Raw genomic sequence first — 288,358 nt, forward strand, 5'->3', positions numbered from 1 at the left:
CAAATGGCCTACTCCAACTCCTAATTCTTATGTAAAATGGTTAAAAACAATGCAGCAAAAGTACACCATTTTCCTAGTGCCCTGCTCTTCTTGTACCATGCCTTCCTATGGCATCTAAACACATCTTTCTTTCTGTTATTCTAATACTCCTCCTAACTGAAGCATTGAAAGGCTGTTGGATATTCCTGGGCTGCAAGAGACCCATGGGACTGAGGTGACTCTCCTCTTGTGGCGGCTTTGTCCTGGGTGGGAGCTGGTGCTGGACGGATCTTTTAAGCATTTGGTGGTCTTCCTGTATGCTACTTGCAGGTGGCTCTGAGTGAGAAGGCGAGACAGCTGGCATGTGCTGCTATCTATAGGAACAGCAGCCCCATGCATCCATGTTCCCATTGGCCTAATGGCAGCTATCAAATACTAGAAAACCTGTGAAGTAAATTAGATTGGGATAGCATCGCACAATATCAGCAAGTTTAGGCAACAGCAAGACCTCACTCAGGGATGCAACATTAGCATATAGTGGAATTTCTGTACCATTATGTTTTACACAATGTAATATTATATACAATATATAACATTTATTTCAAAATCTATACATACAGAAAATCAGGTATTATTGAAACAAAATAATCTAGTGCACAATTTACAGTTGCAGCACTTGCTCTATCACCAGAGACAACAGAGACCAATATAGATCACTGCAGCCCTCTACTGGTAGAGGGCATGCACTGCCCTCCTTATTTAAAAGATTTTCATTCTTGAATTGTACACTAATACACATACATTTAACCAGCTTGCTGTGGTTTTCTAGTCAGAGCATGTCATGAAGAGATATTAATGTCTATAATGTTATTGGAAATTATTTTTTAAATGATGTTGTAGCAGGGTCTGTATCTTGTGTTTGACTGTGTGTGTCTTAATTAGATTAAAACCAGCTAGTCTGGGTGCTTTAACATATAGTAGTTTCAGATGTTAATTGGGTAAAGAGTAAAAAGGTTAAAAGGTAAAGTGTACATTTGCATTTGTTGAATAAAGCATTCAATCTTGCACCTAGCCGGGAGATGCCAAGCAATGTGTTTATATTACTAATAAAATTAGTGGGATCAAAATGTTATTGTTAGAAGATGTGAAGTTAAAAGCCTAGTGATACCATGGAAAATTTACATTGAAAGGGAAAGCTAGGTATAAAGAAGGAAAGGAGATTTTGTGTAAGGTAGAGGCATTTAAGATCTAACCAGCCTGTAAGCCTCCAACTGTGTCTGCAAAGGAACCAAATTGCAAGGAACCTCATTTTGAATTCGTACAGTCAAATGTGCTTTGCCTGGTATTTGTTTAGTTTATGAGTTACTGTTGCCTTGGTGGAGATTTACCTGAGAGTAGTTAATTTGGGGATTTGTTTAAAAGTTTTTTTAATAGTAATTTGAAGACATGTGTATGTGTTTAATTTGTTGTAAATCAATAAATGTTTATTTTAGTTTTATATAAAAAGCCTCTTGCGGCTCAGTGAATTCAGAGTTGCATCACAAACATACCAAATGAAAATATAGGCTATGACAGTTATTCAAGTTTCTCTCTGGAATTTAAACAACTCAGCCTTCACCAACTGCTGTATCATACGCATAAAAACCTAGTGCTTCACTAAATCCTTGGCAAGTTAGCAAACTATTCTTTCAATTTCTTTAAGCATCAATGTCACCACAGAGGATGGAGGGAAGAAAAGACTGTGGGCCAGGAGTGGGGCAGACACTGGGGGAAACCATGGATGGATCGAGGGTGGCATGGTTAGTTTTGGTGGGCGCGATGGGAGGGAAATGGTGGAGAGATCTGTATTGGGCTAGCGAGATAGGGAGCCAGAGAGATCACTCAGGAACTGATTGGATCAGGGAGACTAGGGGTGGATAGATTGCGGGGGACTGATTGTGGGTTGTGGTAATCAGATTAGTTTGAGTGGCAGGGAAGAAGCACTCCTGCATCCCCTGACCAACAAGCAGTGCTAGAAAGGCACTTATCTGTTCGATCTGGCCATTCTCACCTCCCTTCAGTTGCCAGGTTTTCCAATCTCTGGGAAACCCAGCCTGCAGGTGTTAAATGTGAGATTAAATTTGAAACATACAGCTTCACTGAAATACTTAAATTTAGGGAATTACCTCCAGAGAGCAGATTAGTTGCTCACACCACCAATCTGCTTCTGTTAGAACTGGAAGTTGGTGCACTGAAAGCATATTAGGGTCAGGTTTCCCATTTTTGAATTTTTAACCACCTCATCCACCCTTGGCGGGGGGAAGGAGGCACGGGAGAGGGTTAAAATATCCCACCCATTTAGGTCTATCTACCTTTCAAGACAGATTTAGTATGCCATACATCATTTTGTTACCCTGAATCTCTTTTACCATCCTTAACATGTCAAAGAAAACATTAAGTGTTCACTGTTTTCACAACAATCTGAATTAATTACAAAGGAAATTAATTTACTATTATTATAGCTCACACACTTAGTTTGAAAGGAATCCCCCAAGGTTTCCTCCGCACCTTTCCCATTTTCTTGCTGCTTTCATTAATCACTGATTTGTGTTACAGTGCATGACTTGGATGTTTTCCTTTAATCATCCAAGTGATCATCCTTGTTTTAAAGAATGAGACCATAAGTATGCACAGACTATCTATCATGGAAGCATCACAACTGAGTTTGAGCCTTTTCTCATCTGACGGTCACAGATTCACTTTCCAGTAGGAGGCACAACACAGGAATCACAAACAATTTACAACACGACAGGAGGCTATTCTGCTCACTCTGTCAATGTGCTGAAAGATCTAACTATTTAGCCTCATTCGCATTCCCTCAAACTATTTAAAAATGATAACTGCATATGCTACTTTCCAAGGAACAAATGTAAATTGATTTTCTCTATTTACCTTATCAAAACTTACATAAATTTTGAATACTCATCAGATTTCTTAATATTCGCTGTCATGTTCTAGTGATAAGAGCTTGAATTCCTCCTCATAACTAAAGCGTGTCTTTCTTGGTACTATCATAGTGAATCTCCTCAGTGTCCTCTCCATGACTTTAGTATCCTTCTTTAAGTACAGCGCACTAAACTGAACACAGTGGTGATAATTTTCACTTTGGGCATGGGCAGAAAGCTGTCAGTTATGGATTGGCCACCGATTATACACTTTTCTCCAATTTCCTTTCCATTAACGGAAAGAAAAATGATCTCCAATGATTTAATTAGAGCCTAAGTAATGAATTGTGTAAGCTTTTACTCTAGTATCCCTATTTATAAAATCTGATTTAACATATGATTTACAGCTTTATCATTTTTTAAAAAATCATGTATGGGGATCCCTGATTCTCTCAACTCAACTCCTATTAAAGATTAATCATTCATTGTGAATTTCTTCTTCTCTATCAAAAATGTATCATTTCACATTAAAGTTCAAATGGCTCCTATGTGCCCAATTTATTAACCTACTGACAGCAACAATCTGCATTTAAATACATCTTTTAACAGAGTGAACATCGTAACAAGGTGCTTCACAGGAGCGATTATCAACCAAAACTTGACACAAGCCACAAAGATATATGACGACAGAGGTATGTTTCTAGGAGAATCATAAAAGAGGAAAGAGAGGCAGAAAATGTTTTGAGTTAAATTTCAGAGCTTAGGGCCCAGGCAGCTAAAGACCCAACCATCAATGGTGGAATGAAGAAAGTTGGGTCTGCACACCAGGCCAGAATTGGAGCAGTATAGAGAGTTCAAACAATTGTAGGGAAGGAGAAGCTTACAGAAGCAACCTCGCTAATCTGTCTTGGGAGGTGGTGGCAGCGGTGGTCAGCACCAATGCCCTTCAAAAGAGGACAGCCATCCACTGCCGCAAGAGGATGAATAATCTCCTCCATTCCACCAGGGTAAGTCACTCTTCTCATCACTCTCAACTCACACACTCACAAAACCGTCGCACATCAACAAGGCCCTCACTCACTGCCTGTTCAAGAGACATCACCATTCACTCTCTTATATACATCTTCATTGTCCTCATCCCGTCCATGTGACCACTCAACACTCATACATGCCAGGCATGCTTATCATCTGGCTTGGCAAGTATCCTGTTTACACTTTCTCCATCTCTATTCATGCAGGACAAGCTGGCACACAACAAGAGAGAGAGGTTTCAGATTGATGGAGGAATGCCTAACATCAAGGTCTTCATGGACTTTGAAAACAGAGTCATCCAGCTGGCTGGCGAGAATCTGGACGATTCCATTGCTGATGGAACTCTACCCAAGAAGATCCAGCAGTGCAACATCCATCAGACAACCATGCTGTGAGTGATGTGTCCTGTTTCACAGGGTACTGCCATGCACTAATTATCTTCCCTTGCTTCCACAGGCACTTCTGGGAAACAGCTGAAGGAGTCCATAACACAGGGCCTTCAATCAAGCCCCGAAGAAACCTCTAAAGAGGAATCTGGAGGCGCCCTCCTTGAAGTCCCACACCCTTCACCATTGCAGAAACACACACCTCGGTGGGACTTAGCTTTAGAATAATTTCAGGATCACAATCTGGTGAGCACATCGCACTGTCTGATCCACAGCAGGTTGCGTTAAGGACTTCCCAGGTGTTCGACACTCAGAGGACTGCTGGAAACCAGAAACTTGCTGAGTCTGAATCAGATAATGAGCTTCTGGAATCTTTCATGTCACTGTTGCTGGAACTGCAAAGGTAAGCTTGGGAACATCAGGAAGAGATGTCCGCTGCACTCTTCAGATTGCAAGGCACGATGGAGGAGTCCGTCCACCCTGAACACTGGTAGGATCGCAGCCGCCATGGAGACCTTGTTTCAGGACTTCGCTCCTGCACTGCTGTGTTGTCTCAACTACATCACTGATGCCATAGTTGGCCTCCAACAATGAGTAGACGAGAGGGGTGTGGGGCAGCTCGATCTTACTCCAGCCACCCCTTCTCCTCAAGGAGTCATCCTGGGGCCTTTGAGCATTCATAGGGAGGAGGACCATACCCCCTGGGGCCAACAATCCAGGTGACTCCGGGAGTGTCCGGCTCATCTGAATCCCTAACTCCTGTGACCTCAGCTGCTCCAGCTCCACAGTCCAAGGCGAGTGCCACAGCCACGCAGCAGGACCCCGAAAGTAGGCCGGGGCCCTCCAGGTCTCGGCCCTCCAGAAGATGCCCACCAAGATCATCACAGACAGGGCGCTGCAGTCAGCAGGCTGCCTCCATCTCCACTGTGGATGGCCAGGGAGCACCAAGATGTAGCGGCAGGTTTAGGAAAATTAAGAAGATGTAATTGCACATCCTGGGCACGGGTGTTAATCACTTATACATACTGTTCAATATTGTCAATAAACTCCCAAGGATGTCTCCCTGCCTATGGCTTCTTGTTCTGATGAGCAATGTTCGTGTCACTCGGATGTGAGACTTTTCTGCACAAGATAAAGGCAGGTGTCTCAGTCTGGGGCCTCTTCCCTGTGCTTTGTGCAGCCTTCAGACCAAAAGTGATGGTCCAGCCTCATACTCACTGGACACATTACTGATGCCTGTACCTCGATCGTGTTTGTCATTGCTGCCAGAATGTCGTGGGCAGGAGTCACAGAGTTCCGTCATTCTCTCTGTGTGCTCTCAGCACCTTTAAGGTGGGGCTGGCTGCCATCTCTTCAACATCTGTGACTAGTGATGCTGTGCTCCTGAAGACCTCAGGTGCTGAAGGCGGACAAAGGATCAGATGCTTTTAAAGTTTCATGGCTGTGTCTCTAAGTTATGATCCTGATCACAGCGCAAGCGAGCTGCCCTTGGCCAGACAAGAATCAGAAATTTTCAGAGGCTATGTAAAGATCTATGGAGTGTCATCACTGCATGTTGTCATCATCCTCCTGCACTCGAGTGACTATTAGAGCCTCCACTGCATCTCTATGACAGGAGCATTCTCACAGAGGGAATGTGTGCCGCCATAAGCCAGACTGGAGTCAAACATTCATAGATGCAATGTGAGGATCCATGGTGTCTCCTTACTGCATGTTGTCATCATCGTCCAGAAATCTAGCAACTATGAGGCCCTCCCAAGTGCACCTGCCTCATCTGGCCAGTGTGAGGGCCTCTTTGCCATCATTGTCACCTTTGAGGACCCCCTCACCCTTATCGCCATCAGCGTCCTCATCGGAGGAGACCTCCAGTTCCTCCATCTCTTCCTCAGCCAGCTCCTTGCCCCATTGGAGCACCAGGTTGTAAAGGGCACAGCAGGCGACGACGATGCGTGACACCCTCTTGAGACTGTATTGCAGGGCTCCACCAGACTGGTCCAGGCACCAGAACCTCATTTCCAGCATCCCGATGATCTGCTCCACCAAGTTGTGAGCTACAGCACAAGTCTCATTATAGTGTTGCTCTGCTGCAGTCTGAGGCCACTGCACGCGGTGTCATCAGCCATGTCCTCTGCGGGTAGCCCTTGTCCCCGAGGAGCCATCCCTGCAGCCTCTGTGGACCCTGGAAGACTTCAGGAATCTATTACCGACTGAGAATGTAGGAGTCATGCACACTCCCTGGAAACCATGTGCAGGCCTGCAGGATGTGGTCGCACACCAGCTGCACATTCAGTGAATGGAATCCCTTGCGGTTGACATAATTGACTGTTTGTTGAGACGGAGACCTGAGCGCCACGTGAATGCAGTCGATGGCACCCTGCACCTGTGGGAAACCCAAGATCTGGGTGAATCGAATCACTCTTGCATCTTGGCTGTCCTGGTCCAGGGCGAAATGCACAAAGCTATGTGCCCTACCGAAGATAGCACCCATGATCTCATGGAAGTATTTGTGGGTGGAGGCTTATGAGATCCTACAGAGGTAACCTGTAGAGCCCTGAAAGGACTGGTGTAGAAATTGTGCACCACGGTCACTTTCACGGCCACTGGCAGTGGATGCCCTCCATGTCCCCGTGGAGACAAATCCTGCCATAGCTGGCAGACGTGACTGACCAGTTCCCTAGACATGCGCAGTCTTCAGCAACACTGGTTCTCAGTCATCTGCAGGAATGAAAGGTGGTGCCTATTGACCCTGTGTCTAGCTAGGCACTGACCAGTGATGGCTTGCTATGGTCTTTGGTGGTGTGCACGGGAGCCCCAGCTGCCCATTTCCTGAGGGTGCTGCTCCTCCCTCTGCACAGCCAGGAGCCTCAGTTGCTCTCTTCTCCATCATCTTCATTCTCTGTTAAGCGATGCGGCATTCAGCCAGGTCACCAGGCTCCTTGATCCTGATGTACTCCTCCTGCAGGATGAAAGAGAGAGACACGTGAGTTATCATGTGTGCTCTAAGAACCTGTCTTGGTTAAGTCTGATGGTCTCTTAATGTATCCTGGAATGTGCTGGCCACCACTTAGATGGTCAGAGAATAGTGCGCTGCATGACTACCCGAAACCCCACCTTCCTCCATCCCACTCCACCCGACTGATTGGTGGCAGCTTTGCCCACTGGACTGCATGCTGTGCTCTCAGCTCAGGTGTAGGCATTCCCCTAACCCACGCTGCAAGGCTGCATTTGTTAGCTTGAACCATGGGGGAGAATGGTCCAAACCAGGATGATAATGTTGCAGGGAACTGTGAGCGCTTCCACCAGTGACTGCCCCATGGTGAGCTTCAGCAAGGAGATTATACAATGTGTGCAGTCGTCCAACTGGTCTGCTATCTAAAATGCTCATTACTTTGCAGCCTGTGCCTACAGGGTGAAAAGCTCTGGAGCACTTGGTAGCACTTTGATGCCTCTGTATTGCTTGACTGGGCAGATAAGCTAGAGGCCCTACTCCAAGCATGTCAATGTGGCTGCACATGAACTGTCTCAGCTGTAGAGGAATGGTCACTTTATAAAAGGTTTCTCTTGCCCACCCACCCCCGACCCCACACGTGCTTGTGCGCTACCATCAAGCGCAGGGCAGCCCTTTCCCCCTGCTCCAAAGTCGCCTCAACCACAGGGCAGCCCTTGCCACCCCCACCCCACCAATGTGCCTCAAACTTGATGTCCAACAGGAGAGCACTCTGCAATGTTACTGTGTACTCATCTCTGAGTTTCCTTCAAAGTGCAGCCCGTCAAATGCACACCTTTTATATATTGTCATGAAACACGTCGGCGTGCAATCACACTGACATGATGCAGCAGGGGAGGACTTATAATGACATGCTGATGTATTGCAATAAGTTTCCCGATGTCCTATGGCGGGAAATGTGGCCTACCATCGGCGGGGGGAGTGGATGATCACAAAATGGTTTCACAATGTTATGGGACCGATTTTTGGCCTTCTCACCATATTGTCTGCTCATGCGGGCACAGAAAATCCCAGCCAATGACTTAAGGTTTTCCAACATTTAATTGGAGGATTTTTTTTTGTTCAACCAGCATTGGATGTTGTACAAGCCGTGTGCAAATAAGAGACCATGGAGGACTCAAGTGATGAGTTGGTGGGGTAGAGCTGGGTGTCAACATACATGTGGAACCTGACATTGTGTATTCGGATGAGGCACCAAGGGGTAGCACTTAGGTTGCTGAGGGAAGGAAGGGCAGCAATTTCAGAAGCTCTGGCCACAATATTTGGAAGTGGTGCCAGAGGACTGCAGGATTGGAAATACTACACCCCTGTTCAAAAGGGGGAAAAAAGATAAACACAGTGACTGCAGTTGTAGTGGAGAAACTTTGAAAAATAATGATTTGGGGAAAAAAAAATAATTGACATTAGGGCAAATGAAGCCAGCACAGATTTGTTAAAGATAAATATCAAAGCAAAATACTGAAAATCTGAAATAAAAACAGGAAATGCTGGAAACACTTAGCAGGGCAGACAGCAGCATGGAGAGAAACAGGGTTAATGGTGAGGATTTTTGCACCCGAGACAGATAGTGTGAGTTGGGAAATCCCCTGACTCACTGCAACCATCTTGGGAGAAACTCCCCCAAATCTTAATTCTGGGAGTGTGGGGAGGTGTTGTGGGGTGGTGGGATGGGGCGCGGGGGCCGTGTGGGTGGGGGGGGGGTGGGGTGCGCATGTGGGAAGGAGCTGGGGCTACAGTACCTGGACACAGATCAGATGCAGCCACAGAGGCTGCCAAGCACCAAGGCAAGCATTTTTAAAGTGCTTTCCCAGTTCTCTGGGACATTTTCCCAGTGATTTTGTTAAATTTTAGACCATCTAGCTCTTACCCGTCACATCTCATCACGCCCCCCCATCCACTCCCCCTGCCTCATCCATGTTCCAGTGCCACTCTAATGCCAACCTATGCCCCTAACATAACGTCAACTCATGCCAACCCATGTCCCCCATGCAGCACTCTTTGCTCTTACACCCTCCTTGCCAACTCATCCAGTATCCACCATGTGCAGACCTCAGGAGCCACTTTGAGGTAAAATAAAATAAAGGTCTAAATATCCATTACAGCCTTTACTGTGTTAAAAACTCACCCCCATTCATTAAAGTCATTCAAAACATTTGAATCCCCTCAAGAACTTAATCTCTTATGAAAACAAACTTGTATTCAAGACAGCTAATCCTTCAATACACTCTTTAAGTTGTAAATCAAACCGTGAACTTAGAATCCTCTTGATGAGATAATTATAGCTTGTGGAAAGCAGCCAAGCGTTCATAATGACAAAATGATAACCCTTGGAAAAATAACAACAAAAACTTTTGCAACTGCTAGAACTGATTTTTTTCAACTCTCACTGACACAGGAAGGCATTTTTTTAATGGGCTCAGGATTTAAATAACTTCATAGTTTACAGCTTTACAAAGATTATCCACCCTTTAAGAGCATTTAAGACTACTGTAAAAAGTTGTAACTCCCAGATTACATGTTAAGGCCTTAGCTACAGCAAAAATGGGGTTTGTTTGAACTCAACAGTGAGTTCAAATGGCCCTGCTGAGTTTAGGTTTCCCTCATGTGTGAGTTATGCCCTGTCCCTTTTCCCTTAATGGCAAAAATGGGATCTGTCAAAAACGGAGGCAGGATTTCTGGATCTGGTTCCTGCCCACTGTTTTGTTGAGTGGGGCAGGAACAGGCTGAAACAGGCTGAAACAATGGGTCTATCAGGCCTTCCTGTTTGTGGGAAGAAGTTAGAAGCATGGCTGTTCGGGGGAGTATAAGGTTGGAGGTTACGGAGGGAAGATCACCAGAGGAGAGGAGATCAGTGACTGTCCTGGATACAATGGGTTGATGTTCAGTAGTGATGTCTTCTCTAGACTGGGGAGACCGAATGCAGACTGAGTGACCACTTTGCAGAACACCACCATTCATCCCGCAAGCCTGACTCCGAGTTTCCTGTCACCTGTCATTTCAATTCTCCACTTTGCTCCCACTATGATCTTTCTGTCCTAGACCTGCTATAGTGCTCCGATGAAGTTCATGGGAAGGCCAGCTGGTTTAAGCGTCAATTAGCTACTTAACTGGGCAGTGGAGGGCCATCCCCAGGATCAAGGACCCTAGGTTGAAATCCCACCCTCAAACAGCTGACAGCCAATCAGAGGCTGGTAACTTGCTTGGCAGTGCCACTGGCGAGGCTATGGCAGCTGCCAATTTCTGCAACTGGAAGGCTCAAAATCATTGAAGAACTCAGGCCACAGATGAGTGATGGTAGGAGAGAGGTCACAGTTGGGGGTTGCTGAGCAAGTGGGAGGGGTTGCCCAACAGGATTTTCTTTCTGGGCTGCCCACATGACTTAAGAGCCTCAATTGGCAATGGGGTGGGAAGGCTGTCCATGAGCCTTTCTGCCCCAGACTTAATCGGGGCAGAGGCAGGAGGGTAGCAGGATCCTCACCTGCCACCACCCACTGCCTGATTAAATGCCCCCAGCCACCAAACTCACCTCAGGGGAGGGCATTAAGTTCTAGCTGTTATCTCTGTTTCCCTCCACAGATGTTGCCTGACCAAATGGTGACTCACCAACACCTTCTCAAGGGTAATTGGGGAAGGGCAATAAATGCTGGCCCAACCAGCAATGCCAATATATTGTGAATGAATAAAAATAAATAAGCAGAGGGAGATGGAGCAACAGAAGTGCTGGGGAGGGAATTTCAGAGCATGTAGCTAGCAATGGTAGTGGGGTGAAGGGAGGGGGAGGCATTAAAAGCCAGATTTAGAGTTTGGAGAGTAGGGTTAATTGAGGTGCTAGAGAGGTTGCTGAGATAGAAGCAAAATCATTGAGTGATTTTAAATACAAGAACGAAAATTTTACATTTGAGGTGCTGTGGAAGCAGAAGTCAATATAGATCAGTAAGAACAAGGGTGATAGGAAGAAGGACCTGGTATGGGACATAATATGGCCAGAAACCAGTCAAAAGAGCATTGGAATAGTCGATTCTGGGGGTGACAAAGGCATGGCTTGAGGCTGAGGTAGAGGTGAAGGCGATGATGCTTTGGAGATAGAGGTAGGTGGCTTTCATGATTTAAAGGAAATAGATTCAGAAGCTCAGGTTGGCAGTGAATAGAACCAGAGACTGCCTCTAATTCAGCCTGAGACAATGACCAGGGAGCGGAATTGATAACAAGGGTACAGAGTTTGTGGCTGGGGCCTAAGTCAGTACCTATAGTTTTCCCAATGTTTACCTGGAGAACTGATGGCTCATTCAGGAACAGATGTTAGACAAGGAGTCTGAAGGACTGGAGGGGTTGAGACAGATGCTAGAGAGATAGTGTTGTGTGTCATCAGCTTTTGTATGGAAACTGAGCTCATGTTTGTGGAAGATATTTTAATGGACGACATGTGGATTTAGAGCAGGAGCAAAGGATGCACCTTTGGCTTTCACAAGAGATAATAGTGTGAGGGTGGGAGCAGAAGCCACTGGTAGAAATGTTCTGGCCATAACGGGGTGTGCGATAGAGGAACCAAGTGAAGGCAGTCCCATCTAATTAGACAAAGTAGAAGAGGCATGGAAGGGTTTTGGTATGGTTGACTATGTGAAAGGCTACAGAAAGGCCAAGTTGGATGAGGAGGGAAAATGTGTAAGTCACAGAGAATGTCGTTTGGGATTTGATTGGGTCATTTAAGTAGGGCCAGAAACCTGATTTGGGTGATTCGTTCAGAGAGTTTCTAAAGATGGGCATGAACCAGGGATGTGACAAAACATTTAAGGACATTGAAAAGGAAAAGGACCATAGAGATGGAGGGCTAAATCTAGCCCTTTTCATGAAACTACCACATTTTTCATAATGTTATTGTGGAGTATTGTAAAGAAGGCTTATGTTTGTGTGTGTGTGGCTGGTTCTGTCTGTTTGGCTGATTTAATTGAATTTGAGTCGGATAGACTGTAAGGTTGAAATTATCAAAAGAATTAGGAATAAAAAAATGTATTTGAAATTCTAATGAGTAAACTAGGGTAAAAGTCAGTAGATAGGGTGCGAATGAAGTTTGCATTTTAAGATAAGTGGGGAGGTGTTTGGTTTTCAAAGAAACATGATAAAGTTTTACAAATGACAGGATAAATTGGGCAAGGTTATTACATTTATTTTTCCCAAAAAGAAAAGGCCATATTGACAACATGAAAGATTTGTATATTATGGGAAAAGTAAGTTCCAAAGGCATATGGAAACAATGGGATTTGCCAATTAAAGAGGAAGGAATATATTTAAAGAAGGGCAGAAGGTTGTATCAGGGTGGCTGTGTAAGATCTAAAAGATACACCATGTGAAACAGACTTGGGAAAACAGCCTCTAGCCACTTTGCAGAAGTCTGCTGTTCCAGTAACCAAGGTTGTGTTATAAAGTCTTTGGAATTCCACTGTTGAGTGGGTGCTGTGGTAACCTTGCTAGATTGCCTCTCTACATTTAAAATCTATTCTGGACTGTTGCCTTAAAGGGGGGTGTATAGTTGAGTGTCAGTTTAATTAGGAATTTTGGGATTTGTTATAATATTAATTCATGGTGTTACTGTACTCTTGAGTATGTGTTTTAATTCTTTTCCTTTGTTAATGAATGATTTAATTTCTTCTGTAAAATCTCTAAAGGTGTTACTGGACTCATTACTTCTGAATTCAGTGCATAAACCTTCTTGTAATAAATACAAATAGCAAAACTGTCGTGATAAGATGGCCAATTTTCCCTTGTAGATTTGGTCAGCCTGGCAAATTCCACCTGCTGAAACATTGCATCCTAGCATTGATGAATCTGCTGACAAGCCCGGAAGAAGTTGGGAATCTAGCGTGAGAAGAATGTGACAGCCTGAACTTGATCATGAGAAGGCAAGCTCATGAATATGGATGAAGTGGGTTTGCTGCCAGATTATGTGGTGAGGCAGCTTTGACATCAGGAAGCCCATTTCTCCTGATCCCCATATAGGAGAAAGTACCATATCTAAAGGGCAGAAAGCCCTGTGTAAAGAGAATATCATTTTTCCTAATAATATGTGTTTGTGTGTGTGTGTGTGACTAATTTAATTAAGACAGTCAGACTGCAAGGTTTAAATCATCAAAGAAGTTAGGTGTAAAAGTAGGCATTTTGAGATGGAAATGGATGAGCTAACATTTGCATTTGTAGATAAGTTGAGAGGTCATTTGAATTTCAAATGGGAATTAGAAGGTAAAAAGCAAAATGTTTGCTTCTTGCAGGAGTTAATAGGTAAACAAGTTGTGGGAATATCATATTTTTATTGACCCAAAAGCAAAGAGAAGAAGGAAACATTAAATATCTTATATTTGGAAGAGTTTGAGTTTCAAAGAAAGTTTATAACAATGGGTTTAGAGATAAAAGAAGAAACACATATTTAAGGAAAGATTGGAAGCTGTATGGTGAGTGGCCATGTGAGATCTTGAAGAGTGTACCTAAAGTATCAGTTTCTAGCCACCCCAGAGAAGCGCTTGCTTGGTTTTGTTTTAGCCTTGGATTTCCATTGCTGAGTGAGAGGGAGAGGGAAGTCCTGTGAAATACCTCCCTTATAGCGACAGTGGTGCCTTGTGATAACATTACTGGATGTTTTATGGATTAAGAATCTATTTCGACTGTTGCCTGAAAAAGGGTATTTATTTGGGAGTCTAGCTAAGTAGCATTTGGGACATGTTATAAGAATAAATTTAACAGTGTAACTGTAATCTTGTGTGCTTACGTTTTTGTTTCTTTTGTTAATAAATGTTTTAATTTAATATTTACAATCTCCAGAAGTGGTAGTGGAATCTTTACTTCTTACTTCAGTGCACATACTTTCTCATAGAAAATAGAAATTGCAAATTGTTGTGATATCTTGGCCAAGTTTCCCCTTGGGATTTGGTCATCCAGCAATTACTTTCTGCCATATTATAACACCTGTGCAACAGATGCAATGTTGCAGGCTTTCTGAGGGAGGATTGCAAGTGAATTTGCCAGCATTGTGAGATATGCATATCTTATCAATCAACATTTGAAGGTCCAGGAAGAAAAAATCTCCATCCACATAAAAGTTCAGTCAGGGGCATCAACAGCTTCAGCTGTGCTTGGAGATGTCACAATCCATCTAACGTATCGCCCCACAGTCCAGTGAGAGCTCACTGTGCAACCTCCTCCAGGCCCTTTAGGAATGCAGAAAGACATCATTTCCAGCTGATAGCCACTAAAGGTCGGTGTGGAGGTGAGAGGCTGTGGGCTTTTTCTGAGGTCCAGTGCTGAAAAAGAATTAATGACCTTGATAGCACTGCAAGGCTGAGTTTGAATGTCAGACTATCAAGATGGGAATGAGAGCTGCGTGGCAAGAGGCACTGACTGGTTAAGGGCTAGGATGGGTGCTGAAATGTAAAGTGTTCCCCATCACCCAGCTTCCATAACTGCATAAGCTTCATGTGGGTGCATCACCAGAACCTACATCTGCCTCATGCCCCTTACCCAGGTTTAGTGAGAGTGTGAGGATTGGAAGGACAGCTGGGCAACCTGACACCTCAAGGGATCAGGGTATATTCAGACAGGAAGAGGGGATCTTCAGAATCACTGGAAACCCCACTTTTTCTTCCCTTATGCTTGGAGAACAAAAGGCCTATAGCACCAGTGGGAGATCCTAGACCAGGGGATGGAGTGCTGATGGTTCATCCACTGTGAGTGGCAGAAATTGGATCCCAGGAGCTGGCAGGGGAGGAGGGCGGTAGGTCCATATTTGATGCAGAGTTTGGATTGGTGGTGTGGAGAGTGCGGATGAATTGCACTTACCCATCATCGCTGGTTACCATGACAGCCTGCTGCACCCATGAATGGCAGTGAACCTTTACATCATTGCTCCACTAGTTGGTTTTCTGCTTCTTTTGCAGGGTTGACTGCCACAGAGAGTTGGGAGCAATCCTCATGTGTTCCACCTGACACCTCCTTGGAGGACGACAGTCTAGATGTCTCTGAGGATGTAGCATCATACCGGGGAGGCAATAGTGCAGTGGTATTGTTGCTGGACTAGTAATACAGAGACCCAGGGTAATGCTCCAAGGGGCCCTGGTTCAAATCCCACTATGACAGATGATGAAATTTGAATCCAATAAAAATCTGGAATTAATGAAATAATTGTTGTAAAAAAGTGTCCTGGCTATGACCCAGACCCAGAGAAATGACTCTTAAATGCCCACATCCCATGAATATTAAAAAAATAACCTATCCACTGGCATAGATACACACACCATAGTGAGAAGAAGTAGACTGTGTGCCAATCCAGGGGCACAAATTGGTAAAAACTGCACACTGATGCAGATGAGGGATGCAATGACTCTTCTCAAAGCCCTCTGAGTATTAAGAGCTCCCCAGCCCCCCTCACCCAGTTACCCAAAACTCCTCTAGCAGCAGTGGTTACAGAGGACTCCTCTGCACAAGTATAGAGAGCCCTATATGCCCAGACTCATCTGGCCCTAGGGCTGTCAGAGAATGCCGGCCACAGGACAGAGATAGCCACAGCCTGCTCCCATCACATCTGAAGAAGTTGAGGATACTGTAACATTTCAGAAAGTTCACTTCTGCACAATAAGGTAGTACTGGTATTTATATAATTGTGTTAAGGAAGGTGTTATTATAACATTAAAATGTGTGTTATTCAGCATGTGCTATTTTACATGAGGGCCCCATGATGTTTCACCTTCAAAAATGTGTGTTGCATATTATCATGTGTTTAATGGATATTGGCAGCTTGCTTGCAGATTGAAATGGAAACCTCTGTGTGATGACAGTGATATGAGTGCCTCATTGCAACATGTACCAGAGGGTAAGGCTTTTGTTTGTATGTCACTTAATGGTGACCAGGCTGTTGGAAGCAGTTTAGTGTGAGATGATCTCTTTATTCCAAGCATCAACTTCCATGGGTTGGACTTTGTCAGCAGGATGCTGCTGTGCACCCCTTCCATTTCACTCTATACGTCTCTGTCCTTCTCATCAGATGAGGCTTCTGCCTCCTCTTCTTCATCTGAGCTGATGTTGTCAACCTCTGCACGGCTGTATAATTACTAACTTTGAGATCTTCACTGGGTCATAATGAAGAGCGCCCCCAGAACGATCAAGATAACAGAAGGGGATCTTCAGAAGAACAATTATTTGCTTTATGATGGCCCATGTTGTGCCATGACTGGCATTGAACCTCTGCTCTGCCTCACTGCGGAGCTGTCATGTCGTGTGCACAGCCCTTATCACCTAGGATCCATCCACTGATCTGTGGCCTTGGCACAAACAAGTGAGGCACCTGTGTTGAAACACATAATCGTTATGGCTGCTGCCAGGATAGTGAGGACACACCTGCGTGATTTGCCTCGTGTTAACAGATTAACTACACATTGAGCGAATAGAATCCCTTTGGTAGGCTGTTCACATGGTGCCTTGATGGCAACATGGGTTTGGACTATTACACTATGCTGCACAGGAACCAGTGCCAGCATTCAGTGATGTGTTATTAAGGCATGAGTGACTCATGTCGGTTTCACTTTATTGGGGAGGCTGCATTCATTTGCGGCGAATTACATTTAAATTGCATGAAAGTGGTTGATTTTTAATAATTATGATGTTTCCACCACTAATGGGCAAGTTTCCCATTTTCTGACCTTCCCACTGCGAACATAATTGAGATCCATTTTACCGCTGCTGGGGTTCTGACATGCAGCCTCTCGCATGATGCTCCAAGCTCGCCCCCTCTTTTTCCATCTCCACAAAATCCAGCCCGGGGCTTTAGCAGTATCAAGGATGCATTTTCTTGAGGAGAGTTAATGTCAGCCAGCATGGAACCAGGAAGAGAAGTTGAGGTGTCAACAGCTAAGTGGAAATGGAGTTGAGGAAGTGGAAAGTAGGTCTCAGGGATGAAATGAACTCCGAAAGTATGGAAGAGAAACTAGAGGGAGATTAGATTTGAGATTGAGGTTTGGGGGCTGGGGTTGTAGGGTGAAGCTTAGTTTGGTGGGTAAGTGGAGGGAGGCTGAATGGATGAATGAAAGGAAATCCATGAGCTCATCAGACTTGTAGTTAGATATGAGGGTAGATAGAACAGAAAGAAAGGTTCAATTAAGTGGTTGGTCATGGTGAAAGGAACTCGAGGTTATGTTTGCTTTCCAAGATTGTTCCACAGTAGCAGGTGATTTTGGTAAAGGAGAGTGAGGCCAGATAGATGAGATTGATGTGGTCCGGCCAGGTCTGGTTAAACCATTTATGCACCAAGTACATTCAAATCTAGATCCCCAGGACTTAAGGGAGCAAACAGAGCAACATTATTTGTTACACATGACAGGTTATTGGTGTCCTATAAACAAAAACCAGGTTTGCAACAAATTGAAAATCGTTAGTTTTCAAAGGAAAATTCATATTAATGTATTTCAAGATACATATGCTCTTGCTTATATATTTCATCAATATCTTGCTGTAAATCACATTGTAAATTGACTCAAATATTAGTAAGCCTTAGTTTTAGTGTTTCTCCTTATTGGCCCAGTTAATTCCATCATACAACGGGACACTCTGGAGAGTTCCTGCCATTTTTCAGAGCCAAGTGACTGTTCCAGAGCATTCTGTGACTTCAGAGTGGAAATGTCCTGATCAAACAATTGTATTTCCGAGTAGATTTGGGAGAGCTCTTTCTCTTTACTCGAAAGCTGTGTTGAAAGAATTGAAATTTGCAGCATGTAAATACCAATTTTCAATATGTTCATTCAATAACATTTCAATTTTGATGAATGCAATTGATCAAGAACACAAATTCCTACACAGAGCTTGACTGAGTTAATTTAAATAAAGAAACTTAAATCAAGTCAATAGTAGTATAATATATTGGACCTGCACTTTGGAGATAATGGGGTAGATTTTCAACTTGCCCTCCAATCTTAATAGTCAAGGGCAGCAAATACGTGGGAATACCACCACCTGGAAATTCCCCTCCAAGCCACTCACCATCTTGACTTGGACATATATCGCCATTCCTTCACTGTCGCTGGGTCAAAATCCTGGAACTCCCTCCTTATCGGCACTGTGAGTGTACCTACTTCATATGGACTGCAGCGGTTCAAGAAGGCAGCTCACCACCACCTTCTCAAGGGCAATTAGGGATGGGCAATAAATGCTGGCCCAGCCAATCACACCCACAACCCATCAATTAATTTTTAAAAACCTTAAATAGTGACATTGCAGATCAAGCTTTCATTATAGAAACCAAGGGCTGGATTTTCAATACTCTGTCCATGTCGGAACAGAGGTGGGTAGGCTTTAAAAATGGTGGGCAGGACCTTATTTCGGGATTCCCACCTCATTATTGTCACCTGCTATTTTTAGCGATACAGGATAAGGGTGTGGATAGCGAGCCTGCACACAGCACTCTCACCCTTACTGGCTGCATTGGGAGTGTGGGCATTTTAGATTACCTGCGATTTTTAAGTAGCCAGGCCTGTTTTGGTAGGCAATGTGGTTCACGACATCTCAGAGGAGTCATGAACCCAGTGGGGAGCCCTAGTCTGAAGTCAAGAACCTTTTGACAAGTAAGCTTAAAGGGTGTTGCCAACTTCACATGTCAGGATGTAATGGTGTATGATAAGTTAAATATATTTTTAATACTGTGATTTTTGATAGGGCATTGTTTAGGAAAGGTAAGGGACCATTAAAATTGACCAGCATTGCAAAAGTGGAAAATTCTTCATATACATTATTCACTGGATAAAGTGCCCTTCCTCATTGAAAAGTTTGGAGATTCAGAGTTTTTGGCATCACTTGCACCCTGAGCTTTGATCTTTTAATTGATTCATAGGTCAGCCATCTTTTCAGCCTTTGAAGTAGTATAACAGATGGCTATCAGCTTCTCAACTTCTTAAGCTTTAATGCATTCAGCTCTGGAGGCTTTGTTAACACAATTGGGCAATGGAATCCTATTATAAATGCTTGGCAGAGCTCCAAACCCCACTAATGGATTCAGCTCAGGAGGAATTGTCAATACAGTTATCAAGGTGACTGAGTTTCATTTTGATTGAGAGTTTTATGATCTCCTAAGAGGATTATGTTTTGAGAAGAGGTTTTTGAATACCTTTTTGTTTTTTTGTCCATTTTATGAGCACTTAATAGTATTAAGATCTTTTTCAAATGAAGTTTGAATACCCATGTGCTTGTTTGACAGTCTTATGAGCTTCAAAGAGGATTAAGACTTCTTTTTAAAAAAAGTGGGGCTTGAATAAGTGTTTGCTTATTTTTACAGTTTCATGAGCATCTCATAGGCTTCCCAATGTTTTTGCAATGCTCATGAGTTCTGTCCACAGTGGAAACTGGGTGAATGGGCATGGTGAGATATGGAAGGGCATGGGAGTTGAGGAATTGAGTGTCTAACACACATGTACAGAACTGGGCCAATGTCCCAGTGAATGGAAGTGGGCCTTCTAAACTGTCCTCCTTGGCATCTGTCCACCTTCATCCCTGCCTCCGCCACCCCACAATAAAAATAGTGCAGCACTGCCAGACAGGAGGCGGGATTGCAATGGCAAGAAATATCCTGACTCGTGATTCTTCCTTGTAGATGGAAATGCGGGCCCAACATTCCACTGAAGTTTCAGACTAGATTATATATTCAAATCCTGCCGTGTAGCTTGAATCCAAGACTTCTGACCCAGAGGCTAGAATGCTACTACCTAGCCAAGCTGGCACACTGGGCATAATGTTCTGATATAATGTAATTGCCATTGGTGATAAATGTTATCAGAACGCTGAGTCTCGATGAAAACAGATTAAACTAAAGGAGGGTGCATGATGCTTCCATATGCAGAGAGGAACATTTAAATACAGCGCAGAAAAAATCAGCAGCGGCAGAACAGCAAAGCATAGTGGGAGAGAGGAGCAGTGGCAAGCGACAGGGATATGTTGTGAAGGGTGCCTCAGGACAAGGAGTCACATGGGGTGAGTACAAGCTTTTAATTCTTTTGTTACAATTTAATTCAGTTAATCAACTACAAGATAAGACTAAATCAATTAATTAGGATAAAACTAAAGCCAAGTTGATAAATTATCATATTAATCACATCTAGGAAAAATTATCAAAAATAGATGGCAACACTACAGGTTTCTGAAAATCTGTAAATTTTGAATTTGTGCCCTGCACACCCAAGTCTATGGGTCCTTAATATAGATAAAAAAAAAAGCGATCCTTACCGACTCCTGGGGAACTCCACTATATACCTTCCTCCAGTCCAAAAAAAACACATTCGCCACAACTGTCTCTGTTTCCTGTCACTTAGCCAACTACGTATCTATGCTGCTATTGTCACTTTTATTCCATAGCCTTCCCTTTGCTCAGAAGTCTGTTAAGTGGCACTTTATCAAACAAAGTCCATGTACAACACATGAACCTCATTACCCCTCTCAGTTATTTCATCAAAAAACCCCAATCAGATTAGTTAAACTATTTGCCCTCGTCTTTTGCACTGGGATTCCCCCATCATTGAGGATGGGGATATTTGTGGAGCCCCTTGCCCAAGTTGTTGTTTAATTGTCCACTTCCATTCGTGGCTCGATATGGAAGGACTGCAGAGCTTTGATGTGATCTGCTGGTTGTGGGATCGCTTTGTTCTTTTTATTGCATGCTGATCTGCTGTTTAACATGCATGTAGTCTTGTGTTGTAGCTTCACCAGGCTGCTACCTGGCAAGAGTCTCATGTAGGCCAGATGGAGTTAGGATGGCAGAATTCCTTCCCTCAAGGACATTAGTGAACCAGATGGATTTTTAAAGACAGTCTGGTAGTTTCATGATCACCATTACTTGCCTTTTATTCCAGATTTATTTAATTAATTGAACTTAAAAAATTGAACACATGGTCTCTGGATCATTAGCCCAGGCCTCTAGATTTATAGTCCAATAACTGACAGCTATGTTACCATTCCAGTTACTTACCAATACTGAATCTACCAATTTTCTAAGCATCCAGCTATTTTTACCTGAATTACAAACTATGAAACAATCACAGTAAACAAGGTGATCCTGAAGATCGACCAAACCATACCAAAATCAATTGCAGCAGTTGCATGGTCAAGCCAACTTCTCATGAGTGTAAGTGCACAAAACTCAAAGTAACATTTGCAACTTTTTTTTTTAGATCCAGAAACATTTTAGCAATTAGCTTTTGGTATTCTGTGGTGTAAAATGTGGGGAAAAAGTTTATTTCTTTTACCATGTCATCTGTTTCCAGGGTGAACACAGATGTTTAAGCACAAAGATTAGAATTGCCATAGACAGTTGGATAAGCACTAGAGGCATTTGAGAGTTGACTGTTATGATTTTTTTTACATGGAAAAATAAACTAAGATGGGCTAAATTTTATTTCCTCGTCCCTATTTACCTAGTGAAAAGGACAGGTGTGTTAAGTTTGAATTGTCATAAGTCCTCTTAGCTTTACTTTCGATCTTCCCTGTGCAGGGACAGAACCTTAGGTGAAACAGTTTCTGTCTGCACTTAGCTGCTGATGCTGTCTCACCACGGTTGAAATCTATCCAGTATCTTTAATGGCCTTCACTTAAATAGCTGTTGGATGTGAGAATGTTTGTTTTTTTCCCCCAGTTTCGATCCACTGCTCAGTAAGTGTTGAAAATGCTTTGTTAACAGTTGCAATGCTGAGTCTGCAGGTATCTGCTATAGTGGTGACATCATTGCTGTATTTAGCACTGACTAATCTGCTCTATTCCATAAGCCAACTTTGGAGTTTTCAAACCACAATAGGCGAAATAATAAAGGCTAGTCTGCTTATGTCTAATGCTGGTTCAATTGACATTGATTGTTCACTTATAAGAGACCTCCTTCATAATTGATGCTAAGTGAACTAAATTGCTTTATCAAGCAAAAAAAAAACTCTTGACCTACCTGTTGCAGCCTGAAGTCTGTTCTTTGAAGTCTATGTTAAAAACTATTGGAATTTTAAATATCAGTCTTGAATACTTTAAACCAAAAAAAATCTTCCAAACCATTTAGAAGTCAGATAGCATAGTTCCAAACTCTGGATTTCCTATGTAATATATAGGTTAATAACACTGAATATTCCCAAAGTGGGAGTTTTTTTGGATGAATTTTATGTTCCCAATCTTTCTATTTCTGTATCCAAATGTCAGCATTAATTACTTCCAAGATTGTATGGAACACAATCAAAAAAGTTACAGAACAGGAGGCCATTCAGCCTATCGCACCTGTGCCAGCTCTCTTCAAGGACAATTTAGCTAGCCCTACTCCCCATCCTTTCCCCAAAGCCTTACAAAACATTTCTCTTCTGACGCTCACCCAATCCCTTTTGAAATTGAATCTGTCTCCAACACCCTATCAGGCAGTGCACTCCAAATCATAATCACTCTCTGCATAACATATTTCTGGATAATTGATCAGAACAAGTAATTGACCTAAAGATGAGAAAGTTTAGGAAATAGTGACCATAAATTAATTAAGCTCTCACTGGAAACAATGGAAAGTGCTAAAAATCCTCGGTCCTTTTTGCCAGTAGAAATGCTGTGGGGTGGGGAGCAGTGACAGACTCAACCTGAGTATCCAGGGTCAAGGCAGGTTCAGTTACTTTGCATTTCTTCAGCAGGGAACATGTGGTTGCATCTTGGGTGCCCATTGGAGGGAGCAGCTAAGAAAAATGGATCCAGCTGTTTGGGGCACTGCTGACAACCTCCTCAGCAAAAATGATGACCTCTCCATCTTCATAAAGAGGCAATTGAAAAAATACTCTACATCCATTTCCAGCATCTCCCAATGCCATGACTCCAGCCTGGAACTCAGGTGAGTGCTGAACCCATTAGCTACCTTGAATACAAGGTTTTCCCAGGGTCAAGATCATTCAGCAGAGGGGAGTTGGGGCAAATGAAATTGCCAAGGTGGAAAATCCATCCCCCCATCTCTTGCCTCTTTGATGTCATAGGCCATAATTGGGGTAGTTCATCCCAAGCCCCAGTGAAAATATTGGACTGGAGCTGCGATCTCGCATATATGAATCCTACACAAATATTCTTGTGCTAAGTTGTACTCTGTTGTATGTCATTTGAGAGCGTACCTCAAGAAATTTTAGTCAAAAGTAACAGTATTGGACTGGAAATTAACCAATTAAGTGAGATGAAAAGGGATTTAGCACAGATTAGTTGGTTGTAAAAAAGGCAAATCAAACTGCAGAATGCATTCACAGATAATTAAATAGAACTCAGAGGTTAAATACATTCTAATTAGACACAAAGTGGGTAGATCAAAGGCCATGCATAAAGAGAGATTAGAGGTTACAAACAAGAGGCACATGATAAATATGGATGAATTTAATATAGAAAGGAAACAAAAAGGGAAATTAGCAATGGTAAGAAGGAGAATGAGACTCAACTGCCAGTCAATAGAAAGAGAACCAGGAAACGCTTTTATTAACGCCATGTAAAAGGATAGTCTGAGAAAGTCAGGGCCACTTAATGATAAAGAGGGACACTAGCAGCAGAGATACTTAGTATATTATCATAATTGTTTCAGAGAAATGTCTAAATGGGGCTCTAGATTTATCTGAGGTGGATGTGGAAAGGTCATTAGTGGTGGTTAATATTCAAAAGGAAAATTGTATTTTAAAAAGTTAATGGGTTTAAAAGTAGAATGATCAGATTTATACTGTATGTATCTGAAAACACTGAATGAGGCTGGGGAAGAGATAGAAAAACAAACCACTATTTTCCAAAGATCTTTTAAAGCACTGCAGGGATTGCACTAAACAAGTAGTGTTAAATGTTACATTCCCCTTCAAGAAAGGGGAAAGAAATGATATGGGAAATTATAGAGCATCTGGTCTTATTTTAGTTGGTGGTAAACATCTAGTAGGTAATTTTTTGATCAAGTAGCAAGGGGAGAACTCATCCACCAGTTTATCTTGGAAATTTGCATTCTAATATATACGGTTGGTGAGTGAGGGTTCCCATCACCAGCAAGTACTTGGAAAATACCACACCCATCCCCACCAGCCAAACCTGAATCCATAATACAAGATGGCTTTAGTGAATGCAGAGGCTTAAACATACCATAGATCAAAAGATTTTGGAATAATTCAATTGATTGTTTTCAGAAATTGGAGACTATTGAGGAAAGGGAATAAATGGCAGTTTGATATATAGATTTTCAGAAATGTTTGAGATACAACATAAACGCTTGTAAATAAAATGAAGGCACATGTTATTAAATGCAATAGAAAGATACAGATGGATGATTGGAGTACAAAAATCAAAAAAGGGATAACAGATTTATTTTTTTGATTGGTATTTGTGTTAGGGCCTCTTGTTTTCTATTTATTTAAATGGTTTAGAAATAGGCACAAGCGGAATGACAATGTTTACTGATGAGAACAACTTAAGGTCAAGAGTGTGGACAAATTGGCTGAGGGAGTAGATTAGTGGCAGATGCAGTTCAATGCAAAGAACTGCAAAATAGTACAATTTTGGAGGAAAGTAAATGGTGCAAGTCAAGCTGTCAATGATTTGTGCCTACATGGTCTAAAATTCCTAACATGGTGTAAGCCATGGCTCAGTTATTAGCACTCTTGGCTCAGAGTCAGAAAGTTATGGGTTCAAGTCCAACTCCAGAGACACCACTCCACCTGCTCGGTCAGGTGGATGTAAAAAATCCCATGGCACTATTTTGAAGAAGAGCAGGGGAGCGCCCCTGGTATCCTGGCCACTATTTATCTCTCAACCAATCAAACTCGCTCTTAAAACAAAAACAGATGTACTGATCACCTCACACTCAGGATGTCTCAAAGTGCTTTACAGCCAATGAAAGTATTTTTGAAGTGTAGCCACTATTAATTATAAGGTAGGAAACCATAGCAGCCAAATTGCACACAGTAAGGTCCCATAAACAGCAAGTAAATAATGATTGCATATCTGATAGTCCAGCAGTTCTGTAGTACTGCACTAATGTGTCAGCCTGGATTATGTGTTTAAGTCCCTGAGTGGGAATAAGGCAAGGTAAATTCTGGATACAATACAAGGGGATAATGAACATGCAAGGAAGGATATTATGCTGAATTTGCACAAGGCACTGTTTAGGTCACACTTGTGAGCAGCTCTGAGCGCTTTGTTATATGCAATACTATACATTGAAGTCATTGATACAGTACAATGATTCATTAGAATGAACCATAAGGGGTTATAGCTATGAAAAACAGTTCATAAATTGAAGCTTACCTCACTGGAAAGGAGAAAGTTAAGGGATGGCTCTAATTGAGGTCTTTAAAATCATGAAAGGCTTTGAGAAATTTGTAGCATGAGGCCAAAGACTAAAGATTAACAATAGTATTACAATAGTTATGACATGACAAATTTTTAGAAAAAAGCTGTTCGGAAGGCCACATTTTTAAAAAATAACCTTGGGCTGAGTTTAAAGACTGTTCTCAAAATGGCTGCAGGCTACCAGACAGAATTGTGGATTTTATACTGGTCTCCTCTTCTGAGAGCACAAAAGACAATACTTAATTTAATTGTGGTTCACTGTGGTCTCATCTAGGAGATAATGAAGTTTTCTTGGCGCCTCATTTTAAGAACGGAAGTTGCGCCTTGGCTAAGAGAAAAGCTAGGAAGCACAGTTGGGAGAGGGGCAGTATGAAGTCTTGATGCCTTATTTGGGAGATGACTTAGTATTTATACAGGTCACGAAAACAGTGGCCATCTTAGCTCCTGCAAAAGACACTGAAAAGGGCAAGGAGCTGAGAGGACAAAAACATTTTCACAGAAGCAGACAACAGCTTCAACACAGGGAGAGAGAGAGAGCAACAAGTACAGCCACAGAAGTGCTGTAATCAACCAGGCTTAAAAAGGACCACACTGCAGTTCCTTGATAGAGAACTAAAGAAACTCCTCTCTTTCCTCCCCGACCTGATTCCATTTACTAAGCTACCTGTGAGTACTAAGTGTGCGACCTCAACAGAGTGTGGGACTTTGGTGAGCTGAGGGAGTTTGGTGAGAAGGGGAGGAACTAACTCTTTCACCCTGTAGGAACTGGTTCTTAGTCTGCTGCAGGGGAAGGAGCTAGCTGTTCGGTGAGTATCTGGTAAGTGGTCAAGGTCCATTCTATTCCTAAAGTTTAAAATAATACAGGAATTTGTGATAAGATTAATACATAATATAAAAGAAAATAAATAATTTAATGAAATAATGAAGTAATTAATTAAAGCACATAAGTATGGCAGGACAGGTGCTATGTTATGGCTGCCGCACGTGGGAGCTCCTGGGTGTCGGTGTTATCCAGGGCAAGCCATTCTGCAGTAAGTGTCTGCAGCTTGAGGAGCTTTGGCTCAGAGTCACTGAGCTGGAGGCTGAGCTGCGGACACTGCAACACATCAAGGGGGGGATAGTTACCTGGATGCTTTGTACCAGGAGGCGGTCACAACAGTTAGGTTAGGATATTCTGACTTGGAAGGTGGTCAGGGACAGGAGGGTGTGACTGTAGCTGAGGCAGGTAAACGGATCCAGAGGGCAAGAGTGTCAGCCTCTACAATTGTCCAATAAATCTGAGGTTCTTTCAGGTTGTTTGGATGAGAGTGAGGGCTGCAAGGTGGATGAGCTGACTGACCATGGCTCTGTGGTACAGGAAGCCATTCAAGTGGGGGTGCAGAAAGGAATTTATGGTAGTAAAGGACAGTATAGTGAGGGGAATGGTATCCAAGATGTCTGCACTCTGTAGCAAGGAGCTAGACAGCTATGTTGTCTGCCTGGTGCCAGGGTTTGGGATATTTGCTCAGGAGTGGAAAGGAACTTGCAGTGGGAGGGGGAGGATCCAGTGGTCATGGTCTTTGTAGGTACCAAGGACACAGGCAGGATGAGGAATGGGCTCTGCAAAGTCATTATGAGGAGCTAGGCACCAAATTAAGAAGCAGAACCTCAAAGGTAATAATTTCTGGATTATTACCTGAGCCATGTGCAAATTGGCAGAGGACAAATGAGATTAGAGAAATGAATGTGTGGTTCAATGACTGGTGTGGGAGAAGTGGGTTCCAGTATGTGGGGCACTAGCACCAGTATTGGGGAATGTGGAGTCTGTACTGTTGGGACGGCCTATGCCTGAACTGTGCTGGGGCTGGTGTCTTTGCAAGCTGCATAACTAGGGAAATAGGGAGGGTTTTAAACTGAATAGTGGGTGCAAGGGATCAAATTTGGGAAAATGTGGTAAACCAAAGAGTAGAAACAAGGCAAGAGAGAAAGGTATTAATATGGGAAATGATAAACAGACTGTGACAGGAAGGGACACAGTACAAATCTAAGAATAAATCAGCAGATAAGGCTAGATGCTACAAAATAATAAAAGGACAAACCTAAAGGCTCTGTATCTAAATGCACATAGCATTCGAAACATAACAGATGAACTGATAGGCATTACAGAGACATGGCTGCAGGAGGACACAGATTGGGACCTGAATATTGAAGGGTATGTAACAATTAAGTAGGACAAAAAGTTAGGTGGAGGGGCGGCTCTGTTAATTAATGAAGGTATTAGCACATTAGAGAAGGATAACCTAAGTTCAGGAAACCAGGATGTAGAAGTGGTTTGGGTTGAGATGAGAAATGATAAAGGCAAGAAGTCACTTGTGGGGGTGGTGTACAGGCCACCTAATTGTAACTACATGTATAAAAGAAGTATAAAGGAGTATAAAAGACGAGACAATGGGAGCTTGTCAGCAAGGTACAGCGATAATCCTGGGGGATTTTAATCTACATATAGACTGGAAAAATCAGATGGACAAAGATAGCGTAGATGAGGAGTTCATTGAATGTTTTTGGGATAGTTTTATAGAATGGTATGTTCTGGAGCCAACCAGAGAGCAGGCTAAACTGGATCTGGTATTGAGCACAAAACAGGATTAATTGATAACCTCATGGTGAAGGTACCCTTAGGTAGCAGCAATCATAATATGATTAAATTTTATATTCATTTTGAGGGAGAAACTAATGTGTCCAAGAATCTTACTTTGAACATAAATAAGGGCAATTATGAGGGCATGAAACCGGAGCTAGTTAAAGTGAACTGGCAAATGAGGTTAAGGGATACATCAATAGAGGTTCAGTGGCAGACATTTAAAGGGATATTTCAGAATGCACAGATCGGATACATTCCAATTAGAAAGAAAAAATCCAAGGGCAGGGCCCAACATCCGCGATTAACTCAAAAAGTTAAAGACAGTATCAAACTTAAAGAAAAAGCATATAATTTCACAAAGATGGGGGGCAGGACAGAAGATTGGAAAGAAGATAAAGAACAGCAAAGAATGACAAAAAGATTAAGGAGAGAAAGACTATGAGAGAAAGCTAGCTAATAATATAAAGACGGATGGTAAGAGTTTCTATAGATATTTAAATAAGAAAAGAATTAACAAGTGAGCATTGGTCCAATAGAAAATGCGTCTGGGGAATTGATAATGGAAAGTAGGGGAACAGCGAATGAATTAAACAGGTATTTTTCTTCGGTCTTCACTATAGAGGACACAAGTAACATCCCAGAAATAGCTGGAAATCAGGAAATGGGAGGGAGGAACTTGGGGAAAATTACAATCACCAAGGAAGTGGTATTGAGCAACTTGTTGGGACTGTGGGCTGACAAATCTTCAGCTCCGGATAGACTTCACCCTAAGGTCATGAAAGAAATGGCTGGTGAGATAGTTGATGCATTGGTTTTGATTTTCCAAAATTCCCTAGATTCAGGGAAGGTTCCATTAGGTTGGAAAATAGCAAATGTTGCTCCCTAATTCAAAAAGGGAGGGAGGCAGGAAGTAGGAAACTACAGACCAGTTAGCCTAACATCTGTCGTAGAGAAAATGTTAGAAGTTATTATTAAAGATGCTGTAGCAGGGCACTTAAAAAAAAATCAAGGCAATCAGGTTGAACCAACATGGTTTTGTGAAAGGAAAATCATGTTTAACTAATTTATTGGAATTCTTTTCAAGGAGTCACATGTGCCGTGGATAAAGGGCAACCGTGGATGTACTGTAGTTGGATTTCCAGAAGGCATTTGATAAAGTGCCACTTCAAAGGTTATTGCGGAAAATAAAAGCTCATGGTATAGGGGATAACATATTGGCATGGATAGAAGATTGGCTAGCTAACATGAAGCAGAGTTGGCATAAATGGGTCTTTTTCTGGTTGGCAGGATGTGACGAGTGGTGTGCCACAGCGATCAGTGCTGGGGCCTCAACTTTTTACTATTTATATAAATGACTTGGACGGAGGGACCGAAGGAATGGTTGCTAAATTTGCTGATAACACAAAGATAGATGGGTAAGTAAATTATGAAGAGGACATAAGGAGGCTACAAAGAGACATAGATAAGTTAAGTAAGTGGGCAAAGATCTAGCAAAGGAGCATGATGTGGGAAAATGCGAATTGTCCATTTTGGCAGGAAGAATAAAAAAGTAAATGGCGAGAGATTTTAGAGCTCTTGAGATTCAGAAGGATCTGGGTGTTCTAATGCATGAATCACAAAAGGCTAGTATGCAGGCACAGCAAGTAATTAGGAAAGCTAATAGAATGTTATCATTTATTGTGAGGGGAATTGTTTACAAAAGCAGGGAGGTTATGCTTCAGTTGTATGGGGCACTGGTAAGACCATATCTGGAGTATTGTGAACAGTGCTGGTCTCCTTATTTAAGGAAAGATGTAAATGCATTAGAAGCAGTTCAGAGAAGGTTTACTAGACTAACCCCAGGAATGGGTGGGTTGTCTAATGAGGAAAGGTTGGACAAATTAGGCTTATATCCACTGGAGTTTAGAAGAGTAAGAGGCAACTTGATTGAAACTTTTAAGATCCTGAGGCATTTTGGCAGGGTGGATGTGGGGAGGATGTTTCCTCTTGCAGGAGAATATAGAACAAGGGGTCACTGTTTAAAAATAAGAGGTTGCTCATTTAAGACAGAGGTGAGGAGAAATTTTTTCTGAGCATTGCAAGTCTTTGGAACTCTCTTCTTCACAAGGCAGTGGAAGCAGGGTCTTTGAATATTTTAAAGGCAGAGCTAGATAGATTCTTGATTAATGAGGGGGTGAAAGGTTATCAGGGGTAGGCAGGAATATGGGGTTGAGGTTACAATCAGATCAGCCATGATCTTATTGAATGGCGGAGCAGGCTTCAGGGGCTGAATGGCCTACTCCTGCCTCTCGTTCATATGTAAGGCTTTAATATATTTTAAGATGGAATTGGATAGGTAGTTAGATAGGAATAATGTCAAAAGATCCAGAGAAAGAGCAGATAAATAGGATCATCTTCAGTTGAAGAACTAGCATTGGCATAAGTGCTATAGCCAAATGGGAATATATAGGCATAAGTGGTATAGCCAAATTATCTCTTGGTGTTCTGTATTTCTCTAGAAGCCAACCCGAGAGTGCAACTGTATATTTCATGGCTACATTTTTAAAATTAATGTTGGTATCATTTCCCAGTTGACAGCAACAAAAGCAGAGAGTGGCTAATTAAATTGTAAAATTATTTTACAACCTGAAGAATGTGATTGGCCTCTTTAATGTAAACCAGGACTGATCAGGTTTTTTATTACTGCAGACAGTGACTAGTTAGATGAAGAATCAGATACCTGAATCTGTAAATCAGTAATAAGGTCAACCAATAGTGCTTTGTCCCTTTGCAGCTGGACGTTCTCTTCTTCACCACTTACAAATCTGTATTCTGTCTCAGCCACACGACTACGCACAGTGGCCTCAATCAGTTCAACGTAGGTCTTCACTTGTTCAAGGAGCAGAATCTCAGGGAAAATGTGGAAAACAGAGTTAGAATTACCTATATAGGTTCTGATTTACTTAACCTATCTTACTGCTAATCAAAAATGCACAACATGACACCATTCATTCAGATACTCATTTTTCAATTTAACTGCAGAATGGTTGAGGATTTCCTCATTAATCACCTCAACTTGGCCTTAAAAAGCAGAAGTTGCTGTTTTCCTCACCTTTGATTATATGCTTCTCAATCCATTTTGGAGTGGAATTAATAATCACAGCAATACTAAACAGATGAATAATCATAATAGCATAATAGCTTTTTCTCAGAAATTGATGTGTACTGGTTTGGTGCATACAAATTACCTGATTGTTAGCATCATTTACATAGTCCTGCCCCCATGCAATCATATGCAATTCACACATTGATGTCAGGTGATGCCCTGCTCTGGTGTAGATTTACTCCCCAACATTTAGGCACAGTATGACCCAAAGTCACCTGCTTCTGGTGTAATTGAGGTTTCTGGAGTTTTATAACTTTTTTTTTTGCAATTAAAAAAGTTTATTAAGACTTATGCTGTTGTCAGTTGTAGTACACTTGAAATTTATTGGATACCCCTGGCTCCCTGCACCCCATGCATTCAGGTTGTTGAAGTCAAAAATATGACAGGATTGAAGACTTGCATTTTTGCTCATCCAAGGAGGTAACTTACCTAATGTTAATGAGGTGAACCATGAAATTCTGAAACAAAAACAGAAAATGCTGGGAAAAACTCAGCATGTCCAACAGCATCTTTGGAGAGAAAAAAGGAGTTAACATTTCGAATCCGTAAGACTCTTCTTCAGAGCTGAGTTTTGCCAGCATTTTCTGTTTTTGTCTCAGATTTCCAGCATCCGCAGTATTTTGCTTTTATCTTAGCATGAAGTTCTAAATGTGGCTTATGTCCAACCAATCTGGCAGGCATAATTCATCTCCTCTGTCACTGTTCCTGGACCTGAAAATCTATACTACCTAGTTACTGATCTCACTATATAAACACGGTGAGATACCATGTGGAGGCTAGGCATCTCATCACAGGGAAGAGAAAAATTGGAGAGACATTGTTGCCTTTGGGGAGCCCAGGTACACCTTCAATTAGACAGTTACACATTGAGATATATCCTCTGCCCTCTGTCAGTTATGGTGCATAAAATGGAGAAATCAAGAAAAAGGAGCCTGAGAATAAAAAAGCATTAAAAAGTGAGGGCACTTTAGCAAATATTAAACAGCAGTATACTGCTTCCAGTAAATTTACTTAAAGAAATGTGACCAGCAGAACAAGTTACTATTTTGCATGTATTTTCCATTTTTTCCCATTAACTCCAACTACCTTTTCCATTAGCTCCTTAAATTTTCTTTTCTCAATTTCCAGGAGCTCCTTATGCCTTTTAACTTCATACCGCAATTGTTCTTCTTTGCTTTTTACAGTGACCAGTTGAACTGCACTGGAAGTACGGGAAAAATCTGTCTCTTCTTTCAGCATCCTCTCCTACAACATATCACCCAGGAATTACATTAACAAGTAGCACCATGAATACCATAAAAAGGAGAATCAGAATTAAGTTATTATTTCTCACCATTTGCAATTGAAATTTGAAACTCCCTCAATGCCTTAGGTGGTAAATGTACAACATGGAGAGGTATCAAGGGGAAAAAAATCAACCCCTTGAGTTAGCTGACCCCAGCTAGAGCAGCCATTTTCTTCCAAGTCATTGGGCTTGAGATCATAAAATCTGCCAGGTTTTCTCATTTTGACAGAAATCGTCACCACAGTACAAAGTGAATTAGTGTTAACCACAGGATAGGATTCGGATTGGCCGTGATGCTTCGTGCTATAAAATGGTGGCATGAAAACATGCTTTATATAAAAAAAATGATTTTTGAATCAACTGGCTGGAAACACCAAATTGATTTTTAAAAAATAACTAAATTTGCATTCAGTGACCTCATCTCTCAGCCAAGATGCCTATACAATTTACATCACTGTACCCTCCATATTACAAGTCTATTGAGATGGAGTCTACCTGTCTGCAAAAAAACACCAAAGACAATGACATCGCAGGAATGTGAATGAACCACATCCCCTACCCCATTAGCATGTCCAGGTACTTGACTGGGTACTCAACTAGGTGTAGACAAACCCATAATCACTTGGACAATGGGACATTGGCTGAGAGAAGATTTCTAGACATGGGCCTGAATTTTACCCTTGACGGGCACGATTGGCGGGCCTGCAACTGGTTGGGAAACGGGCTGCCACCCATGATCGGTCCCCAACTGTGATTTCACACTGGCTGGCCAATTAAGGCTCGCCCAGTGTGAAATGCATCTTCCCAGGGCCAGGCAGGGGTGAGGATCCTGTTGGCTGCTGGGTCCAATGGCGACCCAGCGGGTGGTTTAAAAATGACACAGGCAGCTCCTTGAAGGCTGCAGAGAAGAACATGTTTTCTGCATGTTGAAGACCGAAGCTATGGCCTCAAGTGCGGCTGGAGACGCCAGCTGGGAGGGAAGGTCGGGTGGGCACTCAGCCCCCAGGTTTTTGGGCAAGTGCCTTGCAGTCTTCCTGGAGGAGGTGGCTGCCAGGATGGACACCCTCGTCCCCAGAGATGGAAGGAGGAGAGCACTGCACATGACAAAAAAAGCTTGGGAGGAGGTGGCAGCCCAGGTTAGCAGTACACATGGGTGTAGTGTGTAAAAGGTTTAACGACCTGCTGGCACTCAGCAAGGGTGAATACCGTGTTGGCATGGATCAGTGTGGAGAAATGTTAAGGTCTGGCCATCTCCCTGTGGAGCTCAGGGGTGTTACAGTCTGAGTGCCAACTGTCAATGACGCTGGAGCTGACCAAGGGGGTGAGCCTGGCTGCTTCGACTGAGTGCCTTGCACCTTGAGGGCCACGACTCTGTTGTGCCCTGCAAGGTGTTTCTCAGGTGGGGTTGGCCAGGCTGCACTGGCGCTGGAGGTAGAGAGTGGGCTAATCAATACTCCTCTGTCCTTTCAGGAGGAGATGAGCTATAACAATGTAGAGAGGTTTCAGACAGGCAGAGGCCCCCCAGATCTCCTAATCCTTACAAGATTTGAGCAGGACACCTTGGAGCTGGAGAGGCGCCATGCACCTCAGTCAACTGGCACGAAGAGGCTGGTGTGTCAGATGAAGGTAAGAGTGCAGTGCATAGAGGCTAGAGTTTAGGATGGTGCAAACATTTTTGTCTCTTCTTTGATGGAAGCCACAAAACTGGAGTCCCCATTGATTTATATGAAAGACGATGGCATCATGATGCAGATCTCCATGGTCTCACCAGGGTGCCTGACATGCACAGTGACAGTGTGATGACTTAAACTAATGACATGTCATTGTTCTCCCTTAGATTTGTAAGTATGCACTAATTCTCAGGACCCCAGAGAGCCACCCAGAGGACCATCAGGCTTCAGCTGCACCTGCATCACACCTGATCTCTGAACCAGGCGCTAGCACAGATACCAGAACCTCGATGGGTGTTAGATCTTCAGCTAGAATGTCAGAGCACAGCAGTGAGGGCACTTCACACTTGCTTGAGAAGCAGGCAGAGGCAGAGAGTGCCCAGGGCACTGGCAGTCTGAGGACTGCTGGAGACCAGGACGATGCTGAGCCTCTTGAGTTGTCCATTAGGTGACAGATGTTGGTTGTCCAGCGGGATGTGTGGATGGATCTGGAGGAGATCCATGAGGGTATGCATGCCATGGCCTCTGTTGTGGAGGAGTCCATGTGGAACATAAGCACTACGTTGACCTTCATGGTCGAGGGCACTACCTCCTCCATTGGGAGAGTGGCTCTTGTGGAGAGATAGCTCCAGGAACAGAATCAGGGGCTCCTGGGGTTTCACGCAAACCTGCAAGCCCTCACATAGGCAATGACTTCAGGTGGTCAATTCCAGTGCAGGAGATGGATTAGGCACCCAGTATCCCAGCTAGGTGCCCATCCTTCAATGGCGAGCAGGGAGATCTAGAGCGACCTCATGAAGGAGCGTTGGCTCAAGGTGTCCCTGCATCCCTGAAGGATACAGATGTCTGCCTACACACCCTCAGTGTTCTCCTCACTATGCTCCTCTTCTGACTTGCTACTGGATTCATCCTCTGTGGCCTGTGGAGCTGCTTCAAAATCCTCTTCCTCCTGTGGGTCTCCTCTTGCCAGTGCCAGATTGTGGAGAGTGCAAAATGCAACCACTATCAGTGACATCCACTCTGGGGGGTAGTGCTCCCACTGAATAGTCCAGGCATCGGAAGCGCTTCTTCAGGAGACCTATCACTGCCCTTGTGGAGCCATGACTCTGACTATAACGCTGCTCTGCCTCTGTTCTTGGGTGGCGGAGAGGCGTCATAAGTCACCTTTCCATAGGATAGCCCTTGTCACCCAGCAGCCATTCATCCAGTTTAGCTAGAGCACTGAATAGCCTCAGCACCTGGGAATGTCTCACAATATAAGCGTCATGGGAGTTGCCAGGGTACCGTGCACAGATTTGCAGAATCTGTGTCCTGTGGTCACAAACTATCTGCACGTTCATGGAACACACCCGGCTGACCCGCTGGCGCCTTGATGGCCACATGTGTGCAATCGATGGCACCCTGGATGGGGGGGAACCTAGCAATCGCTGCAAACCCTCTGGCTCACTCAGCCTGGCTGGCCTCGTCCATATGGAAATGAATAAATGTCATTACCACTTGAGCAGAGATTTTGTCACCAGCTTGATGCAACTGTGGACAGCTGATTGGGACACTCCACAAAGATCCCCACTGGCCCCCGGAAAGAGCCAGAGGCATAGAAGTTGAAGACCACTGCGACCTTCAGAGCCACTGGCACGGGGTGTCCACCCACACAGTTGGAGGTGATCTTAGCCCCAGTCATTTGACAAATGGAGGTCACAGTCTCCCTGGAAAGGCAGAGCCTCCTTCAGCATTACACCTCAGACATATTGAGGTAGATGCATCACTGCCTGTAAACCCTGGCAGCAGTATAGTGGCATCTTCCGCGACCCCTTCTGTCTTGGGCTACCTGCTGCCCCTGCGCCTCTTGTGCCTGTGCCTCTCCTCCCACAGGTCCCTCCCCTGGAAGCAGCATTGGGACACCCGGCCTCCTCTCCCTTCTGCCCTTCTCTTCCTCCTCAAAGAGGCTGTTTCCAGCAGAGACCACAATCCCCATTACCCATTGACAGGGTAACAGAAGGCTGCCTGGTACCTGGAAGGGTCCACACAATCAAAATCCTCCGGGGGCCTTGGAGACACCAGTCGGTTCTGAAGTGAAGCCTAGAAATGCTAAGAAGGACGTTCAGAACAGAAATGAAGCTGTCAAGTTCAAATAAGCAACCAGCAGCAATCTTCTGCCTAAAATTCTCGCTACTGACACTGGCAATGCTGTTGATCCTTTGTATCCCACCCTTTGAAGTTTTGAAAAATGTGGGCTGCCCGCCTGCCTGATTTGCCTGTGTGGCAAGCACAAAATGATACTGGCAACATAAATTGGGATCAACTGGTGTTTTTAATGGCTTTAAGTGGCCTTTTAATTGATGCTGGGCACGGCTCTGACACCTATGCGCGCCTGCTGACCTGAAGATTGTGCAGGATAACGTCGGAACATACACCTGATGTCTTCCCGCCCTATTTTATGCCCGATCGGGTCAGACACCTGCCCGCATGTGAGGCATAAAGTTCTGACAATGATCTAATCAAGTTACAATTGGAATACACTGGCCATTACCTTATTTGGATCCCTGGGCAGTTGGAGAGGGAAGGTCACGTGTCAAGCCAACTCTTTGTGGGTTTAAGCATCTGTTTCTTTTGCAGAAGGACAAGCAGCCAAGATGCTGAAAGAACAAGACCCAGCATGGGTTTCTTCCTCCCTCTCTCTCTGCCCAACTTGCAAGCTTTTGATTGTCTGCTGATTACGACTAACCCAAGTGCCGCAGACTGAGCTTTCTTGAAAAGGATGCAACTCAGCTCTAATGTCTCCAGAAGAATAGATAAATCATCCATCTGCATCTTTAAATCACCCCAACACCGGAAGCATCAAGACCACTGAGTGAAAGCAGTAGGATTCGCCCGAAGCCAGCCAAGTCACCACTAATTGTATACCACTTTAATGTTTACTGGATTCTAACTTGTTTAATGAATACTTCCCCACTCTGTATTCTATTTGTGTGTGAGAGAAAGTCGGAGCGTATTTTATCATTTTACTTGGACAGGATTAAGTATAATAAAAGCTACCCTCTTTTCTTTGTTAAAACTCAAGAAAATCTGTCTGACTGTGTCTTTTTAAGGTCATAGTGCTTAAACAGAAAAACACTCGCTGAATTGGCAAGTAATCCGTTCTAACAAAAAACCTGTTGCGGTCAAACGAGGAGCAAGAAAAGAGGGGAGCCATTCGATCCCTCCTCACCTGATTGCAATAATAGCCTCCTGACACAGACTTCTATTTGGGCAAAGTGCTGGGGACTAACAGAATTCATGGAGCCATATTGTAGTATGAATCATTGCCTCCAGAAGAGAAGGCAAAATAATTTAAATAAAAATACATATTTAGAATGGGGGTGGGATGCAGCTAGCAAAGGACCAGACTTTTGAAGCTCAATACGGGGTAGGACTGGCTGCCCAGGAAGTTTTCACTGTTAGCCTGTGTACTGGTTTGTCAGCACCATTGCGCCCCTATTAAGGCCTTTCTACCGCACCAACTGGAATTTTCGCGTCGGCAGAATCGTCCCTAGCGGTGGCCGATGCACAGCCAGTGAGAGGAGGTGGCCTTTGGGTGGCAGACCAGGGGAGCAATGATCCAGTAGGCTTTTTAATTAACCACCCTGGAACTGACATACAATGATTGCCACATCTGTGCCTGCAAACCTCCCCCTGGAAGGGCTTCTCCTCCACAAGGAATACCTGGCGGAGAGTTTTTCCAATGGCGGGCTGGGTGGGAGCGAGTGTGGAGCCGATCGCCGCCCATGATCAGCTGCGTACCGCCATTTTACGCGGGCGGGCCAATTAATGCCAGCCCAGCGTAATGTGCAGCCGATAGTGCTCAGCGCTACCTGTGCGGGTGGGGGGAGGACTCGGGCACGCAGCTGCCTCAGGGAGATTAAGTTGATAAAACTTTTTAATAAATATAGTAAAAAATTATTTAAACATGTCCCCTTATGTGACAGTGTCACATGAGCTGGGACATGTTTGTGCAATTTGTAAAATTTATTTATTTATTTTATAAAACCTTCATGAAACCTCATTGCGCCCGTGGATGAGGTTTCTGAAAAACGTGAAGGCCGCTTGGGCTATTCACATGTCCGCCAACGGTTGGACAGACAGCATTGTCAACAACTTTAATTACTTTTTAAATAGCCTTAATAGGCTGTTGACAGTTCGGTGGGTGCGCAGCTGCCTCTGACACAGCCCGCCGAACAAAATATTGAAATGACGCGCGGTGATGTCAGGACGCACGCCTGATGTCATCACGCGTCATTTTACACGTTGGCATGTCGGCCTGCCCCCGCACGACGATGGCAATATTCCCCTAGTAATTGTGGCCTCTTTCTAATTTTATATTTTAAAAAGTGTTCAGAGGGCACCTCAAGGTGGAAGCTCCCGATCTCTCTCTCTCTTCCACTTACACCAGCAGCTCCCACCTCAGATGATGGGGCTACTGATGTGTCATTGCTGGACCCCTCCATCCCATCCCACCTCCCATCCTTAACTGGATGGTGAGCATACCTTTGGTCCTTAATTGGCCTTCCACTGAGAAATAGCCTCAGGGGTTAGCTTCCTATGCAATGTGCAGTCGGGTCTCGAAGTTCTCCCAATCCTGGGTTCCTGACCCCAAAAGGAAAATTCTGCCTGATGTCTTCATTTGGTGCCTCAAATTCACATTTGGAAGGCATCAACATTTATCATGGTGCAAAGCTGCACTTTACAAAATTTAGTATCATCACAACTTGCCAAAATGCTTATCCCAACTTCTCTAAATGTTTGGCTGGAACTTAACATTGTGAATGCACCTAATGATGCCTTGTTCCTAAGGCATTAAAGGGCACCTCTTTCCTTTGCAGCACTTGTAAGATCATTAATTTCTTCCTACATTGGCGGGAGTACGCTGGAGGTAATGGAGGTGGCATTTACAGCAGTGTTATCTCCTACCACATAGCATAGACAGCTTCATTAATTGGCTTTCCATATTCTACATCAAGGATGACATGCGTCCTTTGCCAACTTGGAGTTAATACCTCCACATCATGCTTTGAGGAAATTTGCCCTTCATTTGGTCCCTTTTGAAGGCGTCATTCTACTGGAATTTGTCCCATTAACTCATGCAATTACTCCATGACTCATCACCAAATTAGTTTTCTGAGTCTCCTTCTCTTGCAGCAAAAATACCTGATTATTGGAGAGGACCCATGTCCATATCCTATCCAGCAGTACCCAAACCATCTGACCCTGGAACCTTCGAACTCACATTATTTGAATATGTTCATCAATTTAACACTTATTTGCTACCATAAAGATAATATTACATACATTATTTTATCATAATTTATAGACATGCTGAATTATAGAAAACATCTATTTCAAAATATTTTGTCACATTTCAGAGTTGAAGTAAGAACCATGATGGATGTGTTCATTTTATAATGTCTTCTATAAATAGCAATGAGAAGGCTATTGGCCTAAACATTATTAAACCAAATTTTCACTTGTTCTATCAACTATGACACCTCAAATTCAATAACTTGGAGCCAACCTCAAATTTAATGCATGGTTAACTTTAATCAAATCCAATTGAGGCTAATGACTCAACTGAGAGTGGGATTTTATCCATGGGTTTTGGGATAGTTGATCAAGTTGGGGTCAGAAGTTTGCAATGTGTGGGAAACAGTCACTGAGCTGTGATTTACCCTGAATTGGCCAACTAATGGCCAGAGGGTGGATCTGCTATTCAATTAAGGAGAGTGGGCAGGATCATGCAGCTGGAGGGCCTCCTATTAGCTCTGAAGATGAAGCAGGCTGCCTTTCCAGGGAAGTGAGAGGGAGGGTGACCCAGGAAGGAGGCACCTTCTCTCCAACATCTTTAGCTTTAAAGTAAAAAATCCCCTCAGCAGCCATATCACCAAGGGTTGGGTGGAAGGACATGCGGCATGTTGCTGCAGTTGAAGCCAGACAGGGAGGTCCTCAAAACCTGACTGGTGTGCAGGCCCCTGATTTCTGGGAGGTCATCACCAGGCAGCTACCCTGCTCCTCGACTCTTTTGGGGAACTTATCGGGGACTAAAAGATCAACCTCTGCTTTTAAACGCTGAATTATTACATAAGGTGAATTTCCACATACCCTTTCTAATTGCTTATTAAGCTCAAGAGCCTGTGAATATAACACAGCATTCTCCTTGGTCATAGCAGCACAGTCATCTGCCATTTTGCTTCTGAGGAAGCAGTCTTGCTCTCTCATCATCTCTTTCTCATGGAGTTTTTGGTGAAGATGACAGATCTCATCTCTGGGGGAGGAAAGAACCTTACAATATCTCATATTACACAAATCATGTGACATGTCATCAAAAATATTCTGACAAGAGTAGTCACTAATATCAAGCTCAGACTGGTGCCGCGGGGTTCCCTAAATGCCTTTGCTTATTTCTATCAGGTCACAATTCTACATTATCATTAAACCATCTTCATCTGGATCATTAAGTGAGAAAGCAGCAACACTCCAATCATCAATAGACCGTGGGTTTTACATATGATGGTTAATGGGTAAAAGTCTGATCAGGCTTTTAATTGAAATGATCGTGGGTTGTCTCACTTAAATTTCCAAATAGCCTATCGTTTAGCAGACATGACAATTTCACCCACGTTCTAGTGATGAAAGAAGTGTTGTTGCTATCTCACTTCAAGATCCAGATGAGGACATAGCACAGGTTTGATTCCCCCTTCTCCTCAGTTCTTTGTCTAAGTAACATTAAACTGAGACAGCTGTCTTTCCTGCCAGAAGGAAAAGAAAACCAAGCAGGGTGCTCCTGTAGTATCTCACACTTCCCTGCAGTCGATAAGTTTCTGCCAGAGGTTTTGAAATGGGCTACTTGCCTGTCATCTCAGCAGAAGAGGCGCAGGTCCAGGTGATTGATAACCTTAAAAAAATGTTTTTCCGACCATACTGTATTTAAGAAAGCTTTTGCATTGTATCCAACAAAGCTCTTGTACCACTTATAATCTGATGAGGTAGATGACATGACCAAACCAGCAACAATTTTAAATAGCTTTGTGTTCCTGTATCTCTCTCCATGCAACATTTTTATTTTACTTCAAACTTGACAGAAAAATGTTGCATAACCAACACACTTTTCTTTCATTTTAAAACAAATTTTTACAATGGTGAAACAAAAACATTCTTTTTACATATCCTAGTGGGCAATTACAGGTCAAAATTTTTTCTCTTTGTAAATTATTTTCATCCAAAGCATACATGATATTTCAAAATCTATGGGATGGTGAAAATGATACCTATACAACATAAAATACTTGATCCAGTGCTGACAAAACAGAAGTAACTTCAACAGTGTTGTGTCTGCTGAGGCCTACCCAAGGTGATGGTCCAGCATTGAGATAATGTTATACTGACTCCACTGTAGCATCCTGTAACACACACTGCATTGCGCTGTTTAATACACGTAGCAATATTTAATAGATGGAGCAAAGGGCTGAATTTTACAGCCCCTGCTGACGTAGTTGAAGGCTGAGGAGGGCTCGTAAAATAAAACGGATAGCCTGCCCGCTGCTTTCCTTCCCACCCCAACCTGTCTCCCATATTATGGGAGGTGGGTAAGGTGCCAGCCCGCCCACCCATGGGCCTATGGAGGCACTTGTGACCAATTAATGGCCACATAAGGGCCTCATTCTGCCTCTGCTGCTATAATGCATGTAGCAGGGGATGGCGGAAGCAAGACAGGCAGCCCAGCAGCTTCCACTGTGCAGCAAGCTGTCGGGCAGGGAGGGGATACCTCCTTTGAGAGTTCCTGTGCCCATTGGAGACATCTCCTACCCCTCCAAAATCATTCCCCCACCTCCACCCGCCCCCCACAACCACCACACCACCTCCCCAAAAGCCTCCTCATGGCCTGTAAAACACGTTCTCCCCTCGGTGGAGTCTGTGAGGCAGGCTCATCCAAAATCCAGAACTTACCTTAAGTCTGGGATCTATATGACACTTCTTCCTGAAGGACTACCATATTCCCAGCAGAGTTGCTGGCCAATTAGATTGCTGGGCAGCTCTCTAGGTGGGACTTCCTCCCAGGTGGGGGCAGAAGTCCCACTCTGACTCAATTACGGCTGCTCCCAATATCGCTGCATAGCAGCCAGTTTTCAGGTGGGTGGGCTGACCATAGACTTTTCATTCGGAGAGTGGGAACTATGGCACCCCGTTAAATCCTCCCCAAAGTCCCTCTCCGTGAGTCTGTAGATGGGTATAAAAGGCTCTCACTTTAGCTTTCTCTTCACTTAGTACATATACAATCATACAGCACAGAAGAGGGCCATTCAGCCTATCATATGTGCCGGCTCTCTAAAAAAGCTATCTGATAAGTCCTACACTCCAGCTCTTTTCCCATAGCCACACATTTCTTTCCCTTTTCAAATCCTTTTTGAAAGTTGCTACTGAATTTGATTCCATGATCCTTTTGGACAGTTAATTCCAGATTATAACAACGTGATGCATTTTTAAAAAAAACTCATTGCCCTTCTGGTTCTTTTGCTAATTATCTTACATCTGTGTCCTCTGGTTACTGACCCTCTGGCCTCTGAGAATAGTTTGCCCTTATTTACTTTATGAAAGCCTTTAGTGAGAAAACTCCTCTTGTCTCTTCACATAACAGAAGTCCTTCATCACTGGTACCAAACTTGTAAATCTCTTGCATCGCCCCCGAGGTTTTGATATCCTTTCTAAAGCGTGTTGTTTAGATTTAGGCACAATTCTCCAGCTAAGGCCTAGCGAGTGATTTTTAAAGGTTTAACATAACTTCCTTACATAGTACACAATACATTATGAGATTGGTATAATTTAACAGGCATCTCACTCATGCTGGTAGGTTAAGCACACCAGAGATAACATAGATGCTTTACCCATCCCGGCAGTGATCTATAGACATTGGCCGGGATTTTCCAGCCCCGTTGTGGGCGGGGCCCGCCACGGGTGAGGCGGCGCCCCAGCCAGAAGTCTCTTGACTTGCGGCGGGACCGGAAGATCCCAGCGGTGGGCAGGTGTGGAAGATATCGCCCAATGAGCGCAACAAGGAAAAATATACTGTGTTACAGAACTGTTATTCTTTGTGAAAACAAACATCCACTCCCTGAAAGATGTTAAATCTTAAAAACATTCATATGCTATTCTCTGTTAGTTAGATTGACTGTAAATAATTCAGCAATGCATTAATGTTCTGGGAAGGTTGATTTATGGATTGTGACAATCCAATTTGCATGTATCAAAGAAATACATGTCCCTACAAGGAATAATACACCATTTAACCCACAGCCACTGTAAATCCATAAACTAAATTTTTGTGTAGTAATAAATTTGAATGTTATTACAATAATATCTCTCATCTGAATGGAACCTAATTACCAACAGGAAAATGTTACACATCAGCCTGTTACAATTTATTAACTTCCTGGCAAGAAGGTTCTGGCACTTAAGTGTCTTTTTCTTGTCATTTACTGGTTAGTATTTCCTACTTGATGACTTAAGAATTTGCTTCTTCAAATAGCAAAAGTTGTAATTTAAGGTTTCAAATTCCTTCAGATCCCAACAACATCATAAATAATTTCCTATTGAAATTGGCATGCCAAATTATGTCACCTGGGCAGATATGAATTAGTGTCTTTCATATGGGGAGTTTTAGGGGAAATGTTTCTTCACTGAATAAGTGTCATTAATATAATTTCCTCCATCCTACCTTCTTGGTTAATTTCACGCAGTTCTGTTTTCTTAAGTTTACTTTAACACCACCAATTTAACTTATTTCACCTATCTTATCAGCCATTTTTCATCTGAATAGAATCTAACTGCCAACAGAAAAATGTTGCACATATAGTCTGGAAGCCTATCACCCATTACCATTACTCACCTACAGTAGCTCTCAGTTAAGCAACAGCACAATTTTAAAATTCTCACACTTGTTTTCAAATCACTCCATGGCCTTGCCCCTCCCTATGTCTGTAATCTGCTCCAGCCCTACACTCTTCTGAGATATCTGCTCTCCACTAATTCTGGCTTCTTGAGCATGCCCAATTTTAATTGCTCCATCATTGGCGCCTGTGCCTTCAGTTACATACTGGCCCTAAGCCTTGAATTTCCTTCCCTAAACCTCTTGCCTCTCTGTCACTTGCTCCTCCTTTAAGAAATTCCTTAAAACTGACCTTTCTGAGTAGGCTTTTAGTCATCTGTCCTAATATCGCCTTATGTAGCTCAAATTTTGTTTGATAACACTCCTGTAAGTGTTGAATAAATCCAAGAGGCCTTATGTCACATTAGGTAGCATCCCTGTCTCTGAGCCAGCAGCTTCATGTTCAAATTCCACTTCGGAACTTGAAGGCCAAAGGAGGTGTGTTCATACTGTGGCCAAACAGGTTGAGTATCAACTTGTAAATCCTTCCAGCATATGGCAGGTGGGAAGAGCAAGAGAGGTTTCTGGTCAACCAAGTGATGGAAAGAAAATTGGAGCCTCTACCATCACTATTACTACTATAGCTCTGGACTACAACATACTTGTAAAAGTGCATGTAGCTACAGCAAAAGTCAGACTCCTTCGGGGGCTGGTTGACTCATTTGGCTGGAAGGTCAGGCAGGATCAGATTTATGCCAACAGCACAGGGCTCGATCCCTGTCCTGGCTGGGGTGGATTCGGGACCTGTCTCCTTGCTCTACCTATGGTGGAGGTCATGTGCTGTGGTTTGGGCCTTCCTTCAGGCAGAGAACTGAAGAAATACAAGCTATTGTATACAAATATTGTATGTCCGACATCTATTTCACCTGCATGACTTCCAGTAAACATTATCCTGAATAAGTTACCTATGCTTAGTTTTCTCCCCCTTAGTTCTTTTCATGGTTCATCTTCCATAATCATCTTCTGTTGTTTAAGAAAATGTCCTAAGTAGTGTAAAATACAACTATCTAGATGTACCTGGGTGCCGAGTGATTTATTCTATCACAGGAGCTCCCCACTTTAGACAACACAGATCACAGCCATTTCTTTGATTTTTAAATTATTTTTCAGATTTTCCTTCTTTTCTTCTGAAGGCTTTGATTCCTGCCAGGTACATTTCCAGGCTCTTTTATCATGATGTTTTCTTTTAAATTTCTTCTAGCTTGCTCTTCAAAACACACCCATTTATTTATTAACATTCAGGTACAACTATTCAGCAGCAGCATGGGAGGGCACTCAATGTATTCTCCTTAATATGGGGAAAGGTTTTCATCTTCACCATCTGGCTAGTACCTGAAATCACGTGTAATTTTATCCTGCATGGTAGCTGTCTTGGAATTGTACTTTTCTTCCACTTCATGGAGAGCTAACTGGACTTTTAAAAGCTCCAGACACTTCTCTCCTAGCTGTATCTCATTCATCTTCTCTTGCTCCGACCTCTGTTCAATCTGGAAACAAAATTTGAACAAATAATGTAAACTCAATTAGCATGGTTTCAATTTCCACACTAAATCAGGTTTTTAGCATCAATTTAATAAAACCCTCTAGTGAAATTTTCATATTGTTGTTTTAATTTATTAATTAATGCCCTATTATGTTGCTTACAGTGAGATGCAACCTTTATATGACCATATACCAAATCGTGCCAGTTAATTTGCAGAGGGACACTGATTTATTAGCTTTGGGAGTGGCCTTAGAATCTGGATGCATGGGGATGCTAGTATTTAAAGAAGTTGCAGGATCAAACACTTCTTGAGGAGATGCAGAGGGTCCAGGAGCACTTTACAGAAGGAATATGAGTGTACAGGAGGTGTTGCTAGAATCTGAGATAACTGGGACCTGGAAACATTGGAGATGGGTATCCTGGGGTTATATAGAATTACATAGAAGCTACAACACTGACATAGGGTGTTGGGCCCAGCTGATCTCTGCTGATGTTTATACCTCACAAGTGCTTCCTCCTACTCAAACTACCTCTTCCTACCCCCAAAGTCTGGCAGCATCAGTACATTGCTGGTAGTATTGGGGCATTGGAGTCTAGCAGCCTTGAGAGTTGGGGGTAGTAGGGGAATGGGACCCAAGCTGTGCTTGGCCCCTTTAGTTTCAGTTTACCTGTGAATCAGCTGCTTGCCCATTCCTTTTTGGGATGTTTTGTAGCTCTATCCAGTTCTCCTGTCATTAAATGGTTACAGTTTTTAATCATTAACTGAACTGTAACTGTCCTAAATTATGATGGTTTATTTTGTATATCTGCCACACCAATGTTGAAAAGTGCAAATCACTTTTGGTTTCAAACCTCAATTAAATGAGTGCTGCAGGTACCAAATGGGCAGGTTGTGAGAGGGTGGGAGAGTGGCTGATTCCCATGAATAGCTGACTGGCAGATCTGCCTGGGCGGAAGGTGGTGGTGGGGGTGGAGCTATTGATCCAGGGGTTCCTTCAAATGATCTGGTCAGGGGTTAGAGTTTTTTTGTGGGCACAGGAAGAGTAGAACTGGCTCCACAAAATTAAAATATTTCCTGGCCCATTTCTGAACAGCCTTTAAGGGCCACTGGTTAAGCTACTCAAAGCCCATGTACACCTCAGAATTGCAATAGGGATCCTACAATTGTCGTAAAAGTCTAGGTTTGCTTATTTAAGCAGTCCCCTGCTAGAAACAGGCAGGCATACTGCTTGTCCATATAGAGGAGCTTTCAGTTGTATTCAAATGCCTCATCATTAATTTGAACTATCAATGACTTAAATTTACTAAACATAGGCATCTGATGGACATGCTGAACTTACCTGTTGCTTCATAATGATAACTTTATGCTCATTGTTCTTTAGATTAGTGACCTGTCGTTCCAGTTCCTGCTTGCTCTGCAGTAATTCCATTTCTTTATGTGAGAGCTCCATGTCTGTGAGCTCCTTCATCTTCTTCAGCTGCACTATCTCTTCCACAAGAGACTGCTTTTCCTTCAAATGAGAATCTGCAGTTTGTAAATAAATTATCTTCTTAAATACCACTGAGGGCACTGATTCGTATGAGAACTTGTTGAAATAAAATTAAAACCAATTTACTACATCTTTGTAAATCATTTGTTAGAAAAGGGCAGGCAGGTTTGTGATGTATCATCAATTGTACCCCAAAGTACTCAGCAATCTGATGAAAATTATTCACTATTTAGCACAACAACGTGCATTTAAATAATGCCTTTAACTTTCCAAGGTGCTTTACCCAGCTCTACAACACCACCAGCTTTCAAGGTGCCTCTACTGACTCTGATTTTTCACAGTTTCTCTGGCATTCAGTGGTGGATAAGCAGAAATTTCCTCCAACTAAATATTGAAAAACCAAAGTCACTGGGCTGAGTTTTAATGTTTGGATGTACTCACACTGGGCGAGGCTAGCAGTAGGTTGGGAACCTGAAAGTTCATGGAGCAGTTTTTTCCATGGTGCTTTAACCGAACCACGGTATTATCATCCCACTCCTGGGCTGCCTGACCAATTGGAGTGGGAGGGCACGATTAAGACCTGCACCTGACGTTGAAGCCTCAGAATTTAAAGGGGCTCTGGTGTAGGGGCAGAATGCGAACATTCTACAATTGCTAACAGAGAAACAGCTGCTTGATTGATGAATCTCAATGAGGGAAGGCATCCCTGCAGCGTCACTGATGCATCCCTGGAGATTATATTGTCAGCTATAAGGAACTATGGGGAACTGTTATTTTCACCAAATGAGAGGAAGAACATTGTCTCTGAAGCCAAGCAGGAGTGGCTAGAAACGGCTGCGGAGTTGTGCATGAGTGTGGTCCCTCACTCATAGATATAAAGAGATTCGATGACCTCATGAAAATGAGTGACATGCCACATTCAAGCACAGGCTACCTCAATCTGATTTCCTCAGCCTACTCCTGCACAGCGCTCCTCAGATGAACACACCTTGCAGGTCCACCCCAATCCTCTCTCTCCAAGCATTTCCTCACACCTCCAGCTGAATGGCCAACACTTACACTCACCCTCACCTTGGGCAGGCGATAGTGTAGTGGTATTGTCACTGGACTAGTAAACTGGGGACCTGGGTTCGAATCCTGCTACGGCATCTGGTGGAATTTGAATTCAGTAAAAATCTGGAATTCAAAGTCTAACGATGACCATGGAACAATTGTCATAAAAACCCATCTGGTTCACTAATGCCCTTTAGGGAAGGAAATTTGCCTGGCCTACATGTGACTGCAGTAATGTGGTTGACTCTTAAATGCCCTTGAAAATGGCTGAGCAAGCCACTCAGTTGTATCAAACTGCTACAAGGCCTCACAAAAAAAGGAATGAAACCGCACAAACCACCCGGCATTGACCAAGGTATTGGAAACAACAACGGCAACCCTGCCAAGACCTCCTCCCTAACATCTTGGGGCTTGTGCCAAAATTTGGAGAGCTGTCTCACAGACTAGTCAAGCAATAGCCTGCCATAGTCACATTCACAGAATCATACCTCCCACACAATGTGGGTATGTCCTGTCCCACCAGCAGAGGTGGCGGCACAGTCGGGAGGGAGTTGCCCTGGAAGTCCTCAACATTGACTCTGGACCTCACGAAGTCTTACGGAATCAGGTCAAACATGGGTAAGGAACCTCCTGCTGATTATAAAGTACCACTCCCCTTCAGCTGATGAATCAGTCCTCCATGATGAACACCACTGGAGGAAGCACTGAGAGTGGCAGTGGTGCAGAATGTACTCTGGGTGAGGGGGCTTCAATTTCCATCACCAAGAGTGGCTCACTAGCACCACAGCTGGCCGAGTCCTAAAGGACGTAGCTGCTAGACTGGGTCTGCGGCGGGTGGTGAGGGAAAAACATGCTTGACCTCATCCTCACCAATCTGCCTGCTGTAGATGCATCTGTCCATGACAGTTTCAGTACAAGTGACCATTGTGCAGTTATTGTGGAGAGGAAGTTCCGCCTTCACATTGAGGATACCCTCCATCATGTTTTGTGGCACTACCAGCATGCTAAATGGGATAGATTTCAAGCAGATCTAGCAACTCAAGATTGGGCATCCATGAGGCGCTGTGGACCATCAACAGCAGCAGAATTGTACTCAAACACAATCTGTAACCTCATGGCCCAGCATATTCCCCACTCTACCATTACCATCAAGCCAGGGGATCAACACTGGTACAATGAAGAGTGCAGGAGGGCATGCCAGGAACAGCACCAGGCTAAAAATGAGGTGTCAACCTGGTGAAGCTACAACACAGGACTACTTGTGTGCCAAACAGCATAAACAACAAGTGATAAACAGAGGTAAGCGATTCCACAACCAACAGATCAGATCTAAGCTCTGCAGTCTTGAATGGTGGTGGACAATTAAACAACTCACTGGAGGAGGAGACTCCACAAATATCCCCAACCTCAATGATGGAGGAGACCAGCACATCAGTGCAAAAGATAAGGCTGAAGCAGTTGCTACAATCTTCAGCCAGAAGTGCTGAGTGGATGATCCATCTCAGCCTCCTCTGGAGGCCCCCAGCATCACAGATGCCAGTCTTCAGCCAAATAGATTCACTCCATGTGATATCAAGAATAGGCTGAAGGCACTGGATACTGCAAAAGCTATAGGCCCTGACAATATTCCGGCAATAGTACTGAAGACTTGTGTTCCAGGAGTTGCCGCATCCCAAGCCAAGCTGTTCCAGTACAGTTACAACACTGGCATCTACCCAGCTATGTAGAAAATTGCCCAGGTATGTCCTGTACACAAAAAGCAGGACAATTCCAACCCAGCCAATTACTGCCCCATCAGTCTACTCTCCATCATTAGTAAAGTAATGGAAGGCACGGAGCTGCCTCAGGGAGATTTATTTCATAAAGTGAATTTTAAATAAAGAAGCTAAAAAATCATTTACACATGTCCCCTCATGTGACAGTGTCACATGACCTGGGGCATGTTTTCGAAATGTTCAAAAAATATTGATTAATGTAATAAACCCTCCATGAAACCTTATCCCACCCATGGATGAGGTTTCATGAAAAATGCAAAGGCCGCTTGGGCTTTTCGCCTGCCCGCCAACCTTAAGGTTGGACAGGAAGCCATGTCAATATCTTTAATTGCTTTATTAATGGCCTTAACAGGCCTTTGACAGCTCAGCTGGCGTGCAGCCATCTCCGGTGTGCACCTGCTGAACTAAAGGTTGGAATGACAAGCAGTGACGCCAGGAGACACGCTCGACGTCACAATGCGTCATTTTATGTGTCAACGTGCAGGGCCCGCCTCCGCATGCTGAACAGAAGATTCTGCCCATAGGTTCCTAATCCTTTTCGCCCATTTCTTGAAAGCCTCTGGCTGCCCTGACACTGGTTTACACTCAAAAAGCTGTTTCCAGTCTACTTTCACTAAATCACAATTCAGCTCAGTAAAATTGACTTTTCCCCAATTTAGAACTTTCACTAAAATAAAAGCAAAATACTGTGGATGCTGGAAATCTGAAATAAAAACAGAAAATGTTGGAAAAATATTCCTAAAGAAGAGTCAAGTTAGACTTGAAAAGTTAACTCTGTTTCTTTCTCCACAGGTGCTGCCAGACTTGCTGAATTTGTCTAGCATTTTCTGTTTTTATTTTAGAACTTTTACTCTTGTCTATGTCCTTTTCTATAATAAGGTTTAAACTAACTGAATCATTATTACTACCACCAAAATGATCTCCCACTGATACCCCTTCCACCCCTTCATTCCCTAAAGTTAGCCCAAATTTCCCTTCTCTTGTTGGGTTTCCTACGTACTGGTTAAAAAGTGTTCTCCTGAATGTATTTTAAGAAATCTGCCTTCTATACCTTTCACACTGATTTTATCCCTGGGCAGAACTTTTCCTGCACCAATTGGGCTCGGCAAGAGGGGGCAGGTTCGGTTAGGACCGCCGTCCGTGATCAGGTCCGCACCGCCATTTTACGCGGGCGGGCCAATTAAGGCCCGCCCAGCGTAATGCGTGACTCTGGCATCAGTGTAAAGGGGTGGACGAGGGCAGGAGCTCAATGTCCGCTGGGTCCAATGGCCACCCGGTGGCCTATTCAAAAATGGCGCAGGCAGCCATGTGAAGGCTGCCATTGACTTGGTGGACCATCGTCATGCAGAACATCAGTGCTGAACACGGCAGGGGGGAGGGCAGTTGGCGGGGCAGTCTGCCCTGTGGTTTTCCGCCGAGTGCCTTGCTGCCCTCCTGGAGAAGGTAGCAGCATGCCAGGATATCCTTGTCCCCAGGGACAGGAGGGGGAGGCCCTCCCTCCATCTCACCAAAAATGGCTGGGAGGAGGTGGCATCCAGGGTGAGCTCCCATGATGTGGTGAGGTGCACATGGGCACAGTGTCACAAGCGCTTCAATGACCTTCTGCGATCAGGAAGGGTGAGTATCGTGTTGGCATGGGCCACTTAGCACAGTATTTAGAAGCGGCCCCCCACCCCCAGACCTCAGAGTTCTTAGAATGTGAGTGGCGAATGTCAATGACGCAACATCTGGGCAAGCAGGTGAGCCCTGGCTGCTTGGAATTAGTGTCTTGCGGCTACAGGGTCACGAATTGGCTGAGCCCTGTGAGGTGTTCCTCAGGTGGGGTTGGCCAGGTTGCAATGGCAATGCAGGTACAGGGTGGACTAATCAATGCTCCTCTCTCCTTTCAGGAGAAAACATCCCACAATAATGCTGAAAGGATGAGGACTGGAGGAGACCGCCCCACCTTCTAATCCTGTCCAGATACGAGCAGGAGGCACTGGGTCTGGAGAGGCTTAACCAGCCGCAGTGAGGTTGGGGTGCCACAGGGAGATGAGAGTGCAGCACACTGAGGTCAGAATGTCTATAAGAGCAACCATTCCACTGTAGTCTCCATATCAATGTGAGCCTCCAACATGGAATCCCTATTGATAATGGCAAGATGAGGACACCCTGATCTAGGTGCCAGGCATGCACAGTGACAGTGTAACTACTTCAACTAATGACATGTCCTTGTTCTTCTTTTCAGGCTCACCAGAGGCCCGTCGGGGTCAGGAGCCTGAAGGCCCGCAACTGACCCCAGAGGACACAGATGACATTAATGCACCAGTGTCACACCCTCTCAGCCAGGCAGGCACCAGTGCAGATACCAGCACCTTGGTGGGCATTAGATGGGTGGATAGTATCTCGGTGCACAACGGTGAGAGCACTTCACACTCACTTGAGGTGCAGGCGGAAGCAAGGACGGCCCAAGGCGCCGGCAGTTGGAGGACTGCTGGGGATCAGGAACATGCTCAGTCGTTGGCTAATGATGGGCCTCTGGAGTTATCCTTGAGGCAGCAGATGCTAGAAGTCCAGCAGGGTGTGCAGGAGGATCTGGCGGAGATGAGGGAATGCGTGCCATGGTCTCTGTTTTGGAGGAGTCCATGCGGAGCTTGAGCAATGCAATGACCCTCATGGCTGAGCGCACAGTCTCCTCCATGGAGAGAGTGGCGACTCTCATGGAGATGCTGCTTCAGAAGAACAATCAGGGCTTCCTGGGGATGCGCTTGGACCTGCAAGCCCTCACAGTGGCATTGACCTCAGGTGGTCAGTGTCAGTGTGGGAGATGGATTGGGCACCCAGTATCCTAGCAAGGTGCACGTTCATCAATGGTGAGCAGGGAGGTCCAAAGCGGCCTAACATTGGTGCATGAGCTGCTTGTTGTCTCTGCAGGATCCTCTCAGGGCACTCTGGATGAGGGCAGCAGCTCCTCTGCCCCTCTGACAGTGACCATGGCATCCGATCAGTCTGTGGTGACTGGGGCGATGCCAGCCCTCCCAGTCGGGGCCAGCACAGGCTCCACGAGCCAAAGGACAACCACCAAGGTCATCAAGGCCAACAGGACAGCAGAGTGAGCAGGCTGCCTCCAATGCCAGTGCCAGCGAGCACCGAGACGTAGCACATATAAATGCAAACGTAAAGCACCTTCGGCAAAACATGGGCTTATCATTGGTGATTTTGTTTGCCCCACTTTTAAGTTGTTTATTAGTAGGTGTGATGGAGAACACCTTTGCATTTAATTTGTTTCATGTATGCCAAGCACCACACCATTAAATGTGCCTTTGTTCAACAAGCCTCTGGGTACTTCTGTAGTTTTGCATGAGAAGGGTAACCCATGATTTTATGAGTGACTTGTTTGTCATTGAGCTTTATTGAAATGGTACATAGTGCATGTTGTTGACCAAGCAAATGTTCCCGTCAGGTATCGAGTATGGAGCCTGCAACCCTGGCATGTGGTGTTGGTTCCTCTTTGGTGGGCTAGCCAAAGGGGCGTTGGATCAAAGCCTCCCGGGTGTCCCTGCCTCCCTACAGACTGCCCAGGTTAGTGTCTATCCCCTCTGCATTCTCTTGAGTGTGCTTGTCCTCGGACTCATGACTGGATTCTCTGTCTGCTGCCAAAGCAGCTGCATCAACACCTTCTTCCTCCACTGCGTCCCCCCTTTCCAGTGCCAGATTGTGGAGAGCGCAGCATGCAACCACTATCAGTGACACATGACCTGGGGGGTATTGCAGTGCGCCCCCTGAATGGTCCAGGCATCGGAAGCGCATCTTGAGAAGACCAATGGTTCTCTCTATCATTGCTCTTGTGGAGGCATGGCTCATATCGTACCGCTACTTGGCCTCTGTTCTTGGATGGTGGAGAAGTGTCATGAGCCACCTTTTGAAGGGATAGGCCTTGTTACCCAGCAGCCATCCATCCAGTAGGGCTGGAGCACTGAAGAGCCTCGGCACCTGGGAATGTCTCAGGAAGTAAGTGACGTGGGAGCTGTCTGGGTACGTTGCACAGACTTGTAGAAACTGCAACCTGTGATCACACACTATCTGCACGTTTGTGGAGTGGAGGCCCTTCCTGTTGACAAAGGCACCGGGCTCACCTGCTGGCGCCTTGATGGCCACATGTGTACAGTCTATTGCACCCTGGACGCGGGGGAAGCCAGCAATCGTGGCAAAGCCTCTGGCTCACTGTGTCTGGCTGGCCTCATCCGTGCGATAGTGAATGAAAGTCAATGCATGCCTGAACAGAGCATCTGTCACCAGCTTGACACAACTGTGGATAGGTGATTGGGAGACTCCACAAAGATCACCCACTGACCCCTGGAAAGAGCCGGAGGCATTGAAGTTGAGGGCCACTGTGACCTGCAGAGCCAATGGGGTGTCCACCCACAAAGTCGGAGCTGATCTCAGGGCTGATCATCTGACAGATGGGGATCACGCTCTCCCTTGAGAGGCGGAGCCTCCTTCAGCAGTGCGCCTCAGATATATTGAGGAAGCTGATTCTCCACCTGCGTACCCTGGCAGCAGGATAGTGGCCTCTTCTGCGGCTTCTTCCACCTTGAACTTCCTGTTGGCCCTGCACCTCTTGTGCCTGCACCTGACCTCCTAAAGGTCGCTCCCTGAATAGGGACACCTGGCTTCCTTCCCCTTCTGACCCTCTCTTCCTCCTCAGAAAAGGTGCCTCCAGTGGAGACCAAAATCCCCATTCCTAGGGTAAGGGAAGGCTGTCTGAGACCTGGAAGGCCCCAAGCAGTATGACCCCTCTGGAGTCCTGAACTGAAGCCCGCTATTTCTGTCAAAGCAGCTCTGAAGTGAAACGAAGTTGTCTTGTTCACACAAGCAAGCAGCAGTAAGTTATAATCTAAAGTACGAACAACTTGCATTAGCGAGCCCACTCACCCCTCTTATCCTGCCCATGGATAAGGGTTGTGAAAATGTGGCCTCCCTGCCTGTCCGTTGCACCTATGCAATGCCCTGAAAATCGCACGGGCTGCGCAAAATCAAATACAGTTGGGGCCTCAAGGGCCTTAACTGGCCCAGTAATTAATGGCAGGCGCACCTCCATCCTCATAGCGTCCGCCTACCAAAATATTGCGACGATGCGCGGTGCCGTTGGGATGCACGCCCGGTGTCAGTGTGTGTCATTTTACGTTCCGGCGTGTTGGGCCCGTCCCTGCACGCCAACTGTAAAATTCTGGCCCTGGTAGTTGAAATCCCCTACCATTATTACAGGTTATTGTTTTTGCACTTCTCAGAATTTGCCTACATATTTGTTTTTCTATCTTCTTCTGAAGATAGTTGGGGGTCTATTGTATTCCATTAGCAGTGTGATCGTTCCTTTCGTGTATCTCATTTCAACCCATATGGCCCATTCGATGAACTTTCTAGCATGTCATCTCTCCTCACAGCTATGAGCCCCTCCAGTCCCACAACCCTTCAAAATATCAGCACTCATCTAATTCTGGAGAATCAAAGCTAACAATAGAAGGCAGAGATTCTGTAGGTGAATATAGAAAATAGAGGAAACTAAGGCTACAAAGGAGGCTGGATTTTACGCTCCCCCCCACCCGGTGAGTTTGAAGGACGGGGGGGGGGGGGGGGGGGGGGGGGGACTTATTTAATGCAGCAGGCAGCCTGACCACCACTTACCCACTAGTCACTGCCCCCACTGCAATTATATATCAGTAGCAGGGGTGACATTGCGCAGTCCACCTGCCAGTGAGCCAATGCCCACTTAAGGGCCTCATCCCACTGCTGCCGGGGTTTAACTGGTAGCAGGAGAGCTCCATGTCAAACGCCCAACTCGGCAGGTTTCCTTGCATGGGCTGGTGATGGGCCGCTCCTTAACAGACACCTTGGGCCCATCAGAGGGCCCTTCCCAAGGTTTTACACCACCCCAGGTTGCCCTCCCTCCACTGGCCTCTAAAATCCCCAAGGCCTCAACCCCCTCACCAGGACCTGCCAACTTGGCACCCGGTGAGACCCCGAAACAGATGATCCAAATCCTAATCCAACACCGCACATCTCTGTCCTGAAGTGTTGGAGAGCTGCCAGATTCCAACAGAATCCTCAATTTTAATTGCTCCACCATTGGTGGCCTTGCCTTCAGCTAGGCCCTCAGTTCTGGAATTCCCTCCCTGAACCTCCCTGCCTCTCTACTTGTCTTTCCTAAGATGGTCCCTAAAATCTACCTCTTTGATCAAGCTTTCGGATATCTGCCCTAATATTGCCTTACCTGTTCCACTGTCAAATTTTACTTTATAATGCTCCTGTAAAGTGCCTTCGGACATTTTAATATATTAACAGTGCTATATTAATACAAGTTGCTGTTGTGACTGTTTCTTCTTTAACCCCCTATCCATTTTTTAGCCCCCTGTCTATCCCATCTCCAAACTCTGTAACCAGGAATGTTGAGCTGCCCTTCCTGACATTCTTTATGCCATGTCTCAGTTACAGGTACGATATCATACTTCCATGTGTCTATTTGTGCCTTCAGCTTCTTATGGGCTGAATTATCTGAGGCTCCAGGTTCCCTGCAAGCCCCCCAGAGGGAATACCGGCTGCCTCAATGCAATTAATGGCCAACTGGCCACTAATAGGCTGGGGGCGAATTTTCCACCTTCTCAGGAACAGGAAGGCTCACCTCAGAGAGATGCCGGCCAGGAGCCGGCAGCTCTCCAACACTTCAGGACAGAGGTGTGCGGTGTTGGATTGGGATTTGGATCACCTGTTTCGGGGTCGTACTGGGTGCCAAGCTGGCAGGTTCTGGTGAGGAGGTTGGGGCCTTGGTGATTTTAGAGGCCAGTGGAGGGAGGGCAACCTGGGGTGGCACAAACCCTTGGGAAGGGCCCTCTGATGGGCCCAAGGGGTCTGTTAAGGAGGGGCCCACCCCATGCCACCACCAGTCCAAGCAGGGAAACCTGCCAAGTTGGGTGTTTGGCATGGAGCTCTCCTGCTGCCAGTTAAATCCCTGGTGACAGTGGGATGAGGCCCTTAAGTGGGCATTGGCTCACTGTCGGATGGACTGCACGATCTCACCCCACCTGGGGCAGTGACGGGTGGGTAAGCGGTGATCAGGCTGCCTGCTACATTTAATAACTCACCAGTGGGGGAGAGTAAAATCCAGCCTCCTTTGTAGCCATGGTTTCCTCTACTTTCCATACTCACCTACAGAATCTTTGCCTTCTATTTTTAGCTTTGATTCTCTCTGTTCTGAATTCACACTCATTCTCAATCCCCTGCCAAATGAGTTTAAATCCTCCCCAATAGCAGTAGCAAACCTTCCTGCAATGATATTTGTCCCAGCTCTGCTTGTATAGGTTCCAGTTGCCACTGAAGTGGTCCCAATGTCCCAGAAATCTAAAGCTCTTCCTCCTGCACCATTTTTCCAATCACACATTCATTTGCACTATTCTTATGTTTCTATACATTCTGGCACGTGGCATCGGGAGTAATCCAGAAATTGCTACATTTGAGTTCCTGCTTTCTATTTTCTTTCCTAGCTCCCTAAAATCTGTAAACAGGATCCCATTCCTCTTTCTACCTCTGTAATTAGCACCAATATTGACCATGACCTCTAGCTGAACATCACAGCCCCTCAAATTTCTCTGTTACCACTCAATGACACCCCTGATCCTGGCACCAGGAGGCAACATACTAATCTGGATTCCGGTCTGTGGCTGTAGAAATACCTGTCTGTTCCTCTTAGTATCGAATCCTCTATCAGAGCCACTTTTCTGTCCTTCTTCCTACCCCACTGTAACAGCTGATCCATTTCTGGTGCTGTGGACTTGTCCCTGGCTGTACTCCCCAGAGGGACTATCACTCTCACCAGTATTCTGAACTGAATACCTGTGAGAGAGCAAGATGCACTCAGGGGATTCTTGCACTACCTGTTTAGTCCTGCTTGTCTGTCTGGTGGTTACACATTCTCTCTCTGTCTGTGCCCTCTTAAACTGTGGGGTAACCACGTCCTGAAAAGTACTATCCATGTAGTTCTCAGCCTTGCAGATGCACCACAGTGATGCCTGCTGCTGCTGAAGCTTTGAAATATGGAGCTCAAGATCCTCCATCTGATGGCACTTCCTGCACAGGTAGTTGTCCATGACATGAGAAGTGTCCTAGAGTTCCCAACTGGAAAACAATGTGCATTCGACAGGTCTGAGATAGCCTGCCATATCCCTAATTATTCAACTATTATCTAAACCTGCAGAAATAAAACTTAAGTCAAAAACTTAATATTTAAACATTAAAACCTCACAGTTTTGAAATCTGGTTTAATTACTTCAGTTCTTTATCTTAGATCCTTATCCCAATACTTAGCCTTGATCATGATTTTCCTTCCCTCAGGTTCTGCCTCTCCTTCCTCTCTGCATTGATTCAAATATCATTTTTCGAATTCGTTCCTGTGTTTGAGTTGGTCTCAGCTCCTGCTCCTCCTGATCTCATGTCTGCACTGCTGCCATGCTTAATATCTCGCTCTATTTTTGCTCAGCAGCTGCTCCTTCTGGTCCTGGGACTTCTCTGCTGCCACGCTTTACATCTCACTCTGCTCTCATTCCTCCTGGTCCTGGGACTCCTCTGTTGGTGCGCTTCAAATTTCACTATGCTATGAATATACGAATTAGGAATATGAGTAGGCCACTTGGCTCCTTGAGCCTGCTCCACAATTCAATAAGATCATGGCTGATCTGATTTTAACCTCACATGCCTGCCTACCCCTGATAACCTTTCACCCCTTTGCTTATCAGGAATCTCTCTACCTCTGCATTAAAGATATTCAAGGACTCTGCCTCAACCACCTTTTGAGGAAGGTTTTGCTCTCATTCCTCTTGGTCCCAGAACTCTTTATAACTTGCTTCATTGATGCTCAACTCCCACTCCTCCTAACGTGGCTCAGAGTTAAATTTTGCTTTACAATAATCCTGTGAACCACCTTGGTATGTTTTATTACATTAAAGGCAAGGCATTGCTTAAATACAAGTTGTTGGTGTTGTGTATGAATCAACTTTCATATTAAGCAAAAATACAAAGCCTCATGTTAATCACAGGTTATACATATATGCTGTGTGTGTATATATTATATATATAAAAAGTAAATTGCAATTTGAGTACTACACGTGCCAACCACAGAACTTGCCATCTGAGAGCTTAATTTGGTTGCCAAGTCTCTCTTTTTCAGTCTGCAACATGATTAAATTGGCATTTTTTCTTTTCAGTTCTATGCGTAGACCATCAACTTGAGAACGCATCTCCTGAATAATGACAAACATATTGATAAAAGCTTTGAGGAAAAGAATGGTGTTGGTCAGTGACACATTTTTGTATTTTTCCCCAATATTTGCATCAACACCCTTTACTAATAAAGAAAGTAATAACAATAATTTAAAAAAGCTCTTTTCATAACCTTAAGGAGGCCTGAAGAATTTCACAGCTCATGAAATATTTTTAAAATATAGGTTCATTACCGATATCAGCGATGCCTCCCCCTCAATGTAAAATGTGCTTGTGCAAGGTATCTTGCATTGCAGGTTCAAGTGATGCTTATTCTTGGCTGTGTAAGATGGAGGCTATGTAGACCTCTGATTTGTCTGTATTCTGGAAAGGTGAAGGTGTGGAGTAGAAGGAAAGATGTAGATGTGCATGGAGAAGGGCAAACTTTCCTTGAACTCCATGCCTTCTGTCATCCATGAGGGTTTTCAGTCTATGAGCTCAGGGACAGAGGTCGTGTGTGCTCCTTCCAGCCTTGTGCGTCGTCAACTCTACAAGTGTACATCTGCTAAGCTGAGCAATAAGTGTGCGTGCATTTCACCTCAATGTGCCGGTTCCCTGTCCCTCTTGGGTACAATTTTTTCCTGGCTCTCAAAGCTACAACTTTAACCATTTAGCAACTTGCAAATGTCTGCATATTGCCCACAAGCCTATTGTCAAAAAGAAGGAATGCAGAACTGGTCCATTCATTCTGCTTAGCCTTCACTCGCCGAGTTCAGTGATGCTCCATGTGTTGCAGTCAATGGAACTGTTGAACACGGTCTCAATGTTCTTATGTTAGTTTGATGGGAAGACAATGCTTAGGGTGGAAATGGGCTAGGAGCTAGGATGTAATGCAGCTGATGTGTGCTCTTTATTATCCACAAAATGAACCTTGAGGGCTCCATATGTGTCTGCATTTTGGGGTTCTCAAGGACCAGGACTAACCGTTATGGGAAACCAATGGTGGCGAAAGGAGGCTTTTTCATGTCTGTCAGGCAAATGTGTGAAGTTGGTCATTGTGAGGTGAGGGTAGGTTAACTGGAGCCCCACATCCCTAACTGAGGCCGGAATTTTCCAGCCCTTTTGGCGTCATGATGGGCGGAGGGGGTATCATGAGGGTATAATAATTTTCATAATATTTTTCTGGTTCATTGTAAAGTGGGGGTAAGCAGTTGGGTCTGTCTGCGTTTGTGATTTAATTACATTTGGGGTCAAGCAGACTGCAAGTTTTGACTCATCAAAAGAAGCTAGGTGCTTGACATTCTAATAAGTATATGGATGTTGGATTAGCATGTAAGGTGTGAAGGGAATTTGCATTTTTAGATAAATGAAGGGGGATTTGGATTTCAAAGGGATCTCAGTCTGTTTACAAATAGCCAGACAAGCAAGCTAAGGAATGTGTTCATTTTTCCTAAGGGTTACTGACAATATATAGTGCCAACATGAAAGTTTTTATGTTATGAAGGAGATATAGTTTCAAAGACTTATGAAACAATATAATTTACATATTAAGAAGGGAAAAACATACACAAAGGAGAATGAGGCTACGTGTTGGGAAAGGCATTGTGAGATCTAACAGAAGTGTGTGAAGTAGCCATAATGACACCTCCGGAATATGTGCATAAGTCTGCTGTCTTTAGAGACTGAAGCTTGAGAAAGCCATTTTGAATTCCATGGTCCAGGGTATCGTGTTAATTTGCTGGATCTGTTTAAAATCTAAAATCTATTTCTGGACTGTTGCCTTAAAGGAGGTGTAACTGGGAGTCAGGTTAATTAGGAATTTTAGGATTCATTATAGTAGTAATTTGTAGTCCTATGTATTTGCTTGAAATATTTTCTTTTATTAATAAATATTTTAATTTAGTTTTTTAAAAAGTGTCTAACAGTCTTGATGGTCTTATTACTTTTGAATTCAGTGCATGCATATCAAAATAAATACAAATGGCAAAACGCAACCAAGTTTCCCTTGTGGATTTGATCCACCTGGCACGCATCATCTGGCATCATAACAGGGGACAATACAACGAGGCCGCCAAAAATCTGTTCCATGCCAGCATCAAAGCACAGCAGGATCATCCAATGGTGTTTGTCATGGCAGAACGCCAAACCCTCTGGAGGCTGGCATGAACCTGCTTTGCATCCCGCTAATGAGACACAAAGTAAGGCCCGACTAGAAATGTCCCTCCATGCAAGATTTACTGCTATGCTGGTGGGAAAACACGCTGGCCCAAAACATGTCTGAGCAGAAGTTGGGACTTACCATTAGGGCCTTGCTCAGATCACAGACATCTGAGCAACAGAAGATGCTGGAGCCCTACAGCTGCTGGATCCTGGTGGATCACGTGCACCACATGCTGGGTGGATTCCCATGTACATGGCTCCATCGCAAAGCAGCTCATGGAACGTGAGATGTCTCCATTATTGTCTTGGGTCTAGTTTGGAACATCATGGTCTTGGCCATGGGCTGCTACGGGTGATCAGTGTTGGGGGCAAGATGAATGTCCAGCTGTGAGTGGGAGAGGAAGCTGTATGGGGGGAGTGGGTAGGAGAGGAATGTCCAAGTTTGACTGGGAGAGGAAGGTGTATTGGGGAGGTGAGATTGGGAGGGTTGGATGAAGGTGTCGGGGGGTGGGGGGTGTTGAAGGTGTCAGTGGGGCAGGTGAGGTTGGGAGGTGGAGTACGAGAGAAAGGTTAATAGGGGAGAATGTGACAAGTGGGAAGGTAGGTGTGATGGGGGATGAAGCTGTATGAGAAGGAACACCTGGAGGGACGTCGAGGTTTCCCGCTTTCCTCTCAGGTTGTCACTGTAGGAACTCAGCCACGGCTACCACAATGGACTACAGGTCTGCACGCACCTCTGCGTTCTTCTGGACCAGGGTCTCCATGGCGTACACCATCCTTCCCATGGAGACCTCCATGCATGCACATGTGGGCACCACTTCATCAGAGAACAGGCGGTCGCACTGTTCCTGTAGGTATGGGAAACATTCCTTTATTTGCTTGGGTGATGAAGGCCATGATTCCAGTTTGGAACCACAGGTGGAGGCACTTTGGTCATTCAGCATCTGGCAAGAAACTCCTTGTGTTGAGAGTTGCTGCCATCGACACTGCCCCCTGCTACACCACTGGCTTCTTAGAGGTGGGATCTGGCATTTTATGGTTTGGAACTGATTTCCAACCTTTCCAGCTCACTTCTACCAGATTTATGGCAGAAGGGCTGCAGATTTCTGGCCCCAATACTTTGAAAAGGAGTGGTTCTTTACTGAGCTAATTATAGCACCCCTATCACATACCCAGCCAACTTAGCACAGACCCTGGATCAGATCTAGCATGTCTTTGCCTGTGTAGCTAAACTTACAGAGCCAATAATGAGACTCATGAGAGTTGGGGTGGGGTGGTCATGGGGTGGGAGGCAGATGGCTGCCCTGCCATATATCTATTGAAGATGAGGTCAGCTTTTTTCCTTTTCTCTCTCTAAATACCCCTCGTAACACCACATTTGAATTTGGGTTAAGCAGCAGCAATTGAAATACTTTGGGGTTTTTTTTGAAAAAAAGCGTTAAATGCTACCTGTAGTTTCTGTAACATTCTCTCTGCTTCCAATTCCACTCTTGGTAGGAGTATGGTGGATTTTTTTGATTGATCACGAGTGTATTTTGGTTAAGAAATTAAGAGCAAAAAACATGCAAATATCTAATAACCTGAGGGCACTATTGTGAGATTGGGTTGCTTTTACTTAAAGTTTGCCTGATATTGTTTCAAATTTCTGATAATAATATCAGGTAAAATATTCCCAGTCACTCATAATTATCAAAGAGAGAGGCAGCAGTCTCAACTTACCAATGAATATGGCCAGACCCTGGCTATGAATTGTGTCAAAGTTATGTGGTATTTTACAATCCTGTGCTTGTCCAGCCCTCCTTACTTCTCTAGCTGAATTTCTTTAGTTTACTCTAAGTGCCAAATGGAAGCCTGATGGTGACCAGGGGTTTGAGAAAATCTCTCTCTAAAAACAGCCAGCTTTACTGATGCATACTGACACTGGCAAAGTCAGGCATGCGTGGATGATTGGAGTGTCCCTCTGGCATCAGAACTGGCCTGGCCTGGCCTGACCAGGCTCCCCTATCATTGCACTAAATTAATTATTCCGCTGCTATGATGAGTTCTATTTCAAACGTGGTCCGAAATTTACGTAATAAAAGCAGTTTGAATGAGAGTCAAATCAGGGACATGAGCTAAAGATACTGAGACACTATCCAATCTTCAAATAAGTAAATGCATGTGCCACAAGATTACTCTTGTATATATGCATAATTACTAAACAATCTTGGTGTAGAAAGGATATAGAAAGTTGGCTTCGAGTTCTAGGTAATAGATCTGTTGCTGGAGATTCTTTATAAACTCTGTTTCAACACTAGCCAAAGGGTTTTCAGCTGAGCTACAGGAGGAAAAGGAAGGAATTTGTGTAACAAGAGAATTATGCCAACATAGCATACAAAGAACATAGAGTATTATTTTCAAAAATACAGAATAACAGTTGGAATACTCAATACCTCCCTTGAAATACAACTTTTACTGCGGCAAGTAAACCAGCCTGTACAGTAAGTCCTTGTTTAATCCTGCCCTGTTTTACATTGATTTGTTTTAATGCTGATATGTCGATAAGGCTTGTAATCTCACTGAGCATCGCGAGATTCATTTTAATATCATTTCCCATGAGACCCTATTGGCGCCATGTTGAAGCAGCCTCTCCCTGCTCCCCGATGGCCTCTCCCCTCCCCAGCCTTCCATTGTGGCCTCCACTCCCTGAGTTCTGGCCTCCTCCCTCTCTCACTTTTGGCCTCTCCCCTCCCCGCTCTCCGAGTTGTGACCTCTGCCCTCCTCAGGTTGTGACCTTTCCTCTTCCCACTCTTGGAGTTGTGGCATCTTCTCCTCCCTGATCTTCGAGTTGTGGCCTCCGCTCTCCAAGTTGTAGCTTCTCCTCTCCCCACTGCCCGCGTTGTGGCCATCCCCCTTCCCACTCCTCCATCTGTGGCCTCTTTTCACCCCACTCCCAGAGTTATGGCCTCCCCCCTCCCTGAGTTGTGGCCTCTCCTTACCCCACTCCCCAAGTTGTGGTCTATCCTCTTCCCACTCCCCGAGTTGTGGCCTCCCTCCTGGAGTTTCAGCCTCCCTGACCAACCCTCAGGCTGAGCATCTCACTTCCTGACTCACCCTCTCACAACTTCCCTCTCCTGGACGTGTGTACCTGTTTAAAGGAGAATTAAAAAAACATGGATTGTAGTAGCCCCAGCTCGGCACTTCTGCACCATCGGGACTCCCATTTCCGCAACATTGGAGCTCTGGCTTTGGATCGGATCTGGATCTTCAAATGGGAATGTAGGTCCAGGAGAGGGAAATGGTGAGAGGGTGAGTCAGTGAGTGGGAAGGTTGGCCAGATGGTGGGTCAGGGAGGAGGAGAGGCTGCAATTCTGAGATTGGGGAGGGGGAAGGATCTGCAGTGACCAGGAGGATCAGGGAGTGGGAGATTTGGGAAGCAGGATCCGCAACGAGCAGGAGGTACTGTAGTAGTAAGTTACATTTTTCTTTTATATTTTTAAACTTATTTTATTTGAAAAATGATTTAATTTACTAATGCAGGAATTCAGCAATGTAAAATATTTCAATTTAGAGGGTATAATGTTTTAATACTTATTTTTCTCTGATAAGGATGGTCCTACAGAACCTAACTAGGGTTTTAATATTGATTCCTATGGGAACCAATGTTTCACTTTAAGACGCTTCATTTAAAGTCGCGATTTTCAGCAATGCAACCACAACTTTATGTGAGTATTTACTGTACCACTTTTGCAACATGGTCCATGATGAGTTATTTAGTCTGTCTCACAATGGGTAATCACTGAGCACTTCCACTATAAGGTTCTGAAAAGTACTTAGCAAAAAACAATTCTTTATTTTCTATAATCTTACTTGAACTCTTTGGGAAAAGTGCTCATGTTGAGTAGCAGGTAGCTTCTTTGCCAGCTGAGCCTAAGAAAGCAGAAGAGCAACAAAAAGAAGGGTTAGAAGTGGGACTGTTTAGCAACAATTCCAGTGTTTAGCTTCATTCACAACTCCTGCAATAAAAATAAATTACTCATGCTTGTCTCTACCAACACTTGGATAATTTTCATCCTTGAACTGACAAATGGCAGGTAAAATTCATGTTACTTAATTGCTGGGCAATAACTATCCTGATGAGGAAGCCCAGCCATCAACCTCTGATTGTGAATAACACCACCATCACCAAGTCACATAACAACATCATCTTGATACCATCAATCAGATGCTGAACTAGCTTTATCAATGCCCTGAAATGTAACTGCATGGATAGAAAGATGGCGAGGGAACAAAAAGCAAAAAAATGCAGGTGCGGGGGGGTGGGAGGGAGGTTGGAGGGAGTCTGTATAATTCCTCAGGTGGCCATCCCATAACCTTCCCGCCCATCCCCAACCTGTCTGTAATTTCATGGGGTGGGGGGACAGGCGAAGCCGAGGGTTGCCCACCCACCTTCGCACTCACCCTCGCACCCCCACCATCACCCACATCCCAATTGAGGCCCTTAAAGGCCGCTTTCTGCCTACTGCAATTTTTCGGCCGGCGAGAGTTCAGGGACAGGAGGAAACCTAGCAAATCACCCACCTTGGGCCTTGGGTGGGAAGACGGGGAGGGGGCACTTCCATCATCGGCCCCCTTTCCTGATTGGGCACCAAATTGGGAGTGGGCAGTCAATACTGAGGAGGACTACAATAAATTATAGGAGCACATTAATAAACTTGCACAATGGGCAAATAATTGACAAATGAAGTTCAATACATATAAATATGAGGTAGTACATTTTTGTAGGGAAAAAAGGTCACATTGCTTGGAAGGTGCATGTTTAGGTGGGGTAGAGACACAAAGGGATCTCGGAGTACAAATACATCAATCACTAAAAGTTGAACCACAGATTAGAAAGGGTATAAAAAAAAGCAAACCAAAGACTAGGCTTTATTTTGAGAGGGGCAGAATTAAAAAGTTATGCTAAACCTGTATTGAATCTTGGTTAGACCACATATCGCATGTGCAGTTGTTTTTTTTATTCATTCACGGGATGTGGGCTTCACTGGCTAGGCCAGCATTTATTGCCCATCCTTAGTTGCCTTTGAGGTGGTGGTGGTGAGCTGCCTTCTTGAACCGCTGCAGTCCATGTGGTGTAGGTACACCCACAGTGCTGTTAGGAAGGAAGTCCAGGATTTTGATCCAGCGACAGTGAAGGAAAGGTAAGTCAAGATGGTGAGACACTTGGAGGGGAACCTCCATGTGGTGGTGTTCCTATCTATCTGCTGCACTTGTACTTCCAGGTGGTAGTGGTTGTGGGTCTGGAAGGTGCTGTCAAAGGAGCCTTGGTGAATTCCTGCAGTGCATCTTATAGATGGTACACACTGCTGCTGCTGTGCATCGGAGGGAGTGAATGTTTGTGCATGGGGTGCCAAACAAGCGGACTGCTTTGTCCTGGACGGTGTCCAATTCCTTCAGTGTTGTGGGAGCTGCACTCAACCAGGTAAGTGAGGAGTATTCCATCACACTCCTGATGGTGCCTTGTAGATAGTGCATAGGCTTTGGGGAGTCAGGAGGTAAGTTACTCATCGCATGATTCTTGGCCTCTGACCTGCTCTTGTAGCCACAGTATTTATATGACTAGTCTAGTTCAGTTTCTGGTCAATGGTAACCTCCAGGATGTTGATAGTGGGGTATTCAGTGGTGGTAATGCCATTGAACATCAAGGGGTGATGGTTGGACTCTCTCTTGTTGGAGATGGTCATTGCCTCACATTTGTGTGGCGTGAATGTTACTTGCCACTTGTCAGCCCAAGCCTGGATATTGTCCAGGTCTTGTTGTATTTGGACATGGACTGCTTCAGTATCTGTGGAGTCGTGAATAGTGCTGAACATTGTGCAATCATCAGCAAACATCCCAACTTCTGACCTTATGATGGAAGATCGATGATGAAGCAGCTGAAGATGGTTGGGCCAAGGACACTACCCTGAGGAACTCCTGCAGTGATGTCTGGAGCTGAGATGACTGACCTCCAACAATCACAATCATCTTCCTTTGTGCTAGGTATGACTCCAGCCAGTGGAAAGTTTTCCCCCTGATTCTCATTGATTCCAATTTTGCTAGGGCTTCTTGATGCCACACTCGGTCAAATGCTGCCTTGATGTCAAAGGCAGTCACTCTTACCTCACCTCCGGAGTTCAACTCTTTTGTGCATGTTTGATCCAAGGCCGTAATAAGGTCAGGAGCTGAGTGGCCCTGGCAGACCCAAACTGGGCAACAGTGAGCAGGTTATTGCTAAGCAAGTGCCAATTAATAGCACTGTTGATGACCCCTTACATTACTTTACTGATGATCGAATGTAGACTGATGGGGTGGTAATTGGCTGGGTTGGATTTGTCCTGTTTTGTGTGTACAGGACATACCTGAACAATTTTCCACATAACTGGGTAGATGCTGGTGTCGTAGTTGTACTGGAACAGCTTGGCTAGGGGTGCGGCACGTCTGGAGCACAAGTCTTTAGTACTATTGCCGGAATCTTGTCAGGGCCCATAGCCTTTGCAGTATCCAGTGTCTTCAGCCATTCTTGATAATACATGGAGTGAATTGAATTGGCTGAAGACTGGCATCTGTGATGCTGGGGACCTCCGGAGGAGGCTGAGATGGATCATCCACTAGGCACTCCTGGCTGAAGATAGTTACAAATACTTTAACTTTATCTTTGTATTGCTGTGCTGGGTTCCTCCATCATTGAGGATGGGGATACTTGTGGAGCCTCCTCTTCCAGTGAGCTGTTTAATTGTCAACCACCATTCATGATTGGATGTGGCAGGATTACAGAGCTTAGATCTGGTAGTTTGGTTGTGGGATCACTCAGCTCTATCACTTGCTGCTTATGCTGTTTGGCATGCAAGTTGTCCTGAGTTATAGCTTCACCAGGTTGACACCTCGTTTTTAGGTCTGCCTGGTGCTGCTCCTGGCATGCCCTCCTGCCATATTATGAAAAGATTTTTTTCTTTCATGGGATGGGGGCATCATTGGCTAGGCCACCATTTGTTGCCCATCCCTAACTGCCCAAGAGAAGTTGGTGGAGAGCCACCTTCTTGAATAGCTGCAGTCCATATGTAGGTGTGGGTACACCTACAGTGCTGTTAGGAAGGGAGTTCCAGGATTTTGACCCAACGACAGTGAAGGAACAACGATATATTTTCAAGTCAGGATGGTGTGTGGCTTGGAGGGAAACTTCCAGGTGACGGTGTTCCCATGAATCTGCTGCCCCTTGTCCTTCTATGTGGCAGAGGTTGCAGTTTTGGGAAGTGCTGTTGAAGGAGACTTGGTGAGTTGCTGCAGTGGAGCATGTAGATGATACAAGATATAGAGGCATGAGGATGAGTACGCAGAGAAGATTTACAAAAATGACACCAGAAATGCATCGGTATACATATCAGGAAAGGATTGTCTCTTTCCTCTTGTAAAAAGGCTGAGGGGTGACCTAATAGAGACCTTTAAAATTATGAAAGTATTTTATAGCGTGGATATAGGAAGAATGTTTCCTCTTAGAGGGAAGAATATAAGAATATATCAAAATAAGATTCACACCAAGAATTCCAACAGGGAATTAAGATCAAACTGCTTTACCCAAAAAGTGGTGAGAATGTGGAAATCGCTACTACAAGGAGCTGTTGAAGCAAATAATATAGATGCATGTAAGGGGAAGCTAGATAAGTATGTGAGGGAGAAGGGAATAGATGGTTAGCTTGATAGATTTAGATGAGGAAAGAGGGAAGAAGGCTCGAGTGGAGCATAAATGCTGGCATGGACTGGCTGAGCCGAATGTCCTGTTTCGGTGCCACATATCCTATGTAATTGTTTGCTGTACCTGTGTGTTAACTTACTGCGATTCATGTATTGGGACACCCAAGTTCCTCTGGATACTATCATTTCTTAGTCTCTCACCATTTAAAAAAATTCTGCTTGCTTCGTTTTCCTACCAAAGTGGATAACTTCACATTTCTCCTCATTATATTCCATCTGACAACTTGGCGTTTCACTTAACCTGTCTACATCCTTTTGCAGACTTTTTGTGTCCTCTTCACAGCTTACTTTCCTTTCTAACTTGGTATCAACAAACTTGGATACATTATATTCGGTTACCTTGCTCTCTGTTTCTTGTCCATCAATCAATTCTCTATCCATGCTAATATATTACCCCACAATTCCATGAGCTTTAATTTTATGGAATATCCTGTTGTGTTGCACCTTACTGAATGCTTTTTCGAAAATTCAAATACACTACATCCACTATTTCTCACTTAACCACCCTGCTAGTTACAACTCAAAAATCTTTTAAAAGATTTGGCAAACCACTTCCCTTTGTTATGATCAGGTGAGGAAGGGTCAAATGGCTCCTTGCTTTTCCCGTTCCTCATTTGACTGCAACAGGGTTTTGTTAAAATGGATATATTTGTCAATTCTGTGAGTGTTTAACTGTTTATGTGCTGTGACCATAAAATGTATGATCAGAGAGGTTTTCTTGAGTTTTTTTTTTAAAATAAAAGAGGATAGTTTTATTGTGCCTAGTTTTATTGTTTATGCAAGATAATAAAAACTCCCGACTTGGAGGCTCGGTCATTGAATTAATTCAAGGCTGAGTTGGATAGATTTTTGATAGACAAGGGAGTGAAGGGTTATGGGGGTAAACAGGAAGTTGGATTTGAGACCACAACCAGATTAGCCATGATCTTATTGAACGGCAGAGCAAGCTCAAAGAGCTGAATGGTCTACTCCTGCTCCTAAGTCTTATGTTCACATACACACACACATACTAAAAGTTCACATATGCACTAATAGATTACAGCATGGGAAGGATAGATGAAGTAATTTAGAGTCCATTGAAATTAAAGTAGTACATGACTCTTGAAGGTTGGTGATTCGGCTGGCTTCAGGTTGAAATCAATGGGCTTGCAGCTCTCGGCGTTGAGGCGGTCTAAAGCTGTGGATGGACAGTTTAGCTGTTCTTCTGGAGGTAACAGCGCTGGGTTGAGTTCTTAAAATCTCTGTCTGTAGCACCAGGATAGTCAAAATCAGCAGACAGTGTTCAACTTGCAAGTTGGATGGAGAAAGAGAGAGAGGGAGAGAGAAGGAAGGAACCCACCTGTTCCTTCAGCATCTCAGTTGCTTGACCTGTTCTGCAGAGAAAGCAGATGCTTAAACAAAGGGTTGGCTTGTCACATAACATTCTCTCTCCAACTGTCCAGTGACCCAAATATGGTTATAGCTAGTGTATTCCAGTTATCTTCATTAGATCATCTCTGGAAATTCCTCTCTCAACCAGGGTCCCATTGTTCAAGCGGTTATATCCAATGGTTTATCTTAACCCACCCGAGTACCCAAGTGATTGTCTGAATGCTTTGTTAATGTGATAAAATAGCCCTCATTCATCCACTTTCGCAGTCATTTTTCCTGTTGTGGCTTTGCAGACAGACTGGCTACAATGGCGGGTTTTCATGCCGTATTGTCCCAAACCTGCCTCATAATTTATGCATTCCCAGGAAACACGCCGTTTCCATGGTGGGTGGGCTCTCATTCACCCTCCCGCCATCAGCCCACTGCTGCATCATGCTGAGCGCCATGTTTAAAAGGCAGCTGCCTGCAGGCTGCTCATCGCTACCAGCTCATGAATGTTTCCTGGGAGGCATGGCCAGCAAAGGAAAAAAGACTGTGGCCCCCCCAGTTTAACGACTGGTCCCTTGAGCGATTGCTGGATGCCGTGGAGGCCTGTTGGAATGTCCTGTAGCCCCGCTCTGGCCACAGGATGGGCAGCAACATGACCAATCTGGCTTGGGAGGTGGTGGCAGCAGTGGTCAGCACCAATGGCTTTCAGAACAAGACAGCCACCCAATGCCGCAAGAGGATGAATGATTACCTCTATTCCACCAGGGTAAGTCACTCTTCTCATTACTCCCAACTCACACACTCACAAACCCATCACACATCCACAGGGCCTTCACTCACTGCCAGTTCAAGGGACATCACCATTCACTCTCTCACACACACCTTCATTGTCCTCAGCCCATCCATGGGACCACTTACCACCCGCACAAGCCAGGCACATCTATCATTTGGCCTGGCAGGCGTTCCGCTTACACTTTCTTCATCTCTATTCATGCAGGACAAGCTGGCACACAAAAGAGCGAGGTTGCAGACCAGTGGTGAAATGCCTGACATCACGGTCCTCACGGACTTTGAAAACAGAGCCATCCAGCTGGCTGGCCATGATCTGGACCGGTCCTGTGCTGACAGTGAGGTCGGTGCTGCTCTCAAGTGAGGATCCAGCAGAGCAACATCCATCAGACAACCGTGCCATGAGTGATGTGTCCTCTTTCACAGGCCATTGCCATGCACTAATTATCTCCCCTTGCTTTTGCAGGCACATTTGTCAAACAACTGACAGAGTCCATGACCCAGGGCCTCTAATCAAGCCCCGAAGAAACCTCTAAAGAGGAATCTGAGGGCACCCTCCTTGAAGTCCCATCACAGCGCTCACCCACACCCTCTACCAGTGCAGAGACACACACCTTAGTGGGACCTAACTTTAGAATAGGCACAAGATCATATACTGGTGAGCACAGTGCACACTCTGATTCACAGCAGGCGGTGGCAGGGTCTTTCCAGGTCCCTGGCGTTCTGAGGGCTGCTGGAGGCCAGGAACCTGTTGAGTCCGAGTCAGATGACGAGCCTCTGGATTCGGTCATGTCAGTTGCTGGAGCTGTAAAGGCAAACTCAGGAACATCAGGAAGGGATGTCCGCTAGACTCCTCAGATTGCAAGGCACGATGGGGGCGTCTGTCCGTCTTCAGGCTGAGGTGATAGCGTTGATATTGCAATGCACTGAGGTCAGCACTGGTAGGATGGCGGCCATCATGGAGACCTTTGTTCAGGATGTTGCTCTTGCACTGCTGCGCGGGCTCAACTCCATCGCTGATGCCATAGTTGGCCTCCAACAGTGTATATGCGAGAGGGGTGCTGGGCAGCTCAATCTGACTCCAGCTACCCCTTCCCCTCATGGAGTTAGCCAGGAGCCCTTGAGCACCCATAGGAAGGAGGATCAGCATATACACACCCTAGGGTCATGTTCCCAGATGACTCCGGGAGTGTCCGGTCCATCCGACTTCCCTCTTCCTGTGGCCTCAGCAGCTCTAGCTTCACAGGCCGAGGAGGGTGCCACTGCCACACAACAGGACCCTGAAAGTCAACCGGGGCCCTTCAAGTCTCGGCCCTCCAGAGGACGCCTGCCAAAGTCATCACAGACAGGGCGTCGCAGTCAGCAGGCTGCCTCCACCTCTGCTGTGGATGTCCGGGGAACATCTAGGCATAGCGGCAGGGTTAGGGCAATTAAGGAAAAATAGTTGCACAGCCTGGGCAAGGGTACTGGTCACTTGTACACACTGTTCACTATTGTCAATAAATTCCTAAGAATGTCTCCTGGCCTATGGCTCCTTGTTCTGGTGAGCAGTGTTCTTGTCACTTGGATGTGAAACCTTTCTGCACAAGATAAAAGGCAGGTGTCTCAGTCCAGGGCCTCTTCCCTGTGCTTTGTGCAGCATTCAGGCCACAGTGATGGTCTGGCCTCACCCTCAGCCAGACCGGAGTCAGACATTCTCAGAGGCTGTGTGAAGATTCATGGAATGTCCTCACTGCATTTTGTCATCATTCTCCTGCGATCGAGTAACTATTAGAGCCTCCACTGCATCTCCATGACAGGAGCATTCTCACAGAGGGTAATGGCGCTGCCATAAGCCAGACAGGAGTCAAACATTCACAACTGCGATGTGAGGATCTACAAGGACACCTTACTGCATGTCGTCATCATCCTCCACAAATCTGGCAGCCGTGAGAGACTCCCGAGTGCGCCTGCCTTGTCTAGCCAGTGTGAGAGCCTCATCCCCATCATTGCCACCACCGAGGACCTCATCCCTCATCCCTGCTGCCATCCTCTCCATTGGAGATGTGCAGCTCCTCCATCTCCTCCTCAGCCAGCTCCTCACCCCGTTGCAGCACCAGGTTGTAAAGGACACAGCAGACGACGATGAGGTGTGACACCCTCTGTGGACTATATTGCATGGCACTGCCAGACTGGTCAAGGCACCGGAGCCGCATCTTCAGCATTCTGATGGTTTGCTCCACCAAGTTTCGAGCTGCAGCATGAGCTTCATTATAGCGTTGCTCTGCTGCAGTCTGAGGCCGCCGCACAGGTCCCTAGACATGTACAGTCATTGGTGACACTGGTTCTTGGTCATTTGCAAGAATGACAGGCAGCATCTATAGACCCTGGGTGTCACTAGGCACCGACCAGCTACAGCTTGCTGTCGCTCCTGGGCTGCGTGTGCAGGAGCCCCAGCAGCCCCTTCTTCCTGAGGCTGCTGTTCCTCCCTTTGAGCGGCCAGGAGACTCAGTCACTCTCTCCTCCATCTTCTTCGCTCTCTGTAGGAATCAGGCATACAGCTAGGTCACCAGGATCCATGATCCTAACCTGGTCCTCCTGCAGCATCAAAGAGAGAGAGAGAGGGGTGTGGTTAGCATGGGTGTACTTAGCATCCTTTCCTGGCCCAGTGTGACCACCCCTTAAAGCTTCCTAGGAAGTGCTCCCAACCCCTCAGACAGCCACAGAGGAGTGCGATGCATGACTGCTCTGTCAACCTGCCACATGGGGGACACTGGTCTCAACTATGGTGCAAGGGGCTATGAGCTTCTCCAGCAGTGACTCCCACATGGTCAGCCTTGACGAGGAGATTGTACAACTTCTGCAGTCCAGTGGTCCAGTAAAGTGGTCGCAGGCACGCAGTTTGTGCCAGGGTGGTGGGGGGTAAGGTCTGGAGGGCTTGGTGGCACATTGGAGCCTCCACATTGCTAGCGTGAGTGGGCAGGCTAGGAGCCCAACCCCAATCATATCACTGTAGCTATGCTTGAACTGTCTCAGTTGTAGAGGGAAAGTCAGTTTATACAGGTGTCCCTACTGTGTGGCCACTTCCCTCAACTACCTTGCCCCCAACCTCGATTGCTGGTGCGCGGGATCCAACGCCAGGGCAGCAGTTGCCCCTGGACACCAACCCACCCCACCCCCTCCCACCCACCCCGAGCACAGTCACCTCCATGGCCAGGCAGCAGTTGCCCCTGGATGCCACCCACCTGAAAACAATCGCCTCTGAGACAGAGCAACACTTCACCCAGGCGCCCTGGCGCTCCTGAAGCCTGCAAGGCAATAGGTGACCCTGACAAGCTGTGGAAAAGATGTTGTTCGCTCACCTCCATTCCCCCAATGTGAAGGTCGCCTAGTGCATGTCACCTGTGTGTCGTTGTGAAATATGATGACGTGCTTTCTCACCAATATGGACAGATGATCCAGCAGGGGTCTACAGCCTGGCAGGATGGCCTTTTAATGAGATGCTGATGTATTACATTGAGCTCCCCGATGACCAATGGCAGGAAACACTGTCCCCCATCGGCAGGCTGAGTGGACCATTGTGACCTACCTTCCTGCCATCATGAACCAGATTGCACCATATTCTCTGTACCTGCTACTTATCATGCCTGCTGCCAGCGAGCATGCAAAATTCCACCCATTGTCTCCATTCCAATAGTTTCAGAATGCAGAAAGTACAATGATGCAAATGTGCAGCAATCTTTGATTGTGATCCCATGTCACTGGAATGTGGCTTTAGTCATTTTTTTAAAAATCAGTTAGGGGTTTCCAGCCAGTAAGTTCAAAAATCATCTTTTGATATCAGGAGTGGCGTCACAACACCTTGCATTAAATCGTCTTAACTTGGTCTAATCACATTGTGATTTTTCTCGTGCCCTGTTACCACGTTCTTAACAATTGATTCCAGCATTTTTTCTACTATTGATGTCTAACTAATGACTAAATGACCTACAGTTAGTTTATTGCTTCCTCTCCTTTTCTTGAATAGTGGGATTACATTTGCTAATTTCCAATTCTCAGGGGCCATTCTAGAATCTAGGAAATTCTGGAAAATCAAAACCAATTTATTTACCATCTTTGTAGTCACTTCTTTTACAACCCTAGGGTGTAGAAAATCAGGTCCAGGGGATTTATCAGCTTTTAGTCCCATTAATTTCTCCAGTGCTCTTCCTTAATTAATATTAGTTCCCCACTGCTTCACAATTTTTTGTGCCTTCTACATTGAAGGCAGATACAAATTACTCATTTGATGTCTCTGCCATTTCTTTATTCCCCATTAGTTTCTCTTGTCTCTGCCTCTTAACTTTCACTTTTTACTTACCTATAGAAGCTTTTACAATTTTTTTTTATGTCTCCAGCTAGTTTACTCTTATATCCTATTTTCCTTTATCAATTTCTTAGTCTTCATTTGCTGAATTTTAAAATCCTCCCAATCTTCAGACTTACTGCTCTTTTCGACACCATTATAAGCCCCTGCCTCTGATCTAATTCTGGCATTGAGTTCCACCTGCACAACCCTCAGGATTCCTTCCAGTGCAGAAAAAAGTTTAACAAGTTCATCAGAGCAGCCAAGACAAATAACCTGCCCTCTAACCCATCCTTCCATTCTCTATATATGTAGCTCTCTTTCAATCATTACCTTTATTGTATTCTAGGAGAGTAATCTGATCCCTTCTCTCATTCTGCTGCACCTGCTGCCTACAATTGCATCGTTTCCCAGTGTGCCATCCATATGTAATTCTTACCAAAAGACCACTCCTGTCCTTTCTTGCCTGCTACAACTGATACAACGTTATGTGTCAAACCATTATAAAAGGATACCAAATCTTCATTATGAGATTAATTCATATCTTTTCATCTAGCTCAAGAAAGAAATTGAGAATTTCAAGCCATGGGTGGCAGCCCACTCGACAACAAACCTCTGACCCCTTGTGAGGAATAAGCGTTGAAGGTCCTGGGGGGACCATATGGCCGGAAGCCTGTTTGAAATGTTAATGGGCAAGTGTCAGCTGTAGGTTTGTCTGGTCATCTGCAGTTTGCCCATACAATTTTTATAAGACAGCAAACATTAAAAAAAAACTTTCTTGAGATACTCCGTTACTGGCAAGGCCAGCATCTAGTGTTCATCCCTATTTGCCATTAAATAGGTGGTGGCGGATCTTTTTCTTGAACCTCTGCAGTCCATGTGGTGAAGATGGCCCCACATTGCTGTTAGATTTGATACAGCACTGAAGAAGTCAAGTCAAGATAGTCTGTGAATTGGAGCTTATGGTATTCTTATGCAACAGCTCCTCGTGTCCGTCTAAGGTCGTGGAGATCCTAGGTTTAGTAGGTGATGCTGAAGAAGCTAGCTTTGGTGAGAGCTTCAGTGCATCATATATATGCACCTTGGCCATAGAATGGTGGAGAGGCTGAATGTTCATGCTGGTGGATGGGGTGGCAATCAAGCAACACTGCAACCACCGAACATATGTTGCAGCTCCCAGCCAGCATGCCAAAGCCACAAAAGATGCTGGACCTCTGATTGGCAGCAGCTCTCTGTGGTGGCACTTCCCACCTCTGGAGTCTTGTTCCTGTGGAAGGCTGGCCTATTAATTGACTGATTGACTTGTAATTTGGTGGGTCTTCCCCGAAGGAGACAATGCGGGTCACTCACCAGCTAGCGGCCGAGACCCCCATCGTCTCCATAAAATTCCTCCCAGTGTTTTGAGGTTAATTTGCAATGGGACACAGGGTTCCTTCTACACCCCTGTACTGAGCCACAAACTCCCAAAATAGGCCTCTTCTTATATATTCTCCAAGGAGCAGCATTGTCTCTCGAGAGTATCTTCCAAAATCTCTTTTGGTGTAACCTTATTCTATGCAACTCTCTCATTTCCTCTCACCCTGCTTCTGTTCTGCTGCCATTAAAAGGAAATATATGGGAATGGCCATTGTGACCCCCACAGCTTTAGAATAGACTGAAAGGCAAAAAATGGCTGCTTTCCATTCAGAAAGGCATACATCCTCCTTTGAAAACATTTCATTTTTTTTATTCGTTCATGGGGTATGGGCATCGCTGGCCATGACAGCATTTATTGCCTATCCCTAATTTCCCTTGGCATTTAAGAGTCAACCACATTGCTGTGGGTCTGAAGTCACATGCAGGCCAGACCAGGTAAGGATGGCAGACTTCTTTCCCTAAAGAGCATTAGTGAACCAGATGGGTTTTTCTGACAATCAGTTTTTAATTCCAGATTTTTACTGAATTCAAACTTCACCATCTGCTGTGGTGGAAGTCAAACCCAGGTCGCCAGGACATTGCCCTGAGTGACAGTATCATTATGTCACCGCCTCTACTTATTCATTGTTTTCCCGTACTATGGAATGTTGCAAATATACTTAGTTGATGCTGCCACAATCCAGTGTTGTCCTGTGATTTCATGGTAACTATTTGTTTTTACATCAGAGGTCCATATTCAGGGCCTATACATAGGATATACAACACTGAAACATGCAATTTGGCCAAATTGGTCCATGATGATGTTTATGCTTCACCTCACACTTTCTATAATGAAATTAATTTCCCAATTATATGCCTATTCTGCATTCTGTCAGTTCTCCTCCGTACTAACTATACCCTCCTCCAATTTAGTGCTGTCCGCAAATTTTGAAATTGTGCAGTTTTCAGTTGTTAGTATTTTTTGAAGTTGTTTGGCAGTTGGCAAGGCAATCTTCACATTAACTTGATCTTCTGAAATATTTAAAGGACAATTAATCTTAAAACTAATTCACAGTGGAACCAAATATGTTTTAGATAATGACAAAAGATAAAGGTTTGTAGTTTTACAACAAAACGATTGAAAGCTGTCATCTGTGAATTGCTACCAAACAGAAAAAAGCGCAAGCGGCGGGACAACTGCCTCCCATTGAACTGCGGTGGTGTCGAGTCCCTTCAGTTATTGCAATGAATCTATCAATCGTTCCTTTGCATTATATCAAAAAATAAAGCGGCAATACATACCTGCAGGTTCTGCGCTGTCACTGGAGCTCCAGTTTTCACAGCGCTCCGTTACCAAGGCGAAACCAAACATCCGCCTGACCCAGGAAACCAATGCTATCGTACCTCACGCAACCTCAGTGCAGCTTCTTATTGAGCAACATGCGAATAGGACGCGATATAACTTGGAGAAATACAGACTCCCAGTCCTGCAGAGCATCTGTTTTTGTAGAACTACTTTCCTGTTTTTATTTAGAATCACCTCATTGGCTCTGGTGTTGCAGGAGCGGCCTCGCAAGCTGCAAAATATTCGACAATATTCGAACTACTGGGGCTCAGATAAAATTCCCACTCTTAAAACTTTTAATTTTGTATGCTTTTCCATATTTGTTAACTGCACCATCATCATCATTTTAAAGAATTTCCCGTCCATTTGTTGAAAACGTCAACCACCCATTTCTGTCCTGTGACCCACGTAGCAGGCAGGCAACCCGCTTCTTGCCCATTCGCAGTATCACCCCTGAGTCGCCACATTCGAAGCTATACACGGTCCTTCCAGCGGATTCCTACATAACAAGGTACTTAGGGATGAGGAAGACCGTTTATTAAAGCCAGTCTTATTCCCCCATCCCGGGAAATCCTAGAATCCCCATTACAGCCTATTGGTCTTAAAAAAATATTTTCGAGTTTTTACCACCACCACTGCCTGGGTCACTCTTCCAACTTGACCCCTCTCCTAGTTCCAGTTTCAGTGTAATTTATAGTATTTTGGCATACCTTTCTCCATAAGTTTGCCATTTTATATACCTCCAATAGATAGAATTGTAAGCAAGTCATTTTCCCCAAGTCGTCACAAATTTTTTTTTTTTTAAAAAGTGGAAGTAACATGCCCTCTTACTTTTTTTGCTATATTTCATGGTACTCTGCAAATCTGATAGCGATTAAAAAGCAAACTAGCCTATTTATAACTTGGAAGTTGCAGAAGCCTTTGTTCCACTTGCTTGCTGAGCAATAATAATCCTAGGCTGTAGTCTATTCCTGTTGCTCGATGAACTTTATTTGCTTTCCGGACACAAATTTTCTGTCATTAGCAACAGGATAGGTGATTCTAAATTTAATAGTATAAACAATACAAGAGTTAGGATCCTGTAGCATACCCCTAAGTTCTTCGCATGATCCGGTTAGGGACCTGTAACTTTTTGTTCAAAGTAGCCAAAGTTTGAGATCAAGACACTTGCTAAGAGAACAAAGCCACAAGATTCCACGGGTTTTGACGAAACAAACATAAACTTTTCTATATGAGGTCAAAAAGCAAGTAATTATCTATCTTATACTTTAACATTCAAGGTTAACTTGAGGTACATGTGAATTAATGGCAAACTGTGGTCGACTACACCACACTGCACAAATCAATGGCAGATGTGACCAAAACAGATTCTAATGATTTCTCAACAACCCATGTCAGTAAACACAGTCAGCCAATCTTCTTGAAACTCTAAGATAAAAGCAAACTATTGCTGATACGCGAAATCTGAAACTAAAACAGAAAATGCTGGAAAAACTTAACAGGTCTAGCAGCATCTGTGGAGAGGGAATCAGAGTTAACTTTTCGAGTCTGTATGACCCTTCTTCATATGACCCTTATCTTGTTGAAACTCTGTATCTCTCACGAGTGATTCCAGTCTTCACCTTCAAAGATCTCACCTTGGAATTCTCTCCAAGAAGTCACTCCAATTCAGATGGCCTCAACGAAGGCCCACTCGCAGGTTTCCATCTGGTCTCAAGGCTCTGTTTGCTTGAATTCTCAAGTCTGTACTCCAGCACCAACTCACAACCATAACATCAGCTCTTCAAACGTACTGAGCAGAATACTACTGTTCCAAAGGGTTAACTTCATCCCAATCGCCTGCAACTTGGAGTCACCAGCTTCCTGCTGCTTCCTCTGATTGCCAGGCCTTCTCCTTAACCCTCTTTGATCACCATGGCTTCCCCGAACCTTCTTCACTCAAGGTCTGCCAGCTACAGTCCTTTTTCTGCTTGGAACCTCTTTCTCGGCTCCTCTTTCTTCTTTACAGGGACCTCTTCTTGCTTCCTGCCTGGGACTCTTCTCGATTATGATTATGGCATTCTGCTCCTGATCACACGATTGAGATTTTCATGTCGTTTCTTTTTCTCTCTTCACGTACGTGCCCTGAGAACTCCAAAACACTGTTGCGCATGCACAGCTGTGGAAATTCCCAAGGCATGCTGGGAGTTGTAGTTCCCAGCCTCCTGGTGACAAAATAAGTCTGGCTCTCATAACTCAGTGAACTTCATTCAGTCATTCATGATAAGAGATTTCAATGACAGCATTACAACGAATATAATAGCTGAAGTCAGGGCTATAAATTCAGAAAAAAGCATTTAAAACATGCAGGCGCATGTAAAAATTGCACTTAGTGAAAAAGAAATGTTAAAACTTACTTTTCAGGATGGCTTTTCAGGTGGTTTTTAAAATGAAATTTGATGTCATTGCAGGGCCATGTTCTCCCTTCCACGTTTTACAGACAGCAGTTCTCTGTGACTGAATTTTCACAACTTTTATAACCAAATGATACGACTTTTCGTGACATGATTGTTGTATAGCCTGAGAGCAATATATATGTTACGTGCAAAGCAATTACCAAAATGATCTCAGCATTCAATGCAGTTAGTACATGTAATACTGTTGAGGTTTTGCTTGTGTGTGCTGATGACCTGCTCCCTTGTACGTTTCTCCTGTCCTCTCCTGTTCAGGCACTCAGCTATGGAAAGCTTGGGTTGGGTGCAGCAATGTAAGGGTCAGGGGCAGCTATGGAAGGGTTGACCATTGAGAGCTTTTGTATTTCGGCTTCAGGGTTCGCATCGTATGTCAGCAGGAACTGGGCTGAATCCCTTTATGTAACTCACGACTTGGAGTTGTGTCCTTCATCTCCAAGTTTTTCCGCTGGTACCAACAAACAGGCCTCTCCACAAATGAGGTCGGTGTGAAAGGAGGGAATGGAGAATTTTGCACTTTGACCATCCCCGATTGGCAAGCTATTTGGCCAATCATTGCTGTGGATCTGCATTCAGTCTCCGAAGCAGCCAATCGGTGGTGGCAAAGGTTGAGATCATGCAAGGGGAGAACAAAACCTGTGCTGGATTACATAGATCATGGTTTGCACTTCAATGCTGATCAACGGCTTTGTGCCAGGATTTAAGAAAAGACATTTTTAAATTGAGAAATGCCACCTAGTCAATTTTGTTCTAGTCACAAGTCATTTTTGTTCAAGTCAAAAAAATATGACTCAAGTCCAAGTCACCAACTCGAGTCAACAACTCTATTAGATCACCTCTTCTTTGCAGGTTGATTAGCTCAAGTCCTTCCAATTTTTCCTCATAATTCAGATCCCTGACACAAACAACCAACCGTGTAGCTCTTCACTGCACTGCCTCCAACTCTTGAATATCTACCTTGTTTCTCTGGAATCAGGGCTGGACAGAATATTCAAGGTGTAGTCTGAACAGAGCACTCTACAGTTCGACTTGTAATCTACTGACATTATGTAATTCAACATTTCATTTGTGTTATTGATTTCACTGCTGCATTACTCAGCTATGCTGAATCTACTATGACTACTTTTTAATTCCATCCTTAATTATTTTAACAGGGCCGATTTTTCCTTCCAATGTGCAACATTTTACCTCTGTACTAAATTTAATCTGTTCTGTCTATTCATTTTTTTTTCTTTATTCATTCTGTAGTTTTTCAGCTGCCTCTCTTGACTTTACTGCACCTATTTTTATGTCATCAGCAAAGCTAACTAATTGTCAACAAGTTTCAAATCCAAGTCATTGATGCAAATTTGGTCTCAACACTGAGCTTTAAACCTTTACATGGACACACATTAAAAGGATTGAGAATCAAAAATTTGCCTTGGGTCATGATACAAAACAGGCGGTATCACATTAGCTGCCCATTATACTGAACCCCAATTGAACAGAATATTCAGGAAGTCAGAGCGATGCCACTCATTTAGTGCTACATCCCAGGTAAATTTTGACCCACATCTTGTCATGAACACACATATTAATTATGCATAAAAATGTAAAATAAGAAATATATTCCCTACTCCCGAGCTGAAATATGAACCATTTTTCTTTCAGATGCTGATGAACATACTTTGAGTTTCTAGAACTTGCTGTTTTCATTTCTGATTTTCACACATTGCCCCTTTTCTTCTCCACTCTAATTATACATAGCATGTTTGGGATTATCAGAATTATTGAATAATTAATCCTTTTTGTTACAGCTTTGTTGATGTAGTTATGCACTGTTATTGGGCAGGTATGGACCAGAACTTCCATGGAGGTGTGGGTAAGCCAGAACTTATGTCCATTTCATTTGCCTTAGATCCTTCACTTCTCTTGCTCGCTCAAAGCTGACCAGAATTTCAAGGCGTACATAAGACTTTTGACAAATGGTTGACATTGGCAATCCATTTCAAAACTGATCACATCCATTAAAATAGTAAAATATTAATGTTTTCAATGTGTGATCAATACAGGTTTGACAAATAAATTTTGTTTAATAATGAAAGCATATAGCTTCAAATATGAATCATGCTTTATTCAATTAAATGATCCTTCAGTCTTAAAAGGAGAAAAGCTATTAGGAGAAAATTGTCAGCATAATCACTGGAAAAATACAGGTAATTGACCTGTAACAATTTCATACATAATGGGTGTGTATATCATTTTTCTTCCATAATGAGATTTATTTGTAAACTCAATGCTTGTATCACTTACTAATCCATTTTGTAATCTATCTTATTTGTCTTTCCAATAAGAAGTTTGAGAACACGCATCCACTGTTAGCAAAGCATGTTCAAGATTATGAAAGAAGATTTGGTGTTCCTGTGTATCACAGGAGTCAGAGATTCTCAGGATTCTGCAACCAAGGAATGCCCTATAGAGAGAGGTAATATATGAAGGGTTAGGCAAAAAAGGAATGGGTTTGCATTTGTAGAAAATATACAAAAGTGGCTACATAATACATCGGCCAGACTTCATCTGGAGTGTCATATGGAATACTGGCCACCTACAAATTTCAAAATTTGCAGATCACACAAAAATTGGAAGTATTGTGAACTGTGAGAAGGATAATGATAGGCTTCAAGGGGATATAGACAGGCTGGTAGAATGGGCACTCAAGTGGCAGATAAAATACAGAGAAATGTAAAGTGATTCATTTTTGAAGCAAGAGTGAGGAGAGGCAACATGAAATAAAAGGTACAATTCTAAAGAGGATGCAGGAGCAGAGGACCCAGGGATATAGGTATGTAAATCGTTGAAGGTGGCAGTTCAGGTTGAGAAAGTGGTTAAAAAGGCATACAAGATTCTGGGCTTTGAAACACAGGCATAGAGTTATGCAAGGAAGTTATGACAATCCTTTGTAAAACACTGACTTGGCCTCAACTGGAATATTGCATCCAATTCTGGGCACTACACTTTGGGAAGAACATGAAGGCGTTCAAGTGGATGCAGAATAGATTAACCGGAATGGCTCCACGAATTGGGGGCTTCAGTTATGTGGATAGATTAGAGAGAACAATATTGGATTCTCTAAAGAGAACGTTGAGAGGTTTGATAGAAGTGTTCGAAATCCTGAGGCATCTAGATAGAGTAGATAGGGAGAAACCATTGGCAGAAGGGTCCAGAACCAGTGGACACAGATATAAGGTGATTAGCAAAAGAAGCAATGGCGATGTGAGGAAAAGATTTTTAAGCAGTGAGTTGTTAGGCTCTGGAATGTATTGCCCGAGAGTGTGGTGCAGACAGGTTTAATTGTGTCTTTCAAATTGAATTGGATGAGCACTTGAAGATAAAAAAATTGTAGGGCTATGGTGAAAGGGTGGGGAAGTGGGACTAGCTGTGTTGCTCTTGCAGACAGCTGACAGACACAACAGGGTGAATGGTCTCTTTCTGTGCCGTAACTATTCTATGATCCTATGGTACCAGCAGAAGTATTTAGATATTCTGCAGTGAACAAAAGTGAGCAACTAATGTAATCTGGGTATTAAGAAAAGTTAGGGAAGTTGGACTTGCTCTTTGGAAACTAAGGAATTAAAAGTTAATTTAATTGAGGTTTACAACATTGTGAAGGGGAATGACAAAGCTGATAGAGGTTCACGATCAAGTTGTTCACGATAGTGAAAGATTTGATTATCAGTGCCACAAATCAAAAATAAAACAGTAAGTTAGAAGTAGGAAGGATTCACCTTTCCAAAACTCTCCTTATCAGTCTCCCAAAATACACCCACCTAAACTCCAATTTATTTTGAATTATGTCACCTGTACCCTGCCCTACTTTGGGATGCACTCAGTTACTGGTTGCCCATTCCCCAGTGCATTGACATCACAAATCCCTCCATGGCCTCACCCATCCAGATCACTGTAGCCTGTTCCAGTCCTATGTCACAATTAACACCCCCTGGAAAAAATGAAAATAAATTGAAATTCTGTAAATTAAGTAAATAAAGCTTTTATTAGAACAGTTAAGAACATTTCTCCCAAATGAATTAAAATAATACATCAGAGTAGAATCATAAAAACATTAGTGAATTTAACTCCAGTGATAGCTCAGCCCAAGTGCCCATTACAGTATGTTCCATTATATCAAGGGTGGGAGTAGGGGATTCTTTCTCATCCTAAATCCGTAGATTGAGTGCAAAAAGACCTCAGCTGGGTTACCAATGAGGCTGCAGGCTTTGTTGCTTTTCCATCTATTTTATTGCCTGTTGCAGCCCTCCCCTCAATGGTGGTTCACCTGTAGGTTCTATCACAGTGTGCTGGGGGATTGCCTGGAGAATATCAGCTGCCACTGTGGATTCAAGTTGAGCAGTTGTTCAAAATGTTCTTTCTAGTGTTGAAAGATAGCATTGTCATCCTTAAGAAGAGAAACACCATCTTGTGAACAAAGGGATCCTGCCCATCCACTTACATTGGCTCTAGTCCCCCAATGGAAACTCCTGAAAGGGACACCATCTATAATGAAAACAAATGTGTTCATCTTTTCATGTTTGGCTGAAAGGTGCTAGAATGTAGAAAATTAACAAACTCAAAAATATCATCCCTTCAAAGAAGTTGAATATTTTGTTGAAAATTCAGAAATTTGTAACTTGCAAAGAGAGAGATTAGCTCTCCCAATTAAAGCTCCAAGAAATCAAAACAAAGGAGAAAATACAAGTATTGACTTAAAATTAAAAACATGACACAATGTAATTCTGTTTTATTTTTCTTTAGAATAGTACATTTGATATATTTAGTCACATTATTTCAGCTATTGTTTTTGCACAAAAAGCAATCAGAAGTAGTAATGGTAGTTGTTTGTGGTCCAGTCACAAGTCACTTGGCTACCCAAGCTGTTATTTCTAGTTTATGAATGCAGATGTGTCATTAATCAGATACATTTACATAGGATGTATTATCTACTGTAATTTTTACTAATCTGATTCATTAAAGTGGTTTTTATGGAATTGGCTGTAACAGTATCACTGGGCTGGATTTTACAGGATATTCCCCCGTCCTCTCGACTAATAAGTCACTTGGGAGTCAACCCACCAAAAGCCGTCTGCCCCACTGTCATTTTACATTGGGAGGGGTGACAATTGGCTAAGGGTAAGACTTCCACCCCGATCTGGGGAGGAAATCTCACTTTAGAGAGCTGCTGGCCAATCTGATTGGCTGCCAGCTCTATAGTCTCACCAGCACCATGTTCAAGTGGTGGCCACTGTTGGGGCTACAGCTAGTGCCTGAACAAGAGGTGGTTATGGAGCCAGACTTCAAGATTAAGTCTAGGGTATCAGCAGGGCCTAGTTAGCAGACCCCAGCGAGGGGTACAAGGAGGCTGGGTTTGAGGCTAGGAGGGGAGGATTAAAGGGATGTATGACTTTGAGGGGGTGCCTCTGATGGGCACAGGAGACCATCAAAAGAGCTTCCTCCCCCCCCACCCCCACCTTTGCCTGACATTAGCCCGTGCAGTAAAAGCTGCCAGGCTACCTACATTTACTCCCGTCGCGGATAAAATAGCGGTGGAGGTGGGATGAGGTACTTGGGGCTCAATAGGTACAAGGGCGGACTGGACATCCGACATCTCCACTGCTCCTTGTCAAATGGGAGATAGGTCAGGATGGGCAGGCCACTCTCTACATTTGACAAGCACCATCCCCCCACCTTCAAACACACTGGTGGAGGGCTGTAAACTCCAGCCGACTGGATTAACAACTGCATCCCTATTTTTAAACTAAACACAAAATTAAAGTTAGAAAGCTTAAATATATCTTCTCAGCGCAATCCACAGTGGAGCTATGTTATAAAAGTAAAACTGTTGAGTTTTCTTCTGATCCTGACCAGCAGGATCCTACAATTGGCAGAAGATCAATCAATAAACGTTTACCACAAGTGCAAAGTACCTCTCAATTCAAGTTTTCCCCTGCTCTTGTCTGCAGGGGAAGGGGAGGGTGGGAATGGGGAAAGAGGAATTTAAATTGGCATTAAAAAATGAACACCTTTATAGATTTGTATTCTGGAACATTGCTGAGTAGCTGTAACCATAACAAGTAATTTTCTTGGTGAAAAGACAAATTTTAACAAGGTCACATCAAATAAAAAGGCACAAGCTTTGGTGATGAATTATCCATTAATGCTTACAAACAGAAATTGTCTTTTTAAGGGCACTATGCATCATTCATTGTACTGCAGCTATTTGAAAACAGAGAAATGTTACCCATATTAAAATGACTTAAGTAATAAAACCAATATGTCTGTCCAGTTACCAAGTTTCCTCAGTCACCATAATAACCATTTTAGAAAAATCAAAATTTTGCTATAAAGACAAAAATGGAGATGGAACAAACAAAAAGTGACCTAAACAGGATGGCACTGATTGAAAAAGGAAGTACTGTGCAAAATGGCATTGTGGGTTGTGGTTTTGCTAAATTAGTTCCTTCATTGATCAAAAAAAGGAACTTGTAATACCAGTGGACTGCTCAAGTTATCAATGTCTTTAAATTTTTACTTAATTTTTTTCTCCACAGTCCAAGATATTATCTTCCAATATGCCACATTTGTGCAGGCTAAGAAAAGTCAGAGTTTGAAGAATTAGGAATAGAAGTAACTGCAATTAAAGAATCTCACTGAGAATTTGCTTGGAAGTTCATGATTGGCTGTATAATTTTGGTGGAAAATCTGTTTGAGTAGGAGTTCTATTAATTACATGCCCAAGTTACAGTGGTCAATCAGGTGAACTCCTGATATTCCCATATTCGTGTCATGGCTGTTATTTCTAAGCAACCATTTTGGCTGCATATGGCCAAACATAGCAAGTTATTCCAAAAGAGGCAGGTGACAACAGCTAAGTAATTTGCAAGTAGGTAAGATCGTTCTCCAATGGAGACTGGGCTCCCATCCCTGTCCAATGTATAACTCATTCTGAATAAAGCATTAATTAGGCTTATCCTGCACAAATTCTTGGTTGATTATATTGGATTCATCAAAGAGACAGAAATTTCCTTAAGATTGCCATAGAAGAGGTTTTAGATTAAGAGGAACAAATCTGAGGAAGGGCAACAGAGAGCAGTAGATCTTGGAAACAGATCAGCAATGAGGAGTTGCTTCAGAAACTGGTCCAGATGAGGTCCTCTCAGATACAAAAGCAAACAAGGACATTATGCTGAGAGGTACAAGAACAAACAAGTGAGGAACAATCTTGAAAACCAATAAGTGAACGAGTGAAGAAAACGGTTTGTCCTATTGTCCAATGTCTTATTTGGGCAAATTTTCATGCTCAGTATATTGGTGGAATTCTGGCAACATGTTTTAGAGCTCACTCAATTTTCATTCCATTGATTGAATTCAGGCAGGTTCTAAAAAAATGGACAGGCATTCAGCTCATCAAATTATCACCTGGGCAGTGAAGATGAAAATTTACCCCATCAAATTTGTGAAAATCATCCTTAAGAGCAGCTGATTGTGAGTAAGTAACCCATTATAAAGGGTAACATGCCTTGACAAAAATCATTTAATACCTGTGATTAAGCAATTGACTTTTCAATTCTGTTTTCATTTTGTGTGTGCAAGGAACAAATAAAATAAAGGAGGACGACAGTGTAGTGTGGTCTATTAATACTAATTTTACTTAACTTCATAGAACAAAATAAATGAAAATATTAAAAGTTTCCTAAAAATCTCAATCAATTAAAAATGTTTAAATTTCTGCTAATACAGGTGCTGGCTTTTTGATTGAGGAAATTAATGTTTGAAATCTAAGGGGGTCAATTCTGATAAAAATACAATGGAATTTAGAAATCATTCATTTCTAAAGCACTTCAGCACATATTTTTGGTGCATTAAAATGAAAAGGAACCCAGAGATTTTAAAATTGGTTTAAAAGAAGAATTACTGCTGATATTTAATGGTTTTGCAATGATGCAACATCAAGACAATGTACTTGCATCTTTTTTTGGATTATCATAAATTATGATCCAATCTGATTTCGACTGTGCTGAGATTAATAAGATACAGAGAATGGTGATTTTAATCCAATATTCAAAAATGGTTGTTATGAAACTAGAAATTAAAGACAATTTAGCCTAATTACATTGGTTGGGAAAGTTTAAAGTATTCTATGGGAGTATTGTCAAGGATAAGTAATAATTAGCATGGATTCAGAAGCACTGGTTTGTTTTTTGAAGGATTAACTAAAATAGTAGAAGAGGACTATATAGATCTTCAAAAAAAATACATTGGTTAAGGTTCTTCTATTGGGACTTTTAAAGAGGTTAAGGTTCACGGTATTACTGGCATATTAGATAGCTGTTTGGAAACTAGTTTGGTAATAGGAAGCAAGTGCTTGTTACATTTTTTTTTTTAAAGTTTTGCTGGCCTCAGATGCAAATGGAACAAGCGATTTGTTTACTTACCCTGTCACTAACATTATGTTAAATACATGATTTGAAGAACAGTGCTTCTTCAATATTGAATTTACTGATGATAAAGTTATATGGTCAATTAAGAAGTATACAGGAGATAAACTGGGATTTTACAAAGGGTTTTGGTCCAGTTAAACAGATTGTTTTACGGAGATTTAAAAAAAAAATGCAGAAAATAAACAAAGGGGCAGGAAAAAGAATATGTTTTCGTGTTGAAGGGGTATTTATTAGTAAAGATATTGTAGGATTATAGATATTCAGTTAAAAAAAATCAGTCAATGTGATGCCTTGCAAATCTTAATTGACACTTTGAGTATAAATGAGTGGGTATGGTCCACAATTAAGGTCAATAATATATGGACTGTGGAAGGAAGTTGGCTCTTGAACCAAATGGCATTTCTCCTGAGTTTTTGCAAATTCTAATGAGCAAGATATGGAAATGCAATTCTTAGGAAAGTAATTCTCTTTAATGTAAGGAGGTACTGAATAATCAATATGTTTCTGTGATATTGTAAAATTACTAGCTATGAAGAAACACTTCTAGCAAAACCACAAAACCATCCCACAACTTCTTTGTAGCTCTCTGCAATATTAGTTCAAAGAAAAACAATTTTAAAATTAACTATGCTTAGACTGTCAAGTGACCCATTTTACACTACAGCAATAGAATTGAGCCATTTCTTATGTATAGCATGGCTATTAGCAGCAGAAAGGCTCTCCTCTCACAAAAAAATTGCTAATAAGGCACTAAAAGTTACTTTAAGATGGTATTATTTAATGTTATTAGGTGGAATTCAAGCAAGTGAATCGTGATTGCCAGGTCTGATTTCGGGATTTCCTTTACTTCCATTACCCTTGCAACTAATCACAATTGGAAATCAACAGTGAAGCTAAGTGGGAACGTTCTTGCTGGTCATTTGAACTTGTACTAATTGAGATGTGAATTAAAAAGATTAGCTTTTGCATGATCCAAGGTGGCCATCCACAGGTCCAGGCAGTGACCAGGGTGTTGCTCGGCCTGACTGTCTGCCTCCCCTCCCAGGTGAAGAGGGAGCACATTGTGTCCACCAGTACACTTGAGACCTCTGTGACTGGTGGGCATTGGAGGGACAGGAGTGAATTATCAGAACCAAAGACCAAATTTTAATTTTCTTTAATTTTTATAAATAAAATTTTCAGTTTACTGTTAGTGCCCCATTAACAGGGGCAAACGTTAACTCAAATTTGATGACATCCATCATCCAAATTTGCAACTGACAAAAAGAGCTCACTTGTGCATGATCTGAATTTGTTAAGCATGTTCACACTTCAGCAACCAATCAGTTTTGACCAGATTCCAAATTTCCCACTATTGAAATAAAGCAAGGACAGACTTTGCTGAGGGCAAAGCCTACTGCATTTGTTATTTTGGCTAAAACTCAGACCCCTGCTATTGGCCATGACTCCAGGATTTTAAAGGTTGGGTCTGCTTACTGTTTGCTAAGTGGCAAAGTCAACTTGAGGAATAGTGTAAAACACCCCAGTCTGAGGTGAATTACAACTGCTACCTCTGCAAATGTTAACTGCTAGAAGAGTTGCAAATAAAATATCCAATTAGATGTAATCTTAATGAAGCGGCATGTATAGCACATTCCTTGAGATGAGAATCTTCATTACGAAGAGAACAGGAATATCACATAGTGCAGAGAAAATATCTCTTCAAAAATTGAGGTTTTAAGACAGTGTTAGGACAATGTAAGAAGTGCAAACATTGCCAGAAGTCCACATCATCCATGATTATAGCTTAGTACTGCTAACATGTGCAAAATGGAAAAACAGCCCTATCTCCAGCACTGTTATCTTTTATCCCAGTTCCGTCCAGATCAGTTTCTTCTTTCTTGAGTTCTACATCACAGTGCTTGAAGCCAGCTCTTTGGAAGTTACTCTGGGAATGGTGTACTACTTAGTAATATGGCCAAGAAATAATTCATGACATCATTCCCAGTTTCACGTTTGTTCAGTATCTGGATGTTAATTGCATGCTATTGCTTCTCACTGCAGAGTTCGATGAGGATCCTGACACATCCATCGTTCCCAATGTAAACAAGGCTCATTTCTTTTTCTTTTATGTAAACATCCCAGTCTGTGACCTTTTCCTCTGCTTCTTACAAATGTAATAGATAGGAAAGATAAACAAGCCTATCAAAAGAAAATAAAAAATACTGCGTTAGAGCAAAGTAAATGTTTATTAACAAAGTTCTGTAATTTATGCTTAAAACTAATGGCTCTGATTGTTAATACAATTCCATGATAAGAAAGTTCTTTAAGTAATGATCTGCAACTATTTAAATTTACACCATTATTATTTAATTAATAACCAGAAAATTAAGGAGAAGCAACAAAACAAAATTCAGCATTAGTTGGAAAAATACACATATGAAAACTAGCATTTTGCATTTGGTAATTATAGTGGATTACAGTATTATTTTTACTAGGTCTTGTGAATGGAATACTCAAAATTTTCTCGTGATTATAGTTATACTTCGAGGGGATGAGGTACATAATTTAACAAAATAGCACAATGTGATTAAATCAACGTAATACAAATATATGAAGTGAATCCTGTTATTGCTCTACTCCATCTAAGAGTATACTTTCCCTGTAAAACTAGCTGCAGTGCAGATCACTGTGTGTTCTACGTTGCCAGTTAATGTATAGAGGCTACCATCTGACAGGACAAAATACAAAGGTGTTTTATAAAACATTTACTTTGGATTTCCTGCATTTATTAGCTTACAATTTGGAGTCTGAAAAAACAAAATAAAATGGTCCTTGCATTCATTCCCTTAAAGTCATCAAATTCAGTATAACCCAGAACAAATTTGCAGGTTGTTTCTTCATAAATTCCAAAAGAAAACTTTGAAATGCATTTCGAGTTTGGTGGGATTAATCACAAGATCATTATGGATGAGCAAGGCTGTTCAGCCCATCTTAATTGTTCCTCTAGTGAAATCCTGTTATAGCAATGCAGCTTCTAATTATCTCAAAAGATTCCAGGGCTTTTGCTTTCATGGTTATTCCACATGTTGATCACTTTGTCATGAACGAGAGTTTCTTGATATCTGTCCAAAAAAAATATCCTCCTTCAGAAGCTGCACCACTTGTTCTGGTCTGGCAGTTGAAAAGAACATTCCTCGTTAACTTTGTCAATACCTGTAATAATCTTACATACCTCTATAAGATCATCTTTTAGTTACCTTCTATCCAGACTTAAAAGTCTAGTTTCTCCAGTCTCTTCTCATATGGGAGAGTTTTACAGTCCCCACTGCCGGTTTGCATGGGTGGCCTCCAGTCACACCCCCCCCACTAAATTGCACCCGTGCAGCGAGTCGAAGATCATTCGGGCCCCTCAAAATTGGCGTCGATTGCCGAGTTAAGGGCCTTAACAAGGCCTTTAATTAATGGCGGGCACGCATCGGGCTTCATCACGTGCCCGCCCAGCTAAATATTGCGATGGCACACGCTGACGTCGGGATGCTCGCCCAATGTCAGCGTGCGACATATTAAGCGCTGACGTGTGGGGCCTGCCACCCGCATGTCATGCATAAAATTCTGCCCTTAGTGTTTTCTCCCCCCCTCAGAGAATTTAAATTTCCAGTATAAAATGGGCCCACACAATCTTCTCATAAGCAGGTGGTGGTCAGGTTAGAGTCAGGTCACGACCCCGCATGCACATCCTCTGACATCAGGGCTGCCCTTGAAAGCCCTAGGGGAAATTTTTTTTCTTGTTCTCCCCCCACCCCCATTATTCTCATCAGATATGGCAGGTTTTGGAAGGCTTCTGAAAACCTATTTGTGAGCTTGGTAACCTTTGGGGAAGTCTGCTGACGAGTTCGGATAAATTGTTATCCCAACAACATCTGTCAGAAAGGTGAGTGTAAAATGTTTTGAGAACTTTGAATGTCATTATTAGATGTTATATTATAAGTTAGACATGTATTTACTGTAGTGATTGATCATAGGGCTCAGGCTTGCAAAGGTAAGTTGACCATTACATTGATCAGCATTGTGTAGTGTTGAGACGTTTCGAGTATATTTTTTCCATTGGGAATGTGTTATATATTCAAAACTGTAGAAAACAGTGCTTGGGAACTTTAGTGTCATCATCTGAAGTGATTTAAATATTTACAGTGCTTTAAATTTGAAAAGGTCTGCAGCTTTCACACAGGAAAAAAAAGCAATCTGCTCCTGGGCTGCTTTGATTGCCAGGATATCTGGTGTAGCTTAGAAAAAAATCTGAGCTATCTGTTTTTCCAGTTGCAATACGTTACATTTCTGGAGCAGCAGCTGAGTCTATTATGAATGTTTGGTTGAGTTTCAAAAGCTTATGAACAATTTATCTCAGCAGGGAGTTGAGTACATAGTTTGATTGACAGTTTTAAGAATTATTAAAGGAGCATCTGTCTTTGATGTGGTTACTGATTAGACATATTTGTTTATTGTTACAACGGAACAACCACTTGAGGGGATTTAAGGTTTTTTTTTAATAGGTCTGGAGCTTTTCTTTCTCATAATGAATGGTTGTCTTTTTAAGTATAGCTCTATTAAATTGTTAGAGGTTTACTTTTTCTCATGCCCATTTCATAGACTTCCCATTACTATTACCTGGCTCCTGAAGATTGTACATGCTGTACACTGGATGTGTGGCTATGGAGAATACATGGGGTCATGGAGGAGCATGGGTGATATGAGGGGCCATGGGTGCATTGGGAATATAAGGGACATGGAGGGAGAATTAGGGGTATGGGGGCGGTGGGGGGTGAGTGAGGATTAGGGAGCAGAAGAACGATGTGGAAAGCTGGGCCAACGTCCAAGCAAGCAGAGGCGGGCCTTCTAACCAGCCTATCTTGGTACCTACACTCCTCCAACAATGCTTCAGCAGTTCGGAAATCCCTATCCGTCTCTCCTCCTGGAGACTAACATATAGCAGGTATAGGCAGATGTGATGGGTTCAGCTTTCTGAAATCAGGAAATGGTCCGACTTACGTTTCCCAAGTCCAACATGAAAATGAAGTCCAAAGCATACAAAGCTTGGTCTGACTAAGGCAATATAAAGTTCAATTATCTTCTCTAACTTATATTCCACTGTTTGGATATTAGCTTAGTAATTACTAGTTTGTATTGTTGTGACATTTTAATGTTGAGCCTGAGAGTCTTTTAACACCATTCATGACCTACACGTGTTGTCCATTTTTTATTCCTATGAATAACACTTTACATTTGTCTGCATTACATTTCATCTGATATTGTCCTGCCTTGTCACCCTCAATAATTTTTTAAAAAATATTTTAGATATAAAAATGTAACATTTAACATGTGGCCAAAGTAAACAGGACACACTAAGCACTTAAGTGGCATTATTTGTAAAATTGGAATGGGTAAATTTTGGGCATTTCTTGAGGTTTCCCACAATTCTTGCACTGCAGAGACAATGGAGAAGTGTTTTGCCCTCCAGTTCCTGTTGCTCCATTAGTTACTACAACAAAATAAAAATCTCTACAATGGTTCAATCGAAACTGGTAAAGTATACTTCTTAAACTTACAGTTTAATGACAACTCTGCTCATGTGTTAGCATACCTACTTCATTGAGACTAGGCACATGTTGCATTATATGGACATTATAATTATTTCCCCCATTTACGTTCTATTGAGAATTTAAATCCCTTCCCACAAGACTTCTAATAAGTAACCATCAACATAAGTCTAATTAGAATAATTTTGAGGGACGTCAGATGAGAATCTTGTGACATAGAAGAGAAAATATTGTTAATCTCAAACACTATAATAATTTACAAGAATATTTGATTTTATATACATTAGGTATATGTATATATGCACACGTTAGCCATCCAAATGTCCTTCATCTCCACTGAATTCTTATTGTGTTGAAATTGCCTCATTTCATCATTTCCAAATTTAACTAAAACTTTGTCATGCACTCAAACTGTGGAAACCCACCTCTTTCAGTTACCTTTCTTCCTAGAATCTATAGGCACTTAAAAGAAATGGTTTTAACCATTCATTATTTCCTGGTTAAAAACAAAAAAACTGCGGATGCTGGAAATCCAAAACAAAAACAAAAACAGAATTACCTGGAAAAACTCAGCAGGTCTGGCAGCATCGGCGGTGAAGAAAAGAGTTGACGTTTCGAGTCCTCATAACCCTTCGACAGAACTTGAGTTCGAGTCCAAGAAAGAGTTGAAATATAAGCTGGTTTAAGGTGTGTGTGTGGGCGGTGGAGAGAGAGAGAAGTGGAGTGGGGGTGTGGTTGTAGGGTCAAACAAGCAGTGATAGAAGCAGATCATCAAAAGATGTCAACAACAATAGTACAAAAGAACACATAGGTGTTAAAGTTAAAGTTGGTGATATTATCTAAACGAATGTGCTAATTAAGAATGGATGGTAGGGCACTCAAGGTATAGCTCTAGTGGGGGTGGGGAGAGCATAAAAGATTTAAAAAATTTTTTTTTTAAAAAAATAATGGAAATAGGTGGGAAAAGGAAAATCTTTATAATTTTATTGGAAAAAAAAAGGAAGGGGGCAACAGAAAGGGGGTGGGGATGGGGGAGGGAGCTCACGACCTAAAGTTGTTGAATTCAATATTCAGTCCGGAAGGCTGTAAAGTGCCTAGTCGGAAGATGAGGTGTTGTTCCTCCAGTTTGCGTTGGGCTTCACTGGAACAATGCAGCAAGCCAAGGACAGACATGTGGGCAAGAGAGCAGGGTGGAGTGTTAAAATGGCAAGCGACAGGGAGGTTTGGGTCATTCTTGCGGACAGACCGCAGGTGTTCTGCAAAGCGGTCGCCCAGTTTACGTTTGGTCTCTCCAATGTAGAGGAGACCGCATTGGGAGCAACGAATGCAGTAGGCTAAGTTGGGGGAAATGCAAGTGAAATGCAGCTTCACTTGAAAGGAGTGTTTGGGTCCTTGGATGGTGAGGAGTGAGGAAGTGAAGGGGCAGGTGTTGCATCTTTTGCGTGGGCATGGGGTGGTGCCATAGGAGGGGGTTGAGGAGTAGGGGGTGATGGAGGAGTGGACCAGGGTGTCCCGGAGGGAGCGATCCCTACGGAATGCCGATAGGGGGGGTGAAGGGAAGATGTGTTTGGTGGTGGCATCATGCTGGAATTGGCGGAGGATGATCCTTTGAATGCGGAGGCTGGTGGGGTGATAAGTGAGGACAAGGGGGACCCTATCATGTTTCTGGGAGGGAGGAGAAGGCGTGAGGGCGGATGCGCGGGAGATGGGCCGGACACGGTTGAGGGCCCTGTCAACGACCGTGGGTGGAAAACCTCGGTTAAGGAAGAAGGAGGACATGTCAGAGGAACTGTTTTTGAAGGTAGCATCATCGGAACAGATGCGACGGAGGCGAAGGAACTGAGAGAATGGGATGGAGTCCTTCCAGGAAGCGGGGTGTGAGGAGCTGTAGTTGAGATAGCTGTGGGAGTCGGTGGGTTTGTAATGGATATTGGTGGACAGTCTATCACTAGAGATTGAGATTTCCTGGTTCAGCCTGATTTCCCTCATATTCTTTTGAAAGTTGGTGTTGCTCTTTACTATTTTATGATTCTTGACCCTTCACTTAAATTTCACAGTAAAAAGCCCATCAATAAGCCTTAGAACCTGCAGACATACAATATTGTTAGTATTCACCACATCCAGTCACCAAGGCTTTGAGGAGCTTACTCACAAAATGGGCTGCATTTTTTGAAGCCCTGGAAGCTCTATATCACCAATCGGTCACCTGCTGTACTTGAGGCTCTGCCAATGGTGTGGGACCTTGGGAAGTTCTGGCCACTATGTAGCATACAAGGGAATCTTGGATGTGATCTGAGAAATAATGGCAAATGTAAAGAATGGACAAAGAACTCTGGGTGCTGGCAGCCAGCTATCGTACTCGCCATTCTGAAAGTATCTTGTGACTATAAGTAATAGACAGCGTCTTGTAACGCAATAAATGAAGGTTTCCAAGCAATGAAGCTGAAAAATAAACCGCCACACCCACCCAGTTATTACCTTTTTACAAGATGCTGGAAAGCTCAAAGGCAAAGGCATTCAGCTCTACATTACTGCACTAAGCTGGTCCTGAATACATTCATACTGCTCCCATAATGTGGATACTTAACGCAGGATAAAGTTCAAATGCAGACCCAAGATGGTAATTTTCTATTTCAGGGCATACAATGCTTAAATAAAGATTGTTTTGTGTCTCAATTTTAACACTTTCTTTCTCATGACTGATGACATATGCTGAAGTACAATTCCATGGGCAATAGCCTATTGGTACGACAAGAGCGTTCATTTTCACATGTAAGCTCAGCCAGAAGAAACTGACGGACTATTCCATTGTTTGGGGTGGGGGGTGCGGAAAAGCCCATTACTATCTGTCCTCACTTCTGCACCTTTCTGCAGGGCACTTATATAATAATCTGGAATGGGAATCTTTGTCCATTCCCAAGCAAAGCCATGCATAATGAATTTAAGTGCACCAACTGGACACCATTTCAATTGAAACTTTTCTTTCTTAAATGACAGATAGGTAACTAATCTGTGCTGAAGGTATTCTGCTGGTCTTGCCTTCTCTTTTGATTACTCAAGGTGAGTTTTCTATTGGCAATATTGTAATGTCTGTGATCATAATTAATATGACGTAAGTTCCCACTGCTAAAATAATGCTGATTGGAAAATCTAGTCTACAGCATTCAGTGTTTCGATCACATTTTGTGAAAAATATTCATTTACTGAAGAATTGTATTAATAAATTTAAGAAACAAATTTTCCCTATTAATTCCTATTTTTTTTAGAAGAAGTTGATTAAAGGAACAAGTTAGATCATCAGTTAGGCTTAGAAAACAAGTTGCATTTTTAGCACAGCCTTGGCTTGTCCTGACCCTGAGAATTTCTGGCTCATCCACTTCTAATGGGCAGTGCAGCCTGCTCACAATTGATTTAGAGGAGATGATCAGAGCTGTATAACATCACTGATTGTTTCAGATAAGATACCTTTTTGCTTTAAATGCACTTTTATACTTGGCATAAGTACCATAAATCTACACCCCCTGGTTGTTGGCCCCTCTACTAATGGAAAAAGTGTCTTCCTATCCACCAATTCTATGCCTCTCAATCTTATACACCTCTATCAAGTACACTCTCAACCTTTGCTGCTCCAAGGAAAACAACTCCAGCCTATCCAATCTTTCCTCATAGCTCAGACCCTCCAGCCCAGGCAGCATCCTGGTAAGTCTCCTCTGCACCCTCTCCAGTGCAATCACATCCTTCCTATAATGTGGGGACCAGGACTGCATGCAGTGCTCCAGTTGTGGCCTAACCAGAGTTTTATACAGTTCCAGCATAACCTCCCTTCTCGTATATTCTGTGCCTCAGCTAATAAAGGCAAGTATCTCATATGCCTTCTTAGCCATTTAATTTACCCACCTTGCTACCCTCAGGGATCTGTGGATATGCACACCAAGGTCCCACTGATCTTCAGTACTTTCCAGGGTCCTACCATTCATAGTGTAATCCCCTGCCTTGTTAGCCCTCTCCAAGTGCTTTACCTCATACTTTTCCAGGTTGAATTCCATTTGCCATTGCTCTGCCCACCTGAACAGTTCATTGATATCCTCCTGCAGTTTACAGCTATCCTCCTCACTATTTACCATCCTACCAATTTAGTTTCCACCAGAGTCACTCAGCTCCAGACCTTGACACAACATTGATTTTGGCATAAACAAAAAAGCTGAATGTTGGGGAGGGGCAAGTAACTGCCCTTGACATCAAGACAAATGTTTCACCAAACAGGACACCAAGGAGTCACCTTGGTGACACCTCATTAAACTAAAATCAATGGTTGATGGGGGGAGGCAGGGGGTGGGGTGGCAGGGGACATTGTGGTCAAAGGAAAAGCCCTACAGGGATGAAGTAATACTGCACAGACAGGAAGATGATCATAATTGTTGGAATTCATCATTGCAGCCCCAGGAGATCCTCTAGAACATCATTTTCAGCTGAACCATCTTCAAACAAACACCAGAACGAGACGTAATAGAAACGTGAAGGAAATGACTGTGAATGTGAGTGGTGCAGTAACTATTTTCAGTAGTTCACTTAGAACGGGAAGCTCACTGAGAATAGAGAGGGAGGTGCTAGATGGTTGGAGGAAGATACATGTGCTGTTATTTACAAAAGGATTAAAATCACAAAACTGGAAACTATAGTCCTGTTGCATTAGGGATGCCATTATTGATCATTCAGAGCCGCTTGGGCTTGATAGGGTAATTGCAACATAGCTTCAGAAAACAGAGGTCATATTTTCAAAACTTTATGCCTTTGTTTTTTGAAGTAGTCACTGAATGCTAAATGGAGGAAATCTGCCTGGATTCCCAAAAATCTTTTGATAAAATGCCACATGGTGCACTTTAAAATCAATTTACAGTTGTCATGGTGGAACGGCGAGATGGCTAGCCAAACGACTAAAAGGACAATAAACAAAGATTGGATTTAAATGAGGTTGGAATCCCGTCACTTAATGGGTTGTCCCAGTGTTTGGTATTATCTGTTATGCTTATTAAGATATGGAGCAAGGCATAGAAAGTGTAGTTATTGAATTTGAAGATGAAACTAAATTGTCTAGAAGAATAAGCACCTTTGAAGAAGGAAACAGCTTACAACTGAATTTGGATAACTTGGTGAAGTGAACCCAAAGATGACAAATTCTAGGTAATGTGCACTTGTGCACGTAGGTGAGTAGGATTTGGATACAGTATGAGCGAGTGCAAGTTAAATGTAGCTGGAAGAGATGGAGACTTGTGACTGATCACTGACTATTGCCTAAAGGTTCAAGGACAGTGTCGGAACTTAACAGAATCCTGGACTGTACAATTCAAATCTGGGGGCTGATTAAGAGGATCATACAAGGCTTTGGCAAGGCCTCATATTGAGTACTATAGACCATTTTGATCTTTGCATCTTCAGAAGGAAGTTGTGGCTTCAGAAAAGGCACAGGAAAGAGTAGAAAGGATGATGCCTGACAACTGTACTGCCATCTGGTTTAATTACTTTCTGTAATTATATCTTCATACATAATTTTTAAAAATTCACTCACAGCATGTGGCTTCCACTGGCTGGGCCAGCATTTATTGCCCATCCCTAGTTGCCCTTGAGAAGGTGGTGGTGAGCTGCCTTCTTGAGCTGCTGCAGTCCACGTGGTGTGGGTACACCCACAGTGCCTTTAGGAAGAGAGTTCCAGGATTTTGACCCAGTGACAGTGAAGGAACAGCGATATATTTCCAAGTCAGGATGGTGAGTGACTTGGAGGGGAATTTCCAGGTGATGGTGTTCCCATCTATTTGCTGCTCTTTTCCTTCTAGATGGTAGTGGTCATGGATTTGCTCAGTGTTAAAAGGATTACTGCCTTTATGGAAGTGCTTGCTGATTTTCTTTTATTTGGAGGGAAAATAGCCAAAACAATTGCACCCCGTTATACCAACAGGAAATATCCATTTCAACACAAACTAAATTTTTATATTGTGCATTTGGATACAAAATTAAAAAGGGGTTTGCTGAACATATGCATGAAGGCAGTACCATTTTAATAACAAATAGAAAATGATCTCCGGAAATGTTGTTTGTATAGTCACCTTTAGAAAATAATATGAAAACAATCAGTACATAATAAGGAAACGAGTTTTCTCACTGATTATACAGTACTGGAGAAACCACAATTTATCACAGTAGGTGGCACAATTGCAAAATTGCTCCATCAGAACAGTAACTGTTGACCAATGCACTCCTGTCACAACCTCAAAACTGCAGAACCCTTTGCCTGTCTCCCTTCCTTGCATAATCTTCAGACTTTTAAACCCATGCTTAATTATTACTTAATGATTTGTCTGGACTTTCCTATCTTGGTGGTGCCCTTTACTATAGAACCTAACCTTTAACTATGGCTTCTCATTAGGGAAAAAAAATCTGTCCATCCTGAATTTGTAATGGCCTTGCTGCCAACCTGAAGATCATATCTTCAGCTCCACTCCTGATACTCAGTACTTAAAACAATATATTTTAGTCATTTTTTTCATGTTTCCTATAAGAGTATTTGTTGAAATATCCCTGTTGAAAGGAACAATATACAAATTAGAGAGACTATCCTGTATCTGGTGCACAATTGGCTCCCTGTCAACATTTTAGAAAAACTAAAGAAAAATATGCATCTTTATAGAGCTTTCCTCTACCTTAGGGCATCCCTAAGGTGCTTTACAGCCTATTAAGTACTTTTGAAATGTTGTCACTTATGTAATGTAGGAAACGATAAAAACACAGCAATTTCCAAACACAATGAAATAAATGATCAAATCATTGTTTTTAGGTGTTGGTTAAGGAATAAATATTGGCTAGGACACTGCAAGAACTCCCCTGTTCTTCTTCAAATACTACCATGGAATCATTTACATATACATGAGAGTGCAAACAAGGTTTCAGTTTAACGCCTTACCCAAAAGGACAGCATCAATACTGCTTTGAAGTGTAAGGCTTAATCGTGTGCTCAAGTCTCTGTATTGGGACTTGAGCCCATGTCCATCTGACTCAACAATTTTTTTATTCATTCATGGGATGTGAGCAGCAATGGCAGAGCCAGCGTTTGTTGCCCATCCATAATTGCCCTCGAGAAGATGGTGGTGGGATAAGAGTTCAGCACTGAGCCAAAATGAGGAAATCTTTTGCAGACCACTTATTTGACTAGGTCTAACAATCTCTACTTAGTCTTACATAACTTACTCTAGCAATAATAAAGATCATTTAAATAACAGATGTACAGAGAATGGTACAGTACTAGAATATTCTTTGGTTGTATTGAGGCAGAACCATATGGACAGATATTAGGAAGGGAAATGGCACAATTGCTGATGTGTATTCTGGGCTACCAAACAGTAAAGATGAAAAAGAAGGGGAAGATCAGCAGACAGTTCAGAGACATGATGAGGGATGGACATCTAAAATGCCATAACTTGTCTTTTCTCTTTACAGGTGTTGACTGACCTAACTTTGTGTTTCCTTGAATTTTCCCTTTTTATTTCAGGAAAATAAGAATTGCTTGATACAGTTCTATCAAATAAAATTTACCATAAAAAACAAACACGAAACTAGAAAAACAATTAGGAAATAATGGCTGCAAATTAGGTTGGCTGTGTAAACAGACAATAACAGTTTTCCTGACCAAGCACGTCCATAAACAGAATACAAGACCAGTATTTCTCATGAGCCTTTTATTATGACATTGGCACAGTATCCTGCCAAGGACTATACACATTCATATTCCAACATATTGCATCGTTAAATAACAATGCCACTATGGGTTGCTGCCAAGCAAGAATGAGTATTTCCTCACAAGAAGAGGAAGAAAAATAAGCTGTAGGGGAAATTTATCAATCCTGTGCTACCAGCTAGGAGCCACGGTTGAAGGGTCAAAGAATAGTTACTGTGTCACCAAATACATCTGCAGATTTTGACACAACTACCAAGCTGGCAGTAACCATGGGGAACTGTATTTATAGGCTTTAAGTTAATATCAAACCAGGTGTAGAGCTATTTCACCAGCTGCTAGGTCAAAGCAGCTGTATCTGCCTCCTTCCAGGCATGGTACAGTGTTGATCCACAGTTACAAAAAGAGTACCTTTTGGCAACACTTTCATTTAGGATCACTTCCATGTCAGGAGCCAACAGCAGACTGAATACCAGGGTTATCAATTATTTGCTTATCAACTCAGTTTCACACTTCTAATTAGACTTCTTTTCATTTTCTTTAAACTTGACTTGAAATAGGTTGAACTGCCTTTTGCCAAGACCAAGAAATATTGGCCTCCTATTCTGGCACTTTTTAAGCATTCATTTTCCTTGAAATTTCACTTGAACTGGAATTTTCCAGACCTGATATTTGATTAGCTCTCTGCATATAACCCCATTCCCAGAGATCTGTGGGTCAATAATCGGTTTGTTCAGTCACAAGAAGAGCTGTGGCAGAATTTTGCGATGCTGAGTAGACATCATCCTTGAGTTGAGGGACAACTGACAATGGCACATACCCAAAAATGTATCTGAAACTATGAACAACTATGATTATGAACTAAACAGGCTGTGCAAACAGGGCACTAAACTTCAGATGAGATTTTCACCTGTTTCTAGCCATTCAGAAATAAACCGAACCTGTACCAGAAAATCTAGTCTGAGAAGTTTTACTCTGCACATTTCTTCCTCAGTAAACTGCAAAAAAAAAAAACCCAAAAAGTCTACTTTGCTCTTGGGGAATATTCAGAGGTGTACAGCCAGATCCTCTCAACGTTCTTCACCCGAAGTCCACACAAAAGCATTTATGGTGATCGGGACTAGAAACTATGTCTGACTTGTCCTCTGCTGCTCTTTGCCAACTGAGATCAGCTGAATAGACCAGTAATGCAACGTTGCAACTTCTGACTCTGTATGACTCAGTACTTCTTGTCTAAACTCATTGAGCCAGTGGATGACACCTTATTGCTCTGCAAATATCAAATCTCATAATGGATTGAAATCAAACAGCCAGAATCTTATTTTTGGACGGTTATTGCAAGTAAACAATCCCATCAGATGAGTACGTTACTCCACCCTGCCTAGAACAATCACAGAGCCATTTTCACCCCTTTCCTATTTTTACTTAGTTCTGTTGAAGGGTCATGAGGACTCGAAACGTCAACTGTGCTCTCCTCTGCTGATGCTGCCAGACCTGCTGAGTTTTTCAAGATATTTCTGTTTCTGTTTTTGTTACAGAGCTAACTTATCTTGATTAAGGCAAGACTCCGTTGTTTGTGCATGTGTTTAAGTCATGGCAACTGCACCCATTCAGGCAAATAGATAATATTCCATTGTAATACTGAGTTGCACCTTGCAAGTGGTGGAGAGGCTTTGGGGAGTCAGGAAGTGAGTCACTCCCCACAAAATATCCAGTCTTTAACCTCCAGTGGCAAAAGCATTTATGTGGCTGATCCGCCTGAGCTTCCAGTCAATGCTGACCCCTGGAATGGGAGACTTTGCCATGGCAATGCCATTTAGTGTTAAGGGGTAGCGGTGAATTCACAGAAACAAGTGCTATTTGACGACCATCTCCACCGAGAGAGTGTTTAACTATCTCCCTTTAATATTCCATTACTATTGTCGAATCCCCCAACATTAACATCCTGGAGGTCACTAGTGACTTGAAAGCTTGACTGGACCAGCCACATAAATACTGTGACTAAAAGAGTAGATACGGAGCTGGATATTATGTATCTAGTAACTCACCTGATGCCTTTCCACGCTCTCTAAAACACAAAACAGGAGGGTGATGGAATACTCGCTACTTGAATGATTGAATGCAGCTCCAACAGCACTCAAGAGCAAAGCAGCTTGCTTGATTGGCACCCAATCCACAACCAGCACACAGTGGCAGTAGTATGTACCATATACAAAATGCACTCCAGCAACTCGTCAAGGCTTCTTTGACAGTTCCTCCAAAATGCACAACCTCCACCACCTAGAAGGGCAAAGGCAGCAGGCGCCTCATCATCTCCATGCCACATATCATCCTGACCTGGAACTATATTGCCATTCCTTCATTATCACTGGGTTAAAACCTGGAACTCTGTCTCGAACAGCATTGTGGGTGTACCTGCACCACATGGACTGCAGTGATTCAAGGTGACTCAATACCACCTTCTCAAGGGCAATTAGCAATGGCAACAAATGCTGGCAAGCGGTGCTCACATCCCGTGAATAGTTCAAAAAAGGCTCTTTCTTGTTCGGGAAGGTCATTGCATAGTACGTGCGAGATACACAAGTTACTTTCCCCTTCTCAGCCCAAGCCCATTGTCCAGGTATTGCTGCATGCAGGCAATCATCAGTGAACAGCACCACCTCTGACTTTATGACAGAGACACATAACATAAATCTAACATCACTACTATCACACTTGCAGCAGTACCATAGAGTAAATTTGGGCAGGCAAATAATGGCACGGCATTCATCTGCATGCCCATGGATGCGATTTTTGGGTGGGCATGGTGGGCAGGCCCAGGAGCGACTGGGGAACTGCCCGCCACCTGTGATTGACCCCCACCTGCGATTTCATGCTGGCTGGCTAATTAACAGCATACTGAGAAGTTCAGTGCTGCCAGGGTGGGGGCAGCAAGAGTGCAAGCTCAAAAGTCTGCGCATGCACGGGGGGGCAGGGGCGCATTGAAAGCTCCTGAAGGCAGGGAGCTGCCTCAGGGAACTGAACAATTTTAAAATCAAAAATAAAGACTTTTAAAACCTGAAAAAAATGTCCCGACATGGGGTTAACTCACAATAACATGAAAAGAATAAAAATTCTGCCCAAATATTTAGTTATTTTTGATTTAATTGTGGAATCCTCATTCCACCCGCAGATGAGGTTTGCTAAAAAAAAAATCAAAAGGCCGCCTGGCCGATTCGGACGATTTATTGGATGTGCAGCAATTAATATATGTTTTAATTAATTAATTAAGGGCCTGAATAGGCCTCTTAATTGTCGGCGGGTGCACTGCTGACTCTCGTGCCCACCCACCGACCGAAATATCACGCGAGTGCACGAAGATGTAAGGATGCTCGCCTGATGTCACCATGCACTGTTTTATGCCAAAACGAGTTGAGCACGTGCCTGCCTATGGGATGTAGTTTAAAGGCTAGTTGTGGAGGGGAATAATCTAAAAGATAGGAGGAAATCAGCACCACTTCCTTTTTGCTTCTTTAATTTCTCTCCAAGCCCACACACTATGCCATAGTTTACTAATTCCTTAGTTCTCTGGTTTCCAGATTTCCATAATTAACTACAAATTGAAAGAACAAGCCAACCTGCACTCAAATAGTGTGTGCCACAAAGTCTATGATTTAGTAAAAAAAAAATTCTCCTTTCAAAACAAGACCAGACTTGAAACTTGCTGTTAACAATAGGAAGTCACTCTTTAAACCTTAGAATTTCCTTTTTTCATTTACTCCAGAACTGGTGTTGATTGTGAAAAGATTTCAAGAAGTCAAGACCACTTCTTCCCATTTTTCTGTCTCTTATGTTTTTTAAAATAATCAAATTTTATTGAAGCCTGGCTATACAAAGGTTCTTGTGTCAAAAAAAGGCTCGGGTCCCAAACTGTGCTCAAATTTAAGAATGGAATCTATTCATATATCTTCTATGCAGCTACCTGTGGTTCACAGTAGAAATATTGTTCAAGCTTTCACAAAATATTTAGAAGAGGTTTAAGGAAAACATTGTAGATCAAGACAGGATAAACCAGTAATTATTCTGAATGACACCACCAACTTCCTCACCGGTATTAACAAAACATAGGCAGTATGTTTTCTAATGATGACTTGGCATTTTATTCAATTGAAATTACACCACTTTCAGAGCAATGTGGTATCCTTTAATTGTCTGGACACAGAGATACAAATCAGTATGCATTCTGGACATTCTCTGGGTGGAACTGGAACAATTTAGAGGTTGGGCTGTTGGCATTGCTGTTAAATTCATGGGAGCCATTTTTTAGGCAACCCAGGTAGCAGCCTGAAACAGACATTAGACCCCTTAAATATATTAATGAAGAGCCTAATTTCTCGTTCAGGGTTCCTCTATAAAATATTCTTACCAATGTGTGGGGTAGGAATCGGGCTTGCTCTTTTGAAGATTCCTTGGTGGCCCCAATTAAATTTTTCAGTGGAGCCAGCAGGATCAAGAGTGACCCCCACCCCCAATTTCATAGTCCTGGTGATTGCCTCGACAGCATACTCTCTCCTGCCCAGCAATTGTCCTATCCAACCACACTGCCCAGAACTAATCTGTCAGCAAAAGTGATTTTACCCATGATGTGGGCTCTCTGTGGAGATACCAGTAGCTCAACCCAAAGATATAGATAAGTCCAAGGCCCAATTTTGGGATGTCAGGTGTGTTTTGACACATGCTGAAAATGGGCCCAGGCAAAATTTCTATCAGAGTTCCATCTGCAGCTTTCAAACTACTGCAATGCTGCTTAATAAGCATTTGCAACAACAATTTCCGTAAATGTCTAAATAACAATAATAATCTTTAATTCAGAAGACATAAAGCTGATATCAAATGAATAAATGGATGAGTGAAACACACTGAACTTGTACAATAATCACTGTTACAAGGGCATTTGTCACAAAATCTCTCATCTGAAGTCAAAGTGTTTCAATTAACTTCCAGAACATTCATTAAAATATTAATTCAAGATTAGCTGCACCAATGAAATCACAAAATAAAGGCTCTGTGCCTTACCTACTACAAATGTTATGGCTCCTAGTACCACCACCAACACCAGCATCAAGGGAACAAGAAGCAACTTTCCAGCTGTAAAACAAGAACTGTTATTAGAAAAATTGTAGTTAAAGCTATATCCTTCCTTCCATAGATCACTCGAGAGATAAGACACAAACCTATTTATAATTGCAAAGGACTTGTACTATCAGAACTTGGGTGCACACACACAAACACACAATGGTCTTGGCATTACATTTCAATTTTCATATCAAAAATAGTGACGGTCAAAATAAGCCTAGCATAATCTCTGCAGTAAAGTTGACATTTTGAATATTAGAAGTGGTAATTGCTTCTTTTTTTCAAAGAAAAGTCAACCTATATTTTGTAAATTGTGGAGAAAGAGGAGAACACAATCTGTGGGACTTGCAAGAATTGATGCAAGCATCTCTTAGTTGTCTACACAAAAATAAGCCAATGCTATTCCTCATTTTACCCTCTTTCTTTCTGTCTCTTTTCTCTCTTACTCTTCTGATTTCACTGTGTATAACTGGTGCCCATTCTTTTCAGATAAGCCTGGGTGGTGAGTGTCTGCAGGCTATTTGGGGGAAAAGAGTGAGAGGATCATGACTGTGCCATTTCAATGCTAATTTATCCACTCCCCAGTAGTGGATCAGCAATTAGGACTAACATACTACCAATATTACTGTGATTAGCTAACTCATTGCCAATCAGGGTTCTATCCAGGGAATTTCCTTCTCTGTGCTAATCAGCTGCTCACTGCTCTAACCAGTTAAACTATGAATAGTTACCTTAGTTACTCTAATCCTGCTGCTGATGCGTACAGGCTCACAGCACAAAACTGCCTAGAACTTGGTACAATCTCACTAGCTGGCAAAGAGATGGACAAATTTACACCAGTGTAGTGATGGATACTTTTAGCTTCTTGGACATACTATTGCTGCAAAAAGGCCTGGCAATTTAAGGCAATTAAAAATTGCAAAGGATTATTAAATACTTGGGAGAGCTGCGCTCATAACTAAACACTTGAGATGCTCATTCATATGGTTTGGAATTTCATTAAATTGTCCAAATAATTAACCACCTGTGCTACAAATCACCTTGCCTACTTTGTGCCAACATTATTGCTTTCTTTCTTTCCAGCGTACATAATTCCGTGTCCTCCTCTTTAGAGGAAAAGGCAGCAAGAACTTGCATTCATACAGTATTTCATCAACTTCTTTGGCCTTCTCAGAATGACTCTCAACCAGGAATTACTTTTAGGAGCATGGAAATTGCTAACGAAAAAGACCAAGGTCTATCTAGTTTGCCTTCTGCCATCCTCAGAGTCACATAATATAATAATAGAGTTGTTGAGTAATCATAGCAATCAATCTTGATCACTTAATCTACAACAGTCCCAGACACCAAGTGAGTAAACTATCCAGTGGTGGCAAGTTTTGGGAACCACTGGCCCATAATTCCCCATCTCCCAAAGCATGCTACATTTACCACATGTCATGACTAATAACTGCATCCCAAAATATATTATATTCTGAAAGAAATTTATCAAATTTGCACTTAAATGAATCAATACTATATTCTTCCATCATTGACCTAGAATGCCTGCTCCATAGACTGACCACTTGCTCACTGAAATATTTTCTCTGCAGAATAGTTTTGAATTTACTCCCCTTCAAGTGCAGGTCATGTTTGCTGGTTCAACATTCTGGATAAAATGAAACCACTTGTCATGGTCTAAATTAACCAGTCCCTTATTACCTCTCAACTCTCTTTTTTCCATTGAGAGCTTATCTAAATTACGTAATTGCTCAGAATAATCCAATTCTTCCATCCCCTCAAACATTCTAGATGTTCTTTTCTATATTCATTCAATAGCTATGATTTCCTTTTTGTACCAAGGTGATCAGAACAGTGTACTGTATTCTAAAGAGTGGCCAGGCCAATTTATTAAGTGGCAGAATTACCTCACTATATTTGGTACAATATTGACTTTTTGATATATCCCAACATCTGATTTGCTTTACTGTCAGCCACTAAACAGTGTTGTGATAGCATCAATTTATTAATTAGAATCCTCAGGTTCCTTTTGTTTTCCAAACAAATTGTTTTCTATTTAAATAATAGTGCCTTCCTAGATTTTTTTGTCCTCGTGTGAAGCATTTTACATTTTATCTGCCACCTGTCTGCCTAATTCCCTAGTATATCCAAATCCTGCTGTCAAGTTCTGTTGAAAAGTCATCAACCTGAAACAGTAACTGTCTTCTCTCTCCAAAGATGCTGCCTGACCTAAGTATTTTCAGCATTTTCTGTTTATATCCCTCCTGCCAACCAATTACTTATTCATTGTAATATTTACTTATTCATTGCAACGTATTTCCACTGTTTCCTGCCTTCCTTATTTTCAGTTCCAGCCTTTCTAGAAGAACTATCTCAACAGCCTACTGAAATCCAAGTACAGTTAGATCCCGAGCTCATGGATTTAAAATCATTGGCAAAGCAGCTAGAGGGAAGTTGAGGAGAATTTTTTTCCAGTTAAAGAGTTGTCAGGGTCTTGAATGCTCTCCCTGAAAAGGTGGTGGCAGATGATTCCATAAATAATTTTCAAAGGGAATTGACGGGTACTTGATGAGGAATTTATGGAGCTATGGACAAAAAGTGGGGCGATGGGATTAAGCACAAGCGCTCTTTCAAAGAGCTTGTACCTCCTTATGTGCTAAAAGTTTCTATAACAAAAAAAAGCACCACATTCACTGGCTTACCTCCAGCAAGCTCTTTTGTCACACCCTCAAAAACCATTACTTTGGCAAGAGATCCATTTCATGAACCTGTATTGGCTATCTTTTGGAAGGGCAGTCATTGTTTTATGGAGGCACAAAAGAAAAGAATGAATTGATTTAATCGGATTTTGGTGGCGCTGGTTGAGGGGAAAGCCTGCCTTTCAAAATATTCACAGAGCTTTAACATCTCTTTGGATACTGCTTCAGATCAAATTCTTGTCCAGGAGATAGCAACTCCAACAATTTCAACGCTAATTCAGTACTGCACTGAATTGGTGAACCTGGACTCAGGCCCATCATCTTCTGACTCAGCTACAACTGTGCTACCAATAGAGTCAGCTGATATTCATTTCTATTTTTGCTGAATTCTGAGTATCTTGCATACTTGTGAAATTTTGCAATCCTTCACCTCATCACCCTTTAAAGCCTAGCCAGGTAAAGTGTGCCTGATCTTTGCTCAGCTCCTTGAATTTGTTGTACAATTTCTGCACTTTCAGGAAGAAATTAACCCAATGTAACCGAAGCCTTGGTTGTGTTTGTCTCTTGCACTTCTTCAGCTGGAAATTGTAACCATCACACAGTGTCAGCTAGCAATACATCATTAGACAAATTTCTCATAACAGCAGAGAAAAACTGGAGAGTAGGAAATTCCTCAGTTATTCGTGTGTACTTTCTGCAAACTTACTCAGTGCAGCGTTACAGCAGGTGTGGAAGCAGAAACCTACGCACCTCCCTCAAACTGCAGATGATGTAAACTGCATGGAAACTGAGCACAAAAGAGTATTGCAGATTCAACATCCCTTGTAAGAAGTAGCACTCACAGTGGGTACTAGTCTGGAAAGCACAAATGTCATTTATATTAATGGACTGAGAAATCGGGGTTTGAAGGTCTGTGATTTCCTCATCAGCTCTTCCCTGCGTATGAGCATGTATGAGTAGGAAAATCAATTATAGTGAAGTTATGATAAACTCAGTGCTATCTCCCAATGCAGGTTTTAAGGGGGCCTTAAGGATAGAAGGTGAGGAAACTTTGAAGAAAAAAATGATTCACAAAGGTGAATCGCTTCAAATTTCCCTTGCGTTTTGTTTGCTCAGTCTTTCCCATATTCCCCATCATCAGGGAAATTTGGTTTTGAAGAATTACTAAGGTGATAAACATGGTCAACTAGCCTAAAATGGGCTTTTTCTTTCTAAGCGGAGTCACAGAAACACAGCACATTTTGTCTCAAATTAAAAAAAGACTTGCAATTATATTGCGCCTTTCACAACATAGGACATGTCAAAGTGCTTAAATTAACTACAGTACTTTTGAATACAACCACTGCTGTAATGTAGGAAAGAAAGCATTATTGGTCTAAATGTAATTAACTTAGGAGACTAAAATGCTGTCCCAACATATTTCTGCCTAGCAAATATGATTCACGGTAGATTCTATTTTGCAATATCTGAGGAGTTTCACGAGAGCAGTAACCCATGGTTATAGCCCATATCACCCAAAGCCAAACTTGCATTCTTGAACATTGAGGGCGATCTTAATTCCCTCAAGTTATGTGCATTGTGAGGATGCCCTAGATACTGAGCATCAACATATATTTTTTTTGGCAGTGGTCACATGCATCTGACTATTGAGGGTGCAGCAATACTTTGTTGATAAAAGGGAGGATACTGACTGCAGTGCACAAATAGTTATGTAAATGCAATCAATGATACCTTATAGTGTTGAGAAAGCCACATGACTGGAAAAAACTGGATCTGCCTCTCCAGCTGCTGTTTCATACCGATGGTGAGTTGAACATATGCAGGTGTGCACTGGATCTATTGGGTCAATGACGCTGCGTGGAAATTGCTCAGTGGAGTGGATGAACCTCCACAGACCCTGGAAGATCAAATCAATGTCTGGGCCATCCAGTGGTGCAAGTACTAAAAAGTAAAGAACACAGACTGGCATTTCTGCGGCCGCAGGTGTGAATCCAGGATGCTATGCTGACTCTCTGGTGCCAGGATCAAGGAGGTCACTGAACAGCTTTCAGAGCACTCTGAGGGGGAAAGGGAGGGTTGGGGGAAAGAGTGAACAGCCAGCAGTCGCGATCCACATGGCAGCAATGCAATGACATAGGTAGAAAAAGGGATGTGGTTCTGCAGTCAGAATTTAGGGAGCTAGGTAGGAAATTAGAAAGCAGGTCCTCAAAAGTAATAATCTCCAGATTACACCCGGTACCATATGCATGTGAGTACAGAAATAGGAGGATGGAGCTGATGAATGTATTTCTGGAACAAAGGTGCATGTGGGACGGCTTTGGATTCTTGGGCCATTAGGATCAGTTTTGGGGGTGATGGGAACTGTACAGGCCAGACAGATTGCACCTAAACAGAGCCGGGATAAAATTCCTTGCTTGTGCGATTGGGGAGGCTTTAAACAATTCCGGCTGAGGTGTGGGAACTAGAAGGTAATACTAGAGAGGGATACCTGGGTGCAAAGTATATTGGGAGAGACAGATAGTACTAGTAGGAAATAGTAAGGTACACTATTAGGTAAGTTCAAGGCAAGAGGGAAGTAATGAAGTCAAAATTAGGGTTGCAATGCATGCATGTGAATGTGTGGATTGTTGCAAAGATGATTGCTGAGTTGCAGACACAGGTAGCCATGTGGAAGTATGATCTGATGGCGATAACATTTAAAAAAGGGTAGGACCGGGTACTAAATATTTTTAGATACACAGGCCTGAATTTTTGCTCTTGAGTTGGGTGCGCAGAGCAGGAAAATTTTCTGACTCCGCAAACCTGGCTTAGGCAAAAGTGCCACTGGATTTTCCTTTGGCCGGTGTGTGGGTGGGGGTTGGGGGGGGGGGGGGGGGGGGGGGGGGGGCGGTGGTGTGTGTGTGTGGGGATGACGGTGGTTGGGGGTGACGGTGGGTGGGTAGCGGTGTGTGGGTGGGTGGGTGCGCGCTAGCTAGAGTTTTTGGGCTCATCTCCCATGGGAACAGTGCGGAGGCAGGCACAACATCAGCCATGCAGGGATGTCCAATGTTTAAAAGTTCATTCCAGTTCTAATAAAAACAGTACAACAAAAATACAGCTTTCTAACCCTCACTCTTCACACACCTTGACCCTACACATGCTCCAGGCCCATTTATCCACCTCCATGGCCTTTCATACCCTCCATACCAATTTATGCCCCTCTACCAACCCTCCATGGCCTCTCATACTCTCCATGCCAACTTATGCCCCACTACCCATTCCCATAGCTCCTCATACCCTTCATGTCAACCTATGACACCCCTACTCATCTCCATGGCCCTTTACAGCCCCTATGCCAACTTCGTGCCATCTCATGCCAAACCCTACACTCTCACCCACTGCCCTTTCTCCTTATACCCTCCTTGTCAACTCACCCAGCATCAACCATGGGGAGACATCAGGTGCCATGGTGAGATGAAGTAAAACAAAATATCTATTATAGACTTCACGACGATAAAATAACTCTCATTGATAAACGCCTATTCAATACCTTTAAATCTCTTCAAGTAGATAATCCCTTATAAAGACAAACATTTATAGTCATAGCCCCACATCCAAACAGCTAATCTCATTACAATCACTGGGAACTGTCAATCAAACTGTGAACTTACAGGCCTCCCACTGTGATAATGTAGGTTGCAGAAGCAGTCAAACACAAATAATACTGTAATGATAGCACTCAGGCTTATGTCAAAAAACATATATTGAAATTGCAAGCATGGATTTTTTTTCAACTACAGGCTGTTTTTTTCCCCAAACTTTAAAAGGCAGGGGATTTAAATAACTTCACAGCTTGACAGTCACACAGACCTTATCCACTTTTTATCCACATTCATGCCTACTCTTAATCTCATGGGGTACCTCACCTCTCCAAATAACTTTGATGGTTTCAGATCTTTCAATCAAACTTGTAAAGCCCACGAGTCATGTTTCAGAAAGCTGGGTGACCAAAATTGCTACTGTGTGAAAGCAGCTGCCCTTTAAATGTGCCATTGCCTGCATAAACTGCAGATGTGTGAAAGATATCCTGCCCTCTTTTACCCATTGGAAAAAATAGTGCCAGATATGAGGGTGGGGCTTTCGGATTCTGGTGCTATTTTGGCTAAGGCTTGGGAAAATTCAGGCCAAGGTGCTCAGGAAAGATAGGAAATGGTAGAAAGGAGGAGGGGTGGCAGTATTGATTAAGGAGAACATTGCAGTTCTGGAAACAGAGGATGTCCCAGATGGGACAAGGACAGAATCTATTTGGCTAGAACTAAGGAATAAAAAAGATGCAATTGCATTGCTCAGTGTAGTCTATAGGTCACCAGCTACAGGGAAAGATGTAAAGGAACAAATTTGCAAGGAAATTATAGAGAAGTGCAAGAATTATAGGGTCATTATTATGGGGGACTTTAATTATCTGAATGTGGACTGGATATTAATAATGTAAAGGGCGGAGAGGGGCAAGTGTTCCTGAAGTGTGTTCAGGAGAATTTTCTACAGCAGCTACATTTCCAATCTAAAGGAGGCACTGCCGTACCTGGTTCTTGGGAATGAGGTGGGCCAAATGGATCAAGAGTCAGTGAGAGAAACATTTGGGGACAGTGATCATTGTATCATAAGGTTTAGGTTGGCTATGGAAAAGGGCAAGGAGTAATCTAGAGTAAGAATAGTTAACTGGAGGAAAGTCAACTTTAATGGGGTAAGAATGGACTTGGCCAAGATAAATTGGAATCAAAGACTAGCAGCAAAATTGTAACTGAACAATGGATTGCCTTTAAAGAAGATATAGTTCAAGTATATTCATGGTATATTCCCACAAAAGGAAAGGGTGGGGCAAAGAAAGAGACAGAGATTATGAGGAAGCAGAAAAAAATTGCTTATGACAAATGTCAGTTGGATAATTCAATCGAGAACCAGACCACATATAGAGGGTTCAGAGTGGAATCGAAGAGCAAATAAGAGATGCAAAGTAAGAGTATAAGAGACTGGCAGCTAATATAAAAGGGAATCCAAAAGTCTTCTATGGGTATATAAATAGTGAAAAGATGGTAAGAGGAGGAGTGGGGCCGATTAAGGACCAAAGAGAAGATTTATGCATGGAGGCAGGAGGCATGGCTGAGGTATTAAATTAATAGTTTGCAGGTCTTTATCAAGAAAGATTATGCTGCACAGGTCTTGGTGAAAGAGGTTAGTTCAGACATTTGAAGGGTTTAAAATTGATAAGGTGGAGTCATTGGATTTGCCGTCTGTACTTAATAACGCACAAGGATTACATGAGATGCAGTTAAGGATGCTGAAGGAAGTGAGAGTAGAGATTCCAGAGGCACTGGCCATAATTTTCCAATCTTCCTTAGACTCAGGGGTCTGCCAAAGGGCTGGAGAACTGCAAATATTGCACCCTTGTTCAAAAAAGGCTACAAAGATAAGCACAGAAACAACAGACCAGTTTAAGTTTAACCTTGATGTTGGGGAAACTTTTAGACAATAATTTGGGACAAAATTAATGGTCACTTGGGCAAGGAAAGCCAGCATGGATTGGTTAAAGGCAAATTATGTTTAACTAATTTGCTCGAGTTTTCTGGTGAGGTAACAGGGAGGGCTAATGAGGGTAGTGCAGTTGATGGATATGGAATTCCAAAGGGCGTTTGATAAGGTGCCACATAACAGGCTTGTGAGCAAAGTTAGAGCTCATGAAATAAGGGACGGTAGCAACATGGCTACAAAATTGGGAGTGTGACAGGAAACAAAGTGAACACTTGTTTTTCCAGCAGGAGGAAGGTTTATTTATTTATTTATTTATTTTCAGCTATTTATTAGGCTTCATTAAGTTTACAGAAACATTTCAAAACAGTGTTTACACCAACTCTCGATAAATAATCTGCTGTTGACAACACTGGGATCACTTTTTCCATCTGTTATCCGTTCTGCCTTTTTATGTTGGGCATTCACGGGGTCTTGTGACAATATTCCACCACAGTGGAGGTGAGGAAGGTTTATAGTGCACTTCCCCAGGGATCGGTTTTAGGACTCCCACTCCTCCTAAAATATATTAATGAACTAGACCTTGTTATGCAAGGCACAATTTCAAAATTTGCAGATAATACAAAATTTTAAATATTGTGACTCATGAGGAGGATTGTGTGGAACTTCAAAAGGGACAAAAATACGTTGGTGGAATGGGCAGACAGTGGCAGATGAAATTTAATGCAGAGAAATGCGAAGTGTTTCATTTTGGCAGGAAGAATGGAGAGACACAATATAAAATAAAGGGTACAATTCTAAAGGCGGTACAGGAGCAGAGCACCTAGATGCATTATTTTAAAATTTATTAAAAATTCATTCATGGAATGTGGGTATTGTTGGCTAGGCCAGCATTTATTGCCTATCCCTAATTGGTCTTGAGGTGGCGGTGTTGAGCTGCCTTCTTGAACCACTGCAGTCCCTGTGGTGTAGGTACACCCACAATGCTTCTACGGAGGAAGTTCCAGGATTTTGACCCAGCGACAGTGAAGGAACGGTGATATATTTCCAAGTCAGGATGGTGAGTGACTTGGAGGGGAACTTACAGGTGGTGGTGTTCCCATGTACCTGCTGCCCTTGTCCTTCTAGATGGTGGCAGTCGTGAGTTTGGGAGGTGCTAAGGAGCCTTGGTGGGTTCCTGTGGTGCATCTTGTAGATGGGACACACTGCTGCTAATGTGCATCGATGGTGGAGGGAGTCAAGGGCAGTCACTCTCACCTCACCTCTGGAGTTCAGCTATTTTGTCCATGTTTGAACCAAGGCTGTAATGAGGTCAGGCGCTGAGTGACCTTGGTGGAACCTAAACTAAGCATCAGTGAGCAGGATATTGCTAAGCAAGTGCTGTTTGAAAGCACTGTTGATGACCCCTTCCATCTCCTTACTAATGATCGAGAGGTTGATGGGGCGGTAATTGGCCTTGTTGGATTGGTCTTGCTTTTCGTAGACAGGAAATACCTGGGCAATTTTCCACGTTTCTGGATAGATGCCAGTGTTGTAGCTGCACTGAAACAGCTTTGTTAGGGACGCGGCAAATTCTGGAGCACAAGTCTTCGTTTCATTGTTGGAATATTGTCAGGGCCCACAGTCTTCGCAGTATCCAGTGTCAACTGTTTCTTAACATTACATGTAGTGAATTGAATTGGCTGAAGACTGGCATTGGAGATTGGGGACCTCTGGAGGAGGCCTAGATGGATCATCCACTCGGCACTTCTGGCTGAAGATTGTTGCAAATGTTTCAGCCTTATCTTCTGCACTGATGTGCTGGGTTCCCACATCATTGAAGATGGGGATATTTGTGGAGCTTCCTCCTCCAGTGAATGTTTTATTGTCCACTAACATACATGATTGGATGTAGCTGGACTGCAGAGCTTAGATCAGATCCGTTGGTTGTGGAATCGCTTATCTCTGTCTATTATTTGCTACTTATGCTATTTGACATGCAAGTAGTCCTGTGTTATAGCTTCACCAGGTTGACAACTCATTTTTAGGTATACCTGGTGCTGGTCCTGGCATGCCCTCCTGCAATCTTCATTGAACCAGGGCCGACCCCCTGGCTTGGTGGTAATGGTAGAGTGGAGAATATGCCAGACCATGAAGTTGAAGATTGTGGTCGAGTACAATTCTGCTGCTGCTGAGGGCCCACAGCGCCTCGTGGAAGCCCAGTCTTAAGTTGCTAGATCTGTTTGAAATCTATCCCAATTAACACGGTGGTAGTGCCACACAATACAATGGAGGGTATCCTCAATGTGAAGATGGGACTTTGCCTCCACAAGGACTGTGCGGTTATCACTCCTACTGATACTGTGATGGTCAGATGCATCTGTGGCAGGAAGGTTGGTGAGGATGAGGTCACGTATGTTTTTCCTTCGTGTTGATTCCCCTCACCACGTGCTGCAGACCCAGTCTAGCAGCTATGTCTTTTGGGACTCAGCCATCTTGGTCTGTAGCAGTGCTACCAAGCCACTCTTGGTAATGGACATTGAAGTCCCCCACCCAGAGTAATTTCTGTGCCCTTGCCACCCTCAGTGCTTCCTCGAAGTGGTGTTCATATGGAGGAGCACTGATTCATCAGCTGAGGGGAAGCAGCACACAGTAAGCAACAGGAGGTTTCAATGCCCATGTCTGACCTGATACTATGAGGCATCATGGGGCTCAGAGTCGATGTTGGGGAATCCCAGGAGCACTCCCTCCCGACTGTATACCACTGTGCTGCCTCCTCTACTGGGTCTGTCCTATTGGTGGGACATGACATACCCAGAGATGGTGATGGCGGTGTCTGGGACATTATCTGTAAGATGTGGTTCCATGAAGATGACTATGTCAGGCTATTGCTTGACTAGTCTGTGAGACAGCTCTCCCAATTTTGGCACAAGCCACCAGGTGTTACTAAGGAGGACTTTGCAGGATCAACTGAGCTGAGTTTTCTGTTGTGCGTAAATCATTGAAGGTGGAAGGACAGGTTGAGAGATCAGTTGATAAAGCATATGGCACTCTCGGCATTATCAATAGGGGCACAGGAAGTTATGTTAAAATTGTATAAAATACTGATACACGTCAACTGGAGAATTGTGTCTTGTTCTGAGAACCACACCACAGGAAGGATGCGTCGGCATTAGAGAGGGTGCAGAAAAAATTCATGAGAATTAAATTCCTTATACCTGGAATCAGTTAAGAGGAAAGATTAGAGAAGTTGTGACTAATCTTCTTGGAGAAGAGAAGGTTGAAAGGACATTTGATGGAGGTATTCAAAATCAGGGTCTAGATAGATTAGTTAGGTAGAAACTGTTACTATTGGTAGAAGAATCAAGAACCAGAGGGGATAGATTTAAGGTAATTGGCAAAAGAAGCAATATCAACACATGGAATAATTTTTCCATGCAGCGAATGGTTAGGATCTGAGATGCACCACCTGGAAGTGTGGTGGAGGAACTGGTCAATTGAGATTTTCAAGAACAAATTGGTTCATTATCTGAAAAGGAAAACATTGTAGGGCTGTGGGGCAAAAGCAGGGGCAATTGGGAGCACTAGGTGAATTGCTCCTTCAGAGGCCCAGCCCAGACACAACTGGCCAGATGGCCTCCTTCTGTGCTGTAACCACTCTATGAAAACTGCACATACAGAGTTCCATTCACTGACAGTGTCATCTGTATGTTGCTTTTTGGATCCAGGTCTGGATCCAAAAGCTGACATTGGCCTAAGACTGCATTGCTGCTGAGCTCTAGCCTCTTCACATATGACTGCTTGCCAAGATCAAGTTAGGCGATATGGCTGATGGGATAAAATGGACTATGAGAGGAATCAAATCTCCAATGCCCTGGTTTCCTAATGGTATGTTCTGCTTTCTCCAAAGTATTTAGCACTGGCTGACTTGTTTATAGTTCCCTTTATTGTGATCAATTTTCAGATGAACAATTTTGGGTACAGAAGTTGGTCATACTGCTGGCATATTAAGGCTTCATTGAAAAGACACTGTGTCATTATATTCAGCACGTGTTTTCTTGGGGAGTTGCTGCTAACAGTACACTTATACCAATTCTTTTATGCATCTGAAATTTCTTTGTAGCAAAGCAAAATCGGTAGCAGAGCTAGTTTATAACAGAAGTATTAATATTGCTTTCACTGACATAATATATGTCCTTATTCTACCAAAATCACACAGCTTTTACTTATAGTACTAACTCATGTATTTACTTAGCTGTACAAATGAATCAAAACTAGCACAAAGGTTACAAATGATCAATATCTATATAAATTAAAATCTAAAGAATTGGCACAAACCTTGTTTCAAGTAACTCAACACTTAACAAGATTAGAATGAAATCCCAGATATTTAATTACAGTCCGCACCTTATGTTTAAAGGCAGTGTAAAATTAATTGTGCTAAGGCACAATCCAATAACTAAATATTAATGGGAATGTTTTGTATTAAATTACTCCAGAAACAAATACTGTACTATTTATTTTCCTTTATCAAGAGTTTAGGCTTGAGAATACTATAGCAGTGAATTCAATTAACAGGCGTCAATAACCAACTGCCTTTTTATAACAACAATGGCAGCTTGGGTTTAACCCAAAACAATCCATGGTGCTTCACAGGAGCATTATGAAACAAAATTTGACACCGAGCTAAATAAGCCGTCCTTAGGGCAGGTGGATAAAAGCTTGATCAAAGAGTTTTAAGGAGACTCTTAAGGAAGGAAGAGTGGTAGGGAGAACTGTGGGCTTACGCGGCTGAAAGCACAGCCATCAATGGTCGAGCAATTAAAATCACGGATGCTCAAGTCAGAATTAGAGAACCACAGATATCTTGGAAGGTTGTGGGCTGGAGGAAATTACTGAGATAGGGAGCGTGAGGGCGCAAAATGATTTGAAAATACAGGTGAGAATTTTTAAATCAATACATTGACTTTGGATCCTGTCAAGCAGAGCTTTGGAGCAATGGGTGAACAGGGCTTGATGCAAAGACAAGGGGAGCTGAGATTTGGATGACCTCGAGTTTACAGAGGGTAGAATTTGGGAGGCCAGCTATGGGTGCATTCGAATAATCAAGCCGAGAAATAATAAAGGCACGGATGAGGGTTTCAGCACCAGGTGAGCTGAGGCAGGGTGGAGTTGGATGATGTTATATAGGTGGGAATAGGCGGTCTTAGTGATGGCATGGATATGTGACTGGAAACTCATCCCAGGGACAAATATGACACCAAGGTTGCAAACTCCTACACATGTTACTTATTACACATTATAACTTATAAACCAGGAAATAAATTTGGAGAAAATAATTGATATAATCAGATTCTGGGACCCAGTCTTATTCCACCATCGCCCCACAACATCAAGGCCTTTGGATGCCAAATGACAGACTTCAGCTGAGAAGGTTCCATTGCCTTCAGTACCTGTCAGAAACACAGTTCCTTAGTTACCGATGCCATCCCTTTCCCTGACAATTGTTCAAGGCTGAACAAGGCTATTCTCTACCTTGGTGTTGCATTTTGGTGTGAGGAAAATCACCCCATTTGAATGTGTTGGTTCATTGTTAAGTATTCACCGATTACGGGTTTCATTGTGTTACACTGGGGCCAGTGGCAGAGTCTTGCTGCCCATTGTCCTTCATGGGATCGGAGGAACTAAATCGAAGTAAGTCATAGTAAATATCAGTATGCCCTTGTATTTCAGTTGTTTAAATACTCAACAATGATTATGCGTAAAGAACAGAAAGATGCACCAGTCAAGACTCCAAAAATATGCAAATCAATAAGATTATTTGCCATGGTAGATTGATTAGAGAATAGCATTGTACAAATGGGTATTATGTAGAATGAGCTGCCATCACAAGGTGCAAGCTAGATCAAAGATCTACTGATTCACTGTGCAATACAGGAAAGGATTCTCTCTGTCTGCCTCATATAACAAAATCTAAATCTATTTATAAAGATTAAGTTTTCAATTTCTTTTTAAATGAAATACACAAAGGAAATTTCCTTCCCTTTCCCCAGAGCCTAAAATAATGAAGATTCTCTGCTTACCGCAGACAGAACCCCGGACTAATCTTCGTAAATGTGGTCTGTCAGGGAGGTAGCGATACTTGCATCCAAAAATACTTAGGTTTGAAGTATGGTCACCAAAGAAGCGAAGCTGCCGATATGTCTCCCCACAGCGGTAGCAAAAGTTAGTGTTGCACTGTGAGCAGTTCATGTGATCGCAGCCTTCTGTCCTCTGGATATGAATCTTTCATTGCAAAAATAGATTTTTTTTGAGAAGGAAAACAAAATTAGCAGCATTAGGACACAATTTTAAACAAAGATCATCATAGAAACCTCTATAAGGAGTTAGGCTATATGTCTACAGCTCTCAATCCGTGTAACATGTCCATTTAGTCATTTTATTAAAGCCATTAGAAGTGGTGAAGCCACTTTTTAATCTCTTCCTGTACCATTGAACTTTTGGATGTTTGCAGCAACATCTCCAAGAGCGACGGCTCTGCTACACAAAGTGTTTCATTCAGCAGCCCTGAGAACAGCTGTTGGTAAGCAAGCTTACTGAGGGAATAAGCTTCAAATAAATTAATAAGGATGCTCTAAATCATTGTTTAGGATCTTAAATGCTCAATGTATTAGGTTTTAAAAACAAAGGGGTGTTTAAACACTTCGGCTGCAATCAAAGATGTGCAAATTGTACCGCTCTGAAAAGTGCTTGTCCCTTTAAGTTTGAAGAGGACACAGAGTCTGAAAAAGCTAATAAACCATTTACATGAGTGGACGAACAGCAAATAGAGTATAAGTGTGGAGAAATTTGATGTTATCCATTTTGGTAGGAAAATAGGAAAGCAGAATCTTTTTTAAATGATGAGAAACTATTAAAAGTTGGTGTTCAGAGAGGCTCTGGGTGTCCTCTTACATGAAACACAGGCTAACAAGCAGTTACAGCAAACAATTAGGAAGGCAATTGGTATGTTACTTTTATTGAAAGGTGATTAGAGAACAGAGTAAGAAAATCTTGCTGCAATTGTACAGTTCTTTGGCGAGGCCACACCTGGAGTACAGTTTCTTTTTAATATATGTTCTTGAATGTTAGCACCACTGGCAAGGCCAGCATTTGTTGCTCATTTCCAATTTCCCACAATTCATGTGGTGTAGGTACATCGACAGTGTTGTCAGGGAGGGAGTTCCAGGATCTTGACACAGAAACAGTGAAGAAACAAAGATACAGTTCCAAGTCAGGATGCTGTGTGACTTGGAGGGGAACTTGCAGGTGGAGGTTTTTCCATGTGCCTGCTGCCCTTGTTCTTCTAGGTGGCAGGGGTGCAGGTTTGGAAGGTGCTGTGAAAGGAGCCTTGGTGAGTGACAGCAATGCATCTTGTAGATGGTGCACACTGCTGCCACTGTGAGTTGGTGGTAGGGGGAGTGGATGTTTAAGGTGGTGTTGATCAAGTGGGCAGTTTGTCCTGGGTGGTGCAGACCTTGAGTGTTGATCTGATCTCCTCACATAAGGAAAGATATACTTCCCTTAGTGTAACAAAGTTCACTAGACTGATTCCTGAGATGTGAGGGCTTTTTATGGGGAGAGACTGAATAGCGTGTACTTACAATCTCTGGAGTTCAGAAGAATGAGAGGTGATCATATTGAAATACAAGATTCTGAGAAGGCTTGATAGGGTATATGCTGAGAAGCTGTTTTATTTGGTTGGAGAGTGGCGAGCTGGTAGTCATAATCTCAAGATAAGGTGTAGACCATGTAGGACTGAGATGAGGAGAAATTTCTTCACTCAGAGGTTGTGAACCTTTGATGCTCTCTACCCCACAGGGCTATGGATGCTCAGTCAATGAGTACATTCAAGGATGAAATCAAAAGATTTTTGGCCTCCAAGGCAATCAAGGGAAATGGGGATCAGATGGGAAAGTGGCGTTAAAAGTCAAATTTCAATCATAATCTTAATGAATGGCGAAGCAGGCTCAAGGGGTCATACGGGATAGAGAATTCCAAAGATTCATAACCCGCTGAGTGAAGAAATTTCTCCTCACTTTAGTTCTAAATGGCCAAACCCTTATCCTGAGACTATGATCTCTAGTTCAAGATTCTCTAGAGACAGGGAACAGCCTCTCAGCGTCTATCCTGAGCCAAGCCCTCAGAATTTTATAACTTTCAATGAGGTCACTTCCCATTCTTCTACACTCCAGAGAACACTCAATCTCTCCTCAAAGGACATCCCTCTCATCTCAGAAACCAATCAAGCTAATTTTAATTGCAAATCCTCTAAGGCAAGCATCTAGTTTCTTAGTTAATGACACCAAAACTATACATAGTAGTCCAAATAAGGACTCAACAAAGCCCTACATAACTGCAGCAAGATTTCCTCACTCTTGTTCTCCAAACCCCTTGTAGCAAAGGCCAGCATACCCAATGCCTTCCTAATTGCTTGCTGTACCTATATGTTAACTTTCTGTGATTCATGTACATGGATCCCTAAATACCTTTGAATAGAACATTATGATATATCAGTCAATTTGTTAGCAAATGTAGAAAAGGTTACATTCAAACATGTTTAAATGTATTCATAACAGTGTCCTTACTTTGAAAAGATTCAGCTTCATTTTTAAGAGTCTTCTAATAGGCCAGCAAATAAGCACAGTTAGTAGAAACCCCCAATGATGATTAAGTTAGTCTGGGGTCATGACCATTTTGTGGTTAACTTTTGTAAACTACTGCAAAGGCTCATGGAAATTTGATTTGCGTTGAATGTGATTTGCACTTAAAATAGGAATCTTTAGGGTCAGTTGCGCTGAAAAAAAGCACAACAGAGCAGAAAATTTAGGCCAGGGTCACGCTCCTTCATTCTACAAAATCATGGGGCACAATTAATGAGCTGTAGACATTTTGGAAAATTACCCAATATTCTGTGCAGAAGTCATACAAAGTGTGGATAATCAGCCTAGTTTTAAACTCACCTTGCACTTTGGGCATTTCTGAGCATTTCTTTGCCCATGCTCAATCTCACTGGCCCAGTGACGTAACAGTTTATCTCCCTTTCTGTATTCCTTACAGTTTAAGCCTTCATGCCAAGGGGCGTGGCACTTAAAACACCAAACAAATTGGCACACTGGACACTGAATCTGCAAGATCAAGACACAAAATATATTAGAACAATCACACTGTAAAGAAAGAAGATGGGAAAACTTTCAAAAAGTTTGCAAAGTATCAGGCCTATAAGCAAGACCTTTAAAATGAACTTTAAATCTGCTCTGCTTACAAGCTCCTAGTGTCTTCTACATCTGGCCTTGACAGTCTGCATGGAGGGACTTTCATTAGCAGAGAGGGGAGTATGCAGTGATAGGGCGGGAGTAGGGGAACAGACCAACTTAGATAATAAAATTAAAAATACCAGGTCTGGGAAAGACATCAGGCAAAACTTTGGTACACAGAGAGTTAAAGGCTGTGAATTACACTACCAGAGTTAGAGATTGAAGTAGAGAACATGCCAACAATTACAATTGTTAGATAGGTGGTTGAAGGAAAGGAAAATAGAAAAGGTATAGGGGAATAGGATAGCAGGTAAACTGAGTGACCCGTTTCCTTGGTTTAATTTCTATACATTTCAGTTGGTTTTTGATAATGATGCCCCCCAAACCTCCAATTGGTCCACTAGGTAGGAAGGAATGGGTTAGAAGGCAAGCTTCTGAAGGAAACTAAAACTGGCTTAATTTCAGAAGATAAAATTGAATGGAGTCATAGTGACGTAGAAACAGGTCACCGGTGAGTTGCTACTCACCAGGACCACTGACATCTCACTTGACGTGCAGTGTACAGAATTACCCTTTCAACCAAAATAGCTCTAGGTTCCAGGACATAGGAATCTGGGAGTATTGCCAAATAGTTCATTGAAACACTGCTTCAAATCGAAAATGCATTAAAGGAATTACAGCAGGACCTCACTAGGCAAACATGAAAGTCACTGTTACGTGGGCACAAATAAAAGCAAAATAAATCTTGGACTACATAGGTAGAAAGATAGAACATGATGTCAGTAAGTGGCCACACCTGGCGTACTGCATACAATTCTGGTTGTCATGCTGCAGTAAAGGTAGTCTGGCCTAGGTGGCAATAAAAAGAGGAACCAAATGGATCTATACTTTATGTCAACTAAGCTATGAAGAGGGGTTGTAGAGGTTGGCATTGTTTATTCTGGAGAAGGGGATATTGTTTCAGTATTAAAGAATCTTGAGAATATGTAAACTAAGCATTAATAATGTATTTTGAGATTCCAAAGGAACAAAGCCAAAAGCTCAGAAGAGATATGGTGCACAGAGAGTAGTAAAAGTAGACAACGCCGAAACTTTTGATGGAAAATTGGATAGATATTTAAAAATGGCGGTGATTAGGAGGCAATAGATTTTGGGACTGGCTGGACACCCTGTACTTTCCAAAGTAATTTCACGCCAGCCATTACACTTAACTTCATTTACCTTAACTCAAAGCTATCCTTAACTAGATATTCCTGTAAGTCAAATCATTTAACTCTTTTTAACATAATGAGCAGCATTATCCTCAACTAATATAGTAAACAGCATTCAGTAACACTGCTGTATTTCAACTTAGTTTTAAAAATTTACAGACTCGGAATTGAATGTAGACTAAAACTGGGCGACCGCTTTGCAGAACACCTGCGGTCTGTCCGCAAGAATGACCCAAACCTCCCTGTCGCTTGCCATTTTAACACTCCACCCTGCTCTCTTGCCCATATGTCTGTCCTTGGCTTGCTGCATTGTTCCAGTGAAGCCCAACGCAAACTGGAGGAACAACACCTCATCTTCCGACTAGGGACTTTACAGCCTTCCGGACTGAATATTGAATTCAACAACTTTAGGTCGTGAGCTCCCTCCCCCATCCCCACCCCCTTTCTGTTTCCCCCTTCCTTTTTTTTTCCAATAAATTATAAAGATTTTCCTTTTCCCACCTATTTCCATTATTAAAAAAAACCCCACTAGAGCTATACCTTGAGTGCCCTACCATCCATTCTTAATTAGCACATTCGTTTAGATAATATCACCAACTTTAACACCTATGTGTTCTATTGTACTATTGTCGTTGACATCTTTTGATCTGCTTCTATCACTGCTTGTTTGTCCCTGCAACCACAACCCCACCCCCCCCCCCCCCCCACCTCTCTGTCTCTCTATCTCTCCGCCCCCCCACACACACACCTTAAACCAGCTTATATTTCAGCTCTTTCCTGGACTCGAACTCAAGTTCTGTCGAAGGGTCATGAGGACTCGAAACGTCAACTCTTTTCTTCTCCGCTGATGCTGCCAGACCTGCTGAGTTTTTCCAGGTAATTCTGTTTTTGTTCTAAAACCTTATGCCTGGAGCACATCTTTTTGGGGATGGACAGGCAAAATTTTATGGAGATGTGCTCTAAAACACAGAAATTTCCAACCTTAGGGTCTTTAGAATTTTGAAAGTAGGCTTCACAGCTTTCGCCAAGGAGACATGCCAAAATTAGAGCAGAATTTAGTAGTGTTGGCTTACAGGTAGCCTTGTACAGGCCTTGGTGCAAAGAAAAATCTCAGGCCCCCCAGCTCTGTCAGGAGAACCAATTCCTTTGAAGTAGCAGTAAAAGGATGAAAAGGATGAAAATTGCAGCCAGTGCACGCAATTGTAGGGTGGGCCCAGGGGAGCAATGTCAAAGGAAATGGTGATGTTTAGTTCCACGGAAAATTGCTGGGGGACTTGTGGGAAACCTAAGCCTGTAAATCAACACTGAAAATTACTAATTCCAAACTTTAAAATGCTTACTTGCCAAATGGGGTTTAATTTCCTCTGGTACTCTACTGATTAATGTATGTGTATAGCATTCCTTTGTGCATTATTTTAGCACAATTAATCTATTTCAATTAAATTGGTGAACAATCACATCTGAATTTTACACAAGCTTGTTAATCAATACAGTACCAGGGGAAATTAAATCCCAAAGTGTTCCACCTATTTGGCTGCTCTACCTTTTTACAGCCTTTAGAATTTTCCTAATAGTTCAGTCAATAAATGCATTGTGCAGTGTGTACTGAGCCCTACAGATGCATGATCTATGCTGAATCAGTTCTTAGAGCAGCAGTAGACTGCTGTGATTATGACCAGTATCTCTAGGCCAGGATGATGGGGTGGGGAAATCAGCTAGAGTTCCTACTTACCGCTAGGAGCATCAGAATGTTTTGCATGCGCGCATATGGATGTGTGTGCGTGCATACCTGCACATTTTTTGACTGGAGGGGGCTGGTGGTGACAAGGGTATCAGGTGCAACCAAGATTGAGTTCAGCACTGATTCACCTTCCAGATTTATGTAGGAAGAATGAACAATACTAATGCAAATTTGTTGATACACATTGCTGAGGGAGCTCCCAAACACACAGCTGCAATCACAGCAAAGTGAGACTCCAAAATCAATGACTCTTACAAGCTTCACAACTTTGTGACATAAGGAGGCTTAACCAAGTAGGTGGAAGCCAACCTGCAACTGGGTTCAGTGCATGACACAAAAAGTTGCAATAAAGATGAACTGTACAAAATCCTACACAGCCAGGTAAACTGATATGTTAGGCACTTACTCATCATTCACTAAGACAAGTGCCTGAGATGCCTCTTTGAAAAGAAGCCTCCTGTCCACATTGCACTGAGCTTGTGGCTCCAGGGATCTTCTGCAACATGGTTCTTCTCATTTCCTCAACTGAAACCAACTGCCATGCTGGCTGTGTTGCTCCATTAATTCTCTTAAAATTAGACATAAACTGTCTGGGCAAGTTCAAAGCTATGCAAATAAATTATGTAGTCCTAAGTAAGTGATATTAATTTGACTTATTTTTTCATAGTACTGCTTCACTTTGTACTGTGTGTAACTTAAACTCCTGATGTAATTTCTTTTCTTTGAGATGAGACGTTACTTCGAGGCCTTCTTGGGTGGATGCAGAAGGTCCAATGGCATTATTTGAAGAGGAGCAGGGGAGCTCTCCCTGGTGTTCTGGCCATTATCCTTCAACCAACATCAGATTAAACCAGATTATCCGGTCATTATCACTGAAATCATTATTGGGGTCCTACTGGGTCTAAATTAGCTGTTGCGTTTTCTGCGTCACAACAGTGACTATACTTCACAAAGAACTGCACGGATTGTCAAGCATATTGGGACATAACCTGAGGTGGTGACAGCAGTTACATAAACGAATGTGCTTCTTTCGTATGGGCAGCAGTAAATGATTTACAGATTATGAGGAAAGACTTGGTAACATATTAGCTGTTCTGTCGTCTTGGTGGCTTTCTTCAGGTTGAACATTTGGATCCAGGTTCTTTGGGTAGTGCAGACAGTATGTCAGTGCAGAGTTTCTTTTTAGTGCTTAAGAGGATGTGCCTGTTTTCTCTTATTACCTGGTGCATGGTTTGGAAGTCTCCATTATTCAGGGAATTTCAGCAGCAAACTCCTCTCACTGGAGCCCTTAAAATTCTCTTCAGCTGTTGACCAAGTGTGAATGCTCCTGTGGGCAGCCCACTGTGTGGTGAGGACTAATATTGAGTAGACAAAAATAGTCAAATCCTACAGTAATGTGTGCAGAGTCCTACAATGCAATGGATATGTAACAGAGAATGTGCCATAATGGTATCAAGGATAAAAGATTTCAGTTAGGTGGAGAGACTGGGGAAGATGGAGTTGTTCTCATTAGAGAAGATTAAGAGGATATTTCATAGAAGTGTTCAAAATCGTGAAGACTGCTGAAAGAATAAATGAGAAACTGTTTCCAGTGGCAGAAGAGTTGACAGAGGGTATAAATTTAAGGTGAGTGGCAAAAGAATGAGGGGTGAAATGTGGAAACATTTTATTTTACTTAGTGAGTTGTTATAATCTAGAACACACTGCCTACAGTGGGGGTTTGATGCAGATTCAATAGTAGATTTGAAAACAAATTGAAGAAATACTTGAAGGGAAACAATTTGGATGACAGTGAGTGAATAGGGCTAGTTGGCTAGCTCTACCAAAGAGTCAACACAGGTATGATGAGCTGAATGGCCTCCTCTTGTGCTGCATTATTCTATGACACTATGATTTATCCATGATTTGCTTGGAAATTGGTTTTTTATGGTTTCCTGAACAAAACAATACCTCTTCCAAACATTTCATGGACATCGCATGAATGAATTAAAAATATGCTGTCTCCTTTCTTTTGATTATCTGCCCATTGTTAGAAAATGGTAGATGGTCTGAGCCTGTGAGATTCAACACCAAAAGAGAAAACTAGCCCTTGAATAGTGACGGGCAGTAATAAAAAGATGAATTTTATAAATATTAAGCCTTCCATGGAAAGTTTAACCATAGCAGTTGCTTTGGTCCTAAAAGTTCAATTAGGAGGAGAAGACATTTCGGCTGAATTTTCCAGATTGGGTGACAATCCCAACAACTGCCCCAATTCAGAGTCAGGAACCCAGAATTGGCTGTGGTGGGAAGTTGGTCGCGATCTTCCCAGAGGTGACCAATGAAGAAGCTGCTTCCAAGGGCTTAGTCCAATTAAGGACAGGGAAATGGGAAGCCCAATAGGAGAGCCAATAGTGCTATCCAGTTGGCAGCCCCATTTGAGAAAGAAGGCTGTGAGGACACCTCAAAATGGATTCGCTCATTGCAGCATTATGAAAAGTTAAAAACCACACAAAGTCACAGTCGTCAGGCCATCAGTGTGGCAGGGGAACGCCTCCATGGGATGACTCAAGGCAAGGGCTGTCGCCGCCATATCCCAACTGACCTGTGCTGGAGTGAATGAGGAGACATCAATGACCCCCCTCTGGCAGGCCACCTACAGTTGAATGTGAAGCTCAAGCCAGCTGGGGGCCCATCTGCCAGCAAGATGATCCCTGAGGGTTTCAGTCACTATACCCCAATTTGGCCCAAAAACGCAAGGTTTTTTGGAAGCCATCAGGTAGCTGACCTGCAAGCTATTTTACAACTTTGCTCCAAGCCCTGCCTCCTAAATTCCATCTGCGGGACCGAGAAAATTCAGCCCTTAGTATTTGCAATATTATCAATATGCACCTTAGAACTGGATTTCATTTATAGTGAATGCTGTAAAATGCAATACCCCATGAACATCCTGTGTCCCCTCCCCATGAGTTACCTTACAAACAAGAATCATACAAGAGAATGAGTCTGAACTTAAGAGGCTAAGGGCCGGATTTTCACCACTGAGGCTTCCTGATTCTGCAGACTCATCTCTCTTATAAAGGGCACCCCGCCTGCCATGTTTTCATTCCAGGAAGGCAGGGGCAGGATGAAGATGAAGATGGAGTCGGGCCCGCCACCTCCGGTGGCAGTTTGGAATCAGCCACAGAGGTAGGCAAGTACCAGATTGAGTAGAAGACCTGTCTTGGTGTTCTGGAACATTGTCCCAGCTGTTTTAAAGGCTGTTAGGCCCTTTAGCCCTCACTCACACCCCCTCACCCACTCCCCCTGCCACCTCCAAGCTCCCCATGCCCCTACATCCTCCATGCCTAGTCATCCAGTATGCACTATGGAACCAATGAGCCATACAACAGTGGCTTTCAAAAAAAAAATCTGACACATTCATAGAGTTGTAAGAACAGCAATCAGACAGAGCTATTATATATTAATAATAGAAACGTCACCTCACTTCACACCTCTTAAGCTTGCCCAGATAAACAGACATTGGAAGAGTTAAAAAAAAGTACTATAACCTCAAATATGTCAACCAAAGAAAACACTTCATTCCCACCTATGAAAACAGAACTCCTGTTGAGTTAATCCATTATCGAGTCTTGGAGCTTAACCAAACATTCATAATGAGGCCTCGGTGAACCACATCAACAGGAACAGATGGCCAGGCATCTATTTTTCTAGATGGCCTTATTATGAATGGTAAGGCCTTTGAACGTACCTTGGAAAGGTCCCCAAGTCCAGAGTAGAGTTCACGAATCCTGAGGTGTCATGAGCCATGTGTCCTTGAGAAGCTGGCTCAACTCCATGGAAACCAAGGTGGTGGTGGGGATGGGGTGTGTGGAAAAGGGGGGTTGTGTATGAAATGTCTGCCCCTGCAATGGACCTGGCCAGGTCTGGAGTGCAGGGTGCAAGTTTGCTGCCCACACCCTTATCTGATGTTGGTGAAAATTTCCGGCACTAGGAATCCTGAAATTTTTGAAGACCTCCAGAGCTTACCCAACTCAAACTCCAGCCCTAAGAGGCATAAGATTGGTCTTTATCTGAAGAGACTCCTGGCTTTTTTGTCAAATGATCTCTACCTGTACCTAAAACCTCTTCCTTTCTGGTTTAACATTGCCAATTTTCTCCTTTTGAAAATCACATTAAATACCTATTTTTAAAAAATACATAATTTTCCTTGTAATAAATACATCTGACCCAAGTCCTTTTTAGCTTATTGAGCTTCTATGCTGTTTGACTTTTATCTTGATTTCTCTAGCTGAAACCGAACCTAAAATTCACCTGAAGAAGAGTCATATGGACTCGAAACGTTAACTCTGTTCTTTTCCTCTCCACAGATGCTGTTAGACCTGCTGAGTTTTTCCAGCATTTTCTGTTTTTGTTACTTAAAATCCACCTTTTGGGATTTTACCTCTTGAGTGAAAACTGTTTTTTTATTCGCAACAGTTTTCGCCACATAAGTGTACAATACAATTCCCTTCAGTCAGGAAAGCAACATGCTCTAGCATGAAGATACATCCATTGAAGGCATCATTGCTCGTTTGACTCAATGAAGAAAATTTCTTGAATGTCGACCAGCTTTTCCACCTATCCTCCAGGTAACTTCCTGGAAACCTTTAAAAATTTCTCAAGCGCCACTATCTTATCAAGAAAACAGCCAAATAAGAATTGGCAGATTCAAACTCAGGTATTACATTTAAGAATTCAGCTCTTTATATTGTAACTACTGGAACCATTCCTCGAACCTAACAAATCAAGCTTCGCCTCTTAGTTGAGCTCTATTCTTAAAACAGTTTAGCCAAAGATTTTAGCTGAACTTACCAACAATCTACAGTAGAACTCTTCTACTTAATCACTAAACTCTTGATTCTAAATCGTATAAAGAGCTAGGACAGAATTTGAGAGAATGCTGCTCACTTTGAACTTGTTCTCTGATTTTGTAGGGGTTGGAAGGTTGCTCTTCCGTCTGAAAGTAGTGAAATGCTTGCACTGAGGGCATGGTTTGGTGCTCGAATCCACCCTGCTGAGCTCCAGGAAGTAGCTGTACTTGACAATATCGTCACGAGGCAGATTGGAGATGACAGTGCTTTCCTCCAGGTATTTGCTGCATTCTGTAATGGGGCATTTTATCTCTGCTCTTCCCAGCTGCACCTGCATGCAGATAAGACAATGGTTTGAAAAGTTATACTTGTAAACATAGGGCTCAGTGTTGTAAGTAAATAAATGGCTGCAAACTATTACACTACACAATTTGTACTGATAGCAAATTATTTTATCCTTGCAGCACCAACTTGCTTATGAAGTGACAAGTCAGTCAACTTGAATAGGACAGGCAAAATTGGGCTTGCTACAGTTTAACTGTAACCAGCACAAAGCTTGCTACAATGGGCTGCCCGCAAACACATGAAGTTAGAGAGCTGACATTTCTGTCAGATCTTGTTGGAATTAAAATACACTTTGATGCAGATGATGAGTTCATCTAAGTGCATACATAAAGGGGCACGTAGAACTGTTTTTTCAGGTTAGCTATGAAAAAATTAGCAACATAAGTTCTGGTCACTGAACAATGGTCTCAAACAGTAGTATGATGATGACCCTACTGAGGAAAGACAACTTTAAATCAACTTTATATTTGATAAAATTTATACATTTAAGTATAATTTCTAAATTTAATTTATAAATATCTTTTCCCAATGCAATTTCTTGGATAATGAAGCAATCCATGCCCATATGCGGCAAGTCCTGGACAGCATTTAGACTTAGGCTGACGGGTGGTAAATCCCATTTGTACTAGGAAGTAATGACCATCTCCAACAAGAGAGAGAGAGAGAGAGAGAAAGAGCCTCATAACCTCCCCTTGATGTTCAACAGCTCTAACATCACTAAAATCCTCGTGGTCACCACTGACCAGAAACTTAAACAGCCTAGCACATAACACTGTGTTTGTAAAACAAGATCAGAGTGTGTGGAAGATGAATCAGCTTCAGCCTCCCAAAGCCTTGTCATCATCTGCCTGGTGGAAATCAGCATATTCCCCACTTGTCTGGATGAGCACAACTCCAACAAAACGCAAAGCTCAACACATCCAGGACAAAGCAATCCACTTGACTGACAACCCAACCACCATCTCTCTCACCTCCAGCGCACCATGGTTGCATTGTGTACCCTCTACAAGATGCACTGCTTCTTTGATGGCACCTCTCAAAACCACAATTTCTAGTGCCTTCAAGGTCGGTGACAGCAAGTGCATGGGAACACAAGTTCTCCTCCAAAATCATACATCATCCTGATTTGTAAACATATAGCTGGGTCAAAATCCACATTATCCACGATCAAAATTAATGTAGATAATGTGGATTTTAACCACAGCACTCTGGGAATACCTTCAACATACAGACTACAGTGGTTATAGAAAACAGCTCATCACTACCTTCTTAAGCGCAATTGTGGATGGGTAAAAGTGATGGTCAGCTATGCCCACACACCATAAATAAATAAAAACAATTGTTTTTCATACAAATCTGCTGGTTAAAACAAAGAGATCAATTTTTTAAAAAAGCAAAGGCTAGAAACCACGAATTACAGCAGAGAACGTTGGAAGTACAGATTAGGTTAGTCAATATTTAAAAGAGAAAGACAAGATGAACATTGAGCCTCCGAACCAATTTCTATTTTAAACTAAATTCAGAGGCACAGGAACCAACAGGGGGAACAATATTCCAAAAACAACACACACCCAATGTGCATCGCTGTGGAAGGCAAATACATCAAAAACACTTCAAATGACCAGTTGGTTCCTGAGCAGTTCCCATCCATTGTAGGAAGCGTTTACAAACACAAAATTCCTGTCCATAGTAACATCAGGCATAAAGAAGCCAATGTAGTCTGTTAAAACCTTTTTTTAAATAACCTGGCTTGATGGGATTCTTTCCCCTGTCTAATTTTACAGCATACTTTAAGAATCTTTCCAGTGCTAGCTTAACTCTCAAACTCCTCAAACACCAACAAAACAAATTCTACTCTGAACAGATTCAATTCACGAAAATGCAACACCGAAATAAAAATCAAAACATTACTAGAATATGTTTATTCGTGTTTTTACTGAAAAGAGATAATTTATGCATGGTTGGAGGGCAAAGTAATGAAAGGGGAAGTTTGTAAAAGTAAAAAAAGATGATGAGTAAAATACCTTAGGTTGATTTCCTGCCTGCTTACATTAAGAAATTTGAAAATATAGCAACAAGAGTCAAAATTCATATTCCAAACATTTAACTTGGTTAATCCCAAATTCAGTATAAATCTGTAGAACAACTGGCACCTAGGTATGCAGTACTTTAATGAATTACTCAAGGAGGATAAGCAACCTTTTATTCATTCATTTCCAAACTAAGTGAAGCTCAGGAAAATGGAAAATGTCCAAACACAGTTATGATCACCATCGTGCTTTAATGATTTGCCACAAGTAACAAACAGCTGCATCACTGTTATATATACTTGCTGGACTTGGGTTTGTTATACTTTACCACCAAAGTCTAAATGTGATGGGGATACAGTGGACAGTGCATGAAACAACATTGCACTTTTTGTTTTATGCAAGCTGCCAGTAGGTAAATTTAGATCAGCAAATAAGTAACAAAATCAAATTGTAAAAGTTTATAACACCACGTTCTTACATTTTACAGTATTTTGTAGTTGAATGCTTAAAGATTTAGCTACAGAATCAAACAAGGGACTGCTGTAACGTTGAAGTCATCTAAGACTCTGCAGCCTGTGCCTTAACTTGCACCAAGTCCCATTCACCCATCACCCCTGTGTTCGCTGACCTATGATGGCTCCAAGTAATGCCTTGATTTTAAAATTTTCATTCTCGTTTTCAAATCCCTCCATGGTCTCACCTTTCCTTGTTGCTGTAATCCCCTTCAGCTCTACAGCTCAGATACATGCGCTCCTCTAATTCTGGTCTCTTAGGAATCCCTGAATTTAATCATTCCTCCATTGGTGGCAGTGCCCTCAGCTGCCAAAGCCCCTAAATGGCCAGAGGAAGCATGTAAAATCTGGCAGATGGCCTTGAATTGCCTATCCATACGCCCCTGAACTGTCTGAAATTTTACGAGGGGCAGGGGAGGTGTCAGGTGGCCTGACCACCCTTTGGCCTATTGAGGTCGATTAATGGCCACTTAAGAGCTTTATCCTGCCACCACTAGTATTTCCCGTGACAGGGGATAGACCATGCCATGTGGGAAACCCGGTAGCTTTAGCTGCTTGGGCTGGTGTTAGGCAAGGCTGAGGAGAACTTACTTTGTGGGCCTTTGGGCCCATCGGAGGCACTCCAGCTCCAACCCTGCCCCTTGCTCTCAACAAGGTCATCCCCTTTAACTCTCCACCGCCATCTTGAACCTGCCTCTCTCAACACTCCCCATGTGGCACCCCTCATCCTTTATTTATCCCCCTCGCCACAACACCTGACGCCAGACTTATCTGTCAGTCCACACACTTAAGCATTGGGGACTGCTTGTAGTCCCAGCAGTGGCTACTGGTGGCACTGCTGGGACCACAGTACTGCCAGCCAACTCAATTGCCAATCCCAAGCCTTTGGCTGAAGAGATGTGGTTTAAAAAGTTTGGAAAGCAGTAAAGAAGTAGAGGGGTTTAGGGAGGAAGTTCCAAAGAGTAGAGCTGAGGTTGATAACTGCACTGGCACTGAAGCTAACAAAATTCGGCAGGGTTTCTGGAGTCAGAAGACATGAGAACATTGAAGGGACATAAAGATAGAAAGGGGCTCATAAGTCAGATGGGATAAAGACATCAAACATGAATCATGGCTATTTAAAAGAACAGATGAAAATTTCTGTCAGTACATGTCCAAGCTTGATATGTGCATTCCTGATGTGCAAGGCTGTTCACCAGCAGTGTGAGTTTGTTAGAGTTAATACAGGAGAAGAGTTTTTGGTATTGACAAGGTAAAAGCAGAAATAAGCAATGGAAGTCAGAGTGGGTTACAGATTTTAAGGCCAGTTTTGGATGGCAAGTCTGGTTCAACCAGAGTGAGCTGCCAGGAAGGAGGAACCTTGCCAAAGGCAAAGATGCAGAGCTTTTGGCCGGGGCAAGAACAGTCTAGAACGTCTCAATGTTGATTTGCAGGAAATACTGGTTCATCTGGAATTTTGCATGACCTCAAGCTTATGGAAGGTGGAATGTGGAAGGCCAGCCAGGAGTGCATTGGAGTAGCCAAGTCTAGAGGTAACAAAATCAGGTTAATATGAGACTGTTTAACATTATAAGTCACTAGATTTTCCCAATTAAAAACTATTGATAAGTGCTTGAAGTAGACAGAAACAGGAAGTTAATATTGTACAGAGCCACTTCAAATACAAGTGATTCTGTTTCTCCTAGCCACGGGATCTGCTCTATTTGCACTTCAGCTTGGGTACCAACCCACCTTGGGCAGCCCACTGCACTTGCAGAGTTCTCAAAACTGCAAATTTGACTTTATGGATGGTGGTTATACTCCTGGAGATCAGCATATGCCAGTGAGCACTCAGAACTTCATCAACTGAAATATGATGGTTGTCAGAGGACCTCACACCGTCAGCAGCAGCCAGTAACACTGCATACCAGGTATGGAGTGTGGAAGAAACATTTTTGAGCAGTCCCAACTCTGGCTGTGTCACCAGAAAAGAAATGCAACACATGAAATCACTGTCATTGAATTTTACGATAGTATTGCCAAGTTCTTTGGTTCAATGAATACCCGATTAAGTGCATATTCTGCTAAGGGACACCACTGACTCAACAAGAAGGGTTCAGGAAGCCTCTTTCCTGGGAACAGTTTATTCTGAAAACTACTGCAGAGTCAGATGGTTGGCTGTGGTGAAGACTGACCTTGTGATGCTTAATATTTTTCTCCAAGTTTTTATTACAACTCACAAAAATATTAGCACCTTGCCTTATTTCAACTCATCCAGTTAAACATTTAGAAGACTGAAACCACCGTCTTTAGCCCTTGCCATAAACAATGCTCACTTCCACCGACTCTGTGCTCCTCTTGGCCACTATCTTAGGTTGAAAGATTATTGCAACCTCAGCATCTTGTTCATTGGAGTTATATCCGGTCCCCATAACTGCTCCACCACAAAGACTGCCTACATTTACCTCCGTAACATTGCCAATGCCTGCCCCTACCTCAACCCACCTGCCACTGAAACCCCAATTTATGTTTTGACACTACCTTCCATGAATACACCAAAGTTCCTCTTAGCTGCCTCCAAACATTCACCCACAAGCAAGTCTAGTTTGCCTGATCCTATCTTGCAGTCTTGCTTGCCTATCACACCCGTCTTCGCTGACCTAGACTGATTCCAGAATCCCCACTATAAGACCATAAGACGTTGGAGCAGAAGTAGGCCATTTGGCCCATCGAGTCTGCTCCACCATTCAGTGAGGTCATGGCTGATCTGATAATCCTCAATTCCACTTTCCTGCCTTTTCCCCATAACCCGCGACTCCCTTACTGATTAAAAATCTGTCTATCTCAGTCTTGAATATACTTAACAACCCAGCCTCTACAGCCCACTGAGGTAAAGAATTCCACAGATTCACTACCCTCAGAAGAAATTCCTCCTCATCTCTGTCTTGAATGGATGACCCTTTACTTTGAGATTCTGCCCTCTGGTCCTGGACTCTCCCAAAAAGGGAAACAATCTCTCAGCATCTACCCTACAAGCACTCTAAGAATCTTATATGTTTCAATAAGGTAACCAATGAGTACGGTCCCAACCTACTCAAACTCTCCTCATAAGAAAATCCCTCCATACAGGGAATCAACCTAGTGAACCTTCTCTGGACCGCATCCAATGCCAGTATATCTTTCTTTAGACAAGGGGACTAAAACTGTTCACAGTATTCTATGTGTGGCACAACTAGTGCCTTGTATATTTTTAGAAAGACTTCCCCATTTTTATATTCCATTCCCTTTGAAATAAAGGCCAGCGCTCCGTTTGCCTTCCCTATAACCTACTGAACTTGTATGCTAGCTTTTTAATGATTCATGCACAAGGACTCCCAAATCCCTGTGTTGCAGCCTTCTGCAGTCTTTCTCCATTTAAATAATATTCAGCTGCTCTATTCTTCCTGCCAAAGCGCACAACCTCACATTTTCCCACATTACATTCTATCTGCCAAGCGTTTGCCCACTCACTTAACCTTTCTATATCCCTCTGTGGACTCTTTGTGTCATCCCTATCACTTGCCTTCCCATTTATTTTTGTGTTATCCGTAAACTTAGCAATAGTACATCCACTTCCCTCATCCAAGTCATTAATATATATTGTTAATAATTGAGGCCCCAGCACTGATCCCTGTGGCACTCCACTAGTTACAGTTTGCCATCCTGAAAGTGCCTCCCTTATCCCTCTATTTTCTATTTGTTAGCCAATCCTCTATCCATGCTAATATACTACCCCCAACGCCATGGGCTCTTATCTTATTAAGTAGCCTTATGTGTGGTGCTTTATCGAACACCTTTTGGAAATCCAAATATATTACATCTACTGGTCCCCCTTTATCTAATCTGCTTGTTACCTCCTGAAAGAATTCTAATAAATTTGTCAAGCATGATTTCCTCTTCATGAGGCCATGCTGACTCTGCTTGATTAGATTATGTATTTTTAAATGCTCTGTTATTACATCCTTTATGATAGACTCCAACATTTACCCAATGATGGATGTTAAGCTAACTGGCCTATAGTTACCTGTTTTTTATCTCCCACTCTTTTTGAATAAGGGTGTTACATTGGCAGTATTCCAACCTTCTGGGACTTTTCCAGAATCTAAGGATTCTTGGCAGATTACTACCAGTGCATCCACTATCTCTATAGCTACTTCTTTTAATTTCCTAGAATGCAACCCATCAGGTCCAGGGGACTTATCATTGGGCCTTTAGACCCATTAGTTTCCCTGGTACTTTTTCCTCTAGAAATAGTGATTGTATTTATTTTCTCCCCTGCCATTTTCTCCTTGATTATTTAGTATATTTGGAATGCTATTAGTGTATTTTATTGTGAAGACTGATGCAAAGTATTTATTCAACTCTTCTGCCATTTCCTGGTTCCCCATTATTATTTCCCTAGCCTCATTTTCTAAGCGACCTGTGTTCACTTTGGCCTCTCTTTTTTATATATTTAAGAAGCTCTTACTATCCATTTTTATGTTACTTGCTAGTTTACCCTCAAAGTTTATTTTCTCCCTCTATTATTTTTTGCTCATCTTTTGTTGGTTTTTAAACCTTTCCCAATCCTCTGGTTTATCACTAATATTTGCCACATAGTATCAAATTGAAAGAAAAAACATACAATCTTTAACTTCTTTAGTTAACCATAGTTGGTTTATCCCCTTCCTAGAATCCTTCTTCTTCACTGGGATATATCTTTGTTGCGAGTCATGAACTATTTTCTTAAATGTCTGCCATTGTTCATCAAATATCTTTTCTGCTAAACTCATTTCCCAGTCCACTCCAGCCAACTCTGCCCTCATTCCTCTGTAATTACCCTTATTTAAGTTTAGCACAGTTGTTTCCGGCCCAAGCTTCTCACTCTCAAACAGAATGTTAAATTTTACCATGTTATGGGCATTGTTTCCTACTATCTCAAAATGTAAAATTCTTGTTCTCGGTTTCAAATCCTCCAGCCCTACACTTCCTCTCAAACTCTCTTCCTCTTGCCTTTTGTGCTTCTCCCCTTTTCTTCACCCCACCATTGACATCTGTTCCTCTAGTTTCACAGGCTCAAATTCTTTGAAATCCGCTTTCTAAACCTGGTCATCTTTCCAGCTGCCTCTCAAGATCTATTTCTTTAACTAAGCTTTTGGTCACACATTCTGAGCTATGGTTCAGTACCCGTTTTCCTCATATCTTTGTGAAACACCTGGGATATTGTTCTATGCTAAAGGTGTTAATTGGGTCCCATTCCAACACAAAGTCTAGTGGAGTTGGTCATCTGCTTCCTATCATCGTCATCCATTTCCTGAGATTGGGGCAATTAGTCTTAAGGGCTAGAACCAGGGACAAAGTAACACCAGAGCAATGAAAAGATCAAGAGAAGGTAAGAATCCAGAGGGAGGGGTCCAGGTGGAGGGAGAATATTGGAGGTGGGTGAAAGGATCCGTTGAACAGGGAGAGGACTCCTGCCCAAAGAAGTGAGCCCGGAGACGAAGACGGCAGAAGAGTTCAGCATTGTGCCGAGCCCAAAATTCATTGAGGTGAGGGTGTAAGGGTATGAAACTAAGTCCTTTGCTGAGCACTAAACATTCAGCATCGGAGAGGGGAAGGTCAGGGGGTATAGTAAATCAGTTCTGTTTAAGGGTCATGAGGACTCGAAGCGTCAACTCTTTTCTTCTCTGCCGATGCTGCCAGACCTGCTGAATTTTTCCAGATAATTCTGTTTTTGTTTTGGATTTCCAGCATTCGCAGTTTTTTGTTTTTAACAAAGTAACACCAAGTGTGCTCACCACAATGAGGCACTGGTTGATGGGAAATTACCATGCCATTTTGCCAGCTTAGTGTAACAAATTTTCCCTCCCTAGTGTAACAAATCCACCCCCCCCCAACAAAGTTATAGCTTTTAAAATTTGCACTTGTCTAATAGATCAAAATACAGATGTCCCTAGGATGCAAATAATAGGAAGTACATAGTATGATGTCATCCCATTATATTGCACCTGCCTATTTTTAGTAGCATTAAATATCCAATAATTACTTCTCTTGGAAAAATTACAGAAATGTTAATGGGGGTTGGGGAGCTACCTTTTTCTTCTCCCAGCCCCATATGCAGATTAGAGGAAAGCGCATATTCTGCTCAATCTTGTAAGATGCTACCTAGATAATACCAGTACTTAAAATAAAAAGCAGATGAAAAACAAAAACATATTGTATTTTAAAAAATTTCCTAGTTAAGGAAATATAATTTCTTTCCCTACATGAGGTATTTAATTTTCAGCCAAATTACTATCTCTATAATATGTTGGAGTGCTGTATTTTTGCAATTTCAATTATCTATTAATCCACAGAAATTTAAAGTATGTCGCTGTCCTTATTTGGAAAATTTTACCACGGGAATTAAAATCTGGCAAGAAATTGGTTAGGAGTATTAAAGTCTGATGAGTAAATCCAATTACACACAACAGAAAAATATCTAAATTGTGTAGGCGAGTCTATCAATTCTATTTTTAAACTTTTGCATATAAGAGCATTGGCAAGATTTTCTGAGCTTGGCTGAACAAATGATACCCCTGGCACTATGCTGGGGAATATTACTGAAGTATTCATAGTCACACTGGCTTTTATCATTAAATCTGAGTCAATGATTAGAAGCATGGAGCATTGCATGGAGCAATTCAACAAAATGTAGGCTTCTGGAAGTAGCCTTTCAGTTACTATGGTAACTGACACTGAAGGGAAAGAATACCTTAGCCTGGCTTGCTTTCATGGAGACAATTTAACTCAAGTGCCTCAGGAGTCACCACAAATATATTGGATGAATGCCAGGTCTGGTACGTTTGAGAATATGGTTTCTCCACATGCATTTATCTCAGTGTGACAAAGCTCCAGAGGGATCTGACAAAGGCCACATGTCCTCAGCCATGTTAAGTACACACTCATCTGAGATTTGTGTCAACTCCACACAATTGAGAGTGGGAGTGGGGGAATAATGTACCCCCCAAATCAAAATGAAATACTTATGATGCTATCGGAATTGGAAATAGAAAATACATATTCCTCTCCATTTCTAGAGACATATTTGGGGAATGGGGGAAACGAGGGGAAAATAGAAACATATAATAGTTTCAATAAATGCATAGGTTTGAAATAATTACATTGAACCATTTGTTCTGTTACTACTCACAGATCAATATAAATTATACTTGTCAATTCAGTTAGAATATAGGTGCATACATTGGGATTACTTGATCAATGGTAATATACGTGGTGCAAAATGATGAATTTTTGAAGGCGGCTTATTTCACAAACAAAAAACAGTAAATGTTGGAAATACTCACGTGTGGAGTGAAAAACTGAGTTAACATTTCAGTCAGACAGCCTTTGTCAGAAGCCAGACCTGAAACGTTGGCCAGAATTTTCCAGTCAGCGATTTGGGGGCGGGGCCTGCTCGCCGACGGGAAAATGACGCAGAATGACGTCGGGAGGAACCCCCGACGTCATCCCAGACCCTTTAAATTTTTAGGAAGGTGGGCGGACAGCGAAATCAGCTGTCTGCCCACTGACCTGTCAATGGCTAATCAAGGCCATTGACAGGCTAATTAAGATCATTAAAGACCTGCCCGTCCAACCTTAAGGCTGGTGGGCAAGCCAGGAGCCCCAGTGGGCTCCTGATAATATATGAAACCTCATCCACTGGCGGGATGAAGTTTCATGTCCGTTTTTAAAAGTTTAATAAAGTTCATGTCGTTTTTATTAACATGTCCCATCTCATGTGACATTGTCATATGAGGAGGACAAGTTAATAATATTTTTATTTTTCTGTTTTTTAACTTTTGTGCATGGTCATTAATCTCCCTGAGACAGCACTTAGTCTCAGGGAGCATTGCGCTCTTTCGCGCACATGCGCGAAAGAGTGCACTTTGACATCTGGGGATTCCCTCCCCCACCCCCCCCGCACAGGAAGCGCATAGCGCTTCCTGTCGGGCAGGCCGCTGGGTGGGCCTTAATTGGCTGTCTGCCCACTGCCGAGCTGGTGGGGCCCGCACGCCCACCAAGGGCAAAATCCTGCCCATTATTTCTGTTTTTCTCCCTCTACTGATGCTGCCGACCTGCTGAGTATTAGAGAGTATGAGACCTGGTGCATACTTTGTTCTTGTATTATTGTTTATTTCACAATATTGACTTAAAAAGATGTAGCTGTTTTAAAGTTTGCGACAAAGATATTCAATGTAATTTCCACACAGTTAATACGCATAAAGCTGTGACTTGGAATTTCCTATTTTCCAAAATAATCACAGCTGTACTGATCCTGAGAACACAGTGTTAGTACAATATCAAATATATTGCATCATACACTTCACACAAAACGTGCAATTGGATAACAACACTGAGAAACTTTTTATTAGAAAGCTGCTTGGATCATAACGATACAAAAAGATGACCAAACAGCGATAGAAAATGCTCCATTCTCTGCATCATTAATTCTTTTGTTGGATGAATTTACCAAACTGATTAAAATATGATGACAGGAGTTATTTCTGCTGGTCCCCTTCCCCCCACAGATTCCAACACAATTTGTGTGAAATTGGCGAAACCAGCACAAAAGATTGTTTTGAAATGAAGGAAAGTTACACCCAAAGCCACTTACGCTCGTGTTTTCTGCGATCCTTTATGCTGGTTCAAGATTTAATTCATCCGAATCAGACCCCAATCCACATAGCTAGCCATGCCACCCAGATCCAAATTGCAAGATTTTGCTGATTGTGCTGGCTTGGGAAGACTCCTCAAATTGTGCTCATTTTTTCCGTGCACAGACTCCATTAGGCACGTTTTAGAAGTTTTTTTGTCATAGAAAGATATAATTTACTAAAGCTCTCACTCGTGTACAGAAACTATGAAATGATTTAGCATATAGTTTTTATACGTCATTTTCTGAGATTTTAAATCTTGTTACCAATGATGGTTTACTGTACACTTGTTAAAAATGCTCATTTTTGGAAACCCAATTTTAGTGTTACTAATAAAACTGCAACATCAAGGAATACCTTTTAATGGAAAAAACAATCATATTCCAGTATGCTGACTGACTGCACTGATTCATGAAGGGATTTAAGTTTATGATCAAGTTTTTGTAAAGGTCAATTGCACAAACTGTAATCTAACCAGTGCAATTTCAATTTCATTTTAGACACAAATTTCTGATTGTGCCCAAAGCTAAACTCTTATATTCATGAACTGAAATGGATACTCGTAACAATATCAAGAAATCCAGGTCAGTATGATGCAACATTAAATGCTTTTCATTTATATTAGTTTTAATTTAATGAAAGTCTTTACTTGGAAGTGCCTTAAATGAGCGACCCCTTATTTTTAAACTGCGACCCCTAGTTCCAGATTCTGCTGCAAGAGGAAACAACCTCTCCACGTCCACTCCGTCAAGAACCCTCAGGATCTTAAAGGTTTTGATCAAGTCGCCTCTCGCCTCTTACTCTCCTAAACTCCAGCGGATACAAGCCCAGCCTATCCAGCCTTTCCTCAGAAGACATCCCGCCCATTCCTGGTATTAGTTTAGTAAACCTTCTCTGAACTGCTTCTAATGCATTTATATCCTTCCTTAAATAAGGAGACCAATACTGTACACAGTACTTCAGATGTGGTCTCACCAGTGCCCAGTACCACTGAAGCATAACCTCCCTACTTTTACATTCAATCCTCCTCATAATAAAACAATAACATTCTATTAGCTTTCCTAATTTCTAGATATTTGAAACTTTAATTCCCAAGTATTCTTTACCTCCTATAATCTGTGAGCTTTTAAAACTCAAGCTTCATGTCCTCTAATCAATGCTCCTTGATTTACCACATCATCGCTAATCCTTTCAAAACAATGAATGGATCTCTGGCGATGTTGCTTAATATACTGGCGAATATACTGCTTTATATAGATAGAAACAATATATCGAATGGAAATTGGGCGGGTAATTAATTAAAATCCATCCATTTCTTCTAAGAAATAGTTATTTTTGGTATTAGACACTCCAAAAAGAACAACTTTTTACAGTTATATAGCTCCTCAATGGATTTTACCCCCAAAATTTCCACTCAACATATTGTTTCTATCTATACAATGAGCAAGAGCAATTTCCCAGGGTGAACATTGTTCAATGATATTTTGTACATTGGTACTCAAATGCTAAAAAGAGCTCTGTTAACTTGGATCATCAGTGTAAATATTTTATTCTAACTGCTGATAGCAACTATGACCTCAGCTAACAAAGAGTCTCAAAATACAGCAACAAATCTTATGGGTCTCTTAATGCACAAAATAGACTCCAGGAACCCTGGACAACCATTTTACCTGAGTAGGTTGATGACTCAGGGCTGTTCCGGAACACATCCCAATAAATAGAAAGGACAATAACTAGCAATTTATAGTGTTCTGAATCTAGAGAATATTTCAAGGCACAGGGCTGATTTTTTCCATGCGCATCAGCAACCTAATGAGGGATCACTTCCAAGTTGTAAACACACAAAAGATAGCTGCATGCCCTTCAGCTGAATTCTTTTTCTAATGGGAGGTAACCAGAGAGAACACTGCTGAGGCCCAAGAAGCAGGGAAACAATGGAAGCATCATCAATAACAGGGGAGCAACTGAGACTTCATTAGGCCCATGATGATTGGAGGCATCAGTCTCCAGGAATTCCACATTAAATAACAAGGATGACAGGGAAAAACAGCAGCCTTGCCATTTCTGCAGGCTACCTTTACAGCTCCTTCAGAAGAAGCACAGTTCTGACCTCCAGCTGGACAGCCGCCTCCTCTCATTAGCTGGAGTGCGGACACAGTGGAGCGCCCTGGCAAAATTACTACGCTGCAACATTAAGTAGCTCCTTAATTAGCTTGATTGCATTCCCACTGCAACACAAAAACAGAATTACCTGGAAAAACTCAGCAGGTCTGGCAGCATCGGCGGAGAAGAAAAGAGTTGACGTTTCGAGTCCTCTGTTGAAGGGTCATGAGGACTCGAAACGTCAACTCTTTTCTTCGCCGCCGATGCTGCCAGACCTGCTGAGTTTTTCCAGGTAATTCTGTTTTTGTTTTGGATTTCCAGCATCTGCAGTTTTTTGTTTTTATCTTTTTTGCATTCCCACTGCTGTTGGATGGGTTGCAGTCATTGCTGCATGCATGCCTCTGGGAATAGTGCGAGGAAGTGGAACAGGTTGGGGAGCCAGTCCAATACTTCTTAGTACAATTTTCCCAGACCTCCATCTCCAAATCCACCTCCCTGGAGCTGTGAAAATACTGCCCACAATGTCCAAAAGCTAAGTAAAAATGAGTGAGTGTTCAGAATGTTTTCAAAAGGAGATGGAAAAGGAACGATTCAGATGTGGTGGTGGGACAACTGAATGGTGAGGAGACTGTAATCTCTGCCACCAAAAATGGGGTGAAGGGACGTGGGAGGGGAGATGCAGAAAATGGCAGGTTCAGTGGGACAAACATTTGTGATAGAGTAATGCTGAAAAAAAAGACATGTCTAAGCTTTTGCTGTCAAGCCAAAAAGACGTTCTGCCTATCACACAAGTGAGTAATGCAGTATATGGATTTCAGTGCCAATGTGATGCTAAGTATGTAGGCCATACGTCCCAAAGACTGGCGGATTGTATCAAGAGGCATGTTCCAGCCGCTGTTTGCAACCAGCCCATGCTTGCAAAACTCAAAACACAGAGTCCAATATTAGATGTAGTTCTGCGATTGAACAACACTTGCTAAATAATCCTCGGTGCGCTAAGAATTACGCTAACAATCAAGTTAAGATTGTCAGTTGGGCTCACAGTGTGGTGTATTTGTGTATACTGGAAGCTACATATATTAATACATAGGGCCCTGTTCTTTGCAGACAGAACGAACATGTACATACATTGCACCTGTTTCAGCTAAACAAAATAAGTGACAGCCATTTGCTGGCTCATTCTTCAAGGCAATGCCTTAACCAATCAGGGTCAAGCTGCCTGGTTTAAATTTCAAACAATGCTTGGCCGTTAAGTATCAGTCACTATCAGTGGTGCGTTCTCCATGGCAACGCCATTTGCCAACCAATCAGCACTCTCTTCACATACAGTATAAATTGTCGTCTTCTCCTTATACTGATATTCTTACAAGTGTCCTGATGAATGCAAGACAAAAACCTTAGATATCTCTTTTTTCAGCAATAATCAAGTTCTGTACTGTCTAATGACTATTTATGATAAAAGGGAAAGGTTAAGAAGAGTAAGGATATGGAATGATTTGAAGATGAAATGATCATTTTAACTTAATGCTTTGGATGAATGGAGACCTGTGTAGATTGGCAAGGATGAAGTGATTGGGGAGCAGGATTGAGTATAGGACAGAATAGAATTAGCTGAATTTTGAATGAATTGGAATTCATGCAAGGTGGAACATGGAAAGCCAATACAGTAAACACTGGGAATAACAAGGCCATAGGTAATAAAAACATGACTAAATTTTCAGTCATAGAAGTACGGAGGCATTTTAGTAACTCCCCATTTATTTAAAAGATGCTGAAATCACTCATGATACTGGAATTTAAATATATAAGTAGCATAAAAAGTTACACAGTCTGTCTTAAGGAAATTGGATGGGCATTTGAGGGAAATAAATTCGTAGGGCTACAAGGATGGAGTGAGGGAATGGGACTGACTGGATTGCTTTACAGAGAACCACCAAGCAGGGCTGTAGTAATGCTGGAGCACCAGTCCGGCACCTCTTATTTAAAGGTTTTGATATTCACCACTATTACAGCCAAGGGGCGAGGCCGCTGATTCTCAACTTCGGAAGCTGCACCTGACCCCCATTCATGTTGTGTCCAAAGTCCTTCCTATGGGTTGCCACCCAATATGCAGACTTTCTCATGGTCTACATTGAGGAAGTCCACCCTTCTGACGGCTGGGTCAGCACCATGATGCCCCCATGATATGCTAAGTCGACGCTCTCTGGAAGGCTGACTGAGAGCAGCTAGTCTGATAAAGAAAGAGAATCCTGGCTGCCTTGTGGTTGCTGACATCATGGACCACACTTCCAAGGCTGCTTATGGTGCTTACTTTGAAAGGCTGTATGTCCTGTGGAATCTAAAAATGGTGTATCAAGGAGGGAGGGGACCAGACCACAAGATCTCAGAACTCAGACTGTAGCTCGAGCAGTATAAAAATCAAATCCACAATTCCAGCACTGTCCTGACTAAAGTATGAATGAACTAAATGCATTGAACATGAAAAAGGTAGATATATTTTGAACATGACTCTTCCTCTATTCTGTTTACCACAATGTTTATTACTGAACGAACTCATGAAAGATGCAGTAACTTTGTAATTTATGTTTAATGTGACCGTATTCTCTTAATTTATACTTGTTAATACACTTTGAAATACTATATATTTTGCGTTTTAAAAATATTTTACCTGGCTTGAAAAGCGAGTTAAAGCAAAGTTGGAATTTGCAGATATTCTTGACACTTCTTTGTGAAAGCTGGTTTTTAAATGGCTTTAGTGTCAGGAAACCACACCTGATGTGACAAGTGTTCGGGACATGGTGAACTTTGTGTGTGAGATCAGCTCTGTAATGAGTGTGATGAAAAGAAATGTTTTGAAATTGCAAACATTGCAGATAGATTGTTTCACCTTAAAAAAAATTCAAACATTTTTCTTATATTTTATAAATATTTTTAAAAATTATGCAATTTGTTTCATTACTCGTGCCAGCTTTAAATACACAATTTAGAGTTGATTATAGTTTTGGGTGTGGACAAGCAAGCGGGGACAAATCCTATGAAGTATAAATCTCAATTTATTTCTTCAGAGTTCATGTTCCTAGAGCAGGGCTTCTGTACTCACTAACCCGCCTCCCTCGCCCCCATGGAAACTTCTATTATCCCTCAATATCTGGAAAGTCACACATAACCAGGCATTAAGAACACACAAAATTGACTGACTGCTCCATCAAGCCTGCCCCACACTTTGCACATTAACTTACTTGTTTCAGAAGTGACACATGCAGGGGGATTTGGATCATTGGTGACAAGGATTGGAATGGAGGGAAATCTTCTCGCAACCATATGGGGCTGCGTGACTTGTGATGCAGAGGCGGCTAGCATGGGGACCTGCTGAGTGAATTTTACCTGCAGTATTGTGTGGGGCACAAGGGCAAGTTTGGCCACAATTCCTGAAGTTTGTGTTCAGGCTGGACAGTAAGAGTTGACTGGAATGTCCAGAGCTCAGCAGCCTGGGCAGGACAAGAGATGGGGAAGAGAAGGCTGGCCCAGGATCCCTAGCCTTTTGCTGCTGCTACTGAATGTCTCTGAATCACTGTGCAGCAACAGCAGTAACCCTTTTGTACAACTCTTAAAAAAAATACAGACCTTACAACTCCCTGCACATAGCTCTCTCTTAAGCAGGGTCTTTGAAGCTCAAGGTTTCTGGGATCTAAAACTGCATCAAAATCCCCAACACCCTGCTGCGTTTGCCTACTGAATTGGCTGCAATGGCCTGAGGATGTGAAACACTATACGGTGTTTGTATTCTCTGCAGGTAGCTTTACATGGAATTTACAGCACAGAAACAGGCCATTTGGCCCATCTCACCAATGTTGCTGGTTATGCTCCACACAAGCTTCCTCCCACCCTTCTTAATCACATTAACAGGGTAACCTTGAGCTTCTTTCTTACTCATGTGTTGATCAAGGTCCTTGAATGTATCTATACTAGAATCATAGAATGGCTATAGCATAGGAGGCCATTCAGCACATTGTCTCTGTGTCAGTTCTCCACAACAGCAACTCAGCTAGTTCCAATCCTCCACCTTTTCCCTGCAGCCCTGTAAAATCTCTTCTTCAGATAATTATCCAGTTCGCTTTTGAAAACCACAGTTACATCTGTCTCCACCACACACTCAGGCAGGGCGTTCCAGATCCAAACCACTTGTTGTATAATGAAGTTTTTCCTCATGTCGCCTCTGGTTCTTTTGTTCATTACCTTGGGGTTCTCAACCTTCTGCCAATGGGAACAGTTTCTCCCCATTTATTCTATCCAGGGCCTTCATGATTTTGAACAATTGTAACAAATCTCTCAACTTTCTCTTCTCCAAGGAAAACAGCCCCAGCTTTGCGAACTTATTCACATAACTGAATTCTCTCATCCCCTGAACCATTCTCATAAATCTTTTCTGCACACTTTTTAAAACCTTCACATCTTTCCCATTGAGGTTGAACCAGTTATGAAAAGGTTCATAACTTACTTGCTTTTACTTTGTGCCCCTATGTATAAAACCCAGGATTGAATACAGTTAGTGGTCAGGAGACAAAACAGTGATCATATTTCTGACATGACTGGATTAATATTTGGTGTGATTCAAGAAACAGATTTTATTGCTGCACAATTTGCAATAACAAAGAAACATAACTTATGAGTTAAACTATAGATAGTCAAGTTCTGAGAGTTTTAAAGCATTGTTGTTACTCATTCTGTTTGTGTGAGGATGTTCAGATGGGAAATCAGGTGTACTGGAGTTCCAGTACAGACTAAAATGAAAGAGTTGGCTAGATCCAGAAGGGTCACTAATTGGATGAACTTGCTCAAAAGAAAACATTTATTTCAAATTTCATTTTGACTTTTTATTTGATCTTATTTCACATAAGGCTTTGATCACAGTTGCCAATACTGCATTGGTGACTAAGCTGGTCTTCTAACAAATTCCTAAATAAAGTGGTTAGCATCAGCACATTGTACCCATGAGAACTAGCTGCAGGAGTGCTTATTTTGATTCACAGATGCCTTCTCTCCCTCTCTAATGACCGCACACTTCAGCACCTTTCTACTAAAGTCATCATAATGGTCTATTCCATTTAATTAAAAGATATATGCATATGCTGTCTGATTGCCTGAATTTTTTAATACACCAGAGCACAGTGTTTTCCCATGAGGGAGAGGCGGTCCAACAACAGATGAGGTCATCTTTCATCATTTTCTTCCATGTCATTCTATCACCTGAAAATATGTCCTAGCTCAGTGCACAATGGCTACTACTTTTAGCATAATTAATAATCCTTCACTGTAACAAAAGTGTTAGTTCAGGTCCTGCCTATTAATAACAAGAAATATTTAAAAAAAGAATACCAGAGCTGTCAGGTGAACAGTCAAAGATAAAATAAAGAAACGTAAACATTTAAATCTTAGAAAGCTTAAAGCACTTTTACTTCACTGGCAGGGCCCTGAATGAGCTGAAATGACCTCAGTTGTCCCACTCTCTCCTTCCATTTAACGTTTCATCCCTTAGCACTATTGAAACAGAGCTCTGATTTTGCACAGGTTCTGCAAGGTGGGAAGGCAAAAGATTGGGGAATATAGAGAGTTGGGAGACAATAAAGTACTGCAAATAGTGGAGACAGTGGAACAAATTAAATTTATTCCTCAATTGTCAGCTGAGGGCAAAAAAAAATGAAGGCTGAGTAATTCTTTTTGAGGTCATTATCAAATAAAGAACAGTCTAAATAAAAATAAAACATCCCCTGAATCACTGACACCATCAAAACTTTTGCTAATGGAGCAGTGACATCATCTCTCCCTTCCCTGTTCTCAAGTTCAGACCACTATCTCTGTTACACTGTGGAATCGATCACAGGGATAGAGACTTTCAATTGAAAGGAACCTCAGGTACATATCATTGACTTTTGGAAAAGATGGATTATGGTTGAATTTCAAGACCACTGTGGAAAAAGTCTGCCTCAACTATGAGTACCAGTGAAGGATTCAAGTAGTGAACCTTTTTATCAGTGAATCTTAATTTGGCCTAAAAGCCAAATACTTGCCAGATAACTTGTAATTTTACATGCTTACGAATGTGTGCATTTTGAAGGTCGGGGCGAGTTTACCTTTTTAAATATTGAGTTTTGCTGAAAAAAAGAGACAAGTTTAAGCTTTTCATTTTGCACTCATCAGGACACTTGCAAGAATACCAATATAAGGGGAAGACAACAAACTATATTGTACATGAAGAGAGTGTTGTTTGTTTGGCAAGCGGTGTTGCCATGGAGAATGCACCACTGATGGTGACTGATACTTAATACCAAGCATTGTTTGAAATTTAAACCAGGCAGCTTGACCCTGATTGATCAAGGCATTGCCCTGTGGAATGAGTCAGCAAATTACTTATTTTGTTTAGCTGAAACAGGCACAGTGTGTGTACACATTCTTTCTGTCTGCAAAGAACAGGGCCCTGTGTATTCATATATTTAGCTTCCAGTACATGCAAATACACCACACAGAGGCCAACTGACAATTTTAAATTGGTTGTCAGCGAAATTTTTAGCATATTGAGGATTATTTAGCAAATGTTGTCCAATCGCAGAATCACATCTAATGTTGGACACTGTTTTGAGTTTTGCAAGCACGGGCTGATTGGATATGGTCTGTACCCTGCCTGTTGCGAACAGTAGCTGGGACATGTTGTTTGATACGATCCGCCAGTCTTTGAGATGTATGGCCTACATACCCAGCATCACACTGATTCTGAAATTCATATACGGCATTACTCATATGTGAGATATGCAGAACATATTTTTGGCTTGTCAGCAGCATCCTGTTAGAGGCAAAAACCACTTGTGTTGGTACTGCATAGTAGCAGCGTGAAACAGCTAGCTTCACCTGTTGCTCAAATTTTTGAGATATCTCGCCTTCCAGGGTAATCTGAGGTAGACTGGACACTTTCCAGGAATGAAAGTAACAGCCTTAGGCCCATTCATGAGCATGACACGTAGTGCAAAATGACCTGATCAGGTTAGCTATTATCCTGCAGGTTGCCTTTGAGGCGCAAGCTTGCAAGTCCTGTATGGCCTCGAGAGTAAGCTAAAAAGAACACGTTGAACTTGTGTAAGAGCAATGAGCTAACGTGTGATATGTATGACAGGGTTCACCCTTACTGTGTGCTGAATCCGCATATGTATGAGCTGCCCAAGACACACAAGTGATGTCTCTCTGCGGCCCATCTTACTTATGACCAGCTCTGCACAACATGAACTGGCCAAATGGTTAGGCGAATTGTTACACCCAGTCTTGACCAAGTTTTCCACATACACGGTAAAGGTCTCCTTCACATTTGCGAAGGCCAGACAGGACTTGCATATTGACAGCAACGTTGTGTCCTTGTGCTCCCTTGGTATTGTTAACCTATTCACCAATGCTCCACTTTAGGAAGCCATAGCCATTTACGCTGAAGCACCATATCATAGTGATCTAGACCCGCCACAATTGTGTGTATCAGTATTCATTGAACTTATGAACACGGAAACTCACTCAGTTGAGTTCAGTTTGAATGATACCATGTATGCCCAAATAGATGGTGTTGCCATGGGGTCCCCTCTAGGCCCAGCTCTCACAAACATTTGTTGGGTTCCATGAGAAACGTGTCTTTGATGGAATGACACCTAACCTCCTGCCCCTTGCATATGGGGCAATATGGGGATGATAGATGCTATATTTAAATCTGCAGCTGCGTGTAATAATTTCCTTACATGTCTTAATGAGCTCTATCCTGCGCTCAAATTCACCTTTTAAATGGAGCAGTCAAATGAACTCTCCTCCCTTGAAGTACCAGTTGAGAAATCTGCTTGGGGATTCTCTACTACAATCTTTTGCAAGCCTGCCTTCACTGGTCAATATACACGTTGGGATTCTTTCAGTTCCACGTGCTATAAGATTGGTCTTATTTACAACCATGTAAGTAGGGTCCAAGCCATTTGCTCACCATACAAACTTGCTGCTGAAATAGGGCACATCAAAGGCATCCAGCAGGATAATGGCTACCCTGATCAGATCATTTTGCACTGCATATCATGTTCATGAACAGGTCTAAGGCTGTCACTTTCAGCCCTGAAAAGTGCCCAGTCTACCTCAGATTATCATGGAAGGGCAAGGTCTCTCAAAAATTTGAGCAACAGGTGAAGTTAGCTGTTTCACGCTTCCACTATGCAGTAGCAACATGAATGGCATTTACCATTATCAACATGCTGCTGTCAAGCTGAAAAGGTGCCCTGCCCTATCACAGAAATGAGCATCGTGGTGTATGAATTTCAGTGCCAGTGTGATGCTAGATATATAATCTTTAGAATGATCGACCTAAATGGAGTTGGTGTATTTGGTGACCGCTTTGATGCCTTCGGAGACGGCGTGTTAGGCCAGTTCCCCTGGCAGCATGAGGCGGACAGTGCTCTGGATCTCCCTGGCTGAGATGGTGTGGTGCTTGTTGTAGTGAATGAGGTGTGAAGCCCCGGAGGCGATGAACTCGAAAATGTTGACAATGAAGGAATTCACAGCACTCATGGCCTTGGGTGAGATCCTGGTGGGAGGGTGGACCTGGGTCAGCACCCTGTACACGTTAGGTGGAATGGTCCTGCTTGCAAGATTTCCTCCGCTTCTTGGGCAGCTTCTTGGTGACTTTAGTCAGTAACTACTACGACGCCTTGCGGGACACATCGCTCTTAGATGCAGCCGCCACCTCAGGTATTCCACTCGACTTGGCCGTATATCTCAAAGACTGGCAGATCCTATCAAACACCATATCCCAGCTGCTGTTTGCAACAGACAGGGTACAAACCGTACCCAACCATCCTGTGCTTGTAAAACTCAAAACAGTATCCCAACGTTAGATGTGATTCTGCGATTGGACATTTGCTAAATAACCCTCAGTGTGCTAAAAATTACGCTGACAACAATTTAAGATCATCAGTCAGGCTTGCAGTGTGGTGTATTTGTGTGTACAGGAAGCTACATATATTAATACACAGGGCTCTGCTCTTTGCAGACATAAAGAACATGTACACACACTGTGCCTGTTTCAGCTAAACAAAATAAGTAATTTGCTGACTCATTCCACAGGGCAATGCCTTGATCGATCAATCAGGGTCAAGCTGCCTGGTTTAAATTTCAAACAATGCTTGGTAGTTAAGTATCAATCACCATCAGTGGTGTATTCTCCATGTCAATGCCAATTGCCAAACAATCAACATTCTCTTCACATAAAGTATAAATGGTTGTTTTCCCCCTTATATTGGTATTCGAGTGTCCTGATGAGGGCAAGATGAAAAGCTTAGACGTGTCTTTTTTTTTTCAGCAATACTCAAGTTCTGTGCTACCAAACAACTATTTTTAAATGTCTTTATATCTTTACCTGGGTGGATTTTTAACACAATTAAAAACTAACCCTTTGTTTAAACTCCAGAAAGCCTGTCAGACTGAGTTCTTTGCAATCTGCACATGAATTATTAACTACAGACTCCAAATTATACTTTCATCCTTATAATTACAAAAAACCCAATTATGATCCATTGAGGATTGGGAAAGAAAGGCCGACCCTGACACGTGTCCTCACTGGTTGTAACAATTTAAATTTCAATTCTAATCAGAAGCTAAAACATTTTAAACTTAAATTTCAGAGATTTATACATTCTTATACTTCTCAATCAAGGCACAAGCTTTTAAATTGGCAAAACCAGGAGTTTATGTTTCTGGATTTGTTGATATACAAGCATGTACAGCAACAAGTATACCATGAATAGAAGGTTTTCCTTTTGGTAGCTGTCACTGCCTTTTGGAAGTTCGAAAGGGGTTCCTGGAACAATACTAAATGTTTTAAAAGCGACTGAGAACATTTCAATGTTTGTGAGAGATCCTTGAGCAAAGACGTTTAACAGCCACTCTATTATAGCTCTCTGCTCATAGAATCTCAATGTTACAGCACAGTGACAGGCTAATTGGCCCTTTAAGTATGTTTTAGTGTTTTCTCCAATTGAACCAATTCGCCTAATTTCACCAAGATGCTTATTCCCCATGCATTTAAATATTCCTTTCCTTCAAGTAACTATCTAATTGCTTTATTAAATGATTTATGTTCTCTCACTCAACAACAGGATGTGGCAGAAAATTGAAAAATCTAACCACCTTCCTGGTGCAGCATCTTTTCCATCTTCCTTTTTTGTGATTATGCATTAATGACTTCAAATTTAAGTATTTCAAAACTTAAAACATTTTAGTGCCTACTGACTATTGCCAATTAGAATTTTATATTTGGTCTTGGTCCTTAGAAGTGACTCCATAATATAAATAGAATTTCATCAACATTAAAAGGACACTGCTGAAAATAAAGCCATTTAAGTGAATCATTGGGCAGTAATCAGATTAACAACAGGACATACTAATACATGAATTATCTTCTATTACAGGCCATCAAAGAGTTTGCACAAACATCAGAACCATGCCACTGAAAGCAAGGCCAGATTTTGCTTACCATAGGTAGAATCAAGACAACTATTAAGTGTTTGCAGGAACAGTATTAGCATAAATTGGGGCTTTACCCAGACAGAGGAATAATCACTATTTTAATGGTCTGCATATCACACCGGAATCAATGCAATCTTTTAAAATAAAACTTCTACCAATATTAGGCACTAATTTATGAACACTTTTCATTTCCTAAAAAAGGGAATACTTTATGTTAATGCTCTTATCTCAGCAAAAGGTCTAATTTAATTATAAAATACATTGTCACATAGTTGGAATGAAATATATCATGACTAGGTGATGTTGAAGCAATATTTAGATAGTCAATTGGTAAAAGTTTGGCTGTCACTGCTAATAGCCTATATATTATTAATTACAGATCTTAACTGACCTGTTGGCAGCCAGGAAGTGCACAGAGTGGAATGAATAGCCATGGAGTCACAGAGTCATTGAGGTCTACAACACAGAAAAAAGCCCTTTGGCCCATTGAATCTGCGGCAGTCAAACAAGTACCTAACTATCCGAATTGCCTTCTCCAGCACTAGGCCCATAGCCTTGTATGCCATGGCATTGCAAATGCACATCCAAATACTTGTTAAACGTTGAGGGGTTCTGCCTCTACTACCCTTTCAGGCAGAGAGTTCCAGATTCCCACCACCCTCTGGGTGAAAATATTCTTCCTCACATCCCCTCTAAACCTCCTGCACCTTACCTTAAATCTATGCCCTCTGGTTATTGATCCCTCCACCAAGGGGAAAAATTCCTTCCTGTCTACCCTATCCATGCCCCTCAATATTACATACCTATTCACTTCCCCCCCCTCAGTCTCATCTGCTCCAAGGAAAATAACCTTAGTCTATCCAATCTCTCCTCATAACTAAAACTCTCCAGCCCAGGCAACATCCTGGTAAATCTCCTCTGCACTCTCTCTAGTGCAATTACATCCTTCCAATAGTGCGGATTCCAGACTGCCCGCAATACTCTAGCTGTGGCCTAACCAGCGTTTTATACAGTTCCAGCATAACCTCCCTGCTCTTATATTCTCTGCCTCACCTAATAAAGGCAAGTATTCCATATGCCTCCTTAACCACCTTATCCACTTGTCCCACTACCTTAAGGGGCTGGTGGACATGTACACCATGGTCCCAATGATCCTCGGTACTTCCCAGGGTCCTAACATTCATCGTGTATTCCCGTGCTTTATTTGTCCTGCCTAAGTGCATCACCTCACACTTATCCAGATTAAATTCCATTTGCCACTGATCAGCCTGTCTATATCCCCCTGTAATCTAAGGCTATCCTCCTCACTATTTACCACCCCATCAATTTTTGTGTCATCCACAAACATACTGATCAACCCTCCTACGTTAAAGTCTAAATCATTTATATAAACCACAAACAGCAAGGGAGCCAACACTGAACCCTGTGGAACCCCACTGGACACAGGCATCCAGTCACAAAAACACCCCTCGACCGTTACCCTCTGCTTCCTGCCAGTCAGCCAATTCTGGATCCAATTTGCCAAATTGCCTTGGATCCCATGGGCTCTTACCTTTGTTATCAATCTCTCATGCGGGACCTTATCAAAAGCCTTGCTGAAGTCCAAGTCGACTATTTCAAATGCATTGCCCTCATTTACACATCTGGTCACCTCTTCAAAAAAATTCAATCAAATTGGTTAGACATGACCCCTTAACAAAACCATGCTGACTATCCTTGATTAATCCCTGCCCCTCCAAGTGTAGATTAATTCTATCCCTCAGAATTGCTTCCAATAGTTTCCCCACTGAGGTTAGACTGACTGGTCTGTAGTTCCCTGGTTTATTCCTTCCTCTCTTCTTGAATAACGATACCATATTGGCTGTCCTCCAGTCCTCTGGCACCTCTCCTGTGGCCAGAGGGGTATTGAAAATTATTGCCAGTGCCACTGCTATCTCCTCCCTTGCCTCACTCAACAGGCCGGGATACATTTCATCCGGGCCTGGAGATTTATATTTACTTTTTAGCCTGCCAGACCACTTAGAGCTTCCTCTCTCTCTATGCTAATTTCTTTAATTAAATCACTGTCCTTCTGCCAGATTTCCATACCCAGGTCATCCCTCTCACTCGTGAACACCAACACAAGGTATTCATTTAGAACCCTACCTATGTCTTCAGCTCCACACACAAATTACCACTATGGTCTTACTCTTTCCCTACTTATCCTCTTACTCTTAATGTACTTGTAAAATAACTTTGGATTTTCTTTATTTTACCTGTCAATGTTTTTTCATGCCCCCTATTTGCTCTCCTAATTTCCTTTTTAAGTTCCCCCCTACACACTCTATATTCCTCTAGGGCTTCCGCTGTTTTGAGCCCTCAGTATCTACCAAAAGCCTCCCTTTTTCTCTTTATCCAATCCTGTATATTCCTCAACATCCAGGGTTCCCCATGTCTTTACTGGAATATGTTGGCCCTGTACTCTCTCTATTTCTTTCTTGAATGAGTCCCACTGCTCAGTGCAGGTTTACCTAAAAGTAGCTGCTCCCAGTCCACTCTGGCCAAATCATATCTGATCTTTTAAAATTGGCCTTCCCCCAATTTAGAACTGATTTCTGGCCCATCCCTGTCCTTTTCCATAACAGCCTTGAATCTAATAGAGTTATGATCACTATCTGCAAAATGCTCCTCCACTGTTCCTCTACCACTTGCCCAGCTTCATTCCTTAAAATTAAGTTCAGGTCTGCCCCCTCTCTTGTAGGACCTTCTACGTACTGGCTTAAAAAGCTCTCCTGGATGCATTTTAAGAATTCCACTCCCTCTAAACCTATCACATTATGACTAACCCAGTTAATATTGGGGAAGTTGAAATCCCCCACTATTACCACCCTATTATTTTTACACTTCCCTGAAATTTGCCTACATATCTGCTCTTCTATTTCTCTCTGACTGTTTGGGGGCCTATAGTACACTCCCAGCAATGTGATTGCTCCTTTTTTGTTTTTAGGTTCTACCCATATGGCTTCATTTGAGAAGCCTTCTAAGATGTCATCCCTCCTTACTGCTGTAATTGATTCCTTGATCAATATTGCGATACCCTGTCCTCTTTTACCTCCTTCCCTGTCTAACCTGCAGACCATATATCCTGGAATACTGAGCTGCCAATCCTGCTCCTCTCTCTACCATGTCTCTGTGACAGCATGAAGAAGATCCATCAGAGGTAGGTGGAATAAGATGCGAAGTCTACCCACACCAATCTCACACAACAGCTAAAAATCAGCTCAACAGTATGCCAGAAGTCTTAAGAACATATCAGTAGCTCAGATTAATTCAAATTGAGGGAGAGAGAGAGAGAAAAAATAAGGTGAGAAATAAGAAAATTGAAATTTTGTTATTTCTATTTTCAAGAACAGTGAGAGATGTAAAATGAAAACTGTTTTTCTTCATGAGGAAATGGAATGCAATAGACAAACATGCAGTACAAACACATTGTTAGGTATTCTATGACATCAGAATATGTCTGCTCATGGTGAGTCAGAGGGCTGGTGCTTTACAACAAGAAGTGTTCATCCCAAGTGGGGAAAAACATTAGGGCGACGGATTTACAGTGAGTGAATATGCCAAATGTCATTTATGAATGTATTCTGAGATTTTATTAGCAATTTGGAGATGGAATTTCCTAACTCCTTATCATATGAAAACCGTAATGAGTAGCCTTTATATTTTATAAACATTCTTTACCAAAACATTTAATGTTTTTATTCCTTACCATTTTAAAACTAAGAATGCACAGTAAGATGGTATGCAAGATACATGAACTGGAAGTAGCTATTGGATATTTACAAGTGCTGGGGAGGGCAGGGAGGAGAGAGCAGGGGTTAGTTGAGATGGAAGGTTGTTGAAGGCATGGTGTGGCATCATTGTGACAGCCTAAGTTGGGGCATGGTAAAACTATGGAAGGTGAACATGAGATCTGACAACTGGAGACTGAAGGTAAAGTTTGGCTTACTGGTAGATTCCATGTCTATGCCAGCAGTGAACAGGGCAGGGCAGCAGGCCAGGCCATGGTCTGATAAAGTTGGTTAGGGAGAAGCAGAATTGTGTGCGCTACGGTAGAGGTGTTGAAAACTACAAAACGATGTGACAAGGTAAATGGAACACATTGCTTCCAGTAATTAAGGAGTTAAGAATAAGTTTCATAGGAAGATTCTATAAGGGATTGAGAATGGTGTGCAGCAGAAACTGCAGCAACATTCAAGCTTAGATTGGGCAATATTTGGAGAAAAACGGTTATAGTGATATAACAGCAGGGTGAGTAAATATGATTAGAACTATTTGCTCACTTGGGAGGTTTGTAAACGCTGGAAAATACTGACTAGACTGAATGGCCCATTTGCCTACTCTAACTTCTATATGTTACTAAATCTAGCAGCGCTAGCATTGTGACTTTCTAAGGAATCAACTGTAAACAGCAAATTTAATATTTCTTAATTGATTCATGGATTTATATTTCTGTGTTTGCCTCGCTTGCTCACACAGTTAACTCAATTTGCTTTATACTAAACAAAGCCCACCAGATTTAATGAGGAAAGACACCCTGCATTGAATGTTGCCGGCTTGCATGGGTTGGTGGGGGGTGGAGGGGAGCCATACCACAATTGCTCCCCAACTACGTCCTACCATTGAAGAATTTTACCAAAAGCAAAATTGGTTTTGGACAGGCTTCCCGTCACAAGGAGGTGGGAAGCAAGCTGAAATATTCAAGTGCCCTATTAAGAGCCATTTTGCCAATGGTATATGAACCCATAGCCACAGGCTGCCGTTGGGGGGCTGGCGGCCTCCCCACCTGGCAGGGAGTTTTTTTCCATTTGTTCATGGGATGCGAGCATCACTGGCTGCGGCAGCATTTATTGCCCATCCCTAATCGCCCCTGAGAAGATGGTGGTGAACTGCCTTCTTGAACTGCTGCAGTCCATGTGGTGTAGGTACACTCACAGTGCTGTTAGGGAGGGAGTTCCAGGATTTTGACCAGGCGACAGTGAAGGAACGGCAATATATTTCCAAGGCAGGATGGTTTGTGGCTTGGAGGGGAACAGGTGGTGGTGTTCTCATGCATCTACTGCTCTTATCATTCTAGGTGGTGGTGGTCGCGTGTTTGGAAAGTGCTATGGAAAGCCTTGGCGAACTGCTGCAGTGCACCTTGTATAGATATCACACACTGCTGCCATTGTGTATTCATGGTGGAGGGATTGAATGCTTATTGTGGTGGATGCAATACCAATCAAGCAGGCTGATTTGTCCTGGAGGGTGTTGAGCTTCTTGAGTGTTGTTGGAGCAGCACTCGTCCAGCCAAGTGCAGAGGATTGACTTGTGCCTTGTAGATGGTGGACAGGCTTTGGAAAGTCAAGAGATGAGTTAGGCTCCACAGAATTGCCAACCTCTGTCCTGCTCTTGTAGCCACAGTATTTATATGGCTAGTCCAGCTAAGGTTCTAGTCAATAGTAACTACCCAGATATTGATAATGGGAGATTCGGCGATGGTGATGCCAAGGGTAGATGGTTAGATTCTCTCTTTTTGGAGATGGACATTGTTTGTGTGACACAAATGATGCTTGCTACTTATCAGCCCAAGCCAGAATGTTGTCTAGTCTTGCTGTATATGAACATGGACTGCTTCAGTAGCTGAGGAGTCACAAATGGTGAATAGGGAATAAAATTATTGAATGATTGCACAAAGGAGGGGCTGGGAACAGGGAAGGCAGGGCCCACAGCCCCAGCGATTTAATCAGAAAGGTTCTGTAAATATTCTGTGGCCTACCTGGTTTAGGCTGAAGGGCCCTTTTTCCCTCAGCAGTGGCCACTGTTCCTGGTGGGGTTGCTGAGCTGCTGGCCCTCTGATTGGGACGTCAGCTCTTGCGGTCGAGCGGCCATCCTGAACAGGACAGCAACTCCGGTGCCAACTAATTGATGAGCTGCTGTCTGTAAAACTGAGGTGAATGTCCTGCCAGCCAGCCGTGCACTTTGCCAATATGCATATCCGGCTGCTGTCAGGACTCTGACCACTCTGAGAAAACTCTGCCCTCTATCTCTGTTTGACCGCTGATAGTACTTAGAACGTTTATATTTTCTGTCAACACAATATTATCAGCTGAAATAATTACTTCAAAATTTCACATTTTTTGAGAAACAGAATGAAGAAAGTGCCTGTCATCAAAAAGATTAATAAAAGCTACAGCAGGTATTTAAAAAGTGGTATTTTACACCTCACGCATAACATATGTAGGCACACACAGTTTTTGCTGTTAAAAAAGTATTTTCGTTTACCTGAATAATAAATTTGGGTGGAATTGTAAGCCAGTGAGATTCTACAGTCCTGCTGAAGTCAACAGAGTTTAGAATGGCTCACCGTATTTTAGGGTCCCAACCCCACTGCAACGTTCCTGTAAAATTCCGGCCTTTGGGTGTACTGAACAAGAGCAGAGTTGTTTTGGGCAGTTGCTGGGATCTGGCAATACTAGAATGATAACACAAAATTAATCTGATTTTCCTTTTTTCAGCTAATAGTGTTTGAGAATGAAATTTTCTCCAAGCTTCCCCTTCCAAGCTTCCTCTTATCCTACCCCTTCTGGGTCTCCCTGTCTGCAAATAAGAGGTTGGGCTGGGGGCATAATCCATATCTCTACCAATATTGTCCTCCAAACATTCACAAAAAGGCTCAACAGTGCCATATACCCACAATCTCTTTCAGTGTCATACAGGAGATGATTTTAGATTTGGTCTCTGTTGCAATTTCTTACATAGAAAATGGGGCTTCTGGAGTAAAAGAGAATGAAGAACAAGTTCTGCATGTGTCAATAAATTGAACCTATCCTACAAGAGCTTTTCACCATGGTCAAAACCAATTTCAGCCATAACTCATCAGAACGTTCTCACTCTCCCCTATCCCATAATGAATTCAATAATTATGTTTTAATGAATTCCTCAATTATCTTCTTAACAGGTGGGACTTTCCTGCATACTAGGATGAAGCGGACAGCAGCACTTAAAGGACTGTTGGCCACCTTTAAACCTGGTGTGCTACTGAGGAGTAGAAATAACCACAGAAAGGGCCTAGAGATAACTTTGGAGGTATCTCTTCAGGAGGTCTCAAAATGAATGATGAGCCTTTTTGAAGCAGAGGACCACCAGCGAAGGTCAGTGCTCATGTGAAGGGGACAAAGGGTCAGTTATATTTCACTAGTGCACAAAACCTAGAGACAGGTAAATAAACAAATTTTCTGGTCTCGGGACCAGCCAGATTTTGCTTTATTTTACAATGTATATAATCAGCAAGGTGATATAAACTTGGTAGAGCATCTTGAAAGAAGGTACATCATTCTGGTAAAACATTCGAGTACTTTTCAAATGCACAGATGTACCCTTGTTTCACCTGACACTTTGCATTGTCATCATGAGGATCTATTTCTCTGTCGCACAATAAATCTGACAGGCAACAAACAACAAGCTTTCAACACCAGATACCTGCTTGGTATTTAAGTGACTCTCCTGAAGGCTAATCTTATGAATGTGCAAAACACTATTAAAATTACAAAAGGTGTTAATTTGTCTTTATTGCTAAAGCTTTACTGACTGCACACCTAGCATAATTGATTTGAGATAATGAGAATTGCAAACTCTACCTGAACTATAAAGCCTAGTGTTTATGACAAAAACAAAAATAACTGGAAAAACTCAGCAGGTCTGACAGCATCTGCGGAGAGGAATACAGTTAATGTTTCGAGTCCGAATGACTCTTTCTGGCGGCATTTCACAGGGATCATTCCCTCCGGGACACCCTGATCCACTTCTCCATCAACAACTCAACCCTCTCCCATGGCACATTCCCATGCAACTGCAGAAGGTGCAACAACTGCCCGTTTACTTCCCCCCTCCTCACCGTCCAAGGGCCCAAACACTACTTTCAAGTGAAGCAGCATTTCACTTGCACCTCCCTCAACTTAGTCTACTGCATTCACTGCTCCCAGTGCGGTGTCCTCTACATCGGAGAGACCAGATGCAGACTGGGTGACCACTTTGCGGAACACCTTCGGTCTGTCCACAAGCATGACCCAGACCTCCCTGTCGCTTGCCATTTCAACACACCACCCTGCTCTCATGCCCACATGTCTGTCCTTGGCCTGCTGCAATGTTCCAGTGAAGCTCAATGCAAACTGGAGGAACAGCACCTCATCTTCCGACTAGTTACTTTACAGCCTTCCGGACTGAATATTGAGTTCAACAACTTTGGTATCTCCTGGTGTTTATGGTTTGGTTGATTCATCATTATGCCTCAAAGGGTGAATATGTCCATCATCTGGGGTGGTTTGGTAGGGTTCTGGTGGGTACTGTTACAGACAGGAGGGCATTTAATTAAAATGGCCCTCATCTCTCCCCTCACCACCCATCCGTAAACAGGATAGTGTCTTTGATTTCCCATTTTATAAGTGGTGGTGAATTTTCCTCAACCCCTCAGTTTTGGAGTAGCCCAATCCATTATTAATAACCCCACAGCAAACTCGAGATTGTGTAAACTAAACTAACCCTCTCATTTTACCCTAACTTAAAATGCAGGGAGGGGATGTTGCTACCTAACCCCAATACATTCATACAATAAGAGAGTGTTAAGGGAAAGAAAGAGGTATAGGGAAAGACCACAGAAAAAAAATGAGAATTATTGTGTTAAAGGAGTCCAGTAAGTCACTATCACAAGAAAGCTCTTTCAGTTGGCTTTGTCTGACATAAGTCCTGGTCTTTTTCCTGGCAGCTTGTTTGAAGGCAAAGTATTCTTGTATTCTAGGAGTTAGTTCAGATTACATGCAAAATGCAGGATTTTTTCTGGAGACCAGGCTTTGAGAGACAGAGGTCAAAGGCAGGTTGCTATAGCCTGGAACCTCTTCTGAGGTTAAACAGTAACTAGAAGCTGTATAATTAAAGCAATTCAAACAGCTCAAGTCTCAGTCATATGACAAGGTGGTTTGAGGTTGAACCATTCAGCTCAATGAAGCCCCTTGTTAAAATCCATTGTATTTTGAGCAGTTAAATCTGAAACCATTAGTACAACGTTGGAGATGAGGAGTCACAAATAGCTTTGCCTGTGTCCAGAGCTGGTTGGAACAGATGTCTTGTCTACTAGTCCTTTGTATTGGCCTGGTTGGAATGTTCATACAATGCAAAGGGGTTTCACCTTTCAGGAGGAAGATGAGTTAGCCTTTATCCATTGGAACTGCTCAAAGTTTTCCAGAACCACTAGCATGTGACCAGCTATGGCCACTTTCAGTCCAGCAATTTGTCCATTTTTTTTATAAGCAGAATTTAAGCAAGAGAATATGGAAGAGAAACAAACTTAACAGTTTTTTTTATGCCTTCTTGGCATGACAGTACACAAGGGACTATTAAGGGGGATCTGCAATATTGTGGTCTAAAAAGTGCAGTTTAATTGAGAATCTACAATTGCTGGGGATTTCACTTTTTGTGGCTCCTTGTGATCAGTAGGGGATTGCTTAGAAAGATCCCTATTTACACAGGGTTGCAGTGAAAAGAAAATTATTTAGTGCAACATCAAATTTAGTGTATAAATGCGCCCTAAAACATTCTCTCTTGTAAGAAAAGATGGTGAAGAGGACTGGTGACTTATAAATCCAAATGAGGTTGCTGCTACTACTTTCCGGACCTACAAGTTCCCTTCCTCGCAATTCAGTAAAATAATCCAAAATGTTATCCTTTATCACTAGACGTTAGCTTTGCACAAATGTTTGGCAATATTGCTATGCTTCGTTCAGAGGAGCCAAACATATACACAGATCCTGCATTTAAAATACTGGGATCCTGTGATCACAGTGAACATTAAGTTTTCATTAAAAGCAAGTTTTAATATTGGCTGACTTACTAGTTATCCACCACTAATATCTTGTCTCTAATTTATATTTGCTCTTTATTGTATCAAAGGAAGAATATTTCATGTTGTAAGGCTCTAAAAGAACGAAATCGATCTAATTGCTTACAATTGCTGCAATAGAAAGCAAATGAAAACACATTTCTATTGCTGCTTTAGTCAAAGACGATGACAACTTTTCAAAAAATGCAATGCCAGAAATACTTGGCCGGTCAGGCAGCATCTATGGAGAGAGAATATGGAGGGAGTTAACGTTTCAGGTCAATGATGAAAGGTCACTGACCTGAAAAATTAACTCTTTTTCTCTCCATAGATGCTGCTTCAGAAGCTGAATGTTTTCTAGCACTTTCTATTTCGATTTTGTATTTCCAGCATCCATTATTTTCAGTCAGCTGAGCAACGAGCCATATTAGATTGTGTGCTCCACCTATAAACATTGCTGATAACCACTTCAGCCCAACTCCCAGAGCTGAACTTACTTTACATTAAAAAAATCAGCAATTTCTGTAGATTTCTGTTTTGCTTCATTTTGCCAGTCATTCAGCAGAAGGCTCAGTGGTCACCTCTCGCAGTGCAGCATGTGTACTCAGTGCTAACCAGGAGATTGATGCATTTACTGATGGTTGTTTAGAATCATAGAATGGTTACAGCACAGGAGACAATATGGCTCTGTTTGTCTGTGCCAGCTCTCTGCAACAGCAACTCAGTTAGTCTTGCTCCTGCACCTTTTGCTCATAGCCCTGCAAATTTTCTCTCTTCAGATAATCATCCAATTTCCTTTCAAGAGCCACAATTGAATCTGCCTTCATTACAATCTCAGACAGTGCATTCCAGATCGAATCCACTCGTTGCATAAAATAAGTTTTTCCTCATGTCACCTTTAGTTCTTTTGCCATTCACCTTAAATTGGTGCCCTCTGGTTCACAACCCTTATGAATATGCAAATTAGGAGGAGTAGGCCACTCAGCCCTTCGAGCCTACTCTGCCATTCAATAAGGTCATGGCTGATCTGATTGCAACTTCAACTCCACATTCCCAACTACCCTTGATAACCTTTCACCCCCTTGCTTATGAAAAATCTATCTACCTCTGCCTTAAAAAATATTCAAAGACTCTGCTTCCACCATCTTGAGTTCCAAAGGCTCACAACCCTCAGAAAAAATCTCTTCATTTCTGTCCTGAATAGGCGACCCCTCATTTTTAAACAATAGCTCCTAGTACTAGATTCTCCCACAACAGGAAACATCATCTTCACATCGACCCTGTCAAGGCTCCTCAGGATCTTAGATGCTTCAATCAAGTTACCTCTTACTCCTCTAAGTTCCAGCGGATACAAACCTACCCTGTCCAGCCTTTCCTCATAAAATCCAGCCTAGGTATTAGTTTAATAAACCTTCTCTGAAATGCTTCTGACGCATTTACATCCTTCCTTAAATAAGGAGATCAACAATGTACACAGTTCTCCAGATGCGGTCTCACCAATACCCTGAACAACTGAAGCATAACTTCCCTACTTTTGTATTCAATTCCCCTCACAATAAATGATAACATTCTATTAGCTTTCCTAATTATTGCTGAACTTGCATACTAGCTTTTTGCGATTAATGCACTAGAACCCCTAGATCCCTCTGCACCTCGGAGCTCTGCAATCTTTGACCATTTAGATAATATGCTTCTTTTTTATTTTGCCTGCCAAAATGGGCAATTTCACACTTTCCCACATTATACACCCATTTGCCAGGTCTTTTCCCACCAACAGAAACAGTTTCTCCTTATTTACTCTGCCTAGATCCCTCACGATTTTGAGCAAATCTATCAAATCTCCCCTCAACCTTCTTTTCTCTAAGGAGACCAGCCTCAGCTTCTCCAATCTATCCTCTAAATCTTCTGTGTTTAGATTGTAGTTTTAAAATAATAAAGCACCTCAAACCAGTGATTAGATGAGCCAAGAGTTTATCTAAGAACATTGCCGTGCTCGTTCTGACACCAGCAATCGGGAAAGTGCACACTGGAATGATATGGAAATGAACTCTCTGTTGATTCCTGCCTCACCGAAACAGCTTTTTAAGTTTCTAGAGGCAATGCTATTTAAATATACAATGTTCCTTTAGCAACAAGTTTCCGTCCAAATTCTTTTCACCTCGAAATATAGGGAAATAATTATAAAAAGGGAAGTAAAAGATGATGGAGTGCTGGGTTGCATTGCAAAAAGTCTGAAGAAGAAATTACTAGGACTGAAAGTCTCATTAAGCTCAGGGCAAGAAAATTGGTCAATGGCTTCTAGAAAATAAGAGAATTGGCCCTGAAATGCTCCCTGGTACAAATACCACCAACAAATCAGATTACGTCAAGATCAGTCATGCCAGTAGTAACACAGAGACAATCAGGAGCCATTCGACAACTGCTTGGTTTTACCTGAACAATGAATAGCAAGGAAAAAAAATGCCCAGTCAGAAAAGCAATAAGAAAATTGGCATCAGTTTTGTTGTTCAAAGGAGTGACTGGTTTCTGTAGTGAAATCAAGACAACATATGTGAAGGCAGATATTCAACATTGTATTTAAAGTAATCACACATATATTTTAGCATACTGACAATACTCAGGAACGTCAGATAGGGGCTCTGCAATATCTCAACAGGATTAACAATGAAGAGCTGAGTCATACAGACCAACATGTTCCTGGTCTATCTAGAATTACTGATTACAACTGGGGCAGCAGTAAGAGCTCTACAGATTGCCTTCGTGTCCATTTTAGGGAGGGAAAAATAAGCCAGGGATCTGTTACAGATTACTGTGCAATGATGCTTCCATAAAATTCACGTGGATGTTGATAGGGGGTAGGAATTGTTTGGTTAGAGCACCAATTTAAAAGACATATGAACATTGATTGCCTACATTAACAAACGACTAATGCCCATTTGAGCAAGACATTGACATCTGTGAAACCAGTCCCAGCACGGAGTCAAATGCAGCCAAGACCACTCAGCTCCTGATCTCATTATAGCCACCTCATTATAGCCTTGGTCCAAACATGGACAAAAGAGCTGAATTCCAGAGGTGAGGTGAGAGTATCAGAGTGTGGCATCAAGGAGCCCTAGCAAAACTGAAGTCAAATAGGAATCAGGGGAAAAACACTCCGCTGGTTGGAGTCATGCCTAGCACAAAGGAAGATGGTTGTGGTTGTTGGAGGTCAATCATCTCAGTCCCAGGACATTACCCTGAGGAACTCCTGCAGTGGTGTCCTGACCCAACCATTTTCAGCTGCTTCTTCAATGCCCTTCCCTCTATCATAAGGATAAAAGTGGGATGTACGCTAATGATTGCACAATGTTCAGCACCATTTGCAGCTCCTCAGATACTGAAGCAGCCCATTCCCATAAGCAGCAAGACCCAGACAACATTCAGGCTTGGGCTGATAAGCGACAAGTAACATTAGCGCCACACAAGTGCCGGGCAATGACCAGCTCCAAGAAGAGAGAATCCAACGATCTCCCCTTGACATTCAATGGCATTACCATTGCTGAATCCCCCACTATCAATAACTTGGGGGTCACCATTGGCCAGAAACTAACTGGACCAGCCATATATCTACCGTGGCTACAAGAGATTAGAGGCTGGGAATTCTGCGGGGAGTAACTTATCTCCTGGCTTTCCAAAGCCTGTCCACCATCTACAAGGCACAAGTCAGGAGTATGTTGGAATACTCTCCACTTGCCTGGATGAGTGCAGCTCCAACAACACTGGAAGCTCGACACCATCCAGGGCAAAGCTGCCCACTTGAATGGCACCCCATCCACCACCTTCAACATCACTCCCTTCACCACTGAAGCACAGTGCAGCGGTGTTTACTATATACAAGATGCACTGTGGCAACTCACCAAGGCTCATTCCAAACCTGCGACCTCTACCAACTAGAACGACAAGGGCAGCAGACACATGAGAAGACCACCAACTGCAAGTTGCCCTCCAAGCCACTCATCTTCCTGACTTGGAACTACATCACCATTGCTTTACCGTTGCTGGGTCAAAATCCTGGAACTCTCTCCCTAACTGCACTGTGGATGTACCTACAGCACGTAGACTGTAGCATTCCATGGCTGCAGCTTCTCGAGGGCAGTTAGGGATGGGCAATAAATGCTGGCCCAGCCAGTGACGCCCACATCCCATGAAAGAATATTTTAAAAATCCTTAAGGAAAGAAAAAAAAAAGAGAACAGACAAGGGGAAGGTAAAAGAGCTACAAAAACAGCTTGTATTTACATAGTTTAATATAATAAAACATTCAAAGGCACTTCATTGGAGTATTATAAAACAAAATATCATACAGAGCTACGTAAGGAGCTATTAGGGAATATGACCAAAAACTGTCAAAGAGAAAGGTTTTAAGGTGCCTTTTAAAGGAAGAAAGCAAGGTAAAAAGACAGAGAGGTGTAGGGATTGTATCCAGTGCTTAGGACGTAGGGACCGGAAGGCACAGCCAGCAATGGTGGAGAGATTAAAACTGAGGTTCTCAAGAGGTCAGAATTGGAGGATATCTCAGAGGGTTGTAGAGCTGGAACAGATTAGAGATAGGGAGAGGCAAAGCCAAGGAGGGATTTGAAAACAAGGGTGGAATATTAAAATTGAGATGTTGCTTAACCAGCAGCCAATATAGATCAGTGAGCACAAGGGTAATGGATGAATGGGACTGCGTGCGAGTTTGGATACAGGCAGTAGAGATTAACTCATGCTTATAGTGGGCAGAACATGGGACACCAGCCAGGGTTGTGTTCCAAGTTTAGAGGTAACAAAGGCATAATGAGGGTTCAACAGCAAATGTGCTGAGGCAGACACAATGCTACACAATATTACAGAGGTGGAAATAGGCAGTGTTTCTGATGGTGCGGATATGTGGTTGGAAGTTCATTGTGGGGTCAAATATGACACCAAGGTTGTGAACAGTCTGAACCAGCCTCAGGCAGTGGCTTTGGTCTTCCCACATGAAGTTGAATTTGAAGGAAATATTCACTCATCCAATATTGGATATTGGCTAAGCAATCTCACAATTCAGAGACAACGGAGGGTTTGAGAGATGATGATGAGGTAGAACTGTGCATCATCAACATACATGTGAAAACTGATATGTTTTCCAATAAGGTCAGTGAGGGACACCATGCAGATGAGAAATTGGATTCGGCCAAGGGTAGATCCTTCAGGGGCACGTGAGGTAAGAGTGTGGGAACAGGAAGTGAAGCCATGGCAGGTGATTCTCTGCTTAAATTTAGAAAGGCAAGAATGGAACTAAGCAACTCCAGTCCCACCCAACTGAACAACAATGGAGAGGCATTGGAAGACGATGATGATATAGTCAACCGTGTTAAAGGTCAAAAGAATGAAAAAATTTACTAATCTCCACAGCCAGTTTATGAACTTAAATTCAGAAGGTGAACAGTTCTACAGCATATTTCTTACTTTTCCCAAGTCACATTTGATTTAAAAATAATTGTAGCAGCCTTGGATAACGGTGGTAACAGATTTCATTTCCATCTTACAGAACCGATTCAGAACTGATCTAGTCTTGTTTGTCTTAATTGTTGGTCCTCGGAAACCTAACTTGGCTGCTGATCCTGCAAAACCTGCCAGTTTACATTTTAGGGCAAGTTCCATGGCATTAATAGCAGCACAAAAGCAATGACGTATACTTAGCTAAACAATTTGTCTGCATAGGACATCTGCACACACCTCTGAAACACTGCAAGTACTTTACAAACAATTGGGCCGATCTTAACAACTCTCTGCCCTTCATGACTCCCAGGCAAGCTACACACCTTGAACCACACAGATACCAATTCTACCTATTAACACCAATTAGCTAACTGTTAATGAGCAAATAGAGCTGTTATGTGAGGAGTAAGTTTTACAAACTAATGCACCCACTGAAATGTGAGTACAAAGCAGGGACTCGGGGGAAAAATATCAGCACAGCCCACAAGACTTTCTGTCCATTAGGCATCTGTGGTGACTTAGTACCCAAAAAAAAAAGTACATACCACCACAGGATCTGGTCCCATCACAAGGGTCAGTGATATATGATATCTACCTTGTAAGCACTGGTTCTAAAGTTCCAATCACCACTTTCATTTTATACAAGAAAAGCTTACGTTTATACTGTACCTTTCATGACCACAAGGCATCTTAAAATGCTTTACAGCCAATGAAGTACTTTTTTAAAAAAAAGTGTAGCCACTGTTGTAATGTAAAAAAAAGTGGGTCAATTTGCACACAGCAAACTCCCACAAATGTGATAGTGACCAGATAATCTGTTATAATTATGTTGATTGAGGGATAAAGATTGGCCACCACACCAGGATAGCTCCTCTGCTCTTCTTCGAATTAGTGGCATGGGATCTTCTACATCCACCTGAGGGGGCAAATGGGACCTTGGTTTAAATGTCCCATCTGAAAGACAACAGGTTTGATAGCACAGCACTCCCTCAGTGTTGCACCAGAGATCTAGATCGTTGTGTTCAAGAGCCTATAGCCTTCTGACACAGAAGAGTGTTCCCAACTGAGCCACAGTTGACACAAGGCTGTAATTTTTGGCTTTTTGGCTGTAAGCTTTCTCTAATATCTACAAAAGGTCAGAAATACGCCAAGTCTCCACTTGCACAAGCAAAAACTAACCACTTCTAAGTCATATCTTGTGCTGTGAGAGGTACTAGTACACCTTATTAATATTACAATGTTGCTGCCAGTAGGTTGAATAAATCAGTTTCTTTAAGACTTGGAAGACATAAAAGGAAGAGCAAGCAAGAAAAAGGAGGAAGAGAGAAAAAGAATGAGAAAAGGACAAAGAAAGATTTGCATTTCTATCACACTTTTTACAATCTCAGGACATCCCAAAGCACCTTACAACCAATGAAGGAGTTCACTTTTGAAGTATAGCCTGTTGTAATGAAATAAATGTGACAGTCAATTTGTGCAAAACAAGCTCCCATAACAAACAATTAAATAAATAACTAGATCATCTGTTTTGGGTATTGGTTGAAGGATAAATGTGACCAGGACATTGAGAGAACTTCCCTTTGGATAGTGCAGCTGGGATGGGTTTAATGTCTCATGCGAAAGCTGGCATATCCAATAGTGCAGCTTTCCCTCAGCACTGCACTGAAGTATTAGCCTAATATCATGCCAGTGCAGGCATGAAGATAGTACAATTTAAAAATAAAACTGTACTCGTTTTAAAATGGATCCTGATGAACTGTAAGATGGCTGCTGAGGAGTCACCTGACTTTTGCAACTTCAACAGCCTAGCAAGTTTTCTGGAAAGTTCCAAATTGAATTACAATGGGCACGGGTCTCCTTTAAATAGACATGCCTAAACAGCACTCTGGAATTTCACACCTGCTATTGTCAAGGCTTACTCCAAAGCATAGGGATAATAAACTCCCATATTCTCTGACTCCGGGTCTGCCATGTAAAAAGGGGAGCTATCGAGGCTGAGTATCCTCAATGAAGTGCTAAAGTCCACTATCTACCTTCTATATTATATCAATGTCTTTTGGCCATGTGACTGAAACTCCTTCACTATGGAAGTCCATCATTTGCCTTCCATTGTGTATCAATGGCCATTCATCATGTGATGATCAAAACTGCCCTCTAATTCTGAGATCCTTTCGTCTATCTGGGCAGTCTGCAGACCAGCAGCAACAAATCACAGCTACAATGAAAGGATGTATCATCTTGCCTTATCGAGACCTGTGAGGCTTAAAGTCTTTTAGAAATCTCCTCCAACCTGTTTCGAACAGTTCTGGGGCCATCTGTAAGATATTGGATCCCCAGTTATAATAGCCATCTGCACAGTCTGCTGAACAGCCTTTACAGAGGCGGTGGCAGCATAGTGATATCGTCACTAGACTAGTATTCCAGAGACCCAGGTTTGAATCCAACCACAGCAGATGGTGAAATTTGAATTCATTATAAGTCTGATGAAACCATTGCTGATTGTCATGAAGACCCATCTGATTCACTCCAGACCCACTGCAATGTGGATGACTCTTAAAATGCCTCTGAACAAGGGCAATTGGGGATGGGCAGGATTGAAGGAACTCCGCAATTAATCGGAGTTTGACTTCAGCCATCAATTCCAGAGTGGGATAATCTCCCTCTTTCACTGGACTATGCAAGACTATTTTGTTTGGTTTTAATGCTTAAAGCACCTCTGCAATTGTAGCTTTCTTGGGTGTTTGCTGTGTGATGAACATAACGTAATTCATGGTGACTTTTAAATTGCCCACACACAATTGAGGTTTGGGAACACACATCAGCCTTATCAAAATTAAACTACACCGATTATGGATAGAAAGGAAAAGATAGATTCTTTATTAACAAGGGAATGGCAGGTTATTGGAGGTAGGCAGGAATGTGGGGTTGAAGTTACATTCAGATCAGCCATGGTCTTATTGACTGGCAGAGCAGGTTCGAGGGGCCGAATGGCCTACTCCTGCTCCTAACTCATATGTTCGTATGAATTGGGGGTTTCAGTCTCTCTCTCTTTCCCCTGTCTGTAACACTATACGGTCACTTAAGCCATGTCTGACTTGGAGGTAAGAATGGTACCACTGAGAGAACACACGGAGTTTACAATATATTAATGTAGTAAATAACACATCTCCAAGTTATCACATTACTTGTTGCTTTTGTGAGACCATTTACAATTAGCTTTCTGTGGGCACACAGCTTTACAATACAGTGACATTGTTTTTGTCGAATCATACCCATACTTGTATAAAACCAACTATATTTGTATACAGGGTCCAGGAGAGGGAGGTGCATAGGCTGTTAAAACACAAGGACCTCGGGTCTAGGGGGGCCTGGACTCAAGTCCTCCTTTTCTACATAAAAACTGACACCATGCATCATCGTTCTAAAGTGAACTCTTATTTCCTGCCACCTCCCACTTATTTGCTCAGTCAGTGACAAGTGGATGAGAGGGTGGAACGCCATGCCGCAAAGGGGGCGGGGAGCTGCGCTTGATTAACATGATGTTTTGGCTTTCCATTGACCCACGGTGCGGTCCACCAAACACACGCACATGACTAGTTGGGCTGGCACATGGACATACGTGTGGCGGGTAGAGGCATTAGAACACTGGATACAAGGCACTGGAAAGGCAAAATGTAGCCACAAGTCTAATAATCCAGTTAGTTGCTTTGGATTTAAATCAGCTGCTTTGTGTATGCCAAGAATTCAAATGTGCAGATTCCGGAATTTAAAACGGGATTCACTATTTTTCTTCTCAAATTCCTCACCTATTTAGGCTTATAAAATGTAACTTGGTGTTACATTTGTACAGCACCCAGCATATCCTAAGTAATTCAAATTACGTATATTTTGAGGTGATGGGAGTTTTTCCATATCAATTGGACAGCACTGTAGAGTGCCTGTTCAGTGATCCTGAACACCCAACTCTTGTAGGTAACCATTAAGTGAGACTGTATGGACTTTAATTCAAAACCTGTAACTTTGAAAGCCCTCACTGGAACAGTTCCCAAAACTAAAGGAAAGCAGCTCATTTTTTTTTTTAAAGGAAGCGAATTGCTATGTTCTTTTATACATGATGATTTGTGCTGTGGGACCATTTTATAGAATCCAAACAGCAGAACACAGGCTATTGTCTAATGAATAAAAGTGCACTACATTCCATTTTGAAGCTGTGTTACAATTAGTCAGAAAATTCATAACATGTATAATTTATCTAATGTAATATCAAATAGGCACTTTGCAATAGAAAGCTCAGCTCAGGGTTGAGTAGGACACCGTGGTTGCAATTTGGTTCAGCTTGGGGCAGTGAACAGGGAGCTGGAATGGTGCACTTTTAACATGCCTAACTGGAGGACATTACAGCTCATTTAGGACTGGATCACCGATGAGGAGGCTGGCAATACAGAGGCAGTAGGGGTGTAGTGAGAGTTGGTAGAGAAGATACAGCTGGGGGAGCTCTATCAACATACATGTGAAAGCTAGCATGTACGGAGATAGAAAGAGAAGCCATTATTGGAGGAACTCGGGCTGCAAATAGGTAAAACTGTGACCAAGTGAGGGAAATCTCACTGAGTTGAATGGCAGCAAAAACAAATTAGAGAAAGGATGTATCGGTGGGACTATGTCAAAAGCTACAGGAAGACCAAGGCCAGATAAAACACCTCGGTCACAGTCACAGTGGGTGTCTTTATGACTTGGCTAGGAACTGTTCCAGTGCTGTGGCAATGGCAGAATCCTGATTGGAGAGTTTCAAAAAAATGGGTTTGCAGGAAGGATGGACACTGGAAGTAACATTCAGAGGAAAGGGACATTGTCCTTGTAAATTCCCACTCTATCTCCAGAGGGATTGAGTGTTGTTTTCTTTAGGGGAGCTGTTTTGAATTTGGAAGGGGCAGTACTCAAGGATGGTGAACTTTTTAAAAACTACTTCAGCTGACTTGGGGACCAGGAAAGGAAGTTGGGTAGTTAGCAGTTTTGTGGGTGTGGGGTGAATAGAGTGCAAAAGTCAGGAAGTTATTCTAAATCTATACAAAACTCAAGTTCACCCCACCTGGAGTCATGTGTTCTCTGAGCAAGGACAATTAGGAATGGGCAATAAATGCTGGCCTAGCAAGCGATGCCCACATCCCCTGAATGAATAAAAAACTCTGAAGGGAAATGGACACAAACAAGATCAGATTCTCGCAAGTAGCTTTTTAATGAATTTAGTGACCCTTTAAGAACAAAAGATCAACAGTTAATCATCTCTGGAAATGGCTTCTTCCTTGATCAGCAGCACCAAATTGCTCTGGAGTTAATAATGGGATAACGTTAAAAATTTTTTTTTTTGAGTATATATTTCAGATGTCAAAAATGTGGAAATTAAAATATATTCCCCTACCCGAATAAACTGCACAGTTTGCTGTTGACATCATTATGTGGCAGTGTCTACTTGCAGGAAGCTTTAAACTATGTTAGGAGATTGGTGACAAAGCAACTGTATGGCTCAGCGTTGCTGCCACTGAAATGAGCTGCGCTTCTTGTTGCTCCTATTAGCATCAGGGTGATCGTTTCTCCACCAAATTGCATTAGCTCTCCGCCAATTCTTTGTTTTAGAAGGTGCTTAATTAACATTGGTCTGGAAGTACTAGTTTGTGGTTATAGGTGTGCTGAAGCCAACTGACAGATAACACCCAGATCCCTCTGGGTCATCTAAGCATTGTTCAAGGCACTTGGACCCTCCACTTCACTGAAACCTTGTTGCTTGAAGAGTTGATTAAGCAGGCATCAAATTATTGCTTCCCTTGTCTGATATCCTTACTGGTATGTTATTTGCTCAGGGCTTTGAAGATGAGTGAACTCCTCAACTAATAACAATGAGAAACCAAGACATTTGGAGTCAAATTTAGAAAACAACAGGGCAAGCAGAAATTGGATATTATCTTGAACATATACTAAAAGGTGATAAAAGAGCATCTGAAGACAGGAAATGTAATAAATAATCATGAATTCCAAATGGCTAAGTCATGCTTAGCTAAGCTGATTCCATTATCTCTTCAAAGAATTGTAAGAGTAAACAAGGTTAATGTAGTAGATGCCATTTACTTGGATTTTCAAAAGGCCTTAGCTAAGGTACCAGATGGTAGACTCATGACAAGGGTTAAGGCATGTGTAATCAGGAGATAATTAGCTGAACGGATAGCAAATTGGCTAAAAAGTAAAATGCAAACAGTAGGGGTAAAAGGTAGTTATTCAGATTGGAGGAAGGTGGAAAGCAGCGTTCCACAAGGCTCAGTGCTGGGTCCACTGTTATTCATAATCTATGTTGATGATTTGGATTTAGGAATAAGTAACTCAACATTAAAATTTACAACTCATACCAAACCGGGCAGCATAGCTAAGACTAAAAGAAGAATGTAGCATAATCCAAAAGACATCAGAAAGCTTGCAAACTGAGCAGTTAAGTTGCAAATGATCTTAACACAAATAAATTGCAAGGGGATACACTTTGGCAGAAAAAACAGAAATATCGCCTGCACCTTAGAAAATAAAGAAACTGAATGGGGTAGAAGACCAAAGGGTTATCGGAGAACAAATTATAAAAAAACAGCATCGCACATTAGCAAAACAATTTAAAAATTCTAACAAAGTACTAGGATTTATTTCTGGGGGTATGGAATTCAAAGACTGAAGTTATGAACTTACTGTTCACAGCTCTGTTCTCCATACCATAAAAGGAAACCACTGGAGAAAGTGCAAAATAGATTTAGAAGGATAACACCAGAAGTGTGAGATTGTTGCAATCAGGAAAGATTTAACAGGTTGGGGCTTTATTCTTCTGAAAAAAAGACAGGACAAGACTTAGAGAAGACCCAATAGAGGTCTTTAAAATTATGAACGGGTTGGATGGGGTAGTTGTGAAGAGATTGGTTCCACCTGTGGGAGAAGCTAAAACTAGGGGCCATAAACACAAGATAGCAACTTACAAACCCAATGGGGAGAAACAAAATTTCTTTTTCAGAGACTGATCAGAAAATGAAACTCACTACTACAGGAAGCAGCTGAGGCAAATAGCTTAGATGTTTTTCAAAAAAACCTCATGGCCTAGCACATCCCCATTCTACCATTACCATCACACCAGGGGATCAACCCTGGTTCAATGAAGGGTGCAGGAGGCATGCCAGGAGCAGCACTAGACATACATTAAAAATGAGGTGTCAGCCTGATGAAGCTACTTACATGCCAAAGAGTGTGAGCAGCAAGCAATAGACACGGCTAAGCGATTCCACAACCAACTGATCAGATCTCAGCTCTGCAGTCATGCCCCATCCAGTCGTGAATGGAGGTGGACAATTAAACAACTCACTGGAGGAGGAGGCTCCACAAATATCCCCATCCTCAATGATGGAGGAGCTCAGCACATCAGTGCAAAAAATAAGTCAGTTGCAACAATCTTCAGGCAGAAATTCTGAGTGGATGGTCCATCTCAGCTTCCTCCTGAGGTCCCCAGCATCACAGGTGCCAGTCTTCAGCCAGTTCGATTCACTCCACGTGATATCAAGAAAAGGCTGAACGCACTGGATGCTACAAAGATCATGGGCCTGGAGAACATTCCAGCAATAGGACTGAAGACTTGCTCTCCAAGACAAGCCGCACCCTCAACCAACTTGTTCCAGTACAGCTATAACACTGGCATCTACCCAGCAATGTGGAAAATTACTCAGGCACGTCCTGTGAATCATCACAGAATCATAGTGCAGAAGATGCCCTTCGGCCCATTGAGTCTGCACCAACATTTGAGAAACACCTGACCTACCTACCTAATCCCATTTACCAGCCCATAGCCTTGAAATGTTATGATATGCCAAGTGCTCATCCAAGTACTTTTTAAAGGATGTGAGGCAACACGCCTCCACCACCCTCCCAGGCAGTGCATTCCAGACCGTCACCACCCTCTGGGTAAAAAAGTTTTTCCTCACATTCCCCATAAACCTCCTGCCCCTCACCTTGAACTTATGTCCCCTCGTGACTGACCCTTCAACTAAGGGGAACAGCCGCTCCCTATCCACCCTGTCCATGCCCCTCAATCTTGTACACCTCGATCAGGTCGCCACTCAGTTTTCTCTGCTCCAACAAAAACAACCCAAGTCTATCCAACCTCTCTTCATAACTTAAATGTTTCATCCTAGGCAATATCCTAGTGAATCTCCTCTGCACACCTTCCAGTGCAGTCACATCCTTCCTATAATGTGGCGACCAGAACTGCACACAGTACTCCAGCTATGGCCTCACCAAGGTTCTATACAACTCCAACATGATCTCCTTACTTTTGTAATCTATGCCTCGATTGATAAAGGCAGGTGTCCCATATGCCCTTTTCACCACACCACTAACATGCCCCTCCGCCTTCAGGGATCTATGGACACACATGTCAAGGTCCCTTTGTTCCTCAGAACTTCCTAGTGTCATGACATTCATTGAATACTTCCTTGTCAAATTACTCCTTCCAAAGTGTATCACCTCACACTTTTCACGGTTAAATTCCATCTGCCACTTATCTGCCCATTTGACCATCCCGTCTATATCTTCCTGTAGCCCAAGACACTCAACCTCACTGTTAACCACCCGGCCAATCTTTGTGTCATCCGCAAACTTACTAATCCTACCCCCCAAATAGTCATCTATGTCGTTTATATAAATGACAAATAATAGGGGACTCAGCACAGATCCCTGTGGTACACCACTGGACACTGGCTTCCAGTCACTAAAGCAGCCTTCTGTCATCACCCTCTGTCTCCTACAACTAAGCCAATTTTGAATCCACCTCATCAAATTACCCTGTATCCCATGTGCATTTGCCTTCTTTATAAGTCTCCCATGTGGGACATTGTCAAAGGCTTTATTAAAATCCATATAAACTACATCAACTACACTACCCTCATCTACACACCTGGTCACCTCCTCAAAAAATTCAATAAATTTGTTAAGCATGACCTCCCTCTGACAAAGCCATGCTGACTATTCCTGATCAAACCTTGCCTCTGCAAGTGGAGATAGATTCTCTCCTTCAGAATTTTCTCCAATAGTTTCCCTACCACTGACGTAAGACTCACTGGTCTGTGGTTCCCTGGCTTAACTCTACAACCCTTCTCAAATAACAGAACCACATTAGCTGTTCTCCAATCCTCTGGCACCTCCCCCATGGCCAGAGAGGAATTAAAAATTTGGGTCAGAGCCCCTGCGATCTCCTCCCTTGCCTCCCTCAGCACATGGGACACAAATCATCCAGACCTGGAGATTTGTCCACTTTTAAGCCTGCAAACACCTCCAATACCTTGTCACTCCCTACATCAATTTGCTCAAGAACCTCGCAGTCTCTCTCCCCGAGTTCGATACCTTCATCCTCAATCGCTTGGGTGAAGATGGATGAGAAATCTTCATTCAAAACTCTACCAATGTCCTCTTGCTCCACCCATAGATTGCCCCCATGGTCCCTACTCTTTCCCTGGTTATCCTCTTCCCATTGATATTCTTATAGAATTTCTTGGGGTTTTTCCTACTTTTACCAGCCAGAGCTTTCTCAAATCCCCTCTTTGTTCTCCTAATTGCTTTCTTAAGCTCCACCCTGCATTTTCTGTACTCTACTAATGCCTCTGCTGATTTGCTCCCCTTGTAACTGCTAAAAACCTCTTTTCCTTCTCATCTTAACCTGAATATCCCTGGTCATCCATGGTTCTCTGGGCTTGTTACTCCTTCCTATCACCCTAGGAGGGAACATGTTGAGCCTGTACCCACCCCATTTCCTTTTTGAATGCCCCACCACCCACTGCTCCTCTGCAGCTTTCCCCACAAGTAGCTGTTCCCAGTCTATCTTGGCCAGATCCTGCCTTATTTTACTAAAATCCGCTCTCCCCCAATCCAAAACATTTTTTTGCAACTTGTCTATTTCTTTGTCCATAACAAGCTTAAATTGTACCATGTTGTGATCGCTATCACTATAATGCTCCCCCACCACCACCTCAGCCACCTGTTCGGCTTCATTCCCCAGAATTAGGTCTAGCACTGCACCATCCCGTGTCGGACCCTCTACATATTGATCTTAAAAGTTCTCTTGTACACATTTCAAGAAATTCACTCCATCCAAGCCCTTAACACTATGTCTATCCCAATTAATGTTGGGAAAGTTGAAATCACCTTATATAATTACCCTGTTGTTATTGTTTTTACATATCTCCGCAAATTATGCACATATTTGCTCCTCAATTTGCCGCTGACTATCTGGGGGATCTATAAAGACACCTAACAATGTGGCTGCCCCTTTTTTATTCCTAAGCTCTAACCACAAAGCTTCATTCGATGCCCCCCTCCAAGATATCATCTCTCCATTAAAAGCCAGAAAGATCCAACCCAGCCAATTACCGCCCCATCAGTCTATTCTTGATCATCAAAGTGATGGAAGGGGTCGTCAACAGTGCTATTAAGTGGCTCTTATTCAGAAACAACCTACTCCCTGACACTCAGTTTGGGTTCCGCCAGGGCCACTCAGCTCCTGACCTCATAACAGCCTTGGTTCACACGTGGGTGAAAGAGCTGAACTCTTGTGTTGAGGTGAGTGTGACTGCCCTTGACATCAAGGCAGCATTTCATCGAGTGTGGCATCAAGGAGCCATGGCAAAACTGGAGTCAAAGGGAATCAGGGGAAAAACTCTCCGCTGGTTGGAGTCATACCTGGCAGAAAGGAAAATGGCTTTGGTTGTTGGAGGTCAATCATCTCAGTTCCAGGTCATCACTGCAGGAGTTCCTCAGGGTAGTGTCCTAGGATAAACCATCTTCATCCGCTTCATCAATTACCTTCCTTCTATCATAAGGTCAGAATGGGGATGTTCCCTGATGATTGCACAATGTTCAGCACGATTTGCAATTCCTCAGATACTGAAACAGTCCATGCCCATGTGCAGCAAGACCTGAACAACATTTAGGCTTAGGGTGATCAGTGGCAAGTAACATTCGCACCACACAAGTCCCAGACAACGACCATAGAAAATACGAGCAGGAGTAGGTCATTCAGCCCTTCGAGCCTGCTCCGCCATTCAATGTGATCACGGCTGATTGTCTATCTCAACACCATACTGCCGCTTTCTCCTCATACCCTTTGATGCCTTAAGAGTCCAGAAAGATATCTATTTCCTTCTTAAATATATTCAGTGACTTGGCCTCCACAGCCTTCCATGGTAGAGAATTCCATAGGTTCGCGGCCCTCTAAGTGAGGGATTTTCTCCTCTTTTCAGTCCTAAATGGTCTACTCCATACCCTAAGACTATGGACCTTTGTTCTAGACACCCCAGCAAGAGGAAACATCATCCCAGCATCCAGTCTGTTCATCCCTGTCAGAATTGTGTTTCAATGAGATCCCCTCTCATTCTTCTAAACTCCAGTGAACACAGGCCTAGTCAACCCAATCTCTCCTCATATGACAATCCTGCCATCCCAGGAATCAGTCTAGTGAACCTTTGCCGCTCTCCCTCTATGGCAAGTATATCCTTTCTTCGGCGAGGAGAACAAAACTGCACATGATACTCCAGGTGTGGTCTCACCAAGGCCCTGTATAGCTGCAGTAAGACATCCTTGCTCCTGTCCTCAAGTCCTCTCACAATGAAGGCCAACATGCCATTTGCCTTCTTAACTGCTTGCTGCACCTGCATGTCTGCTTTCAGTGGCTGGTGCACAAGGATACCCTGGTCCCTTTGTACATCAATATTTTCCAATCTATCACCACTTAAATAATACTCTGCCATTCTGTTTTTCCTATTGAAGTGGATAAACTTCACACTTATCCACATTATTCTGCATCTGCCAAGAATTTGGCAGCTCATTCAACCTGTTTAAATCATCTTGAAATCTCTCAACACCCTCCTCATCGCTCACACTCCCAAGTTTTGTGTCATCAAACTTGGAAATATTACATTTGGTTCCCTCATTCAAATCTTTGATATATATTGTGAATAGCTGGAGTCCAAGCTCTGATCCCTTGGTACTCCACTAGTCCTCACCTGCCACTCTGAAAATAACCCATTTATTCCTATTCGGTTTCCTGTCTGCTAACCAATTCTCAATCCATACCTATATGTTACCTCCAATCCCATGTGCTTTAATTTTGCATACTAACCTCTTATGTGGAACTTAATCAGAAGTTTTCTGAAAATCCAAAATATATCACATCCATTGGTTCTCCCTTATCTATTCTGCTAGTTACATCCTCAAAAAACTCCGGTAGATTTGTCAAACACGATTTCCCTTTCTTAAATCCATGTTGACTTTGTCTAATCCCTTTGATATTTTCTAAGGATCCTGTTATCACATGCTAGCATTTTCCTGCTACTGATGTTAGGCTAAGCGGTCTGTAATTCCCTGTTTTCTCCCTCCCTCCTTTTTTGACTAGTGGGGTTACATTTGCTACCCTCCAATCTGCCAGGATTGTTCCAGAATTTACAGCATTTTGGAAGATGACAACCAACAAATCTACTATTTCCAATGGCCACCTCCTTTAGTACCCTGGATGTAGATTATCAGGCCCTGTGGACTTATCGGCTTTCAGTCTCATCTCCAACAAGAACTAATTCAACCCTCTCCCCTTGACATTCAATATCGCTGAATCCCCCATTATCAACCATTCGCAACCTGTGTATAGCAAGATCTTGATAATGTTCAAGCTTGGGTTGGTAAGTGGCAAATAACATTTGCATACACCAGTACCATGCAATGACCATTTTCAACTGAAGAGAATCTAACTAGCTCCCATTCAATGGCATTACCTTTGTGGAATTCCCCTGCCATCAACATTCTGGAGGTTACCATTGACCAGAAACTGAACTGGTTCAGCCATATAACTACTATGGCTACAAGAGCCAGTCAGAGGCTGGGAATTATGCAGTGAGTAACTCACCTCCTGACAGCCCAAAGCCTATCCACCATCCACAAGGCTCAAGGAGTGTGATGGAATACTCTCCACTTGCGTGGTCGATTGCAGCTCCATCAAAACTCAAGAAGTTCAACAACACCCAGGACAAAGCAGCTCACTGATTGGCACCCATCCACCATTCCAACATCCACTCCCTCCACCACGGACACACAGAGGCGGTAGTGTGTACCATCTACAAAATGCATTGTAGCAACTCACCAAGGCTCGTTCGACAGCACCTTCCAAACCTGCGATCTACCACCTAGAAGAACAAGGGCAGCAAATAGATGGGAACGCCAACACCTGAAAGTTCCCCTCCAAGCCACACACCATCCTGACTTGGAACTATATAGTCATTGCTTCACTGTTGCTAGGTCAAAATCCTGGAACTCCCTCTCTAACAGCACTATGTACCAATACCACATGGACTGACGCTTCTCTGGTCATAATCTTTGGAGGATTCATAGTGTTGTTTCCCTAATGCTTTGAAGAAATCATCATCAAGTCTACTACCTGTTTAATTACATCTGACCACTTCTTAATGGCAATCATCACCTTCTCAATGGCAATTAGGGTTGGGCAACAAAAGTGCTAGCCTAGCCAGCAATGCCCACGTCCTGTGAAAAAATTTAAAAACCAGCTAAGTGTCAGGAGAGAAGAGAATAGAAAGATATGCTGAAAGGCTGAGATGAGGTAGATTAAATGAGAAGGGACCTGTGCGGAGTATAAACATCAACATGGGCTAGTCAGGCCAAATAGCTGGTCCTCTATCTTACCTATATAATTCTATGCACTAGGAAATCATAATAACACTTGGATGGTTATGAAAGATGCTGCAATGTTTCCCACCTAACTCTACTCTATGAGGTACCTTGTTGTCTTCAATAGCAATCATCTAGCTCCTTGGTTCAGTACTTCAACATCATTCAGATGTAATTAAACAAGTAGTAGACTTGACGATGATTTCTCCAAAGCATCAGGGAAACAACACCTATACTATGAATCCAACACCGATACTATGAATCCAACACCTATACTATGAATCCTCCACAAGGTTATGACCAGAGAAGCACCAGAATTTAGTGCCTAGAGTTCCGTGTTTATGCTAGGAACACAAAAGACTGGTAGAATAATAAACATCATTCCAAAATGAGTGTAAGGGATGCCAAATGGAGTTTCACACACTGCTTTCACTTAAGTTCTCTCCCAGACACCTAAACACCAAGTTAACTTCCTCATCCAGGCTTCTTGGGGCATGCAACAGGCTATAAAAAATCTAAGATTTTTATAATTTCTTCAAATCTTTCTAAACCCTAAGGCCAAATTTGTGACACAGGCTCTTGATACAGTGGCCCTCAGCAGTAAGCCTGCAGTTGATCACACAAAAAAAGTTTGTCATGTGTACCATTCAATGGACCAATTTTTAAATTTTTAAAATGCAGCCATATTGGGCTGGCAGTGCGCATAGCAATTATTACTACCCACCTGATACCAGAGCAATGCCCAAACTATTCTCAAAATTGGACTCTGCATTAAGTTGGAGGGAGTGGCAAGTCATCAAAAATATCCTGGCCCCACAAAAATACACAGAAAATATCTGAGTGGCTGTTTTGTGAGAGGCCTCTAAATGTCCCTGTAAGGGCAACTGTTAGGCTATTCAAGGCCAAGTACTGATGGGCAGAGCACCATCCTTTCTGAAGGAACCTTACAAATAGAGTCCTACAATTGCTTAGCATCACAATTTACATAATTATGTATGCTCCAGCCTATTAGCGGAATCGTCTGAAAATCACATTGGGTCAACCTTAGGTTGGCAATTTAAAAATAAAACCACTTACCAACCAGTCTATTTTCTAGTGTAGATGAGGCAGAGGGGCAATTTAAAATGACATATGCCCAGTTTAGAACATAGGCATTCATCTTTTTGAGTAGCTATATGGAAATGTCCAAAACGTATACCAGACATCAACTGTGCTTTTCTTTAAAAAAAAATCTACATTTTTTCTTTATTCTTTCATGGGATTTGGATGTTGCAGGTAAGACCGGCATCTGTTGCCCATCCCTAATTGCCCTTGAACTGAGCAGCTTACTAGACCATTTCACAAGGCAATTAACAGTCAACCACATTACTGTGCATCTGGAGTCACATGTAGGCTGGGCCAAGAAAGAATAGCAAATTTTCTTTTCTAAAGGACATTAGTTTACCAGATGGATGTTTGCAACAATCGGTGCTAATTGTCATGGTCACAATTGCTGAGACTAGCTTTATATCCCAGGTTTATTAATGGAATTTAAATTCCACCAGCTGCCATGGTGGGATTTGAACCCATGTCTCCAGGCATTAGCCTCGGCCTTTGGGTTATTATCCAGTCACATTATTAGCACACCAATGTCTCTCCTGCATACTGAGCCTGAGGATGCAAAAACAAAAGTATTTACAAAGAATTTTATCATGTGCAAAGCGAACATAAGAACTTGAGTCATATACATAGACCTGACCCCTGTGGTTGCATAAGGTTTTAAATGGTACACATAGTGTCAACCAAGTATACGTACATCACCCAAAATAAGCTCCAAGGGTTACTGTTTAGTGTTTCCACACCTACCAGTTTTCAATCTGGTTTTCAAACTTACTGATGGTTTACCAGAGTTGGATTATTGCAATAGGCTTACCTTGGTTGTGATGCTTAAGTATCAGGTCATTCAATACATTTACAAAATCAATGATGAAAGCAACTTTCTGCCCTATGGGATTTCCATTATTTACAAAGAGGAACCCAGCTGCACAACAAATATAAAAATATGGACCTGTCTATTCTCTACTCTACTTCTGGACAGTGTAGCTGAGCAACTCCTTACACTGCATGATTTCCACCTTTGCAGTTTGACCGTAGAAGCTCCACAGTGCTAACTGGTTCAGAAAGAGCTCGAAGTGCATTACTAATCTCCTGTAAGGAGAGTACAGACTGCATATGCACTGCTACCTCAAGGTGAAAGAAAATACAAAATCTAGCCAGGGTAAAATGATTTTAAATGTTAAAATGATGCCGACATTATGATTAGAGCACCACCAGTATTTACCAGTGCAATTTTTTTCTACATGAAACAATCTCAGCAATGAATCTGGCTGAATAATGATGTGCTATTCCTGAAGTGTTAAATCATCTCCACTTAAGTACTAAATTATCTTCATTCAAACCTTCCAAAATTGAGAATTTTCTGCTTTGATTTTCAAAAGGAGCACGTTATTTAATAAAGCCAGACTGTTCAGCGCAAGCTGAGAATTTTCTGCTTTCTGATTCCCAAAAAAAGCACGTTATTCAATAAAGCCAGGCTGCTCAGCACAAGCTCATATTCCAAAGATATAGAAAAAAGAGAATTCATAATTTCAAAATAGATATCCCAGTGAGATGGAAGAATAGCAAGAAAAGTACTTGAGCTACATGAAAAAGCTGCATGTTTATCACTATCCTATAAAAATACTTTATCTTCCTCTTCTACTCAGATGATACAAATCTATTAGCAATATAATGATGACGCTTTGAAATAATTGGTACCACAAATGGAAAAGCTTACCTCAATACAAAAGTGGAAAAATGTATGCATATAGAACAGAAAGAAATGAACCTCAATGGTGTTCAAGACATCCTTTTAAGAATTCACTCACAGAGATAAGGACATCTCAACCTTAAGTGCAACATGGTAATATTCTCATTCTGAAATTATTGACAGTGGATTAAAATCCTAGAAGTCTACAGCACAGGTCATCATTCGGCCATTCATGCATGTGCCAAATCTTTGAAAGAGCTCTCTAAGTTAGTTCTACAGCCCAATGTTTTCCTCAATAAGTCTCCAGATCAGTTTCCTTCAAGTACGTGTCCAATTGCCTTTCAAAAGTTCCGATGGAATCTGATTCCAACACCCTTCAAGCGAGTTGCTAAAATCGGGGATGCAATCTCGGTACGAAGAAGTTTCCTCTCACTTCACCACTGTTCTTTTGCCAATTACAGTATTTTAAGCTTATGACCTGTTTCTCTCTACTTTCTCTGTCAAAAAATCCTCAATTTTGAATACCTCTATAGGTCTCCCTTTACTTTTCTTTGGTCTAACAATCCCAGTTTCGCCAATTTTTCCACATAAATCCCTCTTTGCAGTCCTGATAAACCTTTTCAGTACATTTGCCACAGTCTTGACATTTTTCCTAAAGTGTGTAATGCCCAGAATTGTATACAAAACCCCAGTTGAGGTTGAACTGGTGTCTTGTAAAGGTTTAGCATGACTTCTTTGTTTCTGTATTCAGTGTCCCTATTTACAAAGGCAAGTATCCCTTGTTTCCTGACCACCATATCAACAAGGCTATGTACTCAAATTGGCAAAATCAAAATGTAATGACTAATGCCAACCCCCACCAACACCCCCCCCCCCCCCCCCCCCCCCCCCCCCCCCCCCCCCCCCCCCCCCCCCCGCCCCGCCCCCCCCCCCCGCCCCCCCCCAACTCAGGATCCATACTGGAGCCTCAGCTTTTTACTATATTTATAAATGACCTTAGATGAAGGTAGATAAAGCCATATATTGAAGTTTTCCAATAGAATAGGTGGGAGCAGAAAGATGCAAAGAGATATTAATAGATTCGCAAATGGGAAAAACTGTGGTAGATGAAGTTCACTATGAGCAAGTAAGAGATCGTCATTTTGACCCAAGAAAGATAAATCAGAATTTGTTTTAAAAAACGGTGAGGATCTAGGAACTGTGGAAGAGCAGAGAGATCTAGGGGTCCAAGTTCAGAAATCACAAAGCTACCGGACAGGTACAAAAAAAAATTAAAAGGCAAATGAATGCTATTTTTATTGCACGGGGGCTGGGATACAAAGGGGTCGAAGTTACACTAACAGTTATATATAGCTCTGGTTAGGCGGCAGCTGGAGAACGGCGTGGAGCACTGCACCTCAGGGATGGTGCAGCACAGATTCACAAGGGTGATATCAGGGCTAAAAGGGTTAAATTATGTAGACAGGTTGTATAGACTAGACTTTTTTTCACTTAAATATAGGAGATTAAGTGGTTACCCAATTGAGCAATTTAAGATGGCTAGAGGGGTTGATACGGTAGGTACAGAAAATCTATTTCCTATGGTGGGGAGTCCAGAGCAAGGGGGCATAATCTTAAAATTAGAGTTAGGCTGTCAGGAGTGATGTCAGAAAGCACTTCTTCACACACAGGGCAATAGAAACCTGAAACACCTTCCTCTCAAAAGCTGTTGAAGCTAGGTCAGTTACAAATTTCAAAACTGAGATTGATAAATTTTTGTTAGGCAATGGACTACGGATTATGGAATCAAGTTGGCTAGATGGTGCTAAGATATAGATCAGCCATGATCCAAGTGAAAGGCAATAAAGACTCAAGGCACTGAATGGCCTATCCTGTTCCTATGTTAAACTCTGACTGCATTAACTTTATACCAATAAGGAACTAGTATGGAGGTCATACTTTCTGTTGCTAAGATGGAATGACATATGATTACGAATCCATTATAAAAAGTGGCCACCACTGCTCTATTCAGATATTATTTTTGTGCCAGTGGCTCCATTAAGTTTAAGAAATGATATGCAGAAGTACACTTTTAGAAATCTCAAATCAGACCAAGAAGGATGGTGTTAATGGTGGGGCAGGGGAGGGGGAAATCAACTTATACATATGTCATGAATTAAATTTTTGTCAAGTTTCAAGAGATATAATCTAAGTTCTTCTGGCTTACAATGTCATGAAATATGCCTAGCTGCCAACTTATCTAAATGGAACTGACAAAACTGGTTACAGTTCTGATAGATGATGTAAACTAAGTTAATTTAACAGCATTAACTCAATCATAAGCTGATACAGGAAAAAAATATACTCATATGCTCTCGCTTGCCCTGAACTTTATAGAATATAGAATTGAATTGCACATATATACATCTAAACATGTAAGAAAAGAGGAAAACCTAAAATGATTCTATTTCACCGATACTGCATTACTCATAACAATGAGAATTAAGTCCTATCACTATAGAAGTTACGCATATGATCAAGGCCAGAAGTTGGCAACCTATGGCTCTCTGAAAGCTTCCCCAACCTCAAGGTTAACCTGCCTGGCCTGTAGTTACTGGGTTATCTTCTACCTTTTTTCGAAAAATGGTGTAACAGTTGCAATTCTCCAGGTCTCTGGCACCATCCCAAGCCTAAGAAAGATTAGAAAGTAAAGGCCTGTTCATCCGCAATTTCCACTCTTACTTCCTTCAGTATCCTTGGGTGCCGCTCAACCGTTCCTGGTCCTTTATCAACTTTAAGTACAGAGAGCCTATCCAATACCTCCTCATCAACTCCTCAAATGTTTAAATTACCCCCTCTTTCACCATGACCTGGGCATTGTCACCTTGCTTGGTAAAGGCAGATACAAAGTATTAATTTAATATGGCAGCCATGCCCCCTGCCCCCATGCACAAATCCCCTTTTTGATCCCTTGTTGGCCCCAATCTCTCTCTTAACAGCCTTTTACTATTTATGTGCCTATGGAAAACTTTTGGATTCCCCTTTATGCTAGCTACTGGTCTCTTCTAATGCTCTCTATTTGCTTTTCTTATTTGCTTTTTTAATTCCTCTCTGAACCTTCTATATTCAGCCTGGTTCTCAATTGTGTTATCCATCTGATATCAGTCATAAGCACATTTTTTCGGTTCATCTTAATGACCATCTTTTACGACATCCAGGGAGCTCTGGATTTCTTAGTCCTACCTTCCCCCTTTGTGGGAATATACCTTGGCTGTACTTGAAGTCTCTTCTTTGAAGGGAGTTCATTGTTTAGTTGCAGTTTTGCCTGCTTACCTTTGAATAAATTGGAAATCATTCTTACCTTACTGAAGCTGGCTTTCCACCAGTTAATTATTCTTACTCTGGATTGCTCCTTGCCCTTTTTCATAGCCAATCTCAGCCTTATTGTATCATTGTCCACTACATGCTTCTGCTACATCCACGTGGCCCACCGCATTCCTACAAGGGTGGTCCAGGTATGCTGTCTGTCCTATTGGACAGGTAGCATATTACTGTACCACTACCACTACTACTACCACTACACAAAATAAGTGATAGCCATTCGCTGGTTCATTCCTCAGGGCAATGCCTTTACCAGGGTCAAGCTGCCTGGTTTAAGTTTCAAAAAATGCTTGGCAGTTAACAGTCAGTCAACATCAACCAGTATATTCTCTATGGCAACGCCTCTACCAGAGTCCACTTGCCAACCAATCAGCACTCTTTTCTCATACAATATAAATTGTTGTTCCCTTTACACTTGGTATTCTTGCAAATTGTCCTGATGAATGCAAAAGGAAAAGCTTTACATAAAGGTCTCTTTTTTACAGCACAAGTTCTGTGCTACTAAATGACTATTTATATCCATATAATTAAAGTCCCCATTATAATAACTCTATAATTCTTGCACCTCTCTAATTTCCTTACAAATTTGTTCCTGTACATTTTTCCCCATTAGTTGATGGCCTGTACAGAACACTGAGCAACGTAGTAGCATCTTTTTTGTTTCTTAATTCTAGCCAAATAGATTTTATCCTTGACCCATGTGGTAAATCTTCTCTCTTCAGCAATGCAATGTTCTCCTTAATCAATATCACCACCCCTCCTCCTTTCCTCTCTTTCCTGAACATGTTGTATCCAGGAATATTTAATACCCAGTCCTGTCCTTCTTTGAGCCAGGTATCTGTTTCGATACAACATCATATTTCCACCGGGCAACTCACCAATCTTATTTACCAAATCACGCCAATTCGCACACATGCATTGTAACCCTAATTTAGACTTTATTACTTTCTCTCTTATGCTGAACCCACCTAATACCTAAAACAAAAACAAAAATAGCTGGAAAAACTCAGCAGGTCTGAAGCATCTGTGGAGAGGAAGACAGAGTTAATGTTTCGAGCCCGGTGACTCTTCATCAGAACTAAAGAAAAATAGAAATGACGTGAAATATAAACTGTTAGAGGGGGGGTAGGTCAGGTGGAGCTGGATAGAGGGCCAGTGATAGGTGGAGACAATGGAGAGATTGCCAAAGATGTCATAAACATAAGGTCAAAGGGGTGTTAATGGTGGTGATATTAACTAAAGGATGTGCTAATGGTGACAACACCCATCAACACCCCTTTACTATGCTTTACTTTACAGTTTTAAATTGACAATTTTAATTTTAAAAAAAGCATTGTGCTCCAAATAAACCTTTTTGAATGGTTTAGCTACACCGTGGTTACAAATAAAATCTTTGGTTTGAGGAGCAGGTTCTATGGTTGTGACCAATTAAATATGTTTTTATCTTAATCACTATAATCAAGAACCAAAAAAATCCCTTAACTCTACACAGGTTAAAGATTACTGGCAAAATTATAGGGAAAAAAGTCAAAAAACATGATAATTCAATTAGATCTATTTTTCTATTGATACATAAATAAAATGCATGAATTGTATTTATTATATTTGCAAGTTACGTGTGCTAGAGACACTTGGCAATTTACTAAGTATTTGGTTTAGAAATTTTTGACTTGCCACTTCCAATGGCATTTATTTTAGGTAATTTATTTTTTTTTTAAAAAGCTCTTCGAACAAAAAATGACTGCTGAACCCTGATCTGGGTTCATGTTTCTAAGCAGCATTGTGAAAGTGCTGTGCTGTCTTTTGGATGAGATGTGTCTGCTCAGATGGACATAGAAGATCACCTATTCATGGACAACGCTATCAAAAACCACAATGCCTCTTTCTTGTTTCACTTGCTGTTTGCAAGATCATGCTGTACACAATTGGCTGCCACAATTCCATATCTAACAACAGTGACTGCACTTCAAATGTAATTCATTGCATGTGAAGCATTTTCAATGCCCCAAAGACAAGATGAGCTACAATAATAAAATCGACTTTATTTTCTTGCTATTTTGTATACATACTTAGCAGCATATGTGCAGGCTCCCAGTACTCTTGACATTGGTCAGTCATATTGGGTTGTGTTAACTCTTAGGCTTTCAGGCTCAAAATAATATGCACTAGATACCTACCACTGCATTATCAACCTCTATTTGTTCCTCAGCTTTAATTCACAGGTTGACAGCTTTGTTGTGACCCTGTGGATACAATTTTTGGGGTGGGTAGAAAGAGATTCAAATTGGAACTTTTGTGGGAGTGGGTGCAAGATTATGGCCTTCCACAAAAAGTTAGTACCTCTGTCCTACAGCAACATCAGCACGCAATATAGACAATATTCATACATTGTAAAACCCCAATAAGTAGAACAACTGTAATATTGAGTTTACCATTATTGTGTCAAGACAGGAAAAGATATTGCACTCCATGCAAAAGATTACACCGTTCAAATTAATTGCTTAGAACTAGATTGGCTATGTAAAAAGAATGTTGCAGATAACAATTACAGAAATTGGAGTTCCTTCAGCATCTGAAAAAGGAGAGATATGGTAGGCTAGCTTTCCAGATGTAGACTGAAGAGGTGGTTCCACATAAGATATTATTTGGCTTTTTAAGTTGCTAGCAAATTGCATATTTATAGCATTTCCTTTCTTTATTTCAATTTTGCATTTTTAAAAACATTTTCAAATCTTTGATGTAGTTTATTTATACTTTCAAAAAGCCTTGAACTATCTACCACATGATAGATTCCCAATTAAAGCAAAAATTGCAGAAATCCAGGGAAGAATATGGGACTAGATAACTTATTTACTTATTTAAAAAAAACAAGAAACTGAGAACAACAGAATTAAAATCAAGTAGATTCTACAACTAGAAGCAAGCTGCTCTGTGATATTATTGCCTAGATAGTGATGACGAAAATTTACTAAGCATGATGAATAACGGCAGAAAATCAGGGCAATGCATCAGTGGTTTTCGGATGTGCATACCTGGTAGGCGAGACTATCTGCCAGATGCACAGACTTTGAAAAAAAATTACCTCAGAGGATTTGGCAGACGATTTTCAATTAGTTATGCAATTAAGTAGATACATAGAACTTTAAACACATTATACAAAAGGTCAAAAAAATGCGAAGTATGAAAATGCAATGAATGAAACTGAATTATCACAAGAGTGCTAGAATGGTTCTGGGAATAGTACTTTCAAATGTCCAGACTATATGGCAAGGCAATCAAAGCTAGCAGAGTACATCACAGCACAAGTCTACTAGAGATGGGACTCTGCAAAGCATTTCTGAAAATAGTGACAACACTTCAAAGGTTCACTTCACTTTGTGGGTAACTTCAGGTTGTGAAATGCACTCTATAAATTTAAGTTATTTATTGCTTCTTGCTAATAGTTAGAGCACATCTAGGATGCTGCATTCAGTTATGGCCATCATGCCACAAAAAAAAATTCACTTATATCAGAAAGAGTGCAGGAAAAGAGCAACAAGACTGATCCCAGATATAGAATGGGTAATCTAGGAAGAAAGATCAAAGATGCTGTTCAACTCCCTGCAAATATGTAAAATATGTTAAAGAGAGTAACTTTAAAAAAGTCAATGCAAATGAATTGTAATGCATACATATAGAGCACATGCTCCTGAATTCCCAATTTGCATTCCCAGTGGATGAGACCCTCCAATGGAGTCATGAGTTCATAGAATTACCCTATAATGTAAAACCAGATTTTACTTCAAGAAAGGAAGTGGTTAGCCACAAATGGAAATGAGGGAAAAGTAAAATTAAAAAGGGGCAATAAACATTATGGAATAATCTAACAATGAAAACGCAAACACTGGGGTTTTCATATAGAACTAGATGTCATGACAAAAGTTAATATGTCACAAGAGTGTACTTTGATGGGTGAATTAGTCTTTTCTCATCCTTGACTTATGCTCATATATATCTCCCAGAACAGAAAATGCAGAGAATCATTTGTACTGCAATTGGTATTGCAGAGAAGTTTAAGTAGATAGCAACAATTTGCTTTGCCTGACATCATACTTTTAACAGCTTCAATGGGGCTCTACACTCATGTACTTTAGATATACATGAAGAGCTCTGTTCATCTGCCGTGGACTAATGATGAAATTTCTGTGGTGGTGGTGAGGATATGGGGCAGAAATCAACTTTTAGTTTAAAAAAAGAGAAAGGACTTCAAGTGGCACAACAGATTACTAGGTTTCTTGCAGACTTCAAATTTAAAATTAAAAATACTGAATTTGCACTGGTTAAAATTAAACTACAATGTGAATCTGAAGTTATGTAGTACTATGTGTTTCAAGTGGTATTGTGTCAGAGATAAAATGCCATCTGGCCGTTTTGAACACAATAAAAACACACAACCCTTTTAGTAACAGGTAAAGATTATCAAGCCCAACAATCACTCCTTTTCCATACAGATCAACCTAACCTACTCATCATATTAACATCCTTTTCTCCAGAAATAAATCAAATCTTCTCTTGAGCCTGTTTAAGGGTCTTTCCTGATAACTTATTCCCTAAGCTACTACCCTACAGGTGAACACGTTACCTGACTTCCCTCTATTGTAAACTATTTACATGGATCAGTTTTGGTAATTCCCTTCATAACACTGATGTAATCTAATTAAAATTATAAGAAGTTTTCATTTTTCCAAAGAAAACAAGCTCAACTTCCCAAATCTTTCCTCAGGATTCAAATTCCTGAAATGTGGGATCATCTTTATTTCTCAAGGACAATAACATCCCCTGCAATGCAGAAATCGGTTTGCAGAAACAAGTAGTATTCGATTCAACTGACTTATCAGGCAACTACTATCCTGTACTAATTTCAATGTTGTAGCACATTAAGCATTATTAATTCAGTGTGATATTGATTGCCCAAAAATATTTATGCACATGGTAGGCCAAAGAGATCCAGCCAGTTGCATTAACCAGCTTTCAAGTAGACAATGCCCATCTGACCAGAGTTACAATGAGATCCACCTCAATCCAATCTTGACCTAAGCAAATCTCAGGATTGGTAAATGCTTGAGTTCCAATTTAATCATCCACTTGCATGACATGATGTTGACTTCCCATAGTAATATAATAGGTTTAATAAATAACAATAATATAATAGGGTTCAACTATGTTGAACTGCCGCTATCAATAACGCTAATGTCAAAAAACATATTTCACTCATGTATTAAATGCAATAACAAAGATTTTACAGCACAGCCATTCTGCACAGCTGATCCATGTTGGTGTTTATGCTCTACATGAGCTGCCTCCTTCATCTACTCTCATCAATATAACATTCTATTCCTTACTCCCTCATGCCTCACCACACACATTGCACTGGCAAAGGTGGTTAGATGATCTGTTCATAGACCTTTGGTCATGTTTTGTAAATAGCTTCTTGACAGTGTGTAGTAGAACTCAAGTAACTTTCAATCCACTGGTACAAAGGAGCTAGGCTGTAGCCACATACCAGAAAAATTCAGAAATTCACCACGTGGATACAAGATATACTCTAACGCTTTGATGCACCAATTACTTCTACAGAATATCAAAAAGTAATTTGCAATTAAACCTCTTTGTAAGTCATCTATTTTGTAACCTTTTTATCAAAGCTTTCAGCATCCCAAAATACTTTTTTGTACAAATTGTGCTCGGTGAAGGATCATGTACATTTGAAAATACCAACAATAGTTATGTCTCATTAACAGTTGCTGTGAAATGTTAGCGGATCAAACATTGTTTCCCAGCTGAATTTTAAAGACAAAAGGCCTCAATAGACAAAAAAAAATCAATAGTCCAGAATCTGCTGGAGCAGATCGTCTCAGGGCGTGTGCCAAGGACAGATTATTTTCCCTCACCCTTCAGCTCTAATAATTTTTAAACTACAAATTGCTGGAAGTTCAAATCGATAAGCGTGCGGCAAGGCGAGCTCAACAGAGCCTTTGGTTCCTTAGTGAATAATGAGACCAATGGTCTATCTCCTCAACCAATGAACTTTAAGGATTTGAATAATTAGCAAAGCTCTGAAGTGGCAGCTTGGACATCTGATTATTTAAGCAAAGTTTATTAAAATATTGAATTACATGCAGGAAAATGCTTTTGTGGTCAACTGACAGTGGAGGGAGAAGAAGACAGTGCCACGTGGGACTCATCCTGAATGTCAGTGAGAGAAGGCAGCATGAAAGAATGCAGTCCAGAGCAAATCCATGGCAACATGGGGCAAAGGATCGCATAGCAAAATGTAAAGATGCAGTGATCATTTGGGGATTCAGTAGTCAGTGTGACAGAGTGTTACTTTTGCAACTGCTGACATGAGTCTCAATGATGTGTTGTGTCCCTTGTGCCAGAAATGGATGCAGACTATTCTGCAGGGTCGGGGTGGAATGGGAGGGAAGAGCCATATGTCATGGCCCATGTTGCTATCAAATGATGGAAAAAGGTTGATATCATACAAAGTTTCAGGAGCTAGGGAGCAAGTTAAAAGAGAAAGACAGCAAAAGCAGTAATCTCTGGACTACCCCCAAGCGACACGTGTTATTTTACTGCTCTATATTCACTAAGACATGAAAATACGTGAATAAATGGTGCCAGAAGGAGGCCCCCTGGGGCATTGGAACCAGTTCTGGGGCAGGAGAGATCTTACAGATGGATGAGTTACACCATGCTGGCACTAATGCTCTCCCAGAGAGGTTGTGGTGTAGAGAGGGTTTAAACTAATTTGGCAGCTGGTTGACATCATTCCGAAGCATTAGAGAGGAGAAACAAGGTGAACGGCAGGCAGAGAGATGAACATCAAAATAAAGAGCAGTTCATGAATACAATCAGATTGGGGGTCGGGCGGGGGGGGGGTGCAAATGCAGGGCAGACTATGACAGGTTTGGACTGCATGTGCATAAAAGAACGAAGCGCAGTAAATAAAGTTGGTGAGTTGCAGGCACAAATAACCACATGGGATTACAATTGTGATAATAATTCTCACTTCAAAAAATGCAGGTTAATAAATGACAACCATCAGTGATTTGTTAAAGGTAAATCATGTTTACCTAACTTGATTGTGTTCTTTGATAAAGGAAGAGCAGGGATAAATGGAGTACAATTGATTATACAATTGTTTATATGGACTTTCAAAGACATTTGATAAAATACCACAAAATAGATTTGAAAGCAAAATTGATGTCCATAGGATTAGAGGGGAACTGGTAACGGATATGAACTTGGCTAAGGGACAGAAAGCAAGGTAGTGTTGAATGGTTGTTTCTTGGTCTGGAAGGAATACACAGTGGTGTCCCCTAGGGGCTGGTATATATTAATGATCCTGACTTGGGTTTACAGGGCATAATTTCAAAGTCTGCAGATGACACAAAAGGTGGAAATGTAGTAAACAGTGAGTAAGAAATTAAAAGACTTCAGGAAAACATAAATCAACCGGTGAAGTGAGCAGACACATGGCAGATGCATTTAATGCACAGAATTGTGAAGTAATTCATTTTGGTAGGAAGCACAAGGAGAGGCAATATAATAAACAGTATCATTTTAACGAGGGTGCAAGAAGCGAGAGACACCCGGGAGGTATGTAAAGAAGTCTTTGAAGTTGGTAGGACAAGTTTAGAAGACTGTTTAAAAAAAGAGTCCTTGGCTTTATTAATAGCTTGAGTATAAAAGCAAAGAAGTTATGTTCAACTTCTATGAAACACTGGTGAGGGCCCTATTGGTGTAGGGTGTTCAATTCTGGGCACCACACTTCAGGAAGGATGCTAAGGCTTTACTACACTGGTACCAGGGATGTCGGACTTCAATTCATATAGATGCTGGACAGTCTGGGATCATACTCCTTCAAACAGAGAACATACGAATTAGGACAAGTCGGCCACTTGGCCCTGCGAGCCTGTTCCGCCATTCAATAAGATCTTGGCTGATCTGATTGTAACCTCAACTCCACATTCCCACCCACCCCCGATAACCGTTCACCGTCTTGCTTATTAAGAATCTACCTCTGCCTTAAAAATATTCAAAGACTCTGTTTCCACAGCCTTTTGAGGAAAAGAGTCCAAAGACTTATAACCCTCAAAGAAATTACTCCTCATTTCTGTTTTAAATGGATGACCCCTTACTGTTAAATAGTGACCCCTAGTTCTAGATTCTCCCACAAGAGGAAACATTCTCTCCACATCTACCTTGCCACGACCCCTCAGGATCTTATATGTTTCAATCAAGTTACCTCTTATTCTTCTAAACTCCAACAGATAAAAGCCTCGCCTGTTCAACTTTTCCTCTTAAGACAACCCACCCATTCCTGGTATTAGTCCAGTAAACCTTCTCTGAATTGCTTCCAATGTATTTACATCCTGCCTAAAATAAGGAATCAATACTGTACACAATACTCCAGATGTGATCTCACAAATACCCTGTATAACTGAAGCATAACCGCCCTGCTTTTGTATTCAATTCCCCTCACAATAAACAATAACATTCAATTAGCTTTCCTAATTACTTATTGTACCTACATACTAAACTTTTGTGAATTATGCACAAGGACACCTATATCCCTCTGCATTTCAGAGCTCTGCAATCTGCCAACATTTAGATAATATGCTTCTTTTTTATTTTTTCCTGCCAAAATGGACAACTTCACATTATCACAAAGCTCTAGTAGAAGCATATACGTGCCAGGGGTGGGGCAGGGGGAGGTGGTGGTGGAAAATTCTAAACAATGAGAAGCTGAAAAGGATTTAGCATCAAGTTTATTTCTGAGCAGAATTCACAACAAATCAAATTTAATGATCTTGCTCTGCTGGTCAGAAATATATCATGCTTTATCAGCCAATTACTATCCTACATATTCTTGATCAATACTTGTGTTCAGTACAGCACTTTCCAATGTGTTCTCTTTGTTTCCTTTCAGTTCTATAATTCAGTAATATCTCCTCATTCGTTGTTTTCTCTCTGAAGGATTTACTTTGTTTTATAACTTCCCCAGGTTGTTGTCTCCATTTTTCACCAATTTCTCCTCTCCTGAAGGTGTCCCATCTCCTTGCTGGTCATCCATCAGTAGGTTCACTGACTATTCAGAATGAGTGTCAGCAGGCATAACAACACATTTTTGTTTTCAGAAGGTGTCTAAACACGCACATGATGCTGTTGTTGCATTGCATGGACACAAAATATGGAATGCAACTATTGCTAATCCAGTTTTGATCAATCATTTTTTATTAGGTGTGAAACCACCTGGATCATGCAGTGGCACACCAATTCAGCTTCATACCTGTCACATATAACTGCATCCATTTTTTCAAAAAACACTAAGATTACAGATTATAAAGGTCCAGGTATTCAGCTGGACTGCCTCTACACTTCTCATGTTTAAAAAAAGCTGATGATTCCCTCAATTTTTTTTCTAACATTAGAAATATCACCAGAAATCAAGAGCCAAAATACTATTTCAATATTTCAGTATGTGCAATGTCTGTTTTGTCTAGAATCATAGAATAGTTACAGCACAGAAGAGTACACTTGGCCCATTGTGTTTGTATTAGCCCTTTGTCTTTTCTCCACAGCCCTGCAAATTATTCCTTTTGAGATAATAATCCAATTACCTTGGAAAGCCTCAATTGACCCTGCCTCCACCGCACTCTCAGGCAGTGCATTCCAGGTCCTAACCACTTGCAGCATGAAAAAGTCTTTCTTCATGTCAACATTGCTTCTTTTGCCAATTACCTTAAATCTGTGCCCTCTGGTTTTCAATCCTTCACCAATGGGAACAGTTTCCCCCTATCTACTCTGTCCAAATCCCTCATTGTTTTGAAGATCTCTATCAAATATCCTGTCAACCATATCTTCTCCACAGAAAACAATCCCAACTGAAGTTCCTCAACCCTGGAACCATTCTCATGAAGCTTTTCTTCACCCTCTCTATTGCTTTCCTCAAGTGTGTTGCCCAAAACTGGACACAATACTCCAGCTGAGCCAGAACCAGTGTTCCATACAGATTTAATGTAACTTCCTTGTTTTTGTGCTTAATGCTTCTATTGATAAAGCCAGGATGCTGTATGCTTTATTAACCACTCTTTCAACCTGCCCTACCACCCTCAATGACTTATGCACATATACACCCAGCTCCCTCTTTGCTTCTGAACTGCCTTTACAATTGTACCTTTTATTTTACATTGTCTCTTCCGCGTTTCTCCTACCAAAATGAAACACTTCACATTTTTCTGCATTCAACTTCATCTGCATCTAGTGCCCCATTCTAGCTCCTCACTGTTCACAATAATTTCAAGTTTCAAATCATCCGGAAGCTTTTGAAATTGTGCCCTGTATCCCAAGGTCTAGGTCATATAGCGCAGGGTCGTAACAACGACCCCTGGGGAACTCTACTATTACCTTCCTCCAGTCTGAAAAACCACTACAAATAAAAAAAATGCTGGAAGAACTCAAGTGGGTCTGGCAGCATCTGCGCAGCAAGAAACAGGATAATGTTGAGTCCAATAGGACTTTTCATCAGAACTGGACATTCACCACTACACTGTTTCCTGTCACTCAGCCAAGTTCATATACATGTCGCTACAGTCCCTTTTATTCCACGAGCTCTAACTTTGATCACTAGTCTGTTGAGTAGCACTTTAACAAATGTATTTTGGAAGTCCATTTACATCACATCAAGATCATTAGCCCCATCAACCCTCTCTATTACCTCATTAAAAAACTCAAGCAAATTAATTAAGCACGATTTGCACTTTACAAATACATGCTGGCTTTCCATAATTAATCTGTACTTGTCCCAGTGACTATTAATTTCGTTCCACATTATCATTTCTAAAAGCTTTCCCACCATAGAGGTTAAACTGACTAGTCTGCAATTGCTTGGCTTGTCTTTACACCGTTTTCTGAACTAACTGGAGAACGATATGAATGAGGCAGTACCACCTGGCGCCACCTGATTGCCAATGTAAAAAGAGTACTGATGTCAAGTTAGTAGCTTCTGAGGTTATTTGCTACTGAATTTTAAATTAAATGTCACTGGGCTAAAGGTTAAAAGTTGCACATTCTGGAATTCTGCTATGTCAATGAGGCTGTGTCAAAGCTTCAATCTTGTGAAAAATAAAAAAGCCCTGCTGCAACAGACTTTCTAAATATATAGATAAAAGCAAAAAACTGTGGATGCTGGAAATCCAAAACAAAAAAAGAAACAGTAATACCTGGAAAAACTCAGCAGGTCTGGCAGCATCGGTGGAGAAGAGCACAGTTGACATTTCAAGTCCTCATGACCCTTCAACAGAACTAAGTAAAAATAGGAAAGGGGTGAAATATAAGGTGGTTTAAGGGGTGGGGTGTGGGGGGGGGGGGGGGGGGGGGGGGTGGTGTGTGGTGGTGTTGTTGGGACAAGCAGCCAGTAATAGGTGGAGATAACCAAAAGATGTCACAGACAAAAAGACAAAGAGGTGTTGAAGGTGGTGATATTATCTAAAGGAATGTGCTAATTAAGAGTAGAAAGCAAGACAGACAAGGTACAGATAGCTCTAGTGGGGCTGTGGGAATACTAAAAGGGCTAAAAGGTAGAGATAAACAATGGGTGGAAATACGTTTAAAAATAATGGAAATAGGTGGGAAAAGAAAAATCTATATAAATTATTGGAAAAAACAAAAAGGAGGAAGAAGAAACAGAAAGGGGGTGGGGATGGAGGAGAGAGTTCAAGATCTAAAATTGTTGAATTCAATATTCAGTGCGGAAGGCTGTAAAGTGCCTAATCGGAAGGTGAGGTGCTGTTCCTCCAGTTTGCGTTGGGCTTCACTGGAACAACGCAGCAAGCCAAGGACAGACATGTGGGCATGAGAGCAGGGTGGAGTGTTGAAATGGCAAGAGACAGGGAGGTCTGGATAATGCTTGTGGACATACCGAAGGTGTTCTGCAAAGCGGTCACCCAGTCTACGTTTGGTCTCTCCAATGTAGAGGAAACCGCATTGGGAGCAACGAATGCAGTAGACTAAGTTGAGGGAAGTGCAAGTGAAATGCTGCTTCACTTGAAAGGAGTGTTTGGGCCCTTGGATGGTGAGGAGGAGGAAGTGAAGGGGCAGGTGTTGCATCTTCTGTGGTTGCATGGGAAGGTGCGGTGGAAGGGGTTTGAGGAGTAGGGGGGTGATGGAGGGTGTCACGGAGGGAACAATCCCTACGGAATGCCACCAGGGGGGTGAAGGGAAGATGTGTTTGGTGGTGGCATTATGCTGGGGTTGGCGGAAATGGCGGAGGATGATCCTTTGAATGCGGAGGCTGGTGTGGTGATAAGTGAGGACAAGGGAGACCCTACCATGTTTCTGGGGGGGAGGAGAAGGCGTGAGGGCAGAAGCGCAGGAGATGGGCCGGACATGGTTGAGGACCCTGTCAACCACCATGGGTGGAAAACCTCGGTTACGGAAGGAGGACATGTCAGAGGAACTGTTTTAGAAAGTGGCATCATCAGAACAGATGCAACAGAGATGAAGGAACTGAGAAAATAGGATGGAGTCCTTACAGGAAGCAGGGTGTGAGGAGCTGTAGTCGAGGTAGCTGTGGGAGTCGGTAGGCTTGTAACGGATATTGGTGGACAGTCTATCACCAGAAATTGAGACAGAGAGGTCAAGGAAGGGAAGGGAAGTGTCATAGATGGACCATGTGAAAATGATGGAGGGGTGGAGATTGGAAGCAAAGTTAATAAATTTTTCCAGATCCCGACGAGAGCACGGAGCAGCACCGAAGTAATCGTCGATGTACCGGAGAAAGAGTTGTGGAAAGGGGCCGGAGTAGGACTGGAACAAGGAATGTTCCACATACCGCATAAAGAGACAGGGATAGCTGGGGCCCATGCAGATACCCATAGCCACACCTCCAAGCTCAACGCAAACTGGAGGTTTGTTGAAGGGTCATGAGGACTCGAAACTTCAACTGTGCTCTCCTCCGTCGATGCTGCCAGACCTGCTGAGTTTTTCCAGGTATTTCTGTTTCTGTTTTTGTTTTGCAGACTTTCTAAATGCAGTTGAGAATTTTGGAACAGCACATCAGTTAATATCTTATTCGCCGATGTCCCATTGTGAGATTTTGAGGTCATATACAACTACCAGAGCCGCAAGTCAGTTTTCTGGAAGCTAAATTATATATTCAGCCCCTCCTCGACCCAAAGACAAATCAAATAGAGGCAGAAAAAGTCAGGATTATTATCAGGCAGCTTTCCCCATTTTAAGTTCACAATTTTTTTCCCCCATTTACATTAGGGAAGAGAAAAGAATAACCAATAATTTCTAACTTGGACACTTTAATCATTAACTTCACATAAGTAATAATTCATTCTCATCAAATTCCAGAGTCTTCTTTTAAAGAAGTGTACAGGCAGCTTGAATGTCAGTTTCAGATCATTGACCTGAATCTTGCGCTTGTTAGGCACACGCAGTCGGCAGTCCCAGAAGCAAACATGAAATGTACTTCCGGCCGTGATCAGCCCCCAAACGCAATTTCACAATGGCTGGCCAATTAATGGGCAGCCAGTGTGAAACGCGCACTAAGAGAGGCTCAGTGCTGTCAGAGGGGGCTGGCGCCTTAACAAGTGTGGATGTAGATGGGCGCTTCTAACAAGCTCCCTGAAGGCAGACAGTTGCTATGGAGCTGCCTCAGGGAACTGCAGACCTGTACAAATTAAATGAGAAGTAAAAAAAAATGCAGCAAGCTGTACCTGTGCAACACACTCAAGCATCTTACAGCAGAACTCAAAAAACCTCATCACCAGACATCCTTTTTTAAATTATATTTCACCCGGACATTTCATCCTGCCCTGGATCCACCAGGCCAATTGGCCTATCCGCCAACCGTAAAAGTGGACGGGCCAGGTAAAATCGCTTTTAATTGACTCCTGAATGGGCTTACTTGCCTGCAGGTGCACTTCCGACTGCAGCTTGTGCCGCCAAGCGAAATACCGCGCAAGTGCACGAGGATGTTGGAACACATGCCTGACGTCTTCTCACGTGATTTCATGCTCTGTCGGGTCGGACGTGCACCCACTCAAACGGCGTAAAATTCTGGCCATTGCCTTCAGTGACAAATAAATTGCAGCCTCTTGTTACAAATAAGTTGCCAATTTAGTGGCTTTGGGGAAAAAATTGTATAAAAACAATTATTATTCACTTAGAAGCTGTACAACTATGTTATTTAACTGCATTTTACCACTGATACAATTCTTCTGTGCACTGATTACATAATTTAACAGATTAAAGGTGAATTATGTAGAATTTATAGCACAGAAATAGGCCATGTGGCCTGTGATCTGTGCTTATATTAATTCTCCATAAAAACCTCTTTCTCCTCTATTTCATTCAAATCTATCAGCATATCTTTCTACTGCTTTAGTTGCCCTCCTGTGCTTTTCTAGCTTCCCCTTAAATGTGGCAGTCTTTCATCTCGTGAAATGATGGCGTAAACTATGGTGATCAACTGAGTAAAGCATCACCTGCTGTGGCTTGGGAGCCCCACCATAGCATGGCAGCCTCTGCCGCATTTGCTGCCGAGGAGGAGAGTGGGTTGAGAAGGTGCATGATTTGCCGGCCTCTTTTACTCTGGGCCCTCTTCTTGGCCAGCTGAACTATCTGTTTCTGCTTGCTGTCATATCTTAGGCTGAATGAACAACACTCAAAGTCACAGATTTAACTGCAAGAACAACATAATTTAATTTGATAAGCTGGCCCACTCCCTAACATATGCTATCTGACTTTCAACACCCCCCCCAGGTCAAGTGACCCCACAGAGTGTACCTTACAGTATCTTATCCAAGTACCATATAGGATCTAATACACAAGTCCACACGCATATACACACACAGAAAAATCATCAACATGACACTTGTCTCTTCCAATGCCTTTCCAAACAGTCAGCCTCCAGCAATCATAGCTCTCAGTGACTGTCTCCAAATTGTCAGTGTCCGCTATCTTCATACCTCGGTCGGTGTCCTTGCAATGGAGGAATGGGCACCAGGGGGTCATGACTCAGTGATTAATTTGCCGTACAGAAGATTTTTGGTTATACAGCTGCCATCCATCTGATGGATGTGTTTGAGCCAATGCAGACATCATTGGCTTAGTAATGAGTGTACGTAAGCTGACAGAATTAGCACACTTCTAAGACCTTCGGATTTCTGACTTTGTCCTGCCAAAAGATGCCAAAGATACGTCTGAGACAGCAAGGCTGGAAACTGTTCAGCCTTTTCTTCTGTTGTTCAGATCTACTACTAGAGGTGTGCTCTGAGGACACAGGATTGGTAGATACGCAGTCTGGTGTTCTCGGACAGGTTGCTGTTGTTCCACACTCTCCTTACTCAGCTTTGACTTTAGCAGCTGCAGCTTTTGCGATGCATGTTGATTTCAGAAACAAAATCTATCAAATGTAAATGTATCAATACTACTAGTCTCAACCTCAATGGCAAGCCTAAATAGCCAAGTGGTTATGGTACTGGGCTTGTAACCCCAAGATCAAGAGTTCAAATCTCACAATGGCAAACTATGAAACAATGTAACTTCATCTGAATAGGAACAAATGGAAAACGTGTTTGTACTCGAAAGAGTTACACACCATATTCTTTCCACATTTTGGGTCAAGATGTTTCTCCTGAATTCCTTATTGGAATATAGTCAGAGTTTTACAACCTGGAAAGAGGCCCCTTCGGCCCATCGTGTCTGCGCCGGCCATCAAGCTCCTATCTACTCTAATCTCATTTTCCAGCACCTGGCCCGTAGCCAGGTGCTGGAAAATGCTATGGCATTTCAAGTGTTCATCTAAATACTTCTTAAAGGTTGCGGGTTTCCACCTCTACCACCCTTTCAGGCAGTGAGTTCCAGATATTTCCCCGCCACCACCATCTGGGTGAAAATCTTTTCCCTCAAATCCTCTCTAAACCTCCTGCTTGTTAATTTAAATCTGTCAGGATAAAAGCAAAACACTGCAGATGCTGAAGGTCTGAAAGAAAAATAGAAAATGCTGTAAAAACTCAGCAGGTCTGACAGCATCTGTGGAGAAAGAAACAACACCAATGCCCTGAGTCTGCACGACACCCCCCACCCCACCCCCAATACCCCCACCCCAGCCTTCAGCTCTGAAGGAGGGTCAGGCAGACCCAAAATGTCAACCCTGCTCCTTCCGCCACAGACACCACCAGACCTGCTTAAATCTATGCCCCCGATTATTGACCCCCCCAGCGCCCCCCCCGCCCCACCGCCCCCCCCCACACTACCCCTCCTCCCTCCCCGGCCCCCGCAACTAAGGGGAAAAGTTTCTTCCTAACTACCCTATCAATGCCCCTCATAGTTTTGCATACTTCAATCAGGTCACCCCATAACCTTCTCTGCTCTGAGGAAAACAACCGCAGGCTATCTAGTCTCTTTTCATAGCTGAAATGGTCCAGCCCAGGCAACATCCTGGTTAATCTCCTCTGCACCCTCTCCAATGCAATCACATCCTTCCCACAGTGTGGTGAACAGAACTGCACACAGTACTCCAGATGTGGCCACTTAACACTTTATACAGTTCCATCATAACATCTCGGCTCTTGTATTCTACGCCTCGGCTTAAAGGCAAGTACCCATATGCTTCTTAACCACCTTATCTACCCGTCCTGCTGCCTTCAAGGATCTATGGACATGCACACCAAGGTCCCTCTGATCCTCTGTACTTCCTAGGGTCCTACCATTCATTGTGCACTCCCTTGCCTTGTCAGTCCTCCCAAAATGCATCACCTCACACTTTTCAGGATTAAATTCCAGTGAATGTGAAGTGAGGTGAATAACCCAATGCTCCCTGACATTGAACACCATCTGCCATCTTGTTCTCCATTCACTTAACCTTTCTGTAAAAAGTCTCTGCCCTCCTCACAGCTTACATCTCCACCTAGCTTTGTAACACCAGCAAACTTAAGATACATGACTCTCTGTCTCTTTGTTCGTCATTAATATCGATTGTAAAAAGCTGAGGCCCCAACAATGATACTTGCCTGCACTCTACGAGTCACAACCTGCCAAATTGAAAATGCCCCAGTTATCCCTACTCTTTACTTCCTGTCCCTCTATCCATGCTAATATACTCTTTGCTTTCTGTCCCTCTATCCATGCTAATATACTATCTCCAACTGCATGAGCCCTTGTGTACTAACCTGCTGTGATTGATTGTATCAAAACTTCTTCAAAGCCTTTGGAAATTCAAACATCTACCGAGTATCTATCCAAGTATCTCAAGCATCTCCTTGTTCCCCTTTATCTACCCCATCAATTACATCCTCAAAAAATTTCCCTTTCCTAAATTTTGTGGACTTTGATCATATGATCCTTTTCTAAGTCTGTTGTTAAGGCTTCCTTAATAATAGATTCCAGCACTTTCCTGATGATTGATGTTAAGCTACCAGCCTGTCTTTCCCTGTTTTACCTCTCTCTCCTTTCTTGAACTTCAGTGTTACATTTGCTAACTTCCAAACTGCTAGGACCCCTCCTGAATCTAAGGGATTTGGGAAAATCATAGCTAGCACATCCACTATTTCTACAGCTATCTCTTTTAGAATCCTAGGGTGTAGGCCATCAGGTCCAGGGCATTTGTCAGATTTTAGTCCCTTAAGTTTCTCTAATACTTTATCTCTGCTGCTATTAATTTCTCTAATTTCCTTATTCTTTAGCCCCTAGATTATTGTATATTTCTGGTTTGTAACTTGTGTCTTCTACTGTGAAGGCAGACACAAAATATTTGTTCAATTCCTCCATCATTACCTCATTCCCCATGATAATTTCTCCCGTCTCTGATTCTAACGAACCAAAACTTACTTTAGCTACATCTTCCTTTTTATATACTTGTAAAAACTCTTATGATCTGTTTTTATATTTCTGGGTAGCTTACTCTCATACTCTATTTTTTTCCCTTTTTATCAGCCTTTTCGTGGCCTGCTGCTGGTTTCTAAAATACCCCAATCCTCAGATTTGCTGCTGTTCTTTGCAACATTGTAAACCTCTTCTTTTAATCTCATACTATCCTTAACTTACTCAATAATACACAGATGGATCTTTCTTGCTGATGGAACACATTTTTGTTGAACATTTTGAATTGTTTCTTATTGTTGCACCATTCTTTCCCACCATTTATTTACTGCTAGATCTTTTCATCTATTTACCCATTCGACCACAGCCAGCATTCCCCCTCATACTGACCAGCCACAGCCAGCTCTCCCCCTCATCCTAACCGGCCACAGCCAGCTCTCCCCTTGTACCAATTGAATTGGCCTCAAGTCTCCAGATGAGGGATGTGAGCGCGTGAGGCACAGTCCAAAATCAGCTGACAGTCAGTGTGGTACAATGCTGCCATCGATGGCCTTAACTCCTGTAATCCCTGGAGAATTGTACTTCATCACCAAGGTGCTGGTGGCAGTTTGAAGCGTTCCTGTAATAATTTGTCCAGGGCACCGTCAGACCACTCTCTTGGACCCTACCCTGGTTCCCCCTAATCTGGACCCACCCCCTCTGACCCCACTTCCCCGAAACCCCGGCCCCACCTGAACCCTCCATAATCCTCCCCCATCACCCTGGACCATTCCCTGCATCCTAATGCAGAATCCCCATAACTGGCCCTTCTGGACTCCTCCCTGAATCCACACCACCCCCCCCCCCACCTCCCCTCACATCCCAGAGCCATTCCTTGTACTTCCAGGATCCCTCCCTGGAACACCCCCAAAGCCCCTCCCCCACAGACCTCCTTCCAGGACCCTGTGCCCTCACACCACAACTCCCTTCCAACACGCCTCCTTCCCCACCATCAACTCCCTGCCCTATCCTACCCAACCCTGGCCTCTGTCCACATACCCTTTCCACCCCAAACTAATTCTTCTCAAATGATTCCTGCTCCTTCAACTCTAATTTATTTGTCTTTGACAGGAATGGGGCCCAGAGGCAAACTGAGCCATTAATCGCAAAGAGAAGAGTAGCCGAAGAGCAGAGGAAGTGACTCTCACCAACATCATCCCATCCACTGACACTGTGTCCCACTCTTCTCCAGGGGACAGATAAGGGGTCCTGAATCCAAAACATCCTCCTGACCATTGACAGTGTCCCATCTCTCTTCCCCCACACTGCCCCCCACCCTCCTTGCACTGACCTCCATGGGCCTGGTAAAGCACTATGAGACTGATCCTCAAGGGACAGGTATGGCACTATGAGACTGATCTCCAAGGGACAGCTATGGCACTAAGACTGATCCCCAAGGGACAGGAATGGTGCTATAAGCCCAAACTTGGGGACAGGCAACTGCCAGTTCCAAATGCAATATATGTATAAACCTTCTCTTTGATTCCCTCATGAGTGGAAACATCATCTCTATGTCTACTTTATCAAACCCTTTCATAATTATAAAGAACTCTATTAGGTTACCCCTCAACATTCTCTTTTCCAGAGAATGGAATCCCAGCCTACTCAGTCTTTCCTGATAAGTATAGTGTCCCAGTTTTGGATTAAAAGGACAAAATATGTTACTTCCATTTCTGGCCATTAGTTTCAACACTTTCATTATTCCTTTATCAGTTAATGGCATAGGTGCCAGAATAAAACTCTTACAAAAATGCCTCAACTCCAAACCCAGAAGAATGCCTCCAACTTTTGACTATGATTCCTAGTTTAGGTGCAGTTTTGTGTTGTCAAGTCCATATGTACTAGAAACTGGATTAGGTCTTTTTAAATTCACTTAGACAGGGATTCTTATAGCCAGAAGACAGAGGACACTAACCAATTCCAGAGTACATGGACATGGGCTAACTCAATGCACTATCCGGCCTATCTGATAAATATTTACATTTACTGACTTCTCCAAACAACACTGACTGGACAACAACCAGAATTTTGCATGTTTCATAGCTACACGATCCTCCTCAAAATGTTATTAATTTTAAATCTGTGGGGTAGTTTTAAGGGATGTGAGCATCACTGACAAGGCCAACGTCTGTTACCCATCTCTAACTGCCTTTGAGAAAGGGGTGGTGAGCTAATTTCCTGAACTGCTGCAGTCCATACTTTAAATTAATTCGTTCACAGGAATTATATTTGGTGGGGGGGCTCACAAGCTAGGCCAGCATTTATTGCCCATCCCTAATTGCCCTCGTGAGCCATCTTCTTAAACCATTGCAGTCCATGTGATGTAGGTATACCCATAGTGCTGTTAGGCAGGGAGTTCGAGTATTTTGACCCAGCTACAATGAAGGAACACTGATATAGTTCCAAGTCAGGATGGTGTGTCTCTTGGAGAGGTATTGCAGATTATGATGTTCCCAATCATCTATTGCCCTTGTCATTCTAGGTGAAAGAGGTTGCAAGTTTGGAAAGTGTTGTCAAAGAAGCCTTATCAAGTTGCTGCAGGGTATCTTGCAGGTGGTACACATTGCTGCCACTGTACAATGGTGGTTGAGGTTTAAGGTGGTGATTGGGGTGCTGATCAAGCCAGCTGCTTTATCCTGGAGTCAAGCTTTAGGGGATGTTGTTGGAGCTTCACTCATCCATAAAAATGAAGAGTATTCCATCACACTCCTGACTTATTCATTGTAGATGAGTGAGCAGGCTATGGGAGCTCAGGAGGCGAGTGCAGAATTCCCAGTCGCTGACCTGCTCTTGTAGCCACTTGGGGGTAGTGTATTGAGATGGATAGAAAACTGGTTGGCAGACAGGAAACAAAGAGTAGGAATAAATGAATCTTTTTCCAAACGGCAGGCAGTGACTAGTGGGGTACCGCAGGGATCGGTGCTGGGACCCCAGCTCTTCACAACATATATTAAATGATTAGATGAGGAAACTAAATGTAATATTTCCAAATTTGCAGATGACACAAAGCTGGGTGGGAGGGTGAGCTGTGAGGAGGATGCAGAGATGCTTCAGTGTGATTTGGACAAGCTGAGTGAGTGGGCAAATGCATGGCAGATGCAGTATAATGTGGAGAAATGTGAGGTTATCCACTTTGGTAGCAAAAACAGGAACTCAGATTATTATCTGAATGGCTGTAAATTAAGAGAGGGGAATGTGCAACTAGACCTGGGTGTCCTCATACACCAGTCGCTGAAGATAAGCATGCAGGTGCAGCAGGCGGTAAAGAAGGCAAATGGTTTGTTGGCCTTCATAGCCAGAGGATTTGAGTACAGGAGCAGGGATGTCTTGCTGCAATTGTACAGGGCCTTGGTGAGACCACACCTGGAATATTGTGTGCAGTTTTGGTCTCCTTATCTGAGGAAGGATGTTCTTGCTATAGAGGGAGTGCAGCAAAGGTTTACCAGACTGATTCCTGGGTTGGCAGCACTGACATATGAGGAGAGATTGAGTCGGTTAGGATTGTATTCACTGGAGTTCGGAAGAATGAGGGGGATCTCATAGAAATCTATAAAATTTTAACAGGACTAGACAGGGTAGATGCAGGAAGGATGATCCCGATGGTGGGGGAGTCCAGAACCAGGGGTCACAGTCTAAGGATATGGGGAAGACCATTTAGAACTGAGATGAGGAGAAATTTCTTCACCCAGAGAGTGGTGAGCCTGTGGAATTCGCTACCACAGAAAGTAGTTGAGGCCGAAACATTGTATGTTTTCAAGAAGGAGTCAGATATAGCTCTTGGGGCGAAAGGGGTCAAAGGATATGGGGAGAAAGCGGGAGCAGGCTATTGAGTTGAATGATCAGCCATGATCATAATGAATGGTGGAGCAGGCTCAAAGAGCCAAAAGGCCTAATCCTGCTCCTATTTTCTATGTTTCTATATGGCTGGTCCAGTTCAGTACTGGTCAATGGTAATCTCCAGAATGTTGATGGCAGGGGAGTCAGCAATGGTAATGCCATTCAATGGGAGGTAGTTAGATTCTCTTCAGTTAGAGATGGCCATTGCCTGGCACTGGTATATGCAAATGTTATTTGCCACTTATCAATCCAAGATTAAACATTGTCAAGATCTTGCTCCATACAAGTTACAAATGGTAATGCCATTGATTGTCAAGGGAAGATGGTTAGATTCTCTTTTATTGGAGAGGCTCATGCCTGGCATTTGTGTGGCATGAAGGTCATTTGGCACTTATCAGCCAGAGCCTGAATATTGTTCAGGTCTTACTGAAGCAATCCGTGTCCTTTTGCAAGCATCGGAGGAGTCATGAATGAAAGATGAAGATGTTTGCAAATGCTTCAGCCTCGTCTTTTGCACTGACGTGCTAGGCTCCCCATCATTGAGGATGGTGATAATTGTAGAGTTTCCTCCTCCAGTTTGTTGTTTATTTGTCCACCACCATTGACAACTGAATGTGGCAAGACTACAGAGCTTTGATCTGATCCTTTGGTTATGAGATTGCTTAACCCTATCTGCTGCTTCCACTGTCTAGCATACATGTAGTCTTGTGTTGTATCGTCCTTAGGTTGGAATCTCATTTTTAGGTAAGCCTGGTGCTGTTCTTGGCAAGGTCTTCTACATTCTTCATTGAACCAGGTTTGGTTCCCTTGCTTGATGTTAATAGTAGAGCCTTAATGACCAATTATTTCTTACCCGAATACCACGAGCTATTGAATTAGTTCAGGTTCAGCACATTACACAGTCACAAACAGTGAATGAGACTTATCTGTGTTATCTATCTAACATTTGGTGCTGGATCAATCTCAATTTTACAATTAATAATGCTGAAGGAAAAACAAATTGCAGTATTTGGCATCATATTATTGGCAAAACAATGTAGAACATTATTTGAATAATTAGATTGACAGGATAAAAACAAAGAAAATCATAGGTTCCCCTATCATTTTCAAAATGTAATGTAGCTAATGATGACACACTTTTGACGCCGAGAGACAAAGTCAATGGACTTTTGGCTGGGCCGCCGAATCTCCATAAGGCCATAAGATGTAGGAGCAGAAGTAGGCCATTCGGCCCACCAAGTCTGCTCCACCATTCAATGAGATCATGGCTGATCTAGTAATCCTTAACTCCACTTTCCTGCCTTTTCCCCATAGTCCTTGAATCCCTTACTGATTAAGCATCTCTGTCTATGTCAGCCTTGAATATACTTAACAATCCAGCCTCTACAGCCCTCTGAGGTAAGGAATTCCACAGATTGACTACCTTCAGAGAAGAAATTTCTCCTCATGTCTGTTTTAAACAGGCATCTCCTTACTCTATGCCCTCTGGTCCTAGTCTCTCCCACAAGGGGAAACAACCTCTCAGCATCTACTCTGTTAAGCCCCCTAAGAATCTTATATGTTTCAATAAGGTAGCCTCTCATTCTTCTAAACTCCAATGTGTACAGGCCCAACCTACTCAACCTCTCCTCATAAGAAAATCCCTCCATACCCAGGATCAACCTAGTGAACCTTCTCTGGACTGCATCCAATGGCAGTATATTTTTCCTTAGATAAGCAGAACCAAAATTGTTCACTGTATTCTACGTGTGGTCTAACTACTGCCTTGTCCAGCTTTAGCAAGACTTCACCATTTTTATACTCCATTCCCTTTGAAATAAAGGCCAACATCCCTTTTGCCTTCCCTATTACCTGTTGAACTCGTATGTTAACTTTTTGGGATTCATTCACAAGGACTCCCAAATCCCTCTGTGCTGCAGCCTTTCTCCATTTAAATAATATTCAGTTCCTCTATTCTTCCTGCCAAAGTGCATAACCCCACATTTTCCCACATTATATTCCATCTGCCAATTTTTTGCCCACTCACTTAACCTCTCCATATCTCTCTGTAGACCCTCGTGTCATCCTCATCACTTTCCCTTCCCACCTGTTTTTGTCTCTTCTGCAAACTTGGCGATAGCACATTCACTTCCCTCATCTAAGTCATTAATATATATTCTAAATAATTGAGGCCTCAGCACTGATCCCTGTGGCACTCCACTAGTTACAGGTTGCCATCCCGAAAATTTCCCTTATCCCAACTCTGTCTTCTGTTAGTTAGCCAATCCTCTATCTATGCTAATATATTACCCCCAACACCATGGGCTCTTACCTTATTAAGTAGCCTTATGTGCAGTACCTTATCGAATGCCTTTTGGAAATCCAAATATATTACTTTGACCCTTTATCTATTCTGCTTTGTTATCTCCTCAAAGAATTCTAATAAATTTGTTAGGCATGATTTCCCCTTCATGAAGCCATGCTGATTCTGCTTGATTAGATTATGTATTTCTAAATGCTCTGCTATTACATCCTCTATAATAGACTCCAACATTTTCTCAATGACAGATGTAAAGCTAACAGGCCTATAGTTACCTGTTTTTTTGTCTCCCTCCTTTTTGTATAAGAGTGTTACAATGGCCATTCTCCAATCCTCTGGGACTTTTCCAGAATCTAAGGACTCTTGGAAGATTACTACCAGTGCATCCACTATCTCCGCAGCTACTTCCTTTAATATCCTTGGATGCAACCCATCAAGTCCAGGGGACTTATCGCCTTTTGCCCCATTTGTTTCCCTAGTACTTTTTCTCTAGTGATAGTTATTTTATTTGTTTCCTTGCCCACCTTTTGCCCCTTGATTATTTAGTATTTTTGGAATGCTATTAGTGTCTTCTACCGTGAAGGCTGAAGCAAAGTATTTATTCAACTCCTCTGCCATTTCCTGGTTCCCCATTATTATTTCCCCAGCCTCATTCTCCAAGGGGCCTATGTTCACTTCGGCCTCTCTCTTCCTTTTTATATATTTAAAGAAGCTCTTACTGTCCATTTTATATTACTTGCTAGTTTACCCCCAAAGTTTATTTTCTTCCTCTATATTTTTTTTTTGGTTATCTTTTGTTGGTTTTTAAAACTTTCCCAATCCTCTGGCTTACCACTAATCCTTGCCATGTTGCATGTTTTTTCTTTCAATTTGATACTGTCCTCAACTTCCTTGGTTAACCATGGTTGGTTTATCTTCTTCCTTGAATCCTTCTTTCTCACTGGGATAAATCTTTGTTGAGAGTCGTGAACTATTTTCTTAAACATCTGCCATTGCTCATCAACCGTCTTTTCTGGTAAACTCCTTTCCCCGTCCATTCCAGCCAACACTGCCCTCATTCCTTTGTAATTACCCTTATTTAATTTTGCACTGTTGTTTCTGATCCAAGTGTCTCACTCTCAAACTGAATGCTAAATTCTACCATGTTACGGTCACTGCTTCCTACTGAGATCATTTATTAAACCTGCCTCATTACACATTACCAGAGCCAAAAGAGCCTGATCCCTGGTTGGATTCACAACATAAGAAACTGTCCTGAATACACTATGAATTCTTGCAACAATTCTTGCTGCCAATTTGATTTTCCCAATCTATGTGAAGATTAAAGTCACCCAAGATTAATATACTGCCTTTTTTACATGCCCTCCTTATCTCCTGACTTATCTCTGTCCTACAGTAGTATAGCTACTGTCTCGGGGCCTATAGACTATTCCCACCAGTGTCCTTTTCCCCTTGTTATTTCTTACCTCCACGCATATGGATTCTACATCTTCCAATCCAAGATCCGTTCTTGCTCTCATACTTATTTCATCTCGTACTAACGAAGCTACTCCACTACACTTTTCTTCCTGCCCGTCCTTTGGAAAAGTCACATACCCCTGAATATTTAGTTCGCAGCTTTGATCTCCTTATAACCATGTCTCCATAATGGCTGTAAGATCATACCCATTCACCTCTATTTGTGCCGTTAATTCATTTATTTTGTTCCGAATACTACCTGCATTTAAGTAAAGGGCCATTAATTTTGCCTTTTTACCATTTTTCCCCTTTGGCCCTATTTGCTGCTTTTAAAAAAAATGTTTGTACACTCTGTCCCTTCCTGTCACACTCTGGGTATCATTACCTAAATAGCTGTCTTGCAAGGCTGCCATATCCTTTTGCTTTGTTAGCCTAAGTATCCCCTTTCCAGAACCCTCCCCCCGCCGCCTCGCCACCCCCCATTTAGTTTAAAGCCCTCCTGCAGCGGGAACTGCCACGACGGGGCTGGAATATCCCAGCCACAGACATTAAATTTAATTCCAACTTGGAAGAGTGAGAAGGAAGAACAAGAAGGCAATACAAAATAGAGCATACAACTTTAAACAGGCTGCAGGAGCAGAGGGACCCAGGAATATTGAGCATCAATTGTTGAAGGTGGAAGGGCAGGTTGAGAAACAGGTTAATAAACCATATGGGATCCTGAGTTTTATAAGTAGGCATAGCGTACAAAAGCAAGGAGGGTATGATAAACTTGTATAAAATACTGGTTTGGCCTCAACTGGAGTAATGAGTCCATTCTGGGCACCACACTCTTAGGAAGGATGTGAAGGCATTGAACAAGGTGCAGAAAAGATTTACAAGAATGGCTCTGAAGATAAGGGACTTCAGTTATGTAGATAGAAGGAGAAATTGAGGTTGTTCTCCTTAAAGAGGGTTGAGAGGAGATTTGATAGAAGCATTCAAAATCATGAAAGCTCTGGACAGGGTAGATAGGGAATAACTTTCCATTGGTGGAAGGGTTGCAAACCGGAAAACACCGATTTAAAAGTGATTGGCAGAAGAACCAGAGGTAACATGAGAAAAAACCTTACACAGCAAGTGGTCAGGATCTGGAATGCACTGCCTGAGAGTATAGTGGAGGCACATTCAATCATCGTTTTCAAAAGGAAATTTAAACAGAAAACATTTGCAGGTCTATAGGAAAATGGCAGCAGAACTAGCTGAGTTGCTCTCACAGAGAGCCAGCACAGACATGATGGGCTGAACAGCCACCTACTATACTATAACCATTCCATGATAAAAGTACTTAAAACTGTCTTATAGAAAATCAAGTTTTGTATTGTGAAGTGTTATAATTCCCATCTCTATGGATCAAATGCAGCTAACACTCTACGATCTGCAACCAACTGGTTTGTGTCCAGTCATTCAGATGATTAACATTCTTTTGACAGTTATGCAATTAACTACAAATGCATGGTCATTTATCTCCAGGGGACAACAGCAAACTACATTAGTTTAAATGGGTTGATTATGTTTTCTGACCTTTATCTTTGAAAGCATTGTTTCGGAAAGCAAATAAAATCACAGATTAAAAAGAAAAACAAAAAAGATGAATGTGAAAGAGGATACCATGCATACAGATCAAAAGTAAATCACTCAAATTATAAAACAGACTGCTTGCCTCGCTCACAAGTTTAATGTTTCACCATTAGCTCGCAGGCTGGGGTCCAGTTTCAGGATCTTCAGGCATCATAACTGAGTTATTGATGGAATGCATAACTGACAGAGGCAGAACTAGACTATTTTACACTTAGGATACTGAACCATGCATTTTAAGAAATCTAGACATTGTTACCGATTTCATTCTGGATTCATTTTTATAATGTGCAAACGTTTTGTTTATGATAGTCATAGAATCAGAAATTTCAGCACCTATTTGGTCTATGTGAAAGCCACACCCTTGAAATATATTTCTTCAACTACTTATCTTATTCCCTCTAAATAGCATAACTAATTTGACCTCAAATGTATTCCGTATCTTAATCATCCTTATCTGAAACAAGTCCGACTTCCTCTTTATGCTTCTACTGCTTTTCCAAATGTATGCCCCAAGTTCAGCTTTGTTTGCGGAAAGAAACAAACTCGCTCAATTCAGGTAAGTTTAAAAAATGAATCCTAACTTTATTTGAAGTTAGTCTGCAACGTAAAAAAACACGAAGATTACACTGCCTTTTTAAAGCAAGTGCACTGATCTTTGGCAGACCTCAGTAATCGAGTGTGTACACAGAAAACTTCCTTCAATTCAGTTTAAATTAGATAAATATTAACTAGTTGCAAAATGTCAGCTAATGTTGTCGAATGTAGATGCACTGAATTCATTTCATAACGTCCCAGCCGTATGAAAAGGGAAGCACTGTTTTATTTTTCACTATTTAAAAGTTCAAACAAAAATATTCCGATCGTATGAGAAATCAAAAGTGCGCCCAAATGTCAACAATCGATTTTAAATTCTGTTAATAGTGAATAAGAAAAACATAAGATACCCTGCATGAATTATGAATGCGACCTGTAAAACTTCATGTAGCAATCAAGGTTCTAGTTTCAGTCCCTGTAGAGTTATGGTTTCTTGCATTGCCTGTGCTAAAGGGAACACCTAAAGTTACTGTTCTGGCAAGTGTGACGGATGGGAATTACCTGATTACTAAGGTATCTCTTCAAACACTCCTCGCACACAGCCTTCTTGCAACATGGAAGTGGTCGGATGGATTTGTCATCAAGGCAAACTCGACAGGTCAAAATAATAAAATGTTTATATTCTCCGGGATAAAGGGCTCCCACCGAATTCATGTCGATCTGCCGGGAGATATTAAAAGGTTCCCCAGTGGAAGGTCCTAAACTCGCCGGTGTCGGGGACGGGGTGACATCCCGATCTGAGTGCCCTCTGAGAGCAGTCGGTGTGGCTCGGCCCGAGTCAGAGGGCTCGTGGAGCCGTTCCCCCGTCTCGCCTTCCAGCTCCGAGCTCTGGTAATTCTCGTTCTCCACACAGTACACAGTGCAGTAAACGTGCTGGGAGCGCTCCGAGAGCGGCTGTTCGGCGGCTGGCGGGAGCCCGGGAGCGGGCGCGAGGCGGGTGGAACGCTCCCCGTTGTCCTGCCGGGCGGCTGCAACATTCTCCATTCCGGTTCCATCCGGACCACGTTCCATCGCCCGCCTGTCCCCTGCCGCATCTTCATCCTCGCTGGACGGAAGCATGTCTTCCCCATCTCTGACACTTTCATCTTCCATTCCCGACTTCAATCCCATAGGCACAGCTCGAAACAAACCTAGTCCTGCATCTGCTTCCGGGTCCTACTTTTTTTTTTCCACAATCGCCACTAAAAACATCCACTCACACTTCATGTGTGTGTGTGTGTGATTTTTTTGGGTGGTGAGAGTAGGGGGGGTGCTGTCCAGCTTTTTTTAAAATGTAACATCTCGGGAATGTTGGCTTTCTCTTTCCTGTAATTACATCCTTTCTCAGCACGGAGACCACGCTTCAATTCCACACCGATTTACAAAAGGTAGGTTTAGAAACAAATCCAAAAATCCGGAGCTCCTTTGAAGTTACCGTGCAGCCTATTTCCCAGATTCATACTTTCACAACAAAGTCGGGTTCGTTTCAGCTGTGCGTACTGTATTTACCTAGATAGACAGGCATCTTTCAGTTACCGTAATTATCCAGGTAAACCTGCTACAAAATCTCTCGCAGAAACGGTGTGGTGTTCGTGTTCGTTGAACTGATACAACAACGGGTATCCACTGAAGGTGTCTGTTTTGACATACGACCGACTCGTGCTTCCGTTTTTTGAATAGGGCACCACAAGTACTTTGCAGTTTGAGAGGAGAACCAGGATCTCTCCAAACAAATATTAATAAATAAACGATGATAATGATATTAATAAGCTAAACCAGAATTCTGAGGTAAGGTGAAGCACTCTCCCTGGCCACTGAAAGTTTCTAGCAAACCAATACACCAAGGGCATCAGATTTCTTGGAAATTAAAACAGAGGGAATCAGTCCAAAAGCCACTGGCTATCGGAGGGGGTGGAGCAAAATAGAAGGTCAGGGATAGGAATATGATGTTTTTAAAAAATTTTAATTTTTAAATTATTTTTAAAATCCTTTTTAAATCCTTTTTTCCCCATCTCCACTCCCTTCCAAGGCTATTTGTCACTTGTTTTTATGTTTTGCTTTCACAGAGCGCTGACTCTTGTTCTGCTATTAACACATTCTGCTATCTTACCTTTATGTCACTATCAGCACCTTCTTTAGTCTTTACCATACCATTAACATTCACTTTGTCTTTTGTCCATGACATCTTTGTCAATCTCTCCTGAGCTCCCTGACCTTCTATTTTGCTTCACCTGCTCCACCCCCATTTAAACAATATAAAAGCCATCACATCTCTATTTCTCTTTAGCTCTGAAGACAAGCCATACGGACATGAAATATTGGGCAGCATTTTCCGAGCCTGCTAGTGGCAGGTGTGTTAGCTGGTGTGCATGGGAAATCTGGTGCGACCTGCTTCACCACGGCAGAAGGCAGTTCACAATCGTCCGCTCAGCCCGCAGATACTGGGTCACGTTTCCCACCATCAGTCGGCGGGGAGCTAATTGTAATACATCAGCAAATAATTAATAGGCCATCCCGCCAGGCTCTTGGATCCCTGCTGTATCATCCATACACGTTGGCGGGAAAGCACGCTGACATGTTTCACAACAGCATGCAGATGACATGCACTTGGCAGCCTTCACACTTTGGGGGAATTGAGGTGAGTGAGCAGCATCGTTCTCCACAGCCCGCCCATTATTCACAGGCCTCAGGGACACTGGGGGGGCAACTGATGCCTGGCCTAGGAGGCGAATGCTGAGTGGGGGGAGGGATGTGGGGGGAGTGCTGGCCAGCCACAGAGGTGCCTGCTGAGGTGTGAGGGTGTCTGGGGGCAAGTGCCAGCCAGCCTCAGAGATGACTGCTGGGGCTGGGTGGGGTGGTGGTCAAGTAGTGCCCTGGCACTGCATTGCACACAGGCAGTCAAGATAGGGGACACAGTATACGAGGAGAGTGGCAATGCATTAGAGACACCCGTATAAATCGACCATGCCTCTACAACTAAGACAGATCAGGCACAGCCACAGTGATATGATTAGGGTCAGACTTCTAGCCTGTTCGCCCATGCAAGCAACATGGAGGCACCAAAAGGCCACCAAGTGCTCCATATCTTACCCACCACTACAACCCCGCCCCCAGCACAGGCTTTGAGTCTGCCACCAGTTTATTGGACCACAGAGCAGTTGAACTGCACACGTTTTACAATCTCCTCGCCAAAGCTGGCCATGTAGCATTCACTGCTGGAGGTGCTCACTGCCCCTTGCAATCTCAGCATTCTGGTGTGGATCAGGGTCCCCCATGTCACAGGTTGACAGGGCAGCCATGCAGCGCACTCATCTCTGGCCATCTGAGGGGTGCCCAGCACTCTCCAGGAAGCATTACGGGGCAGTCACACAGGGCCAGGAAAGGTGCTAAGTACAGCCATGATAACCACGTCTCTCTCTCTCTCTTTCATGCTGCAGGAGGACCATGTCAGGATCAAGGATCCTGGTGACCTAGTTGTATGCCTGATGGCCTACAAAGACTGTAGAAGACGGAGGCGAAAGTGACTGAGGCTCCTGGCTGCGCAACGGCAGGAGCAGCAACCTCATGAAAAGGGGCAGCAGGAGCTCCTGCACACGCTGCCCAGGAGCGATAGTGAGCCATGGCTGGTCAGCGCCTAGTGACACCCAAGGTCTATAGACACTGTCTGCCATTCCTGCAGATGACTGAGAACCATTGTCACTGATGACTGAGCGTGTCTAGGGACCTGGTGTCTCACATCTGCCATTTACTGCAGGACTTGGCGCAAGGGGACATGGAGGGCATCCAATGCCAGTGGCTGTGAAAGTGACCACGGTGCTCAATTTCTACGCCAGTGGCTCCTTTCAGGGCTCCACAGGTGATCTCTTTGGGATTTCACAATCTGCCACCCACAAATGCACCCATGAGGTCACGGATGCTATCATCTCGAGGGCACACAATTTTGTGCATTTCTCCCGGGACTGGGACAGCCAAGAGCCATTGGATTCGCCCTGATCTTGGGATTCCTACAGGTGCAGGGTGGGATTGACTGCACTCATGTGGCACTCAGGTCTCCATTGCTACACTCAGTGGACTTCACCAACTGTAAGGGCTTCCACTCACTGAACGTGTAGCTGGTATGCGACCATCAGAAACACATCCTGCAGGTATGCACATGGTTTCCAGGGAGTGTGCACGACGCCTACATCCTGAGTCGCTCGCAGATCCCTGAAGTCTTCCAGGGTCCACAAAGGCTGCAGGGTTGGCTCCTTGGGGACAAGGGCTACTCGCAGAAGCTGTGGCTGATGACACCCACGCGGTGGCCTCAGACTGCAACAGAGCAATGCTATAATGAGGCTCATGCAGCAGCTCGCAGCTTGGTAGACCAGACTATTGGGATGCTGAAGATGCGGTTCCGGTGCCTGGACCAGCCTAGTGGAGCCCTGCAATACAGTCCACAGAGGGTGTCATGCATCGTCGTCATCTGCTGCGCCCTTTACAACCTGGCACTGCAACAGGGAGAGGAATTGGCTGAGGAGGAGATGCACATCTCCTCTGATGAGGAGGATGCCAACAAGGATGAGGATGAAGGAGTCTTCGGTGGTGACGATGACGGGGATGAGGCTCTCTACTGGCTAGACAAGGTAGGCACACTCAGGAGGCCCCTCATAGTTGCTAGATTTGTGGAGGATGATGACGACACACAGTGAGATGTCCCTGTAGATCCTTACATCGCAGTTGTGAACGTTTGGCTCCAGTCTGGCTTATCGCAGCACCAATGCCCTCTGTGAGAATGCTCCTGTCATGGAGATGCAGTGGAGGCCCTAATCGTCACCCGATCACAGGAGGATGATGAGGAAGTGCAGTGAGGACAACTCCATAGATCTTCACACAGCCTCTGAGAATGTCTGGCTCCTGTCTGGTTGAGGGCAGCTTGCTTACGGTCCAAGGTCAGGGCCATTTCAGAGACGCAGCCATGAAACTTTTGACGCATCTGATGCTGTGTCAACCTTCAGCACCTCAGCCCTTCAGGAGCTGGTGCACAGAATCACTGGTTGCAGATGCTAGTGTGATGGGGGCCAGCCCCACCTTAAAGGTGCTGAGAGCACACAGAGAACTCTTTGGTGCCTGCCTACTACATTCTGGCAGTAATGACAAGCACCACTGAGGGTGTTGGCATCAGTAATGTTTCCAGGGAGTGTGAGGCTGGACCATCACTGTGGCCTGAAGGCTGCAAAAGCACAGGAAGAGGCCCTGGATTGAGACAACTGCCTTTATCTTGTGCATGTTCTGATGAGCAGCTCATCAGAACAAGGAGCCACAGGCAGGGAGACATTCTTGGGAGTTTATTGGCAATAGTGAACAGTATGTATAATTGATCAACACCTGTGGCCAGGCTATGCAACTACTTTTACCTAATTTTCCCAACCCAGCCGCTGCGTCTTTGTGCTCCCCAGAAATCCACAATGGAGCTGGGGGCAGCCAACTGACTGCTATGCCCTGTCTGTGATGACTTTGGCAGACGTCCTCTGGAGAGCCGAGACTTGGAGGGCCCCAGCCTGCTTTTGGAGTTCTGCTGTATGGCAGTGGCACAATCCTCGGCCTGTGAAGCTAGAGCTGCGGAAGTCACAGGAAGGTAGGATTTGGATGGGCCAGTCACTCCCAGAGTCACCTGGGTGGATGGCCCCGGAGTGTGCACCTGCTGATCCTCCTCCCTATGGGTGCCCAAGGGCTGCAGCTGACTCCTTGAGGAGAAGGGATAGCTGGACTGAGATCGAGCTGCCCTGCACCCCTTTTGAGTACACACTGTTGGAGGTCAACTATGGCATCAGTGATGGAGTTAAGCCCAAGCAACAGTGCAGGAGTGATGTCCTGGACCAACGTCTCCATGATGGCCGCAATGCTGCCAATGTTGACCTTGGTGCATTGCAATGCTTGCACTATCACCTCAGCCTGAAGACAGGCGGACTCCTCCATCATGCCTTGTAATCTGAGGAGTGCAGCGGACATCCCTTCCTGTTGTTCCCTAGTTTGCCTTTGCAGCTCCAGCAACTGTGACATGACCAAGTCCAGAGGCTCATCATCTGGCTCGGAGTCAGCAACGTTCTGGCCTCCAGCAATCCTACGAGTGCCAGGGACCTGGGAAGTCCCTGCCTCTGCCTGTTGTGGATCAGAAAGTGCGATGTGCTCATCAGATTGTGATCCCAAGGCTACACTAAAGCTAGGTCCCACGGAGGCATATGTCCCTGAACTGGTGGAGGGTGTGGGTGAGCACTGTGGCGGGACTTCAGGGAGGGTGCCTTCAGATTCCTTTTCAGAGGTTTCTTTGGAGCTTGCTTGGAGGCCCTGGGTCATGGACTCTGATGGCTGTTTGGCAGCTATGCCTGCAAAAACAAGGGAAGATAATTAGTGCATGGCAGTGGCCTGTGGAAGAGGACACATCACTCACAGCATAGATGATCCTCACTTGGTAGAGCAGCACTGACCTTACCAGTTCAGCACTGGACTGGTCTGGGTCATCGCCAGCCAGCTGAATGGCTCTGTTTTAGAATTCTGTCAAAACTTTGATCTCCGGCATCCCTCCACCTGTCTACGACCTTTCCCCCCTGTTGTGAGCCAGTTTGCCCTGCATGGATAGAGATGGGGAGAGTATATCAGGACTGCTGCTGGGCCAGATGATAAGTATGCCTGGCCTGTGTGGGTGGTGAGTGGTCCCATGGATGGGATGAGGACAATGACGGTGTGTGTGAAAGAGTGAATGGTGATGTCCCTTGCACTGGCAGTGAGTGAGAGCCCTGTGGATGTGTGATGGGTTTGTAAGTGTGTGAGCTGGGAGTGATGAAAAGAGTGACTTATTCTGGCAGAATGGAGGTGATCATTTTGCGGCACTGGGTGGCTGTCCTCCTCTGTAGGGCATTTGCACTGACCACCGCTGCCACCGCCTCCCAAGCCGGGTTGGTGACATTGCTGTCCTTCCTGTGGCCAGAGCGGGGGTAGAGCATATCCCGTCAGGCCTCCATGGCATCCAGTAGTCACTTGAGGGACCCTTCATTGAAGTGGGAGGGTGCTGCATCCTTTTTTCCATTTGCAGGCCATGTCTCCTGGACAGTGATGATGAGCTGGTGGCGATGAGTGTTTTGCTGGCACCTGCCTTTTAAAGATGGCAGCTGCCGTGATGCAACAGTGAGGTGATGGCGAACGGTTGAATGAGAGCCCGCCCGCCATGGAAACGGCGTGTTTCCTGGGAATCCATAAATAATGAGGTGGGCTCGGGAAGATATGGCATGATAACCCACCATTTTCATCGATGGGTAGGACTCAATTTTACCTGCCTGCTACCACACTAAGTGCAATTCTGGGAAAATTCCACCCATTAACTCTGTTTTTCTCTCCACAGATTCTGCCAGACCTGCTAAGTTTTCCCAGCATTTTCTGTTTGTATTTCAGATTTCCAGCATCTGCAGTATTTTGCTTTTACCTTTGATGGTGATGTTGGTGTCATGGGGTTGATGACCTACTTGAATTGTTATGGCAGGCAATGAAACAAAAGGATTTTCAATTCAGGTTCAGCCGGCAAAATCCAAAAGAAAATCTCCAGACTCTCAGACCATGAAGAAGTCAGGGTGGTGTGTGACTGACTGCTGTTGCTTGCAAGACCCTTTCATTCTACTTCATAGAACCAACCTAAGTAAGATCTAACTTGTTCAAGAGAGTAGGTGGATGGAATCGAGAGACAGCCCCTGTGAAATTGCAAAGTGGAATATGAACTAATTGAAGCAATGGCAATGCTGTGGCATTTTGTGAACTGTTACATTTCTAGAACTGATAGTGCAATTAACAAAAGCCAATTGTTTTATTAAGGGGCAGGACAAACAGTACTTAACTCCCGCAGATTTTCAGAATTAATTTCTGTGAGGATCCTTTACAAAATGTCAAATTGAAATTAAAGACTAGGAAGGAAAGTTCTGTCTCTCAGCTGCTGATACTGATATTATTTACTTGTATTTTATTTGTTATTATTATTTCCTGTATGACACTCTTGATTTTTTCAAAAGGGAATATTACAAAGCTCAACAGTTATGAATAACGGTAGATGATGTAATAGCTTTGCCCCCTCCCCCCATCCCATACACGCTATCATAGATTGATGAAAAGCTAATTGAAGTCCATTTATTGCCTGATGAATGCCCTTGGATATGCTTGCAATGCTACATTTGTGACTTTCTAGACATATTTGGCACAAAATGTTAATGTATGGCAAAAGAAGAGGATCACTAATGTAGACGTGGATCTCTGCTGTGTCTAAGCCATTTCACCAGATGTTGACAATTTTTACTGTTATTCTACAGAATTTCAGCCAATGCTTCCAGATTTAAAAAAGACAAACTTGTTTTACTTTCCAAAATTGAAGGCAATGTAACCTCCATTTGAACTGTGCCTCTGTAGCATAGAGTTCCTCAACAGACACATTTCCTACCTGAAATCCATACTGTCTTTCATGATAACAAAAATACAGAAGGCCATCATAACTCTTGGCAGAAAGAACTGGGACATCTACTAACAAGAGAAATTGTGGGGTAGGGAGTAGCTTGGACCCTGACTCAAAACCTATACCTCCCAAAAAAATAAAAATGGCAATTCGTTACTAAGTTGGGCATCTAGCTCCATGATGTTAAATAGTACAGTATCTTCCACTCAGTGAGATTGGGTCAAGACTATTCCCCTGAAACCTGCTTGATCACATCAATATCAGTCATGGAAAGGTCCCGATGGCATTCCATACAGTCAACACCAATCATTACTTATCTTTATCGGTCTGCAACTATCACTCATCAAAAACACGTGGACACTTTGATGGAACTTCAGGAAAGTTAATTAGACTTTGCTTGCAGAGACTGTTGAATTAATCATTGTTACTGCCATGAACTCACTATCATGATAATTAGCCAACTTCATAAACATGATGCTCGTCTTGCTTCTTGGGCCTCATTCACGACTGGTCACTAACCTACCAAAACTGTCTACTGAAAACTGCTGAGAAAGCAATAACCCAGTAAACATAATTGCCAAACTTGCGGCCCTGTTTAGGGAGAAAATACCTGCACTTTGTGTTCATCTGCCATGCTAAGCTGATGAATACTCAACTGCATGCTACTATGTATCATGTATCAGATACATTGCATCCTATTGTCCTCCAATGGTCCTCTGCAACATAGTTCCTCCACATCTTTATTATTCAGATAAAGGACAAAAGTTGATAAATAGACTGTGATAAAATCAAGTTGCTACCTCAATTTTGATTTGTTCTTATTGGCTTTCTGCAGGACACCCAATATGGTCAACATTTCCTGATTCCTTTGAAATTCCTTATCAACTCACTGATATGATGAGTGTATAGCAGATGCTTCTTCACATCATCATATCATCTCCCATCCTACAGTCCACCAACAAGGTTTCAACTGGCCATGTTGTAGCCAGGCTCTACTCAAACACTTATGAACTGGATGGCAAATCTTCACTGAAGTCATTTAGTGGCAATAACATATGCCCTTATTGATAAATATAAGTGTCTTTAAATCATGCCCATTAGCTAAAATATATGATGGTCTGAATGCTTTGTGAACTGGCGAAGACAATGATCTAGGATTGCTGGATGGAACATTATGACAAGTTTTCATATCCTAAGTAATAAATTCCAAATCCATTTTAAAAACTATTTAAGATGAAATGCTGGGTCCTGGCACTGTTCCTTGGCACAGCTCACTAGACAAAAAATGTTACTTTTATGATAAACGTTTGCCTCGACGTTTCAATTAGTTTCCTAGTTACATTAAAAGATTGCCAACAAATCCTTTCACCTCAACTTTAATTGCATTCTCTTGTGTGGTATCTTATTAATTGCCTTCTGAAAATCCATTGAAGACCTTACCACTGTCAAAGCATTCTATTAGTTAAGTTAGTTATGACACACCTTTCCCAAAATTAAGTCAGCCCTTCCCAATCCAAGTCACATTTACTTTGATCTTGATACATTCTAGCAATTTTCTCACTATTGATATTAAATTATTTGACCTTATTTCAAATAAATAGGTGTTCTTTGTTAATATCGCCAGTATCCAGTATGCTTTGATTATAAGATTATAAAACCTCAATTTCCAAACTTATCTCTATTGATAATCTTGGTGGAGTCATCTGGACCTAAATACCTATCTTGATTCAATGCATTGTCATTTTTTTCAGAATAATTACTTCTATCTCACCACCGTCTCCCTTGAATCCTCTACTATCATCAAATTATCAGACTTCTTGTCTGACATCCAATACTGGATGAGCAGAAATTTTCCACAATTATATATTGGGAGACTTAAGATATTATCTTAGATCCTACTACAACTTCCATTCCCTAGCAACTAACTCCTCCCCTTTCCCTGGCACTATTTGAGGCTGAACTAGACTGTTCACAACCTTGGTTTCACATTTGGCTCTGAGGTGAGCTTCCAAATACTTAGCTGTGCCATTACTAAAACTGCTCTATTTCCATCTCTGTAGCATCAAGCCACTCTGTCCTGCCTCAGCTGATCTGCTGCTGAAACCTTTGCCTTTGTTTCTTCTAGACTTGACTTTAATATGCACTCCTGGCCAGTTGCCCACATTCTACCCTCTGTAAACTTGAGCTCATCCAAAACTCTGTTACGTACATCCTAATTTGCAACAAGTCTCATTCACCCATCACCCTTCTTCTCCCTGTCCTACATTACCTTCTATTTAAGCAACACTTCAATTTGAAAATTCTCACCCTTGTTTTCAATCCCTCCATGCTCTCATTCTTCCCTATTTCTGTAATTTTCCCTGGCCTCACAATCCTCCTTGATACCTGTGCTCCTCTAATTCTGGTCTCTTCAGCATCCCTGACTTTACTTGCTCCAACATTAGTGGCTGTGCCTTTAGGTGAAAAGACCCTCAACTCTGGAATTTCCTCACTACACATCTCTCCTCTCTACCTCTTTTTCCTCCATTAATATGCTTCTTTTGAAACCTACCTCTTTGGCCAAGCTTTTCGTCATCAGCCCAAGTATCACCTTATGTGGCTCGGTGTCAGATTTTGCTTTATAATGCTCCCGTGAAGTATGTTAATGCATTCTCTTATATTAAAGCTCCTATATAAATACAAGTTGTTATTTTGTTTATATATTAATGCTCACAAATTCATATCATCTTCTGGGCTTCATCATACCTCTTGTATCATGTCTTCCTTCTCCACTGTAAAGGCTGAAGCACAAGTTATTTAGTATTTCTACCATGTAGCTGTGCTGTATTTTATACATGTATCTGGTTTTCTTAATGTAATTCTGATAACATTTGTTGTTAATACTCCCTTTTTGCCCTCTTTATTTTTGATCTATGCTTTTTATTGCTCATGCTTGTTACTTTCTTTTTAGCCTTACAATAATTTTGTATTTTGTTTAATACCGATTCTCGTTATTCTTGAGGTTGTTTCCTGAATCTTGTCAGTGTGGTTGTTTGAAAAAAATCAATACATTTTTGATGGCTTTATTACTGTGTGCAGAGGGATGGCTGATTAGAACACAGTGTAGTCAACACATTGACTACTAAGGCAATCTTTTTGATTAATTGTGTCCAGTCCAATTCTATACTGCAATGTAAATAGATAATGTGTGATTGATGTAAAGCAAACTATGTAGCAACAAGCATATTTTGAATTTGTCAATTCAGTCCCAGTTCCCAGCTGTCTCTGAATGTGGGTGGATACATTGAAGTTTGTTCTCCTGAATTCTTGTCTCGAGGGTGGGGATGGCGCAATTCCATCAGATATATGGGCTACATTTACAAAAGTGCAGGCTAGCACAATTAATGTATATGTCATTCTGCCAAGTTGAAGTTAAAGGGCAGAATTTAGCCCTCGATGGGCGGCGGGTCCCACCGGCTCGGTGGCTGGTGAGCAACTGAACTCTGCAGCCGAAACGGGCCCTGCTGCCATTTTGAGTGGGCGGACCAATTAAGTCCCGCCCAGCGGGCTGCCCAATGGGAAATGCTATGAGCTTCCTGTGCAGGGGTGGAGGAGGGATTCCCCAACTGTCAAAATGCGCTCTTTAGCGCATGCGCACAAAAGAACGCACTGCACCCTGAGACTAAGTGCTGTCTCAGGGAGATTGGTGACAGTTTAAAAAACCTCTAAAATAGAAAAATAAAAAAATCATTGACATGTCCCCCTCATGTTTTTTCTACTGCTCGCCAGGGCTTTTGGCCTGCCCACCAACCTTAAGGTTGGACGGGCAGGGCCTTTAATTGGGTTAATTATCCTGTCAAAGGCCTCAATTGGCCATTGACAGGTCAGCGGGCGGACAGCTGATTTCACTGTCCGCCCGCCTTCCTGAATACTTAAATGGGGCGGGATGACGTTGGGGGTTCCCGCATCATTTTCGCATTGGTGCGTGAGCCCCGACCCCAGCTGAAGGAAAAATTCTGACCAAAGACTATGCTCTTAGACATTTTCTTATCCACTTAAAAAACAGAAAAACCAGGTCTGATGTTCACTGTATGATCAAATGAATCAAGTTACTTAAATAAAAGAAATTTATAACAGTAAGTGTCAAAGACAATGAAAATATTTAAAGAGCTAGCGAAAGGGAATACAAGTCATACAAAGGCTGTAACTACAAGGCTCTGTGGAGGATCTGCACAGCAACAACAGAAGTGTAAGAGACACAATAGTAGCTAAGTGGATATTTGCTATCATAATGTTGTACTGAATCTACAATCTTTTTTTTTCGATATCCAATAATAAAATTCTACTGAATTTGGGCCTTTGGCATTTTCTATCTTTTTCTTATGGCTGATGCAAATGTAGAGCAACAATTATAATTTTACATTCAGGTAGTTAAGCCAAATAATTATGTCAGGAGTAGTGGAGTGTATTACTGTGATGCTTCATTCAAATTTGTGAATCAGACGTGAGTCGCTGTATGTTCCATGGTGTGGTCTGGGTGACCAGTGGAAGGCAGTGGCATAGTGGTATTGTCACTGGACTAGTAATCCAGAGACCCAGCGTAATGGTCTGGTGGTTTGAATCCCACCATGGCAGATGATGCAATTTGAATTCAATCAATAAAAGAAATCTGTAATTAAAAGTCTAATGATGACAATGAAACCGTTGTCGATTGTCATAAAAACCCATCTGTTTCACTAATGTCCTTTAGGGAAGGAAACATGCCATCCTCACCTGGTCTGGCCTACATGTGACTCCAGACCCACAGCAATGTGGTTGATTCTTAAGTGCCTTCAGAAATGGCCTAGCATGCCACTTAGTTGGATCACAATTGCTAGAAAGTCTATAAGAAATGAAACAGGACAGACCACCTGGTATCAACCTAAGCACCAGAAAGGACAACATCAAACTCAGCCTGTCAACTCTGCAAAGTCCTCCTTATTAACATCTGGGGGCTTGTGCCAAAATTGGGAGAGCTGTCCCACAGACTAGTCAAGCAACAGCCTGACATTGCCATTCTCATGGAATCATACCTGACAGATAATGTCCCAGACACCACCATCACGATCCCTGGTATGTCCTGTTCCATTGGCAGGACAGACCCAGCAGAGGTGGTGGCACAGTAGTATACAGTCAGGAGGCAGTTGACCTAAGATTCCTCAACATCAACTCCGGACCCCATGAAGTGTCATGGAATCAGGTCAAACATGGGCAAGGAAACCTCCTGCTGATACCACCAACTGCTTCCCCTCAGGTGATGAATCAGTGCTCCTCCATGTTGAAAACCATTTAGAGGAAGTGCTGAAAGTGGCAAGGGCACAGAATATACTCTGGGTAGGGGCTTCAACGTCCATTGCCACTACTGACAAAGCTGGCTGAGACCTGAAGGACATAGCTGCTAGACTGGATCTGTGGCAAGTGGTAAGGGAACCAACAAGAGGGAAAAATATACTTGACCTCTTCCTCACCAATCTATCTGTTGCAGTTGCATCTGTCCATGACAGTATTGGTAGGAGTGACCACCACACAGTCCTTGTGGAGACAAGTCTCGTCTTCACATTGAGACATTGAGGATACCCTCCATCAGGTTGTGTGGCACTACCATTGTGCTAATGGGATAGATTTTGAACAGATCTAGCAACTCAAAGCTGGGTAACCATGAGGTGCTGAGGGCCACCAGCATATATTATATTGTATACAACTGCAATCTGTAACCTCATGGCCCGACATATCCTTCACCTTCCATTACCATCAAACCAGGGGATCAACTCATATTCGCTGGCAAGTGTGGAAGGGCATGCCAGGTGCAGTATTGGGCATACCCAAAAATGAGGTGTCATCCTGGTGAAGCTACAACACAAGACTACTTGCATGCTAATTGGCATATGCAGCATGCGATAGACATAGCTAAGTGATCCCACAACCAATGGGTCAGATCTAAGCTCTGCAGTCTTGCAACATCCAATCATGAATAGTGGTTACAATTAAACAACTCACTGAAGGCAGAGCTTCCACAAATATCCCCATCCTCAATGATGGGGGAGCCTAGCACATCAGTGCGAAAGATAAAGCTGAAGCGTTTGCAACAACCTTCAGCCAGAAGTGCTGAGTGGATGATCCATCTTGGCCTTCTCCAGAGGTCCTCAGCATCACAGATGCCAGTCTTCAGCCAGTTCAATTCATTCCACATGATTTAAGAAATGGCTGAAGGCACTGGATACTGCAAAGGCAATGGGCCCTGAAAATATTCTGGAAATAGTTCTGAAGACTTGTGCTCCAGAACTCGCTGCGCCCCTAGTCAAGCCGTTCCAGTGTAGCTGCAACACTGGCATCTATCCGGCAATGTAGAAAATTGCCCAGGTATGTCCTGTATGCAAAAAAACAGGAGAAATCCAACCCAGCCAATTACCACCCCATCAGTCTACTCTCGATCATCAGTAAAGTGATGGATGGCGTCATCAAGTGGCACTTGCTTAGCAATAATCTGATCACTGACACTCAGTTTGGGTTCCGCCAGAGTAACTCAGCTCCTGACCTCATTACAGCCTTGGTTCAAACATGGACAAAACATGAACACCAGGGATGAGGTGAGAGTGACTGCCCTTGACACCAAAGGAAGAGTGTGGCATCAAAGTACCCTAGCAAAACTGGAGTCAATGGGAATCCGGAAAAACTCTCCACTGGTTGGAGTCATACCTAGCACAAAGGAAGATGGTTCTGGTTGTTGGAGGTCAATCATTCTCAATTCCACGACATCACTGCAAGAGTTCCGCAGGACAGTGTCCTGGGCTCAGTCATCTTCAGCTGCTTCATCAATGACCTTCCTTCCATCATAAGGGCAGGAGCGGATATGTTCACTGATGATTGTGCAATACCCATTTGTGACTCCTCAGATACTGAAGCAGTCCATGTCCAAATGCAGCAAGGCCTGGACAATATCCAGGCTTGGGTTGACAAGTGGCAAGTAACATTCGTGCTACACAAGCTCCAGGCAATGACCATCTCCAACAGAAGAGAATCTGACCATTGCTCCTTGACATTCAATGATATTACCATTGCTGAATCCCCCACTATCAACATACTGGGGGTTACCATTGACCAGAAACTGAACTGGACTAGCCATATAAATATTGTTGCTATACAAGCAAGTCAGAGGCTAGGAATCCTGCGGTGTGCAACTCACCTCCTGACTCCCCAAAGCCTGTCCAGCATTTATATGGCACAAGCCAGGAGTGCAATGGAATACTCTCCACTTGCCTGGATGAGCAGAGCTTCAGCCACACTTAAGAAGCTCGACACCATCCAGGTCAGAGCAGCTCACTAGTTGATCAATCCACCCACAAACATTAATTCCCTCCACCACTGATGCACAGTGGCAGCAGTGTGTACCATCTACAAGATGCACTGCAGGGAATTTACCAAGATTCCTAAGACAGCACCTTCCAAACCCACAACTGCTATAATCTAGAAGAACAAGGGCAGTAAACATTTGGGAACACCACCACTCGGAATTTTCCCTCCAAGCCACAGACCACCCTGACTTGGGAAATATATTACCGTTCCTTTACTATTGCTGGGTCAAAATCCTGGAACTCCCTTCCTACCAGCATTGTATTCCTACACTACTTGGACTGTCGCAGTTCAAGAAGGTAGCTCACCACCATCATCTCAAGGCCAGTGATGCCCACATCCCATGAATGAAGATGTATAAAAAAGTTGCACACTGAAGACTTTTTAATTTCCCATTTGTGCCTCAAGTATCCACACCTGCCATGGTTTGTCCGGATGTGGTTTAGTGTTGCTCATGAGTTTGGTGGAAGGTTGAAGCCTCCATTGGACATGGATCTTCTGCCTTAGGTCTTTCATGAGGTGTTTGTTTATGATGATTGTGAACTCCATGAAGCTTTCCAAGCTTTATCATCGTTGAAGTCACATTGTCAAAGGTTAACCCCATGGATCTGTGCTCAACTTCAAGTGGTGTTAAGGGATATTATTGAGGCCCTGGTTGATAGGGAGACCTTTGTCTTCCTTCAGTCGCTGAACTGCCTGGACGATTGTGACATTGTGGCAAACGGATGGGGGAACAATGCCAGGGTGTTGGGGTTGAATTGAGTGTTCCAGTGATAGACTGCTTTTCTCTGTTCAGTTGGACATCAAATTGAGATGACTACCTGAGGTTCATATGGAGTACATGGCAAAGGAGTACACAAGGGCCAACGCTGATGCCCAAAGAACTAACATTGTTGCTCCCCAGCTCCTGCCTGCATTTTCTGGACTATGCTGGCTTTTGTCTTCATATTGCTGGCTATCTTTTTCAGGTATCCATGGAAGGTTAGTGTGCAGACCCACTCAAATTGCAACCTGAATATATTATAAAATTACCTATGATATTTTGCATTTTTAAGGTTATTTTAGAGGATGTTTTTGATATTATTGTGGAACTGGCTGAATTCTTCTGCTTTTTAGTTCTTCATATTTAAAGGCATAACGAATATATGAATGTTAAAAATCAGTTTCAGCAGTGTTTGTGACATCTTTCAGTATGTAATGTTACCCTCTAGTGGCTGAAGTTTTTAAAGCACTTTAAAGCCTATGTGTGATGTCAATTGATACTGCTCTTGAGAAGGCAATGGAATTGAGCCAGATTGAAAATTTAAAAAAAGACATGCTATTAAAACACCACAGTTTCATCAGTCCTGAGAAAACAAAAATACTAGTGTTACACAGTATAAAGCACAGAACCAGTTTGATGTTGATGTCTATGCTGTAAACGTGACTCCACCCACCTATCTTCATCTAACACAGGTCATCAGAACAGGGACAGACCCCTACCATACACTGAATTCTGATGAATGTTCTCCACCCTAAATGTCAATTGTCTCACCTCCACCTAGACACCAACAGACCCACACCACAAATGCCTCTTCCATAAAGACAATGGCACTTATAGCTAAACCTACTGAAGTCAATATTCTGACAAAAGTGCATAGCAGAAAGATAAGATTCTATTCCTGAAGCTTGCATTAAGCTTCTTTAGGCCAGGGAGTCACTTGAAGGCAGAGCAAAGATGTTTAGTGAAGTAGTTACCTAATCTGTATTTGTTTTCTCTACTGTATAGGAGACTGCGATGTGAGAAACAAATGTAGTCTACTAGATTGTAGAGAATAAGTAAAAGTGCGAGTCTGATAGTGGGGTATCCAGGGCCATGGGGAAATGACAGCATAAAAGATGCATCTCCTTAACTAATGAGTTTAAAGATTGAGAAGAATTGGAATAACAAAGTTGTTAATAAGGGTGAATTGGAGTTAAATAAGATACAAATAAAGAATTAAAGAAAGATTGGATTAAGAGACGGGAATAGCAGACAGAAGAATTTACCACAGGCAGGAGCAAGTTTGGCAGCCACGTGGTCAGGCGCTGACTTGGGACACAGGCTGTTCATGGCGCAAATGGCAATTCTGACCACTGCTGACTTAAGTTCTTGGCCAGAATTAATTTTAGAAAGCTTTTAAGTTTTTTGCGGTGTCAGGGACATGGATGGCAGTGAACAATCAGCATAAATCGCTCATTCATTTCAGTATTGCATCTCAAAAATAACATTTTCACTGGAGCAGGCTGTGTTGCTCTTCAAGTAAATGTGATTCTGTGAATCGATTTTATGGAGCAAGAAAGAGGTAGAGCTGAATCAGCGTGAACATGCCTGAGAAACCATTTAAAAGTTGAATGATTTAATGATCCAGCTTTGCACATCTTCTGGATATGCCTCCCCCACACCTATTAATCTGAACCTGTTGGAATGATTCTCAACACCTTATCCTCAATCTGAAATAAAGGGGTGCAAAGCAGCTCCTAACACTCTTATTCAGCAGTGTTGCACTTTATTGGCTGTATTGTCATTGTTCACAACCACCAGATGTCTCAATTTCAGTCTTTCTTTTAAAAACTCCATCATGAAGATGGGGAGAGAGATTGAAGAGAATTCACAGGTTAAATTAACCTGGAGACCGCTAGTTGGGAAACTTCATGATGTTCCCCCCTCCTGCCGACACTGCCTAATGTACTTCAAGAATTCTGTTGCCTACTTCATATGTTGATGCATTTTAAAGGGCAATAAATAAGTTGTGAAGTGAGCTCGGGTATAAAAGTTTAATAAGATTGAGCTTAACCACTGACCTGAATCTCTATCCTGAATGTTTAACCTATTCATAACATCTTATATTACCAATAAGCATCGGATGGTTTAGGTTATAATAATCATTGCTGTGACTTTTTACGATCTGAGAAATTGGCAACAAGTTGAGTAACATGAAATGAGCTAAAGAATCAATACCGTGATAAAACACAGTGCAGGATCAGCGATATCGGAAGGATCATCGCCTTTGTTTCTCCCTCTACAGAAGCTGCTTCATCTGCTGAATATTTGCGGCATTTTTATTGATATTTGAGATGTTTAACCAGGACAAATCCATTCTCAATCTACAGAAATTGGTCCCTTCCAATTAAATTATTTTATTGCTTGAGATTGCCATTTTCTCAGATCATAAAAGGTCACAGCAATGATTATTATAATCTAAACCATCCAGTGTTTATTGGTAACATAAGATGTTATGAATAGATTAAATATTCAGGATAGAATTTGAAAACACTTCAATCAAATCACCTTTTATTTTTCTAAATTCTAGGAAATACAAGTCTAGTTAATGCAATCCCAACTCATAATCTAACTCTTGGAGCCCTGGTATATCAGTGCTGCACTCTTTCAAGTCAAATATTTTGCTTCTAATGTCAAGAAATCAAGAAATTATATATTTTTTTCTGGTAATAACCCTGGTATATTTTCTTATGCACTGGAAGTCAGGCTGTAATTGGATTAAGAGCTAGAGTGATGGCAAGGGTCTAAAGTCAGCAGTAAGAAGTAGTTTTGCTATGTAAATGAACCAAGAGGAACTTCAATTGGAGCTTTACATGAAGCAATAACAGGAATAGTTTGAATTGAAACAAAAACAAAAATACCTGGAAAAAATCAGCAGGTCTGACAGCATCTTCGGAGAGGAATACAGTTGACGTTTCGAGTCCGTATGACTCATCATCAGAACTAAGGCAATAGAGAAATGAGATGAAATATAAGCTGGGGGCGGGGCTGGGGGGGGGGGGGTGGGGGGACAGGTAGAGCAGGATAGGGGCCAGTGATAGGTGGAGGCAAAGAAGAGATTGCCAACGATGTCATAGCCAAAAGGACAAAGGGGTGTTGATGGTGGTGATATTATCTAAAGGATGTGCTAATGGGGACATTAAGGGTAGCAAGCAGGACAAGCTAGTGGCAGATGGTCCTAGTGGGAGTGGGTTGGGGGGAAGGGATTTAAATGGGCTAAAAAGTGGAGATAAAACAATAGATCGAAATAAATTTAAAAATAGGTGGGAAAAGAAAAATATATATATATTTTAATTATAAATTATTGAAAAAAGGGGGATTGGAAAGGGGGTGAGGATGGAGGAGAGAGTTCATGATCTGAAATTATTGAACTCAATATTAAGTTATGTGCCTAGTCAGAAGATGAGGTGCTATTCCTCCAGTTTGCGTTGAGCTTCACTGGAACATTGCAGCAGGCCAAGGACGGACATGTGGGCATGAGACCAGAGTGGTGTGTTGAAATGGCAAGTCTCAGGGAGGTCTGGGTCATGCTTGCGGACAGACCAAAGGTGTTCTGCAAAGCAGTCATCCAGTCTGCATTTGGTCTCTTCAATGTAAAGGAGTGTTTGGGCCCTTGGACGGTGAGGAGGGGGGAAGTAAAGGGGCAGGTTGCACCTTCTGCGGTTGCATGAGAAGGTGCCATGGGAGGGGGTTGAGGTGCTCCAGTGGGAACGATCCCTGCGGAAAGCCGCCAGGGAGTTGAAGGGAAGATGTGTTTGGTGGTGACATCATGCTGGAGTTGGCAGAAATGGATGATCCTTTGAACGCAGAGGCTGGTGGGGTGATAAGTGAGGTCAAGGGGGACCCTATCATGGTTCTGTGAGGGAGAGGAAGGTGTGAGGGCAGATGGGCGGGAGATGGGCTGGACACGGTTGAGGGCCCTGTCAACCACCGTGGGTGGAAAACCTCGGTTAAGGAAGAAGGAAGACATGTCAGAGGAACTGTTTTGGAAAGTGGCATCATCAGAACAGATGTGACGGAGGCAAAGGAACTGAGAGAATGGGATGAAGTCCTTACAGGAAGTGGGGTGTGAGGAGCTGTAGTCGAGGTAGGTAAATAGTTTGAATTGAATTGTTTTAGTTCAAAGGGGGATATATGCAGGTTGTGAAAAGGTGCAGGGAAGTCAGGTAAAAACAGTGTAAGCTTGTTTTTACAAGTCCAAAAAGCTAAGGTAGAGAACAATTTAATCAATTCTGGAAGGAAAGCATTTCTGAATAGACTGGTTGAAATAATAGAGAGATGAAAGGGAAGGAATGCATTTAAGGAAATACGGAAGCCTATGTGAGGGAGTAGCTGGTCAGATCTCCCAGAAGACAGCAGGGTATCTGGTCAGATCTCCCAGAAGACTGCAGGATAACTTGGCTGAACTTCAAGAAGACAGTGTGAACAAGGCCAGACCTGAAGACCCAGTTGCTGTCAGCCTCAGTGGACACCCCAAGGGAAAAAGGCATAGTGTGGTAAAAATTATTGAAATTCTATAGATTTTAAAATCTATAAGGATAGTTGCTGAACAGACAAGGGAAAGGTTAGCTCTGAGGATAGTTAAGTTAAGATTTGTGTAACTGTTTTAAAGTACTGCTGACTGTATGAAGCCATTCTTGTATTTAAATGTAATAGTGTTTTATTGTTTTCCTTTATTCTTTTAATAAATGTTTACTTTACTTTCAAAGAATCACAAGTGTCAGGGAAATCATTTCCCGATTTCAGAACCGCTCCTCATACTATACAAATTGCAAAAACCATTTTGGTAGCTGTTTCAAGTTTCCCTCTGGGATTTGAGCAGCTTGGCATTTACCACACAGCGTGCCATAACAAAATTGAGGGCTCTGTGTGGAATACCAAAATAATAATTCCTTGGTTGGCTTGGAATTGGTGAATTTATAGACAACGAGGGTGAGGAGTTTACTGAACCAGCTGCAGTATTGTGAGATTTTAAAGTGGGAGTCTGCGATATGGCTTTGGCCATTGCAAAGATTTGTCTGGGAGTTGAAGTTATAACCTTGGTTGGTTTAAAAAGGGTAACTAAAGCTAAGCTAATGGAATTGGCAGGTAAATTACAATTAGGATTACCTGTAGGGTTAAGGAAATCAGACAAAATTGAAGGTATAGCGCCGCATTTGAAATTGGAAGGGATACCTGAGAGACCAAGTTCTCCAAGGGGTGGGTCATTGGAATGGGGTCAAATTCAGTTGCAAATGAAATAGATTGAATTGGAGGAAAAGGAAAGGGATCGAGCATTTCAAAGGGAACAAGCAGAAAGGCAGGAGAGAGAGAAAAAAAAGGAAAGGGCATTATAAATGGCGAGGTTAGAAAAGGAGGAAAGAGAAAAAGAAAGAGACAGAGAATTCCAGCTTAAAATACTGGCAGTTAAAAAAGACACACCAGAAGGCCAGGAAAGACTTATTTCCAGATCAGAAACCAATGGGGAGATATTTAAATTTGTACAAGCTCTTGCAAAGTTTGAAGAAAGAGATATTGAAATATTCTTTACCTCATTTGAGAAGATAGCTAAAAAGATGAAATGGCCAAAAGGAATTTGGACATTGCTTTTACAGTCTAGATTGATGGGTAGAGCTAATGAGGTATATGCATCGGCTGTCAGAAGAAATATCTAGAGAATATGATACAGTGAAGAAGGCCTTTTTGAGTTGGTTCCAGAGGCATACAGACAGAAACTTGGAAATGTGAGGAAAACAGCCTGGACAGACTTATATTGAGCTTGAAAGAGTCAAACAAAATAATTTTGATAGGTGGATCAGGGCATTAAAAATAGAAGGAACCTATGAAGCCCTTAGAGAATTAATTATTTTGGAAGAATTTAAAGATTCACTTCCTTCTGTAGTAAGAACTCATGGGGTAGAAGGGGTTAAAATGGTAAGCAGAGATAGTAGATGATTATGAGCTAATCCATAAACCAAAACATTTTTTGAACACTCTTCTAAACCTGAGAAGGATAGAAAATGGGAAGGTGAGAGGAAGGTAGGTAGTGAGGAAAGAGAAGGAACAGCTATAGATTCTAAGGAGATTTCACACCTCAGACTAGGAAGGAGGGTGCTGAGAGTGGAAGAGATGTAAGAAAGCTTGAATTGGCCATACAAAGTCAATGTGCTGTGGGTTACATGGGAGACCTTTTGGATTAGTAGAGACTACGAAAGGTATTGTAATGTCAAGGGCTTTAGAACAAGACAAACTGGTAGGATTTGTTCGAGCAGAAAAGCAAGCATTGGTGTTAACTGAAGGTGTGAAAATGGGTTCACAGCCTATTCAAAGGAATGTTGAAAAGCAGTTTGCAGACCTGTTTAAAGATTTCATCTGTGAGGGAAGAGTCTTTTCATGTGTACAAGGTGGAGTTGGCAAAGATATACAAACTTTAAGGGACACAGGGGTGAGTCAATCTGTAATGTTATGGGATAGTGATACTTGTTGTTCAGTGGGAATTTTGCAGGAAAAGGTATTAATAAGGGGAGTTCATGGAGGAACAAAAATATTCCATTGTTTAAGGTGAATTTGAAAAGTAACTTGAAAACAGGTAAAGTGATTGCAGGTGTAATGGAGAAATTGCCTGTTTCAAGGGTTCGATTTATCTTAGGGAATTATATAGCTGGGTCACAGATGTTGGTGATACTTACTATAGTTGAACAGCTTGTGGAAAACAGTCCACAGAAGTGTTGCAGGAAGAACATCTTGATTTGTTTCCAGGCTGTGTGGTAACACAACAGCAGACTCATAAATTGAGACAGCAAGAGGAGGAGTCTAGAAGACAGGGCAAAGAAACTGAAGTGCAATTAGCTGATACTGTCTTTTATAAGATTGTTCAGGAAGAGAGAATGAAGCTGAAGTATTTAGCTCAAGGAAATTGATAGAGTTACAGCAAAAAGATCTGAATATAAAGCAGTTATACCAAAGAGCCTATTCAGAAACAGAGGCAAAGTATATTCCAGAATGTTATCATCTTAAGAATAATATATTATTGGGGAAGTGAAGGCCATCTCATGTTCTGGCGGATGAGAAGTGGGCAGAAATATATCAGGTAGTAATACCGTCTGGATTCAGGAGGGAAATTCTGAGAGTAGCTCCTGAAATTCCTGTAGGGGTGCAGTTAGGAATAAAGAAACCCCAGGCTAAAATACAGGAACAGTTTTATTGGCCTGGGCTGCATAAAGATGTAGTCAGGTTTTGTCGAACATGGCACACATGTCAAGTGATAGGAAAGCCTCAAGCAATAATAAAAACTTGCACCATTAATTCCTATTCCAGTATTTGAGGAACCTTTTACTAGGGTCCTAATTGATTGTGTAAGACCCCTCCCTAAGACAAAAAGTGGAAATCAGTACTTACTGACAATCATGGACATATCCACTAGATTCCCGGAAACAATACCATTGGGAAATATCACAGCAAAAAGGATTGTAGAAGAATTCTTTACCAGATATGGTTTGTCAAAAGAAATATAGTCAGATCAGGGTTCAAATTTCATGTCACAATTGTTTAGGGAAGTCATGAACAGCTTAGGGATAAAGCAATTTAAATCGTCAGCTTACCATCCTGAGTCACAAGGGGCATTAGAAAGATGGCATCAAATTTTAAAAACAAGGGGCAGAATTTTATGTCCCACCGGTGGGCACCGCTGGACCCGATTGGGCATAAGATCGTGCGAGATGATGCCAGGTGAGCATCCCGACATCATTGCACACTCGTGTGATATTTCGCTTGGCGGGTGCACGCAAAAGTCAGAAGCACACCCACCGACAATTAAGGCGGCAATTGAGCCCTTAATGGCACAATTGTCTGCGATTTTTTGTGGCCTATCCAACCTTATGGTTGGTGGACAGGCGAATTGGCCAGGTGGTCTTTACATTTTTCATCAAATCTCGTCCAAGAGTGGAATGAAATTTCTGTTATGAAATAAAATTAAAATAAAGACTTGGGGACAGCATTTTTATGAAGTATGCTTTCAGGCCATTGATTGTGATGCATGGACATTTATTTGCAGCTTTATTTCATTATTTGCATGTCTGCAGCTCCCAGATGCAGCTGTCTGCCTTCAGGGAGCTCCCTGTCAATGCTCACCATACCCATGGTGACATCATCACCTGCCCTCTTCCCCCTCCACCGGGCAGCACTGTGTTTCATGCTGGCTGGCCATTAATTGGTCAGCCAGCGTGAAATCGTGGCCAGGGATCCGTTTCTGAGCTGCTCCCGGGTCGCTGATCACTTTTGCCCAATGATCAAAAAATTCAGGCCCATGCTGAGGGCATATAATCAGGATTACCCACACAACTAGGATAGAGAAAATCCGTTCATATTATTTGCTATTAGAGATGCACCTAATGACTCAACAAAGTTTAGTCCTTTTGAATTAGTATATGGTCATGAAGTGAGAGGACCACTTAAACTATTTCAGGAGAAGTTAGTGAGTAAGAATTCGAAAACCACATTCTTGAATTAGGTATCAAAGTTCAGGGAAAGATTGAACAGAGCATGTGAATTAGTTGAAGAGCATTTAAAAATATCACAGCAGGTGATGAAGACAGAAGCAGATAGGAAGGCAAAGACTCGTTGCTTTGTAGCTGCGAAAAAAGTGTTAGTTTCGTTGCCAGTATCAGGTGAACCATTAAAAGCCAGGTTTAGTGGGCCTTACCAAATTGAAAAAGAAATTAAGTGAATTGAATTATTTAGTAAGAAGTCCAAATGGCAGAAAAACCCAGAGGGTATGTTATATATGTTCAAAAAGTATTTTGATAGGGAGGATAACGAAAAAGAAATATTAGTAGTGATGAATAAGGAAAAGGAAGTAGGGACGGAAGATTCTGAAATTGATTTTCTTCAAATTTAATTGGACAATGAGGAAGAGCTTAAGAATTTGAATGAAATACTGAATTGCTTCCAGATAAGAATTGAAGTGACTTGAGAGAGCTATTGCAGTCACAAAAAACTATCTGAGGGGATAAATTGGGAAAAACAAAGGTAGCTGTACATGATGTAGATGTGGGGAATTCTGTTCTAATCAAGCAACTTCCTTCTCGGTTGAATCCAGTAAAATTATCACATGCAAAATGAAATTGAGTTTATGCTCAAGAATGACATTATTGAGTTGAGTTGCAGGAGTTGGAGTTCCCCTATTGCAATGGTACCAAAGCTGGATGGAACACGAAAACTGTGTGTGGATTATTGAAAAATAAATGCTGTGACGAAAGTGAATTCATATCCTCTTCCACGTTTGGAAGACTGCATTGAGAAAGTGGGACAATCAATGTTCATTACAAAGGTTGATTTGCTGAAAGGATATTGGCAAGTACCTCTATCGGAAAGGACCAAAGGTCTCAGCTTTTGTAACACCAGATGGATTCTATCAGTTCAAGGTCATGCCATTTGGTATGAAAAATGCACCAGCAACCTTCCAAGAGAATAACGAATAAAGTTATTGCTGGACTGAGTCACTGTGCTATGTACCTTGATGATTTGGTGATATTCAGTCAAGCCTGGGAGGAGCGCTTACAGCATCTGGGAGAATTATTCAATCGTCTACAAGAAGCTAAGTTGGTGGTGAACTTGGCTAAGAGTGAATTTGCAAAAGCACAAGTCACATATTTAGGCCATACTGTTGGACATGGTAAAATGGCCCATGAGATGTAAAAAACATAGATGATTGACAAGTTCCCAGTGCCTTCAATGAAAAGGGAAGTTTTACGATTTCTGGGCATGAGTGGTTTTTACAGGAAGTTTGTGCCAGCTGTTAGCAGTGTGGTTTCTCCTTTAACTGAACTCTTAAGAAAGAGCAAAAAGTTCAGCTGGACATCAGAGTGCCAAAATGCATTCAAAAATCTGAAAACTGTGTTGACAACAGCGCCAGTTTTAGCGACACTGAATTATGCCAAGCAGTTTAAATTGGCTATTGATGCAAGTGATTTGGGTATTGTTGCAGGAAGATGAAGCAGGTATTGAAAAGCCTGTGGGATGTTTCTCAAAGAAGTAAAATATTGATCAGCAAAAATACTCCACCGTTGAGAAGGAAACACTGAGTTTGGTACTGGCATTGCAATATTTTGAAATTTATGTTACCAACAATTCATCAGAAACAACTATTTACACTGACCATAACCCATTAAGATTTTTAGAAAGGTTTTGAAATTGGAATGTGAGACTGTTTAGATGGAATCTTTTGTTACCACCATTTAACTTGCAAATTATACATGTGGCTGGACGTGAAAACCTAATTGCGGATGCATTATCCAGGATTTAAGGTGTAAAGAAAGTTGGACATGTGAAACCTGGTAAAAAGAGCTCAAATGGACTCTATTTTTACTGAAACCTTGGGTATATTATCATGTTAATGCATGCATTTATGATGTAATAGTATAGCGTATAGAGATAAATAGTAATTGATTGGAAGGAGGTTAAGAAAATGAAACTGTCTTTTTGAATTATGACTTTTTTTCGAAAAAGAGGAGGGAGGTGTTAAGTATAGAAGAAATGGTAATATTTTTCTTCTGGTAATAACCATGGCATTTTTTCTTATGTACTGGAAGTCAGGCTGTAATTGGATTAAGAGCTAGAGTGACGTCAAGGGTCTAAAGTCAACAGTAAGAAGTGGTTTTGATATGTGAATGAACCAAGAGGAATTTCAATCAGAGTTTTACATAAAGCAATAATAGGAATAGTTTGAAATGAGCTGTTTTAGTTCTTTTTGTTTATTCATTCACGGGATGTGGGCTTTGCTGGCTGGGCCAGCATGTATTCCTTGAGAAGGTGGTGTTGAGCTAACTTCTTGAACCACTGCAGTCTATGTGGTATAGGTACATCCACAGTGCTGTTAGGAAGGGAGTTCCAGGATTTTGACCCAGCAACAGTGAAGGAACGGCAATATATTTCCAAGTCAGGAGGGTGAGTGACTTGGAGGGGAACTTCTAGGTGGTGGTGTTCCCATCTAACTGCTGCCCTTGTCCTTCTAGATGGTAATAGTCGAGGGTTTGGAAGGTGCTGTCTAAGGACCCATGGTGAATTCCTGCAACACATCTTGTAGATTGTACACACTGCTGCTGTTGTTCTTCGGTGGTGGAGGGAGTGAATGTTTGTGGATATGGTGCCAATCGAGCAGACTACTTTGTCCTGGACAGTGTCCAGCTTCTTCAGTCTGTGGGAGCTGCAAAGGGGGATATATGCAGGTTGTAAAAAGGCATAAGGAAGTGAGGTAAAGATAGCATAAGCTTGTTTTTACAAGTCTAAGATCTAAAGTAAAGAATGATTTAATCAATTCTGGGAAGAAAACATTTCTGAAGAGACTGGTTGAAACAATAGAGCGATCAAAGGGAAGGAATGCATTTAAGGAAATACTGAAGCCTATGTGAGAGAGTAGCTGGCCAGATCTTCCTGAAGACAGCAGGGTATCTGGTCAGATCTCCCAGAAGACTGCAGGATAGCTGGGCTGAACTCCAAGAAGACAGTGTGAACAAGGCCAGACCTGAAGCCAGTTGCTGTCAGCCTCAGAGGACATCCCAAGGGAAAAAGGCACAGTGTGGTAAAAATTATTGGAATTCTATAGATTTTAAAATCTATAAGGATAGTTGCTGAACTGAAAAGGGAAGGGTTAGATCTGAGGGTAGTTAAGTTAAGATTTGTGGAACTCTTTTAAAGTACTGCTTACTGTATGAAGCCATTCTTGTATTTAAATGAAATAGTGTTTTATTGTTTGCCTTCACTCTTTTAATAAATGTTTACTTTACTATAAAATCAATACAAGTTGTCAGGGAAATCATTTCCCGATTTCAGAACCGCTCCTCATACTATACAAATTGCAAAAACCATTTTGGCAGCTGTTTCAAGTTTCCCTCTGGGACTTGAGCAGCTTAACATTTACCATCTACTGTGCCATAACACTAAGGTGTGATATCCAGAATTGCACACAGCGCTCCAATTGTGGCCTTTGAATAGTTGTAGCAAAGCCTCCTTCCCTGTATGTGGAGTTTGGTGAGAGGGGGAGTTTTAAGTGTTAATTTTGTTTTTAAATTTTGCTCTTAAAATCTAATCTGGTCTGTAATTAGCAGTAACTGGAAAGCTGTCTGTATGAACAGGCTAAGTTCTTTCTTTCTTGCGTTTTAGACAGGGTAAACACACTCTCAGCTATAGGAGCAGATCAGTTAATTAGCTAACTGACTGAATCTGGTTACAGTAGCGCCAGTTTACTTTTCTATAGATTCATGGTTCTTTAGTGCAGCCAAGGCAAATGGAGTGTAGCTGAGGTAACTGTGTGAAGACTTGGGGGTGGGATTTTCCATGCCTACTGGGGTCGGGTATGTTTGGACCATGCTGGCTAAATTGAAAGTGAAACAAGAGTCGTGGTGGGCGAGAACAAGTGCTGCATGAGAGTGTGATCAGATGCAGGGTGGGTGGAGATGTAGGTTAGCTCAGATAGACAACTGAAAGCAAACCCCAGCAGGCAGCATTGAAAATGCTTGGGACACTGAGATGAGTGTGATACAGGAAGGGTCCGTGTGCATGTGAGAGTGCTTGCACAAGGCTCCAAAAGGTCCTGCCACACACACACTTCTCCCTCTAGTATTACTCGTGGGCTGGCTGTGAGCAGCTGAACTGCTAGTTAGTGGTGGTGGTGGTGGTAGTTAGTGGGGGGGGGGGGTGCGGGGTGGCGTGATGTGGGGCGGGGAGGTTGGACTGGCGGGGGAGGATGCAGTGTAAGGAGTCACAAAGTGTGTCAATGGAGCTGAAAGTGAAAGTGCATATCTTTCAGATTGTAAAGTGACTCATGAAACCAACTGTGATCAGAATTTCTCAACTTTTGTATGCCTTAGGCTTCCACAGCAAGGGTGGAGACAGCCTGTGCAATGGTTGGCCCTGTTGCCTCTGGTGCCTTTGGTGTGGATCCCCTGGAGATCCGAGGCCTTAGGGGGCCCTATCTTGCTCTGGCTGTCCTCCTGTGGGCCAGGTGCTCCCTCAGTTGTAACAGAGGGTGAGGTTGAGGTGGTCACGGGCAAAGGGAGAGGTGAGCCTCTGAGATTCCTGAGTAGATGACCCATGGGTGTCCAGATGCCACTCCTCCTCCTGTTGGGTGCCTGGGGGCCCTGGGCTGACAGCTTGAGGGTAAGGAGCGCCTGGGGGGATGTTGAAGGGCCCCATTTCCCTCTCGTGTCTCCACTGCAGGAACTCACCCATGGCTCCTACAATGGAGTGCAGGTCTGCACACATCTTCGCATTCTGCTGGACTAGGGTACCCATGGCATCGCCATCTTCCCCATGGAGACTTCCTTACGTGTATATGTGTGCACCACTTCATCAGAGTGCAGGCAGAAGCACTCCTCCAACTCGCGTATCACTCTGTTGAGGGCTTCCAACAGTCCTGTGTGATGTTCCCTCACCTTCTGCTGACTCTCCATGATGAGCTGGAAAGCCAAATCCAGAGGTTTGTCATCTGAATCAGACTTCACAGATGCCACTACCCCAGTGGCCCTCCAAGTGTCAGGGAGCTCAGCTGAATCTGCCTCCTCCTGCTGCTGAGGACCATGTGCCCACGCGGTGACCACCAGATTGTGAATCTGAGCTTGCTCTAGATCCAGGTCCCACTGAGGTGTCTATCTCTGTGCTCGTGCAGGGTGTGGGTAAGCACTGTGATGGGTCTTCCAGGCTGCTTATTTCCAGCTCTTCAATGGAGGAGATGTCCTCTTGGCTGGAGGTGAGGATGTGAATGGAGCTGAGGGACTGGTCACTTGGCAGAACTCCCTGTGAACCAAAGTACAGATAATTAGTGCGTGTCAGCAGAGTCAAAAGCATGAGAGGGAGCACTCACATTTTCATTGAGAGAGGGATGATATGGTGCAAGCTCCTTATGAGGGTGTTTGCCGGCACAGTCCATGTCCTCACCAGTCAGTACAATGGCATGCTCCTCAAAATGAGTGAGGGGTCTAATGTGGACCATTCCACCCCTGGTCTGGAACCTCTCCCTGCTGATGTGAGCAGGCCTGTCCTGCATGAAAACAGATGGAGAGAGTGTGAACAGGACACAAGGCACTGTATGGAATGCTTGTGTGGTGAGTGGAGACATGGATGGGATGAAGATGCAAACTCCAGAGGATTTGAGTCTGAGAAAGACGTGAGTTACTGTTTTTTTTTGTTGAGCTATGGGATCCCTGTGGATGTGTGATGGGTTTATGAGTGTGTGAGTTGAGAGTGATGAGAAGAGTGACTTACTCTGGTGGAATGGAAGAGTTCATGCATCCTCTTGTGGCACTGGGTGGCTGTCTTTTGTTGCTGGACGTTGGCGCTGACCACTGCTGCCACCACCTCTCAAGCCAGATTGATGTTATTGCTGGCCATCCTGCGGCCAGAGTGAGGGTACAGGACCTCGCAGTGGGCCTTCACTATATCCAATAGGCACTCGAGAGATGCGTCATCAAACCTGGAGGCTGCAGTGTCTTTGCCTTTTGTGGCCATGTCTTCTGTGCAGCAGTCCTGGGCTGGAAGCGCTGAGAGGTGTGTGCCCAGCTGCACTTTAAATATGGCATCTGGCATGATGAAGTGGCAAGGTGATGGTGTGGCAGACAAATGAGAGCCTGCCCGCCATGGAAACAGTGTGTTTCACAAGAATGTATAATTAATGCGACAGGTTTGGGACCATATGGCATCAGAAGCCACCATTGTGGTCAAAGGGTAAAACATAGTTTTCCCGCCTGCTAGTGCAAATCTGGGACTATTCTGCCCTTGGACTTTGGTGAGAGGGGGTGTTTTAAGTGTTAATTTTGTTCTTAAATTTTGCTATTAAAGTCTAATGTAATCTGTAGTTATCATTAACAGGAAAGTGCTGTGTAAGCAGGCTAAGTTCTTTCTTTCTTGCAATTTAGACATGGTAAACTCAATTACAGCTGTAGGAGCTGAGTAGTTAATTAGCTAACTGGTTGAATCTGTTTATTGTAGCCCCAGTTCAATTTACTATCAATTCAGGGCTCTTTAGTGCAGCTGAGGAACTGAGTGAACGCTTGGAGTATGGTTAGAGGGGGAGTTGGGGGAAGGAGGTGTTTGTTTCTTTTTTTCTATTTTTCTCACTGAAGGAATTGGTTCTTGCTCTACTACAGGGAAAGGAGCCAGCTGTTTGGTGAGTATCTGGTAAGTGGTTAAGTTCTATTCTATCCCTAGGTTTAAAATAGTGTGCAATAGGTGGTAAAGTTAAGAAAATATATAAAAAAGTAATTTAAGTAACTGATTCATATAATTAAGTAATTATTTAAAACACATTAAGGATGCAGTATGCAGGAGCTCTTAGATAACATTGTGAGCTGAGGCAAACACATCTGCAGTAAGTGTTTGTGTCTTGAGGAACGTCAGTTCAGAGTCATTGAGCTGGAGGCTGAGCTGTAGACTCTGTGGCACATCTGGAAGGGGGAAACGTTACCTGGATGCTTTGTACCAGGAGGCAGTCACACCACTTAGGATAGGGTCTTCTGATTTGGTTGGGGAGAGGAGGGTGTGACTGTGAGTGAGGCAAGTAAGGGGCCCTGGAATGCAGGAGTGTGAGCCTCTGCAATTGTCCATTAGGGTTGAGGTTCCCCCAGCTTGTTCAGATGAGAGCAGGGGCTGAAGGGTAGATGAGCAATTTGACCATAGTACTGTGCTACAAGAAGCCATTTAAGTGGGGGGAAGCAGAAAGGAATGTAGTGGTAGTAGAGGACAGTATAGTGATGCTTTTATCTCTAGCAAAGAGCAAGAGTCCAGGCAGCTTTGTTGCCTGCCCAGTGCTAGGGTTTGGGACATCTGCTCAAGGCTGGAGAGGAACTTACAGTGGGAGGGGTAGGATAAAGTTGTTGTGCATACTTCTTTAAAAATCCTTGTTATGGTCAAACTGGAGTGAGGGAATAAAGGAGTCATTTCACCCCTCAAGACATGGATAGAATGAGGAAAGAGGTTCTGTGTAGAGTATGAGGAATTAGGCACTAAATTGAAAAGCACAACCTCAAAGGCTGTAATCTCTAGATAAGTACCTGAGCTATGTGCAAATTGGGCATAGAGTACACAAAATTAGAGAGATGATTACGTGGCTCAAAGACTGGTGTGGGACACTGGCACCAGTACAGGGAAAGTGGGGGCTGTACTGTTATGATGGTCTACACCTGAACCTGGCTAGAACCAGTGTTTTTGCAAACTGCATAACTGGGGAAATAGAGGGGGTTTTAAACTAAATAATGGGGGCAAGAGATCAAATGTGGAAAGAGGTGGCAAATCAAAGGTAAGAGGGGAAAATAGTGATCTGGGTAATGAAGCTCAGAGAATGGCAGGAAGGAGCAGAGAAAAATACTAAGAATGCACAAAGAATCAAGACTAGATGTCACAAAGATAACAAAAAGACTGCAGTAAAGGCTCTATCTGAATGTGTGCAGCATTCATAACAAAGTAAATGAATTGATAGTGCACTTTAAAGTAAATAAATATGATCTAATAGCTATTACACAGACCTGGCTGCAAGATGACAAAGATTGGGTCCTGACATTGAGGGATAAATGGCCTTCAAGAAGAATAGGAAGCTATGTAAGGGTGGAGGGGTAGCACTGTTAATCAAGGATGGCATTTTTGCAATAGTTAGAGATGACCTTGGTTCAGGAGGTCAGGATGTAGAATTGGTTTTGGTGGAGATGAGGAATAGTGGGGGAAAGCAATCATGAGTGGGAATGGTCTACAGGCCCCCCTAACATTCACCACAAAGTAGGACAAAGTATACAAGAAGAAATATTGGGTGCTTGTGATAAAGGGATAGCAATAATCATGGGTGACTTTAATCTACATATAAACTGGAAAAATCAAATTGGCAATAATAGCTTGGATGAGGAGTTCATAATCTTTTGAGATCATTTCTTAGAGCAGCATGATCTGGAACCAACCAGAAAGCAGGTTATCTTAGACTTGGTATTATGTAATGTGACAGGATTAATTAATGGCCCCAGAGTGAAGGCACCCCTTCTTTACAACCTCAAAGTGGATAGTGGTACTCGTACAGAATTGGCAAAGCACATTCCCTCTAGCTTCTTAAAATCCCTGTTTTGGTCAAACCTGGAGTGAGAGAATAGACAAATCATTTCAGCCATTCTCATGTGGTCCTCATGTAACACTATGTAAATGTCCAAAATGGATGAACTTGCACATACCTTCATTGAAATCCATCTTCTACAGTTTCGCTCATTCACTTGATCTATAAATGTTTCTTTGTAATTTTATGCTACTGTCTACATTACTTACTATACCACCAAGCTTTGTGTCATCAACACACTTAGATATATAGTTCTTTATTGTGTGATCAAAGTCATTAATAAACATAATGAACTGTTGAGGCTCCAGCACAGATGTCCGAGTGACACCACTAGTCAATTTCTTCCAATTCGAGTATGTACCCATTACCTTCCACTGCTTAACCAACTCTTATTCAGGTCAATAATTTTTCCTTCAATTCCATAATCTTTACTTTTTAGCTAAAAGCCTTATGTGGAACCTTATCAAATGCCTACTTGAAGTCCATCTAAAGTACATCCATAAACATTCCTCTGTCTATAATTTTAGTTACATCCTTTTTAAAAAAAAACAAATGTGTTTGTTAGGCATGACCTACCTTTGTTACAACACTCAGTTGTAACAAACCGCTATAAAGTCACAAAGGAATGAAACTGTACTGACTACCCAGCATTGACCCACGCGCTGCAAATGACAAAGGCAATCTCAGCCCTGTCAACCCTGCAAAGTGTATATTTAAGATGGGTATTGGGCTGCCAATCAAGAGTTACTTTGCCCTGGTGCTGTTGAGCTTCTTGAATATTTTTGGAGCTGTACTTATCTAGCCATTTGGAGACTATTCCATCATATTTTTAACTTGGATTGGGCCAAGAACACTATCCTGAGGAACATCTCTAGTGACATCCTGGGGCTGAGATGGTTGGTGTCCAATACCCACAACCATCTTCCTTTGTGCTAGGTGTGATTCCAACTAGTGGAGAGTTCTACCCCTGATTCCCATTGACTTCAATTTTGCTAGGGGTCCTTGATGCCCCACTTGGTCATGTCAAAGGCAGTCACTCTCACCTCTGGATTTCAGCTATCTTATCCATGCTTGAACCAAGGCTGTAATGTGGCCTGATAGCAAATGATCCTGGCAGGACCCAAACTGAGCATCGGTGAGCAGGTTATTGCTGTGTTAGTTTCACTTAATAGAGCTGTTGATGATACCTTCCATCACTTTGTTGATGATCAAGAGTAGACTGATGAGGTGATATTTGGTCAGATTGGACAGGACATAGCTGGGCAATTTTTCACATTGTTCAGGAGATGCCAGTGTTGTAGCTGTATTGGAACAGCTTGGTTAGGGATGCTTTTAGCTCTGGAGGGCAAGTCTTCAGTACTACTGCTGGGATTATGTCAGGGCACATTGCCTTTGCTGTATCCAGTGCCTCCAGCCTTTTCTTTTTCACGTGAAGGGAATTGAGTTGGCTGAATACTGGCTTCTGTGATGTTGGGGACCTCAGGAGGAAGTGGAGATGGATCATCTGATCAGCACTTCTGGCTGAAGATGTATGCAAATGCTTCAGCCTTGTCTTTTGCACTGATGTGCTGGGCTCACCCATCATTGAGGATGGGGATATTTGTGGATCCTCCTCCAGTGAGTTGTTTAATTGTCCATAGCCACTCACGACTGAATGTGGCAGGGCTGCAGAGCTTAGATATGGTTGTCGGGTTGGATCACTTAACTCTGTCTATAACATGCTGCTTCAACTGTTTAGCATATGTATAGTTCAGTGTTGGAGCTTTACCATGTTAGCACTTCAACTTTAGGTGTGCCAGATGCTGCTTCTGGCAAGCTCTCCTGCATTCCTTATTGGGCCAGGGTTGATCCCTCGACTTGATGGCAATGGTAGAGTGGGATATGCCAAGAAGTTACAGATTATGACTGAATACAATTCTGCTGCTGCTGATGGCCCATAGTGCCTCATGGATGCCCAGTTTTGAATTATTGGATCTTTCCTTAATCTATCTCGTTTAGCACGCTAGTAGTGCCACACATGATGGACAGTATCCTCGGTTTGAAGATGAGACTTCAGGTGGAATCACCCCAGATTTGCAATAATTCTGGTAGCACGCAGGATAAAGGATTTTTACCTATTAGCTGCAATGGCTGTGTTTTGCACCATATCGTTCCCTTCCTGGCAGCTCCTGCCTCATAAATTATGCATTCCTGGGAAACACGCCAGGTCACTGGTGGGGCAGCCACTGATTTGCCTGCTCTGCTGTCACTTCAGACCTTCAGTAAACCGGGCACCATATTTAAGGGCCGTCCTGGCACAGAGCTAGTACTCCAAGGGATAGGACCTGCTGGGAACTGATGACTTCCAAATGGAGGAAACATGCTACCCCCAAATTTAGTGATGCCTCCCTCGAGTGCCTACTGAATGCAGAGGAGGCCCACCGTGAAATCCTCTCACCCCGCTCTGGGTGAAGATCAGCAAGCAACGTCACCAATCCAGCATGGGAGCCAGTGGCAGCATTGGTCAGTGCCAACGCCCTTCAAAAGAGGACAGCCACCCAGTGCTGAAAGAGGATGAATGATCTCCTCTGTTCCGCCAGGGTAAGTCACTCTTCTCAGCACTCTCAACTCATACATCCAGAGGATGTCATTCACTGCCAATTCAAGGGGCATCACCATTCAGTCTCTTGTGCACACCTTCACCTGCCCTGCGGATTGTGTCCTCATCCCATTCATGGTACCACTCAGCACCCACACATGCTTCTTTATTCTTGTACTCCAATCACCTTGCAATAAAGGCCAACATGCCAATTTCTTTCTTATTTCTTTTGCTGTACCTACATGCTAACTTTGTGTTCCTTGTATGAGTACACCCAAGTCTGAGGTTTATAAGTTTCATGCCTTTTAAAAAGTATTCTGCTTTCTATTCTTATGACAAAAGTGAATAACCTTACACTTCTCAACATTATACTCCATCTGCCATCTTGTTACCCACTCACTTAACCTGTCTATATCACTTTGCAGCCTGAGTCCTCTTCAACTTGCACTTCCACCTAGCTTTGTATTAGCAGCGAACTTAGATATGTTAGTCTGTGTCTCTTTGCCTAAGTCATTTCATTAATATAGTTTGTAAATAACTGAGGCTCCAGCACTAATCCTAGTGGCACTCCAGTTATCATGGCCTGACAATTTGGAAATGTGGCATTTATCCCTACTCTCTGCTTCCTATTTGTTAACCAAACCTCTATCCTTGTTAATATATTGCTCCCAACTCCATGAGCCCTTATCTTGTGTATTAACCTTTTCATGTGGCACCTTATCAAATGCCTTTTGGAAATCCAAGTATACTACATCTACTGGTTCCCCTTTATCTACTGTACTACTTATATCCTCAGCACACTCTAAATTTGTCAAACATGATTTCTCTTTTGTAAAACCTTGTGGACTTGTTCTAATCATACTATGCTAATAGATGCTAGCACTTCCCTGATAACTGTCAGGCTAACTGACCTGTAGTTCCTTGTATTCTCTTTCCCTCCATTCTTGAGTAGTGGTGTTCCATTTGCTGAATTCCAGTTGGCTGGTACCATTGCAGAATCTAGGGAATTTTAGAAAATTATAGTGCATTGCTATCTCTTTTTTTTTAGAACCCTAGGATGTGTTAGGATCCTACATAGAAACCTATAGTTACATAGGAATTGATAGCTTTTAAAAAGATAAGAGTTTTCAGTGAATGACTAGAAGGATCACATGACAAGATTTCAAGTTTACTGTAACAAATTAAAAGTAACATTGACTAAACACTATTTCAGTAGGCAACTTATACTCCAAACTACAGAAATGATTTTCCATTTAATCTTTAAAGCAATCGCAAATCTAGCCCCATGGTTATACTTTACTCTGCCCCTTAAGTGGACAGTTCATTCTCCAGGAACCAGCCCAAAGCTATTCTTAGCTCCCAATAGCTTGCTTGCTTTTTCAGCAGAAAGCTTCTAATCCCTGAACTGACTTTCACAGTGAGGATTACCCTGGACATTCCTCCCTCTAGCCAAAGCTAAGCGAATCTTGTTTAAATCCTCACAAATTTGTTCTCTTCAATCTGAGCATGAACTCTTACCTGAATTCTGTGTGGCGATCAATGCTGTCTCGCCTCCTCTCTCTCAGATTCTTGTAGACTGACCTTTCTCTGTCAGGTTTAATGATATATTAGAAAACCCTATAAAGCCAATACTAAAATGGCTTGCTTGGGACTCCTCCCCTTTCAAAGCCCATCTCCATGACAACATGAATTACATGGGCCTTGTATTCAGCTAGTAATGCTAATTCGCTATCCCCTGGACCCCAACTCTATTCTATCATGGAATTAAGTAGAGAGTTTGAAGAATAACCATTTAGAAAGCCTGAATTCCAAATATTTCCCTTTGAGACTTGGAGGCTAAAAGTCTATTCACCATCAGCATAGCTGCTCTGGTCTTTGTTTACAGATGTGAATACCTCACATTTCTTCCCAGTAAGAAAACCTGGGCCCTCTTTTCACATTTAACAAACAAGCCTCCAAGCTTGTTGGGCATAGTTCAGAACAGGTCAGATGACCCTTTTCATCCTTCCATTTTATCCTAAGCCAAAGAGCCAGTCACAAATCATAACAATCTTACAAACTTCGTATTTATAACACCTAAAAGATGAAAAGTCATCATTGCAGTGATAAGTTTTCAAAAACATTATCCAAAATATAACAACTTATTCTACACGTAGGAAGCAAGCACAAACATACCTGCTCGTCATGGAGTGTGACTTGAAACATGGGCTGGAATCTTCTGTGCCTGCTGGCGTCAGGTGTGTTCGGTGATGTGAGCAGACAATATGGCAAGAAGGCCAAAAATCAGTTTCACGATGTCATGAAGGCAGTTTGCGATCAACTACTCCACATGCCAATGGTGAGCTGCATTTCCCGCCATCGGTTGTCAGGAACCTCATTGTAATATACCTGCATATCATTATAAGCCCAGCCCGCCAGAATTGTTTCCCGCACCGCCCTGCCACGCACAACGGCATGATTACACACTAATGTGTTTTACTGCAGCATATAAAAGGCAAGCTGCTCTTTGAGGGTAACTTGGCGGTGAGTACACAGTACACAGTAACGTTGCGGAGCACTTGCTCCGGTCGCCTGTTGGACTTCAAGGCTGAGGCTTGTTAGTGGAAAGGGTGATAGGGGTGTCCTGTGGTTGAAGATAGCGCAGGATGGGGGGTATAGATGGGTGAGAGAAGCAGCCACACATTAGGGGCAGAATTTTCTGCCTGTCAGCCGGGCGATGTGGGAGTAGGTGTGGGCAGGCGCAGACCCAGTTGCCACCTGCGATTGGGTCTGCGTCGCCATTTTACATGGGTGGGCCAATTAATGCTGGCCCAGCATGAATTGTGGCTCCCAAGGACAGCAGGAGTGGGCGGGCAGTGGCGGAAGTGCAATGACCACTGGGTCCAATGATGACCCGGCGGCCTGTTTTGAAAAGCTGCTGCAGCGTTTCAAAGGCTGTGAGTCATAGCTAGTGGAAGGGCTCCCCAGAGTGCTGCTGCTGAGCAGGCCAGCCAGGAGGGTAGGGTAGGGCAGCATTGTGCCCCTTGTTTTTATGATGATTGCCTTGCTGCCCTCTTCTGAGGCAGCAGCACGGTGGGAGGTGCTCGTACCCCATGTCGGGAGGAGGAGGCCCCCCCACATGACTAAACGTGCCTGGGAGGAGGTGATGGAGATTGTGAGCTCCTGCGGCGTGGTACGACGCACCTGGATCCAGTGCTGCAAGCTCTTCAATGACCTGTTGTGCTCGGGAAGTACCATGTTGGCATTGGTCACATAACCCAGCAGGTAGTTTCCCCCTCCCCCCCACCCCTGCCACCTGGCGAACCCCCACCCCCCAAGTCTGAGTGTAATGACAGCTTTGAATCATTGATGGTATGTGCCCTTCGCTGGGTGGGCCACCAGGTTTTACCCATGCCGAGGTCACCACGAGAGGGTGGAGAAGAGATGGGTTCGGCACCTGCAGCATATGGTAAACTGAGACCCATATTAGTGTTTTAGGGGCAACCTGGAGGATCTGCACCTTGGTGCAGTGCTGGAACCCTAGGACGTGTCAAAGGGTGATGACATGCTGGGAGCTTCAAGGTGGCGTGGCAACAAACCATCTGCTGTTCTCTGCACTCCACGTGCTTGGGCCTCCTTGCAATGGAAGGTTAGACCATGTGGTGCCTGATGTGATATAGGCAGCATTTGGCCAAGGGGGCGGGAAGCGAAGGGGACAGTCCTGGCATCTGTGTGTTCGGCAGCAGCAGGGTGAGAAGACACTGGAGCCCTGACACGTCCCACTCTGGTTGGGGTAGGCCGTGCGCGAAGAGAGTCCAGGTACTATTAGCACTAATCAATGCTCTTCTCTCCTTTTCAGGAGAAGAATGCACATAATGCTACTGAGCGGGTGAGGACTAGCGGAAGGCAGGCCCAGTTGGCGATTCTCGGCCTCTTCGAGCAGGAGACCCGAGCTTTGGAGAGGTACCATGTGCCCAGGTCCACTGATGTCGGTGAGGCTGGGATGCCACAGGCAGGTATGTGTGCCCAGCAGTGAGGTCACCATTGTTCTTCCAACAGCCATGGCAGTGCTGAATGTTCAGTGATTGAAGTTTGCAACATGGCTTGACCATTGCTTATGGAAGGATGAACACATAATGATCCAAGGGATAGGGGTACACATTGACACTGTCTCCACATTAACTGATCCAATATCTTTGTTCTTCCTTTCAGCATCAGTGTAGCAGCAGGGGCCCCCTCTCATACCTGAGGACACCGAAGGCACGGACTCGCCAGCGTCACACCATCTCTGCCAGGCAGGCACCAGCGCAGATACTAGCACCTCGGTGGGAATTAGAATATTGGCTAGTGGCCTGGGGCACAGCGGTGACGGCACTTCACAATCACTGGAGGAGCTGGCAGAGACACAGCCCATGGCGCCAGCAGTTGAAGGACTGCAGGGGACCAGGCACATGCTCAGTCGGTGGCTGATGATGTGCCTCTGGTGTCGTCCACGATGCAGCAAATGTAGGAAATGCAGCAGGGTGTGCGGGAGCATCTGGTGGCGATACATAAGGCTATACTTGGCTTGGTATGTGTGGTGGAGGAGTCTACGTGGACTATCGCTGATGTAATGAGCCTCCTGACCGAGTGTCATGCATCTTCCATGAAGAGAGTGGCGACTCTCGTGGAGAGGCTCCTCCAAGAGACTGAACAGGACTTCCTGAGGATGCGCTCAGACCAGCAAGCCCTCACATCAGTATTGACCTTAGCTGATCAGTGCTAGTGTGGGAGATGGCCTGGGCACCAAGTTTCCCAGGCTCTATGGGCCAGAGGATGGCTGCCAAGGTCATCGAAGCCAACAGGACAGTAGTCAACAAGCTGTCTCAGATGCCACTCCCAGCAATGGGGCAGCACTAAGACGTAGCACCTGTAAACATAAGGCATCCTAGGCACACCATGGGTTTATCATTAGTGCTTTTGTTTGCCCGCAATGAAGTATTTGAGTTGATGTGATTTTAACACCTTGCTCACGTTTCTTGAGTTCCTTTGGTTGTAATATTAAATTCTGACAAGTCACCATGGCTGAGGGTGCCTCTTTTCTTCTGCAGATGGATGGTTACCAATAATATTATGTGATTTGTGGGACAGTCAGCTTTATTAACAAGGCCCTTAGTTAATGTTCCTATCCAGACAGATTTTGTCCTTAGGTATTGAGTATGGAGCCTGCAGCCCAGGCTTGTCCTGGAGGTCCATATGTGGTCTGCTAGCTGAAGGTTTGTTGGATTAAAGCCTCCCGGGTGCCCTTGCCTTCCTGGAGTATGCCCAGGTCAGCATCTACCCCTCAGCATTTCCCTGTGTGCTTATCCTCAGACTCACTGCTGGACTCATCGTGTGCAGCCGCAGCCATTGCGTCTTCATCTTCATCGTCCACAGCGTTCCCCCCTTTCCAGCTCAAGATTGTGGAAAGTACAGCATGCAACCACTATCAGCGACACACGATCTGGGGGGTACTGGAGTGCGCCCCCTGAGTGGTCCAGGCATCGGACGTACATCTTGAGAAGACCGAAGGTTCTCCCCACACAGCTCTTGTTGTACTGCTGCTCAGCTTCTGTTCTTGGATAGCGGAGAGGCATCATGAGCCACCTTCTGAGGGGATAGCCCTTGCCACCCAGCAGCCATCCATCAAGCCGGGCTGGAGTACTGAAGAGCCCCGGCACCTGGGAGTGTCTGAGGATGTAGGTGTCGTGGAAGCTGCCAGGGTACCTTGAACAGACTTGTAGAATCTGCATCCTGTGATCTCACACCATCTGCACGTTCATGGAGTGGAATCCCTCCCTGTTGACAAAGGCACCGAGCTCACCTGCTGGCGCCTTTATGGCCACATGTGCACCTCTGGCTCACTGTGCCTGGCTTGCCTGGTCCCAACGGTAGAGGATGAAGGTCAATGTGTGCCTGGACAGAGCGTCGGTAACCTGCTTGACACAAATGTGGACAGCTGATTGGGAGACACTGCAAAGAACACCCAAGAAACCCTGGAAGGAGCCAGAGGCATAGAAGTTGAAGGCAGCTGTGACCTTTAGAGCCACAGGCATGGGGTGTCCACCCATACAATTTGTAGAGATCTCAGGCCCAATTATCTGACAGATAGTTGACTCTCTCCCTTGAGAGACAGAGCCTCCTTCGGCCCTGCACCTCAAGACATAGAGGTAGCTGCTTCATCGCCTGTATACCCTGGCAGCAGGATAGTGGCATCTTTTGTGGTTCCTTCTGCCTTGGACTACCTCTTGGCCCTGCACCCCTTGTGCCTCCACCTGTCCTCCCAAAGGTGGCACCCCTGGAGGCTGAATGTGCACTCCTGGCCTCCCCTCCCTCCCTCCTCAGAGGAGGTGCCTCCAGTGGAGAGTTCAGCTCCCATTCACAGGTTAAGGGAAGGCTTCCTGAAACCTGCAGGCTCAAAAAGCATTCCTTGCTGAAGAGTGCTGACCTGAAGGTTGAGTCCAGTTCAAGCAGCTGGTATGCGTTTTGAAGTATTGCAGATCACAGTGGAGTATCAGTAACTTTGAAAAAACAATATTTGACAGAGCACACTCGCGACCTCACTGAGCCCTCTTATCCCGCCCATAGATAAGGTTTGTACAAATGTGCCCTTGCGCCGACCTGAAAATTGAACGTGTGCCAAAAATGCGCCATCAATTGGCACCTCAAAGGCCTTAAGTGGCCCATTAATTAATGGTGGGCGCGCATCAGATATCATCATGTGCCCACCCCACAAAATATTGCCATGCCGCACAGTGATGTCAGGATGCTCGCCTGACATCACTGTGCATCAGTTTACGCATTGGCGTGTGGGTCCTGCCCCCTCACGCTGATGGGAAAATTCTGCCCTAGGGAAACCTTGTATAAAGTGACCATTCCTCTTCAGCTGAGACAGTTCAGGCACAGCCACATTGATATGATTAGAGTTGGGCCTCTAGCTTAATTGCCCATTTGAACAACGCAGAGGCATCAAAGTGCCCCAAGTGCTCCAGAACTTTTCACCCCTCAGGCGCAGACTGCAAATTAATGAGCATTTTAGTGGACTACAGAACAGTTGAAGGACTGTGCACATTGTACAATCTCCTTGCTAAAGCTGGCCATGGAGCAGTCACTGATGGAGGTGCTCACAGCCCCTTGCAATGTCGTCATCCCAGTTTGGACGAGTCTCCCCCATGGACTGCTAACAGTGCAGTCTTGTAGTGTGGGTTAGAAGAATGCCTGAGCTGAGAGCACAGCATGCAGTCCAATGGACAAAACTGCAGCCAATTAGTCGGGTGTATGTGGGTGGGGTTTCGGGCAGCCATGCAGCGCACTAATCTCTGGCCATCCAAATGGTGGCCAGCATTCTCCGTGATGTTTTAAGGGGCCTTCAGACTTAATCAAGACAGGTTCTTAGTACACCCATGCTAACCCATGCGTGTCTCTTTGGTCTTCCAGGAGGAGTACATCAGGAGCATGGAGCCTGGTGCCATAGCTGTCTGCATCCTGGCTTACAGGCAGCAAAAATAAGAACGACTGAGGTGCCTGACTGTGCAGAGGGAGGAGCAGCAGCTTTGGAAGAAGGGGCAGCTGGGTCTCCCACACACTGCCAAAGACCCACAGCATGCCATCTCTGGTCAGTGCCTTTCTAGACCCAGGGTCTATAGATGCCACCTTTCATTCCTGCAGATGACCAAGAGCAAGTGTTGCTGAAGACCGCGGATATCTAGGGAACTGGTCGCTCACATCTGCCAGCTATGGCAGGATTTGGTTCCACGGGGACATGGAGGGTATCTACTGCCAGTGGCTGTGAAAGCGCCCATGGTGCACAATTTCTATGCCAGTGGCTCCTTTTCAGGGCTCCACAGGTGACCTCTGTGGGATCTCTCAAGCTTCCGCCCACAAATGCATCCATGAGGTCATGGATGCCACCTTTGCGAAGGCACACAACTTTGTGCATTTCACCCTGGGACCAGGACAGCCAGGATGCAAGAGCATTTGAATTTGCCCAGATCTCGGGTTTCCTACAGGTGCAGGATGCCATCAACTGCACTCAAGTGACGCTCAGGTCTCCATCACAACACGCAGTCATCTATGTCAACTGCAAGGGATTCCACTTACTGAACATGTGACCTTCAGAAACGCATCCTGCAGGTGTGCGCATGGTTTCCAGGGAGTGTGCACAACTCCTACATTCTCAGTCAGTCATAGATCCCTGAAGTCTTCCAGGGTTCACAAAGACTGCAGGGTTGGCTCCTCAGGGACAAGCGCTGCCTGCAGAGGACGTGCCTGATGACACCCGTACGGCGGCCTCAGGCTGCTGCAGAGTGAAAGTACAACAAGGCCCATGCAGCAACTCGCAACCTGTTGGAGCAGACCATCGGGATGATGAAAATAAAGTTCTGGCGCTTGGACCAGTCTGGCAGAACCTGCAATACAGTCCGCAGAGGGTGTCATGCATTGTCGTCGTTTGCTGTGTCCTTTACAACTGGTGTTGCAACATGGAGAGGAGCTGGCTGAGGAGCTGGAGGCCTCCTCCTCCGAGGAGTCGACAGTGATAAGGTTGAGGAGGTCCTCGAAAGCAACAATGACCGTGATGAGGCCCTTGCACTGGCCAGACGAGGCAAGCGTGCTAGATTTGTGGTGGATAATGACAACATGCAGTGAGGAGACACCATGGGTTCTCATGGCGTATCTGTGAATGTTTAACTCCAGTCTGGCTTATGGCAGCGCATATACCCTCTGTGATAATGCTCTTGTCATTGAGATGCCATGGAAGCCCTAATAGTTGCTCAATTCCATGAGGATGATATGACATTCAGTGAGAATACTCCATAGATCTTCACGTAGCCTCTGAGAATGTCTGACTCCTATCTGGCCAAGCGTAGCTCATTTACGCTCTGTGATCAGGGTTATATTATGGAGTCACAGCAATGAAACTTTAAAAGCATCAGACCCTTTGTCCACCACCTTCAGCACCTGACCCCTTCAGGAGCACAGCATCACTGGTCACAGATGCTGAACAGATGGGGTCCAGCCCCACCTTAAAGGTGCTGAGAGCACACAGAGAGAATGACAGAACTCTGTGACACCTGCCCACGACATTCTGGCAGCAATGACACGCACTAGCAAGGTACAGGCATCAGTAATGTGTCCAGGGAGTGTGAGGCTGGACCATCACTTTGGTCTGAAGGCTGCACAAAGCACGGAAGAGGCCCTGGATTGAGATACCTGCCTTTATCTTGTGCAGAAATGTTTCACATTCTCAGTGACACAAACACTGCTCATCAGAACAAGGAGACATTTTTGGGAGTTTATTGACAATAGTGAATAGTACGTACAAGTGATTAACATCCATTAACAGGCTTTGCAGCTCCATCTTTCTAATTTGGGCTCAGTTGCAGCTCGTTGTTGTCTGAATGGGAGCTTTTCTGTGGCTTTGCCTGGAGCTGGAAGGAGCTAGGAGTTGTTGCTGCTAGCATTCTGCTGTTGGGAGCGGGGAGTGGAATTGCTGCTGCCTTGGATTGTGGGGAGTATAGAGACCGAAGCCCCGAGGTGTTGTTGCTGCCTAGGTCTGTGGGGAGTGTGGACTATTGCTGCCCAGGTCTCTGGGGGGCTGTGGAACCTCATGGAACCGCTGCTGCTTTGGACTGTGGGGAAGCTGGGACTGATTTCTGTTGAACTTTTTCCTTTGGCTGTTGCGGGGTACAACTCTGCCTCTTGGAGAACCTGCTGCTGCTTACCTGGAGGGTAGGGGTCTGAAACCTGTGGTCTTAGGCCTGCATCTCAGAGGGAGAAGGGAGAGTGAAAGGCAGGGAAGGACTGTGCTGCAAGACACCCTGTACTGAGGCCAGCCCCCACCATCTCCCCCAACCTGGTGGCAACCACCCACCCCATCACCTTCTCTGTCCTCCCTTCTGTGCCTCCCCTCCCTCTCTCTGTCCTTTTGGATGGGGAAAACAGCAATTATCTCTTATCTATTTTCTTCCTTAGTATTCTATAGTCTATACTGAAACCGAGGGGTGAGTGTAGCTCTCCCAAGATGGCAATGCCATCTTCACCTGTGGTAGGGCCTCCAAAGGTCACTGAGGCAGCTGCTGCCACCTTGGCTCCTGCTGCTCAGGTGGCCCCGTCACCGTTCAGGCTTCTCACGAGACAACTTGGGGGTAAAGAGCTACACCCACCCTGAAATGTCAATCGAGGCCTGTGTTAAGGCGATGGCTGGAGTTGTCAGCCCCTTGGCCACTGTTGCAGCCTCGAGGATAGACAGCAAAGCCGTATTTTTCTTGAGGTCCAAGGGGGTGGTGCACCTGGCCCTGGAAAAGGGGTTTGCTGTGGACAGGCCCTTTTCTGGTGGTGAACTTTTGGAGGCCACAGCCTAGAGGCTGGTGCTCTCTAATGTCCCACCCTTTATTTCCAGTGAGCTCCAGCTCCACCACCTCCATCAATTGGGGGAGGTCAGGTCAGGGATTGCACTGATCCTGCTCAGCCTCAAGGAGGCTAGCCTCTGCCATGTCTACTCCTTCTGGCACCAGTTCTTTGTGTGCCTGGCCCGGGAGGAGAGCATGGACAGTGGTTTCACCATGTGTGAGGGTGCCACGTTCTGGATATTTTGGATGGCAGATGGGGTGGGGTGCGGTGCCATGCCTGCAAGGAGGTGGGGCATGTCAGGAAAGACTTCCTTGCCTCCAAGACTGCCAATGTCACCAAGGTGGCCGTGGCTGGCACCTGCCCCCCCCCCCCACCACCAAAACCATCTCCTCCCCTATAAGGGGAGGCATTGCCGACGGCTCATATCATCCCAGCTGCCAGCAAAGTGGGAGATAAGCATCCATTGGGCAAGAGGACTGAAAAAAGGGCAAGCGTGCCGAAGCGGTGCCCCAGAATCCATCTCAGACCCAAACTGAACCTAAGACCTCAGAAGATGCTGGCTCAAGGGGTAGAGAAACATTCGGACCCAGCATCGTGGTGATGCACAATCCCGGGTCCATTAGTGCCTCAGCGCCCAGTGCTGGGCCGATCGTCTGTTCTGAGTGGAGTCCCGGATCTGGCGATGTTGAGGCACACGCACCCTTGAGCTGGTAACTTTCATGACACCAGAACAACTAAAATCCCAGAGGGTGAAGCGCTCGGAGAAAGGGCAGGGGGTGACAGTTGGGGGAGTGGGGTTCTGATTCAATGTCTCCCTGTGGCCCAGCGCTACATGAGGAAACCAGAAAGGACCTCTCTGGCCTCGATCCAGGGGTAGGATTGAGGAAGAGGTAGAGCCGACTTAGTGGCTCCAAATCAGCCCCCGCACTCAATGTGGGGGATGGGTCGGCAGCGGGAAGCAACGACCTGGAGGAGGATGTGCGGTCGACAGCGAACACCACCGTCGACATCAAGTCGTTGGAGCTAGGTGAGGTGATGGGAGCTCTGGTGCCTGCTGTTGAATCCCCGTTCATCCCTGTCGGGGTACTCAGGGATTTTCAGGCAAGTGGTCGACTAGACAGGGCCTAGTCAGCCCTAGATCGGTGGCATTCATTTCCACTGGTGTCCTGGACCACTTGTGAGGCCCTCAGGGTCCCCTGGCTGGACCGGAATGCCAAGCAGAGGGTCCACACGATTCTCGCTGGGCTCCTGAAGGAGAGGAAGGCTTAGTACTCCTTTCCTTCTTGTACTATTTGATGTGATGGGTAGCAATACTCTTGACAATGAAGACCACCATAGCTAGCCTCAACATCAATAGCAGCAGGGACGCACAGTGCAGGTTTCAGTATTTCTTGTCCCTGAGGGCCAAGAACTTTGCGGTGTGCTTCCTGCAGGAAACCTGTACCATTCTGGGGGACAAAGCTACGTGGCCCCTGGAATGGCAATGGGGGGTTTCTACATGAGTCACCTAGCCTCCAATTCTGGTGGGGTGGCTATCTTGTTGGCCCTGCATTTTCAACTGGAGACTTTTGGAGGTCAAGGAGCCGGTGCCAGGCCGCTTGCTGCACTTCACTTTGTGAATGTGTACACTCCCCTGGCCACAAAGCAGCAAGCGAGCTTCTTTTGAGGAAGGTTGGCCTGGAGGGCGCTGGAAAGCTTGACTCCCCTATAAGTCTGGGGGAGCCGACCGGCTCCTCGACAGCCTCTCCAGGGGCAAGTCCCCGGGGCTGGACGGGCTGACTGGGACATCCTAAGGGACGACTATGCGGGGGTCCAGGGGGAGAGTATCGCTACCGCTGAGATGCACCTTTCATGGCGCAGGGCCGAGATTGCCCTGCTGCCTAAGAGGGGGAATCTCCGTCTTCTTAAAAACTAACGCCTAGTCTCCCTCCTCAGCATAGATTAAAAGATCTTTGCCAAGCCAATGTCTTCTGGCTTTGGCACCATGCTGGACCTGATGATCCACTCTGACCAGTCTTACATGGTCCTGGGCCGTACCATCTTTGATAATAATATACATCTGATCTTAAACATCAGTGCAGGCAAATGCATTGACTTTGGCGCAGGGTGAGGGTAGGATTTCAACTGTGCCCTCAAGGCCAGGGACCGTCATGGTGCCCAGCACTACACGCTAGGTGAGTAAGATGAGGGACCTGGTCAGGTCCTTCAACTTGGTGGACAGCTGGCGACATCTCCATCCTGACTCCAGTGTTTTTCACTTTTGTGTCACTTGGAGCCGGAGCTTCCAGACCCAACCATCTTTACGTTTCTAAGGCGTATGTATCCTGCGTTCCATCGGCTTCTGTGTGGCAGGTGCCATGCTCAGATCATCGTCTGGTGTGGGCAGAGCTCACTCCGTTCTGCACTTGGGCGGGGTCCGCCTACTGACACCTGAACTACCTGTTGCTGGAGGACGTGCAGTTCCTGAACTTGTTCCGTCGTTTCTGGGCCGGTTGGAGAAGGAAGTGGGGAGGCTTCCCTGTTGGGGCATGCGTAAGACTCACATCCGTGTCTTCTGTCAGGAGTATGCGAGGGTGTTGACAAAGAGGCGGAAATCCAGGGTCAAGGGGTTGAAGAAGGTGCTGACCTAGTCCTGCGGCTGGTGTATGAAGAGAAGGAGGGTGTGTTACAGGATCTGCAACTCGGCGGATTGCACGGGCACATATGTGAGATCACGGATCCAGTTCCTCCAGGACCTGGACCACGGCTCCTGTTTCTTCTATTCGCTGGAAAAAAAGGCACGGGGTCCGTCAGTGGCTCCTTTTGCTGCTGGCTAATAACGGATCCCTTGTCTCAGATCCGGAGGGCATTAGGGCCATTGCCAAAACCTACTACAGGGCCCTGTTCTCTCTGGATCTGTCCAGCAAAGATGCTCGCAGAGTTTTGTAGGAGGACCTGCCCAGGTTGGCCTGGAGGGCGCTGGAAAGCTTGACTCCCCTATAAGTCTGGGGGAGCCGACCGGCTCCTCGACAGCCTCTCTAGGGGCCAGTCCCCGGGGCTGGACGGGCTGACTGGGACATCCTAAGGGACGACTATGCGGGGGTCCAGGGGGAGAGTATTGCTACCGCTGAGATGCACCTTTCATGGCGCAGAGCCGAGATTGCCCTGCTGCCTAAGAGGGGGAATCTCCGTCTTCTTAAAAACTAACGCCTAGTCTCCCTCCTCAGCATAGATTAAAAGATCTTTGCCAAGCCAATGTCTTCTGGCTTTGGCACCATGCTGGACCAGATGATCCACTCTGACCAGTCTTACATGGTCCTGGGCCGTACCATCTTTGATAATAATATACATCTGGTCTGAAACATCATCCACTTCTCCCAGATGACTGGTTTGTTGAGTGTCTTCCTGTCTCTTGACCAGGAGAAAGCGTTCGACAGGGTGGATCATGAATATTTATTTGGAACTTCCTCGGGCATTCCGGTTCAGGGCACATTTCATTGCCCGGATCTGTTTTCAGTACACTATCGCAGAGTTTCTAGTTGAGGTTAATGAGTCCCTGACAGCACCCCTTCGCTTTGGGAGAGGAGTGCATCAGGGCTGCCCCTGTCTGGCCAATTGTATTCCAGCTGCGTGGAGCCTTTCCTGCGCCTCTTGGGGAGGAGGTTGCGGGATTGGTTCTGTGTGGGCCGGCCAATGGGGTGGTCCTTTTGGCTTACGCCAGTGACATGCTCTTCATGTTCACCAACCCAGCTGACCTGCGGAGGATGCACAAGTGCCAGGAGGTCTATCCTGCCACGTCCTCTGCCAGGATCAACTGGAGCAAGTGTTCTGGACTCCTGGTCATCAGTGGCAGATGGATTCCTTACCCAAGGAGCTCAGGTCTTTCACCTGGAGCAAGACCAGTCTCCTCTACCCAGGGTCCACCTCTGCCCTGCTGAGGAATCCTGGCCAGCAAACTGGCAGGAGCTGGAGGCCAAAGTCACCACTTACCTGCAGCGTTGGACAGGACTGCTCCATGTGCTGTCTTACCAGGGTCAAGTGCTGGTCATAAACCAGCTGATCACTGCCATGTTATGGTACCGGCTGGTCACTTTGAACCCCGCCCCCCCGGATTTTGTCACAGAAATGCAGAGAATGCTCATTGACTTATTCTAGGACAAAAGGCTGCACTGGGTCCCTGCTGAGGTTCTGAATCTCCAGCTTCGGGAGGGTGGTCAGGCACTGGTGTTCCTACGTACCCAGGTGGCAATTTTTTGCCTTCAGGCCCTGCAGCAATACCTTTATGTCGAGACCCCTCTGAGATGGTGTGTCCTGGAGACATATTTATTCCACCAGGTGCACAACCTGAGTTGTGATGTGCAGCTTCTGTTTGTAGACCTGAGGGGCTTTCATGGCTCCTTGCAGGCATTGCCCGCCTTTTACTAGGACCTGATCAAATTTTAGAACATGTGCCACGAGATGACCAACTCTCTCCGCCATCAGGAGTAGTGGCTATCGTCAGAGAGCTGCTGCTCAAGAATCTGCACCTCCGCCATTTTTGGTGGCTAGCAGAGAGGAGGGCTATTGCTGCCGGGGTGACCAGGATCGGGGACGTGCTGGGTGGCAGAGGAGTGGGCTAGGTGATTCCACAGGAGTTGGTGCATTGCATGTCCTGCTCATGGAAAATGCCATTCCAGACCTTAGGACAGCCGTGCCTGGCCCCGACGTCATTCTGGGATTCGAGGTGGTGCAGGTGCGTGGTAGTCTTCCGTCTGAGTGTACCCCTGTTCAGATGGAGTTCCACATTGGCCCCAAGCCCTGAACCCTCCCTTGGGAGCCGGTGCCCCACAACCTGAGTCACCTCGCAAAAATGCCCTCCGTGGCCTTTAGCACGGCGTGGAGAGTTTCCTGTATGGGCTGCTGCTGCACACCCTTCACTCCCTTGCCCGCTGCCCAGGCGTGACTTGTTGCCGTCCAGTAGTGGAGGTCTCTAGTTGGGGGCTTTCTAAGGTAGTGTCTCCCACTTTCCATCGGGGACCTGAGGTGGAGGGTGTTGCATGCAACTGTCCCATACAAATGTAGGCTGTTTTGGTTCAGATTCACAAGATGCCTGCATATTTTGTGGTCTTGTGGAATCCGTGAACCTTGTGTATTTAACAGGTGTCATAGGCTGCACTCCCTTTACAGTTACTTGAAAATCCTTTTATCGTTGTTTTGTTTGCACTTCAGTCCCACACTCCTGATCTACAAGCACCCGTTGCAGAGAGGGGCCGGGAGGGAGGAGGACCTCCTTGTGAACCTGGGCCTGGCCAAGTTGGCCATTAACAGGTCCAGACAGCATACAATCAAGGGGTTCTTCCGGCCCTACTGTCTGCCCCTCTGCTGTGGCTATGTTCGCAGCCCGGTGTCCCTGGAGAGGGAGCACAGTGTCTGCTGGCACCGTCGAGGCCTCCCATGCACGGTGGGCACCGCAGGACTGGGGTGTTTTATCGACCCTCTTAATCACATTTTGGTTTAATGTTGGTAAGTTTCCTTTGAATTTTGTGTTTTGCACTTGCAGTTTCCCTACAAGGGGCTGCCTTTTACTTGGCCTGATTTTGTTAATTTAGGTTAATTGGTTTTGACCGAAAGAGTTACATCTTCTTAACTTTCCTAACCCTGCTGCTACATCTTGGCACTCCCCAGCCATCCACAGTGGAGGTGGAGGCAGCCTGCTGATTGCTACACCCTGTCTGTGATGACCTTGGCGGGCGTCCTTTGGAGGGCCGAGACCTGGCGGACCCAGCCTGCTTTCAGGCTCCTGTTGTGTGACAGTGGAATCCTCCTTGGCCTGTGGATTTGGAGCTGCTGAAGTCACAGGAAGAGGGGTTTCAGATGAGCAGACACTCCTGGAGTCATCTGGATGCATGGCCCGGGGAAGGGTACACTTGCTGATCCTCCATCCTGTGGGTGCCCAAGGGACCTTGGCCAACTCCTTGAGGAGAAGGGGTAGCTGGAGTGAGATCGTGCTGCCCTGCACCCCTCTCGCGTACACACAGTTGGAGGCCAACTGTGGTATCAGCGATGGAGTTCAGCCCATGCAGCAGTGCAGGAGCATAGTCCTGGACCAAGGTCTCCATGGCAGTCATCATCCTACCAATGTTGATCTTGGTGCATTGGCATGCCGGTGCTATCACCTCAAACTGAAGGAAGATGGAGTCCTTTATTGTCTTTATTATCCTTGCAATCTGAGGAGTGCAGCAAACATCCCTTCCTCATGTTTTTGAGCTTGCCTCTGCAGCTCCAGCAACTGTGTCATGACCCAGTCCAGAGGCTTGTCAGCTGACTCAGACTCAATAAATTTCTGCCCTCCAGCAGCGCTCTGAGTGCTAGATACCTGGGAAGTCCTTGCAGCTGCCTGCTGTGGATCAGACAGTGCAATGTACTCACCAGATTGTGATCCCGAGGCTGTAAAGCTAGGTCCCACTGAGGTGTGTGTCTCTGCACTGATGGAGGGTGTGGGTGAGCGCTGTGATGGACTTCAAGGAGGGTGCCTTCAGATTCCTCTTCAGAGATTTCTTCAGGGCTTGATTAGAGGCTCTTGGTTGTGGATTTCTGCAACTGTTTCCCAGCTGTGTCTGCAGAAGCAAGGGGAGATAATTAGTGCATGGCAGTTGTCTGTGAAACAGCATACATCACTCACAGCATGGTTGCCTGATGGATGTTGCATTGCTGGACCTCACTTGGTAGAGCACTGCCGACCTCACCATCAGCACAGGACCAGTCCAGATAGTCGCTGGCCAGCTGGATGGCTCTGTTTTCAAAGTCCATGAGGACCTTTATTTCAGGCATTCCTCCACTGGTCTGCACCCTCTCCCTCTTGATGTGTGCCAACTTGTCCTGCATGAGTAGAGACGGAGAGAGTGTAAGCAGGATGCCTGCTAGGTGAGATAATAAGTTTACCTGGCATATGTGAGTGGTGAGTGCTCCTGTGGATGGGATGGGAATAATGACCATGTGTGAGAGAGTGAATGGAGATGTCCCTTGAACCAGCAGTGAGTGTCTGATGGTGAGGTTGGCAGTGCTCTGCCAAGTGAGGACCCTGTGGATGTGTGATGGTTTTGAGAGTGTGAAAGTTGAGAATGATGAGAAGAGCGACTTAACCTGGTGGAATGGAGGGGATATTCATTCTCTTGCGGCACTGGGTGGCTGTCCTCTTCTGAAGGACGTTGGCGCTGACCACCACTGCCACCACCCCCCAATCCAGATTAGCGAGGTTACTGCCCATCCTGCAGCCTGAGTAGGGGTAGAGGACATCACAGCGAGCCTCCACTACATCCAAAAGGTGCTGGAGGGACGCATCATTGAACCTGGGGGCTGCAGTCTTTTGCCTTTCAGGGCCAAGTCGTCTTTGCAGCAATCGTGGGCCGAGAGCACTGAGATGAGTGCGTGTGGCTGGACTTTAAATATGAAGCCTGGTGTGATGAAGCGGTGCGGTAATGGTGTGGCGGGCGAATGAGACCCTGCCCACCATGGAAATGGCATGCTTCCTGGAATACATAATTATTGCGGCAAGTTTGGGATGATATGGTGTGTATATCGCCATTGTGGCCGATTAGTGGTAGGTCAGACGATTGGACAGATTTTATAAGCTAGTAAAAATGATTTTAAAAATAGTAAGGAAGGAGAAATTAGGTGTGAGAGAAAGCTAGCTAGAAATATAAAAAAACTAGTAAGAGTTTCTGCAAGTATTTAAAGAAAAGAGTAACTAAAGTGAGCGTTGGTCTCTTAGAGAGTGAAATTGGGGAATTAATAATGGGAAAACAAGGAAATACTGGAAGTGTTGAACAGCTATTTTGTGTCTGTCACTGTAGAAGGCAGAAAAACCATCTCAAGAATACTTGAAAATAAAGAGGCAAAAGGGAGAGAGGAACTTAAAACAATCATGATCATTAGGGGAAATGGTACTGAGAAAATCTATTAGAACTAAAGGCTGACAAGTCCCATAGACCTGCATATACGGTCTTAAAAAGAGTGACTGCAGAGATAGTTGATGCATTGGTTGTGATCTTCCAAAATTTCTGAGATTCTGGAAAGATCCCAGCGGGTTAGAAAAATTGCAAATGTGACACCTCTATTCAGGAACTGAGGGAGATAGAAAACAGGAAACTATAGGTCAGTTAACCACACATCTGTCATTAAGAAAGTGCTAGAATCAGTTATTAAGGAGGTAATAGCAAGACATTTAGAAAATTATAATACAATCATAGCAAACATGGTTTTGTGAGAGAGAAATCATGTTTGACTAATTTATTACAGTTCTTTGAAGAAGTAACAAACAAGGTGGATAAGGGGAGAGGGTGGGGAGCTGTTAATGTGGTGCACTTGGATTTCTGAAAGGCACTCAACAAGGTGCCACAACAAAGGTTACTGTACAAAATAAGAGCTCATGGTATAGGGGTTAACATATTAGCATGGATAGAGGATTGGTTAATTAACAAAAAAGAGAGAGAAAGGATAAGTAGGTCATTTACAGATTGACAAGCTGTAACAAGTGCCACTGGGATCAGTGCTGGGGCCTCGATTATTTACAAATTAAATCAATAGCTTAGATAAAGGGACTGAATAAATGGTTGCTAAATTTGCTGATGACACAAAGATAGGTAGTAAGATAGAAAGTAAGTTCTCAAGAGGACATAAAGAGTATACGTTGGGATTTAGATATGTTAACTGAGTGGGCAAAAATTTGGCAGATGGAGTATAATGTGGGAAAATATGAACTTGTCCACATTGGTAGGAAGAACAGAAAACCAGCATATTGTTTAAATGGAGAGAGACTTTGGAACTCTATGGTACAGCAGGATCTGGGTGTCCTGGACATGAATCTCAAAAAGTTAATATGCAGGTATAGCAAGTGACTTGGAAGGCAAATGGAATGTTGGCATTTAGTGCACGGGGTATCAAGTATAAAAGTAGGGAACTGTTATTACAGCTGTACAGGGCTTTAGTGAGACAGATCTTTGTGTCATCAGCAAATTTAGCAACCATTTATTCAGTCCCTTCATCTAAGTCATTGATTTAATTTGTAAATAATCGAGGCCCCAGCACTGATCCCAGTGGCACTTGTTACAGCTTGTCAACCTGTAAATGACCCACTCATCCTTTCGCTCTCTTTTTTGTTAGTTAACCAATCCTCTATCCATGCTAATATGTTAACCCCTATACTATGAGCTCTTATTTTGTGCAGTAACCTTTGCTGTGGCACCTTATTGAGTGCCTTTCGGAAATCCAAGTACAGCACATTAACAGCTCCCCACCCCCTCCCCTTATCCACCTTGCTTGTTACTTCTTCAAAGAACTGTAATAAATTAGTCAAACATGATTTCTCTCTCACAAAACCATGTTTGCTCTGATTGTATTATAATTTTCTAAATGTCTTACTGGATTACTGTGTACAGATTTGGTCTCTTTCCTTAAAGGATATAATTGCATTAGGAGCTGTATAGAGAAGGTTCACTCAACTGATTCCTGAGATAAAGGAGTTGGCTTATGAGGAAAGATTAAACAGGTTTGGCCGTATAACCCATTAGAGTTTAGAAGAATGAGAAGCTCTTTAAAAATTAGGGGTTGTGCATTTAAAACTGAGATGAGATTTTTTTCCTCTGAAAGATGTTAATCTGTAGAATTCTCTTTCCCAGAGAGCAGTGGAGGCTGGGCGATTGAATATATTTAAGGCTGAGTTAGATTTTTGATTGACAAGAGTATCAAGGGTTATGGAGGACAGACAAGACAGTGAAGTTGAGGCCACAATCAGGTCAGCCATGATCTTATCGAATGGCGGAGAAGGTTCAAAGAGCCGAATGGCTGACTCCTGCTCCTAATTCATGTGTTCTTGTATTCTTGTGTATTTTAACAACTAAATTATGACATACTGTATATATTTACCAATCTCTTTCCTTTTGTCCCATCTCACCAGTACACAATCGACATCAACACTCTTATGCAGATTAACCCATCATCACCATTCCCATGTAAACAGTTGGATTTAAAGCCAAACTTATGAGTCCTTAAAGTTCTTTCTCTCATCATTGAGCATTTTTTTTACTAATAGTGGCTTTATCTTCTGTTTTGCATTGCAGAATATCATGCTTGTTACTTTGCAGTTTGTACAGTTTGTGGTGTCCTTATTTAACAGATGGTATAATTAGCTCATCGGGGGAACTTTGTCAAAAAAGACACCGTTACTTGCTGACAATCTCTGATTTGCAAATTCCATTAGATGTAATCTGTAAATTGAGACAAAATCCTCTGTAACAACTCTTCCTCTTATCTGGATTCAGTACATCCTTTTGTTCTACTTTAGAGTCAGATGTTACATTTTAAATACAGTCTGTGAACTACTTTGGTCAGATCTTAACTCCATTTTCTTTCATGCTGTAGGTTTTTTTGGTCCAGGTTAGTAAAGAAAGTCTCAACCAGCCAAACAACTGAATTTTAAATTTATTCTTTCACGGGATGTTTGCATTGTTGGCTAGCCCAGCATTTGTTGCCCATCCCTAATTGCCCTTGAGAGGGTGAGGGTGATGGTGAGCCACCTTTGTGAACTGCTGCAGTCCATATGATGTAGGTACACCTACAGTGCTGTTAGGAAGGGAGTTCCAGGATTTTGACCCAGCGATAGTGAAGGAATGGAGTTATAGTTCCAAATGGTGAGTGCTTCGATGGGAACATGCAGGTGGTGGTGTTCCCATGCATCTGCTGCCCTTGTCCTTCTAGGTGGTAGAGGTTGTGGGTTTGGAAGGAACTTTGGCAAGTGAATCATCATACACCCATTTAGTTGCAAGTTTATGGTTCTCCTTTGTTGCTCTATGAATTTCCTTAAGGTCATGTCAATGAGCAGTTTAAAAAATCCTGATACACTTTTCTAGCCAGCTCCTGAATTATTTTAAATTCTTTTCCCCACTCCACATGAACTTCGCTCAATTCTTCTCTGACAAGAGCAACAGCTTCTTCATCCTGTATTTACTTTATGTTCCAGAATTCAAATTCTTCCTCATATTTCTACAGTATCAGCATTAGTTATGGCCAAGTCCTTTAGTTTCAAAACCCTACCTCCCTTTGTATGTCCATCAGCCTGAAGCCCTCCTGTTGTATTCTGCTTTGATAATTGTGACTTAGAGTCTGCCTGTAGGCTTAATTCAACAGTTTCAATTCCTTTCCAGGTGTTTGTAACTTTTTTTTGTCAGTGTGAGGTGAGCTTCTGACTCTTTGAACACATCTTTAGTTGGAACTGTAACTTTCACAGTGGAAGTACAGATATTCACAGGTTTCTGTACATCATTTGATGTATTTGATACGTTTTCAACTTTAACCATTTTGTTGGACTTGTCTGACATTACTGGAGAATGGCAAGACTTTATCTCCAGCAAGGTTATTCCCTAGTATGAAATCAACACCATTAATAGGCAACTTATTGACACAATTCCCACAATTACAGTACCAGAAATTAGACCACATATTAAATTAACTTCATGCTATGGAGCAGTTAAATAACCGCCATTAATCAATACATTCCTAAATAGCAAACCTTCTAGAGAGTGTTATCTGGGACAAGGGGATTATCCTGGGAGAGAGGGTTGTCTTCTAAGAAAAGATTGGACAGGTTGGGCCTGTATCCATTGGAGTTTAGAAGAAGGGGAGGCAGCGGGGTAGTGGTATTGTCACTGGACTAGTAATCCAGAGACACAGCGTAATGCTTTGGGGACACAAATCCCATCATTGGCAGATGGTGGAATTTGAATCCAAAAAATCTGGACTTAAAAGTCTAGTGATGATCATGAAACCATTGTTGATTGTCCTAAAAACCCACCTGGTTCACTAATGCCCTTTAGGGAAGGAAATCTTCCGTCCTTACCTGTTCTGGTCTATACGTGACTCCAGACTCACAGCAATGCAGGTGACTCTGAAATGGCCCAGCATACCACTCAGTTGTATCACAATCGCTAGAAAGCCTATAAGAAATGAAACCAGACGGTCTGACCGAGGCACCAGAAATGACAATGGCAAACTCAGCCCTGTCGAACCTGCATAGTCCTCATTACTAACATCTGGGGGCTTGTGCCAAAATTGGGAGAGCTGTCTCATGGCCTAGTCATACTCATGAAATCACGGAATCATAGTTTACAATTAATGTCCCAGACACCACCATCACCATCCCTGTTCCACTGGAGGACAGAACCAGCAGAGGTGGCTGGCACAGAGGTAAACAGGCATGAGGGAGTTGCCCTGGGAGTCCTCAATGTTGACTCCGGACCCCACGAAGTCTCATGACATCAGGTCAAACATGGGCAAGGTAACCTCCTGCTAATTACTACGTACAGCCCTGCCTTAACTGATGAATCACTGCTCCTTCATGTTGAATACCACTTGGAGGAAGCACCAGGAAGCACTGAGGGTGGCAAGAGCACAGAATGTCTAGGTGGGGGACTTCAATGTCCATCACCAAGAGTGCCTTGCTAGCAGCACCACTGACGGAGCTGGCTGAGTCCTAAAGGACATAGTTGCTAGACTGGGTCTGCGGCAGGTGGTGAGGAAACCAACAAGAGGGAAAAACATACTTGACCTCACCCTCACAAGCTACCTGTTGCAGGTGCACCTGCCCATGACAGTTTTGGTTGGCGCTTTTTTGGTGAATGACGACCGCACAGTCCTTGTGGAGACAAAGTCCCATATTCACATTGAGACTCAGGATAGGCTTCATCATGTTCTGTGGCACTAGCATTGTGATAATTGGGATAGATTTTGAACAGATCCAGCAACTCAAGACCTGGTAAACATGAGTCACTGAGGTCCATCATCAGCAGCAGAATTGCATACAACCACAACTTGTAACCTCATGGCCCACATATCCCTCACTCTTTCTCAAGCCAGGGGATCAACCCTTGTTCAATGGAGAGTGCGGAAGGGCATGCCAAGTGCAGCACTAGGCAAACCCAAAAATGAGGTGTCAGCCTGATAAAGCTACAACACAGGACTACTTGCATTGCCACTCAGCGTAAACAGCATAAAATAGGCAGAGCTAAGTGATTCTACAACCAATGGATCAGATCTAAGCTCTGCAGTCCTGCCACATCCAGTCGCGAATGGTGGTGGACAATTAAACAACTCACTGAAGGAGGAGGCTTCACAAATATCCCCATCCTCAATGATGGGAAAGCCTAGCGCACCAGCGCAAAAGATAAAACCGGAGTATTTTCAACAGTCTTCAGCCAGAAGTGCCGAGTGGATGATCCATCTCGGCCTCCTCATGAGGTCCCCAGCATCACAGATGCCAGTCTTCAGCCAATTCAATTCACTCCACATGATTTAAGAAACGGCTGAAGGCACTGGACACTGCAAAGGTAATGGGCCCTAATAATATTCTGGTAATAGTACTGAAGACTTTTGCTCCGGATCTTGCTGAGCCCCTAGCCAAGCTGGTCCAGTACAGCTACAACACTGGCGTTTACCCAGCAATGTGGAAAATTGCCCAGGTATGTCCTGTGCACAAAGAACAGGACAAATCCAACTCACTGAATTACTGCCCCATCAGTCTACTCTCAATCATCAGTAAAGTGGTGGAAGGGGTCATCAACAGTGCTATCAAGCAGCACTTGCTTAGCAATAACCTGCTCACTGATGCTTAGCTTGGGTTCCGCCAGAGCTCCTGACCTCATTACAGCCTTGGTTCAAACATGGACAAATGAACTGAACTCCAGAGGTAAGGTGAGAGTGACTACCCTTGACATAAAGGCAGTATTTGACCGAGTGTGGAATCAAGGAGCCACTAGTAAAACTGGAGTCAATGGAAATCAGGGGGGAAATTCTCCGCTGGTTGGAGTCAAAGGAATATGGTTGTGGTTGTTGGGGGTCATTTATCTAATTTCCAGGACATCACTGCAGGAGTTCCTCAGCGTAGTGTCTTAGGCCCATTCATTTAGCTGCCTCATCAATGACCTTCCTTCCATCATAAGGTCAGAAGTGGGATGTTTCCTGATGATTGCACAATGTTCAGCACCATTTGCGACTCCTCAGATACTGCAGCAATCCATGTCCAAATGCAGCAAGGCCTGGACAATGCCTAGGCTTGGGCTGACAAGTGGCAAGAACATTCACGCCATGCATGTGCCAGGCAATGACCATCTCCAACAAGAGAGAATCTAACCATTGCCCCTACATCTTCAATGGCATTGCCATCACTGAACCCCCCACTATCAACATCCTGGGGGTTACTATTGACTGGAAACTGCACTGAACGAGCCATATAAATACTATGACTATAAGAGCAGGTCAGAGGCTAGGAAACCTGTGGCCAGTGACTCACCTCCTGACCTCCCCAAAGCCTGTCCATCATCCACAGGGCACTGTGAGTGTACTGACACTACAAGAAAAGTGGACAACAAAAAGTGGACATTGGGCCACTGGAAAATGATGCTGGAGAATTAGTAGTGGGGAACAAAGAAATGGCAGAGGAACTGAATAGCTACCTTGCGTCAGTCTTCACAGTGGAAGACACGAGTAATATCCCCAAAGTTCAAGAAAGTCGGTGGGGGCAGAGATGAGTATGGTGGCCATTACCAAGGAAAAGGTGCTAGGAAAACTGAAAGATCTGAAGGTGGATAAATCACCTGGACCAGATGGATTACACCCCAGATTTCTGAAGGAGATAGCTGAAGAGATAGTGGAGGCGTTAGTGGTGATCTTTCAGGAATCACTGGAGTCAGGGAGGGTCCTAGAGGACTGGAAAATCGCTAATGTAAACCCCCTGTTTAAGAAGGGAGTGAGGCAAAAGATGGGAAATTAAGGCCGATTAGCCTGACCTTGGTTGTTGGTAAGATTTTAGAATCCGTTATTAAGGATGAGATTTCAGAAAACTTGGAATTGCATGGTAAAATAGGGCAAAGTCAGCATGGTTTCATCAAGGGGAGGTCATGCCTGACAATTCTGTTAGAATTCTTTGAGGAGGTAGTGAGTAGGTTAGACAAAGGAGAGCCAATGGATGTTATCTACTTGGACTTCCAGAAGGCCTTTGACAACAACAACAAGGTCGCACAGGAGGCTGCTCAGTAAGATAAGAGCCCAGGGTGTTAGAGGCAAGGTACTAGCAATGGATAGAAGGTTGGCTATCTGGCAGGAGGCAGAGAGTGGGGATAAGGGGGTCCTTCTCAGGATGGCAGCTGGTGACTAGTGGAGTTCCTCAGGGATCAGTTTTGGGACCATAACTTTTCACTTTATACATTAATGATCTAGATGAAGGAACTGAGGGCATTCTGGCTAAGTTTGCAGATGGCACAAAGATAGGTGGAGGGACAGGTAGTATTGAGGAGGCGGGGAGGCTGCAGAAGGATTTGGACAGATTAGGAGAATGGGCAAAGAAGTGGCAGATGGAATACAATGTGGGGAAGTGTGACGTCATGCACTTTGGTAGGAAGAATAGAGGCATAGACTATGTTCTAAATAGGGAGAGAATTCAGAAATCTGGAGTGCAAAGGGACTTGGGAGTCCTAGTCCAGGATTCTCTTAAGGTTAACTTGTAGGTTGAGTCAGTAGTTAGGAAGGCAAATGCAACGTTGGCATTTATTTTGAGAGGACTAGAATATAAAAGCAGGAATGTGCTGCTGAGGTTTTATAAGGCTCTGGTCAGACCACATTTAGAATATTGTGAGCAATTTTGGGCCCCGTATCTCAGGAAGGATGTGCTGGCCCTGGAGAGGGTCCAGAAGAGGTTTCCGAGAACGATCCCAGGAATGAAAGACTTCACACATGAGGAATGTTTGAGGACTCTGGGTCTATACTCGATGGAGTTTAGAAGGATGAGGAGGGATCTGATTGAAACTTACAGAATACTGAAAGGCCTGGATAGAGTGGACGTGGGGAAGATGTTTCCATTAGTAGGAGAGACCAGGATCCGAGGGCACAGCCTCAGAGCAAAGGGAAGACCATTTAGAACAGAGATGAGGAGAAACTTCTTTAGCCAGAGAGTGGAGAATCTATGGAATTCATTGCCACAGAAGGCTGTGGAGGCCAGGTCATTGAGTGTATTTAAGACCGAGATAGATAGGTTCTTGATTGGTAAGGGGATCAAAGGTTACGGGGAGAAGACAGGAGAATGGGGTTGAAAAACTTATCAGCCATGATTGAATGGCAGAGCAGACTCGATGGGCCGAATGGCCTAATTTCTGCTCCTATGTCTAATGGTCTTAAGGACACTACATGGACTGCTGCTGTTCAAGAGGGCAGCTTACCACCACCTCAAGGGCAATTAGGGATGGGCAATAAATGCTGGCCATTCACCACCATGTTCTCAAGGGCAATTAGGCCCAGCATGTGAAACTCACATTTTATGAATTAATAAAAAATAGCCTAGGAGTGTGATGGAATACTCCACACTTGCCTGGATGCATGCAGCTCCAACAACACTCAAGAAGCTCGACACCATCCAGCCCACTAGTTTGGCAACCCACCCACAAAATTCACTCCCTACGCCATTGATGCACAGTGGAAGCAGTGTGTACCATCTACAAGATGCACTGCAGGAACTCACCAAGGCTCCTTAGACAGCACCTTCCAAACACACGACTGCTACCATCTAGAAGGACAAGGGTAGCAGACACATGGGAACACCACCACCTGGAAGTTCCCCTCCAAGCCACTCATCATCCTGGCTTGGAAATATATCGCCATTCCTTCACTGTCACTGGGTTAAAATTCTGGAACTCCCACTCAAACAGCACTGTGAGCTGCCTTCTTGAACAGCTGCAGTCCATGTAGTGACCATAAGACATAGGACCAGAAATTAGGCCATTCGGCCCATCGAGTCTGCTCTGCCATTCAATTATGGCTGATAAGTTTTTCAACCCCATTCTCCCGCCTTCTCCCCATAACCTTTGATCCCCTTACCAATCAAAAACCTATCTATCTCGGTCTTAAATACACTCAATGACCTGGCCTCCACAGCCTTCTGTGGCAATGAATTCCACAAATTCTCCACTCTCTGGCTGAAGAAGTTTCTCCCTATCTCTGTTCTAAAAGGTCTTCCCTTTATTCTGAGGCTGTATTTACACCACATGGACTGCAGCAATTCAAGAGGGCAGCTTACCACCACCTTCTCAAGGGCAATTATGGATGGGTAATAAATGCTGGCCACTCACAACCATGTTCTCAAGGGCAATTAGGGATGGGCAATAAATGTTGGCCTAGCCAACGATGTTCACATCCATGAACGAATATAAAAAGAGAGATCCTGTGGCAGCCTTGACAGACTGAATGCTGAGAGGGTGTTTCCCCTTGTGGGAAAGATCAGAACTAGGGGACACAGTTTTAAAAATAAGGGGTCTCCTACTTAAGATGGAGAAGAGAAGGCTTCTCTGAGGCTTGGTTAGCCTGTAGAACTCTCTTTTCCAGAATGTGGTAGATGCAGGGTCTTTGAATATTTTTAAGGCAGAGGTGATAAACTCTTGACTGACAAGGGAGTCAATGAGTTTTAATGATAGGCAGGAAAGTGGTGTTGAGGCCAAAATCAGGTCAGCCATGATCTTATTGAATGGTGGAGCAGGCTTGTGGGGCTGAATGGCCTACTCCTGCTCCTAATTCATTTGTTCATGAGGAGTCTTACAGCACCTACCATCATCAGCAATCGAGCTAACCCCTTATCTCATAGAATATTTATTTGTTTGCCTGCTTCACTAGACAAAGATGTGGAGACCTCACTGTGGATATAAAATCCTTATGATTCTCCATGTTTTAGTTTTTACCAATAGTAAATACATTCAAAGCTTCTGGTTTGTCACTAGCACCACCTATTGGTGTAATGTCTCCTGTAGTCTAGGCATGCATGCTCACAATTCTACCATTTTGGGTTTTAATCTCCAACAATTTGCCTTCACATGACCTCTCTTATGGCAAAAAAATTACATATTTGTCACCTTGAATCATAATTTTTCCCATACTGCCTTTTTTTTACAAGTCTGAGGAGCTTTTGTCTTCTTATTTCTGCTATCCCCCTCACTGTAGCTATTTCCCTGTTGTTTATCACTCTTCTTTTCTCTCCAGTTTCTGGGTGGGTTTGCAAACAAAGGTTTGTTGCTACTTATGTGTTCGTCACCTTCCAAACCCATGCCCATCTAGAAGGACGAGGGCAGCAGATAGATGGGAACACCACAACTTGGAATTTCCCCTCCAAGTCACTCAACTATCCTGACTTGGAAATATATTGCTGTTCCTTCACTGTCACTGGGACAAAAACCTGAATCTCCCTTCCTAACAGCACTATGGGTGTACCTACACCACATGGGCTGCAGTGGTTCAAAAGGCGGTTCACCACCACCTGCTCAAGGGCAATTAGGAATGGGCAATAAATGCTGGCCCAGCCAGCAAAGCCCACATCCTATGAATGAATAAAAAAAAACCCATCAGCCATAACAGCAGTTTCTCTTATTTTAGAAACTTTACAGTCTTCTAGGTCAGAGCTTATTTCTAAAGGAATATTGTTGTCAAATTCTTCCATTAACAACACTTCTTTAAAGTTTTCAAAATCTTGCTCAAAGGGTTGAATAAACCTCCACCTCTTCCCTCACCAAAACACATGTAATTAAATTGTCCAAATTTCTCTCGGCCATTGTAACTTTGAAACAATTTTCTCAAATAACAAAATACATTTCAACTGCTTCCTCACCAAACCTCGGCACTAAGCAAATATTCCGTGTCAAATCAATCCCAGGAGTTAAAGTTGACCTATCATCAAGTGTCTCTTGCTACTCCCTGTTTGGGTATTCAAAGCTTGAAACATGTAAATGTTTATATTCAGAGGGGCTTGGATGTCCTTGTTCACAGAAAATTAGCATGCAAGTCCTGCAAGCAATTAGGAAGGCAAATGGCATGATGGCCTTTATTGCAAGGGAATTGAAGTACAGCAGTAATGACATTTTGTCAGAATTGTACAGACCTTTGATGAAACCAAAGCTGGTATACTGTGCACAGTTTGGTTCTCTATATTTAAGGAAAAATATACTTGCATTGGAGGTGGTACAGCAAAGGTTCACTAGATTTGTCCCTGGAATGAGAGGCTGAATAAGTTGGACCTAAATTCTCTAGAGTTTAGAAGAATGAGAGGTGATATCGTTGAAACTACAAGATCCTGAAGGGACTTGATAGAGTATGAATTGACTGAGGAATCTAGAAACTGGGAAGCGGGCTCATGATAAGAAGCTGATCATTTAGGATTGAGATGAGGAGGAATTTCTTCATTCAAAGGGTTTGTGAGCCTTTGGAATTCTCTACACCTGAGCGTTGTGGATGCTCCATTGTTGAATATGTTTAAGACTGAGATGGACAGATTTTTGGTCTCTTGGGGAATCAAGGGATATGGGGCATGGGTGGGGAAGTGGAGTCAGAGTCATAGAGTCATTTACAGCGCAGAAGGATTTCCTTGGCCCCATCGAGTCAATGCCAGCTCTCGGTGGAGCAATTCAGCCAGTCCCAATCCCTGCTCTCTCTCTCTGAGGCCTTGTGTCGGAGTTCCCATTACCACCTTTTAAATGGCTCTTGAAAAAGAACAAAATTGCAGAGACACAGTGTTTGGCTTAACCAAGATTATGATGTTTTATTGAACCCACTAATGCCCCTATGATACTTCTATGATTAGTTCAAAATAACACAGGGAAAGCTCCAAAATTAAAACCACCCATCGTCTGAACAAAACCCCCTGTGGCTGGCTGAAATTAATACCCCAGTTCCCAGTAAACTGACCACAAAGTCACCATGACTTGATTTAAAACTTACAAAATACAGGCAAAACATTACATCTTGTCCCAAAACACTCAGACCAACATCACTATGATGTGGCTGAAAACAACACACATAAATTACTGGCAAAAACACCACACTTTCTCCCCAAACCCTTCTAAAGCCTCAGACTAATATCACTATGATTTGGCTGAAACCAATCCCCAACACGGCTGGCATGTTCAGTGTTCAGCTCAGACATACAAAAACATATTCCCTGTTGTCCCTGCTGTTTCAATGTCCAGTAGTTATCACTCTTAGTCTATTCTACATGTAGTCCCAACGAACGTGATCAAATCGTGTGGTTGAAACAATGTAGGATTTTCCATGGGAGATGTAACCCAGCCGATTATTATCAGTCCTCATTGTATGTACAATTCTCCTGCTGCTTGAGGTAACAGTAACAGCACCTGGCTCCTGGGTTGAGGAAGGTTTGAATGACTCTTCCTCCCTGAGAGGGACTAATCATAGTACTGGAATCTGGCATTAATTGATTGCCACTTCTCTTCCAGGAATGCCTACCTTGAAGAAGTACTGTTCTTCTCTCCGACAGGATTTCCGCTTACCTATCCAGCACTACCTGCACCCCCACCCCCCATCCAGCTTATATTTCACCATATTTCTATATTTCTGTGGTTCTGTTGAAGAGTTATACGGACTCGAAACGTTAACTGTGTTCCTCTCCGCAGATGCTGTCAGACCTGCTGAGTTTTTCCAGTTATTTTTGTTTTTATTGCAGCTCTTGTTGTGGTGCAGACCTTGGGGGCATTACCCTTCCTTGACTTTATTGTATTGATAACAAGTTCACTTTGCCATTGTGTTGGATGATCAGACTCTTAATTGTATAAAAGCAATTGTTAGTCAATGACAGGCAATTTCCCTGGTACCATAAACGCTCTGATGGCAATCAGTCAATGTCCAAACCCTTTTGATGAACCACTGTTTTTTTACTGAACGCCTGAATTAACCCCTTGCTGCCCAACCCTGCTGCTGGCTACAGCTGGGATTTTATATTTTATAGTTCCAAACATGAGGTCAACACATTCTTTGGTCTGGATTTTTATTCCATAAATTTCCCAGTTGGAGGGGATGCCAATCCTACGCCTGGAAGTTTATTTCCTTTAAGGGTCCATCCAGTTTCCTTTTGAAGTCATTGATCGTCTTGCTTCCATCACCCTTGTGTGCACCAAGTCATTACTACTTGTTGTGCAAACAAATGTTCTTCCTCACATCCCCCTGCATCTCTTAACCAAAATCTTATATCTGTATCCCCTAGTCCTTGTACCATCAGCTAATTGGAACAATTTTTGCTTGTCTACCATATCCAAATGTGTCATAATCTTGTACACCTCTATCAAATGTTCCCACTTGCTCCTAAGACAACAACCCCAGCTTCTCCAACCTAATCTTTAGCTAAAACCTCCCATCCCAGGAACTATTCTAGTAAATCTCTTCTGCACCCGCTCAAGGACCTTCACATCCTCCTTAAAGTGTGGTGACAAGGACTGGATGCAATACTCTAGGTCTAACCTGAGCTTCATAAAAGTTTAGCATAACTCCCTGCTTTTGTACACAATGGTCCAAATCTTCCACTATGGGAAGAGGCCTCTGACTCAACTTGTGTCGCTGATGTGTCTCAGAATCCTGAGGAGGCCCTGACAAGCACGCATCCACGATACTTAAGCA

The 288,358-nt window shown here is 43.1% G+C and overlaps 2 protein-coding genes across 8 annotated transcripts; both read right to left on the reverse strand.

Annotated features, from left to right (window-relative positions):
- Positions 1–17,642: 17,642 nt before the first annotated feature.
- On the reverse strand, positions 17,643–80,632 carry LOC121277594 (synaptonemal complex protein 1-like). 7 transcript variants are annotated; one of them, XM_041187120.1, is made up of 11 exons: positions 80,133–80,632; positions 65,363–65,422; positions 63,738–63,830; positions 62,963–63,041; positions 59,280–59,394; positions 47,148–47,332; positions 45,657–45,811; positions 40,505–40,667; positions 32,504–32,662; positions 30,992–31,159; positions 17,643–18,046 (listed from the first exon to the last, which is right to left on the reverse strand). In XM_041187120.1, the coding sequence occupies exons 2-11, from the start codon at positions 65,386–65,388 to the stop codon at positions 17,846–17,848; spliced, it is 1,344 nt and encodes a 447-aa protein (XP_041043054.1). In that variant the 5' UTR covers positions 65,389–65,422; positions 80,133–80,632; the 3' UTR covers positions 17,643–17,845. The 7 variants fall into 7 exon arrangements, with proteins under 7 accessions (XP_041043054.1, XP_041043053.1, XP_041043055.1 ...); XM_041187119.1 differs by having other exon boundaries at positions 79,996–80,632; XM_041187121.1 differs by lacking the exon at positions 80,133–80,632 and adding an exon at positions 78,453–78,705.
- A 10,889-nt stretch (positions 80,633–91,521) lies between these two features.
- On the reverse strand, positions 91,522–221,544 carry rnf217 (ring finger protein 217). Its single transcript, XM_041188334.1, has 6 exons — positions 220,813–221,544; positions 133,191–133,424; positions 125,016–125,180; positions 122,097–122,298; positions 107,771–107,842; positions 91,522–91,597 (listed from the first exon to the last, which is right to left on the reverse strand). Exons 1-6 carry the CDS (start codon positions 221,419–221,421, stop codon positions 91,524–91,526), a joined length of 1,356 nt encoding a protein of 451 aa, XP_041044268.1. The 5' UTR covers positions 221,422–221,544; the 3' UTR covers positions 91,522–91,523.
- Positions 221,545–288,358: the final 66,814 nt, after the last annotated feature.

The sequence above is a fragment of the Carcharodon carcharias genome, chromosome 5, assembly GCF_017639515.1.
Source record: "Carcharodon carcharias isolate sCarCar2 chromosome 5, sCarCar2.pri, whole genome shotgun sequence".
NCBI classification, from domain to species: Eukaryota; Metazoa; Chordata; class Chondrichthyes; order Lamniformes; family Lamnidae; genus Carcharodon; species Carcharodon carcharias.

Coding starts and splice junctions, on each gene's coding strand:
- LOC121277594 (XM_041187119.1), bottom strand. Junction 32,663..40,504: donor TTAATAAGCAATTAGAAAGG/GTATGTGGAAAT, acceptor GATATGTTGTAG/GAGAGGATGCTGAAAGAAGA. Junction 31,160..32,503: donor TTAAGGAGCTAATGGAAAAG/GTAGTTGGAGTT, acceptor ATTTTCCCTGAG/ATTCTGCTCCTTGAACAAGT.
- rnf217 (XM_041188334.1), bottom strand. CDS start 221,421: ATGGGATTGAAGTCGGGAATGGAAGATGAAAGTGTCAGAGATGGGGAA. Junction 125,181..133,190: donor AATCAGAGAACAAGTTCAAA/GTGAGCAGCATT, acceptor TTGATCTTGCAG/ATTCAGTGTCCAGTGTGCCA. Junction 122,299..125,015: donor AGAAATGCCCAAAGTGCAAG/GTGAGTTTAAAA, acceptor TTGCAATGAAAG/ATTCATATCCAGAGGACAGA.